Genomic DNA, 288,358 nt, shown 5'->3' on the forward strand with positions numbered 1-288,358 from the left:
GCAGTTTGTAAAAGCCCCTCTCCGCTTGATTAAACTAATTGACGAATCTAAAAATTATTACTTCGGTATAGTTCCTAAAATTTGCCCTTTTCCCCTTTCACCTTTTTATTATATTTATTTACGAAGACTGTAGACGAAGAGTCTGCACTTGTCTTTCACGTTAAATAATATGGTAGATTAAAATTATTCATTGCAATTCATCATTTCAAGTTGATAGAGGCGCATTGAAAAGACTAAATAAGATCTTAAAATTGGTGGTGTAAAAAAAAAAAAGTCTTCCTTTCCGTGCGCCTTTGCCTAAACTCAGTTCGATTGACTACTGTTGTTATTCAGTAAAAATCAGTTTGAATGTTGTGTAGCCGGACATACTCATATTTTAAGGTATATTCTGAATTACTCCAGTAATTCAACTGTTTTGTTGAGATTAATCAAAATTAGCTTCTCTCTTTACTCTACCAATTCAGTAATCTACCAGTTCCCCTAATGGCTAATACCCAAATGGCTAATACTAATATTACATGCTCTGTGATAGCTTTACTCATGTGCAATAAAAATACTATTCAATTTCCATTAGAAACTCTTCATTGATGTCTTCTCTCCCACAGGTTGCCCTGTTTACTTTAATAAATCGGTCTTTTAACTTTTCTCTGAAGTTCTTTTATTTCTTATAAATTTTGGTTTTTTTCTCGTAATTATAGCATAATAATGATCGTAAGAAAATTTCGTTCTTAACATTGGTGCAAAATTCATTGCAAATGAATTAGAACCGTGAAGACTGTCTTGCCTGAAAATTCCAACGTAAGAAATTTGTTTTATACATGAAAATTAAAAATTTTGTAATTAAAATTGTATATGAGCATTTATTTTAGATAGTTAAATAAAATTTATGTAGAATTAGTTAAATTTTTTTTTCTTTGGTAAATAAATTACATTGCGAGACTGTCTGAAAGGAGATTTTTGAATATGGAAATCAGCTTAGCCATTCGTTAAGGCTTTTCAGAAGTCTATTCAACTCTTCCATGCTTTGATCTGGCAGACTGCAGAACAACTGGGAATTGATTGCATTGGCGGGTTATGGACGCGGAACATATACATTGATTTGGGAATTCTATGTTTTTACCAAAACTTATAAAATGACTAAAGACAAGATTTTATTAAATTGTGCAGGTAGTGATACGAAGAAGGAGCTATCGTGTGGGACGATAGTCGTGAATTGGATGGTATGATAAACTTCCATGTATTGAATATGTGCAGAAAGTGTTATTAAAATTTGCTTTTCTGTGTAGTGGGTATATTTGAGTATAATGCATATGCGTTCAGTGTAGAGACACTGTACAGTTCTTAATGTTTTTAACCTAAATTCATAACAGAAATTTCGCAGAAGTATTATGTAGCTAGAAACAAACCAGATAGAGGAAAAATATGCTGCGGAGGATTATCTTTTACAATTAAAAGGAATTACTTTTTTTCATAGTGTGCAAAAACGAAAACATACGCTTACGTCATCATTGCGAAAATATGTACTTAATATGTGAGATAAAAGGGGCAATCCCATTATTAGGGTGAAATATATAACATATGACTCGGCCGCTCAGCTTGTATGGTGGTTAGTGACGCGGGTTCGATTCCCTGAGAAAGCGCGGATCTTTGTTAGCATATATAGTGTCTGAACGGCAAGGGGATATGTAAAATACACGGCGAGGTGAATGTCTGATCGAGAGGTAAGAAACCGTCGTTCCGCTCAATGGGCGTACTTCCTCAAACTGAGGCGGAAGTGCATAGTAACATAACTGTGTTCCGTCTGGATGTTCAGTGCTGCATTATTACCATGTATTTTTATTGTTTCCAAACGTATAGTGCTGATTTATAAGAAATATTTGAAGAAATGTATTTTTCTATATTTAAATAACAAAAATAGCTAAATGTAATGCATTTTATTCCGTACGTCGCGAAATAATTGAAGTGTTCCATCGAGTTGTTGAAAGACGTTAGGCATTAAGGATTGATGCAGAACGCTAGCGTATTTTACGCATCCGCGACCCACTTGTCAAAAGTATTCAACTCCAAAAGATTTTTCTGTTAACATATAATGTAAACTTGTCATGTACGTATATATGGACGGACAAAATTAAATATGAATAACTGAGCAAATCTTTTTGTATAAAAATATATCATTTACATTACTGGGTCTTTTCTTATACATTCCATTGCAGTCAGTTGCGCAGTAGTAAAATATTACTTTTCTTAAACCGATTAAAAAAAAAAAAAAAAAAAAAAAAAAAACCTCCTCTTACTTTCGATTAAAAAAATATTTTGATTCTAAGAAAAAAAGTGATAAAATGATACATCTTTACTACTTGATGTGCGACGTCACATCACGTCACTCCTTTCTTATTAAAGAGGTTGTTGAATCGATAGCTTAATAAATTTTAACAATAATTAATAAATCATATAACTTTAAGTGGAGAGAAGTTATTTTCGCTTCTGTTTACATTGTATATTTAACATGGAAATAAAGTCTTCAAGCAGCTATGATACTTTTACTAGAAGAGTATAAGATAATGATAAAATTAAATAATAATGATAAGAAGAAAATATATTTCGAGAACTGGACGATTTTAAGTAGTAAATTCTCAATTTTTCACCGATTGTGAATAATTTATAGTAGTATAATGTTAGTCGATTAAAATCATTGAATTAATTTTTTGACAAAAAATATGTTAAACTTATTTATTTGTGTTATATGTTAAACTTATCGAAACCTGATATTTTTCCGTAAAAATTTTTCCCTGTCTGCTAAAATTACAACTTGTTCACTACGGCAATGCGAGCACTGCGGAGCAAATTGGAGGTGTCAAACTAGGGGTTTATAATGATTTTGGTAGATATGATAGAGTAGTATCAGCAAGTAGTAGCAACTAAATAAGATCTTAAAATTGGTACGAGTACTGCAAGCTATTAACATTAAGTGTTGGATAGATCTTGTGATTTCAGCCAAAGTCAGGATCTTATGGTAGAGTTGATCTTTTCCTCCACATGCAACTTAAAGAAACATCAAATCATATATAACCTCCATAACCAAGCTTCTTCTTAAAAAAAAAAAAAAAAAAAAAGTCTGTCCACAGACATATAAAGTAGTACTTCGGTAATACGTAATTAATCCATTCCACACCTTTGGGCATATACCAAATGAATATTTCCAGTAAGAAATAAAATTAAAATAACCAATCCTTTCTTATAAAAAATCCTGTTGTTATTATTATAACAACAGGATTTTTATTATTACAACACTGTTTAATACTGCAATACAAATGCTGTGGGCTACATATACACTGTGCATAAATGACTCATGAATATTGTACATAAACTTTTTTTGCTCTCCAGATCAAAATCAAATTTTCAGCGTGTTGTAACTTCTCTAATTTTTGTTTGATAATTGATTTCACTCACTCCCTTTGCAACGTTAGCCGATTTTAAATAACACCTTTGTTTTTCATAATCATAGACATTATTGTGTTTGGCATATCGGCATGCAACAGCCAAGTACCGTTACATATAAACTGTCTTCATGCATTGCAGCAATCTCTTTTTTTCACTTCCATCGTAATCCTAACTTCATTTCTGGACTCTTCTTATTATCTTTCTACTTTCTTAACATTCATTTTTTAATGAATGTACAAAACATTTACCCCCCCCCCTTAAAGGAAAAAAAGAATCATTTGAAAATTCGGAGTTATAGCGCAGGTTGTTTCCTGAGTAGTAGCAACAGGCAGGCTGACGTTCATGGGCAATATTGTCTCGAAAAAGGTGAACAAGTGTAGTGCGCGCTGTCGTGACTCATTGAACTCAAGTCGTATTGCAAATAAATATGTATACCAAAAATGTTTTTCGTTGGGCTTATTTCAAAGCGAACATATACCGACGTACCTCTGTAATTGCTATTTTACGCAGCATAGTATAAAATTATTTTATGGTTTTATAATATAAAAATAAAAAAGGCTTAATATAAATGCTTATTTAAAAATTAACGTGATTTTTGACATTGGGAGAAACTTAATATTTTTTGCTAAATCTAGTTTAGAATTGTTACATGCCACTCTTAAGACATCATCAAAGTTGAATTGATAACTATATAGTCTATGTATATAACAGTTCTTTGCATATATCATTTTAGAATAGAATGATTCACAAAGATATACTAATAAGAAAAATGTGAGCAGTCTTTGTGTGCACTTTTGTATAGTCTTGTATTTTTTTAGTCACTAACTTTCGAAATTCAGTGTACTCTTTTTCTTTCTTTTCTTAAAAAATAACTTATACATTCATATCAATTTTTGAGCTCGACGAATTCGTGGAATAGTGTTGAATAATTTTATCCTAATAGTAATAATAGTTTTGTAAATAACTGTTGTTTTTATGTAGCAGACTCTTTTTACTAGCGACATAAGTTTCGAAATCTAAACTGAAATTCCTTCGTTATTAAGTAAGAAAACTAAGTAATAAGGTATTTCTTCCGCCTTCCTAGCATGCCTTCGTGGTGTAGTGGTCTGCACACTCAGCGTGTATTTGAGAGGTCTGTGGTTCGAGTCCCTGCAAAGGCACTGCTCATTTTTTCCACCACGAAGCACGTAATATTGATAAATAGTGCTGAAAACTAGTAGTTCTGATGTAAGTTCGATTTCCAGCAAAAGGAGCAAGCTTAATAGATTTTTACGGGTTATTTCATGTATTACGTAAATTATAAATTCGTAAAATTTTTCTTGTCAAGCATTTACATTAGCTTTTTTCTCATCAGCTTTAATTAATAGAATGAGAAATGAGCTGTTTTCCTTAAAACAAATTGTATTACTTAAGCTGTTTATTCACATCCTGAGTTATGTGCGATAAAACGTCGATTGAGAAAATGCAATAAGAAAGATTTTGGGGAAAGGTTTCGGTGCGGTTTTCTTGATGTAATGTATACGTAATGGAACTGTATAAAATATTTGCGCTTTTAAATGTGGCTGCGTGGTTCTGTCAGTATAACAAAGATAAAGGTTAGAAAATAATAATTTCGTTCCAGATTCAATTTCTATTGGACTTCGCCAGTAGCCGAGCCGTTAAGAGCGCTGAATACTGGTAGTTGGATTTCAGCCCACTCTAACGGGCTAGCTACATGGTTAGTTTTTGCTGTTACCGTATGTTATTTGAATACGAGTCAGATTATTTTAGGTATGCAGAACAATTTTTATTGAGGTCTTCCAGAAAAGGCATACATTTTCTGTATATATGTAAGCATATACAGACAAACCTTATATACTGTGTCTTAATTCAAATGACCCTTACTCCGAACGTGAAGCGAATTTAAAGCTTCATGAATATTTATATCTTGCGAAGTCTATATCCGCAGTAATAATTTTTTGGCCTTTGATTAATCGGCCTGCGACAACTTCGTCTTATCTTTCAAGGTAACATCAAACGTGTTAACACTTTCTCTAGAAATCTCATTTTCCTCTGTCCTCTGTCCTTTATCATGCGACGCTTGTCCTCCAACAAACTAAAGCAGTCAGGTCAGTTGCGGCGCATCAAAACGTGGGGAGAAGAAATAGACGGAGGTTACCTTAAAGCGCTATTTCATGTTCTTTAAATGCACCGCATTTTGTATTCATTTATATGCGTATATCCTAACCGCTGAATTTTTTCAGCGACTTTACAGCGATCGCGGAATTAATTCGGAAGGTCGTCATTCCGATGATCATCCATCACGTCTAACAAGCCCAGAGCATAAGGCCGGAAACTAGGAAATCGATCGCATGGGGTTAGCCTTTGATCAACTGGTAATAAACTTTTGCTGTAATTTGGTCTTGTCGGTATAAACTAGTTCTTCAAATTTTTCAAGCAAAATTTCGCAATGTGTTTTGATGCACTTTCGTAGGGAATGTTTTTAAGACGTCAGAGCTATGGATTTAAGTACGAAGTTATTACTTAGTTTGACTGTAATTCTGCAGAATTTGAAACAGCATTGAACGATTCTATCCATTGGACGCTAGAGACTGCATTAAAATTCGTTACAATTTGCCCCACTTTGTTCATTATTAACAGGTACAGGTTGATATGTATTCCCGAAAGTGCATTATGAATCGACAGGTCTTGCTGTTAAGTTCCGCGCCAGTTTTGTTGAAGAACATCCCCGTCCACGCGGCTTTCCTAACCCTCTTTCCTTACCATCAACCACTCGAGAGGACTTTCGGCTCGCCATTATTTTGAGTGCCCCCTTGTAGCATAGAAACTATACACTAGCAAACATCCGTGCTTTCTTCTCGATTCAAAACTGGGTCCATAGGTACGGCAGTCAGCGTCACTACCCACTATACCAGCTGGGCAGGTTTAGTTGGTAATTAATTTTGCACGAATTTGGTATTTCTCTAGAACCTTCTTTTTATTTAAGTTTTTTTATGTCATAAATGTCTGAGATGTTTATGTCATAAATGATGATGATTTAGGTTAATCTGTTAATAAACGTACAAGGTGATTATAATTAAAGTTCCACTTTCAAGAGGCTGTTAAAAAGAACCCTGGTCAGAATGACCTAAAATTTGACCTTAATATACATTAGCTATAAAATTGCACGTATTTTACATAAATTTAACTTTCGGGTCATTTATTCTTCTATCAATAAAATTCCGAGTTCCATACTCAAAGACTCCATTCCGCATATGAATTCCTGGGTTATTTACAGATTCCTTGCCAGTGTGGTTTTTTTTTTTTACATTAGTCAAACTAAGAGAGCCTTAAAATTTCGTGTTGAAGAACATGAGTTAGAAAAAAAGGAAACACAGAAGTCCTCTGTTGCCCAGCATGGTTCGTCCGAAAATCACACTTTCAATTTCTCTGCAGCCAAAATTATTCAAAAAACATCTGCCATTGGTGAATTAGATTTTCTGTAGGAGTTTCACATTCAAAAGAATCTTTCTGTTAACAACACTACAATTTAACTAGTTAACAACCTAATTCCAATCCATCTTTGCCTTCAGTCTTTAAGGAGATTATGTTTCAGTTGTCGTTTCATCAATAGATGGCGCCAGTAGCTTAACTCCTGTCCGGCCATTCTTATCTTATCTAATCACTATATCTTATCTCGTTCATTTGCGCTATGACAGCTAAGGATGATGGTTCGGTAAAACCATCGAAACTAGTCCCGTGAAAATTTGCAAATATAACGCTGGTTTTTTGTTGTTTGACTTCTAAATTATTACTTGTTCGGCGTGCTTTTTTAATATACGTGATGGACATCTGCTTAGGGTGGGTCATAAATGGCTACATAGAGCGTAAAATTGTAAGTGTGGTTGAATGACACGTGAAATAACACCAGAATATTATGAATTAACAGTAAAGATAATTTATTGTGTTCTGAAATCCAAAAGGTTTTGAAAAGTATTCAAGTGACAAAATGGTCATTTTGTGCTGAATACGTAAAAGTGAAAAAAATGCAATTACCGTCCGCAAGCATTTATCATAAGAAATCAGTATAGGATATGGCGAACATGGAGGGCGGTGCAAGATTTCACATGTTGTATCATGCCTTGCACAACATTATCCCGCAACTATTTGTATTATCTGATTCCTCTGTGAGTGCACGGATAAGAGTGTCCTTTTTTCTTGGAGGACATTATCGACCAACAAGTCTCCTCCTGAAAGCATCCCAAAATTTTTTAGTGGGATCCAAATCTGGAGGACGTCCTGGCCATGCAAGGCGTTGAATATTCTCGCTGTCTAGACACTCCTGGACAGCGACTGTTCGATGACGTGTTGCGTTGTGTCTTTCCTGAAAACAAATTTATCACCGAGAGCACTACGGAACATGGGAACGTGAGGCAGCAGAACATCATTAATGTATGGTTGGCCTGTCATAGTTCCAACTGGAAGCACATAGAGCGATTTACGGACGTTGATTATAATCCCATCCTGTATCATGACACTACATGTAGATATCGGTCCCTTTTCTGTAACTCTGCCGGACTATATACAGTACCACTCTCACGTCACAACAGTTGTTATCCACGAGCAGACGAGAGACAAACTACTTTCATCTGAGAATAGTATATAAGCCTAGTCGTCTTCCCTCCAGTTGTGATACTGACGACACCATTGCAAACGGGTGGAACGGTGACGTCTAGACAATGGAATGCACACAATAGGACAGCGGGCGTATAGTCTTCCTTGATGCAAACGTCTGGCTACAGTTTCTCGGGAGGTTTACTTGCCAGTAGTAGCAAGTAACTGATTTGCTACCTCAATAGTTGTTCTGCGCTGGTTCCTTTTTGTGGATAGTACTATGTAGCTATCTTCTGCAGGCATCGTACTGCGAACACTATCTTCCTCATGACGTTCGCTGCACATTCCATTTGTTTGAAATGATTTCCAAAGCCTTGAAATAATAGTGTGGCTGACCTCGAATCCCTTAGCAACATCTGTTATTTTTCGTCCTTCTTTCAATCCTGCCAGTATTACGGCCATTCGTAAAATCATCTAAATGATGTCAGAAATACACACCGAAAACTGCAAGTTCGTCAATTGATGCTTTCCTGTTAAATTTTGCTTTTGAACAAAAACGTCAATGCGCCTTAAATTCTTTAATTCGTTCTAGTTAACGAATTGAATTCTTTTTTCGTTCTAGTTTCAATGGCGGAAAGAAACAAATTGGTCAAAATGTTATCAAGAGATGCAACTGTACTTGTCATAATATACTAATTAAAAGACGTGACATTCACTACATATTAGACTTAATAAAAACACGGTGTACGTGCAGTTCCCATCATTCTGCGTCTGAGAAGCTCGTCTTGACTCTGTCATTTAAGTATAGGGTTCAGCTAGTGAAGCTTTTCTTATAACAACGGTGAGTGCTTCAACAGCCCTGAACAAATTGCGGACATAATGGGTATAAGATGCGGTTCTGGTCCAATGTATGCAATTTTGAGTATTGGCAGAACCCTGGAGATGGAAATTAACTTCGTCTGTCCGCAAAATATTTCATGGCCGTGCATTGTCCGCTTCCATACGAGCAAGAAATTGTAGTGCAAAAATTTATTTTATTGGCAGGTCGACAGGAAGAAATGCCTGAATATGAGTAATTTTGCGTGGCTAGCATTGCAGGATGTTGCATGAAATTTTACGAACCGTGCTGATAGGCATGTCTAAAGTTCGGGCAATTCCCCTTTGCATTGCACTTTCCCACACCACTGCTCGTCTGTTTTTGCAATGCTACAGACAAATCGACTGTCACTGGATAAACAGAAGTGTGACTCATCTGAGAACACGACGTTTCGCTATTCTGTCATTCACATCGCTCCAGTTCGGCACCATTCTAAACGTTTGCGTCTATGCTATGGGGTCAATGGCAGTCTTCTTAACGGACGCCGTGAGTGCAGGCCACGTTCAACCAATCGACGGGAAATGGTTCTGGTCGACACAGGAACATCCAGGGTATCTTGCACATGCTGCAGAATCGTGGTACAAGTGACTTGCGGGACCGCCACAGCTTGTCGGCGGATGCGTCGATCCACGCGTGCTGACGTCATTCTGCCTGCACCTGCACCCCTCCTTTTTCCCACATTTCCTTGTGCCAACCATGTTCGCCATAGCCAATGCACCGTGCTCGCATCCGTATGGGTATCAGCTGCGATTTGACGTAAGGACCAACCCGCCCTTCTCAGTCCGATCACCATTCCCCTCGTAAAATCGTCTTATCTGCTGGAAGTGCCTTCGTTGACGTCGGCCTGGCCATTCTCGTATGCATTATAGCCTATGAACACCCAGGTCAACCATTAACATAAGAATCTGTACAGAACCAATGTCAAACTGGAATAGCCCCTGTATGGCCATGTAAACTTTTTCATGAAGGCTAAGTAACTCCCGGTCCCCAGGGTCCCACAAGGTCCCGCCCTTGTGGGACCCCAGGGAGTTCTTGTATCTAGATAGGGGAGGGCGTGGGACATATGCCTGTTTACCTCCGTTAAACACCAGGCGTCCCCGTCCTCCGTCACCTGTCACCTATTACACGTATCTTCCCGGACAAAAACCAACTTTCTTCGATAATTCGTCTGGCAGAAATAACGACACGAATATTGCCCATTCTGCTCGTTCCGTCCCTTATATCTTACTTCACGTGCGTCGGAGAGCTGCGCATTTCACATCATTCGCATAACTCAGTGACGTGCGTCTACTCTAAAACTTGCATAAATTTCTGACTACTCCTTCTTGGTGTTGCATTTTCAATGTCGAGCAGTGTATATTGAAGAGCAAAACATTATGACCATTCCCTCATTCTTTAAAGAACTCGTCTGGATGACATGGAGGGATGTGATTAAGTGGGAATGGTATTGAACTGCTGCTGAAGAAGGTAAGGAATCATTCTTGCCCTTACTTTTGCGATTGAATTTAAATCTGCTGATCTGAGCGAATTTGATAGAAGGCAGATTGTAATGGCTTGAAGACTCGGAACGAGTATCTCCGAAAGTGCACGACTTATAGGTTGTTCACGATCTGCCTTGTTAGTATTTATGCAAAGTGGATAAATGACGGTGAAACCAGAAGTAGACGCCAAGGTGTTAGACGTCCACGCGTCATTAAAGAAAAAGGACGTCGGAGACTCTAACGCTTGCTACGCAAAATCGGCGTCAGACAGTGGCTCAGCTAACAGCCAAATACAATGCAAGTCCAGTTGCAAGTGTTTCAGAACACACAGTTCAGCGGACACTATTGGATATGGGACTGCGTAGCAGACGTCCCGCTCGTGTGCCTCTGTTGACTAAGCGTCATTGTCAACTACGCCTACAGCGGACCCTGGAACATCGAGACACGACCATGACTAGTCGGATGAATCACGATTTTTCATTCATCACGTCGATGTTCGTGTCATGATACGCCGTCTTCCAGGCTAACAGTTGCTTCCCCTGTACAGCTGGTGGCGTTATTATGCTTTGGGGGACGTTCTCTTGGGCGGCTGTGGGACCTATAGCTGTGGTAGAACAGAACATGAAAGCTGCGTACTATCTGAGCGTAACTGCAGATCAGTTACACCCTTACTTGGCGTCTGTCTTGCCATCTGGAAATAGGATCTTCCAGCAGGAGAACGCCTCATGTCACAAGTCTCGAATTGTGTTAAGAGTAGTTCGAGAAGCATAGGGATGAATTCCAATTAATGTTCTGCCCACCTAACTCACCGGATCTTAATCCGATAGATCTTATTTGGGATATCATGGAGCGGCAGCTCAGAGATAACCGTGTCGGAATATCTCGTCTTTGTGTGACCGCTGCTTAGATATTTGGCATAACTTGTCTCCAGTCATTTACCAAGAACTTATGGCATCCATGCCAAGGCAAGTTGCAGATGTTTTGCAGGCCATAGGTTGCGTAAAACGTTATTGAGTAGCCGGTCATATTGTTTTGGCTTTTCAGTATACATATATCCCATATAAATCAATATAAAGTCCACAATAAAAAGAAAAGGAGAGAATATTTTAGAAGAAATTTTCGACTGAATTTATATTTATCCAACAACAGTTCCATTCCTAGAAGTAGTTTTGCTAGTTATAAGTTAGATATCTTCTGTATCATTAAAGTGGAAACAAAATTCTTCTGCTGAATGAAGTTGCCGTGTTTGTTGAAATTTATCTATTTTATGTAAAATGATTGTTCGTGTACTCTCACATGTGCATTGCATTTCATTTCCAAGTGTACTTTGAAAGATACAAGTACAAGTGAAGGTTTGATAGTACTTTGAAATATAAAGGCACAACACAGCCTATGAATAACTAAGCTGTTAATACTGCTATCAACGTTTCGAAAAATACGGAACAACAAGAGATAATGAAAATCTGCCAGTTGCCCAAAAATCTTGAGTGAGCATCAGAAAACAGCTGTACACAGCAAACTTTGCGTTGTACTACAAATACTTATTGAAGTTGCCTTCAAAAGAAGCATCCGAAATGTCCAACATTTTTTTGCAGCATCCCTGTTTGTGAAAACATAAAAAAAAGAATGACGTGACGTGAGCGGCACACAAATGGCTGGTCGCCTCGCATACAGATCACCTTCGTGAAGCCTTATACGCACAGTTGACATTGACACGAACCTTCCGGTGGCTGCAGCAAGGGAGGATCTAAGAAGAGTCGGAGTAGCGGTTCTATTCCTGCGTGCACATAATGTCAAATATCGGTCATCGGCGCTCGTCGTTGCAGTTGGCCGTCCTTGGCTGAACATCCTAGATGCCGAATCTGTAATTTGAAATTGCCTCCAAAGTCTACGAACCACAGAAGGACTCACATTTAGCCATCTGGCCACTTCTGTTTGACTTTGTCCTGCCTCTATTCTCCCAATGGTTCTCCATCGCAGTTTTGCAGGTAAATGATGCCTGGAGGTCATTGTTACGAATTGGCTATCTCAGATTTCTGATGTCGCCTTCGTTAGTGAAATATGTGGGCTTGCTCTCAAACATGGACTTTTATGCTCCTCGCAGATGACGTATTCCGAAAGCAGCGCCACTAATTTGCATACCGCAGTTTTACTCAGCTACTCTTACTTGGCAACATATTCAAATTTTACACGGTTTGGATTATTTTTGAGGGAGTTATCGCTATTTTTGTGATTTTTCGTTAATTTATGATAACCAGTGTATGTAATCGGCTTAATTATTAGGTAGTGTAACTTAAGCATGTTTACAGTATAAGATGCCTGGTATCTTTATGGAATTAAGAATACATTTCTTTAATGTTAAGAATTTGAGGTTTATAGTCTGTTTCCAAACCGTGCTGGATAACAACGATTGCCAGTTGAAACGTTTATTATAGGTGTTTATTTTTTCTCAAATAAAACGCCTTCTAGTGATACAGCTTTTCACTTGATTGAAAAGTCACTATGCCTTCTTTCGGCTTTAGTTTTCTCCTATTAAAAACAATCGACAGTTATAATGGGGAGTTGGGGAGGAAGATTTTGAAAACTAAAAATGTTTTTGTATGTGAAATAATAATAATAATAAATTTCAGTGTACTGTATACAAAAGCTTAAAACTTTTATACCTCAGCGACGCTTATTTTTTGAGAAATAGCAACAAGAATTATTCATTTATGTTTGTGAACACAACCGCATTAATTTAAAATACGTTAATTTTTGTGAATTTAGTTTTAAAATTTATTTTTAGTCATGTATAAATGACTTTTATAAATATTTAGTTTTAAAAATATAACTGCTGCTCTTCAATATTCCTTAATTCTAGCATCCAGCTTTTGTTGACATGAATTCTGGCCATCCCTGCTATATGCATTAATGACAAAGCCCCAGGAAGCTAAGTTATGAACAATACAAGTCGCTAAATGCTTGAAATTGAAAAAAAGTATGTACCTTTGATGCGGTTGCCCATAAACCAACGTGCCATTGACTACCCTTTTTCAATGTCTTAAAATAAATAAATAAATAAATAAAATGTATGCAGTGAGAATGAGAATAAAATACTTTGCCAGCCATTCAGTATTCAAATACACTCTTGTTATTAATATTGCAATTTAAATAAATGATAAAATTTATTTTTCTGAGCTAAAATTTTTATCATTGCGACAGCTTTGGAAAAACGAAATAATAGGAAACGAGGGGGGATTCATGTAATTTGATCATGAAATTTTCCGAATACTATTAATTACATTCGACATAATTATGTAGGTTTTAAATAAAACTAGTCCCAAAATAAAATAAACTGAAAGCGGCAGTGTGATGCTGAAGGATGAAAATGATTGTTATATTCAAAAGTGCAAAAATTCTGAATTTGCCATGTAATGACTTCGTTAGCAATTATTAACATCTTAAGTGATGAATATGTATTAATTATAATTTATAGAATTATTTGTGTAAAATTTTGCAAAATGTAAATCTTGATTTTATGAACTTTTCTTTTGATCGCAGGTTAAAGTATGTTTGTTGGAAGTCCAGAAGTGAAGTAATGGATACTGTTTAAGCATGGTGAAAGTAATGAAGAATGCTAAGGCCGGGAAAGTGGACAACTAGGGAAGTAGAGAGAGAATAAAAAGAGGTGTCATCAGTCTAGAAAAATTGCTCGCCACGAGATTCCCGATTGGTGTCAGCATCCCCATAGGGGCGCACCCACTGATATCCCCTCCAACATCCTCTACCCGCACTGCTCTCCTGCCGGCGAAGCTACGACGCTGGACGTGGGCTGCTATCCGCCACCCGGCGGGGGCGGAACGGCCGCCTCTGGACCGGACCTGTTGCCGCCCAAGAGGCAGACCGTAGTTGACCGCTTGCGTCGTAGGTTAGAAGTTTATAGGCGGCATCAGGGTTCTTGTCTCCCAAGGTATGATCAAACGGCCAATGGTCTCTATGATGTTCAAAGACAAGAGACTTTGCAACTCAAGCAAAGATTCCTTGAGGCCAAAGCGAAGAAAACGCGGCGTAATGACCATCATAGTCGCAATGCAACGGCATCTGCTAATGGTAATGAGTCCCAACGCAGTACAGTGGTGGTAAGTTTGCTCACTTTTATAGCACTTGTGGAATTTCTTTTCTCCTGTGGTTTTAAATTATGCTAATTAGTGTTGCTTCAGTCACAGAGAATAACTATTATTATCATAAATTTGAAATATCCTGAAAAGAAAAAAAAAAAAAAAAACCTGTTTTAAAATTTCGTATTTTTTAAAATAAAAAGAATGGAAAAAATCCCCAACTCTCTCTTCAAGCATTTATATTTATTTACACGTATGTATGTATTTTTGAGAAGAAATTTTTGATAAAGTGGAGGAGGTGCATATTTAATGCCGATAAACTTATCTGAAGATTATATCTATGAGCAAAATATTTTAATGTGCTTGGGCAAGGAGAAAAATTGGTAATGTAACTTTTCTTGCATCATGATGTTGGGAAATGTTTTACAAATGTTATTTAAACCTGTGGTTATATATAGCAGGAAAAAAAAAAAAAAAAAAAAAAGACTGTCTTATCGTATTATCTTCTTCCGGGGGGCAGGGGGTCGAGGTTAGGAAATATAGCTCATTTGTAAACGAATTAAGAAATATAAACTTTTTTTAGAGAATACTTTTTGACGCAAGATCATTAAGAAGAAAGATGTAATTTTATTTAGTTTTTCGGCGTCTTATATTGTGTGATTATTTGTGTATGCAATATATGCGCATATATATTAGAGTAGTTCTCAGCAAATGATGCAGCTCCTTTTTCCACTCCCGTTAGTAAATGTTTCCTTTTCTTTGCATGCAAAGCATGTTAATATGCATTTTGTTAAGAATTAAGTACTACTCTTTATTTCATACTGAAACAGACGTTACAGGCATTAGTACTAGAATGCTGTTTCTTGAAATAATCTTTTATATTCATAATTTAATATAGGTAAAATATATGATCATTATGTTTCTTGGTTTAGTACTAGAATCACTCGTCATATTCCTTGAACATAAATACGTTTAAATATTACACAAAGCACTTTCATTGCGCTGAAGTATTGAAGTATTTTGATGCCTATTTTTAGTAAACACAGAATTGTTACTACAGCCTTGGAATTGATTACTTGTTTATATGGCCTTTTGTGTTCCATATTTCTTTTCTGTTTCTGTTTTAAGATCCTTTTCCTACTTCGGATTCTGCCTTTTTTTAAAAAATATTTTTGTTTTAATTTTAAATTAAAAAAAAAGCATTGTTTAGAGCAAGATTAAAAAAAAATAATTCTCTTTGTTTGCATATATGCTGCAAAAATGTTATATGAATACTTCGAGCGAATCATCCACGTGGACTTTTGCTTAGAATTGAGCAATACAGTATAATGAAGAAATATTTCACAATCTAAATGTAGTCATTCGAGTTCTTTCCTAATTAATTTAATTGATTAAATTTCTAATCACGCATCGCTGGTTTTTCTCAGTATTCCTCTTTCCTCTATGTCCGAGGTGATCAGCCGTATAATTTAATAGAAAGGTATTGCAGTGCAGTCAGAAGTGATGAGCGGCATTCGGTCTTTGTGCAATACTTTTTGACAGCATTTTCTCGAAAGTGTAAATGCATTTCATTTAATGCTTTAGTAACTTGGGAAGAAACAGGAATTAAATGGAGGTGACGGTATCTCTTACCTTGCAAACTAGTTGTTGTTTTTAAGGATGAGTAGGGATATAAATCATTAAATTAGTGCTCCGTATTTACTTGATTTTCGGAAACATAAGCATGTAGCACATAAACAGGTCTGTTGACTTGTGGGGGGGGAGATTAGTATCTGGCCCCCCAGTACCCTGGAGCATCTAACAACTGTAGCTCGATAAAACCAGTTCTTCGGGACAGTATCTCTGGGATAAGAATGGTTATACTCCAGCGCTTCTTAAACTTTTTTCATTCATAACTCCTTTTTATCATCGAGAGTTTTTCGCAATCCCAGGTATTAAATATAGAATAAAGATACAAAAATAAAAATTTTCTCATAATTTATTTCTTTACTAAACAGTATACATACGAAGAGACATAGTTTTGAGATTTGTATAAAATATACAAAAATTAATGAAGAAACATCACATTTTAATGAGACGGATGTGCTTGTTTTTTGCTGCATAGCAGAGTAATTCTTGGGTGCAGTGTTTGACACTGCTGGACGTAAAGTATCTTCAGAACTTTTGTGGAAACTCAAGTTTTATGTTTGAGTCATTGGATAGCTCTACAAATTCCTTTTGGGCTTTTATAGGGCAGGTGATTGATCTCGTTAATATCAAGTAATGTAATTTCTTTAAAAATCTCATCAATGTGATTTCTTTAAATTTCATGTATTTGAATTCAATTTTCGCTACCCCATCACTTCGCTTCACAAACTTCATCACTTCACAAACTGCGGATCGCGACCCCATTTGGAGTCGCGATCCGCAGTTTGACAAAAGCTGGTATAGTTGATGCATGCTTTAGCTTTATGTTAGAAATGAATTTTGAAATATTGTAAAAGAAAAAGTGACAAATGGAAGAAGTTGTTAATAGTTGCGGAAAAGCAAATTAAATTTAGATGGGAAAAAAAAAAAAAAAAAAAAAAGCTCATTAAAAGAAACTATTTCAAAGTATAATAGAATAATTCTTGCAACAATATTTAATTATAATTTTGAATGTTCTGAAAAATGAAACATATATAGTGATTTACAATTTTGAAATAAAAATACACTAAAATAGCCTTGTTAAATAGCATAATAATACATGACAATTTTAGATTTATGTTTATAACCCTGCATAGATTTTAACACTAACGCAAATTGAACATAATTTTCATGCTGCATTTTCTAAAACCTAACCAAATATATTGCCATCGCTGGTTGGAATTCTCTTAAAAATAATCATATCATTATAGTAACTAATTCAGAAGTCAAACAACAAAAATCAGCGTTATACCTACAAAATTTTCACAGGACTAGTTTCGATGGTTTTACCGAACCATCATCTTCAGCTGCAAAACCGCAAGGTAAAACCATCGAAACTAGTCCTGTGAAAATTTTGTAGGTATAACGCTGATTTTTGTTGTTTGACTTCTGAATTAGTATTTATTCGGCGTGTTATTGTGTCTTAATCATTATAGTAACATTTTAAAAACAATGATACCTCGATAGTGTGTATAAATATAATTTTAAAATAAATATATATGAGTATAATTTTACAGTACAGTATTTTTTACAAGAGTAAGCATAATTTTAAAAATGTAAGTATAATTTCAAAGCTAATGAGATTTAATGATGCTTCATATTTTGTCTTTACTTTTACCCCAGGTCTTCAGTTAATTCAGTAGGTTTCAATGTGTTAAAGAGTTTGCCACTAATTTTTATTCTCACCAGTGAACAAGCGCGCAGTTTCTGGTCTAATTGAATTCGATGTTTTAGTTTTTAAACCAATAGTTTATAGCATTCACCTGTACCTCTTTCTTCACATTTCAGCCCTTTAGAAACTATTGCGAAATTGTTTTAATAAAATTTAGTAGCAGTTTCTTTAAAATCTATTTTTATATAACCTCAGAATCAAGGAAACGAAACAAGATTTTTTTTATTTATTATTTAATGTGTTCTTTTCTGTCAAAAGTTATATTGGAATTAGCCAGAAGAGTTTGCCTTAAATCTTCTACAAAAAAAAAAAAAAAAAAAAAAAGCCTGCTTATAGTCGATAAAGAATGACTATAATAAAAAAAGACAAACTAATGTACCTTAACGAATCGGCGCAAATGTACCGATGCTTAAAAAATAACCATAAATGAAAACGTAAGTAAACTTCCCGCGCAAACTAAAACGTGGATACAAGAAAGCAAACATCTATGCACCTCGTTCATTGGCAAATTTTACACAAAAAAACAGATCAAAGACAATAATAAGGTACATTTCATTTTCAAACATCCTCGCTCTGTCTCCAGATGCTATTCCATTGGGCTTTGCGCTTAATACGGCAAAAATCTGTCGGCTATTCCATCGCTGTCTGTGCTCAAGTTAGTAGACTTTGGAAAGTTTGTTATGGCAAAGCAGGAGTAGTGCAGTTTAATGGGAGACAAAGTAAAGAATTACTATTGTGGGGAGTATGGTAATTTTACCAAGTTCACCCTATGCAGCTCGTTACGACAAGTGTAAATTAACTTCAGTGTGTTACTTCCAGTAATAAATTTTAATGCTAGAAAATAATGCATGCACTATTTCGAAACCTCATCGCTTCTGAGAAAAATTTAATGCTGTTAATTCAGGGTAATTATTTGTAACATGAATCTCTTTTTCCTAATCATTGGTAAATTCCAGAGCTGAAAGTTAAAAATCATAATTTATTTTTTTAAATCAATTTCTAAATTTTTGTACTAATTGGCGTCCATTCTATTTGTTCACCTGAGGCAAGTGCCTCACCCTTGTCCCGGCTCTGGCGAATCATTTGGTTTATTTCATTATGGCAAAGCACTTGAGGGTTATCTGCTAAAGGAAGGGATGCCTTCGTGGAGGACGTTCTAAGCGAAACTGGCTCGTATACACGTTACATATGGGAAGTTCCGGTTCTACCGGTTTCGAAGGCCGAGGAAGTCATGAATATTTTTAAATGTATAGTGTCTTTGCGACATGAGGTCACTCTAAATATATGGCGAGCAGAAAGTCCTCTTGAGTGGTTTGACGGTGGGGAGAGGGGACATAGGGTTCCTGAGCGCTCTCTTTCTCAAAATAGGGATGCAAGTAAAAGTCCAACCTCCTTGATGCTCTGGCAACCATTCTTCCATGAAATATGGACTCTATAACAAACAAACAACAAATCATGTACCTAAACAATGTCTTCAAATACTCATATCCCATAAGCTCATTTGTGAGTTTTAGTTCTCTGGTCTTGAGAATACGAAGCGACACATGTCATTCAAGGTAGGAGGATTAAACCAGTGTGCTATATTAGCTTGCAAAATCAAATCATTGTTCGTGTTCCATCTCTTTCAAAAAGCTTGTAATATCCTAGAACATTCTGATAATACTTTGTAATGTAATTATTTAAATTAACCAGTTATTTATAATTTCAGCTTTTAGTATATATAACTTCTCCTTTCTATTTCCTCACCAGAATGTAAATGCGTGTAGCTAGTATTAAACAAAGGTTTTTGGATTTTGAGACAGAGCGTGTTTCTGACTAACTTATGCACGCTAAATTTGATTCCTGCTACCTCTGAAAAGTTGTAATTATTCGGCTATGCTTTATGTCCTGCCGACTCTGTATTATGATACGCTGGTAAAGTTACTAAGCCAGCATAGAGTAAAACTTAACTGTGTTGTCTTCGATTACTGTTGCACGTCGTAACTTGACACTGACTGTTCTTTAGTTGCATTACCTCAAGCTGCGGCTGATTTTGTTAGCACAAGAACCTGCATTTATATTCTAAGTTCTATTTAGATAAAAAGATTTATTTAAATCTTTTCATGACTCTGTAGTTACTTTCAGATATAGTGGGAATTCGCTTTACGTCTGTTGAGATTATTGGACTAATTGACTTTAGATCAAGTAGAACCTCGTAACGTTTTTGGTTCAGATGGGATAAAAATGGAATCGATCCATTCTTGTTGTGGCATTAGCAAATGTAATCTTTCTTTATAGAAGATTATCGAACTTCTCTCTGAAAATTTAAAGAAATTTCCGCACCGCTAAATTAAGTATGCGAGTCTGTAAAAGAGATTACTGTGTACAATGTGAATTTAGTAAATGTATAATCTGCATAATCTGATCTGACAGGATTTCGATAATGATAATGAATTCGAAAAGTATTTCAACAGATTCAAGTTTTTATTTGGAACAACAGGATAGATAGGATAAACGAGTATAAAACACTGCATCTGGAGAGTATTGTTGTTATACACAAAAATTAAGATTTCATCAATCTGGAAACATCTGAATGATTGCATTTTCATCACATGATATTATTTTGTTTTAGCAACTCATTGAAGCGGGCGTGTACTAATGGGCAGAAGATAAAGAAATTTAATAGGAAAATGCATAACCGTTTCTTTATTCGGAGTCGAACGTGATATATTCTGGACTGCCGTGTCACTGTGCAATCTATTACACAAAACCACATGCAAAAAAATATCTTTTTTATTTTTTTAATTTTTAAATTTTTTTAAGGTACACTCCTTAAAAAAAAAAAAAAAAAAAAAAAAAAAAAAAATCCATAGACAGTTGGGGAGATGCTGGACAGTCCCTTTTTCGAGCAGACCTAGTTTTGTCACGAATTATTGTCCACCACCAAGTGTCAGATATCCGCAGTCAAACAACTCTAGTTTGGACACGAATTACTCTCCATCATCAGCTATTAGTGGTTGAGAAGAAGAGGGAGATGTGAGTATATAATGGGAGATGAAATCGACCATATTCTTGCGGCATTTTCAGATTGCCAAACCGATGTGTTATCCATTAATTACACCACGATGTATGGGATGAATGGCTGAATACTATGCAAGTTTACGCTTGCTCAAGATAGATTTTTGACGCATCTGTATCACAAGAAAAGTAAAAGGAGTTAATGTGTGTTTCTACAATACGAGACGTATGTACGGAACTGGACGTCGAACGAGAAAGAAGCTTCTGTTGACGTCAGAAATGACCACTAATAGGCATTCCAATTTGTCTTGGAAGTACTGAGAGCGTGAGAATTTCTGAGGCGAATGTATTAAATTCTTTCAGCTTGTTCGAGGGCATATACTAGATGGTTTCATAGAAAAGAATTTACTTGGAGAGACGAGACTATTCGCCTTAATTATAAGACTGTTTCACCCCCACGGAATTGATCTTCAAGAAATTTTAAATGAAATGAAACTTCCTAATAGATAATTTGGAATTTTTATTTCAACTTATTCAGTAGCAGTATATGGATGCAGGAACAATATCATTCGTCATTTTTGGGAAAGTGCAGCTGTTTTTCACTTGGCATCTCACCAGTAGCCAAGTGATTAAAAATGCAAGGATTTCGACCCGGGTTCGATTCCGGACTTTCTGGGTTTTTGCCTTTTGTAACGTGAATACGCTTCGAAAGTTACCCTTAGAAATTCCTCCACGAAAGCACCCCTTACCCTAGGTAAATAGGCCTCACGTGCTTTGCCATTATCAAATAACTAACCTAAACTAACATTTTTCAAGAGGGCAGAATGATAAGTAGCAATACAGAATTTAGTCTACTTTTAATTTGTCAAAAAATAATTAAAATTGTATTATAAATAGTTTGTAACTCTGTGAAATGGCTCTTCTTAAAAATGGCTCTTTGAAGGTATTATTACTATGGCCTCTGAATAGTTTACATCATAATTAAGTTGTTCATATAAAATTACCTTTGCAATACGAAATGAGAGACTGAGTCTGTTTCAGAATTAAAGAAATGGTATGCTATATTCTGGAAAAGGAGATGCGGAAAATATTTTCAAAACCTCATTGCTACAATAGAGAACAACAATTAGAGCCCGCAATGTGTCAACTAACTATTAACATATGTTTCGTTTTATTTGAACAACTGATACTCAACGTCATTTCATGTCTTGCGTAAAAGGGGGGTGTTTTTTCAAACAGGCTCTCGATTTTTCTTTTTTTAAATATTCAACCGCTTTATACAGTTTCCCTCTGCTTTAAATTCGTTATATTTACTGATACTGTATCTTTTATTGCACATAAATACATTTTTTACACTGCTTTTTTTTACATTACATCTTTCTATTCAATGTCATTATACTATTTAGTGTGCTGTTTGAGATCAAAATGTCAAAGGGGGCAATATAAGATTTTTTTTCTTCCCCTTTGTTTTAAAAAAAATATTATGCTAAATTTATTTTCCTTTTGTTCATTAATTTTTGCGATGGGCAAGCCTAAAGCCTTTGTTGTAGCTGCAGAGAAGTTAAACAAAATTTATATCCGAGGTGCATAAGAGACCTCTAAGTCTGACGACAGCTGAAGTAGTGCCTGTAGTTATAGCTACGTAGGTACTTTTTTCAGTCTTCTCAAGTGTTCATCACGAATCTTGACATAATTTGCTCCACAGAAGATTTCGTAAAGCTTAATTGCAGTATTTCCTGGCTGGTCGATCAAAAATTTTCGCAGTCCAAACTAGTTTTTAGCAATTCTAGCTGCCACCATTTTTGATGTACCCTTTTTTAGTTTTTGATCTTTGCTAGACCATTCTATTAATTTTGCTAAAACTTTTGAATGTACGAAGTACGTTTCTATTTCTGATTTTACAGTGATAAATTCCGAACATCATATACGTGGGCGATGGTTCTCATTGATCCAGTAAAACTGCTCATAAAAATAGAGATGTTGCAATTTCATGAATCAAATTTTTTTAAATATTTATTTATTTATTTTTAATTTTTGGGTATCGGCTGATATTTTCTCATGTCAGAACGTTGGCTTGAGGAAATGTAGTCTCGATGTAACACATACCAAGAATACCAATTCCCAGAACTCCCGAAAGAGCGCCCCTCAGTGATCCCGCTCCCTGACGAATGCAAGGAGGTCCCACCATAGCGTGGCTTCGATAATCCCTTTCGAAGCCCACGACCAGTTTTAGAATCTCATATGTTTAATTTGGTTATTATATTTTCCATTTCTTTGAGTGCATTTGAATATTACATCTTATCTTCAATCTTTGTATTACATTTTGACGTTCTTGTATATGCAATATACGAAAAGACATACAAGAGTAACATTTAGGCAATTTTACTGTAAATTATCTTAACTGATGCCCCCATGTCATTTCTAATATTTTTTGGTCAACCAGTAGCAGAAATTTTTATGCGGGCCCTTTCTAGCCTGCTGTAGAAAGAAACGTAGACGTTTTCAGAGAGTGAAGTGTTCTGTTGTTAACAGGCAGTGAAAATAGCTTATGAAGTAAATTAATTGTCTTTGTCTATTTGTAACATAAATTTATGATCCACAGTATGCGCAGATGCTGTTTTCTTACTTACTCTGTTTTGATCGGTTTGAGGTAAAGTGTTTTTCCATATCAATGCGGCATTTCTTTCCAAACATGTAGGTGTTGGGAGTTAACGAAACACAGCCATGAACACGGAGCTTTGTTATGAAGTTTCAATTCTTCTTAAAAGGTAGATCTGGAGGACTTTCAATTTGAGATTTTCTCCGAAATATTCTTGAACTTCTCTCCGCCAAGTATAAGCATGTTGGAGAAAAGGAAAGACTTAGATTTTTTTTTTTTAAATTATTTTTTTTTTCGTAAATGTGTTTTAAACCGGCACCATATTTTGCATGAAGAACGTTTAGCCCTTCAACAGTTTTATTAAGTCCGCTGATGCCTCTGAGCTCCCTATGACCTTCGGAACGAGAACTCATGTTTTTCACAGCCTTCATTTTGGTTCTGAATAACATTATTGCTTAAAATTATACGTTCAAACTCCTTTCATTGCTTTTTATTGCTGTAACAGTATCCAGTATGAGCAGCATAAAATTTTCATTAATCTGAATTTTGATAGTAGTCAATATTACATTGATATGAATGGTGGAAATGTGCAATCAGATTGAATGAATCAGTAAGTCTGTGTTTATTATCTTTAGCAGAAGAGCAAGCTATAAATTTAATCAAAGGTATTAAAACTGATATCTGTGCAACTTATATAATACCAAAAGCATGTGACTGTCATGGCAATTGATACGTAGTTTTCTTTACGTATGGTGTAAATATGAGCTTGTTTCACATAAAAACACTCACGGAGACAGCTTTTTAAAGAGATACCTTAGTATTATTATACTTAGCGGTAATTACTAACTTAGCCCTCTAGTTTAGTATAATAATTACCGTTATTTCACAATAGCGATCAGTTTTTAATGAGAAGGAATTGCAAACTTTTGCTCATTTCGTAAGGGATTTGGTTGGATTTAAAATTTTAAGTTCAATAACTGAATGAGACAGAGGGAAAAATATCACAATCCAGTAAAAATCATGTTAGATATTTGTAAGTCTTTCAACTTTACAGTCAAATATGGATAAGAGTTTATTCTTTTATTGTTTATGAAATGATATAATGAAAACAAATTACGTATTTTCTTCCACTCAAAAAGCTTTTTAAAATATTAGAAATTTTCTTTCAGTAGAGTATCTTCTGTGCAAGTGTTATTAATATTTTCCTTCAGATGATTTGCGAAGTGCAAATAGTGCACTAAATTTATGTGTCAGCTAAGAAGTGAAACATCTGAGAAATAAAAAGAGATCAAATTACTATATGAAGAGCATTTTACAGTATTATATGAAGATTACAAATTCTGGAAAAGAAAAACAGCTGTGTAGTAATGAAATAATAATAAATTAATGTGCGTAATTACTATTAAAATTAATTTATAGTTAGATTAATTAATTGTTGTAAAGAAACTTACATGATTATATAACCAAAAAAAAAAAATTTTTTTTCGCGACCACCACCCAAGAATTTTCTTCTGGTCCGTACATTAGGAACCACTGCTGTGGAATACTTTGCTGTAGTTACCAATACCCCGAGTGCTGAATACTGGTAGTTTATCCAAGGCGAGCTGCCTGGTTGGCTTTTCGGGTTTTCCCCATACGTAACGCGAATGCGAGCCATTTTCCCTTAGAAAGTTCCTCCACCAACGCCTCTTCCCTCTAAGCAAATAGCCATAATGTGCTACGGCATTTTCAAATAACCTTTTTATCTTTGCCATAGCAAATAACTTAGCGTAAATTGAACCATTCATATTAGTGTTGCCTTTATTAATTTTAGCTACATTCTCTGCGTATATAACATTTGATTGATATTTCAACTATGTCATAAAATCGAGACAAATAAGTGAAATTTTTCAAGTTTCTTAGATTATGTGATTTCTTCTCCTCCCCCTCTTCTTTCTTTAAAGTTTTTAACCGTTAAAATTTTTTCATAGTGCGATATCATTATGCGCATTTTTTGTAATAGCATCATTTGCTTAATTCCACAAAGATGTTCTTTTCTGACTCATCAAAATTTTCCTTGTCTAAAAATTACAGTCTGCATTATTGCTTGGCCCAATTTTTTCCCCATAAATATTAAATCTGTTCCTAGGCCGAAAACTTCTAAAAGTTTCATTTAGTTTATTATTTGAATTTTCATAAAATTTTTCTTCAAAAGAACAAGATCGTGAACTTGCAGATTTTCGTTTTTGATTATAGGATCTGATTTAATGATGTTCTTGTCAGTGTTCTTACGTAGATGAAATTTGGGGATACAAGTTGATATTCTTTATTTGTTTCTACCGAGAAAGATGTTTTAGCCGTGTTTTGTAAATTTGATTAAGATGAATGATGATGAGAGTAAAATCTTTTATGCGATTTCTTTTGTCTGCGTCAAATTCTGATCTTTTATTAGTAAGAATGATGCATTGAAACACAGTATCTTAAATTTCAGTTACGAATGGGAACAAATATTGATTATTTTAACCTGAAATCTGCGAAGATTTTCTGCTTTCCTGCATCATGTCGAAATTAGTTATTTCCCCATGATTTCCCTTTGCATAAAATGAATTAATTTTAATGCCTCCGAAATCATGTCACATACAAACACATCTCTTAGTTGAAATTTATTTCGATTTAAATACTGCAAGTTCTCTTTGAATTTTTCTTAGAACGGAGGGAAGCCTAGATATTTATTCTACGAGCACATTTTAAAACTTGAATGCAACTGCATAAGCTCACATTACTACTAGTTTCTAGGATCTTTCTGGCGTTGTTTCTATAACTGTATTCATAAGAAAAACTTATGGTCGTCCAGCGGATACGACCGCTTGCATGGATATTTCCGTGTTTTTCCCTCATGTGTAACGTGACTATGAGCCAGTTCCTATGGAAAATTCTCCGCGAAAGCGTCCCTCCTTTCAGGCAGGTAGCTATTGTATTGTATGCTTCAAAGCATGCAATGTTCGACTTAACAAGCAAACAAAGTACTGTGTCATAGATTGCTGTTATTCGGTTGAGAATTTTTGAAATAAATTCTGAGAAATATTCCGTATTGAAAGTGTAATTGGTGGTATGGAGGGAAAAGAATCGATTCCACAGAATGAGAGGGGCTTCAAGGAGTCATCTAGTTCTTGCAACCAGAAGACAAAAAATGAGATTTCCCATTTGTCCTTTCCCTTTTCATCTTATGGTCAAAATTGTGCCGATTCATTTGCTGCTATCTCTCATTCCCCACATAAGTAACCCTTACTGACGGAATCTTTTTCGATCCAACTGATCCTCCATCTCCGTCATCAGTAACGCTTATGGACAGAAGGCTGAAATTTTCCGATTCATCCTCCATTTCAAAAAGCTATTGATTAGAGAGTCATAGGCTGGGACATGTAACATTACGTGAAAATTGCCCATTGGCTTGATTACCTTAACAGTCTATAACTAAGCAATACGCCAATCGATGTGAAGTAATTTTAGAACGATGCGCAAGTGTGAAATGCAGTTCTATTTCAATCATATGTGATTATTCTAAATTTACCTAGTGATATTTGTATGCATGTGTAAAGCGTAATCATGAATTTAACGAAACCTGATTTTATTAAAACCAAAAGTAATCTTTCTGTGCTGATTTAAAATGTAGATCGTAAACACTAAAAAGAATTTTTAAAAATGAGAATAAACGCTGGATCTGCCAAAGAACGTATTACAGTGAGACTTTACTGACAGATTTAAATGTGACAGAAAATTACCTCTGCACGCCTGACCGAGGTAAGACAGAGATAATATATATATATATATATGGAGTCATTCTTTTAAGATAATTCTACTAAAATTAATCTTAGGATATAATATAATCAATATTTCTTTAGTAAATAAATTATTATGAACTTATTTTGCAGCAATTGCGCAATTAGTAGAACAACTCGATTTCGCACTAAGTGAATTTAAGATTATATATATATATACAGATGGAGGACAAAATAATACGAATACCTGTGAAATAATGGAAAATCTTTATTAATAGGCGGTTGGACCACCCTTTGACTGAATTACAAATTGAATGCGGTGTGGGATAGATGCATAAAGGCCATGGACAAAATTTAAAGGAATATTAAGCCATTCCTCCTGCAGAGCGGTCTCTAATTCCGAAAATCCGGATGGAGGTGGAAATCGGGAACGAAGTTCGGACTCCAAATATGCGCATAAATGTTCAATAATATTCAAGTCCAAAGATTGAGGGGGCCAAGCGAGATGTTCAATTGCATCGTCATGCTCTTCGAATCATTCTTGAATACACCTAGCAGTGTGAATAGGGGCTTTGTCGTCTTGAAAAAGCGGTCGCTTCCCAGGGAATACAGTCTGGACAAAAAGGATGGCCATGATCCCCTAGAATGCTTAGATAGTGACTGGATGTGATCCTCCCATGCAGAATAACAAGTGGCCCAAGAACGCACCAACATATCGGATCCCATACCCCGTGTTTCACTGTCGGCAAGAGGCAGTTAGGATGAAACGCTTCTTTGGGCATTCTCCAGACATAAACGCGTCCGGTCGTCTGAAATAGGGCGAATGACGATTCATCTGACCATATTACTTGTTGACCATATTACTGATCATATTACTTCTCTGGGGGCCAGCCTTTGTGATCTGTGTACCATTGGCGTCGCTGGTGGAAAGCATTAGTTGCTGTCACCAAGGATTTACAAATTGCCACTGTGCGATAAATGTTCGCAGCATGAAGTTCCCGTTTGACAGTTTTTGTTAAAACGGGGTCCTGGAGATGACTGTTCATTTCGGATGTTATCTCGGATAACGATTGCTTGTGCTTTCGGGCTACTATGCGCTTCAAAACCCGTCTATCTCTATCAGCCAGCTTTGACTTTCGGCCACTGTTGTGCTTTGAAGACGTCGTCTTACCCTCTTTCGTGTACTCTATCATAACGGCTGATACCGTACTCCTTGCACACCCCACAAGGTTTGCTATTTCCGTAACCGATGCTCCACGAAACTCTGACAGGTCTGACATTTCAACTTCTCACAGACAGTTCGATCGAAACATACAACGCAGGTAACTGCTGTTGAGAGACTGATACTTTCCTCTTTACGCTCACTAGGTGGCAGACTTCTGTTGCAGGTGGGGCGGCTGTACTGCAGGTGTGAAATACGTTATACCTTTTCACAGGTGTTCGCATTATTTTGTCCTCCATCTGTATATATACATTATAAAGTGCTAAAAAAGGGGGGGCGAAGGTTCGTGAGGAACTTGCTCTAATTCAGCAAATTTTTAACGATACTTATCGAGATTTGAGATTAGATTTCGGTACGGAAACTGTAACTTTGAGTTTAAATCTGCATTCTTGTCTTTTGAAAACTTAAGTATGTGCAGTAAGAAATACCTATCGTATGAATTTTTAATTCTGTAAAACATATTATTGTTTATGATAGAATATGGTGATAAATGTTCATCATGTTAATCACTGTTTTTAATGATTATAAATGATAACTTCACATATTATATAGACTTGTCGTAAAATTGTGTAATAATATGATCATATAATGTGGGTCGTGAAATTCAAAGTTCTGCGCATTCAGATTCTGAGTGCATTTAATTTTGCTTATATTCATCATTCATAAATAGTATTGTTTTATATAAAATTAGAGACAATATTTTTAATATTTTGGGTTTTAATTTTTTATTAATTTATTATGTGTATGTGGTATATCAGTTATATATAATGAAAAATATGAAGAAAACGATTAAACTCACATGACAGCTGATTATGGAAATCTATCGCTAAATATCTATTAGAATTAAATAGAAAAGTAGAGTAAAGTATTCCAATAAATCTATTAGAATAAACAGCCATTTTAGAATTGCTATTAGATAAAAATAATTCCATTGTATTTTGGAAAATAATTGTGGTGAAGATCGGCAGCACTTTTAAAAGAGATCGGTATTTTTAAGGACATTAACCTTGGTACTCAACATCACCTTTTTAAGACCACCACATCCACAGAGCTCTTGAAATCCCCATGGTAGTCAGTGGTCGCATTTTAAGGAGGACACATCGCACTTTTAATAAAATTTGTACGTTAGTCTTAATTATGCGTTTATTACATTTTATTTACCTTTTCAGAACAGTTCCGTTGCTTTAAAAAGTACATGAAGCTGAAAAAATAGGCACTATATAACAAAAAAACTCGCGGTTAGATTCATATATATATATATATATTGAACATGTCTACAGTTCATTATTCTGCTTAGAATAAATTCTCTAAATAAAATATTGAACAAATATTATTAATCGTAAGCTGAACCAGGTCAAAACAGTAAGGGCCATCTTGTATAAATGTTTTAATTGACGAAAACAGGTGTTCGATTCCGGGAGCGGATGAAATGGGAAAGATGACAATCATTTGGGGAAGGCAGCGGAGGAATCTGAGTTATTTTGAGCTGAGGATGAATCGAGAAAGGACGAAACGGCTTTGAACTGACAAAGACAATATGTACTGCAGATTTCAAATGAAAAAAAAACAACAAGTCAGCTGTATAAAGATATAAGTTATTTCTCCCGCCTTTCTAGCGTGCCTTCGGGGTGTTGTGATCCTGCACTCTGGGCCGGTATTCCAGAGGTCCGCGGTTCGATTCCCGACGAAGGCGATTGCTCATTTTTCATCTTGCCTGCTTCCAAAAAATACCTAATGTCTCAACACAGAAATACTGAATCGACGTGTGTGTAGTATTTCTTCGTAAAATTTAATGTCTCAACACAGAAATACTGAATCGACGTGTGTGTAGTATTTCTTCGTAAAATTTAATGTCTCAACACAGAAATACTGAATCGACGTGTGTGTAGTATTTCTTCGTAAAATTTAATGTCTCAACACAGAAATACTGAATCGACGTGTGTGTAGTATTTCTTCGTAAAATTTAATTTCTCTTTTCTTTATTATATTTTATATGCTATTTAGTTTCATAGTCAGTAGTTAGAAGCATTTTATCTTCAATGCAAATAGCGAACTCTTCGTTGTTTCTAATACGTAAGACTACTTAAATGCTGTGATTTACTTCAAGTTCCCGTAAAACACTTTTAACAATTTACTTTAAGTTACAAAGTTAAAACATTTTTAACAATTTACATTCAAGTTACTTTAAAACATTTTTCGGAATTAAACTTCCTACCTATGGGTTCAATCTTTTTAGATACTTCTACTAAAATTAATATTAGGAGATAATATAATAAATATTTCTTTAGTAAATAAATTATTATTATCTTACATTGCAGCTATTGCGCAAGTATTAGAATAACTTGTTTTCGAACTAAGTGAATTTAAGATCAAATAACATTATATATATATATATGTATGTATATAAAGAGTTTTTTCTCGTGCTAAACTCTTTGAACCTTGCCGTTCTTGGTCAGTGAACCTGATCCTCAGTCATCAAGCTTGTCCATCTGCTTATCCCCAATTCTTTGAAAAAATGCTGAGCCGCCGTGTGAAAAGCTACTGCCAGAATTTTAATAGTCATTTTTGTTATCTTGAGTTCTGTGTGTTTTGGGATGTTGATTACTTTGTGCAATATATATTTAGCGAATTTATTTTTTCGAATGCAATCAATGTCTAGGAATTCTTTCATGTACAATGACGGTCTATTCGATATGCAATTCTTTCTCACTTTTTTCCCTTCGCTCCACTTCTTTTAATCAATCTGCGGAACGTCTTTGATCAATCTATGGGATACATAATCTCTTTTCGAATGCGTCATACTAGTTGTAACTATTCTTAATATAAAGTAGGTTTCTCGTAGGTTAATGAACTCAGTCCCTCTGTTAAAGAAGGGAATGAATCCTCATTGGAATTATATTTTGAGAATACAGAAGACTAAGGTTTTCAATAACGCTAATGATGCACGTTATTCAGTGCCTTATTCTTCGGCAGCGTAATTGCTCTATATTTCCCTTTTACAGTAAATCATGATCCTCTTAAATGCTCCGTATTTGACAAGGATTCGCTGAACGAGGATACTCTATAGCCTTCTTCTGGTAGACTTCTTTTTTCCATCTGCTTGAGACGGCATCGTCACTATTTTGCACCTGCAAGTAGATAAACGATTTTTAATTCTGACTTCTAAAAATGTTCAGTTAATAGCTGAATGTTAAATATAATAATTAATATGTGGTGAGTTAAATGAAAGACGCAACAATGTCAAATCTTCCGCAAAAGGCAAGCGTGGATACGAGCCAATTTCCTTTGAAAAGTCCTCCACGAAGGCATTTCTCCCCATAGCCCTTGAGTTGTCTTGCCTTAATCAATTAAACTAACCCAATAGGAAAGTATGAAAAGGTTATTTCACACCAGAGAATGAAGCTGTGTGTGTTTAGCTAGGTACCTAATATTGATTCCAAATTTAACGAAATCTTTGATAACTGTTGTCAGATACATTGGCACTTTAAATTTCTGTAAGACTACTCATTAAACTATGTATGAAAACTGCTATGTAAACTTCCTGTGAAATAAAGAGTTTCAGTTTTGAATCAGAAATTCAACTTGCGAATTCTGGATTTTTATATTAAACTTTTCTGCATATTTTTAATTAATTATTTTTTTTATGTGTGTCTGCATTAAGCCATGTGTCTAGACTAGAAAGTTGGCTTGATTTCCGAAGTGTGCACTTTTAGCACATATCGAGCATTAATCTTGGAAACATGTAGTTAGAGGAGCAATAAAAAATAATAACTTCAGTATTATATAATATTTAACTGCTTAAAACCATTTTGGTAAATTATATTAAATTTGAGTAAACATCGTCGAAAACACTTATTCTTGAAAAATAATAGCGCTAATTATGAAATGAATAAATATTGTTTCATCGAATTACATACCAAGTTTAATTTTATCAGCTGTCAAAGTTTGGATTGACTCGCATCGCTGGGTATCTATCTATAAATGGTTAATGTTTGAGCTTATAGAAGCAAAGTATATGCTGTTTGCATAAGGGAGGGTTGCCTTCTTGGAGGACGTTCTAAAAAAAACTGCTTGGCACTTTACTTGAGGAAAACGACGAAAACTTCATGCAGCAAGTTCGTTCGCTGGGATTTTTCTCGGGTTGAACTACCGGTGTTTATTGGTTATAACTATTCGCTAAGCTGTTTGTAAACTTTGTCCTGTCATATCTAAAGTAACTGGAGTGTTTCTGTTCACAAGTTTCGGTGCACTAAACTTGTGGAGCACTGGAAGGAAAAAAACTACGTCGTTTAGCATGATGGTATCCTATTACATCCCTTGTTCAAAATTGTGCCATTTTATCCTTATCAGTAATCTTCTAATAGCGGAGTATTTCCTGTCTCGTACTCTTCTCAAAAGTCAATCATTGAGACAGCGAACATTATGCGATAGTTACCCATTAGTGTGCTGCGCTAACAATCTCTCTCAATATGCTAATCATTCCGAAGTAATTTTAGAACCATGCACATGCGTGAAATGCAAACCTGTTTTAGATCGCACATTATTATTCTGAATCTGCCTCCTCATTAGTGAATGTGAGTTCATCGAAAACAAATATTATCATCGAGTACTAATTATTGAAAGTAGATAATATAAATTAAAGAAAAATTTTTAAAAAGGCAGCAAGCACTGGCAGAAGCTTAAAAGCAGAAGCTTTGAAGCTTATTTTTCAGATATACTCACTTGCAATGGAAAATTATTGACACATTTTTATGATGATGTGTTATTCGAAGAAATCCATGCATGTATTTTTTATGTAGCTAACCAGGAAACAGAAAAATGCTGCGAACCCTCCCTGAGACAGTCACTAACAGTTCCAAATGATGTTCATCTTGTGTAGATTCGTCTTTAAATAGGTGATGGTCAATGCCGATATTTATTTTTGTTTTCGGAAATAGCGGTCGTTTTCAGAGGTGATCGTCTTAGAGAGATGTTCCCACGCCAGAAGATTTATCTCATATTTTATCTCACAAAATTGGGGGAGGGTGCGCTTAACGCCAGTTCAGCAAATTTATATGGAATGTCTTATCACCAGCATAGGATTTCTGATTAGAATTCGTTGCAAAACTCCTGCGATTTGAGTCTGTAAAATCTTCGATGTAGGCACACCGGCACAACATTCTAGTAACGTAAATTTCAGCTTTTGTTTTAATGAAAATACGCTTAGAGCAGTAAATGGTAATGTTAAGTAGAAGTGTTTGAAATTTTGATTTTTTAAAATTTATTTAGTTTTCATACCGCAGTTTTTTTAGTGTATTCGAAATGAAATGCATCTTAAATTGGAAAACTGTTCTCTGTTTTGTTATTATATTGTAGTTAATTTTCTACTGTAGGTAATAAAGCGGTTTTTCATAATTAAAAAAAAAGATCGCATCACAGACATGTATGGCGTGGAGAAATTTGTAAATGACATTAAATTTATATTTCAGAGGAAGGGGAGAGAAAGAGGAAGGGGAAGGGGAGGAGAATTCAACATCAAATATACCAAGGATTAACCTGGGGGGTGTATAAAGCATTTAGATAACAAAAAGGAATTCTTGGATGTAATCAAAGTGAATTACTTTTTGTAATTCACTTTAAGTTTTTGTTAATTTCTTTTTGCACTTTAAATTACAACCTCATAAATAAAATAGCATTATAAATACTAAAAATTATAATTAATGCTTTAAATCTTTTGTTGTATTGGGTATACATTGGTTTTATACTGTGAAATATATGCATATGTATATAGAAACTGTATATGTATATATTTCTATAAATGTCTAGGAAAAACTAATATGATGTCATAGCTGATTTTTTCTAAAAAAAAGTTTGACTTATATTGTAATAAAAATGTTTCTTGAATAGTTGTGTAATCATTTAATCCTTAGTATAATCATGTATCTAATCGATATTATATTAAATTAATTCCTTCATCTGTTAGAATTCATCTTCATCTGTTAAGTTATAACTTTTAACGGTGTATGTATTTTAATCTTAATCATATATTTGTTGTATTTTTTCTTTTAAAGTGTTGAACTTTGTAGGGTTTATATTTATTTTAACTAACATTTGTTTTAAGTTTAAGCTATCTTTCCTGTCAAGCCTTTACTTTCCCCTAGAATTGCCAATGCCAGAGTATGTAAATTGTAGTAGAGCGCGCAGTATATTCAAATTTTAGCAGAAGTAAGTTGAGTTTAAATAGAAGGGAAACGAGTTTGTAAGTGTGCTTCTTGAATCGCGAACGTGAAGGTTGCTAGGTAGAAATTTAAGAACCGCGCGTTTCGGCCTGTGTGCCTATCTCGGCAGTTTGCTGAATCTTTCAACTGCTTAATTAGTAAGTTCGCTGAATCTCAGCTGTATCTTAGAACGCGGTTAGGTTAGTTAAGATTTCAGAACCTCGTGGATAGTGATCTAGCTGTTTATTCATCCAGTCATTATTTTTCAGTTTTACATTCTGTTTCTGTTAAACCGCCGGGTCGGCGTAGTTTGTGAGCGTAAGTGGACGCAGCTGTTATTTTTAAAGTGGAATAAAAAGGGCTTTAAACCCTTCTTACGTGTTTGTGTAAATCTACATTTCGTAGCAGTCACTACCACAGTTGCTGACAAGTTAGGGCCACACGTTACCACAACTTATATATCCAATGCTATGAAATTAGAGATATTTGTAAAGTATGATTAAGAGTCAAATACATTTTGCACAATCCTGTAATTCTTTTTCTGTGTAGAATAAATTGTTAAAGGAAAGTTTGAAATCAAGAGCTAAGGCAGTTAAAAGCAATGACGCCTACCTCGGCTAAACCATTTTATTTGATAAAAGCCAATATTTTCTGTCTCAAAAAAGGTTTTACCGGCTGTAGATGAAACATGTGACAGAAAAAAATTTGTGAGGAAAAGGCAGGATTATTTGCTGAGAATTTTTTTGAATGAGAATATATGTATTTAAGTAGAGTATTTATATATGTATTTAATTATATTAAGCTTTTAGCATTTCAATTTATCCGTGTGCAGGCATCCTTTCTTCTTCCTAGCCTTCGTGTTAATGGAATGAGTGTGTAGTAGGCGTCGATTTTAACACAAACGCTTAAACTTATTGCAAGAGTATAAAGCGTCATCCGCTTCTTCTAAAGATAGAACAGGAAATCTCACTGCTTGACTTTAATTAGATCCTATTTATGATATTTTTTTTAGTTGGTTTTTGCTTGTTTCTCCTACGTTCAGTCAAAATTAGTTTTTCCCTTTTCAGAGATAAAAAATATATATATATAAATATATAGGAATTCAATCGTGCAAGAGCGAATTTCAGATAATCTCACTTCATTTCAATGCAGTTTCTGTGATAAAACCTATAGGAAATAATGATTTTGTTTCTAAAAGAATGAAATTCTCTGATAAATAATGTATTATATTATTATACAGTAAAAGCTGAACTTTATTGACTCTTTATTTAGGTTTAACGTTTCCTAACGGCTCTCCTTAATCTTTTCACGCTTACGTAACTCTTGAAGTAGTAGTCATGTTTCAGGGAACTCTTGTATAAAATTATGTTTGATCAGCCTTTTCATCACTATGTAGAATACTTGGCTTTCCAGCAAACCCGGTAGAAAAATGCTGGTCTTATAAGATAGTATTTAGCGATTTTAACACTATAAATTATCATACCGAGTGCAGCTTAAAGTAGATTATAAGTTTTCCTTCCTAAGTTGAGCATGCATTTCTCAGCTTATAAGGTATTTCTCCCGCCTTCTTAGCGTGGCTTCGTGATGTAGTGGTCTACATGCTGGGCGCGTATTCCAAAGTTCTGTGGTTCGATTTCCGGCGAAGGCGTTGCTCATTTTTCAAGTCTCCTGCTTCCAAAAAAAAAAAAAAAATACCTAATGTCTCTACAAGCTGTGTTTTACGTTTATTTTAGAAGCTAGCTCATTTTCAGGTCATTTCTGGATATAGATGTGTTTGTAGGGATACATTGTTACCGAATGAACCGAAATTTGTTGATGTAAAACAGAACTCACTGTTTTAGTGTGATTTTGAGTATTTAGAAAGGTTTTATGGCGTACTTTATGACATGGTTGATCCATTTTTCAACGTTTTATCCGATTTTTAACAGAAACTGTATGCTAAGAAGGCAGCTTTTCTTTAAGCATATTATTTTCGCATTTAGCTGAAAAGAAATAAATTTTATCTAGTGAAGTTTGAATTTTTAGCGGGTGACCTTCTGTTTGTTTAATCAATCAAAGATTAATAGCAGATTGTTGATGCGGGTGATCTGTGTTATCTTTTGTTATTTGTATATTTTTTTAATACTTAGATTTGCTGTAGAATTGCATTTCTTTTACAGCACTAGTTTCTGTATGCCACTGATGTATACAGATTCTGTGCGCACATTTTTAGACGATTTTGCTTTGCTGTAAAAAATCTTCTGCTTGGACTTTTTTATTTAACTGCAACCGTATTTCTGAACGTATAAATTATTGTCTGCTACTTGACAGTTTTGTTTTAATGAAAAAGGCTTCTTTTAAAGAAGCAATAGTTGGAAGATTATGTTTGTGTTCTTTCCGAAGAAAATTATTCGTTTCTAGTTATTAAAAAACGTTGCGAAAGTCATGGTTTTTCGATATCTAAAGTTACGATAGGTAATGTTGTCAACAACAAAGGAAAAAAAGGTAAACAATTTAGCTTCAGGTGAAAACATTGTTCCAAATACGTATCCAAGGAAAAAACGGAATGTTTTGAATGTTGCAAAATTAAGATCTTTGATGTTAAAAGAAAATCCCCTACGTCAAAGGACAGTTGCCAAAATCATTAAAATGCTCAGTGTCAGTTATAAGCAAAGTGATTAATTCTGATTTGAATCTTAAAAAGACGAAAAAATACAATAATGTGCATCGTCTTTCTCCAGTACGTATCGCCGAACGCGAGCGCGCAGCAGAATTCTTTATGAGAAATATTTATCCAGACAAAAATGCAAAAATGTTGTTACACTAAATTAATCTTGGATATACTGAAATGACTGTAATAAAAAGAAATCCATTTATTATTATTATCAAATAGGAGAAAAAATCTTAAAACGTGGTTCAGGAAATCCAAAGAAAGTTTTTCTAAAAGATCTATGACTGTTGCTGGTTTTTTATATAACGCAAATTAAAAATAAAGAGAGTGGAGAAAAATGCTAAGATCAACTCCATGTTATCAAAAATATATTTTATACTCAGTTTTCAAATAGGAAATGCTTTCTGTTTACACACAGTGTCATCAATCAGTAGAACTGCATGAAGATAAAGCAAGCAGCGACACGTTAAAAATCTACTGTTAATTTCCTGAAAAAATGGAACAAGAAACGGTAACAAGAAACGGGTATATACCCTTCACTCCTATCCCTACTAAATTCTCCGGATCTATCACCAATATATTTTTGCGCTTTTGGACTTTTAAAAAGCGGGTTGTCCAAGCGTCGATCTACAACCTCCTTAAACTTTGAAAAGCTGTTCGATAGTTAATTGGATAAAATACTTCTTCCGATACTACAAAAGACTTTATTGTCTTGGAAATTACGGTATAAAGATAACAAAGAATAAGAGTTATCAAATAGAACGTTTAAAACTTAATTTTAGGTAAACTGTTTCAGTAGTTACAATGAAAATCGTCTAAAGAGTGTGCGAGCAGGGTCTGTAATTGTGTATTGAAACGTTCTAAACTCTTTATATTTAAATAAAAAATGAATGACTTATTTCAACCTAAATTAACGATTTTCGATCTCTTCTTATTACACAATATTGAAAGAACTTTAAAAAATTTTGCAGTTCTAATGATAATCAAGTATTTAAATTTATTTCTGAAAGTTCCCCGCTTCATAAAAGCGTTCTGTTACACTTTGACTGTTCTCAGGAAAAGTCAGTTATCGAATAAAATAATTTACTGCGCGATGAAAAATTTATGCTGTTACATTATAATTTATGTATTTGAAGTAAGTATAATAGGTGTAAATATTTTTTTAGCGTGACCATCAGTAAAAAGGATAAAAAATATGAAAAGTGCTTGCAACAATATAATTATTGGGGAATTAGGAAATTAACACGTGAGTTTATTTCGGGCAGACATATAGCCACGCCTTCATAATGGTTAACTGATGAAGCTGAGCAACTCGAGGGCTATCTGCCCTTCGCGGAGAACTTTTTAAGGAAAACTGGCTCGTATCGACGTTACTATTAGGTAAAATCACAAAAACTCCTATCAGCTAGTAAAGGTTACCTAGAGTATGCTAACGCAAAAGCCTTCATAACGGCGTCAGAGTTTTTTTTTTTTTTTTTTTTTTTCGCTTGGGTACTCTTATGTAATAAAATCAAATCATAATCTATTTTTTGAAATACCCTCATATGCGGTCAGGTCGTAAATTTAGAACCCCTTTTTTTCACGGGGGAGGGGGCTGAAAAGTAGGTGATAATCTTGCTCCTGCTCTTGACAAAATGTGGGGGTCGTTTAAACATCTAACTTCTCGACATTCAGTTTTATACAGAGGAAAATACAAATTGAATTCTTCGAATGAATGCAATTTTGTACAATGAAAATGTATTACTTAACGATAAACTGTAAGATAAATAACATCTTTTTTTAAAGCCATAGGTGTAGAAAGACAGATATTTGTTACACGAATGAATTTGTAGTAAATATTGAGTTTTTCATTTCGAATGCTATGTTCCATGTATGCGAAGTAGCTGAATATGTGAGATAATAGTCATAACCGAATGGCTTTCAACCTTTTCACGGCTAAGGACTGTTTCTCAATTACATTGTGCTCGTTGCTTTTTAGTTAATTTTCTAATGACATATAAACAATAACTTTTTATTTGAGACTTATGAATAAAATAACGCAAACTAGACTGCAGAAAATTCTTAAGAATGAAGTTAAATAATACTGAAAAATACATTATTGATGCACTTTTGTGTTTTATATGTAGTAGTATTAACTACTACTATAATCCTTAAATGGAATCCTTACATTATATATATCTATGTATAGGTATATATAAATGGAACCAAATATAGAACAAGGTATAAAATATCTTTATTATACAATGTTCATTACCATACGTATATTTACGTAATATCAATATAAATAGTTAGTTAGGTTTCGTACATATGTAATTTATTTTTATATTTGTATTTTTTGTATTAGATTCAGTATTGTATACGTATTTGAAGTTTAATTTGTTCTCTTTTTGGGTTACGACTTTAAGTGAGAAAGAATTGTTAGGGCCTTCATAGGGATTACATTATATACAACCAGTTAGGATCCGACTTTTCCTTTCTTTTAATCATTATATATATTGAAATACTACTTGATAAGTATACATAAAATATAGCAGTTTTTTAAGCTACTTATTTATATATCTATTGTTTGGTCTGGTTTGTTTGATTATAGCAAAGCATTCGACGGTTATTTGCCTAAGGCTAAGGGTGCCTCGTGGAGAACTTTCTAAGCAAAACTGACTCTTATGCACGTTACACGTGGGGAAAACCTCGAAAACGCCAATACAGCCATCCCCGTCGATCCGGATTCGAACACCGGATCGACCTGCCAGAGTTCAACGACTTTACAGCTCAGCCGCTAGTGAGCCATACACACACATCCACACATATACATTAAATAGTATTTACATGTCGTTTATAAAGTATAATTGAGTGCAATTTAATCATAAAGAGTTAGAAAATATTCTACGGAATTACTTCACTTCGTAGACTTTTTGTTAAGCTTCACCATATTTCTTAAAGAGAATCTCAATGCTAGTTCCATTTCCAAGCTGTTTATGTACCTTATTTTTCATGCTTTGAATTGTATTTAGAAAATTATTTCACTTGGTTATAGCTAAAAATGCAGTTTTTTTATTGAAGAATTTAAGGGTAAGAAGAGAATTATGCCCTTTTCTAATTATTCTTGAGCCCACCAGCGGCCGAGCGGTAAAGTCGCTGAACACTGGTAGTTCGGTCCGAGGTTCGAATCCCGCGAACGGGCTGGCTGCATGGGTGTTTTCGTGGTTTTCCCCATGTGTAACGTGTATACGAGCCAGTTTCCCTTAGAAAGTCCTCCACGAAGGCATCCCTCCCCTTAGGCAGATAGCCCTAGTGTGCTTTGCCATAATTAACACACACACACACTAATTATTCTTGAAGCATTTAATTCAATGCCACACACACACTAATTATTCTTGAAACATTTAATTTTTTTTAAAAAAAAAGCGCACATTAATACGGATCACTGAACTAAAGTGCTCGATACAAGACAGATTAATTAGCTACTAAATTTAATTTTCGTTGAGTAAAAATGAATTCATCTGCATTCTATAAGAAAGTAAATATTCAAAAAATGTTTTTTTTTCCCTATTCTCGCAGTCATAATATTTTTCTTAAATATTCAGCTAATTCATATTCAGATATTCCAATCCATTACAATAAGTAATAAATCGATACAGTAAATAAATTGCCCTATTGCATACATTAGAAATACTTATTCTCGTAATAACAGATACGTATGTGTATTCTCTTCGTAATTTTCAGTATATATATTTATATTTATAATTAAGAAATCTTTTGAAAGCAGCGTCGAACAGCTGTCAAAATTATATTTGAAAATTATTATTTAGAAATGCGCTTATAATGGTTTTTATATTTACGAAAGATTCTTCCCGTTTACTGAGGCTCACTGTATTCAAGTCGATAGGACCAATTGAATGGAAAGATCGATTTGTTAATTCATTTCCAAGTTTCAAATCGGATGAATGGACTCGCGAATAAAATAGTACATTAAAATACGGTCACTGAACTACAGTGAGCAATGGAAATTTTAACAAAGGTTTCGTACTTTATCTTATGAAAACAAAATATCAGAATCTAATTAAATGTTTCACTTATTAGAAAAATAGAAAATATAAATATTTGTGAATAAAAAGAAATTATCTTTAAAAAAATTAAATTTAAATGAAAAAATAAAAGAATTACAAAATATTGCAGAAATTACATAAAATAGCGAATAAACTTATTCGGCACAAGCTCGCTAAATGTAAAACAGATTGTACAGTCAGAAAGCTCGCCTTGTCACAGAAATATACTGTTCATCGGGTATAAAGGTTATTCAGACTAACGTGCGAAGTTCAGTGAGTAACTTGTATTTTCCTTTGAATGTATAAACTAGCCAAAAAAATTGAGCAAATAGATGCAAATTTAACAGATGGGAGCACTTGAAAATTAGATGCAAATTTAACAGATGGATTGAAGGAACCCTACTGCAACGTACCACTTTGTGTAAGCATTTTCGTGGATTTCCTTAAGGTATGTAAATATGAGCCCATTTTCCTTAGAAAATTCTTCATGAAATCATGCCTAGCCAACCCTCATATGTTTTGCCATATTCAACACAAAATCATTCTTAAGATGATTAATTAATTAATTTTATGTTAGATGATACGAAGCTTTTCAAAAACTAGGATGCTTTCTGTAAAAAATTAGTATTAATAAGCGCTGTTCAACTGGAATTGGGTTGGATTATTTGTTTATAGCAGTGCTTTTCAGCCGACTTACATGTACCTGTATGCATTGCTCAGAGGGGGTGGAAGGAAATTCCTGAACGAAAACAATGTAATAATGAAATGTTAATAAACAAATAAATATAACTTTTCGTATCTTATGTAATTTGTCTCCATTCTGATACCATGTGCATCATTTATTTCTGATATACTGATACTGAATGAGACCTAAAAACATTTTTTTTTTTTAAATATATCTCCCCTTATGATCCCTGACACAGCCTTTTACTTTCCCCTTCCGTAATTAACGTCAGTCTCCTGCTCTTGACCGCATTTGCCAAGCCACCCTATTTTTTAACTTCCACCCCGTTCATTGAAAAATGCTGCTGGGGTAGGATTATATAATATTCTTTCATCACTAGTTTATTAAACAAGGGATGGAATACAATCACAAAAACCTTTGTTAAACTTAAACTTGTAGAACCAGGCTCGCATTTGTTTACCTCCCCCCAAAGAACAATTAGCTTGGATAATTATCCTGCTCCTTTTATTTCGATTGCAATGACCTGGTGTAATTTTACACATTATGTTTTTAGAAATTGGATTCTTGCATTGTGGTAATTATGTTATTATCACATGTGCTTTGCTATTTTAAAATCGTATATTTATCAGAATGAGAAATTGCTTTGCAGGCTTATTTAGTTTCAAAAAGTTTAATTTTTTTAATTTACAGTCATAGAAAGAAAATGAAAATTGTGATTTCTTTATGAATTTTTGGGTAAGAGTAATGTCAGGACTATAACCAAATTCTTGTTACTGTTTATATTTATCACTATTACAACAATAACAACGCAGTTTTCGAAATCATATGGCCTTGTGGGCAAATAATGGCTCGAAAACAGTATCTTTAACATAGTCTCAATGAAAAGTATCTCGCAGCGGAAGATGTATTACTATGTAATTACTATAGAAGCTGAATTGTAGAATATGAATTGCTACTACTTATCCAATATCGGAAAAGCACTTCATTTAAAAAAATGTGATATTCTGTATGAATTCTTTGGTAACAGTCTAAAACTTGACGATTCTCATTTTCATTTGATATATATGAAGCTGTCAGGCACGGAATTAACAATCAAATCAGTCATTTTGAAATAATCCTAGTATATATTTATATGTATATAATTTTTCAGAGCTGGTACTTAGAAGATACGTTCTGCATCCCATTAAATTTCTTTTTGCTTTTGGAGATTTCTGTCTTTCAAGATGATTAAGTGTTAATTATTCGTAGTTAAAATTGAACCAAAATACCAACAAAAAGATATCTCCTGCAACCCTTGGAATTTAAAAATATGAATGTGATATTGACTAGAGCAGGGTTTCTTAAATTTTTTGGTGTGGGGAGCCCATAATATTTAAGAAAATTTTGTGGGACCAATAAAATAAACGTTTCTGTTATAAAAAAATGCGTGAAAACGTTTTCGTTTTTTTCTTTATCTGTATTGTCTTATCTTTATCTATTTTCAAATACAGCATGTAAAAATGTTTGGTAATTGTAAAATTATTATAATAAGTTAAAGAAATATCAAATTAACGAAATTCTATGAAAATTTAAAAATCTGTTTAATTTTTTTTTTTTTAATAATCCGTTTGAAAAGAATTAATCCCCCCTTCGGTTGTGAAAATACTTTGTCTTATACTTACTTGCAGTGAAAGGTTTGCTTCTCAATAAATGATTTTCAACTGCGTCCTGTGAAACTGGTTCGTATTTACGGTATATATACGAAAAACCACGTGGAAACCTTACAACCTGCCGTAGAGATATGATGCAGGTCTACTACTATTTAGTGGTTTTATACACCCTACCACTTGTGAACGGAATTAAAGTATTTAATATGCTTTATAATCTATTAAATACGTTCCAAACTAAAGATTTTACTTTTATTGTAAAGCTTCATACTAATATTAATAGTTCAACTAATAAAGGTATACTTCATACTTTGAAATACAATCAGGACAATAGTTTTTATTACTTAGTTTACAAGTTTGCCCTTACCTTTTCTGAGCTAAGAATAACAAATAACACTGAACTTGCGCTTCCTTTATAAAGGTCCAATGACTGCATATTTGCAGTTTCTCATTTTTAGACAAAAGCTTGAAATTAATTTTGTAACGAAGTAAACTGTAAATTCTAATGAAAACTGTATGTTAATAAACAATAAAGCCGATCATAAATGTATGATTTTTTTTTTCATCGATAAATTCCTTTACAAATTACACCTTTTGCAAATAAATTTGTCTTTTTTATTAGTTTGTTGATATTTATAAGTTTGTTATTTTTTATCCATAATCTGACACACATATACGTGTGTCTTTGCATAGTAATGAAAATTATTTCCTAGGGAATGTGAAATGAAATTTAGATGGTAAAGTGTAGTATTGTAGAAATTAAAAATTGGAATTTGTAATTATTGAAACTGGAACTAGTAATTAAAATGCTTAATTAAAGAATTGATTCAAGAGAATTATTGTTGATTTCATAAAAAGATCCAGACTTATCAAAGTGTATCAGCGATTATATATTCTCAATTCATTTTTAATTATTGTTGTTATTCCCAGTACTTCTAAAATCAGTACGATTACTTGTGTATCAAATCCGTGTGTTTTATTATATGCGTAACCTTTTTGTGTATTTAATTACAAGAGTAATGCAAAGCGCAGTATTGTTAATAACAGGACTAGGTAGTTCATTATGAAAACTATTTCTGTTTTAAAGAATTTAAAACAGAAATTTTAAAGAATTATTTATAAGAATGTATTTAAACACATTTTCGTATTTGGAGAATGATTTTCTTTTTGAGGTTGTGCAGAAAATAACGTTTTGCTTTCCTATAACAAATCAAACTCTTTGTTGCAGAACTATAAAATTACATTCCTGCAACCGTAGAGCAGCCAGCTGCTTAGTTTTTTTCACCAAATAGTGGAATTCTATTAGAATAGGGCTAGATTAACATTGCAACTATGAGATTGTATCCAAAGGGAAGGGGGCCGTTATAGACCGGTTTCTTCTCTTGGAGGTTCTTCTGCTTTGACCTCTAGTTAGTAAAGGTCAAATGAATTGGCGAGCTAACAGTTCTTCAGCTGCTGCACAATATTGTTTGGCAAATTTTGTAAAATTGTTACATACAGAGTTATTTCAGAGATTATTAGAAATTGTAGTTCTTTAATTTGAAATGTTTTTCTTCCAGTAATTAGGTTAAACGATTTGTGAGTTGAAAGTATTGCACTGTAATCTTGTACTGAAGCCCTTGCATGTAAATTGTGCAAATTTATAGTAAATTAAAAACAAAGCAATCGTAGAAAAAAATGTTTGATAAAAAAATAACCACCTATTAAATGCTTGTCGTCATGCTTTATACAACTAGTCTTTTTTGATCATGGAGGTAGGAAGTAAAATGGAGTCGCCCTAAACAAGTTTCTCCGTACCCTGCTCTGAAGCATCGGCGATCCCTACGTGGTGACCAAAACATTGGGTCATTTACCATTGAGTTCTATGGGATTTGACGCGTTCGGGTGTAAATATTTTGTAATTACGTCGCAAATATACATATAAATGTATATATTTTCTTTTTCTACAACACTTCACTGTTCATTTTCAACAGAATTAAATGCTATACTTTTCACAGGACAGTTTTCTCAGAATGGTTTAATTTGAATGAAATATTTTCACAAGTTTTCGTTAATTACATTAGAAAAAAAAATTAAGGTAATTCGATTTTATTCGGTTAAGGTACAAAAATTAAGATAAATGTTTATTGTATTATTAATATTTAAATTATGCATTATTTCTTTTCTATTTATAGAGCTTCTTCCTAAAATTCTTTCTTAAATATGACATGATTTTTTGGCTTCTTTTAAATCGAAAAATCTAAGTCAATTTATAATTAATGCTCTATTCGGTTCATTTTAAACAAGAGAATTATTAGGAATTAACGAAATACTTTAAATAAGTATTTCGCTAATTCCTAATAATTAAATAGGTATTAAATAGTATTTGACTTTCTCTGAACATTTCTGAAAGGAAATAAAATAAGTTTTTTTTTTTTTTTTTTTTTTTTTTTTTAAGTATTATTTAAAACTGTAAAGGGAATAATTATTTTAATTATACTTATCAGATTTTTTTTTTACCCTTCATTTCAACAATACATATTCCAAAACTCTTTATTACGTTCTTAAGTGCGCATCTCATAGCATTTGCTTTACAATACCTTTTAACAGATTGCTTTCCGATATGAACAATTCTTGCTTAAATAGTTTTATAACGTATTTGTCAACAGGATTTCAATTTATGTTTACAATTCAATATTAAGGTTATTATATATTTAGATAACATTTATAATCATTATAAATTAGATACATTTAATCATTAGATTTCTTCACAGTACTTTCACAGTTGTTTATAAGTGAATAAATTCTTCATTTCAAATACATTTATAAATAATTTAATGAATATTTAAATATTTTGTCAAAGGCAGATACATGCTTTTTGCAAGCACATGCATAAATACCCATACATATTTCCTATTTATCATTTCCGGCATGTGCAAATCTTTAATTTCTGTGCATTCACTATACTTTTCGTGTAAAGTAGTTTACACTAATTTAGCATACACCCGAAAGTTTTACATAAAAAATATATATGAATATAATTTGAATGAAAATTATAAGTATTATTTTTAATACCCACTCAAAGGTAAGTTTTTCTTCAAAATTCCTCCACGATGGCATCTCTCTCTTTAGGCAGATAGCCCTTGCATGCGTTACTCTATTTAATAAAAACTTAATCTGACCTATGTGCCTAATTACAAATATGTTAACATACGTAATTTTATATTTACATTTAGCCATCAAGTTTCAAACTTTTCAAATCTTCTGGAAAATAAATTTTGGCAGATCTCTTTTAGCAATTTTCTTAAAATCTATATTTTTGTAGTGCAACAGCTTAGAATTTTATAAAACAAATTCATAATCAAAATCGCTGTTGTTAGTTATCGAAAAATAACCAAGATGTGATTTTTGCGTAAATGTTAGTAAACTATACAAATTGCTATTATCCATTACACTATGAATGTTTCTTTCATGCGAGAGTGTCCCTTTTTCGATTTCTATGGAACTGTCGTGTGTCGAAATACTATCAGAATCTTGTCAAGCGAGCTTCTGAATGTAAACAAAGAACACCCCGTCTGGTGACCCAAGCTTCAAAGCAGTGCTTCACTTCTAGCGCGGAATGGCCCCTCCTCCCTTTCCTACCTTCATGTTTTTGATGGGGGGGGGTAAAATATTCTAACCACCAGAATAAAATTCTAGGTACAAAGATTTCTGCGCATTTTATGTTAACCACTCGTAAAATATAATCGCTTATTTAATATGAAGAGATTTATGTCTTGTAGTTGGCGGCCATGATAAAAGAAACTATCTTCTTCAGAGCTCTTATTCTTGATATTCTGTGTTTTACTAGCTGTTGACCTATTTAAACCTCGTAGGATTTCAGGTTAACGCAGTTATGCTCATTCGTTTATTTCAGTCAACCGATCTCATCGATAAATATTCCCCTCCCTCTCCAGACTTTTGTAATTACAATCACTACCACTAGAATTACATTTACGATAATAGTACTAGAAAGATAAAAGAGTAAGCTTCGTATGGTCTAAAATTATTTCTGTATGTTAATATATATTCTATAAATAACTGAACTTGGTACTTTAGAGGCTCTGCCAGTTAACATACTGTAGTCTACGTTGTTAGAACAATGGAATTCCCTCCTTCCGGAGTCTAAATATTCGGAACTGTAATGATCCAAATCGTTTATTCTCCATAAGTCAAAAAAATTAAATTTGTTATTAATTTATTCAAATAGTTTTAATTTGTTCGATGATTTAAATGACTTGTAATAAAAATCGTAAAGTTATCCCAAATTGCTAAATGCTACAAATTAATATGCATCGTGAAATTTATATTCTTTTGCTTCAATTAAAAAATATACAAATAAAAAATGAAAGAAAAAAAGGTCTTAGTTTAATTTTAGTTGAATGCAAATAAATAATGCACTTTGTTTCACATAAATAAATATTATTTCTGTATTTAATTTTAGTGCAGTAAAAAATAAGAGAATGTATTTAATTTTAGTGCAGTAAAAAATAAGAGAATGTATTTAATTTTAGTGCAGTAAAAAATAAGAGAATGCATTTAATTTTAGGCCTACGCTAATAAAAATTAAACTTATTGTTTTATTTTAAACAGAAATGGTTGTGTATTTAAGTAAATAAAATAATAATTTCAGTGTTTAATTTTGTTAGGAGGGGAAAGAGATGGAGTTTGCATTTTTGTTTCATGTAAAAAATGGGGAAAAATAATAAATTGTGCATTTTTCTTGAAATAAAGTAATAACGAACGGAAAATTACGATCCACTTACATGCTTTGCAGAAAATACGTATTTAACTTACAGAAAGAGCCGCCCGGCCGGAATAGTGGTTAGTGACCCTGACTGCAGTAGTGATGGAACAGAGTTCGATTCCCGGACAAGGCGTAATTGTAACTGTCCGTCCCTTAGGGAGCAACAGTGGCCATCTATTGGGTGCTTCCATGATGAAATGGCCACCACTTCGGGCCCTTGTAGCGGCGCAAGGCTAATGGCTATTAAATAAAGCCTGCGGCTATTAAATAAATTTTTTTTAAAAACTTACAGAAAGAAAAGAAACCTGTATACGGATTTTCTAAATATCCGGCTATTCTGTGGTTCCAGTTCGTATTTCTTATGTAATACTCTTCTTGAAGAGAGGGAAAGTTAACGAACTTTCGTATATTATAATCATGCTGCATTTCTTACCTACCACTTGCTTGCATATACTGTGAAAAGTAGAACTGATCACTTTGTCTGCAATTTTATCAAAAAAATAAGGCATTTAATGATTCTTGAAAATTACAATAAAAATATTTAATAAATACAACTATATTTCTTTTATCTTTATTTATGAAATTTGATGCACAAACCTGCCTTTCCTATTAATTTAGTTTTTCTTTTTTCGCGCATCTTTGGCCACCAGCATCTTTGGTAACCAAACTTTTCGATTTCCTGCTCCTTTTCATTTTTTATAGCTGATGAATTTATGTTCCTCGTATGAAATGCCCTTTCATTTCCCAAGTCTTGGAAGCTGTTTTATGTCACTAAACATTTTCTCTTTCATAAGTTTTTATGAAGTAGCTTTCTTTTCTCTATCTGAACTCGTACGTACCGCGACAGAAAAATATTGCAAAAAGAATGTCCTTTAAGACTTGATAAAAATATTACAATTTTAGATTGAAAACTAGATATTATGAGACGGTGGTGAATTAGAAATTTTGACGTCTGAGTTTAAGCATTACATTTTGTTAAGTGAAAAAAGTTGAAGTGAGAAACTAACGAAGGAGGTTAAACGGAATGGTTAAAGGCAAGGTACATGAGGGTTACCTGCCTGGGGAGTTGCTGGTGTATAGGCAGGGGCGTAGCTAGAGGGGGGCAAGGGGGGCATTTGTCCCCGGGCGCAGAATCCAAGGGGCGCCAAGCTGATGTTACGACATTTTAGAATTAAATGTTTTCCACCCTTGGCAACCAGTAGGGAGATCTTCAGTTGTCCCTGGGCGCTGAAAACCTTAGCTATGACTCTGTGTATAGGGCTTTCTAAGAGAAATTAGTCCTTATTCTGTTTAAATACGTGGAAAACTGCCAAAATACCTATGTAACCAGCCCATCTGCTGGGATATGAATGAGTGTTAGACTACTAGATTCCAGAATCTTAGCTACTCGGCCACAGTGGGCTGGATTGTGAAAGAAATTCGTGAAATAAACTAAAAGCAGTAACATTGTAGGAAGAAAGGGAATTATAGATTAAGTCGGCAATCATAAAATTACTAATTTTTTTATAATGATGACAAAAAGTGTCCAGATACCAAATGTATACCATTTTGGTATAAAAAAATTGGTACTACATATCAAATAGTATATACCAGTATGGTATGCCCATTTGGTATTTAGCCATTTGGTTGATTTGGTATACCAATTTACCAATTTGGTATATACCAAATGTGTACCATTTTGTTAGGGATTAGGATAACTCTGGGGAGGGGGTAAGTTAACTAATGTTATAGGTGGTTGAAATGTGATATGATTTGGTCATGTTTTGGTTGAAGTATAAACAAAAGTAATATGTATAATTTTTTTCCACCCTTAAACATACGTTACAATCTTTATTGGCTGGTTATCTAAGAATGTATTTAAACACGTTTTATTGGTAAAATGTCTTAAAAACTTCAACATCTCCCCCCACACACACACACATATGCACAATAGTTATGAAAGTGATTGTACAAAGTTGTCGCTTTAACCCTTCTTGGCTAGACTGTAGGTTCAGCTGCGTTATTAAAAATTTCGGCTGTGTACTTTTGAATTGTGTGTACTTAACATTCTAAGTGCATATTGCCAAATTTGTAAATTAATAAATGCTTTTATATTCGTGTTTCTGCTGAAATTCCCATTGCTTAATTTTTCTGCAGTGTTAAGCTTAAATGCAATGATGTGCCCTTACAAAATTTACCTCTTAATATATTGCTGGTATTGTAAGATCTTTTTTCTTTATTTAAAACTCTCCGATTTTACGATGGATGTTCCTTCATATAGATCTTAAAGTTTGGTGTATCTAAAAAATAGGAAATGAGCAAATTTTCAATTTCGGTAAAGATAAAATTGTAAATGAGCAAGCTGATACAAAAACCGCATCATTTGTTAAACCATGATTTCTTTTACATAAATGAGCGAATTTTCGTTAGATAAAAGTGTGGTGTTTGATAAACAAATTTTTATTCCGCTTTTTAGTGACATGGATAAAATAAACATGGGCAACCAATCATTTCCGATCGTGATATTTAATCGTGGAAATAGAAAATGCGCTGAAAAATTTTATTTGTTAAAGACATTTTTCGACTTTTGACTATGAAAGTAATCTGATACTTAACCATATAAATTTACATTTGTTTGTTTCGAGACAATGTTTGCCTTAAAAACTGGGTAATTCTTTTTCTGGAAAGCTTAAGTTTCTTTATTGAAAAAATGAAAATATTTTTATGTTTTCTGTCTGCTAGATAGTGTTATTATTTTAGTTATTTTGAAAAATTTTCTTTGCGCTAAGAATTTGGTATGCTTACTTGATTTTAGTTTTTTTTTTTTTTTTTTTTTTTTTTTTTTTTTTTTTTTTGTGTGTGTGTGAGAATAGATTTAAGAGGAAGGAACGTAATATAGCTAGAGTAAGAAAACTGGACAATATTATCATATCTATCAAGTCCGGGATTTAAAATATCCCATTGGGTGATTGTGTTTTATTTGTTATTACTTTTTTAAATCACAGCTCTAGTAGCTCCATTTCTACTGCAGACGTTTTAAAACTACTAAAACACACGCAGCGCTTCAGGTATGACCAGAACAAAAGGGATGTCATAATCATGTTTGCTGATCGTAATCATAAATGAGAAAAATTAATTGAATTTTTTTAAGGAAATCTTCAGAAAGTTAGACAAGCGAGTCAAAATTGTTATCCACTTAAGATATAGCTCAAGGAAAAGGTATATATATATATATATATATATTGATTAAACAGTAGGAGGAAAGGGGAAAAGGTTTTGATAGTGTATGAGTTACTGGATTTATATATTATCTCAGGTAGGAATGTCAAGTCAGCATTTAAAGCTTCATGCCGATTTTGGAACGAAATAGAACATTTGAAACCTGAAGTTGTGAAATAAAATCAAAATACCCAGATAATTAATTAAGTTGTAAATTGTTTACTGTAATTTCATACCAATTACGTGATTCATATGATCGAAATAGTGCGTTGTTTTTCATTCCTTTGTATTACTTTCCGTTGTGTATATTCACGTAGCATTTCAGGTGTTGGCTTTTTTCCCCCGCCTTGAAACAAATTCTACTTGTTTTTCGCAAATCGATTTTTTTCCTTCTTTTTCTTTTCTAATTTACTTTTCTTTGAGCATCCTCTTTCTCTATTAGCCGTAAACCTGTTTGTAAGGCAAAAGCTTTTGAAGCTTCAGCTCATAATAGAACTAGTCTTAGGCCTTCGGCGAAAAGAAAAATACCAAGTTAAAATCATTACAGATGGCTGTTGCCTGTGGTCGTATAACACTTTCTACTCTTTTATGCTTTCACATGTTAGGATGTATGCGTGTAAAGCCGAACGAGGGGGAGAAAAGTTGAGTCTGAATGCATTGTTTCTGAGAAATAGTGAACTTTTCCCGCTTCTGCTTTTTGCTGCAATTTTTGGGTTAAACGATTCCAAATTTTCTTATTCGTACGTTTTCACGACAGGTGTCACTGCGAGCTAGTAAGGTGTATACTTTGTTGTAAAGTAAGGGTGTGTGCTGCGATTTAATAATGTAAGACTTTTGGTTTAAAATGCCCCCCCTCCCCTAATGCTTCGTATCTACTTATAGCGATGACTTTTAGACCACACGCAGGTACTAACGACGGCGCGCCATTAAAAAAATTTTTAACAGCTTTGCGTCGTAGGCGAAAACGTCTCTGTGTCCGAAAGATCTTCTACAAAGTTATTTTCTAGTTTACTGGTTACATGGCCGTATTTAGAGGGGGGGGGGGACTGAAAGGGCTACAAGTTTCAGTTTATAATTCGGGTACACTAACCAGAAACATTGGTTTGAGATAGAAGTCATAGCCTCAACCCCCCTTCGAAATTAAATCCTAACTGCATTACTTACTGGTCGCTCTTGGAGAGACAATCTAAATGTTGCTGTCTCAAATATTTCTGAATTGCAAGCCTAGACTAATTACTTAGGATTGGGGTCGTAGAATATTAAAATTTTCATGAGATATGCCGTAAAAGAACACATTTAAAAATATATAAATCTCCGAAATGGGAATAATTAATCTCTTTGTTATGTTTTCTGAAGTATTTTTGCAGTCTGCTGTTATGCAGATTGCATGAAATGGGACATCTTTTATTCCAAAATATAGAAACATGTTTAAAGTAAACAAAACGGAGGGAATCTTAAGCGTCGAAATATTTGAATGCATATTACGTCATGCATTATTAACTTGATATTAAAACTACGTGAACTAAGTGGAGGAAAAAATTCGATTTATCCAAAAGCCGACTGCATTTAATTTTCTTATTTTACTTTCTATATTTAAAAAAAACCAAATGCAGTTTTCGATATTTTATTGCACACACACCTGTCAGCCTGTTCGCTCGCTGTGACACCTGTTGGGAAAAGTTGTGTTAAACTGAACATATTTTAATTAATTAAATATTCACATTTCAATGCAGGACGAGTAGGTCATCAAGTTACAATTTTCCAGGGAACAGTGTAATGTCCGAATATCCTTTCCTATCTTTTATAGTTTATTAATGCGTGGAAATTTAACACATTCCATAAATATAGAATCTGTTCTCAGAGTTTTCAAATTATAATGACCTGATATTTTCTCTAGTTTGATATCAATTCTACCCAAAGACATAGGGATAAAATATATATCAAAAACTTACTTGTAGAATATTAGTTCCAACAAGAGAAACCCGAACAAGTCAACTGAATTAATGCCTCCAAGCACTGAAGGAGGCGTAGTTGGCGGGCACGAAGACGTCAATAAAAGTATCAGGTAGTGGCTATTGCGTATTTTAGTAGATTAAGTTGTCTTATATTGATTATCAGTGATTACTTCTTAATCAAGATTCATCTTACTTCGCTTGGGTAATGAATCGCAGATTTTCTTAATCTGATTTGTTGAAATTCTAAGCTTCAAAAACCTATGTAGACTGTGTATACTATGTGTTTAATTTCTGTAATTCAATCAAAGCAAGTTTTATTTTTTAATTATCAATGAGTATTTAAATCATTTAATGTATTACTCTTGACAATACAACAGACAGTTAAACGATTCCTCAAGGCCATTGTTTTTCGAACTTTTTTGGTGTTAACGTCTTGTTGTTTTAATTGCTATTTTTTTAACGTTGCATCTTTCGCATCTGCGTCTATATAAAATTTAATTAATATTATGTAATTATATATGCAACTATGTAATTATTGTTAAGTTAACGCTGTTTTTTGCAAAAAATAACCAAAAAAGACCAAAATAAATTATAAAAAAAGAACATATCTTTATGAATATATTGTTTAGGGAGAAGCGCAGAGCATGATGATGTTTTATATGTTGTGTATGTTGAAGTTGTTCAATGAAGTATTAATTTTATAAAATTGTTACCAATATTGGTACCTCTTTCTTTTTAACGTTTCCCTAGGATAACTGCGAGATGATATCGCCCATTCTGAGAAATGCTATACAAGACTCGAAGAAAATGAGGCAAAATCGCCGGTGTGTATGGAGGAAGGAGGAATGGTTTTAAAATTAAGTAAGATCATCAGCATCTGATGAGTACATTTATTTAATGGAAAAAAAAAATACCTCTTTAAAACCCATTTGAATCCGGCATAAATCTGAAAAATGCCCCCCCCATTCTGTATATTTTACGAATAGCGTATGTTTTTTCCGCAGCGGAGAAAACTGAATTTCTTGGAAATTCAAAAATATCAGGGCCCACCAGCGGCCGAGCGGTAAAGTCGCTGAACACTGGTAGTTCGGTCCGAGGTTCGAATCCCGCGAACGGGCTGGCTGCATGGGTGTTTTCGTGGTTTTCCCCATGTGTAACGTATATACGAGCCAGTTTCCCTTAGAAAGTCCTCCACGAAAGGCATCCCTCCCCTTAGGCAGATAGCCCTAGTGTGCTTTGCCATAATTAAATACACCAACACCAAAAATATCAAGTTCGTTTCTTCTGTAGTTTGATGTAAGAACGTCTTATGCAGAAGTATGACTGTGTTTTGCTCTGTTTAATATGTTTGTTCCCCAAGAATGACAGTTAATTATAATAACAATAAAAATACGGAACCAATTAAACTGAAAAGGCCTTGTTTAAACAAATAATTTGCACATAAACTCTGCCGTAGGCATATTGTTTACACTCCATTTTTTTTTAATACCCTAACGAGCATTTTTTGTGTCGAATGAATGCCCCCAACCCCGCTTTCCTATATTGAATGCATCTAACCTTATCATAGTGAATTTGACCTTCCTTGACTTCATAGATAGATGAGAAACTGAAGAGGGGTTGTCGTGCTAGATGCCTGATTGAGGGAAAAGGGGAGGAAAAAAAGTGCATGCATAAATTTCGTTTGCACGGTGAATTACGTTATAATACTACGAGTAAATTACATAATGCGTGTGGGGGGTATCAGTTCGTAGTAAACCAAAGTGATCCTCAACAAAATTTTCAGCATTACATGGCTTAAAACACTTCTATCCGAAAGGGAATGGGAATTTCTATTAAACAAAATTTCGAGATGTAAAATTGTATGATCTCCACCCATTCCAGTAGTTTGAGGATATCTTGAGTAACTCTGAACCTCTGAGGTTGGTTTTTCTGGAGCAGTGGACTACATCATATATGAATAACATTTCTTCATTATTATTTTTTCTCCCTTGGGGGGGGGCTATGTAAAAGTCTGAGTTTCTTATAGTTTCACTTAAGGTGCCACGTGCTCCAGATTACTATAGCTTGAAAGACTACCTTTTTTGATTCATTTCTTAAACTTGAGTTTACGATCGACTTTTAATCCTACAGACTTTTTCAAACACTGTGTATGTGCGTTTTAACTTAAACATTTCATAAAAGTTGCATATATATTTTTTCACAATCAATCTATTCGCAGAATGGAATAGTATTCTTTAAGTTTCAATAACTCATGAACAGCGTGAAGTTAAAGACGCTAAAAAATGAGTGCCGAAAATAACTATTATGCAATTCTCATTTTAATGATGTAATACAGACTTACATAGGATATAAATTTGCAAAGCACTGGGAAGTTCACCTTAAAATAATTTGTGCAGAATGGAGTGACCATATAGTTTACTCCTCGGTTAGATTAAAATAAGCTACTTTTTCTTGAGAAAGTCCTTAAAGAATTCAGCACTCTCTTAAGCACAGTCTTCGAGTACTTTGCATTAAAAAATAAACTTACTTAAACTGAGTTTATTTCTAAATTCTCTATATTGATATGTCTAGTTTCTGAATGCTGTGTATTCCTGTCTTAGTTAATATTCGTAACTGTTTCCGGTTTTTCAAAAATAGCTTTTTTAATATAAATTGTTTTTATATTTTCGCCATGAAACATAATCCTGTAATTTGGAGACAATGTGATTTGATAAATGGTTGCTAGAGTGAAGCATATCTAAAAATTATTTTTATTTAATTCTAAAAGGTTTATTGTATTTTTCTTTTATTACTGAATTGCTTTTTGAATGAGGAGGTGTTTCACATTTTTCTTTTGACTTACGCTGAATTGTAGCTTATCATTATGTACTAGTATTAATTATTAGCTATCGGTTTTCTTTTGCTGTCTGTATATGAATTAGAATCTGTTATTAGTGTTTATTGCCATTTCAAAATTGTTATCAGGTTACTGTAGTTTACAGAGTTTTCTTTATCTGGACGAATTAATTTAATTAGTAAATGGTATTGTTCTGTAAATGTATTTAATTTCACAAAATATATGTACTGCATTTTCGGGGCTATAACACTTTATGCAAATTCCAAGTTGTATGTTGACACCAATTTCTGCATAGCTATTGCAGGGTTGAGCTTCATTTAGACTAACTAATACATTTGTACATTTTTAGTGTAATAAAATATTCATACGATCTTAAACTACAACTATCTGAACCTTTATTTATTTATTATTTTTTATTTGTTTATTTCATTTAAACTTTTCGCTGGTAAGCGTAAGTCGTAATTCAGCGTAAGTCGAAAGGAAAATGTGAAACACCTCCTCATTCAAAAAGCAATTCAGTAATAAAAGAAAAATACAATAAACCTTTTAGAATTAAATAAAAATAATTTTTAGAAGATTAAATTTTTAAATATGCTTCACTCTAGCAACTCTTTATCAAATCACTTTGTCTCCAAATTACAGGATTATGTTTCATGGCGAAACTATAAAAGCAATTTATATTAAAAAACTATTTTTAAAAAACCGGAAACAGTTACGAATATTAACTGAAAATAGATTATTCATATAGCATTTGGATGTAAAAGGCATAATTAATAAAATTGCACAAATTTTGTGATAGGATACCTTATGCGCCTATTTGGGTATCAGCAGTATAATAAATGAACCTGCAAGTTTAAAGATCTGTGTTTAAAATAGAACGACAGTTTTGAACGATAAATCTCGTTAGCGTAGAAGGCAGCTTTCTCCTATATCAGTTTACGCACACATTTTCGTTTATTGCTATAAATAGGAATAATATATAATAGAATTGGGAATATAATGAATGCGATATATATTTCTAATTTGTCACTTTATGTGCACTTGTAAGGTAGTTTATCATTGTGTGCCTTAACATCAACTTGTTCCTCTGCAGAAACCGGATCAAGGAAATGCCAGGTGGTTTAAAATGAGGGAAACCTTTTGTTAGTGGGTTTAGGATCTTCACTTTCCTTCTGTGTAGTATGGATTTAATGCATATATATCCTGCTATCAGCCTAAATGAAGGACCGTCCATCCGTTTATTGTACCATTTATATGAACATCCTATTTTCTGTGCTGAAACGGATGTTACAAAAACATGCTTCAACTTCGTAACGATTATTAGCTTTGTTAGAAGTATGAGTTTGACGACGGATTTTGGTACTCCAAACGAAAAATGATCATAGCACTGTTTTGTTATAGTAGTTTAGGAAGTTTATTGTCAGATTTTACTTGGGTCTCTTTGCCTGAAAATTAGGATCCCGAGTTCTCGCATATATCTTCTGATGTTTTATTCTCGGGAATTAAACACTTCCCGAAGATTTCTCAGTAATAACGAATCAGTCTAAATTTTAATATAATGGTATGGAATAATGTCTGAGAAAATCAGATTAGATCAAGTTAAATATTTGTGCTTTTCCATAGATACATAATTCGGTTCAATTCATTAATATATTATAGGATTGTGTGAAGGTATAGTATTATAAGCCGTGGTGGGTTTAACCCTTTTCTGCACGCTACCTTTTAAAGTCGGAGTTTTGATTTAAAAAAAAAAAAAAAAAAAAAGTAAGGCCTAGAGGAGTACACAAGTAAAATTTTGTGAAGATAGGACTTATCTTTTCATTCTGTGGGTAATTGAATAGAGCTTCGAAAAGAGTCCTGAAACGAGCATTGTTGTCAATGAACTGACCGATGAGATGCGGAGAAACAAAGAATACAGACTCTTAGTTGTCCTAGATTATCGGTGAACCCGGTCTGGGCACACCTAGGGTTTGCCGTTTGATTTTCGGCAAGATTTCAAGGTAAAATTTTTAAACTAATATAGAATAAGGAGATTAGCATACAGCCAAAAAAATAATATAGAACTTTCTTTTCAAACAATTCCTTTTATACCCTAAAAAAAAATCTGGAAGATTTCTTTGAAAAATGAGGGTCTTAAAAAACTAAACATGGCTAAAATATATGGACTGATTTGTGTTGAGCTGCCATCTACTATAAATAAAGAAGGTTCAGAGTAACCTATAGTAACCTATAAATCCTTTTACATTCAATTTTTCTGTGCGTACAAAAAGAAATTTTTTAGGTGCCGCAAAGGGTTAAATACCGGCAATGTATATAGTACCCTGATATTTTAGACAGTGCCAGTTGTCGGTAAGATACCCATTGTTTAGGTATCATAAACGTATAAATGAATTTAGTGACTGTTGGGAAACGAAAGAAATGTATCCTTTGGTGGCTGGTCCTTTTAAATAAAAGTTTCTTTGTACAGTGAGAATTTCTGAAGTTCGGATTTTAGTCAAAGCCTTATTTCATACCTGCAGTGGTCTTATATTTCATAAATACAAGCTATTTTCTCTTAGGAATTCCTGTTTTGTCGTAAAAAGCCTGATGTTCTTAGCTGTAGTAAGTTATATAGCCTGATTTAATGAAAAGCGTATATTTAAAATTTCTCTGTTTGTTGGAATTTCTAGCTCTTTTGCATATTATTCAGTAGACCTGCTTTTTAAAATATCAATTAATAATGCACTGTATAAGAGTAATAAGTTTACAACATTCGATGATATTCTTACTTTTGCATTCAAGTTACTCGTTAAGTTACAAGTACATTGATTGGTATTACGAGTATACATTGATGACTCTATGACATATGTGTTCATAAAAATTAGCTACGCAACAACCTTGTGTTGGGCGTAGATTTCGTCAAGATTTTATTTCTTGGCCTTTATAGATTATCGTGTTAGTGTTGTTTGAGATATATCGGTCAAAGTATAAGAGCATTATAATTTGGTATCAAGGAACACGAAAATTAACAAGTCTTCGAAGCTAATCATAGGTGGAAATTTAATCCTAATTTTGACTTTGTAAAAATTATACAAAAAGCTTCTTCAATCGGTAAATTGGATTTTCTTGAAGCTTTTCACAGTCACAAAGATTTATCTTGTTTAGTTAATGACTTTAAGTCCGATCCAGTCCTTCCTAACGCTGTTCAAATTATGTTAACTTAATTTTTCAATTTCGTTACTAGGTTTGGCGACAGATGGCACTACCATCTCGTTCGCTTTACTGCCGTAGGGTATAAATATGATCATTGCTCCCTAATTGGTTCACCTTGTGATATCAAATTTGTGTACGAAGTATGTTACTTTGTAAGAGATTGGTTAAATGCTTCTACCATGAAAAACCGGACAGATTTTGCAACTCCTAAAAAAAATTGCCATATCGTTAAAAGATTAATATTTCTAATGTTGCAATCGAAAATTTACCAAAAAATGTTACTGCCAAATTTACTAGCATAATTAGTGCCTATCTGAATATTTCTTACTTCCTTTAAACCTGGTAAAGACACAACCAGCCCAGATGCTTAAAGGCCAATGAGGCTATTATCAGGCTTAGAAAAAGTTTTGAAAGAATTTTCCTGTGTAGAATGAAACCATATCTTGAACTTCTACCACCTGAACAGTTCGGCAGTCCTGGGCTTCTGATAAAAATCTTTCTACTAGTGAGATTTGTTGAGTTTGCTGCAGCGGCTCTTTCATAATCGTCAAAATGTTGCCTTACTCATGGGGCGAAAAGCATTCGACCGTGTTTGGCATGAGAGATTAATTTACAAAGTAATATACTTGAATTTCCATAGAAAAAATATACTTCCAATTATGTCCTGCCTTACAAATAGGAAATTTACAGTTACTGTTGGTAAAGCACTATCAGATCTATGAGAAATTAGAGCTGGAGTTCCACAGGGCTGTAATTTAGGTCCTGATCTCTATCTGTCCTAAGTGATGGAGTAAATTGTACAAATTATTTTATGGGCTGTTGTGCTGATGATACCACGTTGGCAGTCAAATCAGCAAACACAAACGATGCGATCTAAAAGCTGCAAGAGTTAATGCCAGTAACAGAAGGCTGGCGCACAAAATTGAGAATATCTCTCAATGTCCATAAATCCCAGTTGTTGATTATTCACAAAAAGCACATGAACATTTTACGTAAGAAAAGCCTAATTCTTTTTGAAGAAATTATTCCAAAAGTTTGAAAAGCCAGATAACTTGGTATCACTTTCAATGGCAAACTTAATTGAAAGGATCATATCGAATATAAATCAATAACAATTGAAATATAATAATAATTGAAAGGGTCATATCGAATAAAGCAGCAAGCTGCCATTTTCCAATTATTTTCAGTTTTACACTTAAGAAAGAATCATTTCATTTGTATTTCTGTTTGTGCGTGCATTACCTGTGTTTCACCGGCTTGGACTACTCTTACCAAAAATGGCCTGCTCAAACTCCAAGTGCAAAGTAAATAAATATCTGCGCATCATTACTAACGCATACTTCTACGTGCGCAACCAAAGATTGCATGAGGAATTCAATATTGAAACTATGAATAAGTTTCTTAACAAAATCAATAGAAATTTCTACAATATAGCTACTACTTGTAATCATCTTACGAATTTTACCTTGTTTTAATGCGAAATTCTACAAAATCCTCTTGAACAAAGAATTACGCCCTTATACTTATCTTCTAAGAGATTTAAATTTTTCAATGTAAATTCTACACATGCGCTCCTGTATTTGTATCTATTGTATATAATTTTTTTCTTTTATCTGTGTTTTAAATTTTTTGTTTCTATTTTATGTATCCATTTTTATCTCTACTGACTTTAATCTCATATTCCAATCCATTAGGACTCTGGTTTGATCTCTCTAACTTAGGAGGAAATGTTCTCCTGTTTTCCACATTTGATAAATCTTCTCTCATGGGAATCTCACTTGATGTGTTTTATCATAAGTGCACATTTCATTAAGCCGGACACATAACGAAATTTGCAATTAATTGCGGCATAATGCTTCCGATATTGATACCGCTGTTCAGTCTTGCAGATTTTTCTGTTCCTGATGTAGAGGAACTTGTACCTGTTTGCCCTCGAAATCGAATTTTAAAAGATCTTGACTAAATCTACTCCAAACACATGGCTGTTGCTTTGCTAATTTTATGTTTCACTTTGGCGTATTTCTCTTCTGTTTTAATATGTATACGCACTGACTTTATATGCATACTGATGATACACGACTTAATGCATACTAACTTTGGAATATGTATACAGGCTTTATAAATACGTCAAAGACTACATTACCTAAAACAGCAGGCCAAACAGTGGCCAAGCGGCAAAGCCGCGGTACACCGGTAGGCTCTCTGCATGGGTGTTTTCGAGGTTTTTCCCATGTGTAACGTGTATAATATACGAATCAGTTTCCCTTAGAATAAGAAAAGAAAAATTCGTTCGCCATTAGACAATCCTCCGCGAACACATCCCTCAAGCAAATAGCCCGCGTGTGCTTTGACGTAATTAAATAAACCAAACCTGAAATAGTAGCATACGTAATATAGCAGTGCATAAACAGTACAGCATTTTACTTGCACCGGGTTTAATGAAATGTCTTCGAATAAAAGAGCATTAATACCAATTTCAACATTTGCGTGTAAAATACTAATTGTCTGCTTACCGATAACCTACTGAAAGGAGCAAGAACTGAATATCCAATAGAGCAACATTCTCTTTTGGGCAAATGTTAAAGGTCTAAACATCCTGTGTCAACTGCACTTGTTGTGGTAACACTGCAAAGAGCACTGATATCAAATGTGATCGAAAAATGGAGAAAATAAATAATAAAAGCACCATATAAATCGAATTTGCACCATGTACCTAAACATTGCGCTGTACCTAAACAAGGCGAAAACATCGCAAGCATGAGTCTTTCTTTATCCATGCCGTGCTTATAAGAATCTACCGCATACGGAGATGTGTATAAAGAAAAATTTAGATACCTTAATTTGCTTTGGCAAACATGGATTAAACAGCGTATTGAATATAATTCATCTTTTGTCTTTTAGCTTTTATTGATTGAATACAATATTCATTACCTTTTATCAGCAGCTGCTTTAAGCGCGTTGCAGGTATTGAAGTGCTGTTAATTAAATGTTCTCTAAATTCATAAGATTTTCAGTTTTCTCAGATATTTGGTATTTAAGTAGATTATTCGCTGTTAGGTTAGCTTATACTCCCCCATAGGTCACTAACATTTATGGCTTTTCTCCCTATTCTCGCGGTGGATAACCAGCCACCTAAGTGTATGACGCAGACTGCACCCCGGAGCAAAAACCACCTGCCACTGAAACAAAAGGCTAAGAACCGTAAGCTTGCCTGTTGCTCCTCCAGTGTGGGGTCTTTCAAGGTCAGTTACTTTGTACGCCACGGGAAGAACATGGGTGAAATACTTGAATTGGATCTCTCCTTCGCCGTTAGCAGATTCTGCGAAATACTTGTTTATATTTTTGTGTTTATTATTCTAGTGTTATAAATATTACATATGAAATTGTGTCGCCTATACCTTGTAGCATATTTTAGGTCATTTACTAAAATATTGAATAGCACCATATTACTTTTGGCGTTTTCTGTCTTGTTTGTTTGTGTGTGTTTAATGGTTGTAGTGGTTTTTGCTGTTCGGAATTCTGTAAAATTCGGAGACCAACATGTCAATATTAAATATTCTTAAAATATCTCTGACAGTATTTAAGTAGTCTTAAAAAATACTATATAATAAAATTTCTACTACTTATAAATGAATATCTGAATTATTTTATATCGCCTGCATTAAAACCGAACTTTTGAGGAAAAATGAAGTATTCTCAGTTGTATCCAACATGCTAGACAACATCATAGGTTTATTTGAAGTTTTATGGTGATATACCGCTTTATCCTCTGCTCATGATCGGTTTGATTTATCCTCTGTCATTCCTCTCTACTCCCATGAAAATTCTGTTGCTGATAAGTATTCCCCCCTTCCATCTTCTCAAAAAATCATTTGTTGAAACGGCGAAAATTACGTGATAATCTCTGCAATGTCTATTTACACTACTATCAAGTCAATACATCACTCTATGAAATAAATTTGGAACAATGCAAAAGTGTAAAACGTAAGCACATGTCATTGTTCTAAATGTGCATCTTGATATTATTTGTTTAAGCTGTGAGCATGAGTGTGTCAAAACCTGAATTTATCGATGGCAACATGAAACATAATCAACTTTTGCTACTATTGGAATGTTGGTCATATGCATTAAAGATAAATTTGAAAATTGACAATAAACACTGTATTTGCTGAAAAGCTTTCTGTAGTGGATCATAAAAAATAATAATATTTGAAAAAATTTTAATGAAACATGAATATTAATCTTAATTAAACATTTGTTATATTTGTGGGTTTTTTTTTTTTTCCCTAAGAATTGGAACCGTAGTTCCATTGCTGTGAAAGTATGTGAAATTACAAATAAGCATCACGTAACAAAAAATAATTAAAATTCGTATGTGTTTGGGGTATCAGCTTAGATTGTTAAAAGTGAATGATTAAGAAATAATGAAGTCAAGAGAAATCAATAAAACATACCTTGGCAAATCGTTTTATTTGATGAAAGCCAGTGTGTTCGTTGTCTCAAAAAGTGTTTTCCGATCAGAGGAGCAGGGTAAACGACGGAAGATGCAACAAGAGGAAACCGTTCTAAGCTCTTTTTCGTTAAAGTCAAAATGAACTTTCCGAACGTTTAACTTGTTGCTTATTGCAAGTTTATTACATTAGTTATTAAAAAGCTACTCATTTGATGTAAGAGAATTAATTTATATCCGAAACATAACCGGAAATTTTGTAACATGTGTATTCCACAATAAATAAAATGGATCGAAACATAACCGGAAATTTTGTAACATGTGTATTCCACAATAAATAAAATGGATCGCCTGATAATTTTTTAATACATATTCTTAAATTGTTTGCTGAGGTTTAAATGTTTAGATTATTTAGATTAAATTTATATGCAAACTTTCTTAGTAGTAAACTTACTGAAACCCTGATACCGGTCAATATTTTGTACTCTCATTTCTGCCGTCGAACCGAACTTTTCGCTCCATGCTGGAGCCGCTCCAGCATGTTTTTTTTTTTCCCAACAGTGCCTCATTTCTTTTGTGTTATGGCATATGAGAGTTGTGTTGTTGCCATTATTAGCATGGCTGTCGAATAAACACGTAGAGATAGGCGCTTGAGAACTTAAATGTTTGGGGTCTCCATATTTTGTGTCACTTTCAAATGGAAACGCGTAATGATTTTCAACAGAGGCAGAACGCTATGCTTTAGAACAAATTATTCTGCAGAAACAATTCAAAAATATAAATGCAATAGACAACTAGTACCATATTGCGAAAAATAGAAGGGAAACATAAGGAAGATTTTTACAGCATGTATAAAAGTGAGTATTGGACTCATTAATTAAAGTTTATAAATATTTCACATTCTCAACGGATTCCATTTTCAAGTTATTTTAATTTCTGTTAGTGAAATTTACAGTTAAGGGTCCTTGGAAAAATAGCAAATCTTGGGGAATTTATTGCAGGCATTGTCACCAAGGTTGATTACAATACTTCATGTTGAGGAAACTTCGAGAAAAAGGAGAAATTAATAAATTTGGACCCCTAAAAAATGTTACCTTCTCAATCATATTTTTGAGTTTTTCGTCCCGTAAAATTACTTCATTCTTGTAATTAGATCTTAATGCGTGTCACATTCATCCAAGATAACCCTCATGTTTATTGCCATGTTCAATTAAACAAAAAATATTCATTCAAATCTGTCAGTATTAGTTAATTATTCCAGTTCTTATTATCGAAAAGTAAAGATATGTATTATATCACGAATGCTTCATCATTTTCGTAATGCGTAGCTCTGCATATTATATTTTATATTTAAGGAAATAATCTTAGCATGCTTGCTCATAATCACCACCCAGCAGCGGTTGAGTGGTTAAAATAGCTGAATGCTGGTAGTTCAACCGGAGTTGGAGTTTCAAAGAACGGACTGGCTGCGTGGCGGTTTCTTAGTTTTCACAATATGCAACTTGAATACGAACTATTTCCCTCAGTAAGGTCTCAACAAAGGCGTCTCTCCTTGTTGGCAGACAGCCTAATGTTCTTTACCGTGTTCGAATAATCTAACCTACCCAATCCTAATAATTTGTTTTTGACAGGTAGTTGTGTGGCTGTGTTATGTTTTGACAGGCAATTGTGTGTGACTGAGGAAATACGTTTATCATTTCCAATAGAAATCAACAAACAAACAAAAAAAAAAAAAACAAAAAAAACAAAAAAAAAAAAAAAAGAGTTCGAATTTTATGAGTTATTAAAAGAAAATGTTACTGTCCAGTTATTCAGTATCAATGATTACAATATTACATTAAGCTATGATGAAATGCATTATCTTAAATTTTAAGGAAGGAAGCACATTAAAGCGATTTATATGAAACAGAAGAATTTGGCTTTAGATTACAATTTCTTTTCTTAACTTTTCTAATTAATATCTGTCATTAAGTTAATTCTTTCTCTAAGTAATCCGTTGATTTGTCGCTTGCAATAGCATAAAAGCATGTAACGTACATGAAAAAAAAAAAAAAAAAAATTATCGTAGTTGAATTTATGCTTATCTGGGTATACCAGAACAGATGAGAATCTTGTGTGGGTGAACTGTAATTTTTTACTGCATGCGTTTATGGGAAATTCTTGGAAAGCATTTTGCATAATTTTTGAATGTGTGTTTGAAAAAATCTTGCAGTGGCATACAGTTGGGAAAATTAGTTTGTGCAATGGTAATGTTTTTAGTTTTTCGTATATGTTTACATCCCAAAGAGAAACAGTGTTGTTATCGAGTATACGCATAAGTATTCACTTTTATATTAAATTAAAGTTAGGCATTCATGTCGCTGAGTACTTTACTTAGGCATGTCAAAGTCAAATTATAAAATTTTTGGAATTAATCTTTGAGACAGCCTTCGTCTCTGTGTGTGCACTGCCGTATTTATGGATATAAATTATTGCAAAGGAAATAAATACTTATAAATGCCTTCTCTTAAATGCGTAACTGCTCTCAGAATGCTCATCGTCTGCATTTTAAAAAATAATTCGCTGTCAGAGTAACGTTGCGCTCTACGAAACGCCGCACCAATGGCCGAGACTGCTTAATACCGGGGTTCGTCCGCGGTTCGAACCCGAGATGGCTGCATGGTTGGTTTGCCTGGTTTTCCCTATGTGTAGCGCGAATACGATGCAGTTTCCCATAGAAAGCCATCCCACGTAAGCATTCCTTTCCTTAAACAGATAGCCCTCGGATGCTTTGTCATATTCAGTTGACCAACCAACCAACCAACTTCTAAGAAACAGTTTCTGGTGAAATTTTTATTTTAATCGCAAATACACGTTCTTTATTGAATCGATAACTAAAAATATCAAATTTAATAATGAAAACGATAATTGCTGGATATAGAATACTCCTTGAGCATGTCAATGTTTTATTCTGAAGATTAAAATCTTATGTGCGGTTAGATTTGTCAAATTATTGTTAACTTAATCTCATACGTAAATTTATTAAATGGTAGTTGTCAAATAGCACAGCGAGCCAAATATAGAGTCGCTTATAGAGGTCAGGAAATTGTGCGGTACTAGAAATAGTCTCTAATTTCATAAACTCACGTTTATTATTAAAAAAAACTATTCGGTATTTTTTAATGTTGGGAAAGGAGTTTTTAAGCATTACGTGAAACTCTAAATGTTGTCCACATTACAAGTTGAATTCCTTAAAAGTAGTGCGCATTTGATTTAAATTAGTCACACGAATAAATCAGTTCTAACTCTAAAAGGAGAGCTTGAGCAAAAACTGAAATGCGAGTCCAGATCTTAAGTGTAACTAACCTTAAACGTTAATAATTTAGTTCATTAGGAATGTATATTCCATTTCATTTACAGCTTTATATAAATGAAGGAAATGACAAGAGTAATTGTTCATTGTTTAACAAACAGCTTTTAATACAGTGCTCTGAAATTGGCTTGAAATTATTAACTTTATTATTTAATGTTATAAATCTTAAGATTCCCCTCCGCCACATGCCTAGAAATGCACTTTCATACTGCAAAACGATGTCATGTCTCCATGGTTACCACTACTATTGTTCTTGTTAGAACCAAATAAAATAAGGCGAGCAATTATTATGTAGACCATTATAGTCGAATGAATTTTTTCCTTCCATGGTGTTTGTTTTGTTTCGGCATTCATTAATTGGGAAGTCGCATAATACGAACGGTTCGCGCTCCACTTAATTCGACTGGATTTTGAAACTGTAAATGTACGTGACTTACTGACTATGCAGATTGCTCTGCATTTGCTTTCCTTATTTAGCTTTAATATTTAAAACAAAACGCTTGGCTATTAGTGTGTGAAACTAATTCACGTTGAAGCATGTTAAATGCTGAGAGATCTGGAGGTGGTAAGCCTACCGTTTTTTTCTTCCTTTCCTCTATGAGTCTCTCTAATTTGCTGAAAATTTTCAATTAAATTTGACTTAACTGCATTATTCAGTGGAACAGGAAAGGAATTAATACCGAAGTTCACTAATTAAAATTTTTTGTTCACCTTTTGTGAATTCACTTCAAGAAGCAATTCCATCTTAAATAAACTATACATCATACTACACAACTAATATTGTGAATGAACTGTACATAAGTACTTAATACATTTTAAGGTTATTATTATTTTATCTCTGTTGAACACTCAAAATTCTTACTGGGCAATATTTTATATTCTACTTTTCGTTACTTTGAAAGTATAGCTCATTTCCACGTATTATTTCTATCAATATTCCAACTGAAACAATGAAACGTAGTCAGTCTGTTTTCAGATACAAAAGTTCATAGCTTTCGAAAGTGTATTTTGAAGCTTATTAGTACGTGGAACTCGGTTTCTTTCTGTCGAAATGCGGAATTATCTCCTGTCGTGAACGTTTCTTGAAAAATTGCTTTTTTCTTCTTCTCGAAGCGTTGGTAGCAATGTAATTAATTTGAAGTCATTTTATTTTCGTCATTTCCAGCTTCACTTAATCATTCCTGCTGTTGTTTTATTAGTTTGAAATGCAGTGCTATGTTAGATTCCTCAATGAAATTAGGTAGTGAAAAATTACGTCTGAAGCCAGATTATTTTTGACAGTATAATCTCCTTTGATCAAGCGTTTCCTTTCTTTGTTCTTTTGATCTGCTTTATGCGTGGTTAGCGAAATGCATATTCCCTTCTCATCAAAAATTGTCGTACATTTCTTTATTTCTAGCTTCATGAATATGTAGAATGTTTGTTCGCTGACAGACCGATAAAATAGGGGGACCGGAAAGTGATGTCGCTCTTTTACATTAAATTCAAACGAATAAATTTGTAACAAGTTTTTATTTTTTATCAATAATATAATCACCCTCGTTATCAGCAACCTTTTGCCATATAGTATGCAGATTTCAATCCCAAACCAATAAAAATCAATTGGTTTTTGAGTAAAATATCTCGAGATGGCATTTTGGACATCATCCGAATTTTCAAATTTTTTGCCACTAAGGAAATGTTGTAGGGATCCGAATAAATGGAAATCCTATGCTGCGATATCGGCCGAGTATGGTGGGTGAGTATGGCAGTACCTACCATCCCAATTCATTAATTTTTTTTAGTGTTCGTCTTGCACAGTGCGGTCTTGCATTGTCGTGTTGCAGAATGACTCCTTTTCTGTTGACAATTGATATTTTTCGATTAAACATTGGGTCACTCCATCCAGTTGTTCACAATAAAGGTCTGTATTAACAGTTTGTCCAGGTTTCAGCAATTCAAAATGAACAATTCCGCGGATACTCCATCAAACACCCATAAGCGCCTTTTCGGGATGTAAACCCTTTTTAACCCCTATTAAAATTTTCTTTTGAATTTTGGATTATCATATAGGACTTTTTTTTTTTTTTTTTTTTGTCTCCACTAATCAAACGATGAAAAAAACGGTTCTGTATGGTGCCGTTGAAGCAATACGTTACATGTGATGGATAGGTTGGCTTTGTTCTTTCCGGACAGATTATGGGGGGACTCAAAACACCTGCTTTGCTTATTTTTCCATTCTGCTTTAAATGTTCGTGGATGGTCGACCAAGGTTGGTTAAGAGTGTTTGACATAGATTTACTTCCACTTTTGCCTTTAGCATGTTGTTGTCGACATGCGCAGAAACGACATTACTTTCCGGTCCCCCTATTATAAGTTGCTTAAAAATACTTGAATGTTAAAAGCGTATAATTGTCCATCTCCGTTGCAATGTATTAACAAATTAATTTCAGTAATGTAGGAACGTTATGATGGTAAAGTTTAGGTACCAGAAAGAAAAAACAATTCATGTGATATTTAATACATTAAAGGCGGGAGTCGTAGTACTACGATTTATCTCGACTGTAGCTTGCGCGACTGTAGCCGCAATCCATGCGCCACTTTACATTTGTATTTAGTATGTTTTGTGGTTTGAAGCTGTTCACTTGTTCAAATTCTACGTACAGTAAATTTTGAAATCCTTCAATATGGTTTCACGTGAAAATTAAGATATGAAAGATATGAAAATAAAGACGTGAAAATAAAGATGCTTTGATGGACATTGAAGAGCCACAACCTGGTACATCGAACTCGGCACCACGGACTTCACGATATAGAATTGATCTGCCTAGACGTCTTTCGCTAGACATCAAAAAGCGCAAACTAATTCGGATAGAAAATAAAGGCAAAAAGCTATATGCCCAACGAAACTACGTAGTTTGTGCGGCATATAAAAAAAGAAAGTTGACTTGCTTCAAATGCGAGTTTTGCAATGCACCTCTTCACCGTGGCGAGTGTTATCAACATTATCACACTCATAAAAAATACTAGATTCTCTTCTCATAAATATGTACTTTAAAACATTTTTTGTAATTAGTGTTTAGTTCTTTTTTAATAGTTCTTGTAGTTTTAAAAGTTTAAATAAACTTTCTTAAGTCGAAATTTTTTTATTATTACACAAAATATCGCCCGCTCTAGGACGAAAAACGAGGCGAAGCGGTCGCGCGTTACCTAGCATACCTTCATCAAGATCTCCCACCTTTAATGTGTTAAGAAGCAATAATTGTGTTCAACTAACTTAAGAAGACATGGGTAATGCATTTTATCGCCATATAGAACGCAAGAGCTTTTGTGAAAACATGTATATGAAACAATGCATTTTTAAATAGCAATACTGACTATACATCCTTTATAGTCAGACTATACATCCTGTATAGAGCTTATGAGTTTCAGCTTTGTTCCGTAGAAGCAAATGGTCTTGCATGCTATCTATATGACATAATGAATAATAACGAAATTATATCGGGAAATATCTTCATCGTTTTTAAGTTTTCACCATTGTAAATGGAAACTCAAAATTTTCTCTTCCCTGTTATTATAATTATGGTAATGAGGTGAAGCACCGTTGCTGGCACGACAAGTATCTAAGCGGAAGTCAATCTCATTCCATATTGCTTTAGGTATGTTCAGTATAGTTGTAGTCAGAGCATCCTTCTTTTGTTCTCGAAGTCGTTGATCTTGGTCTGATCAACATAGGTTTTTCAATAAGCCCGCAAGCTTCCATTAGGTTTAAATTATGAAAATCGTTTGTAATTTGGTTCATTGTTTCCTCAACTTGCCCATAGCAAATCTGAAAAGATTCTGCAGAAAACTTAACTCTTTCCAGAAAACTTATCACATAATAAAACTTAAAGTAGCCTTATGTTTGTTGTCCCAAAAAAAGGATGCTTTTTTTTTTTTAGGGTGTTGAAAGGATTTCCTTAAAGATATTGCGGAAGTGAGAAATTTTTTGACTTTTTAGTGGTCTGTATTTCGAAAGCTATTTGACCTTTGGAACATCGTAAATGAGTCTTTTCAAAATTTTTGTGCGTATTTTGCGTTGGTTTTGCTGCATATGTTTATCATCAAGACGACTTAGCAAGTGTTGCCATAACGCGAAACACAAGCTTTGTAATTCATCTTTAATTCACTGTTTACGTGCCATGGCAAACAAACATTTTTCCAGTTGTTGCCACTTGATCTCTGATTTATCTTTCTAATTACATCTTAACAAACTGAGCAGTTTAAGAGAACAAACGCATTTTTGAATTATTTAAATATCTTTAGTTTATTTAAATTTTATTTTAAAATTCAGTTAATAATCATGTCACATTTAACTGCCATAATTTAATTAATGAAATTTCTTTCTAATGCCATATATTAAATACCTCAACATAAAATCGTTAAGCCTTTTACGATTGCCTTGAAAAGAAGGGAAAAAAAAAAAAAAAAAAAAAATCAAAGTCCAGAGAGGCTTCGAGTTCAGTTTTCTGATAGTAAATTATACTATATATTAAAAACCTTTTGTTTATAAAGAAAGAAAATTTATTTAAAAGATTTTCATATGTAAATTGCCTCCGTAAAGTATGCCGAAAGAAATTATGTAACTTTCTATTTTGACCTTTTCACAGTTTGAATTCTTATCATTTAGCCTATATAGTTATTTATGTTACAGCTGCGTGTCCTATAAGATTCTTCGAATGTATGTATGACTAGCTTCTGTTGCAATAAAAACAGAATATTATTTCATTAGGATTAATATTAGTTTTGTGTTTCGGGAGTTATGTGTTTCTCAGCAGGATGGGTCTGCCGTCTTTTGAGCTCTTGAAACCATTAGAATAGTTTGCGGATTTATTAATTACCTGAGAATTTTCCTCCTTCCTTGTTCAGTATTTCATTGGGCGCATCTAACTATTACGGTGCAGTGACTTTCAAGGCAAAGTACAAGGAAGTATATTTTGATCGAATTTTTACTGTTTTTCTTTTACTTTTTTGTTTCACTGGACATTCATGTTTTCACTGGCATTAATTTATGTTTTTGTAGGAAAGGTTAATACATTTTAGAACGAGCATCGCTTCGTAAATACCGAATAAATTACTATGTTAAACCGATGAGCAGGAATACTTAGAATTTTGCAAGCTCAGCTGAGTATAACATTTTTGTTAAGCGGAATTTACTGTTTCAGACTGTTTGGTATCACAGTTTGTGGATTAAGTATTTCAGGTGTGTGTTGGCATGACAAAATCAAACTCCTCTTTAGCAAATTCTTGTGTACAATAGAATAATTTCATTTGAGCTAGTTTTAACTGACAGCTCATATCAGTTTAGACTCTTACAAAGCTCATTGAAAATTTCGGAATAATATGAAGCATCTAATATTAATATGCTTTGGTTTGAGGTGTATAACGTTCCCTTTTGTGTTGTGGCTCCAGGTAAGGATGAAACGATGCGAGATGAACGTTTTGATATTTTTTTATTGGGTACAAGTAACCCACTGAAGGGAATTCGAAGTTGCATAGCAATCACGGTAGAATTTTTTTCGAGGTAACAGTTAGTGGAATACGAGAACCATAATTCTCTGAAATGTTGGGGCAATTAAATTATCTTTCAGAATTACCGAAGTCATCTGGACGGTTTGCTCTCTTTCGCTAAACTCAGGATCGAACCTCAAACAAGGTATGAGCGTTTTTCATTGCAATATCTGTGCAGAATGGCGACGTTTAAAATCTATTTATATGAAAGCTTCCTTGGAAGGTTTTTAATATGGAAAGAGGAATACGAAACCTTCTCGGATTCCTATCCCTATAATGCTGTTTGTCAGAATTGGGATGGAGTTTAAACAGATAGCCCTCGTTTGATTATTCTAAATTAAACTACTTTGTGTTATCGAAGTTGTAGCTCCGAATCGTGTTTCAAATTTAAGCTTTACAAATTCTAATATAGTGCACTGAATGTAGTCAATAATGTAATACAAATTATTATCGAATTTTCTCAGGTCTGCATTTGTAAACAGAATTGTAATTTGATGAATTAGTTTTTCCCCAAAATTTTATCAATGCGACTTAGTAGCGGATTGGATAGCTGGCAGTTATCCTAAATTCGTTTGCCGAAACTGGATCGGGCTAGTTTAGTTACATTTGTATATTTCCTTAGAATTCTCCTTATGTAAAGTACATGTAAGCTAACTTCTTTTAATATGATCTTCTGTAAAATTTAATAACAATAGAATCCTCTGTTGTAATAAATTATTTGCCTGTCCACCTGTTTCTTTTACCTGAAAATGAAAAAAGAGCTGAAATTGCTGTCCTTTATCTGAACCTTAAACAGTTTCATGCAGTACTTATATTAATGTATTGGTAAGTACACTTATGGACAAAAAAATTAGCGCACCAAGATATAATTGTGGGATCGTAACGAAACTTGCAATGAAGGTACATGTCGGGGAGATATGCAAATGATTAGAAATGCAGCGCGATTGCGCATTACGTATAGCCGGTAGAGGGCGTTGAACATCGTATTCTGTGAAGTATAAAACAGGTAAGCAAAGCTTGTTTGAGTGTGTATTTTTCTCAGTCATTCATATCTCTCTCATGGATTGTCATCGTACGCAGTAGCTGACCCAGTACCGTAGGCGGTCAGCGCAGTATTTTTGATTTTTTACGAACGTTTTACTAACGCTCTGTTTTAGGTACCCTCGGGTACAGAAAAGTGTCCTTCTTTAGGACACCGGATGATTATACGTATGAAGAAGATGATCGGGCCTCGGACCAGAATTCAGATTGTTCATTTCGTGCTTCGGCAGCCAAACCAAAGAAAAAATTAAACAAAGAAGACTTCGTCATAAATCCCAAGAAGAAAGTCAAGCAGATGCCTCCTCTTACTCCAACGAATACTGGAAAAGCAAGTGAGGAAAACAAACTGAGAGACATTGCCGCAGAAATCATGGAAAAATTCATCAAATCCTCGCAGTTTAAAAACATGACACAGAAGGAAATGGAACAAATGAAAGAAGTAACAGAAAAAATCGATGCAGCAATTACGGCCAAAGAAGCAGACGAAAAATTACCCACGCAAAAAGAAACATGGATTTCACCGAAGAAAACCGTAAAATCACCGACACCCTAAGAACCTATGGAAATACCCCAAAAGAATCGTTTCGAAACTCTGAACACTACAGAAGCCGATGATGAAAAGGAAATTAATCCAGACGAGATGCCTTCCCCTATTGTATTCAAGCAAGAAAATGTAGAATGGCTAGAACTCGAACAAGAAATCAGAAAAGTGTGTACAGACGAAATTGAAGCACAAGTTAAAATGAAATTGATATTCGTTAACGTAAAATCAATAGAGGACTACAAGTCTGTTCTGGAACTCATTAACGCGAAAAGTATACCCCATCATACTTACCTCATGAGTCATGAAAAACCGATAAAAATAATCCTGAAGAATCTTCCTTACAAAACTCCAGAAGAAGCAATCTATAATGATCTAGCGAGACGGAAGCTCCCCATACTAAAAGTAAAGCAGTTTTGCAGAAGTGCAAAAAATAATTCAGAAAAACTCCCAATCTGGCTCCTTAAGTTGAAGAAAAACAAAAATGGATATGCCATTCACAATCTGAACAACATGTTCAGTGTCAACATAATCATCGAAAATTACAAGCCCAGAAAACGACCGATCCAGTGCTTCAGGTGCCAGGAGTGGGGGCACTCCCAACACCTGTGCACAAATCAAGAAAGATGTTGCAAATGTGGTTTACCTCATCGTAGTAATCAGTGCCAGATGTGTGCGTGTGATTATGGCAAAGCCTCGAGGGCTATCTGCCTAAGGGGAGGGATGCCTTCGTGGAGGACTTTCTAAGGGAAACTGGCTCGTATACACGTCACACATGGGGAAAACCACGAAAACGCCCATGCAGCCAGCCCGTTCGCGGGATTCGAACCTCGGACCGAACTACCAGTGTTCAGCGACTTTACCGCTCGGCCGCTGGTGGGCGCTCAGTGCCAGATGAATAAAGAAGAAAAACCTACATGTTACTTCTGTAAAGAAAATCATGTAACTAGTTACAGAGGTTGTTCCTACTGTAAAAAGAAATTTGATCAGAAACCTGCCCAGAAAAAGACTACTGAATACAAGAAAACGCCGGATGACTTCCCGCAACTCGCAACTAAAGAAATCCCTGATGAAAAGAAAGCCCATAAGCCACTTTATAGTGAGAAAGTCAAGAAAAAATTCCCAGAAATCCCCAAAGAAATTGATGAAACCATGTCTTGGCTGCAGGATTCCAAAATAAGGAACTTCCTCAGCAATATCGTTGAACATCTAGACAGAATCCGGAAAGCAAAAAACCCCTTCAGAAATCGCAGGATTTCGAGCAGCAACTTATCTCACGAAATTTGCTGAAGAAAATTAATCCATTCCTACGATGAACTTCAAAAATATTCATCTCTTTCGAAGCTGAAAGTCACTGAAACTCAAGCAGCATCAAGGGACAACTTCCAAGAGGGTGACCACCCATGTGACCAGCCTGAACAAATCAGCGAAACTTGCTCTCCTCTACCAACGCAGCCTCCTGATTCGCCAGCTCTTGATCTTAGCTTTCCACCTCCGGACTTCGAACATCTCCTTGCCTTCAATCACCGCCACCAGATGGCGACACATCAGCTAAGTATTGCTTTTCATCTCTTTTACAGCTTCTCTTTGATGATTTCCTGCCTGCAGGACCCACTTGATTTCCCCTCAACGCCAGGATCCTTCGGGACTTCTATCATGCTACTGGGAAGTACTGCCTCAGTGCAGTAGAAACCCAGTATAATCCACATAAGTATCTAAGTAAGTTTGAGTGTGCTGAATCATTTACAAAGGAAGAGCCGAGATAGACATGCCATTACACCGTGTTCGAAGACAATATGAGCAGTTGTCGCAGTTTGAGTGGGGTAAACTCGTCGGGATGATGGAAGCTGGGTGGTCAGCTAGGCGTCAATTAGGCCGCTCTGATTGTGTTGTGAGGAGGTGTTGGAATCAGTGGACCCGAGAGATGTCATGTACACGAAGACCAGGCTCAGGACGCCCTCGACAGACCAGTCGTCGAGAAGACCGCCACATCATAAGAAATGCACGCGTACAGTCAACTGCTTCATCGGCCGCCATCCAGGCACAGGCAGGCACTTCACTAGGTGCCCCTGTGTCTTCTCGAACCATACGAAGGCGCCTAGCTGAAGGACAGTTGGTATCGCGGCGCCCATTACGTGTGCCGCCCTTGATGCGTACCCATCGACGCCTCCGTTTGGAGCGGTGTCGAGCACGAGGAAACTGGACTGCAGCGGAATGGAAGCAGGTCGTCTTTAGGGACGAATCCAGATTCAATCTCGGCAGTGATGACAATCGTGTTCGTGTGTGGAGAGCCCGTGGTGAACGCCTCAATCCTGCCTTTGCTGTACAGCGACACATCGCTCCCACAGCTGGTGTGATGGCATGGGGTGCCATTGCCTACAATACACTGTCACCCCTAGTATTGTTCCGTGGCACCATGACAGCCCAGCGGTATGTTCATGAAATCCTAACACCACATGTGTTGCCACTCATGCAACGGCTCCCAAGTGTGTACTCGGTGTATTTAATTATGGCACACTAGGGCTATCTGTCTAAGGGAAGGGATGCCTTCGTGGAAGACTTTCTAAGGGTAACTGGCTCGTATACACGTTACACATGGGGAAAACCACGAAAACACCCATGCAGCCAGCCCGTTCGCAGGATTCGAACCTCGGACCGAACTACCAGTGTTCAGCGACTTTACCGCTCGGCCGCTGGTGGGCAACGGCTCCCAGGAGCCATTTTTTAATAAGACAATGCTCGTTCTCATACGGTAAGAGTGTCACAAGACTGTCACCGCACTGTTACTACCCTTCCTTGACCTGCCTGATCCCCAGATTTGTCTCCAATCGAGCATATCTGGGATCATTTGGGACGACGAGTTGGGCATCCCACGAGTTTGAACGAACTAGAGGCAAAGTTGCAGCAAATATGGAACGAAATGTCTCAAGACATCATGCAGAACTTGTATGACTCAATGCCCGATCGTATCGCATCGTATCGCATCGTGCATTCGCGCTAGAGGGGGGTCCAACGAAGTATTAACTCCTCCGTTCTTTTGCCTTTTTCTCTGAAATAAATTATCCTTTTTCTTTGATTTTCTTATCATTTACTTATATCAAAGTAGTCATTACGTATGTAAAATTTCGTTTATTTTGACTACTCCTTCTTGGTGCGCTAATTTTTTTGTCCATGAGTGTATTTTTAATCAGCACGCTTCTATACAAATCATGATGGTCTGGAAGAATTCTATTTTTCTGAAAGCGAGCGAGACATAATTATGTGCTTGAAAATGTGCTACTTTGATATAGATCTGTTTCAACCAGGCACTGAACACGGGAGACCTTTTGGATCGAAATCCCTCGCAGCCTCTTAGAACTTGAATAATTATTTGGGCTAATTAAATTTTTGGTGTGAAATAATTTCGTTTTGTGAAAGTTATTTTCGTATTCTGTGAAATAACTTCTTGAAAATTAAATTACCACTAGAAGGGAATAAAGTATTACCTTAGAGTAAACTATTTTATATTAAATGAATTTAGCAAAAGAGTGCGACTTCACTTTTTAAGATAAGTATTTCATAGTATCAGTCAATGAAAGTAGTTGAGTGCATCAATAGGATTTCACGCAACGATCGCACAGTTTTCCTTTCCAAAAACGCATGTGATACGTAATGCTTGTCCCCCCCCCAAAAAAAAATACTAGATTTACTCACTTTATTCTGAATGAGAAGTCATAAATTATCGGGAAAAAAATTTAATTACCAACTTAGCAATATGAAAGTTATTCTCTGTCTTCCGTATTCGAGGTTTCCACTCCTATGATTTTACTTACTTATGTTCATGAATTTCTCACCATTCCCCACAAAACTCTTCTTTCAATATATTCGCTGCCCGCGTGTTGCAGAAATCTGTTGAATCTGCTTGTTTTTATTATTTTTTGACTAAACTAGTGCACCTTTAAGAGAGGTTCGCGAGCAAATCATGGACACTGTGTTGTTCCTGTCTGATGAGATCTATATGTAGAAGAAAGAGAGAGAAGCCCGCCCGCCTGTAAATGTTATCAGTTACTTTTTTACGCCCATTTGATATACTTTTTCATCACCAGTTTCACTGTGAGAGATGAGGAACTAAAATTACTCTTTCGTCATATAAATCAGTTCTAAACATAAACATCCTTTCAAGATCACTGTAAACTGTTTAAATAAGGCAGTTGAGTGGACTGCTTTTCTCTATGTAACACATGCGCTATGCAATTGGCATTGTGAAATTTCTTTTTTTTTTTTTTTTTTTTTCCTCTCTCTCTCTTTTTTTTTTTTTTTTTTTTTTTTTTTTTTTACGTTGCTGATTTCCTAAGTTTATATTATCACTTTTTGAGCTGAGACTAGTTAGAGAGGGTGGGAGAGCAGTTTCCAGATTTTTCCCAGTTATAAAGGAAAGTTAATATGTATTAACTGACAGACATCGACCTTTCGCGGCAGACATCAGATTCTTTTACTGATAGATAGCTAACGCATTTTTTAGTAATGAAGTTGACCTAAATTTTAAAAAGATGGATTTTGGGAATTAAGTTTTTAGGTATATTAATATCGTTCTTGTGAAACTTTAAAAAAAATTTCACTGCTTAGTTTTTAAAATTATTAAAACTAGTTGCTGTTTAATGAACACAGAATTTTCAACTATGTGTTTCGAGCTTACTTGACGTAAGACTCATCCACACAATGGTAAGTTCAAATAATACTTTGTAATGATTTATGGTTTAAAAACTACATATTTAATATTCAGTTTAATCAGATGAGATAATTCAAAAGATTTCCTTGAGGATTTACTTGTGCCGTTACTCTATTAGTTCAGTTGTCATTTAGTTTCATTGCTGATGTTATCCATCAATATTAAATTATAACTTTTGAAGTAACTGACATAATTGTATAATTTTTTTATTAAAAATAAGAAAAGGGCAAATACCACAGGGCAGTTAACAGAGCAAGATATTTTCTGTGAGGAGCTGATTACAAAATCAGCACTTGCTAGATTGTCCGTAAACGTGCTGCTCTTTAGAAAATGTGATTACTATTTTTTATGTGAATGTGAATAAACTGTAAACCGCATTTGTAATGTTAATGCCGGTGGAAACAGTGTGCATTTTTTTAAAGCATTTTGCAGAATTTGTAGGGAATTTAGAGATTAAGAGTTCGTTGTAGCATTTTACTGTCTATGTAAAGCTTGCGCAATTTGCCATCAATTATTACGGGAGACTCATCAAAAGATTTTATTTTTTTCCTCGCTATCCTTTACGTCGAGATTTAGCGACATTACAATAAAATAAACAGTCAGTCTCACATGCAAGGCTGTCTCATGTCTGGTTCGGCACCCTTTGATTTATTTTGTTCCTCTTAAGTCTGTCCACCTTATCCCCTTAATAAGGTCTTTCTTCTAACTAGCTGCGCGGAAAGATAGTATTTGTGCAAGACTACAGCATATTATTTAGAAAACTTTCAAAACTGTTTTATATCAGAACATCCTATGTCTTTTTTCAGGTAGGATTTATGAAAAATATATTTTAATACTTTTAAACAACGTGATTTCCACGGATGTATACTAACACTGAGTCGTTAGAAAGTGGAAAAATACTCACGTTATATTTACTTGTAGCTTTTGTCCTTTGTATTTTTTGTGTAGAATGCAGTAATACTTCGTGGCTTCCAAGCTAAATGGTGCCGCCGATATTCCAGATTATTAGCAATCGGACTGTGTATACAGTCAAATGCATAGAGCAGCGGTTCTCAACCTTTCGACTAACGCGTACCATCTAAATAAAAACTGAGAAACTTAAGTACCACCGCTACATTTTACAATGAATTATTTTTCAATTTCTCAATAGAAATATTAATATATATATATATATATATATATATATATATATATATATATTGGCTATTTGTATTAAATATGCATAAATACAAAATATATTAGATTAAAAAATGGTTTACCATTTTTATTGTCAAAATTTAAGTTATACTACTTTAATTCTAAAATTTAATGCGAAATTTGGGCCTGTTTAAGAGAGAAATTTCTTTGTGTCTGGTCTTATTTCACTTAGTTTTAACCGCAAATTAGGATCCACTTTTAATTTTGTTCTGCATTTAATTTTTAAATATAACATGAAAGAAAATCTTTATTCACACAAATAGGTTGTGCAAAAAGGGAATAAAAATTTAATAGCTTTACTTGAAATGCATATAAAGTTATTTTTCGGTTCAGACAAAAGTTGAAAAGTGTATTATTTTTTAAATCTTCAGTTTGAGCTCGAGCGCAAGAAATGTCTATCAATTTTTCTTTTTCTTCACGAGATTTTTGAATTTAATAGTTAAAAATGCTTTTCGTTTGCGTACCACCGGGTGAGAACCCCAAGCATAGAGAAAATGGTGACTGGATTAAAAAAAAAACTTTTAAATTTTTTTGTATATTGTTGCATGCTTAAAATAGACCATAAACCGAGATGAATGGATTTACATATTTTCTTACGCGCTAGTTAAACAAAACAGTCTTTATAAATTGCATTTTTTTTATTGTGTAAGTTAAAATTTGCAACAACGGTGCATGAACTTTTTCCTTTAGTTTCTTTCTTGTATTTGTACTAATGATCTACGTTCTTTAAGCTGGATGAACTGAGATGCTTTGGATCGGTTTTCATAATTCTTTAAAATCAATAAAAATTATTTAACTCTTTTCAAGACATTTCAACTAAGCTGATATATATGCCTTCCTTGACGAACTAGTTGTTCATGTTCTTGTAATATAAATTTCATTATTCTATTCTTCTCCGTTTAATATCATATAGTAGATGCTATTTACGAAATCTTAATTTGTAAAAATATGGTTGTTCTCTGGTGTTTACTATGGTTCTTTACTTTAGTAAAATAAACTTAAAAGGGGGGGGGGAATTATAGCTATAGGAAAATTATTGCCCATATTATAGCTTGTTTTTACTTTCATGCCATGTTTGAGCTGTATTTTCAACTACATTTTTACTTTTAGTGCGCTTCCAAAATCTAGTTAATTTTGGAGCCTTTTGTCTTCTTTTAACTTTTAGGGTTTAGAAGCAGTAAAGAAATAATACCGCAATCAGGCCTTGATTCGTTTGCTGTATTTCAGTGCCTCTTGTAGTGTGTTGTAGTGTGTAAGGGTTATTTTTACATGTTATTTTAAATGCAAAAGAGTAATCGTTTGAGTTAGCGCATTTTCTGAGATCAGTAAAATTTTGAAATCTAAACCACACATCCTGTATCACCGTTTTGACTCGGAGCAAAATAGCTGGTGCTTCAGTTTTTAAAGAAAAATTTTCAAGATAATTACTTTCTGTTTGTGTTTTTGTGATGTGTATTTTATTTGTGCTTCACAGTGATGGAAAAATTATTATTTAATTCCTGAGACTATTTTAAACCTGCCTCTTGATCGCTTTTACACACTCGCCAATAGTTCGTTAACGAAATGAATATCTTTAACCTTTACCAAAATTATTACGTATGATTGAGGATCGTAACTGTACATTTGGTGGCCTCTGGACCAATAGATGATAATGGGCCACACTATTTATCGTTTCTCCCAACCTTAACCACTTCCCCATAGTTATGGCTGATCAATTTTTAATAATTAAAGTAGTTTCAAACATTTTAATTGAAAGAACAAATTTTCGAGAAAAGTCTTGTTGATAAGTGCTGTTATTTAACCATAATTATACATAATATGTTATTTTTTATTCCTGTTTAATAAATTTTTAATTTTTTTGTTCCTGTTTAATGGTTTTAAGTCAAAAAGAGTGTAATATCCAAAGCTTTTTGACGTCAATCAGAAAGTAATGTGAAACATAATGAGTATAATTAAGGTAACATGTTTATTAGCTAATTAAGGTTAATTTTTTGGCTCGATTATTCTCAATGGAGAACAAATCTCAATCGGCGAGCCTTGCCATGTCTCATCTTGCCTGGCAATGATCGTTCAGTATTGTCTATAGTCACCGGAACCGTTAAGTACATGATGCATGCTGTGCATACGTAAGGAAAACTCGATGAAAGTAAACTATGATTTAGCATTAAGAATTCTGCTAATTCTCTGACAATATTAATTTTTCAACCTTTTCTTTAAATGATGCCGTAACTAAAGATAACTAGGATGGAAATATTGATGAGACATACTGTGGAAATTTTCATTCAAAATCATTTGCTTTGTCGTGAATCTCTTCTTCTTCCTCTTTTTTTTTTAATTTTTTTTTTTTTTTTTATTTGCTTCCATAAGAAGTTCTGCTTGAATTAGTTAGTTTGGTAAGTTTCAAGAATGCTCATCATACCTTGGAAACGATTTCGAAGAAGAGTGTATAAAGTATCTGTCACTGTGTAAAACGCAATTTTCGTAAAATAAGGTTCTGGATCTTTTAATCGCTCATCTTCTCATAATTCATCATTATATTTTTTTCACTTTCCTGACCCTACTCTGGCAAAACGTTTTTATTCCCCAAGGCTAAAAGATCTCTGAAGGGATAGATTCCAGATCTCCAAATTTTCTTCGCGTTTTGGTAATTTTAAGCAAATCATTTTCTTGTAATCCAAATTCGCATAATAAATGTACGGTTTTAGATTGCGGAAACTTTGAAATCGTGTTTAGGAACCCTATAATTTTATATTGTATAATTAAGAGTAGAATTAAAAAGTCAAATGTCTCCAGTTTTTCTTTAGTTGTTTCCTTTCTTTGCTTTTTTACGTTAGTCAGAATTATGCAGTTGAGGCAGTTCATCACATCACCAAACCTATCTTTAAAGCATACACTGCACCATATGTGCAGTGTATGCTTTAAGTTACCGAGTAGAGTTTATAACTTTAAATACCATTTTCGTATTACACGATCCACTCTTCTACATAACTTTCAGTTCTTCTCAGCGAAAAGTGCTATGATCAAAATAGAAATATGCATTTTGTACTGTTTAAAAAAACTGACAGATTCCTTCAATATTATCTTTTAAAACTAAATTTAGATTATGGGCTGTATACAAAGTAAGCACTTTAGACTTTTCCTATTATATTATACGTTGGACACACCATTGTATGTCCTTCATATTGCTGCTACACCATCATATCCTTGCCCACGACATTTAGTTCTAGCCGAGTCTTGTGCAGCGATTTCATGATTTCTTAAGTCTTTTGATGGCTGAACTTTTATTTTCCTATAACAGATAACAACTCCACAAATTTTTAATTCGACAGGTTCTCCTGGTCCGTCGATCTCTATTTTCACATATCAAAACGTCACACAGTTGGTCAACTGTAGAGACATCTTGGGTTCAATCAAAATTAATGACGAAAATGAGGTATTCGGAAGTTTTATTAACTTCAGATGATAAGAAATTGATAAACTGATTTTGGATTTTGAACTTAAGTATTTTACTGCACCTTGTGGACGTTGGAGCAATTCTTGCAGCACTGGATCATCTTTGGACAATAACTCAATGACTAATAAGAAATTTCCTTGCTATGTTCAAGTCTCTCACTAGTCCCACGAAAAGCGAGATTGCATGTTGCAAACGTTAGAGTTACATTCAGGTTTCTCTCAGTAACTTTTCGCCAAAATTTTATTTTTGTCCTCCATTCTTCTATCAATTGTTTCATCTATAGCCTCTTGTCTGCGCCATTGCTCATAAATAACAATGGCACGAGTGTAGATTCTAGATCCTTCGTGACTTGATATACGTTCTGAAATATGCTTCCAGTCCTAACTCCAGTGGCCGAAAACATAAGTTCCTTCCTCCACCAGTATGGTCTGTTCAAGGTATTAAGATCTGCTGGAGAGGAATGTCTTTTTGTAACAGATCTTCTAGGCCTGTCTAAAATATTCCATCTTAAATTCATATCCGAAGACTGAGTTGTTTGTCCGTCAAAAGTCATATATTATGTACTTCGGTGCAGAATAATGATTTGCCTTCACTTATTAATGACTTTTTTCGCTTACTCTAAATGCCTTGGTTTAAGAAGGGGTGTTTTCCAGTTAAATGCGGAACCAAGTATATATTATGCAAGAAAAGTCTGAGTAATTCATTAGCGAAACCATAATTGTTTGTTTACGAATAAAGCATGCAAAAGCCTACATGCGTAAAAAAAGGGATACCTTCATTTTCAAGAAATCAGTTAATTATGGTCGATATGGGCGCGCATTATAAAAGAAAGTTTAGAAGAGAAAGTCAGATTCACATTGCATCTTTAAAAGGCATTATGTATTGCTGTACGTTCTGTAAGTTTCATGCACCGTAAGACCATCCTTTGCCGAACACATACTATATGATAATATTGTGAAGATCTTTATAATCAGATAAACTTAGCCTCAGCTCGCCACTGTAGAGAACACAGCCCCATTATTGTTGACTCAGCTCTGCTGGTCTTCGCAGCAGTTGATTGGATCGTTGAATCACAAATCATTTGCTTTTTAGCATGAAGGTCCTTCCTCATTACGCTTTATATATACAATTTACTGCTCTGCGGAAGTTCCAGTGACGGTTTTTAGCTCAAAATTGAGCTGCAGTCTGTGTCAGCAAGCAGAATGAAATCTTAGAAAACAGCTTTCTTTTCCCACCTTGCGTCGGATTCCTAGCAAAGAATCTAAGCTTAAGTTGTCCCCAGAAGGCAGAGTTTGCCTTAAAGCATTCTTCTGCTTTATCGTATCAATAATTATCTGCCTTGCTTATAAAGCAACGGACAGCTGTCTACCTCAAAGATTCTTCCGATGCTTCGACGGCGTAAAAAAGTCTTTTACTTGATAAATTCTGAAGTCAGTCTCTGACTAGCAGAAGCTGGTGGACAAACTTGCTTTATGAAAAGCGCTGACCACGCCGTCATACCGCTGGTCATACCGTTATTTATATTTCAAAAAAAGATTAACTCTATTGAATAATAACTATGTTTGCCTCTTGCTCATACTATGAAGAAATCTATCGGATTGACTGTTTACATTTCTGAATAATTTTCCTCCCCTTTCTTTTATGTAAGTGAAGATAATTTTGGACATCAGAATTCGAAGTCCTGCAGAAGTAACGCTCTTTTTTTTTTTTCATGATTTTGTATTACATGGAAAGAACTGTAGCTATTTTACAGAAAACCAGAAGCATATAATTAAAAATTAATAGTATTGTATTTTAATTGAAATGCACGGAATGCTACCTATTTTGTGCTCTCTTTATTTATTTATTTATTTTATTTTTATTTTTATTTTTTATTTTAAGGATGGGCGTTATTTCATCAGACCGGATATGCAATTTAAATTCCTAATTTAGAGGGTATGGTTTGTTGAATAGGGCTGCCGTGCAAGTGAAAAAAGGGAGTTTGGGGACTTCTTTAGAACGATACTCCGTATCTAACAGGATAGTGGTTTCTGATTTGTTAAATATTGTCATTACATAATTGTTCTGGGCATGCTTTCTGTTTCCTTTCATTGGAATCTCCGTATCACTCTTATCCCATCCGTAATGCACTTACAGTTAGAAACGATTTTTAAAATTTCATACATGAAAACAATATGAAATATTTTTTAATTAAAAATCAAAGAAAGAGCTCCGAAATCGCAAATTAAAAGCTATTATTTTTATATCAAGTTACTTGTTCATGCATTTTACGAATACCTGTCAATGTGCCTATTTAGTGTCGAAAATGTGTATGTTCTTAAATCTCCGATTTAGTTGAAAAAAGTCTGTATAATGACCTTACAAAGAAGCATTTTACTAGAGGATCAGATATACGCACATGTTCAGAAGGTATAATTATTTCCAGCAACTGAATATAGATTGCGCCGCTTCAGGAACCTTACGATTATCCTAATATCCTAAACACAGAAATGTGAAATGCTTAAGATTCCGTGCAAAGAGTATCGCCATACTGATCACGAAGTTATCTTGCTTCTTTTCTTATCTGTAGAAGAGCGCTTTTAAGAAGCTACTTTCTTCACCACTTTTTGAGAAGTATGATCTATGGACAATAGTTGTCAATTATCATATTCTCCTTTACTTAAGAGATTTTTTTTCGGCTACTGTAGCCTAATTGTCAGATAATAAAATAAGCTCTTTATGGGAAAATATCCAAACATGGCGGTTAAGCTGTAAAAGCTTGTGCATTTTGGAATTGCAAGTTTTTACCAAATCTTAAGTGAAATCTTTTAAAAGTATATCAAATCTTCGTCATGCGTTTATCACCTAGTATTATGAAGTATATCGTTGTTTTGATAAAATCGTCGTCAGAAAGGGTGATGGCAGAATGATGAATGTGAATTTTACTCATGACAAGTATCACTTGAAAACTCGGATTTATGATCACGGGTTGATGTTGGTCTAAACGAGTTCTTTCTCGCTGAATGAATCGTTTGCTACAGCGTTGAAGGAAAGTTTTTCCTATAAAATCTGAGTTAATTATGGAAAATTTTTAATTAATTTTTATCCAGATTTTGATTTAATTGTGTGCACCATCAGTCAAAATTTTCTAGTTTCAAATTATTCTAGAAATCCCTAAATTATGTCAGTCTTATTTTTTTCTAAATATTGCATATGCATTCAGTATTGAGCACTGTTTTCAGCTGCAATAAGAATCTGCCAAAGCATTGTGTTTCATTATTAAAAGTCTGAAACTGGGTGGGATCTTTGTTCAACATTTTAGCAGAGCTGAAATTAAAGGGAGGCACTTGCCCTCAGGTAAACAACTATCTGAGGTTAATATAGCAACTATCTTCCCATTTACTGTACATTCAGCTCACGTAGGTATGGTATTAAACACGTTATAAGTCCGCAGGATTCTTTTGTTTGCTTTATCTGATGAACAATAACTCGATATTTAATGGCATTCTTGCTTAGAAGTTTTTAAGGCAATTTTTTCTTTCCTTACCTCGTGCCTCTGTAAATTGGGAGGTCCGGAGTTTGAATTCCGACGAGGCATTGCTGATTTTTCATGCTTCCAGCTCCGAAATAAATCTAATTGACTAAGTTAACGAATTTAGTACATTAGCTTATTATGAAGTATATAGTATAGTATAAACCCATGCAAAATATGCACAAGACTTTCAGAACACAAGTAATATTAGGAGTTACTCAAAAATCAGTAAAATAGAATCTCAAAAGTCAGTAAGTAAGGAGTCGGTCAGTAGAGGAGTTACTCAAAAGTCAGTAAATAGTCAGAAAGGAATAACGATTTTTATCTGGAGTCCATTTATTTTTATGAGAAAGTGTAGGGGAAATTATTGAGAATCGTAGCGAAATGACATGATTCTAAGCGTCCGGAATATTATACACATTTCAAGATGATTTTTTTTCAACGCATTAAAAATCATCGGGCTGCACTTCCTGAGATAAACGAACAATAGACAAGAAAAGCTGTACGTTTTTTTGATAATTATGATGGAACATCAGCTTACCTTCTCCTGTATGTCAGGTTTTAAACAGTTCCAACGATACCAAATCCCGTTGCCGTAAGCATCTCGATTATTTGGAATCTCGCTGCTATTCCGTCGCCAGCTTCTTTGTTTTAAAATGTCAGGGTCACTAGTGTTCAGTTGCTGATTTTCTAAGGAGGCAAAAACTCTCTTATTACTTGAACATTGAACAGCTTTCGCAAATTCTTAATCGAATATCATGTTTTCTGCAGGTGACTGTCCAATTTTGCCACCTTTTGTATACTTGGAAGAACAAAGAAGGCTTCTATTTTTTTCCCCCCATTGTTTTCATTTACATTTAGTGCGAGCGCCTTTTCCATATTTAGAACAAGATTTTTTTTTTTTTTTTTTTTTTTTTTTTTTTTTTTTTTTTTGGCTCGAAAATGGGAAAATATGTTGTAACAATTTTAGGTAAATATTTGAATAACAATACGAGTGAGCAAAGATAAAGTGGAGCTTATGCAAGTAAATAAGAACATTTGACAGCTATTCTACTTACTCGAGATGAGGCAGTTTTAGTGTTCTCTTAAAACGTTTAATTATTATAAAAGTGGTGTAAAAACAATTTTAAATTGCACTGTTACATTTTATGTTTATTTAATTCTCTCGTAAACCGAAAAGATGTCAAGTGAAGCAATTTTTGTTAATTTATAAAGTTTATTTATTTTCTCTTTGTCGTTCTTCTAAGAACAAAAATATCATTGGAATCTTCATTAACTGAAAAGGCACTAAGTAATCTATCAAAATAGTGAAGGTGAAATGCGCTGGTATGCATACGAAGAAGTCTTGAGTTCGATTGACAACCGAACCTTGTGACTGAATTAGAAGAGATACATGTGATGACAAAGTTTGATTTCGAACTAATTCTGTTCAACTTCAGTTACACGTGAGGAGGCTATTTGGCGTAAAGTCATTTTATGAAGTTTGGATTGGTTTTAATTTAGATCAGTGATCTTCAAACTGTGTGCCGAAGAGCACTGGGGCTCCACACAACTCATCTAGGTATTCTGAAAATTAGAAAAAGAAAGAAAAGAAAAAAGAAATACCACTTGTCTGTAAAGCTAAACTCTAAAATAATTAAGCAATATCCTCGCTATTGTTATAGTATCTACAGTGAGACCGCTGGCTGAATACGACATAAATAAAGAACTTACACAATAAAAAAGAATCATTCAACAGGTTTGTTTGCGAAAGAGTCCACGCATTTCTGTTGCCCTCTAACTGCAAAGTACAATATAAAAATAGATAACTTTTGAAGCCTGATTGATATGATATGAGCTCTGGACATTTTTGAAAGCTTGACCTGTACTCTAATGTAGCAAATTCGAGGTTATCAGATCGGCGAAAAATTACGGAAATTTTAGTGTGCCGTAATATTTCCTAGAATTTTGGTTGCATAGTTTAAGCAATATCTTAATATCCAGTAAAGTCCTTTATCTCTGGAATCGCTTACTCTACAGTCTTGATTGTGCCTAAGAAAGGAGCTTATCAGAATTGAACTAAACTTCAACACGTGCATTTTTCTTTTGGTGGGATTAATTGTAATTCAGTCATTTTAACAGTATATGTGCTTATATGTAACCGGAGATTAATTGGCTGAGCATTCAGAGATCCTCGTTTTGTAGTTTGATTTTTTTGTTTTGGTGCATTTAGGAATACGTTTAAAGAATATAAATTATTATGGTACTTTTCCATTTTGCCGGCGCAAGCGATAAAGTCGCCAAAAATGATACAACCGATACCAAACGAAATATCCTCGCTGGTAATCTTTTACGCCTCATTTTCAAAACAATTCGCAGCCATTTCTTATCGATTGATTGTTTCTTTCAATACTGGTATACAATTACATAGAATTTTGACTCAGATAGTTCAAATGTATACCATAAGGCCATTCGCGGCAATTAAGTCAATTAGGATGTAATCACACCACTCACCCGAAGGCGAAAATATAGAAAAGGCAAAGGTCAAGGGTTAAATTCATCAATTCTAATGAGAATGCACTAGCGAAGTAAAGCACTGCGGTTTTACATAATTTCGGAGTAAGCTATTCGTACGAATTGAAATAATTCTTGCATTTAAACTTGTATTCCAAATTAAGATATAACTTGAAATTAATGTAGATAATTACTGAGAGAATTAGATTTTTGTCGTACCGTGAAAGCGTAGCAAATTCTTAAATTAATGTCTTTTTACAAAATTTTAAGCCATATTAAAATGTTCATACCTTCAAAATAAAAACTTCTTAGAACTAACATTTGTTAACACTTTTTATGTGTGTGTGTGTTGTCGCTAATTAAAGTCTGCTTGGCGAGATTTGCGCCGGCGAAACGGAAAAATACCATTATTATCTCGAATTATATATATATGAGAATATCTCATTGATTTTTTGCTTTAATATTAAATTACTATTACTCGAAGCATAACTTTTATACAACGAATTTTGGCTGGGTTTAACAATTATAAAAGGTGAAAAATGCAAGATAAGCAGTCGACGGCAGTAAGTGGCAGTGAAAAACAGTCATCAATAACTAACGATGGAAGGGAATTTTCGTAAGACTTCTCATTATCTGAAAATTTATTTACCCTCAGAATAATGTATGCGGAAAATTATTTAGCATCAAGCTTTACTTGAATTGGAAATGAAGTTGAGCCAGTTGGGTTGTATGCTGAATGTGAAAAGTGTTTTAATAATCGCCGCTGAAACCTGCGAAATTAAAAAGGAAATGTTGAGCCTAGTCATCCATTTTATGTATTAACAATATTGAATGCTTTCAACACTTGCATTGCGCCAGCATACTATATTGAGGTAAGCTATTAGTATATACATGCTGCTGTAGGAGGTGAAGAATGCACAATTAACAAAATGTTAATAAAATTATCCTTTAGAAATATGATGTCTTGCAAATTTGGGGGAAATATATTAAAGACTTTCACGCTTCTTTTAATATCTCTGTTAGATGTTTTTTAATGAACGTAAACGTGATTATGCTCCAAAATTACAGTTTGTGAGGAATTTATCAAACACCTTTGCCATTTTGAATGGAATTAATACATTCTTCCAAAGCTAATATGGCGCATTTTTTTAATTAATGAAAAAAATGATTGCATGGCATTTAAAATTAAATATTTTCACTCACAGAAACTGGACTATGTTTTGAAAAATTGGATAATTTTCTAATAGAAAATAGATTAAATTGATAATGTAGAAAATGGATATTAGATCACGTTTTTTAGTTGAGAGAAACTGCGGAAATATTTCTTAGAGGGAAGTGAAAGAATGGTGGGTTTATGAATCCATTTCAAAATGACAGTAAGCTTGCCAGTGAAAGAGAGAGACTCAACAGCCTTAATATTTGAAATTAAATACCAGTTAAAAGTACTCTTTGAGTTTAGAGAAAACAGATCAAACTGATTCGTGCAGAGCATCCCGAAGTTTTTTACAAAAAGCCATAAGTATTTTAAAAGCTTCCGCCATAACTTATTTGAGGGAAAATCTTTCAACCTTTTCACAACAGGAACAAAATTTCCTATGTATGAAACTTGTGTTCAAATTATTCAACAAAACATATAATGAAATAATGATCTTATTTTCATTTTCCTCGTGAAATAAGCAGTAATGTATTTCAAATGCCTATATATAATGAGTTCTGTGAGTTTATTCCGATTTTAAATTCGAAAAACTAGGGCAAAACTGTAAGTGTTACGTGTTACCAGCGTATATGCTAATATAATGAAAAAAGAAACTGTTTCCAACTACAGGTTTGAAAAACGGCTTTTGCCGATGTTAACCCAAACTTAGAAGGATTACCATATGTACTCGCACTATTTCTTCTTGACGTATATTCCCCCCCCCTCTAGCATTTTAGATTTAGAAATTTCTGATTTTTGGTATCACCTTGCGAGGCAGTGCAAATAAATAGCAAAATCTGTTGCTTAAGTAAAAAAAGAACATTTTTGAAAGTAATAATTTTTACTGTCTTTGAATTGCGCTATGTATTTATATCAGTTTATCTATATAAATGCACCTAAGTTCTTTTAACCCCTTCCTTCAGAAATGATATACACCGTGTAATTGTCTCCTCTCGACTTTTATAAAATTAGTAAAATTGAGGGCTGTAATTAGGGTGTGTTAAGGTTAAAAATTCTATTTATGCATTTCTAAAAAAAATGAACTAACCCAGAATCTTAGATTAACTAAATTAAGACACCGAAGAACAAATATTAAAGATATAGTAACAAAAATCAACCTAAGTTACATAAATTTGCAGGCCTAGTTTAAAAAAATAAGTAGAACCTTCTTGTTCAGCTGCAGGAATAAAATAAGAGAAGGTTCTAATTAACCTTCGAAACTTGTCCTGTAAATTTACGTAACTTGCACTGATTCTTGTTGCTGTAGTATCTTTGTCATTTAAGCGAGAACCTTGTTTTGTTAAAGGTCATATCAGTATCATTCTTACCCTGTCATCTTTGTGTATAATATTTGCATGTTATAGAATTTAATTTCCTACACAAAGAGGTGAAGAAGGTCTTGCGTGAGCTCTTCCCACGCTTATGGTCACGGTACTTTTTAATAAAACGCGCTAAATATAAAAAAAAAAAAGCGGTAGTAGTGTGTGATGTCGTGACTTCCTGATGTTTGGTATTTAACAAACATTTTAAATGTAAGGTAATATTTTTATCCCTCATAAACGTCGATTTGTCGCTGCCGGTGATTATGTCCTTGAATCTAATCTAGTGCAATCATGCTTTGCAGTTCGTAGCTTTCTTCAAGCGATATATATACTCACGGGAATACGTTATTCGTAAATGTTAATTCTGTTTCTTTTAATTCAGGCTTTTGAAATTAACAAGCAATTTGGCAGCGATAAAATTTCCTGTAATTGACTGATGTAACGTGTCACCATGTGATGTTCTCCGATTCCCCACCGGCACTGTCTTCACTTAGCCTCGATCTGATGGAATTATTAGAATGCTATTTGTAATGAAGAGTAAATTAGGGCTTTGGTAATTAAATTGGAGGATTGCCGTGCTCTTCGTATTTCGAATAAAATTGTTTACTGCGAATATAATGAAAAATCGGTAGTATATTATAGGAAATTTCTGTTATCATATCATTTTAAGTTATTTCAGACCAAATTCTTGAAGCAGGTGTAGCGGAGAATAATTGCATGGATTTTCGTTATATATACGCGAAAGGAATAATGCTGTTGTGTGTCGTGAATTAAATTTCCAGTGGATCCGCGTAGCATTTTCCTGGCAAAATATCCCTTCAGGTTGCTTTCTTTAGTAATAGTTTGAGTTGTAATACTGATTGATATAATCCATGTATATTTTTTCTTATGGGTTTCTATGTATTAATTTTTCCCTGTGATTTCTTTTATTCATGTATTTTCAAATGTGAAATAGTGATGGTACGATATTGGAAATTAATTCCAATTACTTTCGAAAAGTTAGTATGTATCACAAGTATTTCTCGCGTGCTATACGTGAGCGCATAAATAGGTAAGAGTCATATTATTTGATAAGCGTTCTAATCATTTATTTATTTATTATTCGTTGTGGATTTCTAGATTATAGTTACTGTTAATTTTATGTCGGATGAACGCAGTGACACGCTATTCTAATTTATATAGGATTTTTTATATTTTTTATTTAACCATAAATTGCAGCTTCACAGTTTCGTGTAAAAAGAATTTCTCGGTTTTGTAACAGGGACTTCTTTATAATTTCTGTTTTCTTATGCTAAAACATGGCTATGAGACAGCAAATTAATTTGAATTAAAAAATCTTCAAAAATGTGAAATGCGTGAAAACATTTGAAGTTTGGAATAATGGAGTCTAGGACACAGCGGGAATATCCAGAAAAACATCACTTGAGTTCAGACTATTTGGAAAGGAAACAAATATGTTTTTTCATTAAACAATCTTTATCAATTTGACGAACTCTTTAAAATGCTCCCAACAAACTTGGACACTAAAAATTGCATCAATCAAATAATGAATGAATCATAGTTTATGAACGTTATTTGGTGGTCGTACTAGAATCTTGCCTATATATGGATGTGATCCATGCCTGTAGTTCTGTGATTCGCTTATTGAGCTGCTTTAATGAATTTTTTTTGTCACATATCTTCAGGTATACAATTATGTAAGAATGCGAAGACTAAAGAAAGAGTTAAAACTCTCGCTAAGTGAAACCAAAATTACATTCAGTATTAAATTTCTGAAGCTCGCTGAAACAGAGATAATGTACTTTTTGCGATTAACAGCTAAGGTTATTCGCTTTGGGCGCATATTTCCTGTGAAGAATTGCAAATTTCCCTTGAAATTTCTGAGCAATTTAGTAAAATTATTCGTTGAAAGATCTGATACTGATACAATTAAAATTACTTGTGTACTTAATTTATATTAACTTATTAGAAATTTACTTTGCTTAATGAGGGGATGGCATTTGGAAATCGGGCTATATAGACAGAGTGGTGAAAACACAAATTATATCTTCTTGAACTTACTGAATTCAAGCTGAAGTTTTAAAGGGCGGTAATATTGTTTTATAATGTATATTTATTCTTCAGTTTGCTGTTAACTTTATGATACGAAAAATGAAATAGTGGCAGTAGTTGTTTTTTTTTTTTTTTTTTTTTTTTTTTTTTTGTCTTGTGGGCACAAGATAATATCTAAATAAATTAAAGAGATTAATTTAATTAATTAAAGCAGTTATATTATAAATTAATTAAGATTAAATCAATTTAATTTTTAATAGAATTACTTTTATTTAAAAACTAAAGTTGGTTTTTCATTTTAGTTAATAAATTGCGGTATCATAAAGAAAAATCAATAAAAAGCTTTTCTTATACAGGAATAAAAAGGCTGTAAAATTACAGTCTAAGTGGCATGGAAAAGAAAATAAATACGTGTCTCAAATTATGGACAGTGTGGATACTTATTTATCAATGTAAATACCCCCCCCCAATAGACAAAACGTTTTTACTACGCTTGTGCTTCCCTCCCCACGGCTTTAAAATAAGGATACCAAAACGTGCCACGTAGTGTTTTGCAGCAGCGGCGTTTTTAAGCATTTGGTTTTGGAAGGGTGGACTGAAAAATTCTAGACTGCAAAAGCTGTACAACTTTATGTTAAAAGGAAAGAAAAATGAAAACACTTAAAATCTTTTGTGTTTTTTCATGTAAGATTACGTGTTCTGATTTTATCCTGACTGTTTAGTTTCTTTGTAGTTACGTCTCTTTTTCCTTCTTATGTTTTTTCTTATAATACGTAGAATTATGTATATTCTAGACAAACAACATATATGTGCTTCAGGTTTTTGATTATTGGCATGACATTCGAGTACAAGCCCAGTTTTGTCCTTGCGAAGCAATCAGATTTCGCAAACAGACTTTTTTTCCTTTTTGCAGTGGGCGAAGGCGACACTTTTCGTTAACATTGTTGTAATCATTTCATTGTAGGAACTTACAGAAAATCTTAACTGCGAAGTGTTTTGGCATAATGCTACCTGTGTTTTTCTCTGTTCTCTGGATTGTTTAGAAGGCTGCCATTTCTTTGATTCTTGTATTCAGTTCTTGTATTCTCTTTAATGCTGAAGAGCGAGTAAGAATTACAGCACATCTTTATAATAAATTCATTTCAGATTGTTTAAAAAAATAATTAAACAATATTTACATTAGTGACAAATTTGGAGCGTGTTTTTAATGCGTTCTGGTACATAGGTGACTAAGAGATAAGCAAATTTATAGACAAGATATTTTTCAAATTATGATTATTTTTTACATTTCTGTAATCAAAAGAGCTGGAATAGCTTCATGTCTTTTTATCGTTGCCTCTGCTCATCACTCAAATTAATCTAGCATCCGAAGAAATTAAAGTATCGCAGTAAAATATATTGCAGTCTAAAAAACAAGTCTTGAAATTTTCCTGATTTATAAAATTCTCCTGAAGTATACATGACTGTAATATATGAGAATGTAAAAGGAAGAATTTCAGTAATAAATTAATTACAGCTGCTTAGAAATAGTACAAAAGTAAAAACATCTTGTTTTTCGTTAATAATATTTATTATCTATTATTAATATTTCATTATTTAAGTGATCTTTTACATGGCTGTATTTTCCGTTAACAAAAAATGTTTATGACATCGATTCTACTGGCTGATCCTAGAGTTAACCTCAATTCCCCTAAATTCTCTTCCTATCCCCACTTTGTTTTTTTCAAATCCGCTGTTTAAATATTTGAGTAGATTTCATTTATGTTTAAGTAAGAATCGAAATCTAACTTGTTTAATTTTCTTACTGTGATTTCGTTGAAAATCCTAGTCTCATTTTACTTTTGACTGTTCTCTGTCTTCAATTAAATATCGCCCAAGATAATTTGGACTTTTAAGACCTTTTGTTTCTTGTTTTGCAGCTTATAACCATTGTAAGAAAGATGTACCAAGCTGTTAAGTATTCTCGCCGGTATCAAGATTTTATGGAAAAAGCGAATTAAATGTAACATTGAAATTGATCATGATAATGGTGGAAATAATTTAATTGATGATGGTTTTAACAACAGTTTTCTTGATAGATGATTATTAATGTTTCAACCGAAGAAACAGCATCCCTGCTGTTTAAATTTGTAGTTTAACGTCTTGTATATAAAATGCTTATTCTTGCTGTTTCTTGTTATTTTTGCCTTAACTTAAACATCAAAAGCTAGCGGATTTAGCAAATAGCCCTTCCTCTCAACGGCGCTTATTTCATCATTCTGAAATCTTTTCTAAAACCTCTTGTCTTAGGACTGAACACAATCATGGGTAATTTGGAGAAAAGAGACGATTCCAGACTAATGGTAGTTCCTTTTATCTTGCTTTCTCAGTTTTAACGTCTATTGTTCCCCCTTCCAACGATGTCAAACTCAACTAAGATGTTTTATGAGGCGTTTACCTTGCACAGGGCATTAGTCTGTGACTTTTAGGAAATGAGAGAGGCTTTGTTTTCAGCTTTTCAGTTTTATATTTGATGTTTGCGGAATGGTATTTTACACTGAAAGAGCAGCCCTATGGAATACTGGACCGCAGAAAGTTATTTAATTTTTAAATACTAATTCCACATTAATTGTCTGTGAAAATGATATTCCTTACATAACTGACTCGAAGCATGTGTTTTGCAACACTTTCCTAAATATGAATTAAATCGAAAAACAGATAAAATTCTCTTGATCTTCCGGTTGGTAATTGGTCTGTTCGAGGAGGGACAGCTTTACTCTTTTCATTCAAGCTTCGTTTCATACTTTGTGTTAATCAGTGGGAAGTAGTGATGTTCTTGCTCGATAAGGTTAATAAAATTGTAGATATTCTTAACTTCCGCGTCTAAGGTTCAAGACATTTTTGTAGAGCCGCGAAACGAGTAGTATAATCCAGATAATTAAAATTCTTCCCGGAAGTGAAGCTGTATTGTATTGTCTGTATAAATTTTCCCTTCCCGCACTTACATAAAGTGATCGAATAAGCGAACGAGTCATGTGAATACAAATTTGTACTGAGATACAGATTCGCACATTTGGATGCTTTATGAAATGTACATTTATTTGAGACTGAATATGATTTTTTTTAGTATACTAGATTATTTTCTTATTTCGTTAATCAGTCTGGGGTTCTGGTTGCTTTCTGTCCATTTGGTGTTAATGTATTTGTATGAGATAACTGGTAGTAAACTCCCAACTTTATTCTGTTTTTTATTCTAAATGCGTCTGTAATTCGTAATAAAAATTTTTATTGGAAAACTTCGCTAGAGAAGATCCTTTCCTTAAGACTTGTCTTACATTGACGCGAGGGGATTTCAATCTCTAAATCTTGTTTGCCGATCGTCTAGCACTGTTTTACAGTTTAGCACGGAATTTTTACTTACTCTCATATAATTTAAATTTTGCTGAATGCAGCGGTTTCTAAAGGACGTTCGATGAAGTAATTGATTCGATAGTTATTCGGGTGTAGCCCGCTCTTTGATTCATATTTTAGTGCCATTGTATGTGTATGTTCTCGGAAATTATAGTCTTGCAAAACAGATTACTTGAGTGATACAGGAATAAATTTGTCTGTTGTTGTTTTACTTTTAAGTACTTTTATTTCTGTTTTTACATTATGTTATAAAGTACTTTCTCCCTCCTTTCATTATGCCTTCATGATGTAATTGGAAGCATGTTGGACGCGTATTCGAGAGGTCTAGAGTTCGAGTTCCGACAAGGACATTGCATATTTTTCATGTCTCCTCCTTCAAAATAGCCTAATATCTCTACAGTGTAATAACTCGGGTCTAATTAGCTACTTTTTTGCACCTTTTTAAAAAATTTAATTAGTAGTGACTAATCAATTTAAATCAGTGTAATGTATTTTGTCATATTTTTTGTATTCTTTTAAGAAAAAGGTTTGAGAGAATACTTATAAGTTACTATACCTAAAAAGTGAAATAGAGAATTATATCTTCAGTTAAATGAAATAGTTGTTTGAAGGCGAAGAGGTAGGAAAACTAAACCAAATGGAAAAGCCGATTCTCCTATATATATATATATATATATATATATATATTCATACACACACAGAGTATCCCACCTTCTTTGATGATTGATGTTTTTCGATACGTCTCCCTTCGGGATTGATAGATTGATACGAAAAACCACATCAGTCATTTAGGCGTTCATTCCGCAGAATTTTTTCAAGCTGAACCATCCAAGCTTCAGACATCTGGCGAATTCTGGACTCATTTTTCGCTCTTCTTTGTTAATCTGTATTTCCGTCTTCCTCTCCCTTCTTTTTATCTCTGTCTTTCCCAATCAAATTTTATAATTGCTTTTAATTGCAAAAGTATACTTCACTTTTCACACAAAGGTAAATATTGTTACCTTCTCCTCAATGGATAATGTATAAGTAGCTTTTATTTTTAACATCACTTGCTCATGAATTCTCAGTTCCTGCGTCATTAATTCTAACGATTACTCTCATTCCGCCAATCGTTATTGTTAATGGATAGAAATTAATTGCCATTAAAAAATGCGTATTCATTAACCTTGTACGAATCCTTTTTATGAATGTAATCCAAAAAATTATTTGCATTTCGTTTTTGGTTCAACTTTTTTTAATATTTGCTATCATTTTTTCTTAATTATAGGTATTTTTGTTTAAATTAAGTTTCATGTCATTAAACGAAGCTCTGGTTTTGATAATGTATAACCTTAGAAAATGTTTATTACTCGTATTATTTAAAGGCTGGATTTCAGTTTGTAACAGTATCCCGAATTTCGCCAACATTTTTCTTTGCGTTGTTTATCCTGAATATGCATGTAAAAACAAAATATTTTTTCACTGTTATGGTATTATCAAGTTAAGTTCAAGAAAATGCTAAGCTCTCTCAGGTGATGAAAATTTCTTACAAAATTGTCAATTTTAAGAAACTTTGAATTAGCCTCATGTTAACTTAAACAACTGAAAAATGTGTTTTTATTTTTCATTTCCAATCCTGAACCTCCTTAGTTCTCGTGTTTTAGCTGTAGCAAATCAGTGCTTTAATTAAATAATTCCGAATGTAAAAAGTATTCAGATTTCCGGGAATTTGATGAACTTAAATTCTGTTTAGTTTTTTATTACCCAGAAAATGATTTCTAATTAACTAAAATTTTAATTGCAAAGCTGAAAGGTATGAGTCGAACGTGAAAAGGTCCTCTCTACGTTGGTTGTAACATTAATTTTTTTGGTAGGAATTCATAGCTTTATGTTGGTAATTATTTGAGTCGTAATAAACGTAGGGGGTGGGCGGAAGAAATGTTTTTCCTTTTTGTTATATTTTTAACTTTTGCTCTGCATAATCTATTAATCTTGATTTTCCATTTCTTTCAAATCGTGCAACGTTATTCCTTCCTTGTACGAAGTAAAGGAAGTATCGTAATCACGAAAAATTCCGGGTATCATTTATTTCAACGAAAATATCCATTTTGACCGTTATCGAATGCAATTTAACGATGTTTTGCCGTGACATCTCTACGTAAGGCAGAATAAAGGACTTTATTTTTCCCCCAAACAGAATTATAAAAGGGATTTAAAAAGGATTCAAAAGGTATTTTTTTCCGTCGCGTCTGTACGTATGTATGTATATAAATGTATATATCTCGCATAACTCAAAAACGAGTAGCCTCAGAACGTTGAAATTTTCTATATATAGGACTTCTATAATATGTAGTTGTGCACCTCCCTTTATGGCTGCTTTTGGCAAAACCACAAAAGTATATGGATATACATACCCACTTTGTTACTTGGCTCAGTGAGCTTCCTTCTTCTTCTTCTTCTTTTTTTTTTTTTTTTTTTTTTTTTTTTTTTTTTTTTATATATATATGCTAGTAAATTGTGAATTTTTTGCTTTAGAAATGATTGAATTATGTTATTCTTATCTTCCGGTTAAGGTTTTTATGCCTTTAGTTAAACTGCATGCAATTGCTGTAGAATTATCAACAATTTAAAAGTTGTTTAAGTACGGCTAAGCCTAATTTTTGTTTGCCATAGCAGCCATATTTGTTTACATTTGAAACTTAGCAGAATAGTGAATTCAGTTTCTGCACCTTCAATGTATTTCTACCGAGTGGTAACCGAGAAACCTAAACTTTCATTTTTGTACACCGAAAAATCTGCCTTGTTGCCTGCTGGACGAATTGCTTGTTTTTGCTTAGAAACTCTAATTTTAATTGTAATTTTTTTTATTGTTTTAACTGTATTTAGTGTTTTATTTATTTATTTATTTTTTCTATATTTTTCAATTTTTAATGAAGATATTTTGAGGTTCTATGTATTTTTGCCTTGCCGTGAAATGAGAACTGAATTAATTGAATGAGATATATATCTCTAATGAAATTCGAGGAAATAAAGTGTTTTGTATTAGCAGTAAATGTTGTCGCCAGTCTGTCTTGGATAGAGGAGAATGTTTACCAGTAGTGTATGCGCATTAGGTAAGCGACGCTGAATCGTCTGTTATAAACTGTTTCTTTTTTATGCTTAATTTCTTTTATATATCGTTTTAGATTTATTATAGTATTTGAATAGAACATGTGGCAACGATTATATAATTCTTCAGATGCTATAATTTTTGTGCATTCTAAGTTAAAATGAATGAGTGTAACGCTGTTAAGTGAACCTACCGCCAGAATGTGATGTACACACAAGATTTCTATCTTAAAAATTTAGCAGTAATATTTGTCTTACTGTCAGTTCTATGAAGTCGTTAGAGTTGCATGTGAGGGAAATTTTTGCCGCTGTCTTTCAAACGTGTATGAGCAAAGGGAAATTTTTTGCATTGCAGTAAAAACACAAATTAATTCGCAATAAACGTTCATTCTGCCCAAGAGCTTATTTGAGTTATAGGGTATTTCTTCCGCCTTCTTGGCACTTGGCATGCCTTCGAAGTGTAGTGGGCAGCAAGCTGGACGCGTATTTCAGAGGTGGTCCGTGGTTCGATTTTCGGCGAAGACGTTGCTCAATTTTCATCTTTCATGCTTCCAAAAAATACCTAATGTCTCTACAAGGCTTTTAAGTTCCCCCTTCTTCTATAAATTATATTTTGCTGTGAAATCTGTACTTTCAGTTTCCAAAAATTTTGCCATATATTATGCTGCATATAACTGAACTTTGATATTCCGTTTGTTTTATTTCATTTCATCTGAATTTTCAGCGCCGTTTCCTGTCGTGAACAGTCAGTAAGGGCGCACTATATTTTCCATTCAAGATGTAAATATACAGGAATAACTGCACTATTGTGCAGATTTGAATAGCTTAGGAAATTGTTTTCAACCCGAAATGGCCAATTAAAATTTTTCTGAATATGTGTTTTCCAGATTGAAACTGCTGAAGATACCAGCAATGCATTTGCCTTCATTAGTACATAGGATACAGAAAAACAGACAACGCGAGCAAATGATGAGGTATTAACTTAGAGAATATATACATTCTAAGGAAGTTTTTAAATTAATATGCATATAGATATTTTGAAATATATCTCAGAAATAGCATTTACACGAATGTAAGAGGAAAAGAATGGCTGATAGATTGGAAGTTGGTTAGTTACTGTTGGTCATTCCTTAAGACTTAATTACTTCACAAAATGTCTTCTCAAGGTTACACAGGTAATTTATTAGAGAAAGTCAAGGTCTTTCAAGGGCAATTGCAGTAAAAAAGACGGGTATCTCTCTCCATTGACGACACGAAGTCGTAACGTAACTTCAGATTACATCTGACCTTGCAATAATCACTAGCACAAGAATAAACAGAGTTATTGCTTTCTGAAATCTGCAGGAAAATGGCCTATACGCAAAGGCGAACGATTTGTAGTATGTATGTGTCTCTCTTTTTTCCCTTTCCAGGTTAGACTGCTAAAGGTGTTGTTTCTAGTTTTGACGGTGAAGTTCAAATCATTGAGCCAGATTTCGCTTTAGCGATGAACAAAGGGTCAGTTTAAATATTGACGTTCAACGTAATTTGATAGAAAATATATGAGACATTACATAGAATGCAACATTACATAGAATGTGTGTGAAAGACTACATTCATGGCAATGGTTTGCTTGTCTGAAGAAGAATCATGGTAAATAATCGCGTCACTCTGCATGTTTAAGGGATTCTGTAAGCGATAAGGGTGCGTAAAGAGGTTCTACATACCCGAGGTAAAGCTCTTTAGTGGATCTGTAGTACCTGAATTTTTCAAACTCATTATCTTTCTTGAGCTTATCAACCCTCCGTGGAGGAAAAGTAACTTGAAAATAGTTTTCTGTGAATTAATCACTATGCACTCCATAACTCAGTCTTGTTGAAACGTAATATGTCTTAAAGCACTTGTCGTAGCACACAGTTTTCCTCCGAGGAACTCAAATTAGTCCTCTTAGGAGAATGTGTATAAATCCTTTTAGATTTATTTCAACTTCGCCCGAAAACCTTCCTTTCCGCATGCCTTCGTGGTGTAATTGGAAGCATACTCGATTCGTTTTCGAGAACTCCTAGGTTGTAGTCCCGGCGAAGGCATTGTACATTTTTCACATCTCATGTGTCAAAAAACCGTATGACTCTACAACCTCTTCCATGCATGTTCGTGAGTGCGTAATGATCGCGATGCTAACTATTCCTAGTATAATGGGTTATTTCTCCATGCCTTCATCTCATTGGAAGAAACCTCCACATCAACCTCATAAGATTTTAAAAAGACAACCCTTTTTACCATATGATTTGAAGTTATTTTCCTTTTATCCTGCTCTACTTGTTGCTAGAGCATATCTCAGTCATTTCTCCATGCCTTCATCAGCATTTTAGGTTCATTTCATCAATTCACTTGATACAGTGGGTTTCTGCATCTTGAATTTTATTCACCATTTGTCTGGCGCATAATAACCCTCGAGGTTTTGTGCCATTAAAAAATCAACCAGCCAACCTAGTATAATGAAAATACATAATTTATGCTTTCTGAAATCTTATGTGTACTTCCTGTACAAATTTTTAGCATGCGCCTCTTGTAGCATGTAAATAGCGTTGTATTCAAGTTTGTGTGAAAATTCAGAGCATTCCTTTTTATGCATCGCGAACGAGATGAGTTTTCTAATTTGTCATTTAAGTGTATATGCATATAGCGGAGAGATGCTGGGAAAAATTATTTATCACTGTCATTCATCATTGCCCGGAACGACAAAAAAATACAGCTGTTATTAATCAACTGAACAGAAGATGAGTACAGAAGTCGGGAGCAAAAATTAATTTTTAATTGTGTATTAACGGAGCTATGATGTATAAACTGATAAGACTTAACCCTTTGTTGCATCATGTCCACTCTTGTAGACAAAAGTTTAAATTTGTTTATTCTTCTGTAAATGCCTTAACAGATTCCATTCCTGTGTTTATTCATTCTATATTATTAGAACTTTCAACTGTCGATCATAGATGGCTATATAGCATCACTAAGTAAAGCATTGCTATTTGGAAAATGGCTGCTTCTTCTGTTTCCAAGTTAGTGCAGTTTCTCATAGTAAACATTATATAATATTGCTTACATTTTCTTATACTGCCATTTTTTATTCATAATTAGTAATTTTAGACATTTTATTTAAAATGTCAGTTTGAGAAAAATTGTGGAGTGGGTAGATAAAGATCTACCGAAAAGAGTGAATTGAAATCCAAATGTACTGCTTATCAAGCCAAAACACCACTGGAAATGTTTGTTTGGCAAGGAATTTCTAGAACATTTGAATCCAGTAGGTACATGTTACAAACTCTTAGCAATCTTAGCAATTTTGGGGGATTTGTATGTACATGTCTGTTGTAGATTTACCATTTAGAAGATGGTAATGATCACTGCAAACAAGGCAGGAAATGATTTCAAATGCAATGACCGTAAATCGTTGGGAAGAGATTTATATGCATGTACGTATATGCATGCTGCCCACTGTAGTGAACAAACTGTAGCAATTATTTAATACGAAATTTGAATAAAATTAATTTTTTTATTATTACTAAGGTTATTTTAAGTAGAAAAAATACAAACATTTTCGTTTAACTTCTCTAGATTATTCGTATGCAACAAAGGGTTAAAATCAACCTAATAAACGGCCCACCAGCGGCCGAGCGGTAAAATCGTTGAACATTGGTAGTTCGGTCCGAGTTTCGAATCCCGCGAACGGGCTGGCTGCATGGGCGTTTTCGTGGTTTTCCCCATGTGCAACGTGGGTAAAACCACGAAACGAGCCAGTTTTCCTTAGCAAGTCCTCCACGAAGGCATCCCTCCACTTAGACAGATAGCCCTAGTGTACTTTGCCATATTCTTAATAAACCAAGCCAACATAATTAAAATGTAAGTGAAAAATTTCGATTAGTAGATGCGCATTTCCTGTTTAATTCAGTCTTTTTTTTATCCCCTGCCACCCCTTTTCTTTTTGCTTGCAAAATCTCACTGTACTAATGGGTCATTCGATCTTCGCCCAGTCCTTCCTGGGTTCAGATATTCATGTAATCTAATAAACTGCGAACAGTATTTTAAATACGAGTAATTCGGCCTTGTGAACTTCTCAAAAATAAATCGATAATACTTTTTCCCATATTCTTTTACGTTTTATTAAAAACTGTAATACTTGCTGTAAAGCCGCATTCTAACCGATATCTTTTGGAAGGGTGGGATATTTTTTTCTATACTGAAGAGGAATGTTTAACAGCTTTGTTTGACGTAATATATTTCAGTAAACTTTAGCTTGTCGAGTACAGGCTATTTGATCATGAAAAACAGCACTCACGTTCATTATTATCCGCCATGCTCTGGTCGCTGAACCACTAATGAGTTGGATTGGGAGATATAAAATAAATGACACAAACACACAGGAAACACGCCTGTAGACCGTCATTGTTATTGCCTTTCACTGCGCTTGCAGATGTGATGTGGTTTCTGATTTAATATGGCACCGATTACTTAGACGAACAAGGGCTTAATATCCGAAGATGTGTAAGAATTAGTGAACGCATTTATGTGACTGAGAGAGATTGAAGGTGTATTTTGTGAACCAATTCCTTCTTCTCGTAACAAATACTGTCTAAATATGATTTATGACTATGGACGTCAGTCAAGTTTAATAAATTGACTTATTGAGTTTCAAATGCTAGCAAAAGAAATCGTTACAATTGCAGTCATCTGCCCTATTGTTATTTGAATGCGGGTATCTGAAAGGGAAAGACTAATGCCTAGTTCCAATATAACGCCATGTTAAAATTGCAGGACTCGGGAAATTCTCCAAAATGGAATTTTCTGACTTTTAGCTAGCTGTTTGCTGTTATTGTATGTAAAATGTAGCTTTCCGTTAATGCTTTAAATATTTGTTGCTAGAGCTTATTATTAAAAATTTATGTCTGTTTGTTGGCAAAGAAAAAGTAAATTCTTTTTAACTTTAAAACCCTTCTTGTGTTGAAGTACATGTTTCATTTATATTTAAGCAACAGTGTTTTAGTGTGCTAACTGCTGCATCGGCACGCACTGAACCTTGTTTTCATTGTGGCCAAATGATACGCATTTTCAATCCAAATGATACACATTTTCAATTCAAATGATATTTTTTGTCTTGAACAAATAACATGCAAGAAAACTTTTTGGGTTTACCTGAATGATTAGCATGGGCTGACTGATTCCTGTGCCGTTGCGTTCGGGTTCGAGTCCTGGTTAAGACTTGGGCGTTTGTGAGTCTCTTTGCGAAATATTATTCTATATGCGAAGCTTGGAGGTCGAAAATTGAAAATTAATGGCGAGGGCCGCAATCGAAGCTTCATGAGTTAGCTTAGTCAAATAAAGTTTTAAAGTCACTTACTTTATTTGTTGTTTTAAATGTGGCTCTTTATCGGACGAAACAGTTAAAAAAGAGTGAAATGGCACACGATTGGAGAGAGGTAAAGGTTTTAGCGCAATTTTATAAAATAAATTAATTACGTTTGGGTATTCTTTCGAAACCCATTACGCTCTGACATTCTTGCGTCTGAATTAAAAGTTCGAGAAAAGAAATCAACATTTTTTCACCTCTCTCTTTTTCTCTGCCTAGTTAAATTCGACAAAAGAATGATTAAGTTTCATATTTAAATACAATAATGTTCATGCGCAAATGACTTTTTGAAGCGAAATAGCATATATTTTTTAAATTCCATGAAAACCGTTTCTTTTTCCAAGTCAGGTGCCCTGTCACACGTTTGTAAGCTTTTTACTTCAATAACGGAAGGCATGTAAAATAGATAACTTTTTACCCTTTAAAGCTAATGAATATTATTTGTCCAGTTTAAGGCTATTACTGTATTTTATGGATTCTGATTTAACATTTTTCCCTTATTATTTTCAGTATTAAGTAAACGTAAATGCTTATTATATTGTGCATGTTACAGTTTCAGCGCTTACTCATAAATAGATTTCCAGCTCAAAAAACGAGAAAAAAAGAGATACAATTAACATTTTTATCAGTGTTATAGTAGTATTCTGTATCGGCTCACCAGTGGTCAAGTGACTAAAACTGCTGAATACTGCTTAGCTCTACGAGGTTTCTATCCTAGCAGACTGACATCACATATTTAAGTCGCCAGCTGTAAAAGACTCGATTGTTCAATTATAGAATTACCAGTGTCACAACTTAGAAGAATATAGGAAGAATATGGATAATTATGTATATCATGCAAGTATTTGTTATGATTCTAATAACTGAGACTTCAGTGGTTGAATAATCTAGCGGATACGCTGAGGCTGCTTGCAGTGTAAAACCATAAAAAATATTACGACGCAGACTATTTGTTCTATGATTGTGTATTTTTTTTTTATTATCGCAATTTTATATTCGTACAGTAGTATCGAGCATGAAAAATACTCCTCTGCAAAAAAAGTAAGTTTTAAAATTTTTTCCATGTTCACTGCAAATATTAAATTTTAGTTTTCAGTTGGTTTAGGTCTCAGCTCTGTAATTTTACCTAATATTCTGTGGTGTGGTTGGTGCTGTAGGTGATGTGTGGCTGATGGTAAATGTGTGGCTGATGGTAAATGTGTGGCTGATGGTGATGTGTGGCTGATGGTTATCACTTAGTGCGGACTTTTCCAGCGATATACATAGTACATTGTTTTTTCGAATTTTAAAAGTGAATATACAGTCATTTTTTTGATTTTATGTGTTACTATCTGTTAGTGTGAATCCGGAACTGCGAAACAAATAAAATAGCATTTGACCTTTCTGAAGCGAATTTTGAGTTACGCTTAACAATCATAACTTGACCTAGAACTCGGTATCTTTGAGAACGCCGTCAGGTTTTGTTTAATTTTATATGTAAATAATTCGAAAATAGTAAAAGATAGTTCATGTCATGTATTATGTAAAAAATTATGAAGGGGTCAAGTATTTTGCCTGTCTGGGCAAAAGACTCGTTTTATGCAGAATAGTGACAAAAACTCAATTGCATTTACGCAGTACAGTGATTAGATTAAAAAAGCAACTTGTTAAATTAAACGTATAGCACCTTGTTAAATTAAGTGTTCGTAGGGGGCAAATTAACTTTTTCTTTTTTAAATAGGTCATAGCTCGTTATTTTCTTGTATCGAAGTAAAGTTATTTGCTGTAGAATAGAACTAACGAAGGATTCATGTATTAGGGCATTAAAAAATATTTTTCCGCCTATGCGCTAGAAGCGTATGCGCATTCCTTAACAATGCTGCAACGAATCTGCGAAATGAACTCGCAGTGATAGAATGCTAGTGTTTCCAGATCAAATCAAACTCGACATTCTTAGGTCGGAATATTAAAGAAGAATATAGGAAGAATATGGATAATTATGCATATCATGCAAGTATTTGTTATGATTCTAATAACTGAGGCTTCAGTGGTTTAATAATCTATATAAATCTATAAAATATGCTATGCTCTAATCTATAAAATATCCTTAAATTAATAAAAAATAAAACCTAATTTCCAGCGTTCATTTATTGAGATAATCTAATAAACATACATAACGGCAATAGAATATACTTAAATTTAATGCAAAATAAAACCTAATTTCCAACATTCATTTATTGAGATAATCTAATAAACATGCATAACGGCATTATTTAAAAAAAACTCCAATTACACAGTGTTTGGAAGAATAGATACACTATATATTCCACAGACCACTATAGACCACAGAGGCTCTATTTCAGGAACAGTAGATTCACAATTAGCATTGTAGCATTTCTTGTAGAGCAGATATTCACACGCAAAATAAGCACAAATTCAGCATTCTCACGATAATTTCACTCGCTGAAGGCAGTTGAAGTAGATACAGAGCAATGAGAAGATTCACAATGCGTTCTTTGATTGACATTGCATTACATTTACTTTTAATATAAGCAATATTATTCATATCAGTCATTGTTTGATTCAACAGGAAGTAAGTCTTTTCAAACGCCTTACATATGGCATCTTTACCAAATTACTTGAAAGAACTGCTAGAATCTGAATTAATTGCCCAGTTGTTCGAATTTGGCAGCTAGCCAAAGAGCGCAAAATCTCAAGATGTTCGTTTATATTAAACATCCAGTAAATAATGTACACGTCTGCTTCTCCTTCCGCCATATATATTGGACACCCGTGAATTCGTCCTTACTTCAAAAATAAGAAATAAAGTAATATTTCAGTAGTGAAATAATTGCTAACATGTGATTTGCATTGATTTCGGAAATATTTTTAAAGTATATACTAAATAGCTTACTTAATAATAGATTAGTTTCATTTTTAAATATTTTGCTGTAATATGTATAAAAAATATTTTAAGTAGTAATTATTTTAACAAAATTTTAAACAATTATTTAACACGTATTTTAGTACTAATTAAATTTAATAAATCAAAAGTATTTATATTAAATTTACATTTCATTAGATGAATCTATCTTAGATTAATATATTTAGATGAAATAAAGTAATGAAACATTGCAAAGTAAATCAATCTTATGCGGACTTCAAATTCTTGAAAGGGCAGATTTAGTCTCTTTTCATTTTCTAAAAATAATGTTGATGAACTAAAAAAAAAAAATTCTATAACAACCACGTTTAAAAGCGGTCATATCATGACGTTTCAGCAACGTCGGCAAATTGCCAAGATGCAACGGCAAATATTTTGCATCTTCGCAATGTTGTAAAGACGTCGTAAAAGTTACCAGGACCACTTGCAACCTCTCGGACCAGTTTGCAACGTCATGCGCTACTTGGGGCATCTTACCTTGAGAAGCGGATGAAGTACATGCGTCCAACGAATGTACTGTAAAAGAAAGGTATGTTGTGTTTGAAAATGGGTATCATTCGAAAAGATTAGAAAGAGTTTAAAAAAATACACCTGTAAAATTTACGAGGAGTAAACTCGGATTATGTTTACTGAAAATAAATCGGAATGGAATTTATAACTATCTGAATGCTGTTGTGAAACAATTTCAAGCGTGTTTAAATAGAATTATTGAAAACAGATAAATGTATTGTATTTTTTTACGTTTTTCCTACAATAGGCCCCCTACATTAAAAACATTACCTTAAATTATAGCTTTCCGAATTAAGGAACCATGATCACCAAAACAAAGTAACATCTATAAGATATCTGCTGTACGTAAGCTTTGTAGCTTTTAAGACTTCGAATAAAGGTGAACATTTGCAATGCAGCTGAATGTTTCCTCTAATTTCATCTATCGGTATTGAATGCATTCCATGCATTTTTATTTCTCTTTCCTGAGAGAAGCAGCGTAAATTTGGGAAGCCCATTTCTATGTGCGAATGTGTCGTCAATCACATTGGAACAGCCATCCATAAGAAATCCGTGATCGTGGCTTCCCAGCTATTTCGCAGTTTCTTCTGCATCGCGGTCATGAAATAATGCAGAAGGCGCTCACAATTACTTGTCACCTCCTCGCTTGTGTTATCCATCAGCAAAACGAATGGCTGCCTGATTAATTTGTATGAGGTTGGGAATCTCCTCTTTCCCGTACGGTGAGAGAAGAGAAAGTTTTTTCGGCCGCTAGAGAATTCTTATGAGATTGCTGTTCATTGTTGAATTTAGTTGATTGGCCATGGGTGATGAATTCGTTCAGACTGAACTAATAGGATTGTTTATTCTAGACTTGTAAAGAAAAACTCAAAACCGTGCATTCGTGTACGCCTGTGCTTTGTTTTCAAGTCGATAGACAGTTAAACTGCGAAACAGTAATAGTTCGACTCTCATTTGGTTACCAGCCGCTTAAGAGATTGGCTGTAGGAACTTTCATCTTTTTCCGCTGTGTAATATATAAATATGGGTTAGTTTCCGTTAGAAATTCTCCTACGAATGGATGAATTACGTTAGAATACGCCTTACGTAACCGTAATCTTCATTTGCGCAGTAGTTTACTCGGTATCAGAGGAGTCGCCTTTAGTGCATGCCTATAAATTTGAAATGAAAAAAAAAAAAAAAAAAGAATTATTAATTCTTAACTCAATAGAATAATAAAATCCTTATTAATTATTTTAAATATACAGCTTTGCATTGAATCATCGATTTTATTTAGAATCAGAAATTTAAAACAAAATGAACTGCGCGCTGTCGTGTCTTCTCTAATTATGCCTTTGTATGCTGTGCGAATAGCAGCATCATTAATTGAACAGTGTATTTTACAAGGACAAAAGGAAAAACCTTTTTTCCCTTTTTTTCCTTCCACAACATGAAAGCGTATTCGAATTTTCCCTAAATGCATGCGGTACTTTTATCACATTCAGACCGAGGAAATCAGTGTTTGTTGTTTAGCGCCAAATTTGGTGAAAATATTACTTTTTATTGTTACGCAAAGGCTAGTATTCCGTTTCGAAGTTTAACACTGTACACTGAGTTTAACGGTACTCCCGTCTTTTAGTATTATTTTTAATCCAAAGGGACTTTGTCCCTGAAGGACTATTGTTTTCGTTTTGCGATTTTGCGTTGAATCAGTATAAACGGCGAATCGCACAAACTGTTGCGACCAAATGTTAAGAGTCCTCAATTATATTTGAAGAAATTAAATAATGAAAAATCTGCATAAATGTATGTATTTTTCTCGCATTGTGATAAAACAGCGGTACATAAAGCCATCGAATTTTGAATGACGTAATCCTCCTACGAATATGGGCATCTGGAAGACCAAATTTGAAATTTGGAATTTGTTTTATTATCGATTTCATATTTTGTAAAACTTTAACGAATTTTTGAGTAACAAACGCAACGATTTAAAAGCGAGTAATGGCAACAGTCTACCGGGGAGGGAAAACCTTTTCATATTTTGTAAAACTTTAACGAATTTTTGAGTAACAAACGCAACGATTTAAAAGCGAGTAATGGCAACAGTCTACCGAGGAGGGAAAACCTTTTTATGTCCAGCGCGCGGAACTATGTATCGGAAATTCTAGAGATGTGCTCATTTTAAAATTATTTGCAACATTGCTATTGAACTGAATTTTATGTTTTAAGTGCAAAGAACATGACATTTAATAAATAACACAAAACGTTTTAAAAAACGCTGCTTTGGACATAATTTAAAATCTGAAACCTTTCAGATTTTTTTTTAATAGTTTTTATTTCTTGGCTTCTTTAAAGTTCCGTATGATAATCCAGCGGTCTCGAACTGGGCGGTCGCATGCAGGCCACTAAACAATTTTATCTTCCCGCAAATGCATTTCCTCTAAATTAATTAGCATTACTGTGACAAGAATTTGAAGCCAAAATTTTTACTGGTTTGGAGTCAAATTATGCGTTATTTTCATTACCAATAACGAACGCTACTCTCCGCAAAATCTAGAAATGGAGTTAATTAACTAACACTTTGATATAAATCTTATACAAGATTTGAAGATCCAGGTTACTTTTATTAGTACTCGTCGAAAGTTAAGTATTCTCAATTACGAATTTTTGCAATAAAAATAGTTTATGCAATTTTAAGCATTTTTGCAATAATCATCTTTTTTTGGGGGGGAATACATTTACATTTGAACATCCCCCTTCCCCCGTAGTTGAAAATTAATAAATCTGCGAAAGCAACCAGACTGCCGATGAGTATTTGCAATTTGTGATGAAGATACTCTCTTGTAATTTTCCTTCAAAATTACAAACTTTATGAAAATCGAAACGCCATGATGTGTTGTAGCTGAAAGGTATAATAAGAAACAAAGTTTATAATTATTTCTATACAAATACTATTTTTTCTGTATACGTCATAGAAAAATTTAATAAATAAAAGAATGGGAATAGATTCCATTGTTTATTCTCACGTTTTGTCCCTCTTGGGAAGTTTTTGTATTTTTATTTATTTATTTATTTTTTAGTTTGAATTAATTGTTAGTTAGTAGTTACTTAGTAGTGACTTCACTATATTACAATTATTTGAATAAATGTCAATCTGAAAATGTTAATATTTTGCTGTCAATGAGTTTGAATTACAAACTGTGACCAACAGAAATTTCTTGTAGGGACCAACTTTTATATTTCAAGCAGAAAATAAGTATAAATTAGAAATTTTTTGCATTATCATCATGTGTATGTTTTGACAATTAAATATGTAGTAATTTTTAAAAAAAATTTAGCTAACAGAAAACAACTTTTTCCCTTTGTTCTTTTTATTTATTTATTTGTTTGTTTTACTGTGGCACGTCTACTACTTTCAGATTGTGCCTTTGGCCTTCGTGTAATTTGATTTTTTTTTTTTAAATCTAAAAAATGAACAGACTGAAAATAAAACAGACGACTATTTAAAAAGGGTTAATTCTGCCGATAGTTATGAAGTCTCGCTTATTGCCGCGTAAGGCGGGCAGCACATAAGGACAGCTGAAAGTCGCTAACCGATAGGCAGAGTTTTGTTTTTGATCGTCTTCTAAAAAATGAAAATGGCTTAAAGATGATAAAATGAAGAGAATGTGAATGTCAAGGTCAAAGTACGAGGCATACTTGTACTGTCCATAATAATAAACGTGTATGTAAGTCTATACCATATGTCAGTGAAATTTTTAAGACTGAGTAGCTGATTTTGCTATTATCAGCATTAACTGTAGCATTGTTCCAATTCTATCAATAATTAATATAAAATTAATTAATGTAAGTCGTTTGTAGATTACACTTGGAAATATATTATGATGCGATCTGGATAAATGAAGTAAATGTAAACTCTCTGCACACCTTACCTGAAAAATTTCCATTTCAGACCTTAAATCTGGGGAATTTAAAATTTATATAATATGCATTTAATTATTTTTCATAATATGCAATGCTTTACAGCATATTAGTTAATACACAAGTGCAGATTTCAAATACGTGTAATCCTAATTTTCATCTGTTAATATGCTTTTCGAAATATTTCGTTATCAGGACCATGCCCTTTCTAGAATTCAGGATACGCCCGTGCTCGGTGTGCTGTCCATCTGCCTCAGAACTTTCATTTTTGTTTTTAAATGAGATAATTTAACTTTTTAATACTATGAAAGTGTGCTTAACTTAGGTTAATTTTACGATTCACTTGAAAAAATGCAGTTTTTAATCGCAAGTTTGTTCGCAGTCACCACATATGAGTCCTTCTGTTTTAAAAATTGCCGACTTGGTTTTCTTCGTTGTGAAATTTGGAAGAGATCTACTACCGGGTTAAAATTTAATATTCATTCCAGCAACGTTTGGCCAGTTAACTAAATTTTTACAGTATTTTTAAAGATGCCTGCGTTTAATCTATCTCTAAGAGCTGGAAAATTTCCCATTAGGTATAAAAGGCATCTGGGGAAACAAAATTTCTGTTCATTGCTTTTAAACTCGCATATATATATATTCATTTTTATTTCTATTTCAGACATATTTTATCTAAATTTTTTAGGTGTAATTTCTATGTGTTATGCTGGACTTTGAAGACATCATTTACTTGAAAATCATACCAAAATCCCTATTCAGAGTTATGCTTTAAATCGCAGTACTTTTGTAATTTTCTGCTTCAGAATGAAAAGAATTTCATAGTAAGGCAAATTAGTCGAGTGGCTGTAAGTGAGTCATATGAGATGCTGTATAGTGGCATTGCAAGATTTTTCATGCTTAGTTAAGTGTTAATATAAAGTGCTTAGAAAGTCTTCCAAAAGCAGCATTTCATAAGCATTGTAATCGACCTAATTAAATTTTCCTTCAGTCCAACTGGTTTCTGTATCGCCAACAAAATGATTATGATTTTAAAATTAAATCCGTGCTGTGAACGAAATGTATTGTCTTTGCTGAAAATGAATTTCTTCTATTCTTTCATTCACTAGGAAATAACTGGCTATCTCGCTGTTTATGCTTATTTAATATGCTATTGATTATTTTACTGCTGACGATGATACAGATAAATCTTTTACTATGTTAAAAACGCATAAGTATGCCTATCTCCTGATAAATATCATATCGCCTTCCGTCTGTGTTTTCTGACTGCGCTCCTGGTTTGTAGCTAATGCTGAAATTGTCACCGTGAGGAAGCATGAAAGTAGATAAAGGCAACGCTTCAGCGCCCAAGACTTAAATTCTAGAGTTGTTTCTTCGTTAGTTGAAAAGCGGTAAAGCGACTGGCGTAGTTAGGTTGCTGTACCAGCTTTCATAGATACGGCCGGAAGTGATGTCATTGCGTGACAAATTATTAACTTGCTTCATTTTTATCGGTGTCTGTTGTTCTCTGGCTTTGCTCGATTTAGTCATATACTTTCCTTGCAACTATTTGTTTTTTGGCTTTGGTTTAATCTATACAGTTCTAGCTTTCCAAGAGGCGAGATATCTTATCCCGGGGGGGGGGGGGAGAACAAATCACGCCGTACAACCAAATTTTTTTTTGCTCATTTTCCCAGTATCAAAATTCAAACTTTTGCCTATAGATAAGCAATTTGATTATTTCCCCTTCGCGTATTATATGATCGTTCATTCATTGCTTTAAAAAATTGGTAGAGCAAGTGAAAATTTTATTTTGAAAAAGATGTGATTTTAATCGTAAGCTAACATTTCAACTACTTTCTGAAAGAAAGCGACATAAAAGAACACTGTAAGAACTCTAATTTTTTGTGATACAATTTTTTTTTCCTTTAAATTTTTAACTATTTAATTTGTTATTTAAGCTTCAAACATTCACCACAGTGTAAAAGTGTATTCAAAATATAGTCCAATTATCTTCTTGCGTACAGGGTTTAGAATATTATTTTTCTGTAAATAGTCTTATTTTGAAGTTGTGTGCTTTTGAACAAGGTTGCGGTCATGAAGAAGAGACTTTTTAACATGTTATATGACAAAAAAACTTAGATGTCTTAGTAGAGTCATGTGCTTTGATACAATGTATAAGTTCCAGCCTCACGTGAATAAGAAAAGTATAATTCTATGTAGCAATAAGAATTTAACACTGAAAAAAGAAATTTTCACATGGAATATAATGACGACTGAAATAAGAGTTTCTCTCTTCTTAAAACTTCATTCAACGGGGGAAAATTCAAGCATTTTCCCCTGCATTTTATTTAGTATGTTTTTTATTTGTATATTTCTTCCATACTTGTTATTTAATGCTTGACAAGGCATACTAGCACGTGAGTAGTTTCTTGGTGTAATTAGAAAGTGAAGAAATGTAAAATATTTGAAATGAGAAAAAAGAAAGGGGAAGATTCATTGTAGAGCTGTTAGGGATTGCGTAAAGCAAAGGAAAAATAAATATTTACAAGCAATATGTTAGTAGTGATACTAATAAAGGAACTGAGCAAAAATAGTAAACGATTTCATGCGATGCCAATAAAAGAAATTAGATGCCCTAAGCAAGTAAAATTCAGTAATTAAAAATTAAAAACTGAAATCAAATAAATAGCAAACTGGATGGGACACATTACAAAGCAAATAAAATCTACAAGTCATTTAGCAAGAAAAAAAGACTGTAAATTTTCGTTCTCAAAACGTCAAACGTAAAGCTGAATAAGAGGATGCGTAAAAAGCCGAAAAAATTGTGTAGCATTATTTCTCTTCGTGTTCTCAACTTTTCCTGATTAATATAGCAAAGTCCTCTAACCCCAAGTGTGATACAGGTATAAGTGGGAGGGACACGAGAATTTCAACATAGGTTCTGCAAAAATAGGCCCATCCCATTAACTATGCATCTCCACCCCAGTTTTGATGGAGAACATGCGGGGGATGGTCCAAGGGTCTCCCACCCCTCTTCGCTTACTACCAACCACTCAAGAGTACTTTTGGCTCGCCGTGTATTTTGAGCTCCCCTTTGCCGCGCAGTATATTCTTACAAACACATATGCCTTCTCAGGGATTCGAGCCCGGACCTATCGGTACTGTAGTCAGCATCACTAACCACTGTACCGTCTGGGCGGTTGTGCGATAATACTCGTGAACAATGTTGCAAATGCGAAAGTTCGAAAGCACTGGTGCACTGTAAGATGTAGGCTTTATAGTCACTGAACGAAACGTTACTTTAAACTCCGCCTTATTCATGTACAAATTATATAGCCGAATGCCAGTAGATATTCCTTACCTTAGATATGATGAACGGTGCTATAAAAGCGGAAATATGAAAGCACACTAGAAATGTGTAGCCTTTACTATGACTGAACGAAAAATTTTGGGGGGCGGAAAATACAAGTCTAACTTCGCTTCGGAGTAGGCTCTGGCAGCCATTCTACCATGAAATATAAGCACGACAACAACAACGAAAAATTTCAGCGTGTTGAGCCCAAAAGAGTCTTTTCAAAACAACATGATAGCTGCATTCCGAGAGTTCGGTCTTTCAGTCAGAAAAATTTCTGCGGAATTTCTGCGTTCGAGTCAACTTTTGACAGATGCTATCGTGAAGTAAAAACTATTTAGGAAGCAAAGAATTCAGTAATTGCCGTATAAGCCCGAATAAGTCACCAGTGAGGGCTAGCAAATTATGAAGCATTTTGGCAAATGAAAATCCTGAGACAGCCAAACAAAATCTTTATACCAGTTTCCGTTGCACAGCAAGAACTGGTTGCCTAGCAGTTTAGTTCAGCTTATGCCATTTCTACTTCGGAAAGTCTTTATGTGAACACAACTTTAGGGCGCGTTCTCGTGAAGGCTTTACGAGCCAGCTGAAAGACCGTCTCGAAGGCATATTTTGAGCTAGGCAGATAGCCTTCACGTTCTTTTGTTACAGCAAAACGCAGTACTGCCAAATTAGCGTATATTAAGATTTCGTCATTATCTGATTTTGTGGAACTAACCATAATTGAACGATCTATTAATATGCGTAAATTTAAAATTGATTTGTTGACGATCATTTAATTAGTAGCATTTTAACTAATCGTTTAAAATCTGTGTCTAGTATGTTAGTAATATATAAAGTATGGTTCTATATTCCTCTCCTCCTGCGATAATTCCAGCATTTTAGTATTTTGTAGGATTTTTTTATTATTTTAAAGCCCCCCCCACCAGTGGGCGAGCGTTTAAAGACTGCTGAATACTGGTACCTCGTCCCGAGTTCAAACCAGGTGAGCGGCCTGGCTGCGTGGTGTGTTTTCGTGGTTTTCCTGGTTTTCCTTATGTGTAATGTGAATACGAGCCAGTTTCTCTTAGGAAATCCTCCACGAAGGTATCCTTTCTCATAGGCAAATATCCCTCGTGTGCATCGCCATATTCAAAGTAACCTAACTTATTATTATAACTATTAATAACTTCAGGGCTTTGAAAAACGGAGTAGGTGAAACTGCCAGAAAGGTAATTCGCCTTGAAGTTGAGTCGTATGAAAGTTATTTCGAATTATTCTGTGACATGCAGTTCAGGCATGCAAATCTGGGCAATCAAGTTATTACAAATTATTTTGATAACATGCGGATTTATTTGAACTGTTGTGTTAGTGATTATATGAAGTCCGCCTCCTTCAGTTTTATTTCTTATTATTTTGCACCATGCTGATAAACTAAAGAATTGATGTAAAGAAATTATTCTGTGTCTAGAAAGTCTCACCCGAGCGGTAAAATCGTTAAAAACTGGTAATTCGACTCGGGCTCTAATTCCGGTGAACAGGCTAGCTGCATGGGAGTCTCCAAAGTTTCCACGTGTAACGTGGATACGAACCAGTTTTACTCAGAAAATCCTTTACCAGAGCATCCCTCACATTAGGAAGATAGTCCCCATGTGCGTAACAGTAATTTAAATAATTCATTCCAAGTTTAGAAATAGTAGACATGAAGCTAGCTGATAGTGTGAAAGCATCTACACTGGTGTGCAAAAATTAAGGACGAGATGGTTTTTTTCAAGATAATTTTGTACAAAAGCTTTCCAAATCAACACATTTAATACCGTAAGATCCCCAATACGTAAGGACATGAGTAATGTAAGCAACACTTATTAAAAGAGAAATCAGAGGGATAAAAAGAAGCTTTATTGAAAAAGTAGCATGGAGCGCAATGCGACTGAAGGCCGAAACATCCCTGTGATGGGTGTCCAGCAAGAAACATCCGGTCTTTAATAGGGGATATGATCTCCCCTGACTGCTAGGCAGGTTTCACAGCGTCTGCCCATGCTGAGAATGAGGGTGTCAATGAGTTGTTGAGGCATTGCTGCCCATTCGTCTTGCAGCGCCAATCGAAGCTCCGGAATCGTTATTGGTGGTAAGGTACGAGCTGCCAAGCGTCTGCCTAAAAAATCCCATACATGTTCGATGGGATTGAGGTCCGGAGATCGTGCCGGCCAATCCATACGTTCAATATCCTCACTCTCTAAGAGCTGTTCGGCAGCTACTGTGCGATGACATGGTGCATTGTCGTCCATGAAAAGGAACTGCGGACCCATAGCGCCTCTAAAAAGACGCACATATGGAAGAAGAATCTCGTTACAATAACGGGTCCCGTTGACTGAACCTGCGTCGAAGATGTGAAGACACCCTCATTCTCAGCATGTACGACTACCAAGCATGATGCCTCCCCAAACGAGAACACCGCCACCTCCATACCTGTCCCTTTCAATGATGTTCGAGGGATGATTGCGGCTTCCCCGCTCTCTCCAGATGAGTATGCGATGCGAATCGCTACTCAGACTGAATCTGCTCTCATCTGTAAAGAGTACTCGTCCCCATTCATTATCTCTCCAATTCCGGTGTTCCCGGCACCACAGAGAACGCCTTCTCCGATGGGCAGGCGTTAGAGGTACACACCGTACAGGGCGTCGTGCAAACAGACCACCACCGTGCAGTCTTCTGGCCACGGTAAAACGCGATATCGGTCGTCCAGTCGCCTGTGTCGTGTGTCTAGCGATTTCTCCCGCTGTCTGCCGCCTGTTTCTTCTGGCCTGTAAGGCAATATACCGGTCATCTGCGGGTGTGGTTCCTCGTGGACGACCACTACTAAACCACCGGATAGCTGTTCCTGTAGTTTGAAATTGTCTCCAAAGTTGTGAAACGATGCTGTGAGCAATTCCGAACTCTGCAGCCACGCTTGTCACACTTCGGCCTTCCTCCAACTTCCCAATGATTCGACCTCGGGTAAAAGCATCCAGATGTCGTCTAACAGATTGATTATTCGCCATTTCTCGCTGAGGCAGCAACTCGGTGTGATTTTAACTGCTATACGGCGTGCAATCTCTTTGCCAGAAATACTGATCTTACACCGACAACATGCTTTATACTACTCAGACACTCCCCCATTACGTCTACCTGCATATCTGCGCATGTGCTACCGTACATCACCTTACTTAATCTCCTGATTGGTCTTTCTGTCCGCTCTGCCTCTTCGTTCAGCTGATATGCTAAATTTTCGACTTCGTCCTTAATTTTTGCACACCAGTGTAGTTCGCTGAGGTATTGTAAGGATAATCGTATGATTTAATGATGAACATAAATTTAAGAACTACCAGAATAGTGTGCAACTAAGAACACGATTAGATGTTTATTGTTTCTGAAGAATTGAGATTTGAGAAAGCCAAATTCAGGCGTCTTAGTGTATCATAAATTTCTTAGTAAAATAATAATAAATCAGTTAAAATCAAATTATTCTTCTTTTCTTAAAAATCAATATATATAATTAGTTATGACGTGATATAATTAAAAGAATTCAAAATAGTAAAAAGAATATTATTTAAATTTAATCTATTAGAATTGTTAACTCGAATCATAAAGTGGAATTTTAAGGTTTAATTAAACACGAGTGGACAGAATTTCAAGTTTTTTATATTTAAAAAAGCAGATTACTGGAGTATTTTCTGTTTGAAATGCGGAGCTTCACTTCCTCTTTATACCTAGGAGAATGTGTTACATTTTCAAACTAAATTCTCATTTATTTAAAATTATGTGTATCTAGGCATTAAATTATATACGTTGTACGTTTCTGAAGCATGAATATCGCAGGCGTGAGGGGAGAATGAAGTACTGATTTCCGTAATTCTCGTGTTATCCTCGAATTTCTAGTCTCACCGCCCGTTTCGTCAGTGTTCTGCTCTTTATAATTTTTAGAGCAATGTGATTCCTTTGCTTTCCATTGATGGTCATTTCAAGTTGTCGGTCTTGTTCAAATGTTCCGTGCGATCAAGGGATGTTACTTTAATTAAAGAGAAAATTTTCCGACCATTGGGCAAGATATTTTAAAAGAATTCTTCCTTTTTTTTTTTTTTTTTATCCTGCTGATATATGCACTTGCTTAGCCATAGAACTGTTCTGTTTCTATTACTAGTACTATCTATTACTGTACTTAGAATGAAGTACTGAATATATATAATTAGTTATGACGTGATATAATTAAAATAATATATATAATTAGCATAAAACGCAATCTCTCAATCACACCACAACGCCTTAAAATTTTTTCTCAAATTTCGACTGAAACTGTTGTTCAGTTACACAAAAGAAGCCTTCATATTTAGGGCTCCGGTGCGCTCCGGCCAGAATTATGATTTATTCCCAAAACTAAGAAGTACCGGAGCCGGCGCAGTTTAAGCTCTGTGAAAGAGGATGATTTTCGATACCTACCGATTCGGTCATACCACCCGCAAGATTTCTGGCCAGTTTTAGATTCTAAGTGTAACAGTAAATTATGTACTGGTGAAGTGGGAGCGTGAGGAAGTTGTAAATCATCAAATCAAAAAAATTGCTTGTTCGGTGACGGTCGACGCTCTACGTGTTGTGAAGACAAACTGCCAAGTTTTGTTCGAAACCGTGGCCACCAATTTTCAATCGGGGTCTGAAAGAAAACTCAGTACGTGTACCATTCGTCGAGATGTGTTTATACTTGAATTCCATGAGCGAGCTCCAGCATGAACTTATGGTCATTGAACTAACAGCTCGCAGCATATGGAGTGGTGCAAGATGCTTTGCACATGGCCTCTGGAACATTGAAAGATCATCGAATAGAAGGACGAACCTCATTACATATTTTGGCATTTCAAACGACATATATGGATCTAAATCTAGAGAATAGCAACTGTGCATTGCTTACTTTATAAGATATTTCTCCCGCCTTCTTAGCAGGCCTTCGTTTTGTAGTGGTCAGCACGCTCAACGCGTATTCGAGAAGTCCGTGGTTCTTTCGATTCCCGGCGAGCGCATTGCTCATTTTTCTTCTTTCCTGCTTCAAAAAAAAAAAAAAAAAAAAAAAAAACCCCTAATGTCTCTACAGTGGCGCCCGAATTAAAAAAAAAGGTCGTGGATGATGATTGTCCACCACCAGGATTCGGCGATTGGGTCCCCTAAACCCCAGTCGCCCTTTAAAAAGGGTAGTATATAAGGTATTTCTCCCGCCTTCTTAGCAGGCCTTCGTGGTGTGGTGGTTAGCATGCTCGACGCGTATTCGAGAGGTCTGTGGTTCGAGTCCCGGAGAGGGCATTGCTTATTTTTCATCTTTCCTGCCCCCCTTTCAAACAAAACCTAATGTCTCTACAACCTGAATACAATTTTAACCGGGAAATTTTGCAAAGAAGAGTATTGACCTGTTTTTCGTAGTGTGATGTTGATCTACTACATTTTGTGTTTCTGAACCCTGGACGTAAAAGCATACGAAGCGGTATTGGACAGTTTGAAAGAGTGGAAAAATACATTTCGTTTACCAGCCCAAAGCCTTCCTTTCAACCCGGTAAAACATGTCTGGAATGCGTTAGGGCACCGGCTTAGAACTAGATCAAAACCATAAACAGAACTGTTTATCCTGATGCAGAAGAATGTAGAGACATCTGCCGAAACAAAGTGGAAATTCGTCTTTGAAAGGCAGAGACCGTTGTAGCGCTGAACGGCGCAGTTATGTCATACTGACACTATAGCAGCTCAAAAATTTTCTTCCGGTATACTTTCATTAAGGGCATCCTAGTATATGTGTCTGCGTATGTAAGTCCAATTCCATTATTGTGTACATTAATTTCTTGCCTAATTAAATTATGTGGAACCTACTTTGTCCCCTTTTAAATGTAGTTTTTGCTGTTTCAAAAGTAAATCAGTCTTTGTGATTTATCGCTTTTACTTAAAAATATATCACAAATCGTTGCTTAATTTTGTATAACATGACTTAACTGAATTAATTTTTTTTTTTAATTTTAAACTTAAAATCCGTCATTTCAGGTGCTGAAAAAAAGCCGCTTAAACTTCAGAAATGACTAGGCAAAACTAAAATATCAGAAAATAGATGAGATAATGAAAACGTCAGTTTTAGAGCATATGATTCCATAGACTGGTGTCTTTTCTACATCTTGATTTAAATCACTTTTAAGTACGGCATTATGAAATTGCGACGTAATATGTATCGTTCTTTATATTATTATTCCTTTCTCCGTCATAAAGAACATCATCATCACCAGTATTGCTTCTGTTTATTGGAATGTGTATAAACATAAAGCAGAAGGAATTCAGATTAACAAATATCCTTTTAAAATCATATTTGTTTTGTGTTTGTATGTATCGATTGTTTTGTTAGCCGGCTTTACGGCAGGGAGCCTTACGAATTATATGTAAAATTTTTCGGGAAGCTGATAAAGATTAGCTGACATTCTTTTAATATCTTCAGATCGGTTAATCTTTATCATGTTAGCCGAGAGTTTTTGCTTATTGCCATGTACTCGTTTATATTCATGCATTCCATTCATTTTTTTATTCAAAATTTAAGGCATGAAAATTGTTATAAACGTTTCGATTAGTTATGTGGAACAGGCTCAGTGTATGTGCACATCTTAGATAATAAAAGAAGTAAGATGGAATCTTAAAATGAATATTTAGCTGCAGAAATAGGAATAATTAATGCGTGTGTGCGTTTTTAAAGTAAACTATAAAACACAGGTTTCTGAAAAGTACGCTTGTTGAAAGAAAAACTTTATTATATACCATATTTAATTGGCTTCCTTAATCACCCTTCTATTTTTCTTTCAACAATTTTACTGTTAGGAAATTGATAGGAGAAAATAATGTAATGCAAACTATTTCTATGAGAGAGAAATAAAGACATATGGCGATTAAAATGCATGTAAGAATTAGATTTCTTCAGTACTATACTTTTTTTATATTTATTTTTACTTGCACATTGCTTCCATTCCTTTGATCTATATGTAAAAGCAATGTTTCTTTCTTGTTTAGCTTCGTAGATCTAAAGCAATAAATTTAAAAAACAAAAAAGAAGGGGGTGATAAAATTACTAGAATATATCTTCGGTGTATATTACGAATTGTAACTAATCCTTAATGATGAATTTCAGAGAAAGAAAGTGATTGACATTAGACCCTTGGAACTACTTTCCTGTTTGTGGAAATGGAGAAATTTACTTCAATCTTTATTAACGTCCTCTGCATATTCCATTAGGATACTGATAATGTGTAACGATGGATGACACTAGTAACAATTGAACCTCGAGATTTTACTTCGTGTATATTCCATTCATAATTGTATCTCCTTTGGTATAAACGGACTTTAATAATATTTTAAAGAATATGTGAATATTCTTGAAATAAATATCCCAAAAATATCAATCTGAGAAATTTCAAGAAGAGTCTTTCTTATAGAGAAATCCACTTCTTGATTTAGGTAGTGAGTTGAAAATTACTATTACTAGTAAATCAAAATCTTCAAAATCATATGCTAGAAAAAGTAAATAACTAATAAATGCAGTATTTTTCTGATATCCTGCAGCTTCATTTTGACGGCGGAATAGCCAGTCATATAACTAATTACTTGTAAATCTTTATAAGTCTATACCCGCATCTAAAATGAATATCTATTTGTCTCATAACTAGTACTAGTATTAATAATCGGCATAATTTGTTCTGTGTTTGATTTAAATTCAGTTTTAAAAAATTAATCTCAAATCATTTGAAAGGAAAGGTAGGTCTTTTTCTGCCGAAACAACGTTCTACACTAAATTTATCTAATTAAAATCTTAACTAAACTGTTAAGCTTCTTCATAAATTCAAAATTGCTTTGTTGTAGTAATGCCATGATATTACAAGGGCTGCAACAACCTTTCCTAAGTAGACTGCGTTTGAACTACATAGCTGCGCAAATTTTTAGTGGGCTTTCCCTTGAAAAGAATGACTATGTGTTCGGTTTTCTTAGAAAGATTTTCTTATGTTCATCCTTTCCAAGGCTCCTTCTTTCGAGTTTGACCTAACATTCAGTACTGCGTATCGGCCAATAGAAATCTGAGCGAAATTCATTTATACAACATTGTGCAATTTCATCTCATAGTAAGATGTCTATAATTAGAAATGTATCCTAAAAAATGTAGGAGAATATTTCAGCGAGTGCTCATTGATTTCATTTTAATATGTACTTTCTGTCGAAATGGAATGAAAGCTTTTCTTGCATAAATAATACCAATAATCTATGAAAATGTGCTAATAAGAAATTTCTATGCTTCGCTTATGAAAATAATCTTGCTTTGGATTTGTCTCCCGAGAATAAATAATCAGGCTTTATCATTTTTTGTCACCGTTTGCAAATCACCGTTTGCAAATCATGACGGACAAAAGCCTTTTATTATGAAATGTTTTGTATTTTTCGCTTTTTAATTAGATTTTTATATTCATTTAAGCTTTAAATTTTCCCCTTCGATGCTTATGCATAAAGGCATCACAGACTTTTATTCCTACGCACATTTTCTCGCGGCGTTGAATTCGCAAAAGCAGAACTAATTTCTCTGAGTTGTTTGTCATATGCGCATTGGAGGTTAATTAGATTTTTTCCTTTTTAACCCAAATGAAGCTCTTCCAATTTCCGACATTTTGGTCGGAAATTTAATTGCCCTTTCCTCCTCAGTCCTGTTCTTCTACTCATAAACTTCATATGTTTGTGAAGTTGTAGGAGAAATAGCTTGTAAAAAAGCTGTGAAGTTTGTTCATATATGTTGATAGTTTTTTTCCTTTCTACTGAATTGAATTTTTTTCCTTTCTCTCCTTCTGCAAATCTTAATTTACCCGTCGACGCATGCTGATGTAGTGCACTGAATGAAGTTTGCAGAGTCCAGCTGTCCAGTTTTTAAGGTATAGAACAACCAATTTTTTTTAAACATTCCGTTTTATCACACTTTGGAGTTCATAATAATAGTTTACGCAGTAAATACATTTAGCGCGCTTAACCAGTTAACTCTGGCGCTCTCGTTTAAGAGTGCGCACCGTTTTGTGTAGCCAGAATCGAGCCATGACGATTATATTCGTCAATCACAGAGTTAAGTTGCGCTGGTAAAATATTTGATAAAAAAGATGGGTTTATTTTATAAAATTGAAAATTTTATTACTAATATTTACTTATTTGGTTAACATAAGCGTATATTACCTACATATTAAAACTAAAAACGCAATAAATTAAATATTACACATATAAAAGTAAGAATTTAAATTCCTGCTGTGGAGTGATATTCAACGAAACAGGGTACTATACACAATGGGACTTTGCAAATCGAACACCAGTAACGCGACTCCTTCATGATCTTACGTTTGTAGCAATGCGAACACCTTCGCGTAGGGTTTTTTTTTTTTTTTTTTTTTTTTTTTTTTTTTTCCCGATGTTTCGGGTATATAATCCGGAACAAGGTTCTCGCCTAATTGGCTTATATTAGGTCTAAATGGCGAAGTTTGTGTCGATTTATTTCTTTCAATTGGATACGTCGCAGAAGTATCTTCAATAAATTTGAGCAAAAAGTTGATACGCGATAATGTTCCATTATTTTTTATATAATATGAATGCATTCAGACGCATAATGTCTAAGAAATGGAGAAATATCTTTCTGTATTACTTTTTGAGTCGTTTTCTTGCTGTGGAGTACGCTATGATAATTCCATCGCTCATATCCACTCCAGCCATTTTTTTATTATAATCAATCACTAGCTCCGGTTTCTTTGTTATTATTTTTCTTTTCTCTGTTTCTATTACGTTGTCATTTGGTACAGTACTTACTAAATAAACCTCCCTCTTATCTTTCCATTTCATTATACACATGGCGAGTATACTCGTCAATACACAAAATCGTGCCGCTTCTCCATGACGAGTATACTCGTCAATCACAGTTAACTTGTTAATTTTCAGTATACGTACTATTTCAAATCGAACCTGCGATACCCAGTTTAATTATAGTTGATGCATGTAGATTAAAGATCCAAAAATTGCTTTATCTATTCTCCTTTCTTCGTCCCACATCTGTAATAATTACTATAATGTTAGAAAATTTGCAGTCGTTATTTTTTGTGTTGAACATTTTCAAATATTTCTATAACATGTAATGGCTACTGTTATATTTATATACAGGGTGTTTGCAAAGGATATCTGCAGCATAGCTGCCAACCATGAAATATGAAAAATCGGAGGTTTTCGAGCTGTATGGCGACGTCATTTCAAAAGAACTCCAAATTGCCGTTAATTCTATAACTGATGATTCAGCTTACTGAACTATTTTTGATATGATTCTGTAAAATACTGTATTAGTATTTAATTAGATAATCTAAATTTCATTTTCTTTGGCTAATATCATTTCATAAATTTTTGCTCTGTTATACCTAAAAAATCCTGAATAGGGAAAGAAAGCTTCTATTTATCAAAGTTATTTTAAATACAATGAAAATAAAATTGATAATTCATGTACCTACTATTATGGATATATTATATGGGTAAACTTAGTAATGTACCATATACTGGTGTAATAAAATTAAATATAAATATTAAATGATTAAGCTATAAGTTTGTATTAGTTTGTTAAACATGAACTTAAGTTCTACATCCCTTTGACAATTAGCGAGCTATCACTATGTCTGACAAAGACTTGCGAAGGTTTAACAATCTTTTTATTGAACTGAACTTTTAACAAAAGAAGCATAACTCGCCCTACGGATAACCACTATTTGTGGCGATGTAAAATAAGAAATAACAGACACTTAAATTTAAACGTTGATAAAGTACTACACAGTCAAAATAAATAAGCTATAAGCTGGCTTAACTAAATTTACCGGCGCGTAGGTATAAAATATCGGCTTTGAGAGAATCCAAAGCCGAGAGAGGTGGCAGAATCTAACAACGCTATGCGAGTGCTGGAAACTCTTTCTCTCTGTGGCTAAGCTGCTAAAGTTCGTAAATACACTTAAAGCTAATTTGCATTCTGGTGAAGAATACGGAAAAAACAAGTTAAAGATCAAAATCATAATAATTGGTTAGTTAACATAAGAACCTTACAAAACATTGATTGAGTCTTCATAACAAGTTCTACAAATTTTTACAGTAGGTTAAGAGACATTTCAGGTCAAATTAAATTTAATAAGAAAAATTATTATTCTCAAAATCACTTGGAGGGATGGAGAAAGAGAATTTCCGCAGTTTAAGTTCGATTAATTCAATAAATTTCACTTATTGCTCGGAAACATGTTCTTTAATAAATGGTTAAAAGGCTAAAAATTAAAAAACCGGGAGAGCCAGTAGCTTTGCCACAAGCTTAATTTTCCTCAAATATTCATGCTAGACGTGTACTTCCAACCACAAAATTTCTCAAGATAAAGTCGAATGTATCGTAAAAATAATTTTAACTGAGGGATAAGTTTTTCCCTGAAAATCAAACTTTTTACATACGGCCCTATATTTATTTTGCTCTATGTTTAGTGCAGAAACTGAACACCTTTTTGTTTAAAGTTCACTAAAATATTCCATAACGAATTTAATGACTTTTTAAATTTTCGCAGCCTGTTATCATTAGAAAACCAAGATTTTTTGAAGGACAGAACTACAAAACAAGTCTATCTCCTCATGAAAAGTAATGGTTCCGTATTGGGTGAATAATACTTATCGTTAAATTTGAACAATGTGTTGTGAAAATATTGACTCCGCACATCTCTCCGAATTTTGCACATAAAGGCAGGAACGTTTGTATTTAATTCATGAAAGCACAATAAATATTTCACTTATTTGAATTTTTGCTTCCTGGGGTTTCTATAAAAAGGATTTTGTTTTTAGAAAACTCTTTGTTTGGAATATGATCAGCACTTAAAGGAATAAAGCTTATAAATGCCTTTACTGAACACTCTATGTATATAAATAGATGGGCATATAAATAAGCTGTGTAATTATAAATTGCTTCAAAGAATAAAGAAGCCACAAGTGTTTACAGACAGTTATTGCTTTCGAAAAGAATTAGGATTGAGGCCGGAAGGTGAGTTTTCAAAGTGTTTCGAGTGACATAATCCCAGTTTATAATCCTTGTTTATTGAACTGCACTTCGTCCAGCTTCATATACTTTTACGATATTCTAATTTTCTCACTACACTCACTTTGCACTGCAGGAGCAAAGCTAAGTAACCTGTAATGCTGTTTAACTCTTAATTTCTGCGTGATTTTCTGCATATCTTGACAAGTACCACTGGCATAAGCCAATTATTTTCACTGAGGGCATGTATTGTTTTTGGAATGCAAAATTTTCAATGATAGCGGTTCAAAATACGAGGAACCCAGAATTTTGAAATTCATGTTTTAAATAACCCGTTGGCCTTACAGAATGGAAGACATTCTGTCAATATGATTCATTAACTTTTCTCGCCTAGTAAGGCTTGTTTATGTCTGCGGTCGTCCAGAATATTTCTGAGCACATTCTGAACTGTTCAAACTTATCTCTGATTCTAGTGGTTAAGTTGCGTATATGGATTTGCACTTTCGCAGCATTTTTTGAACTTCCAGCAGCCCTACAGGTAAAATCTTTGTTTCAAGCTTAGTTTAATTCAACCCATTATAATTTGGTTAAACATAAAAGGGAAGAAAATTAAGTGAATTATTAGTTTTTAAATTGTGCACACATTTTTGGAGACACCCTCTATATACACATACATTTACTACATTTGGCTTTTAATATCATATTTATTCGAAAATAACACCCTTTTTGTGCTTAAAATTTGGCAGATTCTTATGATCGGATATTTAAATAAATGAATACAGAATGAGAGAAAAGTGTTTAGTTGCCATACTATATAGAATAATTATATTTTTTAAATACTAATAAACCTCACAGATAATTATCATATATATAAACCGCACAGCTGCCGCGATTTATAATAGCCACCTGTAGTTTAGTTATTTCAGTTTAAATCTACAGCCACTGTACTGGTTACGGGTATGCCTGAAAACGAACAGATAATAATCATTTTCCTAATTTTTCTTTCAGTGCCATAATAAAATGTTGTATTTAATTAGGTAATTTTCCCATTCATTTTAATCAGAGCTATGTTGTCATCAATTATTCACCTACATTTTTATTTCTTAAAATTTATCTTAAAATATGAGGGGATCGTCGAGTAAATACGCTATATACAGCTTTACGCAAAAATTATACAAACATTAGATTACATTAGATTTTGAGCATTTAAACCCATTTCGAACTTAACAATTAATAACATCATTTTAAAAACAGTATCATAAGGAAATAAAAAATTTAACACAATTAAAATATGACAGTTTTTCACATTGTACATGAAACGATAGAAAGGAATTGCGAAACTATTTTAAACTACAATTGTTTAAAATAGTTTCGCAAGTCAAAAGGGACGAAAAGTTGTAAAAGAAAAGAAAAGAAAAAAAGAAACTTATTAAAGCTCTTACATGTCGTCTGTGTACTTAATATTCATTTTTTGGTGTATGAATAATAAATGCTGAATTGGGAAGCCTTTGCTCTTTAATTAGTAAGGCTTAATTGTTCTTGTGCATTACGCTAACCACAAAGCTCTCTAGTCACTGCAGAATAAAGTTATGCGTGTGGCTCCTTGAATCCGAATTCTGTTTCAGTTTCAACCAAACGCTTTCGTAAGATCCTCCGATTGTACTGGATACGCTAATCTAAACAAACTATCTGCCATACTCATTTCCAGTGGCAAGCATGTTGTCGTCCTGAAAGCTTCTCCTTCACCAGACCTTAGCTTTTCAGCCATTAGTCTCTGTCAGGCAGATCAGTCTTGAACAAGCAAAAATTAACATCTGCAGCATCATTAAGATCAGGACAGATGTAGAGGCGGTTGCCATTCATGTCAGGGCCACATAACGATGAAGATTTTACAAATAGTCATGCTGAGTTTTGAGATGAAATTTTGCTGCACACGCAACGCTAGAAAGATTGTGGAGAAATTTCAGTAGGAATCAAACTCTAAGAGTTTTCAGTAAGAAACTTCAGGACTTCTTCCCAGTCAATTCTTCAACATAGTTTCCCCAAAAGTCTGATGCTGAGTGTAGTAAGTCTCTTAAAAGATGAAAAATCCTCAAGGCAACGCGGTTGATGTACGTCAGAACCAATTTGCAAGTGGGCATCTTTCCTCCGTTAAAGCAAAGACATCATAATCTCTGTATACGCAGAAAGTTTCTTGCTTATGGGAAGAATCAAGTCCAGATTATAGTTGATGATATTAATATGTCTCCGATAGCTAGTTAGTCTAAAGAGATGATTTCTAATGTTAAGGGCAAGTCGTCAAAGTTGACTGCTACATCCGGAAAGATGAAAAGTACTATTTGCTAACTAATCAGTAGGAAAGGAAGTAATTGGATACCTTGAGCAGCCTTTAGGTTATGTGGGCTTCCACTACACGAGCTGAGGTGCCACTTCTCATCGTAAAGGCAGTAGCAGGATTTTCGCTTTGAATAGTGCAAAACACTTTAAATCATTCATTTTGCGGGTATCGCTCAAATATGATTCCTTTGTTGAACGTTAAAGAAATTTTATCACTCCAAATGGTCTGGTATCACTGATCCACAGTGTATCCGTTATGAACGCATGCGTATTATAGATATTTATCCCCCCCTTTTTTCGCATCTTTTTGTTCTTATAGGTCATTTGCTTTCAGTCTGCTATCTACAGTCCGTTTAGAAATAGCCACTGAATTGTTCTTTTGTAGCTGCAGCTTTCTCACAATTACTAAGATGATCTTCCAAGATGTTGGTTTTTCTTGGTTTTTCATTTTTGTGCCTATCTTTCTAACTACTGGTTACCTTGTAACAACTTAAGCACCTGCTAAGCATCGAATATGATGACAGCTACATCTCGTGTCAATTTGTCAGCGGAGCTCTTTCTCATTTTGTAACATAATAATATTAGTACGTGTGAATTGCTTGAACGCACGCAATTTAAGCTAACAAATTTATTTAAGCTAACAAAAGCGCCCTTGGGAAATATAACAACACATTCTGTGTACACGACTTTCAACTACGAAATGACCATCGTACGTGACATGCAGTCGTTAAAATATCGGAAGAAAATCAGACGTCGGAGACTACTGTAGTGGATTGAGCTCATAAATATAACTTTTTGTTAACTGCTGGTGTATTTTCCTTTTTTTCCCCCCTCCACTATCCATTATAAGTTGTTTCCACTCCCTCCGTCATAACTTTAAAAAGGTTCTGAATTTGTAGAAAGCTTTGAATATTTATGAAACTGTCTTCAAAATTGTTAGCAATTGCTTTACTTCAAATATTCGGAATACATGCTTTAAAAGGGGCGTTAGGATTTTGGATCCAAGTGGTCAATTTTTTTTAATCTCTTTGTAGGGGTTTTTAATAGTCCGTAAAATTCAGAATTTATTTGACGTTAATTTCAAGTGAAAAGATTTAATACATTTTGAGTTAAATACGAGCTTCTTTTTTTCAGATTCTTCACTCTGCTTCATTATTCTTTCCCCCTCTACCCTCTTTTTTTAATAAAACTATACTTCAGTGTAAAGGAATTTATAACTGCAGTACATATTTCTCAGACATAGTAAATGTCTTTATTAAATCCTCCATTGTAGTAATGGAAATGTCTCACTGTATATTTTTGTTGCGCTTGTTAGTGTAAATACATTTCTTTAACATTGTAGTTACCTTTGGTAATACTTGTTTATACTAAATACTTAAAAATGTATCTCATATATTTATGAGTACAAAGGTTGTGTAGATCACATTATTATGAGAGAGCTATTTTAATTTTACTTATTATTGTATACAATAATAAACAAGAAGCTCCCTAGTTTGCAACTCTGTTTAATAATCCCCTCGTAATTTTACTGTAGATGTTTCTTAGTTGGAGTGCAATCTTTGAAGCCTCTTGTGTGCTGTCATTTATGATTGAAAAGCTAATTTATTAAAATATTATAGATTTATAAAAAAAAATTTTATTTTAGAAACAAAATATAAGATTAGGAGCGTACCTTGTATAATAATTAATCATACATTTTTATCCATGATACAATTTTATTTGTTGCATCAAATACTTTTTTTTAATAATGTATCCGAAAACTGAAAATAAAGTTTTCTCATATGTTGTTAACGATTCTGACTATGAATTAAAAGTAAAATTAATTCATGGGATGCCCCGTAACTTATCTGGATTTTAAAATACCTAAAAGCCAAATTTCTGCCAGATTTAAATAAAACATCATCGACGAAATCCCATTATCAGACGCAGTTTAATTTGTTGACGGTCCTTTGCGGCCTAAAACGAATTCTCTCCCTTTTACATTTTTATTTATTTATTTATTTTTTCTCAGGCGGTTTTTTACCGAGGTCCTCCTTAGTTAGTTGGTTGCGTCATTAAATTAACAGGCAGCCTATAGCTTGAGAAGCGACTTTTAGAAGTGGATCTTCCCATACATATTAATAGGTAGCTAATGTTTCTCCCAACCTTAGCAAAGCTACTAGCTAAGATGACTACTGAATGTTCAGTATGTAATTGAAAATATGTGTAATAAAATTATTTAGTGTGTATAATATAATTGTTGCAGTACTGAAAGCATTCCGTTATCTCATTTAGCTTGATGAAAAATGTCATTCCTGTGGTTTTTATTATGTTGTAATATCAGGAATAAATAGTTTCATAAGTATCACGTTTACCCGATTTTCTCTGTTTTGAACACGAAAGCAAAAAGAGGAGGGGGAAGGAAAAAAACTAAACAAAACAATAAAAACAGGTTCTTTTAAGTATGGTGTCCTTGCGTGTTGCCCTGCATCCGGTTGTCATATAAGTCGTTCTACCGATTATTGTGAGAAGTTTCGCTTCGGATTTGAGTAATCGGGCTTTCAGATTACGAGTTTGTTGAATGCTTCAGATATAACTTATTTGAAGCATTTAAATTTATGAAAACTGTAAATTGTAGGTACTCGAGGCACTGTACGCTGGGGGATTCTGTATTACCACACATCCGTAAATTTCAATATAAATAAGCTTTGGCAACAAAAGTGGAACGACGAGAAATAATTCCCCCCTCATTGGATGGGGTTTGATGTAACGTTAGTGTAAAGGATATTATAATGAAATTAAAATATTAAAATGAATGCATATATTTTTGCAATTATTCTTAATATCATTTTAATTTCAGAGCAATATTATCTTTTCGAAAGCTTACTGCATTTAGATTCTTCTGCTGCCGAGTTTTCAATCCAGTATTTTTTCCTCACAATCTTAAATTATTTGGGTTACCACATCATATGTTATATTTCATTACTATTATTTACGCTGTTCTAAAAAAAAATCCTCTGTATTCTTTTTATTCACATTTCAGTCATTCGTACCTTTTTCCATTTTATTCTTTCAAACAGTATTAATCAGTAGCTTTCAGTTACAGTTTATGCATAATTTTAGAAATTAAGTCCTGTTTAGTGTCATTAGCTCTTTATTTATGCGTGTATGTATATATATATATATATATATACGGATAGTTTCATGTTTTCATCATTTTTTGCCTTGATTTCGTAGATGAAAATAAATCTGTATAATATTCAGTAAAGGCTTAAAGAAAATAAAAACACTTTCATTAATAAGGGTTTAGCAAAAAGGATTATATTTTATATTACGAGATAAATACAAAAACGAGACTCTGAAAAACTGCAAGGCTTTAACCTTGACTTCCACAATCAGCCTCCCGAATGCTATAAGAACACTCCGAGATACACCCCTGTGTTCTTCCGAAATGCCGAAATGTGTAGCCGAAAACCATTACGTAAGTCACAAAAGCTGCCCCGCGATGAAATCTTTACAGATCTTGTTCCGAGTATTTTCATAGTAGCTTTTATGCGGGGACAGCCTATCTTCTGGTCCATTTGGGATTTGTACTTTTTTAAGAAGTGCTTTGTAAGATGTTTTGCTTTTTACCCCCACTTCAGCCCCGACACGGAGCACAGCTCTAGTGTGGCCGGCATTCTCTACCCGTATGGGGGAAAATAGTTTTCTTGCGGGGCAGCAAATAGGGGGCGAGTTAGAAAGGCATGGAATTCCAAGGCCTGACTAGGTTGAACGTGAATGCGTATGATTTTTTCAAAGAAAACAATCTGAAATTGTGAAAACATTCTAAGTATTTATGCCATTGACGAGGTATGAAAATATGACGGTGGTGCCATCTGACAATTTGAACTGTTTTTCTCATATTCTTAAAACTCTTGAAGTTTTACTTAGAAAATTACATTATTAAAAATTTGCTTGTGTTAGGAGTTCGCGATTACTAACACTGAACACAGACTACTAAATTAATATTCAGTGATATTTATCTTAAGTCCTTGAAATTTCATTAAAAAATCGCATATAGGGAAAAGTTACTGTCCTAATAATTTCCGAATAATAATGCATTCAAGTCATTTTAAAAAAGTTTCATTGTTGTCTGAGATGTTTATTAATGACTTCCACCATTTCTTATGTACCTTAGCATACTAACGGCATACCTGTTTTTCTAAAAATTAATTTATTTTCGATAGTATGAGCAAATTTTCATTTTTAGTAATAATAGTTCTAAGATTAAGCCTTGAAAATTTGTTGCGTTCCTTTCTATATAAGATTGTGTTGTGAATATAACTTTCTTCTGTGTTAAAGAAATTTGCTGAAAGGAGAAGGCTGACAGCAAGTGAATTGTGGGTAAAAATCTCTTTAAGATTCACTAGAATGTGTTTTTTGATATCTATACAATCATTTGTTGCTAAGTAACTCCTATAAAACTAGTTCATTAATATCACAGTATATTAATATTGTTCTAATTTCCTATACTGTTATTCATAAGTTAGCTTTGAATGCAAATTAAAAGATGAAAGATGTTTTATAATTTAGTGTTTACTTGGTATGTATGTTTTTTCTCTCCCCTTACTGCCCGCGGAGTGTCCTTTCCCCGGTTCTCCTATTGTCCTCCTAATCTCAGCCCAGTTTTAAAGATGGGGAGAATGCATATATCATCTAATTTTCATTCAGTTATCATTAAAAACAATTAGTGAACAGTATAGTGGTTAGGGAAGACTACCGCGGTACAGAAGGGCCCGGGTTCGAATCCCGGAGAAGGCATGGATGTTTGTAAATGAATAATGTCTTTGCGGCATGGGGGCACTCTAAATGTATGGCCAGCCGAAAATCCACTCATGTGGATTGGTGGTAGGGGAGAGGACTTAGAGACCCCTGGACCCCCCCCCCCCGGGGAATGCTCTTCCTCAAAATTGAGGGGAAAGTAGAAGTCCAACCTCCTTGAGGCTCTTGCAACCATTCTTTCATGAAATTACATGGACAAGATAACAACAACAGTGAACTTATGAAAGTTTTCTCTGTCTCTCTCTCTCTTTACAGTGTTTTTGAAAGATTGTGCTATGAAGATCATTATTCTGTACCATGGTACGTAATATATGACGTTAGAGACACCTTTTATGAATTAAAATCATTTACCTAAACAAAAAAAGGGGGGCACAAGTATTGTAGATGAGAAAGTATTATAACCGAGCGTAATTTTATTTCGAAGTTTTAACCATTTTCTTTTGCAGAACTATCTGTAATCACTTCACAAAATGGTAGAGCCAGAACTAATGATCACACTGAAGGCAATCCATGTTAAATAAAAAAAAGCTGCCGGTCCCTATTTAAACGTATATTTATTGATTCAAGTTCTGACGCAAGAGCTAGCAGAAAATTAATCAGTCAGGCTGATACTGAGTTGTGGCAATAAACCACAGACATATCATTTAAAATAAAGAGAATTAAATGAAACATTTAAGAAGAAATATTTTTAAGCAACAAAATTGTAGTAGAAAATTTTTCAAGTTTTTTAGCATCGAAATATTTCATTTAGAAGCCTAAGTGTTGAAATTTTATTTATTTACTTTTTGGAGTTGTTAAACATATTTTTGTATATGCATTATTGAGACTACTTGATTTTGTGCAACATATTATAACCGAAAAATGCTTTTATAGCATAAATGTTTTAAAACTTTGAACATGACGATTTAAATCTTAATTTTTAAACGTTAATTCATTTACAGAGTTCGCGCAGTTTTAGATCATAAGCAATAATAAAAAGACTGTTTAACTCCTTATGATAATAGTTGAATAAGTTTAATGACATCATTAATTTCACAAATTGAACTTCCACATACATAATATAATGCTTACTTTCATGCAACAATAAGACATTATTTTTCACTCACCTCATCTCTATTTTTAATGTCAAACGTGGTTAGTGCAGCGTAAGATATCGGGAATGAGTGTTTTGAATACTTTTTGAGGAGAAAAAAAGTGAACCATTTGATTAATAAAATGTAAAAATGTTTGGGTTTCTCAGTTTAGTCGTATTTGGGGAGGGGATCTTTTTACTAAACGAATATTGTCATCTTGTTTAAAATTCTTGATAATGAATTAGGACGCTAAGAATTCCTTTTCATCTGCCAGAGTTTAGAGCAATAATATATTAAAAGTACTTGCTTTAGAAAAATTTACATATAATTCATGCAAAGTGACTTCTTAACGAAAAGACTCGCTTCTCGGAATTTTCTATATATACAACATGAAGACGATTCAACTTCCGGTAAAAAAAAAAAAAAAAAAAAAAAAAAATTGTAAAGATAATCCTCATGCTAGTCCGATAGTTTTCGTGTCTCAGCAATTTATCAAAACCCAATCTTCTTCAAAGGTAGACAGCCTAATAAAAAATGTGATACTTTAATTAAAATTCAGTTTTAAATTAAATGCCAAATCAAATCCACCATTGAGGTATTATTAATTTATCACTGAAATATGTATTGTAATTTTTGCCTGTTCAATCTATGTTAAGTAATATCTATCGCCAAAATTTCGATTGTGTGCTACCAGTTGATCACAGGAGGGTTTTGGTAGCTCACGTAAAAAAGATTTTTCATTCTGAGCTAATATTAAAAATCAATGCTATAACTACGTGATTATACTACAATAAATTTAAATCCTTATTCGCGAGTCACAAGATGAATAACGTTGCAGTAATAAATTGCTTAAAACTGGAGCTATTCTGCTACATCCTGAGTTATCGAGAACTGACCTGGAAAACTATTCATCTAGCTTCATCATACAAAATTCAGTAGTTCGAATCCCGAGAACGGCCTGGCTGCATGGCTGTTTCCATGGTTTTACCCATGTGTAACGCATGTGCGAACTTATTTCCCATAGAAAGTTCTCCGCAAAGGCATCCCTCCCCCTAGGCAGATAGCCCTTGAGTGCTTTGCCATAATCAAATACACTACCCCAAATTCATCAGAATCGTAAACCAAATCATCAGAATTAAAAAAAAAAAAGCAGCCGAATCAAAAGTAGCTTATTTCTGAAAAACCGCTCAAACTGCAGAAATTTAAATTTTTACCTCAATAGAAAGTTATGTCTTTGACGTATTTTAAAGCTTTCGTCATTATAATCGAATGTGTAAATTTTTAACGAATAGTTAAACAAGCATCGTATAATCCTAAGTTATTTCGTGAAGTCGCCAAATTAAATAGGCGGATAGTTTTCAAATAAAAATTTAAGGATGTAGCGCATGTTTATTGAATTTAATCGTAGCCATATGAATACGTAATATTACGATATAAAATACTGTTATTTGAGCGGTATTGTTATATAGAATATTTTATGCAAACAAGTTGTAGGAAAAATTTAAGCCGAGAACAAGAAAACGCTAAACAATCTTGGTTTGGGGCCGAACGAGGGAGAAGTGAGTGTTATCGGGAGAGTAGCCCCTCCACTGGGGGTAGGGTGTAGAAGTTATTTGTGCGAAAGAGTATCAGATGAGCAGAGAGAACCATCAAAGAAAGGGAGGTCGATTTGTTAACCATCAATGAGAGCAGGAACTTTCGAGCTAAACGGTCATTGAGCGAAAAAGCATATACGCGGTTTACTTTGCCTTTTACTTCCCGTGAATTATCGCAATTAAATTAATTTTAAGTACAGGAACTGGGATGAACATTTTAAAATATCATTTTTACATAAAGCATTTGAGTAGCCTTTTATATAAACGTATTTATTATAGCTTATAATAGCTATTACTTCAATTAAATACGTCGGCAGTTTGGGACGTGTGACACATCCTGACGATCAGATTTGCGCATATCAGAGATTTCTATGAATTCCACATTCTGGTAGTCCTGCGTCAAGTCCAATCAAAGTTCATCAAGATTATCGAACTGATCTGTAAGCCATGTCAAGGAAATTCAACAACCTGTTGGCTAGTTCAAAAAAAAAAAAAAAAAAAAAAAAAATCTCTGATTCACCACACACGCACACTTATATATATATTATTATTATGTACTGCTATCTTTATGAGTTGAAGAACAACCGCTTCATGGACTTGTATGTAGTTGTGTAACTCTACTAGTGTAGAATTTTCATACCAAATTAAAAAATCAGTTAACGTATACCTAAACAATTGGAAGTTACGCATACTCACTCATTATTATAGATTTTTAATGAAAGATTTTTGAGTTAGATTATATAATCACATTTCTAAAGTACTGTATGTAATGAAATATATATTTCAGGTTGTTTTCATTTGAGACTACAGCTTTGTAAATCAACAAGGATTTGTTTCATACAATTGAAGTGTCTTCATGTGTTTTTTGTAGTTTTTTAATTTTATTCCTTTTCTTTTCATTATTCAAGAGAGAAATCTTGCATTGATGATTCTTGTATTCGAAATAATTTTCATCATTGTATGTATTAATGATGAAAATTATTTCGAAGTAAATTTGAAATATAATTAAAATCAAGAACTTCAATTTTTTATCATAAGTTCCTATTAAAAATGTTCAATATTTTAACGTGTTTGTGTGTATACATATATATATATAGAGAGAGAGAGAGAGAGAGAGAGAGGTGCTTATAATTAAAGTTCCACTTTGGTCGTAAAAGGAAAACTACTGGCCAAATGTTATCAAACTTGGTAATCATGTAAAAAAGGTCATGGAAATTTATATTCTGTTATATGAGTTATATAAAGTTAAAACATTCACCACCAGGGGGAAATGGCGCTGTATGCAATATTGTTAAACGAAATAAGACATGAAGACATCGGTTTAAAACGTGTTTAATCGTTTCTGAAACGTGTTACAATGCATGTTCAATGTAGTGTTCACCATTTTCCGAAAGCAAGTTAAATCATATTACTTTATTCTCAACAGCAGCTCTTAGCATATCAGGAGGAATGTTACGGACATGTGTATCGGTTTTCATTTCACCAACTTCATTAGATTATCTCCATAGTGCTTTTGATTTAACCCCATAGCCAAAAGTTTCAGGAGCTGAGGTTTGGTTGCCAGGTTGACCAAGAAGTAGGGAGGTGTCGGTCTATAATCCGTTTATTCGTGAAATGTTGCCTAAATAACTGTGTGACACATGCACGAATGTGAGGTGGGGTTCCGTCCTGCATAAAAATCGTGATGTCTAAAATGCCACGTTGCTGCAGTTCAGGTATCACGAAACGTCTTAACATTGATGCTAAGCGAGCTGCAGTCACAGTGCATGTAACAGCTCCAGCTGTCGACCGCTCTTCAAAGAAAAATGGTTCAATTACGAAACTAGCTGTCGTACCACACCAAACGGTGATGTAGGAGAATGCAATGGAACTGGGTAGATAACAATGAGCGATTTGTAAGAAAACTATTCCCGGAATGCGAATACTTTTGCAAATGATTTGCCATCTCACATTTTCTAATCTCTAATTTGTGGTTTTCACGGACGGATTTCTCCGTTACGCGGATGGCGCACTCGACTTTTATCGCCTTTAACTCCTTTAAATGGTAGTTTTGTTTAGGTCAATGTTTCTTAAGGGTATACAACGTGTTAAACCCGTGTAACAAAAGGATAAGTTAGATTCCGATCCTTATTTCGTTTAACAATATTGCATACGGCGCCATTTATCTCTGGCAGTAAGTTTTGAACTTTTTTTTTTTTTTTTTTCTTTTCCTTAAAATAAATTCCCATGACCTCCTTTATACGATTACGAAGTTTGATAACATTTGGTCCAGTAGTTTTCCTTTTATGACCATTTCAAAGTGGAACTATAATTATAACCACCCTGTATATTATAAAAATGCTATGTGAGATAATGGTGACATAAACCATTGTTTTAATAAAGAAGTAAACGATATATCTAAATCATGACAGCTGCTTAGGCTTATATATTAAAAGGCCTCTTAATCACTCCATACTTTTCAGAACTCATAAAGACAAGGAAAATGGGCATTGGGATCTTAAACTTTATTCAGTCGCGACCTCTTTTTATCATTGAGATTTTTTCGCGATCCCCAGGACCCCATAATATTTACAAAAATTTTGTGAGACCCCATAAGTATTGCGCAAATCCGACACACGCGTGAGTGAAACTGTCAATTTTTTTCACTTGTACTGTAATATACTATTGTAGATGTGAAAATTTTAAATAAGTAAATGACGAAATGACAGCGTCACGTGCAAAGCAAGGAAAATGAATGGTTTATATTATAAAAAGAATGTGTAGAAACGTTTTCGTTTTTTTCCTTTGCCTGTATTGTCTTATCTTTACCTATTTTCAGATACACTGCGTAAAAATATTTGGAAATTATAAAATTATTATAATAAGGTAAAGAAATATCAAAACTGCTAACATTTTCGGCGACCCCTTGCTGCAGGTCCCTTTAAGAAACCCTGTTTTAGAGCAACGGTTCTCAACCTTTTGACTAACGCGTGCCATCTAAACAAAAATTGAAAAACTTTAGAATAACCACTACATTTTACAATGATTATTTTTCTATTTCTCAATAGAAATATTTAAAAAAAGTATATTTTGCCGTTTACGCAACCTATTAACCATTTGTATTAAATGTGCACACGTAAAAAATATTAGATTAAAAATTGGTTACCCTTTTAGTTATCAAAATTTAAGTTAATACTTTATTCTAAAATTTAGTGCAAAATTTGGGCTGTTTAAGAGAGAAATTTCTTTTTGTGTCTGGTCTTATTTCACTTAACTTTAACGTTAAATTAGGATCCACTTTTAATTTTGTTCTATATTTCTTTTTCAAATAAAACGTGGAAGAAAATCCTTGTTTACACAAATGGTTCTGCAAAAAAGGGCATTAAAAATTTAATAGCTGTATTTAAAACGCCTTTAATTTTTTTTTTTTTTTTTTTTTTTTTTTTTTGTGGGGGGGGGGGTCAGCCAAAGGTTGACAAGTGTGTTATTTTTGAAATCTTCAGTTAAGAGTTCGATCAATCTTTCTATAAATTTTTCTTTTTCTTCACGAGATATTTGAATTTAAAAGTTAAATATACTTTATTTCTACAGCAGCGAGTGAGAACCGCTGCTGTAGAGGAATTCTGTGCATAGGGACACATGTTGGCTTAGACCATTTGTAAAGGGCTAATGAAAGTTGATAAAATATTTCCTTTGCATTTCATGATATTACTTTTTAATTCTTTCAGCGGCGTAACGTGAAAATACTTTGATATTGACGTTTATTTATTTATTTAAAATATTTTTGTCTCTTAGAATGATACCTAGTATTTAAAAAATATATATAATTTTTAATAAATTGAAGGAAAGCATATATATTTAAAACAGTGAGTGAGGTCTAGTAATAACTGAGTTTAACTAAATGTGGAAAAAGCTTATCAGAGCATAAAATGAAATTTTGATTCCTAGACGCGTCTGGATTAGATTCGTGTGTTTAATCAAAGCTTTTTATCGATGACCATGAACCAAAACATTTTGCAGTCCTATATTCCATCTTCTTCTAAGTACCTACTAAACCACCTAACTGAACTTAACCTACCGACTGGCGAAATGCAATGACTATGTGCGGTTGAAAGTCATAAGCTCTACTGCCTGTCACTCCTTGAAGCGGATCGACCGTGAATTGTACTTCCGGTGTCTTAGGGAAAATGACAGTGATATTTTCGAATTCCACTCTTCCGGGGTGTGGAGGGAGGGGGCCTTAAGCGCCCGGGCATCCCCCCCCCACATTATCGAAGTCTGTTAAAAAAATATAAAAGTTTGGAAAAATTCTGGCGCATAGAAATTACGTACATACCTACATACATCTATGGTCTTAAAAATTTTTTTGCGCAAAGTGCTGCAAAAATATTAAATAATTGGAAGAAATATTGTAGCGAGCTTGCTAAAAAGTTACCAGGAGCTGTAGCTCCACGAAATAGTTCAACGCAGTATTACTAAAATATTAACATAGAAGAAATTTTTTTAATAAAATTATTAACATGGAAAAAAGAAAAAACTGCTTACACGCGAAATAAAACTGTTTAAAATCAGTGTTGGAAAACATGTGAATGCACGAAAAAACTAATCTGATCGTTGTGACATGTGAAATCCGCTTTGTAATTTTTGTAATTTTGCAATTTATGTTTTAATTATAATTTTTACAATTTATGTTTTAATTATTTTTTAATTTTATTTTGTTTTAACTTGTTCCGTCGATCTATTTTTATTTGTATTAACTTTTCACATGTCACAACGATCAGATTAGTTATTTCGTGCATACTCATGTTTTCCAACATTGATTTTAAACAGTTTTATTTCGCGTGTAAGCAGTTTTTTTCTTTTTTCCATGTTAATATTTTAGTAATACTGCGTTGAACTATTTCGTGGAGCTACAGCTCTTGGTAACTTTTTAGCAAGCTCGCTACAATATTTCTTCCTATTATTTCATCTATATACATATATATATCTTACATACGTATATACATCTGTATATATATATATATATATATATATATATATATATATATATATATCTTATATATCTATACATCGATATACAGGATGTTTCAGCAAATCAGTTACAAACTTTGAGGAGAGCTAGAGTACACCTAGACGATGGAAAAACATAGCAGTGCTTGGTCGGAAATGCTTTCTTGACGCGGTAGTAACGACACAAAACACAATAAAATAAGGACACGAACAGGTTGAGAACATATGTTTGTTATGCTTAGTGCAGCGGAAATTAAGAAAAAGAGCAAAAGCAGACGATTGCTATCAAAGAGGGTGTTCGAAATTACGTTCGAAACGTATCCTCAACATAGGATTGGCAAAGGTGGTCCAGTGCATTTGCCAGCGAGATCGCCAGACCACACTTGCATTGACTATTCCTTTGAGGGAGCGTCAAGACATTGGTGTACGAAACCCCTGATAGAAGTGCTGAGGAACTTGTTGAACGCATCGTAGCAGCTGCTGGGGAATTCCAGGACATTTTCCAGAAAATCACAACTTCCATGTTTCCTGCCAAGCCGTAAAAAGTACTGCCAAGTCTTTCTCGAGCTGCTGTGTGATCATTATATTTTCACTTAAATTCCTGAGTTGTAGTGATAATTGTGTATGAGCTCACGGATGGATAAAAGCTCCTTCTGTGGCTTCATGTCTTTAGCTGTATTATTAATTGTGTCTTTTTTTCTTTGTTACATGAATTCATTAATCTTTAACATTCGATGTAGAAAATTTCGCTAGTTTCCGAACGCTCTAATGGCAGCTGATGCAAATTTTAGCTGCAGTCATGATATTATAGCGGTTATTTAGCAGGCATAGCGTGAGTGAAACTACAAGATGGTATCAGCTCAATATCATTGGCCCTTCATCTTTTTGACACCATCTACCAATATTTATGCGGCAGTAGTTTTATATGCTTAGAAACCAAATATCGTATTTACCCGATTGCAAGCAGTATTTTTTACCATTACCGTGACTTTTTTTTAAATTTCTTCCATGGTTAAAAAAGGGGGAGGTATCCCCTTTTATTAGAAACGATAATTAGAAACGGTATGATTAATTAATTTATTTATTTGAAGTTGGCTTATAATCCATTGGACCAAAGATCGAATACATATGGTGTATATAATCCATTCGACCAAAAATCGAATACATATGGTGTATAAGGTATATTAGTTAAATAGCTGTGTAATAAAAAGCGCAGAACATACCCTTAAAAGCAAATACAATTTATGGAATATTATAGATATAAAATAAAGATAAGGGTTTTAAAAGCTAAACACTTCATAATAATTACAAAATAAAAAAAAAACTTGAAAAGTGTAAAAATCTTAAATCTTAAAAAATATTAAAGAAAGCATTTTTCCAGTGAATACCAAGCAAAGTGAACTTCAATCAAAATGGGGAAACGAAAGAATTGAGATGCACCAGGATGTAGATCTTTTTCGACAGGACAGCATTATCCGTTTTGTTTCGATTGTTTTTCTGAAGCCGCAGTGAGCGAATTCAAATTTAAATGATATTAACCAATTAAAAGTCAAACTATCAAGGTAAGTTAATTAAAATGAAATTTATCCAAAACCAGCTTTACTCCCAAAACGCACAACTCGCTGAATAGCAGTTTCAAAGGTAAACGTGAAAATAAAATTTGGTTCCAAACAATGCATAACAAAAAGAAAGAAAAAATATAAAAAAAAAGAAGCGCAATGACTTTTTTTAATGGAACTAGTACAAAATAATGATCAGAATAAGTTATACCAGTGCGTAAACAAAAGAAGCTGTCTTTCCCAAAAAAAGAAAAAGGAAATGTAAACAAAATTAAATAAAATGTATAGAAAGAGATAAAAAATTAAATTAATGGCAGCTAGTTAAATAACCAATACCGGGGTCATCCATTTTTAGGGCTTTCATCTAGAATTAGGATTTTACTCAACGTGTGAGGAGTACTGAAGTCTGGCTTCGGTGGACTCCGATTGAAGTGAAACCCTGATTCAGCAGTAATTCGGAATAAGTGCAAAATTTTATAATTACATTTCTTCATGAAAGACTTCTAAATTTTTTCTTAATTAGAGATCTTTAAAAATTCAAGTAAATTCCTTCCTTAAAGGTCATTGTGGGCGAATAAAGAGTAATATTTATTTTTAATTCAATGTATATAAACGTACGCTAGCTTACATGTATTTAGTATTTGCCAACAGAAATTTGTAAAGCTAGGTATTTAATTTTCATTTCAGCACGTTTCTGATTAAATTTAATTTCTTCATAGGTAATTGTCAAATGCAACCAATTTTAGTTCTTATTTTAGTTTATGCTTAGAAACCAATTTTAGTTATTTTTTGCCAATTTTAGTCTCTTCCAGAAGTTTTGATGTTTCAAAATGCTTTTTCTGTTACTATTTTCCTTTAAAAAATATTATTGAAACATGTGTTTAAGAATACAGTAATTAAAAGAGATCCGAGAAAACATTCCATATTTTTTTGTTTCGCCTTTTTTCCAGCATAACATGCTCTTAATTCAGTGCTTTCTTGAATCAAGTTATTAGTTAAGATTCTTAATGAGAAATTTTTATATGAAAATATCAAAATTATTTATATATGCTATGTACTAGTGTCGTTTTACTCATTGAATTGTCATTAAATCGCCGAAAAGTGTAAAATGTTTATTAGTTATTAGTTAAGATTCTTAATGAGAAATTTTTGTATGAAAATATCAAAATTATTTGTATATGCTATGTACTAGTGCCTTATTTTACTCATTTAGTTTAAAATGTTTTTGTATGAAATGCATGTGATTAAAACTTGAATTTTGTTAACATATTTTTTTTTTCTTCTTTCAGAACCAGTCAAAACTAAAACGTCAAGCAAGTTCTCCGCTGCTGGATTGTGCCATTGACAATATAGCAGATTCTCATGCTAATAAAATACCGCGTTCTGGGCAATCGAGCGACAAAAGCTTCAGCAGTTCTACGCAGTCGCAGACTCAACAACAACAGAATCCTCAGGAACCTGGGATATCAAGTTTCTCTGTTCAAATTGTACAGCAGTTCACCAGTTCTAACACATCTCAAGCTCCTCATTCTCAAACTATACAGACGAATGTTACTGTACAAACGTTGGCGGGAGGGTCAATTAAAACATCAAACTCTCCTAGTACGGTGTCTACGACATCTAGCCCAGGATGTGTTACTTCTGGAAATGCTTCCGGCGATGCCTGTAGTCAAATGCCAAATAATGTTGCGCCATCATCAACTTCTATTTCGGTTGGAACAAATATCGAATGTAAACAGGAACCTGATACAAATTTCAACCAATGCAGTATAAATGGATCTCATCCATTACCAGAGCTCAGCAGTGACCTTAACAGTGCCAACAATAATCTAAATACTGCTACAACTTCATCTTCAGCTGCTACTACGGGAGACAGGTTCTCGGACTCTTTAGCTAACCTTGGTTTTCCTGAAGATTCTAATGATGATGTAATCCATCCTGATATTCTTAAAGATATCATAGACGATGTCTTTACTAATCCATCCGATTTAATGAATGGTTTTAATTTCGTAGATAGTATTGGCATTAAAGAAAACAGCAATCTCGGTGACGATAAAGATTCACTGAGGCCCATGATGAGCTTAAGCAAGTCTATTCAAAATAGTCCTCCAAATCATTATCAGAATTCAGCCAATAGTCCTGGTTTGTTTTCTATGAACCAGTCGCAACAATCTGTGTTTGATTTTCAAACGGGAACCGTAAATTCAAGTTCCTCACCACAGTCTTTGCCAAATAACTCAAGTAATGTTCCACAGGGTTTTCCATCTGGTCGTATGGGATCCTATACGGCATCTTCGCCTAACTTGCCAAGCATGACAAACAATGGTCTTGGTCTGGACTTCAAGTTAACTGAACCGAGTCCTGCTGCTCAAACTTTAAAACAAATGGCAGAGCAGCATCAAAATATGCAGCAAAAGCAGCAGCAACTTGGACTTGGTATTAGTTCAAGTCACCCACGTTCGCCTTTTGGTTCTGATAGTTTTCCTGATCCATTATCTAATATTAGATCGAATTTTTTGAATGGATCTCCAAATTCTATGAACTCCCTCCAAAAGAGCCCAACTGGTCTTTTCCAGCCCATGAGTTTCTCTCAACAGCAGGGATATCCACCAACTAGTGGTACAGTTGTAAAACCGGAAATAGGTACGCAGAACACAGCTATGTATTCATCCAATTTAAATCAGCATTTATCTGATATAGAGCTTCACAAGCGAAGGCAACAAGTGCTTGGACAATTGCAGCAGAATCAAATGGCGAATATTTCACGACCACCCTTTTCACACAGCCCTGAGCAGAAACGACAGTACCCAGGGTTACGCTCCCTGCCGCTTTATAATGATCCATCTCCAGGCCATCCCCCAAATGATGGAAGCGCTAGCAATAGTCCTGTACCTAATCATCCTCAACAGTTCATGAGGGGGGTTTCAACTCCTGGTGTAACACAGTCTTCTCAAGGTTTTGGATCTAGCCCATCACCGTCTTCTGGAGCACTGTACTTAAGTCAAAGTCAACAAATTCAGCTCTCCTCAAATAGCCAACAACTACAAGTAAGTACTTTTCATTGCATTCTTGAATTTGTGTGGAATTCTCAGTTTGATATACCGCGTGTTCGGAAAAGTGGCTATAGATTTTATTTTCTTCACTATTTAGTTACGTTCTTCCAATAAATAAAAACAGCTAAAATTGAGAAAAATTTTTAGATATATGTAAAATTAGCTCTTGAAATGATGGTTTCGGTTTGAAATTTCAGATGATTCTCAGATGTCTTTGTAATTTAGGGAATCGAACTTCCGCTTTAAAGAAATGTGATTGAAACATCATCAGTCTTACTATTTGATATTACTTTTGCACTTGTCGGTTACGCAGCAGTCGATGATATTGAATTCTTTCTAGAGGTCGTGCAAAGTTTTATAATTTTCGATTTCTGAGGGTATAGTGTTCTTTATAATCTTCAAATAGGGTCACTAGAGGATTGCCCGTCTCGAGAACTGGTCCAAACAGCGTTTGATCATTTCCTAGAACTTCGTCCACGGAATAACGCTCCAAATTCTAAAATAAAAATTTTAAATTGCCTCTACGTTTTCGAATTACGAAGCTGACAGTGGAGTGTTTGAGAAATATTTGCTGAATCTTTGATTTGAAGTAAAATATTTGTTCAAAATGACTGTTTCTTAAAAGTACGTTCCATCGCGTTACTATTAACGTAAAATTCATGCTTCTTAGTGGCGTAAAGAAGAAAATTCCAGACCATAAGCAGTTTTTTTAGTTTTAAAGTTTTAATCTTGACGAAATGAGAGTTAGCGTATATTTTTACAAAGTGTTTCGTAAATATGAATCACTTTTCCCATATTTGGTCCTCTACGAAGAGTTTCTTCCTGCTCTTGCATTTTGTTCTGAGATTTTTTTTGTCAGATTTTAAAATTATATAGGTTTTTTTTTTTTTTTTTTTTTTTTTAAAGAAAATGTTTTCATACTTTATAAAACTACAGTTAAAATAGGTAGATTTTTTTCCTTTTCTTCCGAGATTTGAATATTTTGCTTCATTGTCAAACTATGCCTTATTTATAATTTTTGTCCTTAAAATACTCTCTCTGTTATTTATTTGTGGATTTTATGCTGCATTAGGAGCTTCCACTTTTTTTCTGCTGTTCTGTTTGCCTGTTTATTTTTAATATATGTGGCTACGTTTTGCAGATTTCATTACGAACTTAATACTTGGATTTGATTTTTCAATTTAGGCAGGACTACATGCTTCATCTCAATTTTTACCAACGGAATCCGAGAATCTCGTATCTCTGTTCGAGCTCTCAGATCCACACATTTTTTTTAAGTGCCTTCGTTCCGCAAAGATACTACAATCATATTTAAAGTCCATACTTTGGACGCGATTCGAGCATGACCCCAGTTTTGTGTGCGATAAACTTCTCCTAACCAACTTTCTGTTCAAGGTGATACGGGTTTAATATGAAATGACGCCTTTCTTCGGAAAATTTGGTAAGATGCTGCATTCCTTCGTACGATAATTATATTAATCCAAAGGGGCAATTTGCCGTGAAGGACTATTAATTTCGTTTTGGCATTTTGCGTTAAAACTTTAAAAGGATATATCACTTTTCAAATCGTTGTCACCATATATTATCGCTTTGTCTTATATATAAAGAAATTAAATAATGAAGAATTTGCATAAATGTATGCATGTTTCTCGCATTGTTATAAAATAACGGTACCTAGAGCCATCAAAATTTGAATAACTTAATCTTCCAATTTAATGTGGAAGCCTTAATTTGAATTTTTAATTTGTTTTATTATCGATTTCAGATTTTTGTAACACTTCAACGAATTTTTGATTAAAAAACTAAACAATTTCAAAACGAGCAATAGCAACACTGTGTTAAAAAAAAAAAAAAAAAAAAAAAAAAAAAAAGACTGTATCGGAAATTCTAAAGATATGCTCATTTTAAAATTAATTTGTGATATTGCTGTTGAACTGAATTTTATATTTGAGTACGTAGAACATGATATTTAATAAATAAATTTAACACACGAAACGTTAAAAAAAACCCTTGGGCGTAATTTAAAATCTGAAACCTTTCAGATTTTTTTTTTTTTTTTTTTTTTTTTTTTAAATTTTATTTTAGACTTGTATCTGTTCTCCTTTGCGTAATTATTGAAATCTTTACGAAGAATGCTGTTTTAGATATTAATGCATTTGCATTTATTTATAGCATATTATGATTTCTTATCAAACTGCTTTGAAGGATCGCCTAAATTAAATATTTTAAGTAATGTCTCGAACATGTTTTAGGCTGCGAAGCAAAGTAATTAGTACGGATTTAAACAAATATTTTCCATGATATTTTCACAATTGGGATGAAATGCACCATACAGTAGATCAGGATCAGAATCAGGTCGAGCTCAGATCGACAGACTTATTTCTTATATTCATTTTGTGCTTTTCATTTCGAAAGGCAATAAGGTATCGCTTAAATCCATTAATGTTGCACAAAAAAGGAACAGTTTTTCTTGGTAGCTGTTAATGCGCTGGTATTTTTTTTCCAAGCACAAAAAAAATATATAGGGATTTTTTAAGATATAGAACTTTATTATTTTATCTTTTTCTATATTGCTAGAAAAACTAAAGTAATAATTGAAAGCTGGAAAACCTCTTCAGCTACAGTTTTATTCGGCTTTTTCTTCCAGTGCTTTTATTCGAATGACATTCTTTTAAATTCATTCCAGCATTTTTTAACCCTCTGACTACTTAATTTGTAGACAGAAATCGCTTCCAAAATTGCGTGGGTTTTTTTTTTTTTTTTTTTTTTTTTTTTTTTAAATATTTTAAATCTGTATATATAGGAGAACTGAAAATGCACTTTTTCGTTCCAGAAAATATTTTTTATATAGATTTTCATCATGAGAAACTAAGTTGCCAGAAAAACAAATTTCAGATGTTATCACAAAAAAAAAATCTTTTTTTAAATAAATTTTAGTCGAATTACAGTTAATTTCTATTCATTGCATAATATAAAAAAAGTAAAATGTATCGAAGGAGGTGTGTTGTTTTCATTCATTTTTGATTGTATTTCGAATTTAATCAATCTATTACTAATTAACGATCAGCGACTTAAAAGCAATATGTTGCCTCTGCATGAAAACATGATCTTTAATTTATCTTTCGCAGCCTACACTCAAGAGTACCACTCAGTAAAATGTAGGATCATAAATATACCTTTCAGACCTAATCAGTTTGTTATTAAGAAAACTGAAAAGCAATAAATGCACTTCTCGGTATTTTAAATCTCTTACTTTTTTGTTATAGTCTCTAATTTACATAGATTAAAATACGTTCATTTTATAGCCAACTAATAATTTTTATGAGCATTAACTTCTTTATAATTAATAAAACATGTTTCTAATGCCACATATTATGTAACTTGTGCAGAAGATTTGAATAAACGTCTTTTCGAGGTGTACAGATTGCTTGCCCACCCCGTTTCTGTGTAAAATCTTAGCAAAATCCGCAAATGCTTATATTTCCTTTCAATGCCATGTTCTATATTTAACTTCCTTTGTAATCCTGTAAGATGATTATGACTTGTTAAGGGTCGAATAACTGCATTTTGCTGCAAACAAGGGCATCAGAATCTACTAATATTGCTGAATTCTGCAGCTTGGAACTATCTATGATGTCATAAAGGAATTAGCTTATTATCTCGTGATTATTCCTATTGTGATGTATAATTTCAGCGCGTCCTGCATTTCACGGTTGAAGGTTTAAAAAGAATAAGGACTTCTGATTATATTCTGCAGACAAATATTGGCCGTAGATATCGATTTTCTTCACGCTTTTTTATTATTATTATTAATTATATGCCTGTCAAATTATTCAGTTGGATAAATCCAAGGAATGTGTTTCGGAATTCGAAAAATGTAAATAACTTGATAGAAACACTTAGTCAACAATGCTGATTTAAAATAATACCGTGAATTCCGGCCTATATGACATTTTAAAAATTCTAACTTAAATATATGCATCTTGAGAGTGACCGACGGTTTGTTTTAAAAAATGTATTTTCTGATTGAATAATTTTTATATTGTTTTATACTTTCAAAGTTTATTTTTAATTTGGGGGCGTTTGTGTAAACTAAGGAAGCTGTAAAATCAATTAAATGTTATAATAAAATTTGAAGTTGTAATAAAAGCAAGGGGAGGTTGGAGTTTCTAAGGGAAACTGGCTCGTATTCATTTTACCTATGTCAAAATCCTCGAAAACCAACCATGCAGCCAACCCGTTCGCTTAGACTAGTATTCAGGGGCATAGCTACTAGTATTCAGGGGCCACAACCGTTTAGCCACTGGTGATTCGGTTTGCTTTATTTTCGTTATGGCAAAACACTTGTAGGCTACTTGCCTAAGGAAAGAGAGGACTAAACTGCTTCGTGCACACGTTACACATATGAAAACCACGAAAACGCCCATGCAGCCAGCCCGTTCACCGCGATTGAAGTGTTCAGTGACTTGACGACTCGACCGCTGGTGGACATACGTATATAGCCTGTGGCCTCGTATATAGCCTGTGGTGGAAGCGAAGGCATTTAGGAATCGGGATGCTGAGCTTTAAATATCTCATGCAAGTGAGGGTATGAAGAGATGATGAAAAATAAAATAACTATCAAATAAAATTTGCATTCACTGCATTAAAAAGTATGAATATTAGTAATATTTTTAAAAGGGAAATGTTCACATAGCATATGGAAGACTATGACCTTGATATTAGATTAAAAATATCGAAGTTTTACACAAACAGGCACACACTTTAGAAATGTGTTTATCAAAAATTATAATGGGTTTAATTCTAGTATACGGTGCACATGAGAATTGGGGAAATTCGGTTTTTACGACATTAAGAAGCGCGATAGGAAGAGAGCAGCCACGCCGCCTCTTATCAGGAATGGAGGTAGAAGCAAAAGTGTGCGCGGTTATCCAGGCAGCCTATTAAGAGAAGGTTTCGGTTTAAGTTGCTTATTAAGAGAAAATTTCAGTTCTCGAAATTTTGAGTTCAAGTTCCGAATTAGCCAAGTCATCATCGTTACGCAGTGCAGAAAAAGGCATTTCTCCTTTTAGAATAGAGATGGGGAATTAAGAGGCTGTTGCTAGTTTAAATTATAATTTTGATATACATATTTCTTATCTTACACATATAAATATTATTAAACTTGAAAGAATGATTGTAAATAAGGCTTTCAAAACAATAATGCTGCTAAGATTAACATACAATAATTAATTAATTAAGCTAAATTATAACTAAACAGGCAAAGAATGAATTTGAAAGTTGAAGCTTACTTAAATTATTAAAAATACTAATAAAAAACAATAGATATAAATTTGGTGTGTGTTAGGAAATTACCTTTTGGCTAAGTTGGAAAAGTAGAATTAAGTAAATATAAAATTTCATTAAATTCAGCTTATAAATCCAATTTTGAAAAACCTGTTTTATCACTGTCATACTAAAACCTTTTCAAGAAATGTTAGAATCTAATACCGATAATACTATTTTATCTGGCATTACCAGACATGTTTCTATTCATTTCAAGCTAACTGAGGTATTGAAATTAATTATTTTAAATTATTTAAAGATGCCACCTCTACATGCCTAATCTGCCAAAATAAAAGTAAAATAAACGTAATTATTCAAATATAAATTCAGTAAATCAATAATTCCATTAAGAATTTTAAAAAATGGCTAAATGGTCAAAAATAAACTTTAAATGTGAAATCTGTCAACAATGGCAAAAAAAAAAAAAAAAATAGTAATTTATAAAATCTGGAATAGATTAAATAAAACTGTCGTCAAAGTTTATTAACCTTATCCGCATCAAGTCACAAAACGATGTAAAGAAATAAGCCAGGAAAATTAACTGCTTCCAAGTCTATCCCATGATGCATACTTACAAACTTTTATTTCTAAATGCATTTTTATATTTCTTTATTCAGAAAATAGAATGCAGTTATAGGATTTGAAGGTAATTATATCTTTGAGATTTTATAACTATGATTTTTCTTACTTACATGCACAATTTCTCCGAAACCATTGCGCCAGATTTCCCCCCCCCAAATAAATAAATGAATAAAATAAACCTTAGCCTCTTGCTTAAAATTTTAGAAAATATCTCTAATTATGTTTAAAAATAATCGATTTTGGAGTTACGAAAATAAAAAATAAAAATACTATTAATAATTTTTAACGTTGGTTATTTTAATTGAACTCTCTTGCTCTATTTCGGGAGATAAAGAAAATAAAATAAAAACCTCAGCTAAAAATAGTGCTTTGTTTATATATAATGTTTCTCGTAGTACATATTGCTATATTATATAATTGATAAATAAAGTATTTTATTTAAAACATTAAAAAGTATTTGAAATATAAAATAAAAGTAGCAAAAAAGATTTACAAAATTTCAGCCTCGTATACCATATAAATATGCTGAGCTTTAAAATGTAATTTGTTTTGAGGATATTTTGACATTATAGAGGTACCTGACTTCTTAATGTATTTATCATTCTCTACATGCTAACACATACATAATGTGAACATTTTATTAAAATCTATATTTGTGCAGACCAGTAGCTTAAAATTTTGTTCGAAATTAATAATTCAAGTCGTTATTCCAAGCTACCCAAAGATAATAAAGAAAATATTTTGTGCGCAAGTGTCCCTGCTTTTCGATTTGTGGGCAAGGGTCGTGCGCAAGTGCTACTAAAACATTCGTTTTGCTTTGGTATCGAGGTTTATCATTCAAGAAAAATCAGTTAGAAAAGTGTGGTTATTGGTTTTAAAATTTTTGTATTAAATCTTGAAAAGCCTATAAAATTTAACAGCTGGTAAATGTACTGTGACAATATATATATTGGAAAAAATTTAAACCTTGCTTGCGTAACAAATATAAAGCAGTTCATTAAAGTAAGAAAAATGTATATTTGAAGCACGCTGTCAGGAAATTATTTCTCAGAGTTAACAAATGGAAAAATTTTACCTGTCGATTTATTCCTGAAGAACGTTTATACTTTTAGTAGAGGCCTAACGCCACCAGCAAGCATTCAGAAATTTAATCTCACACGGACGAGCTTGTTATACGAGTAGAAGTTCAAGTTATCCAATGTATGCGCTTCTGGTAGGATTGCATTGCAGTTTGGAGATTTCTTCAAATTGAAATTTCCAAATTCCCGTTATAATAAGCTGCAGATTCATCTGAATAATAGTGAATTACTACATACTGATAGAGATTGTTATCCTTTCTTAGCGTAAATCTTCTGTCGGAAGTCTGCGTTGCTTATTCTTCTGACATCCAGTGTTCACAGCCATTGTAAAATGCAATTTATTACATTACATAAACCTTCTGTTTGCTGCTTTGCAAATTAAAGTTAACGCTTAAGTATAATTAATACTGTTGTAAATTATTTTAGTATAATTTTGCTGTGTTGTAGTGCGGATCTGCAGAAGTTTTTGAATTTAATTTCTTTGTACGAAATGAAAGAAGTATTGTAATCACGAAACATTTCACGTATCATATTTGAATGGAAATATCCATTTTGATCGTTCCCAAATCCATTCAAACGGGTTTTTTTTCTTTTTGTGTGACATCGTACGGATAGAATAAAGGACTCTTTTTTTCGAAAACGGATTATAAAATAGATTTAAAGTACAATCAAAGGGGATTTTTTTCCTTGATGTCTGTAGGTACGTATGTATGCATGTATCTCGCATAACTCAAAATCGATTAGCCGGAGAACGTTGAAATTTTACATATGGGACTGCTATAACATCTAGCTATGCACCTATCTTTTTTATTGCAATCGGAAGTACCAAACGTGTGTGTATATAATACAGTGGCAAACCTCAAGAAATGGAAGAAGGAGCAAAACATTCCTAAACCAAAAATGATATTTACATCTTTCACTGCGTCGTCATCAGGGAGTTCATAAACAGGTTATTTTATTTATGATCTATTTCGTTTTATTTTATTTATTTGCTTCTTTCGTTTTACCAACCTCCTGATGACGATGCTACGAAAGATGTAATTAATAATTTTTCATTTTTGTTTTTGGTATGTTTTGCCTCTATATTTCTTGAGGTTTGTTACTGTGCTTCTGTTTTTTGGTTTCTGCATGCGATGGATTTTAAACGTATTTATTCTCTATTTTTTTATTTTCTTTTGCACGTATATGTATTATGTGCAAAATATTTGGACATTCTTGATCTGTTTCGGGAGATAAAGAAAATAAAAACCTAGTGCTTTGTTCATACATAATGTTTCTCGTAGTACATATTGCTATATTATATAATTGGTAAATAAAGTATTTTATTTAAAATATTTAAAATATTTGGAATATAAAATGAAAGTAACAATTTTTTTTAATTAACCGGGATATTTAATTTCAAAATTTGTAATTTTAGTCATTTTCAACTTACTTTGAGGAATCGGTTAATTAAGTTGAAATAATTCGTGGAAGTAACTTTAAATGCAAATTTAAAGTTTAAAGCGCAGCAAAAAATATCTGTAATTTAATAGGCCGTCCAATAAAGTCTTTTTGGCTATGTTCATGAGATGGTAGCAGGGAATATTAGATTTGTCAGGGTTCTGTCTAGTGAAAGATGTTGATATAGAACCTGCACATCACTTCTGACTGATATGACTTCTGAAAAAGTGAGTCCCAAGAGGAGTATATTAGGCGTTGTGTTTTATATGGGTATGATCTGATATGGCAATAATACTTCATCTGAACGCACATGTCAATGTATAGCACATACCGTAATGGTTAAGACCTCAGTATTTGAAGGCCACTCACAGCGAAACCAAAACTGTTGCCGAACTGGCGGAGTTTCATAAGACGTTGTCAGAGATTAACTCACAACCGTGGGATTGGCGGTAAATTTGGACTCGTAGGTAATCACAATAATTATCGAAAAGAGGCGGGTTGAGCAGAGTGCATTCTTTTGTTTTAGATCTTGCTCAACGGAGTGTATTTGATTTTTTTTCCATCAAATGATAACTGGCGACGAAAAACGGATTCTTCCCAACAATCAAGATGTAGAACTATTTGAATTGGAAGATGTAAAAAGGGCCTATGCGAGAAAGGTCAGATTTTCAGGAGCAACAAAGAAACTACGCCATTCCTCACAAGAATGTCGGAAGACATTTAAAAAACACTGAGTTACATTGATTCTAATTACATCGATCTCGTAAATTTTTTGTAGACTTCTGCGAGGACATTCTTCTGAGGAGTTCATTTATTTTTGTTGTTGTAAAAATTTAATTTTGTCACACAGGACCTTTTTACATCTGATTCATTTGTTAGCCAGGCATATCTGTCGCATCCACCGCAAAACAAGGCAAAGGGGAGGAATACTATAGGAGGGTAATAGAAAAATTATACAAAAAATGGCAGCTTTTTTTTTTAAAGAGTAATAGAAAAAGTACTGTATATAGAAGGCTAATGAATGTGTTTTATAACATAATGGAAATCTTTCATTGCAAACCGTGAGAACGTTTTGCGCTAACCTAGGGCTGGATTAAGACTTTTAGAGACCTTTAGCACTTAAGAGATTTTGTTGCTGCCACATAAGTTTATGCCACCTTCATTACTTCTTTCTCTCCTTAGCTGCACCATGCATTACGTGGTAAAGCCGGCAATGGGAAGTTTTTTTTTTTTTTTTTTTTTTTTTTTTTTTTTTTTTTTTTTTTTTTGGTGCCCCTTTCCTTGATGCCCTAAGCACGTGTTTATATTGCTTAATGGTTAATCTAGCCCTGCACTTAACGAATATTATGCAAATCTGTTTCTCTGCCCAAATTTGCCAGATTAGATATAACGCTGTTGTACTTGCCACACACTTTCGAAACTTCTAGCCATTTCTAAAGTTAGCTAAGTTAGGCATTTCATCAGTGACTTGCATTCTTTAACTAAATTTTCCAACAATTTCTGATGGCAGTAAGTGTTCATAGTTGGTCTAGGGTAGCACCTTGACAATGTAGGTGCAGATGATTATGATAAAAATTTGTTTTTTACCCCGACTTAATGGGAACAAGCCATTCTTGAAAAGCGGTTTAGTCGTGAATTTTCCACAAAATCATAAATTTGCTAATGAAACTGAAACATTATTCGTATCCCGTCATTGCCCCTCTCAGTATATTTTTCGGTTGATGGAACTGATAGGCAGGAACTTTTCAGAAACGTTTGGAAATCTATTTTATCTTCAATGCCGTTTCTGAGCTTTCTGCTTATTTTAGAGTTATCACCTCGTCATATGTTACAGCTGGTTATCGAATATTACCACTGGAATTTTTCGTACACCTGCGAATTTGTATGGAAACGTGGGCTCATTTATAATTACAGAGTATTTAGGGCCATTCAGAATAGGTGCCACAGAGTTATCAACTCCCCCCATATGTTGTTGTTGTATAGCGCTCACTACATCGGTCTTGTAATTCGGAAGTCCCAAGAAGTCTTGTAAGTCGAATCCTGGCAAAGGCGTTATCGGTTTTCTCAGTATCTTGCATCTGAACTCGGCTCTACATCTGGTGCCCAAAATTATAAGAGGAATCATAATTCGTTGCCAAACTTTGATTTTTTTTAATGATCGTCCGACACTCCCACCCCAGTAACCATTACGTATGTAAATTCAAAACATTCGTATTGTAACTGTTAGCACTCGATCTCATGTTCGAAAGTTCGACTTCAGACAAGAGTACAGTTAACTTTTCAAGATATATTGTTCCCAAACTCTTTGTTTTCCAGAAGTTTATTTGCAACCAGAAGCTGACATTCACATAAATCATATTTTTTCACAACTTTTTTCATTCATAATATGTGCCTAGTATTGAAACGCGGTTGGGAGTTAAGAAGGGAAAATAACTCTAGTACTGATTTTACTGACGATACCGTGTATTCTTACGTTTATTTTTTTTATTTTACAATAATATGGGAAAGACACTTTCTTTTACATGATGAAAAAGTCCACTACGTAATCGATTTCAATAATCTATTGAATGAGCAGATTTCTGTCGTTACATTTGTTGTTCATCTTGCTGCGATTCATTTTCAATAAACCTATTAAAAGGAAAGTTTTCCTTCATTGAAGCAGTCCAATTAGTGGCCGAGTTGTTAAGACCGTTGAATACTGGTAGTTTGATCTGAATTCGAAACCGAAGTATGGTTAGTTTTTCGTGATTTTTCCTCATGCGCAACCTGAATATGAGCGAGTTTCTCTTAAAAAGCCCTCTACTAAAGCATCCCTTCCCTTAGGCAGTTAGCTGTCGTGGACTTTGCCATATTCAAATAGCCTAACCTAACCTTGATTGAAACAAATATACTTTAGATAAAGCATTTATATTTCTCTATCATTAAGGTTCAACGATTTCTTAATATTCCTGTCGAATTAACGACCTCCAACTAAATTAACCACATAGCTAAATTTTGCAGTAAAATAAAGTTACGTATTGTGTCCAAATGAGCATTTAAATATGTGTTATGATAAAATTCTTCTATGCTAACGTTTGTTATTCAGTGCTGTTATAAAATACTTTTTTCAGCCAATTTATCCACACCTACTCATTCTCTTTTTATAGATCGTAAAAGGTATGATGGCTACTTTTTATTTATTTGTTTTTTGATACATTGGTTTCTGTGATGAAAAGGTTGAGGTTGTACACTGTTGTTTATTTAAAATATTATTTCGTATACTTTTTAAACAGTCCTCAAGATGAATCTGTTTCTTTTCTTTATTCATCCCTTGTTCTGTATCATAATTTTGGCTCAAATGTCTGAATAAAACGAGTACTGTTGAAAGTCAGGTTTTAAAGTAACAAGAAAATTTGTTCTTGACAATTTCAGCATCAAGTTATAACTATAAAAGTTACCCTTACTGTTTTTTTTTTCCTTCTCCTTTCGCAGTTTTATTATCTGTACTTCTTCTCCTCTATTACATTCGGTATTTAGATAGCCTGAATTATGAGCGAGAAACAAAAGGTTTGCGCGTCCCATAAATCCTCTTTACTCTACGAGGCCACTACTCTCTTAAAATGGAGGATCCTTTTTTTTTTTTTTTTTTTTTTTTAGTTTTATTTCCACCTCTCGTGTCTATGTTCGCATTTCAGATTGTATTTATATTGCTGGCATGAAGTTGACGCTTCACGATTTTTAGAGAAGCGGTGGGCCGTAACAAGTGCAAGCCTAGTCATAAATTTCAATCTTCTAGGCTTTGGATATGTGGGCTTTATTCAGTTATGTCTTAACTGTCATTATTTTGACTTTCATGCTGACCGCAAAATTTCAGGCCCTGGACGGATTTCTTGTTAATCTCTATAGACCTTTTAGTTTTCATTCATGTTCATTATCGTAACAATAATCCTTCGAAACACTCCAGAATGTTTTACTCTTCGCTTTAGTATGAATTTCAGAAAGATCATATGTACATGCAGCATTGAATGGAATGTTACTATATTACATTGGTTTTATAAAACTAGTTGAATATACTTCTCTAAGCTTACTTTAATCTTTCGAGAGAAATGGCAGTATCTGAATCTGTCATTGGTCTATTGAACAGCTCTTGTTATTTTTCTGCTTGCATATCTGGATGTACTGGGGTCATAAATTTTTGTTGCGCCATAATGTTCAACGTGTCTAATATCTGACTGCTCGTTCGTGCACTATTTAGTTTCACAGATTCATTAAACACGGTCACAGTTTTTGGATTATTCTGCGTTTTACTGATTGAGTTGGTACGTTTATCTACAGATCAGTCTTCCCTCTCACAACTGAGAGTATTCCTTGTGTGCACAGCTGTGCGTTTAGAATTATCAAGTTTTCTCAAATTCACGTCTTTTTAAGGAATTGTACTTCAACTTGTTTTGAACTCTGGATGAAGTAAACTGAGAAATTTTTTTCCTACACTGGGTTGCTGGTGGAAACTAAATTGCGTATCCTTTGCTGAGAAACAACAAGATTTTGTGGCAGAACTAATCATGGACGTTGTTACTAGAAATTAACGAAGTCCACATCAGAGGAACTACGGTGTTTTAGCTGAAAGGTGAAATATTACAGATTTTGCAACAGGGCCGTAAACACTTAAAGGGACAAAAAATAAAATATCATAAGAAAATGCGACCTTCCATGTGAACAGCAACATATTGCAAAGTCTTACTTAGTAGCGTGAACTATTTGAACTCCATTACACGCTTTGCATTGGTTTGGCTTGCGCTTTGCAAGATTATTCAGAAACGATGTCGGGATGTTCTACCTTCTTCAAAGTGGTTCGTCTGTGTGTGTGTGGAAGTGGTGGTCTGCGCTGTGCTGTTCCTCTCCCGAGGGCTTCTGTGGCATTTCCATGAGGAAACTGAAGTTTGAGAAATATGTAACCTGTGTCATGTTGGTATAATTTTCATTTTCCGGTGTGTCAGTCACAACACCTATCATGTGTGGATGAACATTGTTACCCACTTAAAGAATGCCCATTGCTTCTGTCGTGATGGTTCCTGTAAAGTTGCGCAACGGCTTTCTAGAGTCATCTGTGCTTTTGTCCACACCGTTACAATTCAGTCACACCTATCAATTACCTATCAACTTCCTGGATTTTTGAAAGGGGTGTGGGGATTCTCCTTTTTCGCCACATTATTTGAATAACAGATATTGCTGTTAATTATGCACGGAATTTTTCACAGACATCACCTTTGATTTACTCCCGGTGATTCAGTAGTGATGCTCTTTACACTACTACAATCTGGCTTGAAGATGCTCATTGAAAATTCCGTATGACTGAGTGATTTCCGTGCATATATCCTAGCGTAATTCAGTCGATGGGAGGGTGTTCGGGCAGGTACGTGGGTGCCTGTAGCACTCGCAACAGTTTGCGAAAGTTTACTGTATCTGCTTCTTTTCACTAAAGCGGAAATACCCCGATCATCTCTTCTAGTTATGCTTTTACTGCAATTACTACTAGGCATGCGTAGAGCTGTTTCCCTGGATTTCACATTATTTTTAATTCGTGAATGGTAATCATTGACGCATTCATTTTTATAGCATATTCATTTGCCCCGCCTGGAGGTGTTCCAACTGCTAATCCTTGGTTATACCCGCTTAAATGATGCCGTGGAGGCATTCTGCACGTGGATTTCGCCGTAAATAGCACTATTATTTAGGAAAATATGCTGTATAATTTATATTAAAGGAGATTTTCACTATTCCGGCTTTTCTGAAGCTTATTTCGGATTGACAGCAGTTCATAACTTATAGCCTTGTAAAGAAATGAAAAAATTTGCTTAACAGCACTTTTTTTATTGACTGTGCCTGCACGCCTACGGGCAAAAACTAGCTGTTTCTTAGCAGTGTGGTTTCTGCTTATGGTGAGGAATGTGTCATATATACAGAATGGTCGAAAAAGGTGACTACCGGCTTCTCGCTTTAAATATGTAACCTAAATATCTATTTCCAAATACAGAGTTTCTGAAAATAATGTAAAGAATTTTATAAAAACATTTTCAAAACAAACTGTGTGGGGGAAGTTTTCCCAAATGTAAAATATAACTTTTAATGCAAAAAGTGTTCTACCTAAGACTGAATTGACTAATTTCAATTGCTCTGCTTTTCCTATGAACCTGTCAAGTATAAATAATGTTACGAGTTTTATTTGTAAAGGTATGAAACGTTAAGAATGTTTGTTGGACACCCTATGAAAAATTAAATTTTATATTTAGAGTATCCTTCTACCCAGTATTGAAACTAGTTTGTAAGAAAATAAAGCATGTAGCTCTTTCTTTTTTAACACCTTATATATACGATGATAATTTTCAAATGTAACTTCGCGCCTTATTATTCATTTGCACTGTTAGGATATTTTTTGAGAATTACTATGTCTAATAATGTTGTCAAGTCAGTTTTGCGCAGTTCATATTTAAGCGTTGAAAAAATCAAGAGAAATTTTACAATTATATTAAAAATAAGATTATAGAACAGAATCTCGGTGGTCATTTTGACTTTTGCTTAAGTATAACATTTTAAAATCTCATACGCAATGACTTAAAAGTCTAGGAGGTGAGCATGGGTTAAAGTATATCTCATGATATAGTAAAATTGTTGAATAGAACAGATTTCTTTTTCGATGAAACGAAAAAAAAAAATGTGAGTGTAATGATTTCAAAATAAATGGCACTATTATTTAGGAACAATTAGTTGATTTAGGAACAATTAGTTGCTTTCCTGAATTTAACTAACGCATTCCTTTTTTTGGGGGGGGTGTCTCTGTATGTCAGTGTATTTTTTATATCTCTGTAATTCTGTATTTGTTGTTATAAAACAGTGTACTTACCTCCCCCCTTTTGATATCAGATATATAGCTATTTCTTACTTTATAATAAGTAATATATAAAGCATTTCTAATTTACATTTTAGGTAAAGGTTGCATACTTAAGGCATATGCAGATTTCGAAGATTGTTTCTGCTTTCAGAATAATGTTGGAACGAAGAGTATAATATGTCTTTCGTAGAACACCGTATTCGGAATTTATATCGCATTTTATTCCCAGATAGACTGATAAATAGAGCATCTTTCAAATGATTTTTCAGGTTTTTCAGATCAGGTTGTCAATCAGTTGTTTCATAAAAGCTTCGACAGATTTGAAAATATATTTTTATATTTTGTACAGATGTATGACAGATGATACATATCCTCTGCTGAAAGGAGCACAAATTTTTAAGTTTATCTACTAACAATAAGCTTCTTTATTTAATTAACTCGCTGATGCCAAGTCATTTTGCATTTGTAAATTATATCGCTTGAAGTAGTGAGAGAAGCATGATAAATATCTGGAAGCACAGTCATTTTGAGCATCTGTACATTTGCATTGCGTAATAATATTCCGAATTAAGTCTCTTTGGAGCCGAGCTCTTAGTTCAGTTGGAAATTTCATGCTCTGCTGGAGCTCAGTGTACCGGAATCTCTCCCTTGCGTGCAAATACCATATCCATTGTTGACGCCGCTCTTCATCAAACGGTTCATTACCTTTTTATTCTTATTACTTTTGAGGTTCTCATCATGTCTCCGGCATAAATCGCAGTCTTCTCTAAAATATGCCAGTGAAGTTAAGAATTAGTTTTTTGAAAAATGCTGTTAATAGGAGAAAATTAAAAGCTTGGGGTATATGGAATTTCCTTTATTCATGTGAAATTTCCAGGGGTATTTGTATTACCTGTTTATCCCTGCACAATGCTTAATGGAATGCAGTTGACGTTTCACTGAAAATTTTTAATTATTTAAGTGTGGTGCATATGGTAGGACGCTGCTATTTAGTAAAATGCATCGAACAAATTTATTGATGCCTAGACATAAAAATGCTGGCATCAAAAAGGCATAAAAAGAAATAATGATGTCTCAAAAACCCGAGCTTGAATTTTAGTAAATATCCTTAGTGCTTCTAGAAGAAAATTTAGTTTTTTATTCCTGTTGTTTTAGTTCGTTTGTTTAAATATTTTTCTCCTCCTGATGAAATATTTAGGCATTGTTAGGGAGTTCTAACAGAATTTCACAACTTTGAAGAAATGAAAGTCAAGAAATATTAAAATTCATCAACGGTGAAGTTTAAGCAGTAAAAACGGCAAAATCATCATTTTATGAATCATCATTTATTTTTTTCCTAAAATTCGAATTTTATTCATGAAAGAGTTTTTATAGTTCTGTTGAATTGAAAACTGAAAATGCATAGCTTTTACACTGTCGGTTCTCAGACTAAGTAAAACTATAATTCTTTTTAAATTATGCTACACATTTTTGTATCTTACGAACATTTGGGGTTCAGTTTCTGTAAACAAGCAATTTAAATAATAATGCATGCAAACTTTATAATAAATACGTGGAGTTAAGTCTAACGATTTTTAAAGACCACATGATACTTTCCACTAGCAGTCGTAGTCCTTTGGTAATTCTCTTTGCTTCCGAGTTCCTTGTGTATTTCCTAAATCTAAGATTTAAACGGTATGTGGTTTATATTAATTCTACAACTTTAATTGTGTTTTTATAATGGTTTCTTTCTTTGTATCAAGGTAGGTAAGCAGTTCGGAATTGATTGATAAAATATTGAGCGGGTTTTAAGTATTATATTCCTTGGTTTTATTTTCTTACTTGTATCATTTCTTTTCCAAGGGATTTGATTATTTAATCCTTAAACTGGTGATCTCTAGTTCACTAAAACTGCAAAGAAAGGTTTTTTGCGACTTTTATCACAAGTAAAGTTTCAGTCACCGTTTCTCAGTTTTACTGCAGGTAATTTAATTTTTTCAATAAAGTAATCGTCTTTTCTGTTTGAATTTAAAAGAATAATTTGTAATATGTAGTCTTTTCCAAGGTAAGTCGGTTATCAATCTCACATTATTCCTTTTCAATTTCGGCTAATATCCTGAGATTCCTCTTTCAGCATTTCGGATTAAAAATGTGACGAAATGCTGAAAGAGCAAAAGAAAAACTTATCTAATATATGTTTAATAATATTGTATAAATGAGTTGTATAATAAGTAACTTGTTTAGTTTCAAATACGTTTGTATAATGCGCGCATGCTTCATTGAAACGGGTGAAGAAGCCTTAAATATTGCCATGAATCTCAAGTAACTGAGATTACAAATTTAATCTCTCTAGATAGGATAATCATTAGACTGTTATTTAGACTAAAGAGTTGTACTTCTAGATTCATAGTTTTATTATTATTGACGATGATATTGTAAATATCTAAATTCAAATTCACGCGAGGAAGTCATGGAATTTGATTCAGGTGATTCTAATGAAAACCTTAAAAGGGCAGTAGAATTCAGAAACGTTGCTTAATTAATTTGTAAGTTTCCAGGAGTTTATTTGAATATGGTGAAGATATTAAATCAACTTAAATTCATCGTAAGATAAAATCGCGGTGTAGTGGTTCATCTATGTCCCTGAAGCAAGTTATACGAGTGTGAAGGAAGTTTAAAAGCGGCGTCACTTCTGTGGAGAAGCTTATCACATCAGCCGGAAAAACCATTCTCTCTCTCTCTCTGGGACGCAAATGGGATAATTTTGGAACATTGCTTGAAAAAGGAACCAACAGTGACTTACATTTCTTATGCAAGATTTGCTCCAAAATCACCTTTGTCTTGAAATTAAAAGTAAATGATTTCTATATTTAGTTATATCGTTAACTGCATGACAATGCTCGACAGCATACTGCTCGTTTAATTATTGCAATAATCTAGGATATGAGTATCTCAATCTCTCACGTATTAACCTTACTAACCAGACATCCCCCCTAGTGAATTTCATGTGTTCTGATAGTTGAAACAGGTGATAGGAGGCTGCGTTTTCGAAGCGATGAAAATCGCGGTGCGCGAATATCTGTAGTCGTAATGAAAAGAATTCTTCTCAGGAGTTATCCGTGCACTTCCGAAGCTTTGTAATACGTGCAATGCATATCATAGAGAATGCGCCAAAGAATGATGTATGTATAATTTTTTGCATTTCTCATTTACTTTGTAATTAATAATTACGTTTCTATTTGAATCACCTTAATAGCATATATACTATAAAAATCAGAAATTTTTCTGTTAACTGAAAGTAGATTTTTTTTAACTTACATTGTTATTGATGTGAGTTGATCAAAGCACAGTAGGAACAATTTGCTGTCCAAGTAATACAGCGTTAATGGACTTTCACGAGCAAAATTTTCGTTTTGATTTGAGCATGGGTTTTTTACTGTAGCAGAGTTTGTTTGTTATAGCTGCCTTAATGTTGTAGAGTTCCTCACTTAGTATTAAAAAGTTACTGTTGGAAGTGAAGAATCTTAAGAACTGATAAGCAAATAATCGCTTGAGTTCATGTGACAGGAAACAACAAGATAGAAGAGTAATCTAATTGTTTATTATTCCAACTAAAGTTTAACAAAACTCCGTCTTGGAGTGTACAATAAAGCCGACACTTGGGCTTTGAACTTAACACTTTACCGACCGCTAGCGGTTCAATAGCATACGCACGTCCGACCGGCCGCTCCGCCGCAGATTCTTCATGTTCTAAATAACTGTCAGGACAATATGATAAATCATCTAAATAAAACTGTCCAGTACCATTTTTTTCGCTCATTATGAACGATAATTTTCTTTAAAAACTGTGTGAAAATGTGTGAGTTTACGAAGCAACGCACTTAACGCAAGTGAGCAATGTACCTCAGTACTAATAATAAAATGCAGATGATATAGCAAATGCCAGTTGTTTATCGCCATGGCTACCGATTGATAGGCTATTTTTAGGTAGTCCCGAGAAAAAAGCGATTAATAGGCTATCGGTCGATAGGCGTTAGCGAAAAAAAGCCGATTAATAGGCGATCGGTCGGTAGACGTTGGTGATGAAAAGTCGATTTATAGGCTATCGGTCGGTAGGCGTTGGTGATAAAAAGCCGATTAATAGGCTACCGGTCGGTAGTGTGTTAAGAGACTAAGAATAATACTAAACTAATCTAAACTAAAGAGGTATGGCCGAAGTTATCAAAATTCTAACAGAGTTGGCCCCTTAACGTTAATAGACTGCGAAGCTTTCAAGGTCCTACTGTGATAATAGCTTAAGACTGTGATAATAGCTTAAGAGAGAGCAGCCTAAAGAGGCGGACGCGTGTAGCCAGAATACCCCTGGTATCTCTCTCACTAAGACCGAAGAACTTTGCGATTAAATACCGCTCTTCCTCATTACGTATTCAGACGTGATTCCAAAACTACGTTCTGGCCAGAAGTGGTAAGCTGAAGTTAAGAATTGAATGAAAAAGAACTTGAAATTTAACTGTTAATAAAATTAACGTAATTCTTACAAGGTGAAATATTTAAAACTAATCTCCTGTTGATTCGTTTCACTTCGAACCCTGGCGGTGGTATCAGTTGTCTACATAGTGTTTTAGAGATTTTCTGCATGTGCATGTAAGGCCAGAAAAGAAAGGGTCGTGAAAATACACATGATGACCTTCTGTCTCACTCATATTTTCCCTTTATTTATGATGTTCCTCATAGGAAATTTAGGTAAGTAATCCGTAAATGCTTTTCGTAAGAAAATAACGGGAGCCAACATATGACTTTAGTCTACTCTTTTAAAAAGGCCAAGATAATGATCATGGAGTGAAGAATAAAAAGATTAATTAAATTAAGATTAATTAAAAATTAAAGATTTGCACATGCCTAAAATGAGAAATAATAAATATATATGAGTAGTTATGCAAATTCTTGCAAAAATCAGCATGCATTTGCCTTCAGCAAAATATGTAAATATTTATTAAATTATTTATAAGTGTATTTGGAAATGAAGGATTTAGTCATTTATAAACTCCTGTGAATGTTACTATGAAAACAAATCTAGTAATTAAATATATCTAAAGTTATAATGATTATAAATATTATCTAAATATATAATGACCTTAACATTTAATTGTAAACATGGACTGAAATTCTGTTGGAAAATATATTTATAAAACTCTTTAAGCAAGAGTTGTTCTCACTGGAAAACGATCTATTAAAAGGTGTTTTAAAGCACAGTCTATGAGATGCGTAGTGAAGAAATTTTTAATAGTTAAAGTAGAATTTTTAGACTGAGTATTCTTGAAATCAAAGGTAAAAAAAAAATTTGATATGTATTAAAAGAATTATTTCCTTACATTTTGTAATAATTCAGTAACAAGTTTTAAATAATATTAATAGTATAGATTAGCAAATGCCTCATCCCCTTCAGAAACTTTCTTCGAAAGATAAGTTCATTGAAATCAGTAATCGGCAGCAATAGTTAACATATTCCATTGTTAAAAGGTGCGTTAATTTGAAATGAACCGAACAGAGCATTAATTATAGAGGGACTATGATTTTTTATTTGAAAGATGCCTCAGAAGCTGAAAATCTTCTCATATTTGAGAAAGTATTTCAGAAAAAAGCTCTGTAAATAGGAAAGAAATAATGCGTAATTTTAATATTAATAGTAGGATAAATTTTTATTTAATTTTTGTAATCATTAATAAAATAAAATCAAATTACCTTAAAATTTCTTTCTAATGTAATTAGCGAAAACTTGTGAACACCTTTCATTCAAATGAAAACTGTTCTGGGAAAACAATAGCATTTAATTCCTTTCAGAATGAAATGTTGTTAGAAAATATATACATTTACGACGTAATTACGAAATGTTTACCTCCGATTTTGTCAAAACCTATTGATCTTTAAATGGCAAGTCACTGAATGTTTTGGTCTCCAAGAGGTGTGCTTTACTGCTTCAAGGAAGCGTATGGAAAAAACCAGTTTGGACTTCTTCTCTTACTTGATGATAATAATATCCCTGTTGCAGGATTTTTTTTTTTTTTTTTTTTTTTTTTTTTTTTTTAAAGTCCAAAGGCCAATTTGCCCAGTAGGACTAGTAATTTCGTTTTGGCATTTTGTGTTGATTCACTGCAAATGTCGGTTCACTTCCCAAATTGTTGCCACCAAATATTAGAGCCCTGTATTATATTTAAAGAAATTAAATAATGAAGAATCTGCATAAATGTATGCATGTTTCTCGCACTGTGAAAAAACAACGGTACCTAGAGCCATCATATTTTGAATAATGTACGTTTCCACCCGAATATGACCTTCTGGAAGCCCAAATTTGGAATTTATTTAATTATCTGTTTCATGTTTTGTAAAAAACGAAGTTTTGTTTAACAAACTCAACGATTTAAACCGAACAATGGCAACTCTCTACCGGGGGGGGTTGATTATCTCCAGCGCGCGAGACTACGTATCGGAAATTCTAAAGATAAACTCATTTTAAAATTATTTTGCGATACTGCTGTTGAACTGAATTTTCAGATTTTTCTTTTTTTTTTTTTTTTCTTTTTTTTCTTTTTTTTTTTTTTTACGGGGGGGGGGAGGCGAGCATTCTACCTTGTGTGTAACATAAATGCGAGGTAGCTTTCTGCGAAGTCATCTTTCATGACGCAAGATTTCCGTCCATGCTTTATGGTCATAAATTAGTTCGTTAGTTTTCTTAATGTCACATCCTTCATGTTCTTTACCGTATCTGATGCTCTATTTAACTGCTGCTAATGGAAAAAAAATATTATGATAGGTAATTGTTTTTAATTGATTCTCCAGTTCTCTAATTGGAGCTGCTGTTTGTATGTAGATTTTATTAGGTTATCATTGACTTATTAGGTTTATTAGGTTATCATTAATGTTTAAAAACTATATATATTCACGTAATTATAATATTTTCACTTACGTTCTTAATTGAAAGTTATTTTATTACTTTTAGAAAAGTTATGAAGCCCTGTTATATCATTTAGGTGAGACATGGCAAGCTGTTTATCAGTATGCTATGCTTTTGATCACATGTTGATCCTCCTGCCTTTGGAGTTCTGTCTCTCAGTAGCTGGTTGAAATCTTGGTTTTAAATATGATATGTATAGTAGTTTTGGTTTCATTTAAGTAGTTTGATGTAATTTAATTAGGCCTCATATAACTATGATCCGAGGACATGGTGCATCAGATAACCATAAGAATCGATGCATAAAATCAATAATAAACCCTGTTTTTATCTTTTTCATATCGAATTCGCAACATTGCTCGAATTGCTTGCGCATTGATGTGCACTGCGAAAAACGTGCAAATGAAGGAGGTACTAAGCTGACTGCATTAAAATGTTTTAGTATTATTTGAAAATACCCTTAATAAGATTTTTCATTTTAGAGTAATAGATCTTGTAAATGTTGTTTTCAGTGTGTCAACAGTAAGTTAAATGCAGGTTTAGGCTCCATCTCCACGTTATGACTTTCTAGGAGATTGTGGTCATCCAATCCAAAGAAGCTAATCTTGGCTTCTCGCCGTCACCGAGCGATCATCTTGTAATGAACTTTTGGTGAGGCGAATAATTCTCAAGGAAGATCTCCTCCCGCCCATTCCTTTGTTTGAGACGCGTTACGTATGTAGGTCAGGGTAAGCTCAAGCGGGCCTGGCCGAGAACTCACCGATCGTTTGACGTGAAATCTTTTCCTTGCGACGTACTCCATTGTAATGGAGTTTGTTGATACAGTAAATAAAACATGTATGTATTATTTAATGTGCTAACTCTTGGCGTTATCGATTTGAGTACAGTGACCAGAACAGTCATCTTCATAAACGTGTTGTTGTTTATATATCAACGACGAATTCAAAATCTGCGAAGAGTTCGTAAAGAAATTATGTAATTATTCATGCTCTGCATTAACTAAGACTGGGTAGTTTTCAATTAATTAGGCGAGTAACTTAACTCTTGACTAGATGTAGATCAGTCTTGGCTGACTACCCGATATTTCGATGATATTTATTTGTAGTGAAGAAATTAGATGCGGCTAAAGAAATTCTGCGTAATTCTGTAGCTTGTGTCTGTCATTTTTAATATCTTGATTCTTTTCAAATACGGTAATAATTAATAATGATCTGCACTGAGAAAAAAAACAGAATCCCATTTCTTAAGGCAGCAATATGATTTTCATCTTAAATCTGATCATTGTTGCAAAAATAATGTCTAAAACAATATTTGTATTAGTGTTTCTATTACGTTTGCTGAAATTCTTGAGCTCTAAAATTTTCTTTCAACTTTAGTGGATGTTATTTTATTAATTAATTCACCTATTTAATGTTTGTATATGTGTATGAACACTGTAAAGTTTTGAGGTAATCAGAATTTCAATTTAATTTCTGCTCATTTTACTTTCTAGAAAGCTAAATAATGTTTCAGAAAAATCAGCTATCTTCAGGAAATAGCGTATATGTTATGTATCAAATTCCGCGACTGAAAGAATTCTTTTGGTAGAAAACCGATTGTGGTGAATTATAAGAAAGCGGTGAATCTTACATATTCCATGTAAATTGTAGCTTACTGCTAATAATTGTAGTAAAACTGTCATGCTAAGAGTCAATACAATGAAATCCTTTTAATCTGCCATGTATTTTGTACTTGGATTACTTAATGTTTAATATATTTTGGAGCACTTATCTATAATGGGCATACATATCAGTAGTTACACTAGTCATCTAACTACTCGTCTCTCGTGGAAAGTCGTATGCTGGTTAACTCAGGCACTAAAAGGCGGCATATGTAGAACTTTATATCCTTCAGAGACTTAACTAAAGTTTTGAGCATATTTGTAAGTCTAATTGCAGGGTATTATTTTAAGAAAATTTTAAACAGAAAATGAAAAAGACGATAGCATGTAATGGATTTTCAAATTTTCTGATCTCTTCTCTTTAAATGCATAATGCCTTATATTCTGGTATTTATTTTACCTTGTATTTCAAGCAGAATTTTACGCAAAGTTTTGAAAAACTTCAAAATTATAAAAAAAAAAAAAAAAAAAAAAAAAAAAAAAAAAAAAGCTTTTTATTTTTTTGCCATATACAAACGCACAGATGGTTACCTTTAAATTAATTTTGTATAAAAATATTAACGATATAAAAACTGAAAAAGATGAAATTTAATTTAAACCAAATATTTAGTTAGATTTTATGATTTAAAGCAAAAGGAGGAGAATTTTGTATTTGAGAGAACTGAAAGAAAACTGTCACTGTAGTACTCCAGAAAACCAAGAATAGGAAAAGACTGTAGTTTCTCCTTTCTTAGTTTACGCTAATTATTAAGCTTCTTTGTAAGATGAAACGGTGGTTTCTGACGCCTGCGAAATGAGCAGGTTACATCGCTTACAGTGTAGTAACCGAGTGCTTGCAATTTACTAACTGGCCAAATCAGCTCAAAGCTTTGATTTTCTACTACTTTTAACTGATTCAGAATGGAGGCGAAAGGTATTAGTTTACTTATAATTCGTTTTAATGAATTATAATAAAGGCATAATTATTGAAATGGGAGTACTTGTCTAAATTATGCTGCATTTCACATTGTTCTCTAAATTTAATTATTAATTTAACATGCTGTTCATATTGATAAATATTGTTTCTAAAATTCTAACAAATTTTCGTACGAAGACTTTTCATGAAAGTCGTATATTTAAATTACCGTTCTTTCTTATTAAGCAAGAAAGCAGCTAAAGTGAATTCATCGTAATTTATGCCACATGTAGGCTTAGTGAATTCTTTCAGTTGTAAGAGCCTTCACTGGCCAGGGGCTTAAAGTCGCGACAACCGAGTTCTCGGCTACTGAACAAGCATTTTGCATAAGATCTTTTTTGTGTTCTTCATGAGTAACATAAATACAAGTCAAAATCCCTTAGGAAGCCATGCGCATAGGGATTTCTCTTTGCTGTGCTTTATAATATTCAAATAACTCAATCCCCCCCCGTTTTTTTCTCCCTGTAGCCATTTGTTGTTAAATTATGTTGGTGCTACTGTAAAATATTTTTAATAAATTTGTTAAGTAAAAATAGACGAAAGTTCTGAAGTGCCAGACAAGAAAAGGTTAATAATTTTTAAGATATATATATATATATATATATAAGCAGTCTTATTTCGTATATATATATATATATATATATATATATGGAATAAGATTGCTTATTGCTGTTCATCACTTCTGGTCCTTATCTGTAATTTTTCTTTTATCTCAGATAAAAAAATATACAAAATGCAGGTAAGTTATTGCATTTCCGTTTTCTTATTGTTTCAAGTTCACAGTTTTCTTCAGTTGCGGTATAATCTAAGTTCGTTCAAATTATAACTTTTCTCATTCTCCGTAAGACTCATTAATCTTGATTCGATGAAAACCTATTTAATGGGAGTTTTAAAATGCACTCTGAGTTGTGCATCTTCTTATGTTGTGCGACGTGATGACAAAGTGGAGCATTATCTTCAAAGATGTATTCCCTTGCATTTCTCGTAATGCTAATAAAAATAGAGTTAATGTGATCGCCGTTAAAAAAATTAAATGTGGAGCTGAAGGCACCTTAGCTATAGAGACATTAGCATAGTTGTCATATGAGATCTTCAGTAACATTAAATCCTCGCTAACATTGCTGTGTGTTTTTATTTAATGTAGCATTTGCACTCACAAACTTTATCTACTGAATTAGCATCTTTTATATGTAAAACACTGAATTGTATCTAAACACCTACAACAACCGCAGTTGTCATTATTGTTAATTTAGTAAAACCGCGTAGGAAAGGAGTAGGGTATTTCATTTTTTCCTTATCTCCTTAAAAGTTTTAGCCGTTTTACCACCCATTCTTTTCCTGTATGTGATATAAAAGGTGGAAATTATATAGTTATAATGAACTGTGGAAAAGGAAAGAAATCTAAAGAAGTGGTTTCAGTAACTGTTGGTTTTAATATTTATTTATTCTTGCGGATAAACATTTTTTTATGCATCTAATGAATTGGCTGTAAATGCTCCCAATTCTTGAATGAGTTTTGCATTTTTGGTGACGTTGCAGTTAGAAAAACAGCGACCTCAATCTGGCTAAGCACTGAGCGAAAGCGACGTGTCGAACATTGTAGAGACATTAGGATGTTTTTGGAAGCAAGAAGAATTGAAAAATTAGCAACACCTTGCCGGGAAACGAACCACGGATCTCTGAAATATGCGCCCAGCGTGCAGATCACCACACCACGAAGGCATGCCAAGAATGCGGGAGAAATACCGCATAACATTAAAGCTTGGTTCAGAATGATTTTGTTTTAGTTATGTCTCTGTTGCCCAGTATAAAGTTTCGGATCCCAAGTTTTAATTGCGATTGGCTGAAGCATTATGTAAGCATTTGCGTTATGAGCAATGTGCAAGAATAATATGACATGAATCAATTTTGAAATGACGCAGTTCAGAACCATTTATTATAATCAGTTACTATTTGTAGAATGAAAAGGGGAAATAACCAAATTAAAACGGAAAGCTGTAATTGCAAATTAAATTTAGACTTTTCATTTGGAAATTTTTATCTGCATATATATATGTTATTTAAAAACTTCAAAATCGATTATATTATATTTACTTTTCTCATTAAAAAATATCATTAACAAATCGCTTGAATTTAAAACACAGAAAATCTTAGTAAAAGTGTTAGTCTTTATTATATCTCGGTCTGCAATCAAAAGAATTTTGATGAAAGCTCATATACACCTACAAAAATTAACGTCATTTGCAATTTTCGTTAGGAGTTTGTTAGTAAAAAAAAAAAAAGAAAAGAAAAGAAGGGTGTTGTGTGTAAATTCTTGTGTGTTGCTACGAGAGTGAAATACCTTGAAGAATTGGAGATAAATGAGAAATATGTTTTCCAGGGTTTGATGACCTTTACCCTGTTGTTCCGAGTGCATTACTTCTCTTATTCCTTGTTGTCATGCTTCTTCACTACATCGCAGTTGAGCAAACTCCTTTTTTTTTTTTTTTTTTTCCCCCTCTCCTCTTTCTTCTGTCGTCCAGTTTTCTTTTTAATACCAGTAGGGTAGGAGTTGAATGCGGTAATTTTTCATCCATTGGGTTGCGTCTTTTTATTTTGGTTAATGCCATTTAAGGTACTTGTATCTATGGCGATAAAAATCTCTGACTGATGAATAGTCACGAGTGTCTCTTCGTTTAAAAAAAATATGTACTTCTGGGATTAGATGCAAGATGAATGTAATTCTAAAGTTAGAATGTAAACTTATTTTTTATATAATCTATGATTGCAAAATTTTACTGTACTGCTTCATTAATATGTTTTATTTCATATATTTTAAAAAATAGTAAGAGAAAAAAAGGGGGAAAAGCTGTTGGGAAATCTCTTGATTTGGTTATGCTATTCCTCCAGTTTTGACACAGGAAAATTTCCTGTAATTGTAATGATGCAGATATACAGAGAAAGCTGTTACTTTTTTATTATCATGTTCATTCGTCGGGTTATCGAGTTAGGCTTAATGAGCGAATGTGTTGTGAAATCACGGCTATAAAGTTTTCGATCATATCAATTATGCGTGTTGTTTCGATCGTGTACAACACTTTGATTTAGTTACGCAAATTCATTATAATTGAATCGAGGGCTTACTAGTTTTACAGTACCTGAAGATTACTCTAAACTAGTAAGCCCTTGATTCTGTAACGAATCGAATGCAAGAAACTCACAACGCTATGAATTGCATGGGAATGAAAAATGGGATAATTAAAAAGTACAGAAATCCAACTTTAAAGTTATATATACATTTTGAGACTTGGCGATAAGATTAAATTAAGTAATAAATAATATTAAAGAAAGACTAAACGAAGGTGGATTAATTATTTTATTGTTTTATTTTACAATATAACTCACTTTCCGCAACAATGAGCGTAAAGTTAACAGAATAAATCAACTCTAAAATTAATCAAGAAATTCACTCTAAAGAAATTAATCAAGAAATTCACTCTACATGATGTTTCGAATAAAAATGCTGTTACACATTAATGAACATTTATCAGCTGAGTACGACGACGCCACACATACTTTTCTCTCTTCGCCATTTTTATGATTTTTATAAATATTATATTCCAGTATATGCTCGTGGGAGCCTCGTGACTCATATGGAAGAGCGATTACACAGACGTCTCCAAATGAAGATGTTACTAAGTTCATTTTGCACTGAAGTGTCAAAAATAATTGTGTAATGCTAAGTAGGTCTTTCAAGCGAACGTGAAACTGCTAAAATACAACGAAGCGTGGACTCTACGATTATGCGGAAGTATTCTGTAACCAAAGAATACATCTTCCTTCACAAGGTTCATAATTTTGTTGGATTAAGAGGAACTGGATTACTGTGTTCCACAGTGTGTTGTGTTCCATCCCAGATGCTGTCGATGGCATTGAGATTTGGTGATTTAAGTGGCTGTGACAAAATTCTAAATTCAGATGAGTACCTTTCTAGTCTTAATTCGGCATCTCTAAAGTTTTGTGGCTACCCGTTGTCCTGTTAGAAACCAAACTGATTAGAATGGTGTGTAAGACAAGTGAATAAACCTCATACATAGTCACCACAGGCTGTACAATCTTTTGCTGATATTGTAGGATGCATGGATTCATGATGTTTTCTCCACATGGAGATCCTTTCCTCTGCCCGAAATAGTTAAAAACACGACTGGTCATACCAAGTTACTTGCTTCTGGCCATAAAGTATCCAGTACCTGAAGTGCGAGCCCAAGTGTGTTGTGTAGGTCTGTGTCATGTATTCATGAGGAATTGTTGAGTTTTGGCTCCTGAAGGCCATACCGTAGAAGAAAGGTTCCACAGTGTCGGTACGCTTGTCATATGAAATGGTTTTTTGCAAACTGGTGTTGGTCGTGTTCATCTAGAGTCTTTTTAAGGCCACGATCTTGCCGTAAGTTCAAAGTTGTCCTTAATTCTAGTAGTGAGCCTGCATTCTTGAAATAATCGTTGCGAAAATCCAAACTTCGCATTGTCTCCGAAAAGCTGTGAACACTCCGACTTTCGATCGAATTAAAATCCTAAAACTCGCTATTCACAATTCTGAAGTAACTCTAGAAGTTTCTACACTTCACTCGTTGTTGGACACAACCAATGACGTGCGTAAGGACACAAACGTTATTTTGTTTAGCAGACTGTAACATTTCTCAACTCTTCAATTTCTTCAAAACTGATAGTTCTACCTTTTGAATAAAATGTACTTTCGTGATTTAATACTGGGTGAGTTAAAAAAAAAAAAGAACGTAAAATTATGAGAACTGCTGTAAATTTTATTTCCTGTGACCTTTATTTCAAAAAGCTTTTCTTGTTCTTGCAAGTAACTGAGATGTATATTTTCATAAATTGTAAGGTAGGTATTTTCTCAAATTGTAAAACTGCATACCTCCTTGGTGTAACGAGAATCGCGTCCGGGTAGCATCGGGAGGTTCGGAGTTCAAATCTCGGCATTGCACATTTTTCATCTTTACTGCTTCGGAACATTTAATGACTTTACAAAATAACTCACTGATTAAAACATTTTACAATAAGCTTGTTAACTTAGTTAAACGGAAAAAAGAAGAATCATCATTTGCAACAATACCCGCATCATTATAAATAACACAGTGTGAATGGAGTTGGGTTATATCATGTACTGTGCGCAGCTGGGTAGTCTAATAGACTTTTGACCATGTCACTGATTCATCCTGTGGCTAGGTTGTTTAAAAAAAGGGGGGAACTAGAGAATAGGATTTGCATTTAATTCGCCATTTGCTTCTGAAGATTAAAAAACGATTCTTTAATTTATGCATTATTTTACCTCAGATGACAGTGAAACAGCAAAAATAAGCTGAATATTGTGAAATTCTGATAACTCTAAGATATGTCATTTTTTACAGTTAACAATAAAAACTTGTCCATTAAAAATAAACGTTGTTACCAATCGACGATGCATTAGTCATTTTATCAGTGCTTCTCAACTAGATGTGATATATAATACAGGTATCTAATACCCCATTATCATGGGGTTATGTTATAGAAGCTATAAGCTTGTATAAACTTACTCTTTCTCTCTCTCTTTCCCTCTTTTTTAAAGTTTAATATAATTTTTTAATATTCTGATATTTTTTGTTTATATCATTTTACGTTCAGAAAAGAAATCAAAAGAACAAATGGTGGAACATTCAAAATTAAAATTGTTTTTCAGTTCACTTTTACATTTTTTTCAACAATAAAAATTTGGTGTTTTGAGTTGGATAAAGGTTTAGTAGATATTACTTTTACCTAAGAAAAGTGTAAAATTCTTTGTGCGAATTTTTTAATATTTTTTAGTTTATATACAATTTTAATGGTAAATTCTTCATCGAGATAATAGTTTAATAGTAAATTGTCTGTTGTAATCTGCAGTATACAAATTTTAGCGTCTCCTAGGAATTCAAGAAGTCTTGAAGGTTTGCTTTGTTCTCTTCATATCGCCGCAATAAAACGATTTCATTTTTAATTTCTGGAAATGCATGTATGTAATTTACAAGACGCAATTCTCGTTTCGTTCCTAAATGGAAAAGTTGCTTCATGGACATTTTCCGTTGCATTTGTTCGAAAAAAAAGTTTTCTCAAAAATCAGTGACGCATGACAGAAAATGTACATAGCTAATGATGCGAATCATGAGGAGTGGACCTAAAGATTTTAAGCCCCTCGTCGCTGCTCAGAGATATTCATTTAGTAGGAATAATTTGAAATCATTTATTTAAGTCTAGTGAAGTGTACAATTACACTGAAAGAACAAAGTTTATACAACGAAGAATTAGTTACTGATCTTTTTTTGGTATATAACAATACATTGGCTACTGTACACCTACATACTATAAAAATGATTATTCTTTCTCCCAAAATGTATTCACAGAATAAAAAAATTTTCTGTTATTTAACATATATATATATAGTTTAAATATCACATTATTCTTTCTGTTTGAATTGCACGTCTGAGAGGAAGTCTTTCGCCATGTGCTTTATAGATATTAGACCCTGACAACTGCTTAATAAGAGCTAAAGCCGGTGTTTCTAATTTCATCACTTTTGTCTGGTTCACTTTGCAAAAGATGTTTAGCACTGCTTATTTCTAGCCGACTATTCTGTTGAATATAATTATATTATGTGCAACATTATATCGCAATGACAGCATGTAGCTCGTATGAATATATTAACTGGAAATCCAGTCTAATTAATTAATCGGATTTTAATTAGTCCTTTCTGCTAAAAATAGTAAAGCAGCAAGCCAAATCAGTCTTCGGCTTTCTTAGAAAAGATGAGTAGTTTTTTTTTTTTTTTTTTTTTTTCGTAATAAAACCCGTCGATGTCTCTTGGACTCTTTTAATTAGAATGATTTATAAGAGTTTTCCCTGTTATTACTTTAAAGAATCGTTTGAGGTATACTAATCTGAAATTAAGGAAGGAGGAAATGCATGCAAAAATATTCAAAGTTAGAAAACGTTTACCTTTTCCGGAAACGTTGTTAGTCATTTCGGCAGTCTTATGAAGTTGAAATGCCAAGTGTAAATAAAATTAATAGTTTCGTGTCTATTAGTTATTACATTTTTTAAGTTGTAAAACTGCACAAAAAGTAGATCTTGTTTCCGCGATCTTAAACTCAAGTGTCATCCTAATTATATGGATAGCTCGGATTTTAAGGCCCCACATTATTGTGCCTTTAGGAGCTTCGTTAAAACTAGTTTAAATAAGAATGGATTACAAATGAGGTAACTGTGAAAACAGTGACTGTTATTTATTGAAAATCATTCTGCTTCAAGTTAACAGTTCCAAAATGCGCAAGCCTGTCTTTGGCATAAATTAAAAAATGATACCAGAAGTTAAAATTCTACGCTATTTACAATCATTTCCAAGATTTATTAACTGTTGGATCTGAGTTAAGTTCTGACCTGTTTCTTCTTGGATATTGCCACAATACTCGCTCAGACCAAAAATGCATGGCGAGCAACATAATTTAAAAATGAGATGTTGCACGTTACTATTGGGGCTTGCTCCGTGTCCTGCCGGGTGTGTTGACTGAATAAACCACCCTGTTGTGCTATGAGTGGTTAGGGTTAGTACAAATTGCTTTCCGAATCCACACATACGTGCCCGACCATGTGTTGTAGTTTTGAATTAGAACATGGTAAATAATCGAAACTCTCAACCGCGCTAGTCGTCTCATCTTGTATTTTGCATAAGAAGAAGAAATCGTTTTTAGTTTGCGTTATCATTTTAAGTTGTAAAACCACCAGATGTGCCTTATTAATATCTGCTTGATTTATAATTCAGAACTTTGTTTGTGTTGACAGTTAAACAGTTGCTCAAAGCAATAACTCGCCAAACCAAGTAGGTAATTTTGTGGTTAGAAATTAACTAACTAACCTTAAAAATCAGTCAGAAGCCACCCATAGGATGGATAGAATACTCCTGCTGGGCCCGGGGTCCCACATCCCCGAGACACCAACAAATTTAAGGTACCCTCTGATGATCACTCAACGATCATCGAGCCCACCGCTAAACACGAACCAGTCAAGACCACCGTCCTGGCTGGGCCGAGACCACGGTGGGGTGGGCGATGACAACTTAGGGTCGATGACCGGCCGTTAATTTGGGCTACCTGCCAGCACTACACGGGATGCCCCTCTCCTTAGGCTTTACATGGAATTCCAAGGACAGCAGTGACCAGACTCTCAATGGTCCAGTTTGCTATTTGGCTACCAATACCCTGGTGGAAAGGACTTACACCTCCCGGCCCATGAAGAGCAAGTATAGACTTACCCCATGGACCATCGGGAACCGCCAAGTTCATAAATTTTATACCCCCGTGGCCGAGACTGCCTAGGTACAGATCCTAGCCAGTACTGCGCAGAGTACTCTACGTCGACCCCCGGGGGGAATGGTTAGATGTTAGACTGGAAAGACAGTTTCCATTTAATTTTGCTCTCTTTTAGCACAGAAATTTACTATTAATTAGATTGGATTGGATTATTTAATTATGGCAAAGCACACGAGGGCTATCTGCCTAAGAGGAGGGATGCCTTCGTGGAGGACTTTCTAAGGGAAACTGGCTCGTATACACGTTACACATGGGGAAAACCACGAAAACGCCCATGCAGCCAGCCCGTTCGCGGGACTCGATGGAGTCGCTATTATCATTCAAACACTCTTCACATTTTCTTGTCCCCTTGCTAATACCCCTTAAACTATTATCACATTAGAAAGGAAAAACTGTATTATTGAGCTGAACAACAAATTAAACCATCAGATGTTATTTTCAATGTACGTCATCAAATGTCAGTTTTTTTTTTTTTTTTTTTTTTTTTTTTTAGGGTTCTGTAGTAGTAAAAAGTAAGTTCCGTAGAACAAAATTTTTCTAACTCCGATTCTGGAGTACTGTACTTTCAGAAGACAAATTAGCTCATTATTAATTGCATCAATAATTGCTCAAATCATGCGCAGCGATTTGAAAGTTGGTTCTGCCTAAAATCCAAATGATAATTATTTGAGCACATTTACAAATGTGCTGATACGAGTTTCTGCGGATTTTTGTAAGCCAAAATACGTAACGCAGCCAGTGATTGATTCTGATGTTTGGGAAGAATGGAAAACTAAACCATGAATCCCATTGCGCAATTTCGTACCCTAACGGTTGATACCAAAGTAGTGACGTTTCGTAAGTTGGGGGAAGAAAATCAGAAGGTGGGTCACAACAGCGTCCCCCCAATTCTTTTTCATAGACATCCTTGGAATGTCTGTGCGGTGGGTATGGTGCGGTAGTATGTATGTATGTTTTCCCGGCCCCGTACATATTCTGTTTTCATTATACTCGTTATTCAGTTTAAGCTTCTTTCTCCCCCCCTGTAAGTCTACCTCTAACTTGAAAATGAATCAAGGCTATCTGAAATGTTTACGTAAACACCCGTTATTTTATTTGTCTCGTAATTGATATAGAGGGTAATGCGTATTTCGTATAATATAAAACATTTCACGAGGATATTTAGCGCCTTTATTTGTATGTTTTCCTTATATGGTTTGATTTAGTTTAGCATTCTTCTGTGATTTTTCTTGTGCTTGAAGATTACAGACAGGTCCTACTCAAGCATTTTCGGCCCTCTATTCGTTCGAAAAATCGGCGCTCCAGGTGGCTGCCTATGCTTGTAGCAGGCCCTAAGTACAGGCATTTAAGCATATTTTAAATATCTATGAGATGAGATTTCTCGAAGATTTACTAAAATCATTTAGTAATTTGCATCCATCCTCTAAGAACATCATAAATTAAGAATGTAATTAGCAAACTCTTTCAGTTATACATTTTGTTACTTGTATTGCTATCTAAAACACGGTTGTTACTGAATTTCCAGTTAGTGGCAGAATTTCTGTTAAAAGCGATTAACTGTGATTCTACTTAATATAGAGTCTTATCAAGATGTACTGCATTCATCGGTAGCAGGCTTATATCCTGGCAAAGCATCAGTTTTCGTAATAGGTTGAAGGAAGAGCAACCTTAAGTGTGGATCCTCGGCTAAATGGAGTTCATGGAGTTCAGGAATTAAATCTTGTTCTTTAATCGCACAATTTCAAAACTGGCTGATTATGAATTCGGAAGTAGTTGAGCTGGAAAAAACAACATTTCATTTACTTAAGATATTGATATAAATTACTTAAGATATTACTTGATATTACTTAAGATATTGATATATAGAGTCTTATCAAGATGTACTGCATTCATCAGTAGCAGGCTTATATCCTGGCAAAGCATCAGTTTTCGTAATAGGTTGAAGGAAGAGCAACCTTAAGTGTGGATCCTCGGCTAAATGGAGTTCAGGAATTAAATCTTGTTCTTTAATCGCACAATTTCAAAACTGGCTGATTATGAATTCGGAAGTAGTTGAGCTGGAAAAAATAACATTTCATTTACTTAAGATATTGATATAAAAAGAAATTCATTAATATGATTTAAAATTATATTACTCAGATAAAAATATTCAATTATATTGAAATTAGTTCAAATATTTTTATTTTTAATTGTGTGTCTAAAGTAACCAATTATATTCATTATGTTGCATTATACGGTTTTCTTAGTGACGCCATAGAAAGTTATTGTCTTTCTTTAGAAACTGAATAAGTCAGTAGAGTACGTTCTGATATCAAAATAAGGCTGTGATATCATTTTAAGAACGTCATTTGTGATTTCTGATTTATTAAGTAATCTGTGACTGAGTAAAAGATTTGATCATTCGGAATTTAAACAAGAGGTAGCTAAATGGAGCCACTTTAACTTGAAGAACCAGGAAAATGAGTAAACAAAAAGTAACACATTTAGAAGAAAAGTGATAATGAATAATTTTCATTTCCACTATTTTACGGGTATACTGAAAACAATTTTAACTCCTTGGGTATGCTGAAAATATTTTGTGTTAGTTGTATATTTTTATTACAAAGATATGCTTATATAGCAAGTATAATGGACGATTAGGAGTCGTGAATTTTTTGTATTTTCCTTATAACTTTTATTTTTATTGCATTCTGTGTTCCATATGGTGATACAATACATCATTCTAATCATGTGTCAAAAGTCTTTCGAGCATATTTAACTGTTAACATCAGTCTAAGATTGCAATAACTGAAATTTCATTCTCTAATAAAACTTTAATTATATGCTGAAATTTAGATAATTTAGAAAATGCTAAGGTATAAAAAATATTGGATGTCAATAAACTTATAAGAAAGAATAAAATCCTCAAAATTATTTAAAAAAATTATAATGTTGGACAATTGCAGATCTGAATTTAAACAGGACAATAATGGAACCTATGGATGACGTCAGTATTTTAATTAATAAGAATTCCTGTTTCTGGGGAAAAGGCTAAATATAAGCTAGTTCTCTTTAGCATGTCTTCCAGGATAGGCTCCCTCTTTTTAGGCAGATAACTGTTGCATGCCGTACCTTAATCATTTTACCAACCAGCCAAATTATAAATTTTTTGAAGATCTACATTACTTGTTGGTACTTGAAAACTTTAATTATTGCTTATTATAGTTAACCAAATGCTGCTACTGAAGCTTTACTTCTACTTCAGAATTTCTGTTAGAAACAGTTTATTAACTTAATAAAATGTTATACGATGTCCGCTTCAATTTAACCACTAAAATGTCCGCTTCAATTTAACCACTAAAAATTCTTTAAAATCTGGCTTTTTGTATCTCTTCATTGACTTTTTTGTTTCCCTTTATAACTCACGAGCTTTCTTTATTTGTCCATTAGTGCAGAAAATGCCTTAGAAGCAAATACATAAAATTCTTTCCAAGAAGAGTACTTTAGAAATTGGAGGAAATTTCGAGTTTGGGGAAGATATCAAAAATATGTCATCTGACATCAGAAAAAAAAAAAAAAGTTACTAAACTTCATAAAACTTTAAAGTATTTTAGCTTTGATTAATGCAATTATAAAATCATTCTAGGCTGAGTGTGCATTGCCTTAATACTATGTTTGAAATATTTGACATTAACAGTTTTCATTGCTTTTCATTTATGGGTTATATTTTTAAAATCAATTTCAAATCATGTAACAGCTATATTTTTTAGAGGAAAAAAGTTTCTAAGGGAAGCTAGCTGCCTTGTGCTCGCATTAAACATGAGGATATTCAAAAGAAACCTCATGACCGGTATTCAAATTCATGTTGAATTACGAGTGGTTTCAGCAGTCATTCTTTTAATGTGAGATTAAAATTTAAGTTGGTGCTGGTATATAAATATTAGATTAAAGAAAATCAGTTATGTGTAGAAACAAGGTTTCTGAATGATGAAACACCTTTTGAAAGATATTGCTAGAGAAGGTCAGGAAGCAGTTGTGGAAAAGTCTTAATATCTCCCTTAATATTTAATGCAAAGTATTCAGTATATTGTTATATTAAGCATTTGGATTTATTGTAAATATTGTGAGAAAAGACATTTGAATTCTATGTTATACTCCAATAATTTCACTTTCATAAAAGATTGTTTTAGGGTCTTTATTTGAGTACATATTCTTGATTTAGTTCAATGTTTTGATTTAACTACAGTAGAAAATATATGTGTAAAATTTCTTTGCATTAGGGTAATTAATTGAATATTTCTTAATTTTTAGGTTTCCCAGTCCCAACAGCAGTTAATTATGAGTCAAGATATGAAGCCATCAATTGCTCAGCAGCAACAACAGCAGCATGTTCAAGGTAGAGGATTCTATGGTGGCCAATCTGCAGTACATATGTCACAATCACAATCGGTTAATTTCCAGTTTTCAGGTTCTTCAAGAAGTGCCAGTCCTACTACCAACCAGCGACCATCTCCAAGTCAGATGAATTCCAGTGCCTCTGGGAGGCATGTACAGCAACAGTATATGAGCAGACCTCCTCCGGATTACCAAGCTTCAATTGAACCTAGTGGTTGTAACAGTGGTCCAATTAACAATATGCAGTCTGGTCTCCTTTCACAGAATCATCAGATGCAAGTGAATATGCCAGACAATATTAACATTATCAATGATCAGAGTAATAGAACTATTGATCATAGAAATAACACACCAGTATCTGTATCTCAGTCTTATGCTGGAATCATACCTATTTCACAATCTGTTCCAATACCATCTTCCCAGTCTTATTCTGGCTCTGTTCCAAATTCAAATGTTTACTCAGGTTTGACTCACATTTCAAATTCCCCTTCAATTTCGGTGTCAAAATCTTACCCTGGTCTTATTTCCATTTCAGATGCTACTTCTGTTTCTGCATCTGATAAATCTTTCCCAGGTACTGTACCAATTTCAGATGCAACATCTGTTTCTATATCTAGACCTTACACTGGTATTGTACCTGTTTCAAATACAGTGCTTCTTTCTTCATCCAAACCTTATCAAGGTATGGTGCCTATTTCAAATTCAACTACGATTTCTGTATCAAAGCCATATCCTGGTATTGCGTCCCTTTCAAATTCATCTGGCACTAAAATTTACTCTTCTATGAATCCTGTTTCAAATGCAAATCCTGTTTCTGTATCAAAGTCATATCCAGGTTCTGGACCTATTTCTTCTGCATCTGCATCACAGTCATATACAGGTGTGCCTACATCATCATTATCAGAACAAGTTCCAACACATTCTTTAATGATGCCAACCACAACTACAATAGCACCCACATATTCAGTAAGCAAAGGTCGTGGCGGATCAAAACAAGGGAATTCTCGAACATTTAATAAGCAGTGTGGTCCATTAAGGCAACATAAAGCACCAAATGTGAATGTTGGACCAGAAGGCCTTAATATATCCCAAAGAACAATGGATTGGCGGCATACATATATCCAGCATCAGAACCAGCAACAAATTGTCACGCATGTTAATCCTCAGCTACGCATGTCATTCCCAAGAGGCATTGCACAGAACTATGGACAGAATTTGGGTATTGCCAATGGAAATAACTTCCAAGTCCACCACTTAAATCCAAATTCACCTGCTAATAACAACAGTAGGGTTGTAACCAGTTCTCCTATAGCAGATCATTCATTGCCTATCCAGCAAAGTGGTATTCATGATATAAATTCTTCAGTAACAAGTCATGTTATGTTGCAACAGCAACAACAACAAGTTATAATAAACAGTGATAATAACACTCTGCTTAGTTCATCCAATACGTTACTCAATTCATCTCATATTCAGATGGGTAGTTCTGCTAATTCTGGAGGTGATTCTACGAGCCAGTCACAGCAGCAAGTATTTTCCACTTCATCTCCATCTTCAAACAATTCATCACAAGGTATTGTGCCTGATGGTGGACAGTTTAATTTAGATTTCTTGGATAATCTTGATTGCTCAACATCTGATCTACTGAATTTTGATGTTATGCAAGGTGGAAGCACTACTTTTCCATTGTTAGAAGATATGAGTATGCTAGATAAATGAAAGTTAGTGACTTGAGGAGTGAAAGCATTTATGAAATGGCTCCCATCTTATCACAATTGTCTATGCTTTTGCTCAAATGCTTGTGTGTGGATTGTGAGTTTTTCGGTGAAGGAAATGTCAGTTATTTCATCATTAATTCCTGCTGAATTGTGTAACTGTTCTGTTTTTGAAGACATAAATTGTCATTAACTATCTGTATATTTAAGTTTGTTAAATACTTGTAGAAGTTTTTTATGAAGTTTTATGAAACAAAATTAAATGAATACTTGGATTTCTGCAGTCGGTAATTTTGCCAAAATTTTTAATTTGCTAAAAATGTGCATATGCTAATTTTATGTTTCATTTGAAAACTACCATAAATTTTTAAAGTGTTTTAGAGATTATAAGCATTTACAAATATTTGTTTCATCAGCCACGATTTGCTTTCAGTTAGATTAGTGAATCAGCTGATGCAATATTTGTATTATTATTCTAGTTATTTTATTACAGTTAGTGTTCAAGATTATCAGACCACACAAAATTTACTTTTCGAGACTATGTTAAAGGATCATTTTCATATTATAAGCTAAATTTTTTAATGTTGCTTTTCCTTTAAGAAATAATTATATATAATCAAGTTAATATTTAAATCAAATTGAGAACTAAACCAACCAATTTTCTTAGAGCATTTAAGAAGAAATAACAAAACACTCATAACTCAAATTTTATCTTTATGTGCATTATGCATAAAATTTTATAACAGTGAAATTGTGCTGTAAGAATATATTTCTTGCAGTGCCTTATTTTTAAGAATAACTGATAAGAAGATGCTGTAAGAAAGCGTAGACTGCTATGAACTGTAGAGTTTGCTTTTTAAAAGCTTGTTATTTATTCATTGTATTCATTTACATTGTTACTAGAACTACTCTGAATGTTTTGAAACATTTAAATGGCATGTATCTGTATGTGTATGCATGGTTGTCTGATGTAATTTAAAATGTTCAATTTTCCATGTAAAAATGAAACTTTATACCTAATGGGAAAAGGTTTGAAATAATACATGGACATCCTGAATTTAATGCATTTAGTGTCTTTATTTCAGGTACAAAAAAAAGAATACATTGTTGCCCTATATATTTAATTAATTCCTCTTGCAGTCTTGACATTGAATCTGTTATCCAATTATTTTTGGTGGTAGCTTCATGCTGATATAGTGGTTCAAATTTATCAGTATGAAAAGATTATATCAAATTTAATGCCAAACAGTTCTTACCTCAGTGTGAAGTAATTTATGCAGAAAATTCATTGTGTTAAGAAGGTGCTGTTGATTTTTGATGCCAAAAGTTAAATGTGGCAAACAGTTACGGATTTTTTTATAAATATGTTTTATAAAAACTACAAGTTTATATTACTGTTTCAAGAGTGTTAAGAGATGTTTTTAAGCGAAACTTCTTTTTGAAAGAAAGAAGGTAAATTAAGAGCAGACTTGTGAAGGTTTGTAGTCTAATTATATTACTTTTGTTGAGGAAGTAAATTGATTGTTAAAAAGCGTACTTAAATCATGTTGAAAATATATATATATCGCTTTTTTACTTGTAACTATTTAGTGACCATGTGGCTATGCTGTGTGTTGTACAGAAATTATTGCATATGCATATAGTTATGATTACTCATGAAACATTCCTGTAATTCATTTTTCAATGTTTTTAATTCAATTATTTAAGATTATTATTGTTGCATACTTTAAGAACTGTACAATGTTATGCTTTTTATTCTTTTCAATTATGTGTATAATCTTTCATGATGCATTTTGTTTAGTGTTCAGTTTCTTGTAATTTGTTTTTGAGAGCACAATAAACAAATCTCATTGTCCTTCATGTTTTCATCATTTAAGCATTAGAAAATAGACCCAGTGGAACACAGTAGTTTATTACATGAATGGATTTTTTATCCTTTTGGTTGCTAAATTTAATGTTATATTTGTAAAATAGGTGTTTGGTGTATTTATATTTGTAAAATAGGTGTTTGGTGTATTTACAAGAGAGATTAGGCGGAGTAATTTAAATTACAAAGCTAACTCAGATTAATTAATATTGCATACAATGGGAATATTACTTAAGCCTGCTTTCAATAATAAATATTTTTATAATAATAAATATTATGTCTGATTAAAGTTCAAAACCCTAGCCCATTCAAAACTCATATGAATGTTAAAATCGTACTGAAGATTATCCTCAACTACAGTTTAAGATTTGGCTTACCTTAATTTTCCTTTGCACTGTGTAACCCTATGTTACTGAAAAGAAAATTCACAGTTATACTGGACATGTATACTGGATATGTATATACTGGACATTATTTAGAATACAGAGATAAAACTCAGCTAAAGATTTATGTCTATTACTTGGAAGACTACAGCTAATTTTAACATTAACAAAGAAACAAAACAAAACAAAAAAAAAAATGCAAATTCGCCACTATTTGCAGGGTTTCTGATTAGGACAGGACAATGCATTTTACAGGCATACAGATAAAATTACTCCTACCAACTTCTGAACTCAATTCACTGTTCTTTGCCGAGCATTAGCTTTTAAGAAATAAGTAAATTACTCTTTAATTCTCATAGACACAGCTTAACCAAAGATTTCAAGGGTTCATAGAATGGCTGAAAAAAACAGACCTCTAATATTGCCAGTTCCTGATCTTTAAATATTATTTACATTCGCTATTTAAACTTCATTATTTCCAAGACGACCATTTTGAAGAAGGTCAATGGAAAAATAGAAAGAAGAGGAAATTAGCATAAAATAATTGGTTAATGAAATAAGCTTTAGATGGCAATGTGTCAGAATTCTATAAACTCACAGTATCTAAATGAGCATTACCACTTTACTCTTGTAGTTTGTGTCAGTGTCCAGATGGGCTGCTTACATGAAGTTTCACCTTGCATTGTAATTTATATTCCTTCATGGGCTGTGAGGAGATCCAGGGGTTACTTCTCCGAGGCAGCACTGAGAAGGAAGTGAGCAGTAAAAATACACTTAAAATATTTGTTTGCTTTCTAAATAGATATTTAAGCATTCATACTAAATTATGTCAATTCATCCTTTATACAAGTTGGTCCAAGTAGCATGTAATTTCATTTTCCTGCTCTGGGGTGACGAAACTTACAGACTCTCAATTTAATAGTCTAAAAGTGTGAGGACAAATCCATAATTTCCATCCAGTGCGCTCAAATTCCATATTGTTGCGTTGTACGGGTTCGTGGATTTGGAATAATTGATGATAACACTTGATGAAGAATCAAAACACAATTTACTCACCAGTATTACATAGGACAGTTCCAAAGACACGATTACAGTCGTCGAGAAACTGCAATAAACACGCTAAAACAATCAATAATACAGCCTTTAGGCTATAAAGGTGAAAACAGCTTCACAGCAAAGCACTAAGGTACAGCTCCCAACTCGGTTGGGTAGCTTTCAAGCTAATCTCTGAACTCGTAACACTACTATTAAACTCAACATAGGTACACACAATGTACAGTCAGAGTTTATATAGCCTTAACCTACCTTCGAGAAAATAGCGAAGAATGCTCTGTAGAATGTTCTCTCTCCGTCTGTGGCATATCGCCAATTTTGTCGTCAATGTGCAATTTCGCGCCAAATCTGGCATCCTGCATTTCCCTGTCATTTTTTGGTAACCCTAACCCTGCTTTGCGGGGAAGCTATATTACCGCAGATGGGTATTTCGCAACAATATTCTTTCAATATGACAATGTAAGTGTTTTGCTGAAAATCTGGATGTTTAATCATTTTCTTTACTGGACACCTTTAACTGTTTCCATTCTGTTTTGGTATTGCTTGATGTGTTTTAACTGATAGATTAATGCAATGCAAAACAATTAAAAACCTAAACGTTTTAAACCCTACAGATTACATTTAAAGAACTTCTGTTATGTTATTTTTGAAAAGGAGAGCCAAAAAAAAAAAAAAAAAACTCCGAAAGAGAGACAATGAGCCAAAAAAAGGGGGGACAACTGTGTGTTGCATCAATATGAGAAAGTTTCGATCGCAAAATTCTCCAAAAACACATCATTCCTAAGCATTGTATTAGGCATTGAGTACTTTTTTCCTATTATAAATTTTCTTTTACAGAATGTGTCATGACTATGGAGGTAAAAATAATTGAACGGCTATCAGCAACCCTCAATGTGGGACCAACTGAAGCTGTTTCGCTGATAAGCTTTCCTGCCTCGCTCGTTTTTAACAAAAGGCCTAATCAAATTGTTAATTACATGTATATGCGTTTCTCAGTTTTTAAACATGTTAATAAAAACGCCGCTTTGCAGTTAAACAAAACTTTTTTTTTTTTTTTTTTTTTTTTTTTTTTTTCAGAATGCTTTTTTAAAACTTAGCACAAGTAAATTTTAGAAGCATTAACGGTTTGCAATTAGCATGAAATAAAATATTAATAAATGCCTTTAAATAGCAATGACAAACATTGTGATGTAATTTCAAAGCAATTAGTTCTGTGCTGCTTAAATGTGGTTGAATAATCTAAGTGACAATAAAATCGAAATTGTATGTGTTAGTAACATTAGTAACTAATATTTTAACAATAAAAAGTAGTGATGGTAAACGTAATATAATTTTTTTTCGGAAATTCTCCGACTGGTAAATAACGAGAAACAAAAAATTGAAGAAAATAATAGATCGATTTCTGGATAAAATAATATAACTTCTAAAACTGTTTTCTCTACTTAATGGAAAAACGTAATATATATTACTCAAATATCTTATTCCCCCTGAATTTAAACACTTATGTCATAACACCGTATTCATGTTACGTATCATCAAAATTTTAAGCATTATGAAATGTCTTAAATAAAAAGTACAAGATAGATTTTTAAATGAATAAGCCGAATTTGTAAAGTTAGTCCTAGAATTTTAAGGGGATTATAGATTGCTATGGTGGTCATGTAATGTAAATGCCTTCCTTCATTATTTTCTTTATGTAATATATATAAAAATGATATTACTACTTTGACTAAACATTACTTTTAATACTTTTTAATATACATTACTTTAAATTACTTTTTAATAAACATTACTTTAAAACAAACATTACTTTTTAATACTATTTAGTAGCTTTTTTAGAGAGAGAAATATAAAAATGAAATTAAAAAAGCCCTTACATGTAATCTTGAAAATTACTTAAATTATTAAAAAGTATATTTTCAAAATTCATTCTAGCTTAAGAAATTATAGCAAAAGAATTAAAAGGTGCTAATTTTTTCTACCTCACCGGCTTGACAGGAAAGTGGTCAGTGACTCTGACTAACGTACCGAAGTGTCTGGGTTCGAATCCCGGAGAGAACAGGGATGTAATTTGTCCGTCCCTTCATAAGAGGCAACAGTGAGTCACTTCTTAGGTGCATCCATAATAAAGTGACCACCGCTTCAGGCCTTAGTAGTGGCCAGATCCCGCCATTGAAAAAAAAATTGTGTCTATATACGCCTGTGAAAGCTTAAACCTTTATTTTTTTTCTCAACGGTTCTTTCAGAATATCTAATAACAGGATAACAAATCACTTTATTGCTTTAAATGTAATATATATATATGTTATCGTGAAAGACCGAAATTGGAAAATGTCGACTTTCACCGGAGAATGTCAACATTCACCAAATACGTCGGTGAAAGATCGAATATTTCTTTACATTGTTGTACATTCGGACCCTCACCGGTGTATTTCGACAATCACAGATATGCTTTGGTGTAGGTCGAAAAGAGAAGAGTATATGTACACGCTGCTATTCCAAAAGGAAGTGTTCCACACATAAATGCAGTTGTAAAAGCGAGGGCCTCTTGTGCAATTCAAAGTGTCATAATAGTTTAAGTTGTTGCAATAAATAAGATTTGAATCACATCATTTGGTAAGTTTATAACTTCTATTATTTTCCTTTCTCATTTTGAATGTACTGTGTGTTTTAAGTTCTTATATTCTTAAGTTCTTATTCTGAGTTTCAAGTGCGTGTTTTCACGAATGAATTACGGAGAAGGAAATATAATATTCTTATATGTTCAACATTCACCATTAGTACATGGTGAATGTCGACATTCACCGGTGTAAGTCAGAAATAAGAGTATTTGGAAAATATTTCGGGCATACACCAAGCGACTATGTGAATGTTGACATTCACCGGTGAAAGTCGACATTCTCCAAATTTCGGTGTTTCACCGTAACATATATATTATCCTATTATTATGTTTCTTTATATATATATATATATATATATATATATAATACTGTCGAGAATATCATTGACGCGCATAGCACATTGCAGAGAGGGCCGATAAAAAGAAAGTGACGTGTTAGTTGACTCGTTTCCGCCCTCAGATTTCGGGCTGGATGTTCGTTTAATATGTCCTACCTCCTTGCTCATGACTATATAGAATTCAAAAATAAAAGATATCTACCAATAAGACTCTTCTCCAAGAAAAGTACTTGTTTATTTGGTAGTATTAACAGAAATGGTCATCCTATCCATTAGCAACGTAATGTTTGTGATTCAGTTGTTCCAAAATTCACTGTATCCCTTTAATTACTTTTCGTTACCCTTCCATAACATTGTCTTCAAATACAATAGTATTTTTGACATAATTCTATGCTTTTATTGTCAGTTTTAACTTTCTGCTTGTTCATAAATCAATTCCTACAACTGTGTGTTTTCTTTTTCCTAATACCTAAATGCATCTTAATTGTGCATTTTTTCCATTTTTCGCTATGAGCAAACATACTCTGTATTGAATATTATTATTTAGTTCTAAAAATATTGATTACAAAACATCATAGCATATTTTCAGTCAAATTTAGTAAAATCTCGGCCCTGTGCTCTATCCGATAACCATAAGTCATTTACTTTTCTTCAGGTATGGCAATAACATACGTAAACAATAGTTAAACGTTTTCTTATTTTTCCGAATGTAATTTTTACATAGAAGATGAAGCTCACATATGTGTGTGAAGCACAATCATTGCAGAAATATCGCTTGTCTTTCATAACGTAGATTTTTCTATTCCGTTCTAAAAAAGTCACAATCTGACAACTGAGTTTTTTGCAATGAATGGTGATCTAGCAGGCTAGTAAACATGAGCTTTGTGAGCGGATACGTTGTCATGCAAAAGGGCAATACCTATCTTCTCAGCATGCCATAGCGTTTTTGTCTTTATGACCTTTTGAAACTGTGTCAGCAAGTTGGCGTACTGAACACCAGTTTTTTAGTGTTAGCTGGTAAACGATTAATGAACAATAGATACTCTTTATGGGAAAAATAGAAGCCAAAGTCTTCTTAGCAAGCTTCTGTGTTCTGAATATGGGGGGTCAAGAGGTTCCGATGGGCTTGTGCATCATCCTATATTATTTCGTGTCTGCGTCACAGTGGTGAAATTTGTGCCCTATCTGCTGCCATTAGGCATTATTAAAAATTACGTTCATCGATGTTTATCATTAGACATAAGCTTTCCAGAGTAGCCAGCTCGATCTTCATTCCTGATGTTGTCGTTTGCCGTACCTATCTAACACTTATCGCTGCTTTGCACAGCTTTTCAAGAAAGCTTTGTACCACTACCCCAATGCTGATGCCACTTTTTGTTGCAATCTGAGAAACTGTCACACGTCGATAATCTTCGACTTTCGTATACATTTATTCTGTAGTCTTAACTAGGAACATTTTCAGATAGCACTTTTCCCTCACAAATGACAGCACACCGTTTGATGGTGACATAAGAAGGTGCAGTATCACTATGTACAACAACCATACCTTCATGAATATTTAACAGAATTTGTGCATTCTTTCTTCAAAACTCGATCACTCAACGGTATTTGGTATTTTCGATGTTCAGACACATTTTCGACTGACAACATTTGAAAATTTCAAAAGAATCAGCTAATAATTTCCAGCAGTCCTTGTATTAATTTTAATAATCCAGAAGGATGATGCAATCATTCCACCTAAATATCATCATCCCACAAATTTTATGACATGGTTAGAATATGAACTAATACCTTCTTAAGTACATCGCTTATTTTTAATATTAAAAGTGCCAGCCTGAGACACTTTTTACATTCTAGTATTTGGTATATATTTTTATCCTGATATATAGGACATATACAAAAGAATAAGGTGGTCTCAAAAGTCAAAAATTGTGTTTCTACTAGAAAGGTAAAATTCATCAACAGCTGAGGCAGTTATACAGGCTTATAAGTTAATTAGAATCATTTAATGTGTTCACACTGCACCTTAGATGTGCCCACACTGTGCATATTAATTTGCTTACACTGCACATTCTGCACATTAAAGATGTCGGGATGGCAGAGATGTTACACAACACGTGATCGGAAATTTAACACTTTATTATATAGAAACACAACTTTTACGTACAAAATATTTACATGTTGATAGAATATGATTTAAGAAAATATCCATGGATTATCCGGTTCAACTCAGATGTTCCTAACACCCTACAAACTGAATCAGCCATCCTAGCTAAAAGCAAAATTCCAACTAAGGCGTAAACGCCCTACCAGAAGTTCTGCGGACAACTCTCGTCTGCCGCACACTCTGCCTGTCTCACTTACTGGATTCTCGCTGTGATGGGAGGCAGCTGATCGGCTGACCGCAGAGAGATACATGACAAAAGGATTGCAATCCTTTAATTCCACACAGTAATCCACTATAATGACGTGCATTGCATTCATTATTCGGTGCTAAAGTTTCTTTAAGGATGTGAGCACTAGTGGTACTTGTACTTAAATGCTGTTTTTCGCAAGCTCCAAAACAAAGAAATCGTAAACTGTAGAATCAAGCAAATGAGATAGCTAATGGTTTTTAAAATAAAAAGTGTTGAAGCTAATAAATTAATCAACACTGAAAGTCCATGCTACAGCCCCTTCATCTCTGTACTAATGAATTGTTCAAAGATGCTATGTGAGGTCAGTGTGCTTAATACAGGGCAAGTGAACATTTGTACACGCGTTCATAAAAGGTAAAACGGGCAGAAATTCAAATAATATATGAATAAATTAAGAAAACCTGTAGGCAGAGGTTTCACCCAACTTGATTGTAAAATGTTCTAAGAAATGCTGTGTTTCAAATGCTTAGGAGGGAACAGAAGATAATTTACTTTGAAATAAATCAGAAAAGATTTTTGCCGAGGATAAACCGAGTGAGAATTCTAAAAAGTAGTAGCTCATAATCGTACTTTGTTTAATGATAACAAAACATGTGTCAATTATTTATTTTAATATTTGTTTAATAAGTAATGAATGCATATGATAAAAATATTTTTCTCCACTCTTGCAGTGCGTGGATTTTCCCCAATGAAAGATTAAAAACTTCGAGGGCGATAGTTACTCGAGAAACGAGAAGCGTAATTTAATATATACATTTATATTTGCTTTGTTAGTGTATAAATTAAAATGTTTAGATCTATTATCTATAATTTGTTTATCTATTTAGAAATCTAATTATATATTCAGAAAGAAATTAGTAATCGATTCTTGAAATATCTATTTAGTATAAATATTTACATAGAACACGTACGTGTAAGAAATGCATTCCTTAGCAAGTTTACTTTCAGGGTTACGACGTCGTTACAGACATTATCTGCCGGTACTTCTCTGGAACGGAGAAAAAAATCTTGAGCATACTTCATCAGATGTACAGCTTATTTAATCTTGAATTTACAGATTCCCTGACTGTTAATATTTGGAAGACTTTACCTTTTAAGTATAAACTTTTCTTAGATGTAACGAAAAAAAAGAATTCTCTTCAGTATTTAGACTTAATGATAACAAAGTGCGTTTTTACTGAATTTATCGTTAAAAGAGTAGCGGAAAATGGTGTCTGCCGAAAACATCGCGGACGAAAACGTCGCGTAGAAAACAATGCAAATCGAAAACGTCCTGCAACAAAACATCGCAGGAGAAAATAAAGCAAAAAGAAAATATCACAGTTCTAAAACGTCGTGTTCCAAAATACCGTCGTCGAAAATAAAGCGGTTCAAAAACTTCACAGTTTAAATACATCGTCGTCGAAAATATCGTGGTAAAAATAGAGTACCTACAAATCATCGCATGACGGTAAAATCGCACACATGAGTTTTTCAGGCTTTAATAATTGTAAAAGGATACTCGCATAATGATATGTGAGCGCATGGAAAGAAGGATAATTTTTACTTTTATATTTTTTATTAACTAATAAATATTTTTTGAAAATGTAAAATGGAAACTTAAGCATAGAAAATTAATGGAACTTATAGCACTTTGTTAGTAAACTATGTCAGTTTAAAATTAAGGTCATTAATAAAATTTTTATGAAGTTTTACTGGCAATTTTTCGTCAAAAGTAAAATCTAAAAAAGAATAGAAAAAGAAAGATAAGTAACTGCATGACTTTAACTATAAAATAATTGCTAAGATAGTTATGAGATTATTTTCTTTACTTTTGTTAATCTGATACTCTTCTTCCAGAGAAAATTATTTCTTGTCTTGTTTAAGTTTCTTGCTCTGTTTTTTAAAAATTTATTAGGTAATAAAAATATGAAAGTGAAAATTATCCTCCCTTCCATCTTGCGCTCACAAATCATTATACGAATTATTATCGTCATGCGATGATTTGTAGGTACTTTATTTTTTACCACGATAATTTAGACGACGATGTTTTTAACTGATAAGTGTTTGAACGGCTTTATTTTCGATGACGATATTTTGTAACACGACGTTTTTAGAACTGCGATGTTTTTTCTTTGTTTTATTTTCTCCCACTATGTTTTGTACCACGACGTTTTCGCCTTGCGTTGTTTTCTCCGCGACGTTTTCTTCCGCGGTGTTTTTGCCGCGATTTTTTCGGCTGTAACCCAGAAAGTACGTCATAACTGGTACGTGGGTCGGTTTTCCGGGCACTAATTTATACTTCGAAAATGCACATGACAGCGGATGAAAGTTAATGCACATGACAGCGGATGAAAGTTTCGCAGAAATATTTGAATCGGAGTATATAATTAAAAGCGAGAGAAATGTCTTTTATTTATTACTTTAATTTTTGCAAAAAGTCGATATTATAATTGCAAATAATAATGAAATCTCTTTCCAGAAATATGTTATTAATAGCCTTCCCGTAACGTAAGTAATTAACGCATTCCCCTGTGTGCAAGTTCGTGGTATAACTGATTACATTTCCAACTGAACTGGAAGTTCTATAACTCGAATCCAGGCAAAGAGCACAGTCGGTTTTTCTCTTTTCTTGCTCCAAATTCCTAATAATCTGAACAATTTAAAAATAATAAAGCATCATTAAGAAATACATGCTGTTATTAAATGGCTTCATTTGATGAGTAATTAATTGTTACAATTTGAAAGATAAAATCAAAAGATTTTATCTCGTGTGCATTGGTAAAAGTGGTGCAATGGTATATTACTCGAACAGAATCCCCCATCAACACACACAAAGTGAAAGCAGCATCCCATTTTTCAAGTGTTAATAACTTATCAGGCTACCTTATAGTATGGGAAAATACTAATCCTGTTTTAATAAAAGATTTTCATGTTTCGAGAAGTATTATATAATTGTTATTAAACTACAAGAGGTGTGTGCTACGGTACAGGAAGAATTTTAAATAAAAGTGCCGTATTTCTGCATAAATTTAAAAAAGTTAATTCTGTGATAGTTGAAGAAGAGCGAAAAAAAATTGTTTGCAGGCTGGAGTAAATTGGGATCGCCATTTAATTATTTGGTTAGTTTTAACAAGATAAAGAAGAAAGAAAACACTCATCCATCAACTTGTCTCTCATTCTTATTCTGGTCCACAAATCTTATCTCAAAAGCAGTTGTAATATATGGAACTCCACCGATTCATTCACTGTAAACAATTTTTTTTAATTGCACACGTGGTAGGGAATTTTTGGTACATTTGTGTAATTATATTACAGAAGTGTGTTTTATTTAAAAGATTATGCGCATCTTTTATTTTACTTTTTACAGTTCTAGCAGATGATGTCTAATCTTCGGTTAGAATTTACTGCGAAATAAAAATAGCCGAATAATTTTCATTCAAACTATTAATTCTAAGCTTGGCCTGCCTTAGTTCTGGACTTGATTTCGTAATTCTCCGTAAGCCGTAAAATTGCAAAAACTTCAAAATTGATATAAAATTGTTTGGATAAAATTACACCTGAAATTTCAGTAACAAAATCCATCTTTATGGGAAATGGAATGGTTATGAAAAGCTCAAGCTAAAGTAAGTTTATCACTTTTTAATTTAAATGTAGCTATCATCTGCAGCTCCTAGCAAACGAAGTTGCAATTTCTATTTCATTGTTAAAACATAAAATTTTAATCGGTGGAATTCTTGCTTTAATCTAAGTGCAGAAAAAATTTCTTTAAACTCGATCTATCTTTAAGCACCTAACAGGAAGTAGCAAAGTGTATGAATAGATCAAAAGTTTACTTCTTGTCTTAATTCTTTCTCCTTTAAAAGCCAAATTCTATTGTGTTGACTTTATAATTCACTCATAAAACTCCAGCTAATAGAATCTGTTGATGTATTATTCAGAGTTGATTAAAATATTTAAGAAAACGAGCTTATATAAACATAGCTTTTATACAAATTTAAAATTTTATATTTTTGTAATCGCTTGGTACGTGATAATTAACCACTATTTAGCGCTTTTTGAAATTTGTAACAATGCGGAAGATTAATAGTTATGAATTAGATAAAACAATCAGTGTGGAACTCTCCTTTTGATGGTAAATATCTAAGCTTTTCCTCTATCATTTCCATTAATATGAAATGTAAAATTTATGCACATAAAAAATTTATTTATGAGATTTATCGATTTGGTTAAATATCGCTAAACTGATAGATGACGAACAAGGCCAATATATTCATTAAAATATTGCTTAAAGATACTTATTTTAATATTATAACATTTATGACATTGCTAATAAAAATATTTATATGCTGTAATATATTTTACTACCCATTGTTCTCAGAACAAAAAGTTCTTTATGTACAGTCATCGTTGATTATATAGTTTTCATGTGAATATATATTATTTTCGAAATATTATTGGTAATAAAATATACGCTTCCTCCTATGTAAAAGTAATTTATCTAATAAGTGTATGCAGATGAAGGCATCAAGGAAGGTAGTAGGTAACTGTAGGTAAATACATTGTTGAAATGGCTAGGGAAATAAAAGGAATGGGCTTTAAAGTACACTATTACTAATTTAAAGGAAAATTTTTTTGATTAAATGATGTTAAAATTCGTAATTATAAATAAATGTAAACGCACATAACTTCTGGTCAAACTGAGATATAGAAGACCTGGTATGCACAGTGTTATTTTCCATCACTGCATAAAATACCTCGTATTTATGAACGTGTTGTTGAATTCGCAGGATTTGCTATTATTATACAGGGTGGTTATAATAAAAGTTCCACTTTGAAATGGTCATAAAAGGAAAACTACTGGATCAAATGTTATCAAACTTGGTAATATTATAAAGGATGTCATGGGAATTTATTTTCCTTGAAAAAAAAAAGTTAAAAAACTGACCACTAAGTGGCACAGTATGCAATATTATTAAACGAAATAAGACGTGAAAACGTCGGTTTAAAATGCGTTTAATCGTTTCTGAAACGTGTTTCAAAGCCTGTTTAATATGGCGTCCACCATTTTCCGAAAGCAAGTTAAATCGTATTACTGCATTGTGAGCAGCAGCTCTTAGCGTACCAGGAGGAATGTTACGGACATTTCGTTAAATCGTATCTTTCAATCACGCCAAATTGTTTAGATTATTTGCGTAAATCATTTGCTTCTTTCTCCCGTAAGCTAATTACAAGCCATTGCTGTTTTACCTCACCCCACAAACAGCTTCGTTTTAGAAATGATTAAAATCGTTTTAAACCGAATCTTCATGTCCTAGGGCCGAATTCAGGCTTAAAACATCAAAAATTAGAAATCTGTAAGAAAATGATTTCCGGAATGCACACACTTATGCGAGTGATTTGCGATCTCGAATTTTCTAATCGCTAATTTGTGGTTTTCACGGACGAAGTTCTTCGTTACACGGATGGCGCACTTGACTTTTATCGCCTTTAAATGGTAATTGTGTTTAGGTCAATATTTCTTAAGGGTATACAACGTGTTAAACCCGTGTAACAAAAGGTTAAGTTAGATTCTGACCCTTATTCCGTTTAACAATATTGCGTACAGCACCATTTCCAGCCTGGTGGTCAGTTTTTGAACTTTTTCTTTGTCGCGGCAAATAAATTCCCATGACCTTCTTTACACAATTACCAAGTTTGATAACACTTGGTCCAGTAGTTTTCCTTTCATGACCATCTGAAAGTGAAACTTTAATTATAACCACCCTATATTTAAATCACTTTAAAATTTTTGATTTATAAATATGCTTTTCATTTTTATATTAGAAGTAGTCTTTTTATTAAGTTTATCGTAAAATGACATGAATTTTTACGATAGACGTTTCAATGTCAGGAGAAGGTTCTTTACCGCGATATTTAATAAAGCAGACCATACGCTAGCCAATTTGAGTCAAATATTGGTCTCTTAAACTTCTGATGGTCACCAATGAGCTCAGCTCGCATTCCAGTTACACACTGCAATGGGCACAAACGAACATAACTCACATTACAAATTTACCACTGACAGATATCGCTCATATTTGGAAAGAACTGCTTAATCTCGCAGCCGCGGTAGGGTTATTTCGAATGTCTTTAAGGAAAATAAAATAATTAATTTAGTTATTTTATTGAAAAATTTCATTATGAAATAATTCTTGTTAACATTGTGAAATGATATATTTTCGTGCTTATTAATTTATCCTTAGAAGCATTCATAAGAAATTTTTATTATTTTATGATGACCTCTAAATAATAACCATATTAATAATTCATGAAACTGTCTTAATTTGATGTTGATATTTATACCGAGGCTAAAATGATATAGTACTCTCATATCTGTGAAAGCTATTTTAATTTAAATCATTTTTAAGAAAATAATATGACTTGACTTCAAAACATTGAAGCACCATCAATGTATTGAATTAATGTTTTATGACACCTATTTTCGATTTCATTATATATCAAATCAATTTTTATCAATAAGGAAATAACTTAGTAGTAAATCATCTGTTTCCAAGTTAAAAATCCTGTACTGCACTTATATACTATATATCTTTTGTATTTTTATATAGTATAATCTAAACATATGTACTATATCTTTTCCCTCCTGATCGTATCATTCTTGAAAAGAGAATTATTATGAAGCTAACATTAAATGCAACTTCATGCATACGGAGAAAAATTTTAGATTATACATTTCAATTTCTGCCATTATTTTCATAAAATTAAGGGAAGCACTGTAATTTTAAATATATGGAACAATTATTTAACAATAAAGTATAGCATTTCGAAAAACATTATATTGTACCTAAGTAAAATATTTATACTAACATCCGAATTTTTAGCATGTAAAATTCGAAATTAGTTTTATCTTCGACACTTTATTATTACAGTATTGCTTGAGCTATCATTTCTCTGCTCCAAAGCTCAATCAAACATTTATTGCAAAGATGCGTGAAATTTATTCAGCTCCTTTTCATCTGTGAAATGTCATGCATATATTCTTTACGCTAATGTTTTCAAATGCTGTTTGCAGTAGTTCTTTTTCTCCTTAAAGTAGAATTTGATCTCATTATCAGACTCTTGAGTTTCTGTCAGATATTTCGTCATTATTTACTTAACTTTACTTATTGTTCTGCTTAATCATAGAATCAGAGAAGCTTATCATTTAATAAAGTTCAAAGTAGTTTTAACTGCTTTGAACTTTATCAAACACTATAAAATCCAACTCCCATTAGTATCATTTTAGCCAAGTTTAATTTGTAAATCAAACGATCGTTGTTGCAAATGTACAGTTTCATATTTTAGAAATAAATATTGGAGGAATATATAAATTAAGGGAAGATATTGATAAATTTTATGATGTGTTAATAACCTTTATTAATAATAATATGTATAACAACTATGATAACCCTTACCAAAACTTCGTAAATGATAGTCAGAGGATTCTTAAAAACTTTGAAATGGCGTAAACCGAACAAGGGAAATATCCCGTTGTTCTAATATTTTTTTAGTTAAATTTTCAGCATTTTATCAAAGAGATAATTTTGTTAAAAGTAGTTTAGAAACCTAAACTGATAAAATGGTGCGTTTTAATTAAAATATAATCGAACACTATTAAACCCATGCCTTAAATTCAATGGAAGCATGGCTCCGATATTTCTCAGTTTCTAAATGAAATTATAACTCCAGCTGAAACCTGAAACAAGGTGAGCTGCGGTATTTTAGTTTACTGTTCAACAATTTACCATTTTAGCTTAATTATTTATTTTTATTTCTTTGCACTTTATTTAATTTTAATTAATTGTTTTATTTTAATTTATTTTGGTTGTTCACCTTTCCCGATGGCCTTCAGTAGTTCTAATTTTAGAAATTAAGTTCTGGAAAGCCGAACCTGATAGCAGCGGAAACAATTTCGAATACTTAAAAATTCGACTTATAGGTTAAAGTAGCATTAATTTTGAACAAGGAGTTCGACTGATCTTAAATTTTGACTTGCCAAAGCAAGCGTAATCGAGATTCTCTTGTATTCCTTTACTTTAACGCATATTTTTCTACATTAAATTAGCCCGCCCCCCAAAATCTTTCGATTGACATAGATTTAATATAACATTCGACGGTGATTGACATAAGTTCCTATTCTTCAGGTAGCAAAACTTACGTCTCTCTAAGAAGTGGCAGACTTTTGTACAAAGCGAATGACAGTAGAAGGTAATGTTTTACCACATTTTTATAGTATTTTATATGGCATATTATTCTTCCATAGCTATATATTTCTTTAACTTACATTCAAAGTTATAAAATCGAGTTTGTTGATTTCTGTGTTAGGAAATCGAATTTTTAATACCGGGTATTATGAAATTGAATTCTGAAATATATATATTAGTGTTTCATTAAGTACGTATGCTTGATGAATTTATTGCATTTGGTACATATATACTGTGATGCTTGCTATAGACAACGTACGTAACGTTATTTAATAACTAGCATTTGCATTGCCCGAATAAAAGTATATTTCCTGAAGCGACGAAGTGCACAGAGAAATAAAAATGCGATTGCATATCGGTTGCCTCAGGATGAAAGCGATTTGATGTAAGAGTATTGTTTCTCTCAGAATATTCTAAGTAATCACCGTGCTCTCCGTGATCGCCCTCATTCTTTTTCTAGGTTAAAAGGCAACAGAGTTCCAAACTGCATCAAAACCTGAAGTATTATGAGTACAGCATTCAGATTCAGGTAATAAATATAGCTTCCGAGAGAATAAGGATGAAGCTATATAAGTAATATTAGTCTACTAGAACTTCCATAACCTAAAAATGACAGAGTTCGTTTAAAAACAAATATTTTTATTTCATCTTAGATTCAGTGTGCATTATATCAGGGACCGAACTATAAAACTTAACTCTTCTATATGACTATTCTCTGCTGCAGCAGAGACAGCATTTAGTAACTTCATAAATGATGTATAGCCGATCAATGGCCAAATGACTAAGGAAACACTAGAAGTTCACCTCAGATTTGGTTACTGGTGGCTAAACGGAACGTAATACGTAACGTAAATAGGGGCCATTCCCCTAACAAAGTCATCCAGGAAGACATCACCTCGCTATAAGCAGTGAGCCCTAGTGTGTTTTGTCGTAATTCAGTCCAATTTACGAGCATTTTAATCTCTAACATGGTACAGTAATTTTTTTTGAGTCTGGATTATGGGGACGTACGTTAGAGGAATATATTCGTGGATAGCCTTTTAAGGGAAATTCGATTGTATCCACGTTACACATGGAAAAATCCACGGAAACTTCTATGCAATGAATCCGTCCGTGGTATTTGAACCCGGCGTCGAACTGCCAGTCTTCAGCGGTTTTATCGCTCGGCCAGTGGAATAACAATAGTTATGGGCAATTACATTATGCTTGTTCAGCAGCAAATAACCTATAAACGGCCTTAGAAGTATTCGGATAAGAAATTTTTTATTATTTTATGATGACCTCTAAATAATAACCATATTACTTTTCTAAAATCAGTTTCCAGTTGCTGTACTTCTTTCTTTCATATTGTGTGTCTTCTTAATTGAAGTATTTGAATTTGATGAGTAAATATTATGCACATTTTTTCCCTCCAAGAGTGCAAGTAAATGTTTCATGAAAAGTATTCAAATAGTTCTAGTAATACAAATAAACATTTCATATATATTTTCAAGTTTCATAGATATATTTCTTATAATAATCGAAGGAAATGTTTCAAAAAGTCTTTAAATGTTTCTCATTTTGAACTAATGGGCAAATTTCTTTCCTAGAATTTATATGTAACCTCGATGGTTGTGTATTTATTAATACTTTCATTTAATTTTATTTCATGCAGAGTGAATACGCAAAATATTACTTTCTTTATAGATGTACAAAATTCTATTCATTATGCAATTTTCATTATAAAAAGTAAACAATTGTCTTATTAAGTTTCAAATTCGATGTTATCATATAATCTCTAACATTCATTCGAAGGAAAAAATATTTGGGTTTAACCTCTACTGTTAAATCAATCTTATTTATCATATTTAAAATTTATGCATATTTTAAAATTTTATTAGACATATTTTAAAATAAAATAAATGAATGTAATTTGTTTTGCTTTAAGAAACTTAAAACAGGGTGAAAAATACTTCTTTGCGAATTTCTTCAATGAATTCTCTTTGTTTGAAAACGGATCTTTTACTTAGAATTAAAACTGACTCAACCTTTTGACCACATTGCGGCAAATATAGATTGAAATTAACTGCATGTCTTGAATTTGATTAGTTTAAACCAGTAATAAATCTTTTACCTGAGAAAATATTCTTTGGCGACTTTTTAATAACGAACTAGTTTAACTGGATGCTTATGTAACCTGACGGAAGAAAAGATTCTTTTTTAAATTTCGCTTTAATAAATTAACGCCTTAGGCTTGTTGAGATCAAGGTTAACTACATTTCCTAACTAAGCATAATTAATTGATTCTCTCCTTCTGCGTTTCATTCACTCTTCTTACACATAGCACTTCATCTTCTTAAAGTGCGTTAGAAAGCTTCGATTTATGCTTAAAAGTAAAGTATATTTCGCGGAAATATTTGGCCTGACTAGAATTGCCGGTTTGGCTTTAAATTATAACTCGAGTAAAGACGAAACACTTTCGTATTTACGTATTTTTATCAATTATTGTTCATTGAACGGGAGTTGGTTTGTTCCCCTTGAAAAGTCAACTAATTTCCGATCAATGACAATGATTACATGTTTTAATTTTTCCTTTTACAATTGAAATATTATTCTTCGTGATGATTTAACTCCAGTCCCCGTTAAAACATTATTAACATTTTGCTTTCAAATTACTTCAAAACATCTTTCAAAATATAACTTACCAGTATGGATGCACACTTTTAAAATAATTCTACTTTAATTAAACTTAGGAGATAATATAATCAATTAATCAATACTGTTTAGGAAATAAATTATTATTAACTAACTTTGCAGCAATTGCGCAAGTAATAATAACTAGTATTCGCACTAAATGGATTTAAGATCATACAACATTTGATATGCTAAATAGCAGCTATTAGCGCTATTTATCTCTTACCTAATGTACCCGCTTTATATATTATCTCCATCCTTTTTAAGTTTTAAAGTTCTTATACAAAAACTTTACTGTATTGAAGGTTAGGAGCCTCCTTACTTTTATATCTTGCTAGTTTAACTCATATTGAAATCATTAAATGTCATTCCACTAGATGACAAACTTGAAAATTTAACGCCATGCCTGCTACAGGTAAACCCAAAAAACAATTTCTATGAAAAACATTTAACTTTCTATGAAAAACATTTAACATGATTACATGCGGTACTTCACATATTAAATATATAAGACAGACTAAAAACAATCTTAACTTTCGAACCAATAACCATAGAGCTCAAATCAAAAAATTCAACGCACAAAAAAATAGCATTAAAATAAATACACCATCACAACTTAATACAGCAGAATTAGAACACTTTAAACACCATGACTTAAACTCTATTCAACTTCAGATACTAGATATAATACCCAATCACAAAACACGAATCTTTCAGGAATCTCTCTATATACTAAAACAACGTTCACTTTATCCATATGGACTTAACACTTATATACATAGTCATAGAGATACTTCTAAGAAGTCTACTTTCAGCCAATTTAAACTCTACAGCATTAAAACGCAGAGAGGAAAAAGAGGAAGCAAAATAAAAAATAATGCGAGATTTTTATCCACTTTGGATACACTTGCATTGAAAAAACAATTGAAATGTTTTTTTTTGACTCAGACTGCTTTCCCAAGAAACTTCTCAACTGGTTACACTCCTGTACTAATAAATTCCTTATCAAACTAAATAAATTCATTCAAGAAAGCTACGACGACATACAAATCATTAAAGACATGATTCTTGATTTTATTCTTTTCAGACTCTCTAATAGTCTCACTCAACGCAAAATTTATTTTAAAGTCAATTTTCTGCATCCGCAGTTTGACAATATTCATTTCTCAAGAATCATCAGAGATTGTAAAGATTACTTCCCCGCAGTTGACACAATACCAATGATTGCATTTAAATATCAAAGGACCTTAAGCAACTTGCTTACTAACCACCATGAAATAGATGAAACTGCAGAATGACATTGTAAGACACCAATTTACAGCAATTACGTAGATTCTGATCACCAGCACATAATTACTGGCAACCTGAATATCATACAAAACCATCAACTAAAAACACTAATGAGTTATGGTACAAAATTTAGACCAGTCAGAAACATGACTACTAATTACTGTTACAAGACTTTCGAAAACAACATCAACGAATTTATAGTTAAAGCAAGCTATCAACTGAATTTACCCATAGATACCTTCTTAAAATGGAAAGCTAAAATTCTTCAACGCATATCCACAGAAATCAGTCACCTCAAATTTAAAAGTACACTGAATTGGTCGCAACTTACATCAGATATTAGTAAATTAAGACAGCTTTTTACTATTACAAAAATAGATAAAGCAACTAATAACTTTAGCATTATATGAAAACAATTCTACACTGAGATTATTCATAAAGAACTTCTCAACGCAACTACTTATCAATTAGCCAACCTTACAGAAACATCTATAATAAACAGGATTAAAACTTTTCATAAGAAACTCAATATTACTTTCAATGCAAACTACAACAGATTTACTAATCTTTATGCGATTCCCAAATTCCATAAAACACCGTTAAAATTTAGATTTATAGCTAATGGAACTAATAATTACAAGAAAAATATAGACTATTATTTTTCAATTCAACTTAATAAAATCTGTAAATTTATTTTCAATGATTGTAACACTAATCATAACTATTGCTGGATCATTCATAATAACACTCCTGTCATTAATACCATTCATACCATTAACATCCAAAACATTAACTGCTATGATTTTGAAAACTTATATACCTCACTTCCTCTAGAAGAAATCTATACCAGTCTACTTGATCTACCAATACTTTTCCCTAATATACTCAATATCATGAATCTTGACAAATGGAAAACCTACCTAAAATGCACACTTTTTCATAACTACATCAAGTTTCAAAATCAACTTTTTAAACAAGTCAGAGGATTGCCAATGGGCTTACATTCCAGCACCTCGATCTGTAATATCTTTTTATTTGTCAAAGAATTTAACTTCCAAAAAAATCTACAACCACAAGAGTTAAATTACTACAAACACACATACAGATATATTGATGACCTTATTACAATTAATAATTTTGGTAAAATTGAAAACTCCGACAATTATCCGAATTGTCTTAAACTTAATAAAACTAATAATTCACAAAATAGCATAGACTTTCTAGATCTTCAAATCATTAACTACAAAAAAATTTTACTATTTGACAAAACAAGAAACTTTAATTTCAATACTAACAAATTAATAAATTGGAACTCCAACATATCCAAAAAAGTAATTAACAATACTATAATTAATCAAATACAACGAATTAAAACTATATGCACAGATACAATAGATTTACAACGCGAAATTTTGATCCTTATCAAAATTCTCAAAAATAATCTAATTCCCTTTCAATTTATCAACCATTGCCTTAAAAGAGCAGGCGTTAAATACTCACTCTAAATCATTTAACTGATAGGGATATGATAATTTATTCCTAAACCTGAGAAGGCGGTATAAGTTGGATGACTGTCAGTTGAAAGATTTGTATATAGTGTAATTACTCAATTGTATATATTGTAAAAAGCTAATTGTCTTCAGACATATACTATTACTATACTGTTACTAAAAAAATGGGCCTATTTCCTGCCTTTAGACTGTCCATTAGCTCTTGGACTGCGAAAATGCCTTTTTCCTTTCTTAAATTCTTAATCATTGCGACACGACAATTAGCCAGAAATTAATTAATTTCCATTCACTAGTATTTTCAAAAAATCTTAACAGACGGTCTCTCTCAGATAAGAACTCCACAAAATACATCCCTCAAGAATTCCAAGTCCCACCCACTACCATAAATTACTTCACCCAAATCTTACCGACTGATATTATTCAAAGCCCCTACTGCCGCTAAGAATTTTCGGACACCCTTCACTTCTGAGTCAGACACGAAGAGAACACTTTGCCAACTCCCCCACTAGAAAGAATGTAAGTTACTTAATACCTTTCTGGCCTTTATATCTTCATGTACATTCACTGATCTTATTTATATTACTATTATTTTTATATTATTTTTATATTTTCTTTGATTTGTTTTTACAAAGTTTGCATTATTTATCTTTTTTATAATCTTCTATGTTTATTTCAACTTTACTTTGAATTCGATTTCATAATGAGAATTTCCAATGTTTAATTTCTACAAATAATATAGTACTCAAATGCGTAACGATGAAAGTGTCGGGGACAGTTACTCGTGTTTTACAGGATTTTTCTACAGTAATTGATTTTTACTCCAAATTGAATTGACTAAAATGCTTCATGAGAATAAGTTCTTTGAGTATCAGCATTAGTTCATAATTCCTACTATTCGCGGAAATATTTGGCCTGACTAGAATTGCCGGTTTGGCTTTAAATTATAACTCGAGTAAAGACGAAACACTTTCGTATTTACGTATTTTTATCAATTATTGTTCATTGAACGGGAGTTGGTTTGTTCCCCTTGAAAAGTCAACTAATTTCCGATCAGTGACAATGATTACATGTTTTAATTTTTCCTTTTACAATTGAAATATTATTCTTCGTGATGATTTAACTCCAGTCCCCGTTAAAACATTATTAACATTTTGCTTTCAAATTACTTCAAAACATCTTTCAAAATATAACTTACCAGTATGGATGCACACTTTTAAAATAATTCTACTTTAATTAAACTTAGGAGATAATATAATCAATTAATCAATACTTTATACATATATATATATATATATATATATATATATATATATATAAACTCTTTGTTGAAACAGTAGAAATTAAATAAATAGATGAAAAAAGGGAATTCCATTCAGTAATATAACTTATACCAAAAATATAACTTAATATACCAGAAATATAACCAGAATCTAGTATATATTTATACCAGAAATTATTATGAGATCATTTGTTATGAGGAAGCATGTTTTTATTTGAAAATATTACTATTAATCAGTCTATTTTCATACTTTTCCATTAATCAGTCTATGTTAATCAGTTTTGTATTATGAAGTTGATGAATGAAACGGTGCGACGCCGTTTGATTAAATTTTGTGTATAGGTATAAATAAGAATTAAATTGAAAACATTTCAATTAATACTTCCTACATATATATAAAATGTTATGTATATAATTATGTTATAAGGTATTTTATTTTATTCTAATTAACGCATTAGTATGATTTAAGCCTTTACTATAATTTCACCTTCCCGTAGTCCTCACCGGAATGCAAATTAGGTTTCTGTGTATTTCAGCAGACTGTATTACCTACATTTGAATATAACTTTTTCTTACGTTAATTTAAATTCTCTCGAGTAGCGGAGGTTCATCTGTCGCACAAGCTGCGCCTTTCTGCTCGTTTAAAACTTAAATTTAAAAAAAAAGGATATTTTAATCTTCTTTAGGTTTTGTGATTTGTTTCAGACTCAGCGATGTCTTGCTTCAAGTCTAGAAACCCCTGACGGACATTAATAAAAGCTTCTAAATACAGTAGAACCAACCCTACAAGTTACTGTAAATGCAAGTACACTGGTGTAATAAATTAAGAGAATTTTCATATTTGATCTACGATCTCCAGAACTACTGGACAGATTTTAATAAAATTTGGTGTGAACATAGGTTGATATAATACAAATAAAATAAACATTCAACAGTTATAATTGACACACATGTTCGTGTGTAATACTTATGGGAGTCTGAAGGTCTGAAACAGCAGTTGCAGAAGACACAAATGAAATGGGTTAATAGGGAGTATGGTCCCTTCTTACAGCCACACAGGCCTCGCAGCGTGATGTCATACTGGAAATAAGGCAGTTTATCAGTGCCTGTGGCAATTGATCCCACTCATTCAGCAACGCTGTTTTCAGTTCCTGGATGGTTCTCGAAGGGGGGATGCGAGTTTCAATTTGCCCTTCCCAGAGCGTCTCAAACACTCTAAAGGGATGAAGTCTGGAGACCTGGCTGGCCAATCCATTCTGTGAATATCCTCACTCTCGAGAAATTCGTTGACCAGAAGAGCTCTATGTGACCTCGCTTTATCGTCCTGTAAGATGAACTAGGGGCCCACTGCACCCCGGAAAAGGCTAACATAGGGCTCCAAGACCTCATCCCTATACCTCACACCAGTCACAGAGCCTCTGTCAAAGATATGGAGAGGTATGCGGCCATCCGACATGATGCCTGCCCAGACCATTACACCGCCACCGCCATAATTGTTGATTTCGCGGACATTGGAGGGTAGGTAGCGGGTCCCTGACTCTGTATTTAGTAAGACGAAAAATTGGGAATAAGCGAAACATTTTAAACAAAAAGTTGCAGACGTTTGATTGTAGAAACTGAGAGTAGAGGAAACTCTATTCTATCGAATCACATAAACAGTAATGTTAGTGGTCAGTTGCACGAAAATTAGCCCCGAAATAACCGCCAGCAACATAACAGCGACACCTGTATGTTAAATGTCGTTGTCTGAAGGTATTTTAGCGCATTATTCAGATGATGGTTTCCGTCTGTTTTATGTTATTGTATGCCTGTTTCGTCTATGCATCACTAATATTCAATTGACATTGTTCTTTGGATACTAGGCTAGATCGTGAAGTTGCCTATTAGGTGATAAAGTAGTAATAATTTTACGTTATGGTTGGTTGGTTGGCTTATGTGATTATGGCAAAGGCTGGAGGGCTATCTGCTTAAGGGTTTGGTTGCCTTTGTGGAGGGCGTTCTAAGGGAAACTGGCTCGTATACACGTTACACATAGGGAAAACATGAAAACGCCCATGCAGCCAGCCACTTCACGGAATTTGAACCTCGGACCGAACTCCTATAGTTCAGCGACTTTACCGCTCGGCTACCTAGTGGGCGTACTTTTACTTTATGTACCGTTACTATAAAATTTCTGTCTCATGCGTGCTTACAGCAATATATTTGATGTTTTTCTTCTCTGTACCTTGCAGAGACATCAGGTTTTTTTGGAAGCAGGAAAGATGAAAAATGAGCAATGCCCTCGCCGGGACTCGAATTACGGACCTCTCAAATACGCGTCTAGTGTGCTGATCACTACATCACGAAGGCATACTAAGAAGGTGCCTCTTTAAAGAGCGACTGGGGATTAGGAGAACCAATCGCCAAATCCTGGCTGTGGAGAATCATCAACCACCCTTTTAGATCGGGCGCCACTGTAGACCTGTCGAATACGCGTCGAGCGTGCTGACCATTACACCACAAAGGCATGCTAAGAAAGTGGGAGAAGTACCTTATAACTTAAATGAAAAATGTTGATCATGATACTAGGGGATCCAAATTTTCCCACTCCATTTGCGATTATGCAGCCTCACTAAAGCTATCAAGTTTTATTTAATCAATTAATTTCAGAAACTTCGGGGCTGAAATTTATGATTCTTAGGAAGCTGTAAACGCCTGCCTATATTGTGTAATCTGATGGAGACTTTTTTCTTGTTTATGTCACCGCTGTAGCCCATCTTGCGAATGATATTAGGATGATATTTCTATATAAAGGAGCTTACCTGTTCCTGTGCATGTTTCTTCAGCAAGATTTTCCCGCATTTACTTTTTGATTCAACTTGAATTCTTTCATTAATTTCTATTTCGCAACTTCAATGAGATTTATGTTTCTCCTAATCCACTTTTCATTTTATTTTAACCCATTCCTTCTTTAACTTATATATTCAGGATAAAAGTAGGGATTTTCAGCTTAAAGGAAAAGATTTTTCTTTGATAGCCTTAAAACCTGCAGTAGAATTTAAAAATTTTAAGAACTTGTTTTCTACCTAAATAAGTAGTAAGATAAGCTACGGCACAGCAATAAATTGTCTAAATAAATTTATAATTAAAAATTGTAACGAATTGTTCGCCGAATCAAAAATGTTTTATGAAGAGTTGCAGACGGGCTAAATTCACACCACTGCTTAAAATGAAATTTCTTACATCAATATTTCTTTCTGAGATCTCATTTTAACTTCCTTTATTGTCCATTTTATGTATTCCAAGGGGTATACTTCTACAGATATTATAGTCTTTCTCAAAACTTAAGAATACTATAAAGATCTAATTTTTTATAATGTGTGTGTTTTTGGAAGGGGGAACCTTAGTAGTAATAATTTTTCCACTCTGGGATTCTCACTATTTTGTCATTAAAATTTGCCTAAACAATTCTTAGACGATCTTAGTAATTACATGATTATTATTTAAATTTATTAACGTACATATAAATAATTAAAGCTCTGGGCATTTATGTATTATCATCAAAATTCTCTGTCTATCATGTGTCTGTTTTCTATTATATTTTGCGTCTGTTGTTCGCAATTTACAAAACTACTTTCGAAATTTTGTGCACAAAGTAGTCTATCTTCAGTTTTGACTATCATTGTGAATCTTCTTAATTTTACTAAAAATGTCATCTATTTAAATTTTATGCACATATACTAAGGTTATACTAGAATATCTTATATATATTTTATATATTATATAGTATTTATGATACCTACACATCATATTGTAGAGTCATTAGGGTTTTTTTTTTTTTTTTTGGAAGCCGGAGAGATGAAAAATTAACAACCGCCTTCGCCGTTAATCGAACCACGGACCTCTGGAATACCGGCCCAGCGTGCTACCGTTACACCACAAAGCCACGCTAGGGAAGTGGGAGAAATACCTTATAATATTATAATAGATGTGTTACCTATACATATACTGCAATATCTTTGATATATTTTATATAAATAAGTAAATTAATTTAAAGCTAACTGATTTATTTTCTCAGCTATATATTCCCTAATATTTCATTATTGGACTCTGAAAACTTTACGAAAGATTCAAACTTCTGAATTCTGACTTGAGAAATCCGACAGGACGTCACGAGAATTTCTATAACTCCGAACTAACACATCACGATGTATGTTTCTAATAGCATTTCTAATAGCAATGACGACTATTGTACTCATTCAAAATATTAAACCAAACATGAAGTCAAAAGAATGACAGATAGCCTTCACAAGTCATTTCATGGTAAAATAGCTCAAATGACATGCGCTGAACCATTTTTAGCGAACTTCTAATACTATTCTTCAGTGGCTAAACAAAAGAAGAGGCTGAACTTCAAAACTTCAAATATTATTTCTGTATTCCGATTCGTATGTTCTATAGGAATACGTATTCCATTGCTAAATTGTCTTTGGCGATTATTAGCTCTCAGACAGCGCCATTATGTCGCCAAGCAACTACGAGAGTAAAAAGAAAAATGTTCCTCCTTTGGTGGAATAAAGGCGTTCACTGGATTCTTTAGAGTATGTTAAAAAAAGTACGCTCTGTTCTCAAATGAGTCGTCAAAGCTCCATAATCCGATATGGGGAAGGAGATAAAAACAATCAGAAGGATATCTTAAAGAACGAAAAAGTAGTTGAACATGCGGGTGCGACTGCTGGAACGGATGTAGGTGGAGGGAAAAAAGGGGAGAAAAGAATTGTAACTTGAGCTTCAAAAGCATGGGGCCATTTCATAATTGAACGGATGCGTGTGTGTGAATGGGAAAAGTAAAATACCCTCCCCCATTACTTCTTCCTTTTGGGACATAGAACTTATTTTGTTCTTCACTTGTTGCTACTCTTCGTATTCAGGATTCAAATTATTTACAGTTATGCTTATTAAAATTACTGCAGTTGAAAGTAATCGGTCCTTTTTCTTGTGTTTTATCAGATGAGCTGACAGATCTGCCGCTGTTTCTACGCTGAGCAGTTTCGGAGGTAAGGATGGATTAAAGCAGTTATATTGCTCCCCCCCTTAAAAATCACTTCTGGTTTACAGTTTAAGATAATTCGTTGATAATACTGGTGGACAAAATTAAGAGATGGAACACCTTTTCCCATATATCTCGAGAAATACTGGATAGAAATAAATGAAATTGGGTATGGCTATAGTTTCTTGTGTGATAATAACGTGTATAAAAGAACGATGAAAATGCCATTCATTAGCATGAGTTATGGCCAAGAGTCCAATGTAGTCCAAACTTGAGGTCGAAATATGGCAATGAAAATGTGGCTAGTATGCTGTGTGGTCGCTTCTGACAGACAGGCAACATGCACAATGAGTAGCGATGCTGTTAACTAGAAAGTTCAAGAGTGCCTGTGGAAGCCTCACCCTGTCTTCCACCAGATCAGTTTTTAACTCCTGATTGGTTCTGAATGACTCCTGATTGCATATTGCAATATTCCTCCTAAGAGCATCCCGAGCATGTTCAGTAGGAGTAAGGTCAGGAGATTTGGCTGACCAATCCACTCGGTGAGTATCCTCGCTTTCCAGATAGTCATCAACCAGGTGGGGCCTATGTAGTCGTGCATTGTCGTCCATAAAAATGAACTCAGGGCCAACAGCAGCCCTGAAAAGTCACACACAGGGTTCTAAGATCTCCTGCCTGTACTTCTGGGCATTCACGGAAAGAGTGTGAAACACATGGAGCGGTGTGCGGGCATCTTTCATGATCTCTGCTCAGACCATCACTCTTCTACCCCCCCATATTAGTCCGTTTCCATTATGTTACTGGAATGGTATCTGGTCCCACGTTCCATATCAATAATCCTCGAGAATAAGGTTGTAAACTGGATCTGGACTCATCCATGAACAGAACGTTAGCCCAATGAAAATGTGCAGTTTTGGTGTTGTATGCATCATTGTAAATGCTCCCTTTTATGGTAGGGATTGAATGGGATGAAAAAAGGGGGCTTTCTGGCGTACAGTCCTGCCTCAGAAGCCTTTTGGCAACTGTCTTCCTTGAAACTGATATTCCTGTGGCAGTAGCGAAGTCACGAGACAGTTGTGTGGCTGCGGACGTCATCTGGTGCTTGGCTGAAAGTACCAAATACATGAGTCAGTGCTCATTGTGGCTCTCGGGCAACCTTGTCCTGGTTTTCTGGACACTGTCCCGCTGTTTTGAAACTGATTCCACAAATCAAAGATGGCACTTGGTGTTACATCTAGTTTTCATGCAACCTGAGCTTGGAACTGCCTTGCCTTAAACTTACCCACGATTCTCCCTCCCTTACCTTCGTCTAAGCGATGATGTGTATTCATTTCACCAAAAAAGCAGCAGAAAACAAGATTATTCAAGAAAGACGATAAAAATCACTCAGACGGGAAAAGGTGGTACTTATACAGCCCAGACGTTATAAGTGGTTAGGGGAGCCTAACTGCGATACCGAAGGGCTCGGGTTCGAGTCCCGAAGGAGGCATGGATGCAAAATTGTCTATCCTTTCATAGTAGGTAACAGTGGCCACCTATTAGTTGCCTCCACAATAAAATTGCCACCACTTCTGGCCTTAGGAGTGGCCAATGATGTTATAAGCAAGTGCCCGCCATTGGAAAAAAAAAAAAAAAGAAAGGCGATAACAAACACTCTTGTATTGCAGAGTGGAATAAACTGAGAAGCTGGACGTGTACTTCTATACCACCTTCTGGTGTAGCGATGCCCACAAGAATACATAAACTCATCTCAGTGACACCAGCACCACAGTGACATTTTATGACAACCAACTGTCCGGATTTTGTGTGGTATTTTAAGAGAAATGTGGGAAAATGTTTTCCATCTCTTAATTTTGTCCACCAGTGTACTTAAGTATCGAACGAAAATGCATCGGAGTCTGACTGAATGTCATCGATTGTGACAAAGCACATAATCTACCTATTGGAAGGGCTGTCTTCGTGGAGACATTTCTCAGCGAACATGGCGAAAACCATAAAAACGCTCATGTAGCCAGCTCGTTTCTCCAACAGTTCCGATGAGATCCCGCTAACATGCAGAAATTGTGAACGCATGCAGAGTAATTGAAGTTCAGAAGAGAAGCAGAAGTATGCCTTCAAGAATTAGGCTTTAGATTTTACAAGAATTTGATCTTTTATGGCGTGGTTGAGTTCTTACTGCAAACATCTCAATGAATTTGGTAAAGAAATTTTTGCAGTTTTCCGAACATTTGTAACGAATCATCTAAGGAGACAGTTTCATTATTTCTACATGTTCCAATACCTGACGAATTTAAAAATGGCTACAATATGATCCCTATTTTTTTTTACTCAAATATTTTCTTTTTATAAAATTTATTGCTCCTAACTATTTTGCCTTAAAGTCATAAATAAAATGAAAACACGGTAAAGCTTTTTTTTTTTTTTTTTTTTTTTTTTTTTAATCATACTGGTTCGTTAACCCTTTTCGGCACGCTACCTTTTAAAGTCGGAGTTTTGATTTAAAAAAAAAAAAAAAAAAAAAAAAAAGGTAGGCAGTCTAATTAGGCCTAGAGGCGTACACAAGTAAAATTTTGTGAAGATAGCACTTATCGTTTTAATTCTGTGGGTGTGCCCAAAGTGGCACACTGATTGAATAGAGCTTCGAAAAGAGTGCTGAAACGAGCATTGTTGTCAATGAACTGACCGATGAGATGCGGAGAAACAAAGGATACAGACTCTCAGTTGTCCTAGATTATCGGTGAGCCTGGTCTGGGCACACCTAGGGTTCGCCGTTTTATTTTAGGCAAGATTTCAAGATAAAAATTTAAAACTAATATAGAATAATGAGATTAGCATACAGCCAAAAAAATAACATAGAAATTTCTTTTCAAACAATTCCTTTTATACCCTAAAAAAAATCTAGAAGATTTTTTTGAAAAATGAGGGTCTTAAAAAACTACACATGGCTAAAATATATGGACTGGTTTGTGTTGAGCTGCCATCTATTATAAATAAAGAAGGTTCAAAGTAACCTATAAATCCTTTTTCATTAAATTTTTCTGTGCGTACAGAAGGAAATTTTTAAGTGTGTCCAGACCGGACACACTGTGCCGCTAAGGGTTAACCAGTTAGCTTACTACAGCCTGTGCCTGAAGAAATGCGGAAGAAAGAAACGTGGTTCAGATTTTAATGTTAAAGAAATCGCATAGATAGTACAAGCTTTAGCAATGGAACCATTGACTAATTTAGTGAGCTTTTTATAGGTATGAAAGGCTTCAAGTAAATCTAATCTAAAAATTTGAGAGAAGGAAGGTAATTATTTTATCCGAAGAAAGGTGGGAAAGAAATTAAAGACACTTTATACCTGCCTTTCTTGCTTATTGTTTCCAACAGGTAATTGGGCTCTATGTTAATTTTTATATGCAAGAAAATACATCTAAGTGAAGTGCTCATATTGCTCCAATAATTTATACGCCCCATTTGAAAGAGCAGCCATCGCATTCAAGATTAGAGTCTCACTAACGGCGTAGTGAGTATGAGCGCTGAACATTAGCAATGCGATCCGGTTCCAGTCCTGGAGAACACTGACTGCATGGGTGTTTTCTTGATTTTTCGCATGTGTAACGTGAATACAAATCAGTTTTTTCTTAGAAAAGGCTTCCTGCCTATTACGAGATCGTCTAAACATACAGCGAATTTTTAAAAGTTTCGATTAATCCATTCATCTTCAAACGAAATCATCCCATTTGTAAACTATATATTTACAGATAATATTGAGAATCATATGTTAAAGAACGATGTAACTGAAAATACATTTTACGATTTGATAAAAATATTAATTTGACAAAATACAGTTTGATAAATAGCATCATAAAGGTAAACTTCTGATTTCGATTAATCGATGATTTATCAAATCAATGAAACAAAATACTGTTTATATTCACAGTAAATAAACGGACGGACAGATGATAATGACAGAAATATATTGAAATAGTACATGAAAAGTTGGCTGAAAAGAATATGTAAGCGTCTATCATATCTGATATATTTTTATAAGAGCACGCTTTCTTTTTCATTACTTTGCTCTGAATTGTTTTATTAAAACTGTCAAATTTGACATAATTTATTCATAAGCATTCTGAGCTTCTCGTATTTTACGAGCACATTTCGCAATTACAGCATTTCCATAATTTTTAGTCCATTAATTGAACACTTATTGGTAAACATTTGTCAGGGGTGAACGAACCCACAGTTTAATCGTTTCATCTCCTAAAACGTAGTCCAGAGTTCACACTGGGGGGGGGGGGCGACCGATATTACAACCGCGAAGAAGAGGAAAGGGAAATAACAAAACTGCAGTCAAGTCTTACACACAGGTCAAACTGATACGCTTGGTTCCGAACAAGCAGTCAGTCTCTTCTAAGCACTCCAATCGCCAGGACGGCACTCTCATAAAATTGCATGTTTTATTAAAGAAAACAACTACATATTATATTTAGTTGATGCTCTAAATTCCAAACCTTATGCCTAACAGCGGCCGAGCGGTAAGTCGCTGAACATTAGTAGTTTGGTTCAAAGTTCGAATCCCCCGAATGGGCTGGCTGTATGGGCGTTTTCGTGGTTTTCCCTGGATGTAACGGTGCGTATGAGCGGTATTTTCCCTAGAAAGTCCTCCACGAAAGAATCCCTTCTCTTAGGCAAGCAGCTCTCGAGTGATTTGCCATAATTAAATAAACCAAATGAAACCAACCGCCAAAGTTTTAATGACCCGTTGGGCGTATCCTAGGCCTCTTACTCTTCTTTCCCTACTCACCAAACAACTCGAGAAGACTTTCATCTTGCTAATATTTTAAGTGTCCCCCATACTGCACAGACGCTACACACTAACAAACATCCCTGCCTTCTTCAGGATTCGAACCTTATGGCAGCCAGCATCGATAACCACTTCACCTACACCGACTAAAGCCGGAAAATCCGATCTTGCTTTTCCTCATTTCACGTAATAATTGGGAATCTCTGAAATTTACTTACTGAAATGTATTATAAATTGTTCTGTATTTTGCTCCTTTGAGTAATACAATTTCTTGCTTCAAATCTATTTTTTTGGGGAGGATTTGTTTTCAATACCATTGTACTTCATATTGTAGATTTGCTTTTGAAATTTAGTTACAGTATTTCAGTACTTTTAGCACTCTGAAAGTAACCTAGAACTTGATACCTAGGTGGCTATACTGGGTTTCTACTGCGCTAGGCAGTACTTCTCAAGAACCTAAGGTAATCTCATTGTGGGCCTTGCGATGGAAATTTCCTCTTTGGTCTCGAAACGACTGAACATGAAAGTGAAAGAGGGAAGGGGTAGGAATGATACAAATTTGGTCTCAAGTGATAGAAAATAGGTCCCTTGAAGACGGAAGATAACCCAGACTAAACAGTCCTACCTTCTTTATACTCCTAAAGAAATTTCCTACTTCTTTTACAAAAACTTGTCAGATAACAACCTTTTCAGTTCCATATCTGAGCGTTTCTTTTCTGGTGTTTCTTAATTTCCTTCTAATCTAATAATGTTTTATTTGCTATTTCTCTATTCCTCCCTCCCAAATATCTGCAGTCTTTTATTTTCGTGAGTAACTTGGCTTATAAGAAAAGCAAATGTTTAGCTTTTGAAGTGCAGACAAAAATTCTCAAAGGAATTTCTGCGATAATGGTGCTTTAACGGAACATTGATATTGGTAACTGTTTCGAAGAAGGCTGTCATGAAAATGAAATAACCGAGACGTCACCAAATTTTTACACTGCATTAAAATCGTTAGTATAACATAGCGGGTATGAAATCCCGGAAAGTGTTTCGTAAAAACATTCCTAGTATAGAACTCTTTGCCTTCGAAACGTGTAAGACACATCACAATTAGCGATAACGTCATGCTACAAATGTCAAACTTGATTACTTTGGGCATTAACTGAAATGCATGACGCAAAAAAATTAATATTAAACGTGTATAAAGTCTCATTATGCAACAATACTAATGAAAATGGTGGGTAAGAATAAATGTAGTCTCCTTAGTGACTTGTTTCGGTTTTGGAATAAATTTCTAACATTTCATTTTGCATTCTAAACGCATTTCCTTGAAACATATTTTCCATTCGTTATTTTCCCTCAGTTACCGTTTAGTTAGAAAGAAATTCTTGAAAGTGAGTTTTCACGGTAAATGGAAATTTCTCCTTATTTAAATGTGATTCTAAATTATAGAAATATATTTTTGGATTCCATGTTTCTTTTCTAAACTCTCGAAATAGTAAAAGCCTACTGAAGATACGGCGATAAAGCATTTAAATTATAATAATAATTAAAAAACTGTAATTGAAACACAACTGTGCGAAAGGGGAGTAATTAAAGTCCGTCATGGGATGGGGGTAAGGAAGAATCACAGAGAAAAAGCAAATATAAATTTTTGTGATTCGGCTAATTGCAATACACTTTTTTGCTTAACGTTATCATCAATTATCGCTTCATCATATTTCGCTCTATAACATTAAAAATTTATTTCTTTTGACAATAAATTTTTTTTCGAACAACCAGCTTTATTATTTTTCAGATTTATTACACACAATTAAGACAAATTGCAGAAAAGAGAAAATTATTTCTTCAAATTTTATATTCAATATCAGATTATGATTAACTTTACTACTGCAAAAACTGAAACATATATTTAGGTTATTTTTTCATGCATGCGTTTATAAAAAAAAAAAATATGATTTCTGCCAGTATGTTTTCTTAGTGTCTTCTTTGCACCTTAAAACATCAGTTTTGTCCTCCAGTAGTGCTTTAATGAGTTCACAGACATTAAAAAAAAGTAACCTGCTTTCTTTGAGTATAAGAGAAGGTGGGAACACACTTGTTTCAATATACGTACAAAAGAAGCCATTAGATTTTAAACTATATTTTCACGATGTCATTCAAAATCGAGCTTCAGTGCATCGAGAGACAACTTGCTTACATATGGAAGCATATTTATGAGCTACATAGCATAGAATAAAAACAAATGAATGGCCTTCTTGTTTGATATAATTAATCGCTTTTTGTTTGAGTGACGGCATCTGTGTTACTCTACCTAAGGTACAATTTTCGACCTCTTCACAGCTTCATTCTGAAAAGTCCGCTTCGAGGCCTGTCAGAGTATCAGGGGCAGTTAAAGTTATTTCAGCAGTTCTTTCTGATTTCTGTTCGTGGTAATTGATGTACACGAACAAGCACAATGACCTTTGTTTACTTCTAGAGATCCTCACAATGACCCGTAAATATTCTTCGCATTTAATGAGATGAACTGCATATTCCTCCGAAACATTTTAACTGCTTTTCTTACGAATAACCTTCTTTCTTTATGATTTCTTTTTGACATTTTTAAGTCATACGCAGTAAACTTTGAATGCTTTAATTATTTGCTCAGTAAAGTCGTCCAAATAATAAATACATTAGTTTTGGCAAATTCCCCCACATAAAGACTTAAATACAGCTTCATCTCCCTCAAGCAAGATGAAAATTGGCCTTTTTTTTTTTTTTTTTTTTTTTTTGGTTCACGCCTAATTCATCTTATTTAACGTTAAATTAATTTTATCTAGTTTGTTCAGAATATTCTCCTTATTAATATTAATAAGTTAATTTATTATTATGCTAAATGTGCTCTTTTCTTGTAACCTGTATTACTTATTTCAAAAATGTATTTGATATTTTTTTCTTGAAACCTGGTATTTCTTTTTTAATTTGTATTTTTTCTAACCATTTTCCGTCTTTTCTTTTATCGCCAGTTGCTTACTTTCTCTAGCTAATACTATTGATATGCTTTTAATTTATGTATGAAGGAATACGTTGAAGTTTCTCTAGGTATGTTACGACGCAAACAATAAGATGACTGTTGAATAGAAAAGGAAGATCTCTGAAAGAAATTTTCTAGATTAAATAATTTTCATATACGGTATTTCGTGTATTATCTTCAATAATTTGTATTAGATATATATTTTTCTAAATCTAAATTCTGTCACACTGCTCCAAAATCGCCATCGCTTTGCAATCCAGGGTAAACGACTGACTTCTGATTTGAGGTGTATTGTTACTACATGACTCTGCTGGACCGCTTACGAGAGCAAAATTTAGGGTATGAAACACGTATGTCACACACATCCGCCTCATTTACTAGACATAGTCCTCCAGAGAATTTCACGTGTTCTGACAGATGAAAGAAGCGATGCGAGGCAAGTAATTTCGGAAACGATGAAAACCGCGGTGCACAAGTCGTAATTAAAAGTAACCATAATTATAGTCGTAACCAAAAGAATTTTTCTCGCGAGGCATCCTAGCTGTTCCAAAGCACTGGAATAAGTGCATTGCTCGTCATAGGGACTACGTGGGAAAATGATGTAGATACAATTTTTCTGTATTTTCTCGTTGGTCTCATAATAAATAATTAAGTTTTTCATTTGAAATCTGCTAGCAAAATCATTAATTTTCTGTGGTTAACCAAACTGATTAAATATCATGCAGTAATAATTAACTTCAGATTTGCATTTTCTGCAAATCTTGATCTATTCATCAGAATTTAGGGGAAACGCATGTCGTGGTAGCATTCAAATAATGTACTGAGTAATTTTTATGTATTTCAGTGTACGTGTTCTCAAAGGGGCAAGGTATATGATAAATTTAGCACGATTCAGAAGTCTCCGGATTCGTATTTTGAATGTAAATTCCCCTCTCCTTTCGGAAAATTTGTGAAGAGTGTCTCCGGGTAATTTTTCTTCAAAATTGGGAAGGAGCTTCCCTTTTATCGCAGGTAAAATTCGGCCATCTCCTGTTGTGCATCCAGAGAAACGTTCTCAAAGATGAGACGGTTAAATTACCAATAGATTCGACCATTCCTGACAAATGCATACGGAGCAAAGTGTCTGGCTGTTGAAGGGGAAAACATTATTTATTATGACAACGAAAAACCTTCGTGAGTATTGTTGGTTGGGGGCAAGTGTATTTAATCTTCGGTGAAATATGCTTATGCCCATTATGAAAGCGGAATATCTAGTACTGGTAGCGTTATCTGGGAAGAAAGAACAGCCAATGCGGCATGTGTCTCAAGTAAGAACAGAGATATGCTGGGTTAGAAATCATAAGGTCAACGTGTACAGTAACATTATTAACAGCCGCACGTGATATCTCAGCTTATCACTTTGAATAAAAGGCAAAAATGTGTATCATCGTGTAGATTCGTGTGCTGAAGAACATGATGATGATTTCCAGCATCAGAACTACAGTATACAAGAGTGGGATGCTCCCAGACATAGGCCTTTTTCAAGCCCTTGCACAGTCAAATGTGCCACCTCCTCCAGAGGCGGTCGAAGGTGGAATAACCCCTCAGGTCAACACAGGGAGACAAAAGGGAACTCAGTCAAAGTTTTTAGCACACAAGTCAATGGTGATCAGGCTCCAGCTGAGAAAGTAGCAAAGAAAACAAAGTCAGGTCAAAGACTGCCCGCCAGTATTGACCAAGGGAACCAAACCCCCAAGGACAACCTTCAGTATCAAACCAGCCCCCCACAACTAAGGAGCAGATAAGACAGGATCAGTACAGTCCCTAGCGAGCCTCAAACTATCACCGAAGAATCGATGGCTCCAGTCACTGTGAAGACTGATTATGTACCCCAGGAGCCGAGTCTGTCTAAGGACAAGTCGTAGCCAGAACACCGGGGATTGTCGTAGCCAGAACACCTAATAGATCCCCCGGAGGAAGATGTATAACTACAGCAATAATGTAGGCAAATCAGCTGCATGCATGCGTCAAAATTCTCAAACACATCTATCTATCCAAGCTATGGAAATGCTACACAGTAGACGCCGCTAAATGTGATCGCTGTTAATGTTATTATTCGGATATTGTTATCGAATTCCCGAAGTCCCGCCAATTCGTATACGAAAACATGGAAAATACTTCGCTTATTGTGATGAAGAATTCCGTTAATGTGATCATAATATTAGATATTTGAATGACTTTATCGATTTTAAGATCGATCAGACATAGGTCCTTCTTCTTCAGAAACCGAAAAAAATTCTGCAGATTTTCACCACCCTTTACCTTACCTCTAAATGAAAAAACATCTACTCATGTTGCTTTTTTTTTTTTTTTTTTCTTAATTTCTTATTTTACGTAAGAGTGTTCTCTTTCAATGAGGGATTATCAGCATCTATTACGATTAGAGCTATAAGATCGGAGAAATAATTTCCAGAAATGTTATGAACAACTCATAAAGAAACTTTTGCGTTAAAGATAAACGGAAGGATATTTCTTCCTCTTTACCGCGTACTTTCATGGTATAACTAGAAAGCATGCACGGCTAACATTGAAAGGTCCAGAGTTGGAGTCCCGGTGAGGGCACTACACGTTTTCATGTCTCTTGCACTGATAAACTCTCATAACTCTACAAATTTTCTTAATTATAGTGCTCTGAAAGAAATTATTTGTGTGTGACTTGCCAGATTAATTTTAAATTAGTTAATTTCCATTGCTATTTTGAAAGGTATTTTTTCACATCTTTTAATGTGATCATTCCACGAGTATTTTTAATGATTTCAGAATACTCGTGGGCAAACGAGGTCACATTAAACGGCTCCTACTGCATAACAATTTTAAAAATAAACTATTACCTATTTAAACACATCCCTATTTGACATAATTTTCATAACGACCATTATTGTACCTAAAATGTGGCATAGACAATCAGTCAGACAGCGCTTTTGCTTGAGTTCTCAGCAACGATAATAATTGGTTATTTTAAGTCAGATTGTATAAATAAACACAGTACAAAGATTTCCAATGGAGTCAACATCGAACACCTTGGGGGTCGATGAAATTTTAAAAGGAGTCACTAATAATCAAGTGTCGATTGGGAGTCGATAGCAAAAGGTGCACTGCCAATTTGTAATCCCATTGATTACAAAAGTGCATGGGTACGCAAAGTTGTGGAATTTTTAAAATCGTCTGAGAGAAAATATCATAAAATACAGGTTGTTACCAAATCAACTTATTGATTTTTTCCTCTTCTTACCTAGTGGACGCAAGTTTTAGTCAAGCCAATAATTTACTACGGAAAACAAGAAACAGACTGAACGTTTTTGAACGAGGTGATTTAAGAATTTAGTTAAGCAATTTAATGATGAATTTTTAAAAAATTGCATCAATACATCAAACGCAGCAATCACATTAATTAAAATCGAATTTTTGTGGAATATGCGAATCTCCTTATATTCGCATAAAATTAAAAATACTAATAATATAAAGAAGAATAAAATATAAATATAAAAAACCAATTTTTCAAAATTTTTGCTCATATTCTTAGTCTACTTGTTACCTTTAAGTTATTTATGTGCATTCATTTGTATTATTATTATGTTGTATGCTGTATATTAAGATAAAGTCAAGATATTTATGAACAGAAATATGGGAAATTCCAAGGCATTATAGCTTTAAGAGGGATGCCTTCGTAAAGGATTTTTCAGGGGTAACTATGTTCTATTCATGTTAGGGGGAAAAACCGTGAACTTCTACGCAGCCAAGTCATTCCGCTAGGAATACGACTTCGAATTAAACTTTCAGCGTTCGGTGTTTTAACCATTCATCTGATGGTGGTTAACTACATACCCTTCTCCTATGATAGGAGCAAATCAGAGATCAACAGCACGTACCGTTACAATCACATGCTTTTAACTCATTAAAAAGGTTTCAAGATTTTGAACAATAAAAACACATGAACTTGTCCAATAATTAAATTAATAGTCGTGAAAGAAATTTTAAAACGCTGAAATGCGAACGTGAGAAAGGAAAAGGGACAGAATAGGACGTAATGAGACAGAAAAGATAGTTATCTCTTCTACACATCTAAGACTATAGTCTGAAAAATCAGTTACTGTAAAATACTATGTGAGATTGTGTAAATAAAAAAATCCATCCTTTACCCCCAAAATACCAATTGGTTTTCTAGTCGGGCTTCATTACAGTAGCTTTTAATTGAAGAAGACGCGTGGTTTCAAATCGTTGTCATAAAATAGCTTTAAAGCTATCTGCCATATTACCATTTGTTACTTAAATATTATCTGTTACTGAGAACCATTATCATAAGTGAAAGTAAAATATTTAATATGATTTTACTCTAAGAATTTCGCAGAAAAGTTTAAACTTTTATATTAGGAATGTTTTCAGAAATGAGGGATTAAATGGCCAGTTTGAGTTTCGCTAAAAAATTTTTTTTTATCCTAAATTTAGAATTGAGAGATTGATGGTTTCTAAAATTTTTTCAATGGAAGAGCGTACGCGTATGACTTGATTTCTGATCTGTAGTTTTCCAATTAAAACTTCTCGTCCAAACACCCTCTTACAGATAAGCTATTCAGAAAAATATTGAAACATTTGTAGCACGATCAACAAGGAGAGAAATCTCTTCAGTCTCTAAATCTATTAGAGATGTTTTTTTTGAATCCGGACTTAAGGATTTCATCACAGGGTAGTGGAGAATTTGTCGTTCATGAAAAGATGTTTGATAAATTCCTATCACTGAAGGAAAAATATTCGCTAATGTTTTGGTCAAATACTCTTAAGTCCCAAGAGCAGATTCACGAAGCTGAAGTTCACTTATGAGCAACAAAAATGATTGAGAATGAAACACATTATCGTTGTCCGTATTTTGATTTCGTCCATAATTTGAATTTTTCTAATTTTTAATTTCTTTTATTTTACTAAAAGCCATGAAGGTTTCTGTATGTTTGCCCTAGAGATTTTTATCCAGCTCATTCAGATGCACAGGCTATGTCTACAAGAAAAACAATTTACACAGCCGTTGCTTATTGTCTCTTTTAATGATAATACGTAGAATTAGGATAAAAAAACTTCAATTTTTCCGTCTTAATTCTTAAAGCGAGCAAGTTAGTTTTCTAGCAAAAGCCATCTTACAATGGTGTGATAATTAAGTTTAGGGATTCAATCTATTTCTAGGAAATTATTAGATAGACTGAAACTGTGTACTTTTGATTTTACCAAATTAAAAAACTTCATCAACAACATTTTTCATACACTTCCACACTTTTGGGTAACTACAGTCTCCATGTGTTGATTCCAGTCAAAAAACGTTTGCTCAATGAGAAGGCCTTTTTGTTTTGGGAAACAATACCAATATTATTTGTCTATCACTTGGTCAGTCAAATGTTAATATTTTTCACCACGAGCATTTATGAAGTCAGTGAATATGAGTGGAAAGAGTATCAAAATACTGTGAGCTTTTTGCAGAGTATTGCTATACAAGAAGTGAAATCACTATACATAAAAAAAGTAATTGTTGCATAACAAAAGTAATTGCAAGTATTTCATATTTGTTGAAATTTAAATCTCTACTACTTTTAAGCAATTTGTGGACTTTCATTGATGATTCGTTGCCTCGTATCATAATCAAGCATGCTGAAACATAGGGTTATTAGATATAGGATAAGATCCAGAACTTTTTAATTTGAGATCGGATTTTTGATTTTATGTTTTGGCTAAGTAAAAACAGTAAGTATGGCAGATATCAGCGAAGGATTTTATCTTTTTTCTTCCTAATACTAAGATGATTTTCAATAATGCATCAAAGGGATGATTTAATTCAGGAATAAAAAAACAGACGGTTTTAGTTGCAAAAAATTTATCTCATCTTCCTTTTCCTTCAAAAATTCCATATACTCATTCAAGATGTGAAAATTCAACTTTAAAGGCAAATATGTCAACAGAAATATGAAAAGAAGGGAAAGCGAAATGTTTATAAACCAGCCTGTAAATAATCAATTGATAAAAGAACTAATTTTGTCAGAAAAATATTTTTATGGTAAAAATGAAAGTGAGATATTTTAATTTCAAAACTAAAATAGACATGCCAAAAAAAAAAAAAAAAAGCGAGATAGCTTCCGATTTCCAGTTTCTAACTGATGAAAAATTAAAGTCATTTGGATTATCTTGATAATGAGCAGCTTAGCATGACGAAATGCTTTAGATATTCCATCATAAATATAACATTATTTACTATTATAATATATATTATTTCAGAATAATATAACATCATAAATATAACATCATAAATATTACATCATAAATATAACATTATTTCAGAAATGAGGGATTAAATGGCCAGTTTGAGTTTCGCTAAACAAAATTTTTTATCCTAAATTTAGAATTGAGAGGTTGATGGTTTCTAAAATTTTTTCAATGGAAGAGCGTACGCGTATGACTTGATTTCTGATCTGTGGTTTTCCAATTAAAACTATATATATATAGTTAATATAACATTATTTACTATTTATGAAAAAAGTAATTTTTAATGTTTCAATTAAAAATTTCAAATTATTATACTCATTAATTTTCTGAATACATGAAAATATTATTAACAATATTACAAGAGTTATGGTTTAACATTGTTGAATGTGGATGTGTACAGATATAGCTAATTTGATTGTATATAGGGGCTAGCATTTACTTCTTTGCCTCAGACGAAAAAATATCTATGCACAGCTCTGCTAGTCCACCCTTTTTCTTTTTCCGAAGCTGTTGTTTCCATGGTTACGAGTCAAATCGGGAGACGAAAAATAACATTTTAGTTCCTGTTTTTAAGTAACTGACGATAGTATACGGAACTTTATCTTATTTTTCCCATATTTTTCAATAATGTGGTTCCTATGCACAATATGAATTTTCTTTCCCAAAATCTAAATTTTATTTCACTTTCCCCAACTATCGGAAGGCAGAAATATGTACGGATAAAATGCGATAAAATGTACCAAATTTGCGGTAACTAGATTTATAATTGTTGAATTTCTTCCTAAACACGGTTGGCTAAATGTTGAATGAAATACAATATATAAAATGGAAAAGTATTCATCAGTTCCAATAATTGTGAAACTTAATAGAATTTGTATATAAAGAGTGCGGGATCAACGCCCAACTCATTATTTTGAAATACATTTTGCAATTCATCTTATAAAAATAAGAATTTTAAACAGCTGAAATTATTCTTATCGTACTTCCGCTTTTAAGAAATGCTCCATTTCATGATCTTAACAAGTTCCAGTCATAGCCAATTTGATTTTGATCAAGCATGTAGGTGGGCCATTAGATGAATTTAGTTTAAGTGAAAAATCAGTCTTATATTTGCTTTTCAATAACTAACGATAATATAATGCTGAATTTTTAATTTTAAAACTGAAGTTTATATTTTTCTCTTACACTTTAACGTTAGCGATTAATTTTAGTTTTAGCACAACGCAGCCGTCTCCAGCAATCCTTCGGTTTTTGGTAAAGATTGTAAACTTTAGCACAACGCGACCCAGGCAAACGGGCTTGCTTTGCATGGCCGTTTTTCGTCGTTTTCCCTACGTGCAAATTGAATTCGAGCCAGCTTCCACGATTTCTCCACGAAGACACTAGTCTCCTTAGGGAAATCGCTCTAGCGGGCTTTGCCGCATACAGATAACATAACAACAGAGCCCCCAAGTCCATGCTCACCTAATCTCTTATAATTCTTTGCTTCAAGTTTGAATCATGTAATATCGCTTAAAATGATACAATGTATAAAGCTCTGAGAGTAGCTAATCATGCAGTAGCGAAGATTGATTTGATTGGAAAAAAACTGCTGTCTAAATGTTGTGTATTCTACATAAGAAAGTTCTGTAAAATATAACCAGATAAATCTCACGATAAACGTTATTGGATAAGATATGTACTATATTACTAACTGCTATATTATGTTACTAAGTATTACTAACTGCTAGAAAATTGAAACTTTTAGACTTTTCGATAATAAAGGCTTTTCGATGTGATGAATCCTTGCAATCCATTTCACTTAAATAACGACTGGTCTTTATTTGATCCACAAATTTTGTTGTGAAGTTCTCCTGGTTATATTTCACAGAACTTTCTTAAATGGATACAAATTAACGCAATATTAAAAAAGCAAATTTTTCCAATCAAAATGATCCACAATATTGCAATCTCAGAACTTTATTCAGTACATTATTTTATCTGGTATTACATGATTCAAACATGAAACAAAAAAACTAAAGATGATTCTCTGAGCTTGGGCCTGGGAGCGCTTTGATCATACGAATTATACAAATGGCAAAGCACCCGAGGCCGATCAGCCTAAGGAGACGGTCAAAGGTCAAGAGACCCATTTTACCAAATCTAGACAACGACAAATTACCTTCCAGTCGCATTTGAGTTCCGGCAGCATCATTGCAGAGAAGTTTAGACTTGTCGGTGCAACAGACGTGAAAAAAATATTTGTCCCCTCACGGGGATTCGAATAGCAGATCTTTGACTTGCTAGAGGAATGTGTTAAGCATTTACAGCACGAGAATATGCACGAAAGAACCTAATAATTCCTAGGAAGCCTTCTTTCTAATTATCAGCAGCTAGCTATCTTTACAATTCCTGTTAAATTTATACACTGTCCTGAAATTTCTGCGAAATTTAATCTTTTAAAAATAAAGAAAATTTTAAAAGTTGGAAAAAAGTCGGATTTTAATGTCTATGACGGGTTGACTTTTGTTTTATTTTGTGTTTGATATTGCCGTGCAGCTCTTCCACGTATGTCTATATCTATGTAATATTTTCCGTAATATTTTGAGATCTTTACTGTATAGATAGAAATATGACTCCTTGTATTAACATGGCAAGAGCTGCTGGCATCATACATGCATAACAGAGAAGAAAAACTTGCAGACAATGGCCGTAGATAAGACATAGTTTATTGCTGAACATTCTTGAGATACATTTTCTCAATCGCAGCTCATTATGGGTGCGATATTGCACCTCACAGTTTTTTATAATTATCACATCTTTATGCAGTAGACGACACAGTGAGGCAAATAACAAGTACTAGCACAGAGAGATAAGTAAGTACGAATTTAGAAAGCAGTGAGAGATATAGCGTCGGTTCTTTCGATCTGCGATTGGATAAAAATATTTGCAATGTTACATAAGATGTTCAATAAGATGGTATAATAGATTAATGCTGAGAGGACGCACTTTAGATTCATTAGGACAGGAAGAAGACGTAGCCACATTAAAATGAGGAATAAAAAGGGCTATTGCCAAATTAAATTTAGTAGGTTTCTTTCATGCTTCATATCTTATACATACACAAGCAAACACATATTATAAATATTTATATACAACATAATCCAAAAATGTAAAGTAGGACAGAATCCTGCTCTTAGCTGCATAGAATCAATTTATAAACAATATAAGAAAAAAATATGTAACTCCTATTAAATTGAGCATATTTAGCCAAAAAATTCAAAGTTGCAATGTGAAATCAAAAGTTAAACCTGATTAACTATGTAATTTAGGCACAAACTCAAATAAATGTCAATACAGAATTAATTTAATAAAATTTTAAATTATTGATAGTTAGAATAATTAAATTAAAAAGATGCTGAAAAAGTGAAAAAAAATTGGTAAGGGTAATCTCCTGCCTGTCCAGCAAGTTAAAGTAAATACATTTTAAAATTGCATCCAATATGAGATACAAATTTTAGTTAATTTTGAATTTTAAATTTAAGAAATATGAACAACTGAAAAATTAGTTAGACTGCCGACTCATCAGAAGGAATTAGCTTATATCACGTTCCCCTCAATTGTTAAGACATCGTGTTTCGTGCTTCCCATGCATATGTATTTTTTAAAAAATTTTTACAAATTATCGCGATATTTTCATTTAGTAAATTTAACTGAATTAGAATGACGCATAGTGTAGGGTAATTTTTAACATGCATATGCATTTACTAATTTTGGAAGAATTATTAATAATAAAAACTTATAAAAAATTTTAAAAATTACATATGCATGAGAAGGACGAAGCACGACGTCTGAACAATTGAGGGGAATGTGAGATAAGCTTATTCCCCCTGATGAGTCGGCATTGTGTCATTGACGTTTCAGCTGTTCATATTTCTTAAATTTAAAATTCAAAATTGACTACACTTTTTAACTCATATTGGGTGCAATTTTAAATTGCATTTATTTTAACTCTTGCTCGGCAGACAGGAGATTCTTTTAGCGAATTTACTTCATTTCTTCAGTATCTTTTAATTTAATTACTCTAATTATAAATAATTAAAAATTTTATTAAATTTAATCCTGTATTGCCCTTCATTGGAGTTGGTCCATAAGTTGCATAGTCAATGAGACTTAACTTTTGACTTCACATTGAAATGCTTAACTTTTTGACTAAGTATGCACAATTTAAGAGGAGTTATATTTATTTTTATTTCATTACATTGTTTATATATAATGTGTGTGTTATACGTATATAAGTTATAAGTATATACGTAAGATATAAAATAATTTAAATCAAATTTATATTTTAAACTATTGGTAACCCCTTAATTTAATCGTAATAATAGCTTTTCTGGACTGCGTCATTTCTAGATCAAACCATCTTGCACTGCTTCCGTAACACTTATGACCTAGCTAACTCGGAACCTTAACTTAAAATTTTGAGAACTGAAACCTTTCTAATTTAAACCTAAACCTTCTCTTGGTGAGCTTCCATAATGGATAAGCTCTTCTCAGTAGTTTTCATGCAACGATTGGCTATTGAAGGCAATAAACAGATTACATCTTGTCATCACAGCTACTTCCTGTGTACAAAACTATATTTGTAGTCCCATAATTATATGATAATGCAATGCAATTTTTTGTCACCTTACAGACGTGAAAGCAATAGCAGATGATTTACGGGACTGTGCAGTATAGCTGTAGGAAAAGCATATTGCAGTAGCGAAGTATTCTTTTTTCAGATTGAATAATCATCAAAAATGAATAAGTCATTTTTCAGTGTCGTTTCTGGTTGATGGTCCTGATCCTACCTTATTAGCTTCTTTCCTGTTTTCATAATCTTCTTATCATATTTTGTGATGCTCTAAATTCCTGTGCGATGATTAGCTGTGCTTGGTTACTTCCAAGCCTATTTCCATATTTAATTGAATTTCAAAATCCGAATATTTCAGAAAATTATGCAATCACCTAACGTTCCACAAGATAATATTTGCATTAAGGAAAATGAAATGAAACGACATCCAGAGTTACGCTTATACTCGATTATCTACTGATGCAATAAATATTGGTAAAAATTATTATATTTCTGTAACTGTATAGCATTATATTTATTTATGAGTCTCTGATAGCTTCCTAATGCCTACATCCGGATCCATGGTTACTGGGGTATAGAATAATGTTTGGTTTTATTTTATCAGCATACTGTTAATGAATAGTTTTCGAAATATTTTCGTGTTAAGAAGCAGGAAAACTATAAAAATTTTCAAAAAAGTATTTAAATTTTCAAAAAGTATTACTAAACTTTTGGAACTCTACTAAAGAAATTAGTAACAACTTTTTCATGAAGTTATAAACTGGTTACTAAAACTTCGAATTTCATTAGCAGCAAGAACTTAGGTGTACAAAAGAAAGGACAAAAAAGCTTAGTATTATTAATAATAATAACATGTTAGTCTTAACAAATGTTTCTGATTTAACCATTTAACAAATGATCTTGAACAGTCTAATACTAAAATTACACTCTTCTGACAAACTTTTCATCCTTTTAATTAGACTACAGCCGACATTTTCTTGTGATTGCTGGCATTGTTTAACCAAGACTTTTATCATGCAAGTTAACATTTCAGCTGAAAAACGCTACTCGACTGATATAACTTTTATTCATTTCCTGTCAAAAGATCATATATTTGACTCTAAAATATAAGACAACAAAATGAGAAAAATCTTATGATCAGGTAATATTATTGCCTAAAACGTGAATTATGTCAGCATTAATAAATTTTGAGCCTCGAAAGTTTCGTTTCCCTGATATTAAATTTTAGCTGTAAATGTTAAGAATATTCTTACAGAACTTGCTTGTCTCTCTTAAGAGTATTTTTAAACTAATTTTAGTGTTGAAAACTTTCTGTTGTTTGAGATTAATAGCTTGGATTTAAGCTCTGGTACAGTATGAACATTCACTAATTATTGTTTTATACTTTTTACATCTAAGCAAATAAAAATATCATAATTTTTATGGAAATTTTATTGTATTTTGGATTACCGTTATCATGGTTTAGGCGCGTTTTTATACATCATATTTAAAACATTTTTTCATAAAATAACAGAATGTCAGCAGAACAGTCGCGTTGATGAAGGATGCAATTATATCCACAATGTATGCAATGTATGCAATTATATCCACAATGTAAGTTGATGCGTGCAGTCACTTCGTAATAATCAAATCCCAGATAAAGTAGTCGGCAGATTTGGCCAGAAATAGTGGGCTTTATTAATGATCAGTAGGAGGTTCAACAGCATACGAAAACATTTCCTCCTTTATCAAACCTCTGGTGCATATATTCTTAATTTAAAGTGCTTTAGCATGTAATTATGAACATGTTACTCAGATTAAATACTCGAGAATTATTATGCGTAACATTTATATCTGGTGGACAGCGAAGGTTTTATATGAGAACAAGAAGCAGTAATTTCAAGCGTAAATTTCGCGATATATTGTGAAGGCCTGTAGCAACCTGCAGAAGTAGCTAGGGAAAAATGAAACACAAAGTATTTGACTGTATTTTTTAATTTGATCTTAAATATGTTACGTTTTTAACGCAGTATCTTCACTTTAAATCGGAACACTGAAATTTCTAAATTTTGAGTCATTATATTCGTTTCATTACTGGTTTTTTAGCTAGACAATAAAGAATTTGATGCTATTGAAATGGTGATCAAATTATAAATTAAACTAAATAAAAATTTTAAGGGTTTTATTTAAAACTTTGGGATCAGTGGTCTATATGGACGCCCATGGGTCTACTCCAACCTACAAGGGGTCCATGTCAACGAAAGAAATGTTTGGAGTTCATGAGATGTAAATAGGGATCCGTGAGACTAAGTCCCATTTAAGCAGGTTATCACCAAAATTTAGGCGTTTCATAAATGCCATAATTGGGGGAGCACCTAAAAAAGATTTTATATATGTACTTACATAATATTTACATATAATAGATATTTCATAAACTTGTATAAGTAGATATCTATTCGCTTTGTGGTCGTAGTACTTGTAAAAACTTGCACATCTGATACCAGTAGCAACGTTTGTCCGGACCTGTATCAGAGCTATGGAAGGATAGAGGATAGTGCAGACTTGCACGAGCTTGTTTAATTCGTCAATTTATAAATCCGAGTGTTAGAGGTAGTGCATTTGTTTTCTTATTTTGAGAAGAGAAAAAGTATGCAAATGTTTTCGAAAATATAAACAGGTAATTAGATGCATACAAGTTAAAGTGAATCAAATTCATCTTCTTTGAACTTTGAGAAAATTAAGTATTTTATTTTGAAACAAAATATACTTTTTGTAGTTCCTACGATTGCGTAGAGACGCCGATCATGTTTATAATCAAGCGTAATTTCTAAAATTTAAAGAGGACGCGCCTTAAAATAACAACAAAGTTTGTTCTGTGAAATGTTTATGTTTTATGGTAAACGAAGCATGCCTTTTTATAAATCAATATAATATTTTGAATTATAACGAGTGTAATCCAATTTAAGATCGAGCAAGTAATTTTTCGTTTTTGAACGGATTAAGACATATTTTGGTGGATATAAGGTAGGATTTTTAATTTATTTTTTTCACATTTGTATGAGATAAATTTTTTAGAGTAACTGTATTTAGTGAGTACTACAACCTGGTAAAAATAATGCCCCAACTTAAAAACACCCTGTATACTTAAATCAAGATTAGAATAAGGTTTTACAGTGGGATCAGTCTTGAACTGCTATGCTTTAAATTTAAACAGCTTAATTTTTGTTCACAGGTAATTGCTACAAAACATGGCCGAATGTAAAATGAAATGTAGGGGTTGATTATTTGAAGTTCGGCTTTATTTCAGACAAAACACTTGCCTATGTGCATTCTATACAACAAAGTTTTAAGCAATAACACTATGAAACATTCCAAGCTGGAGGATCATCTGAGAAGGTGTCACCCTGATAAAATGGGTAAATATTGGAAATACTTTCAAAAACTGAAAGAAAAGATCCACGGTGGAAAGCATGTTCGCTTTGATAGCAAAAAGAGAGGTTTGCAGGCGTCTTTATAATATCTCACTATATACAGCAAAATCAGGAGAGCCGCATACTGCTTGAAGACAGTTATAAGACCTAGGTTACCATACAATATGACGAGATCTACTTGGATGCACCTTTGGGAATTCTCACACAGACGTGAAGATGAACACAGCAGAGAAAGGGTGAAAAAAGATGCTTTTATTAATCACAAACTCGTTAACAGAAAGGCCCGGACTTAATGCGTACGGCAGCATCGACTACTTGCGGTGAGAACTTAAAGGTATTTTAACAATAAATTTAAAGCTAAGAGTAGTAGTAGACTACATAATTCAAGTTTAAAACTAACAGGCTCTTTCAGAAACCTACACCAGCGATATACTAACTAGACGGCTCCAATGCGCAGCCGCTACTAAGATTAACATGTCTTCATGGAATAGAGAGTTTAGAGAGTCATAAAATTTTCTTTGGGTAACTTAACTAAATTTTCTATACTTTGGGTCATGAAATAATTCTGTGACTTGAATAAAAGACATGAATGCATCCTCTGATATTTCATTTTGCTCTCAGTTACATGAATTTATATTATTTTTGCTTCATAAAAGAATTCTGACACCTTTGAAGCTTATATTTTAGCATAATTCAGGTTTATTTCCCTTAAAATGATTATTATTTGAAATTCTGCTCCCTTCAACAATTTATCTGATTTACCGCTTAAAGTAAAAAGCTCATGAAATTAATAAACGTCCCTATTGTTTAATAAATAAGATAATGAACTTCATAAAATGGACAAATGTAAAATTCTAATTTTGGGTATCATGGTAACAAAAGTTAATATTAGTGAATGGAAAAAGAAAAACACATTAAATCTTTTTCTCTAATGCAATTTAATCATGAGCATAATCACAAGCAGTCCAGCTCGACTCGGTTTCAAAAGCACATTATTCTGATGATTTATCTATTAAGTTTATTTAAGTTTGCGGTTCTATCTTTTCCATCTTGTTCCATTCACTAACCAGCCTAAGCTTTTAAAAGTGAAGTGATTCTTTGATTTTTGAGAAAATAATGAAAGAAAAAGATTTTAAGAAATACACCTCGGAAGAAAAGTTAATTTTTTGTTTGGTTAGACTTTTTAAGATTTCATTTTGTGATATCATTTAATAGACATTGTAGATCCTTCGACGATATTCATCCATAACAACGAAAAACTTAATCATCCGCTGATGTAGTTAACGGAACTTGAAAAGAGATTTTTCGATAGCGCTAAACGTGGTTATAATACATTTTATAACAGATAGGAGAGAAAAATAAACGAAGAAATCAGCCAAAATGATTATCTTGGCATGAAAAAATGAGCGATAACGCATTCTTCTGACACCTCTGACACTTCGTGGAAATGCGAAACTTCTCACAGCTTGAAATGAAAGATCTTTAACTGATGCCAAAAGCCTTGCTTAGGTTATCGTGATAACTACAACGCTGTGCTTGTTTTCTGATCGCAATGGATATTTGTGTTTACTCTTAGCTCTTTATGAGCTATATCTGAAGAGTACAAAAATTACATTGTTTCAAACTGTAAATAAATAAAATGTTCAAACTTATCTATTCGTTTCAGATAATATACGCAAACGTTGAAATCTCGCATTAATTGAGATACGTACTGATGGGATTTTTAAGTTATGCTTTTTTCTCCCCGAGATACCGAAATGAGATTCAGGATTCGTATTTCAGAATCTTTGAAGGCTTTATATTCCACTATGAGAATAGAAATATGGTTATGACAGAGCACCTGAGAGAAATTATGTAGTAGTTCAACCATAAATATCACTGAAATTATGTCATCAAAACTAAAGTACTGAACATGATTTTCAAGTAGAAATTACCTGAAGCCGGCAACTGTCTTCAGTAGCTCATTTAACAAGGGCGACCAACAGCCTTTTCATTATTTTGTATCGCATTCCGCATGTACAAGCCTTTCTGATGTAAGGTATTAACATATTCAGGAAGCAGAGAGAAAATCCGCGGGTCGATTGTTGTTTTTCCACGCTTTCTGCCCTGAAAATGTAAGAGCCTTTACCATCTTGATTTAGGCGACGTGGTTTAGTGCATCTCCCTAGTCGTCTTTTAAGTGGGCAAAGAATGTAATGAATTATAGAATTTTCCGTGTGTATTTTTGTGATGTAAGTGACCAACTACTAATCGGAAAATTTGGACTTCGGACAAGAGCTGGATAGGATTATTTTGATAATAGCACTCAAGGGTTACCTGCCTAAGGAATGAGAGGTCATCGTGGAGCACTTTCAGAGGAAAGCAAGCTCTAATTCCTGTTACACATGGGAAAACCCATAAAACCTCCCTTGCAACCTGTCCTTTCGCCCGGATTTGAACCCAGATCGAACTACCAGTATTCAGCGGTTTTACCTCTCGGCCGCTGGTGGGATCGTGAGAAAGGAACGATTGATTTTTTATGGTTTCAACGCCCTCCCTCAACAACTAGAACTCTCTAGAATTTATTTGTAGCAACGATTTTTAGCATTTCCTTGTTTTAACGACCAGTAGCCGAATAATAAAAAACGGAAAAAAAAGCTGGTACTCCTATGTTCCGATGTTTCTGCCTGACGGTTGGACAATCTGTTACTTCAAAATAGGAAATTCAAGTTGATTTTTTGCCATCCGACTTACTTCGTAACCATGGGAACTACAGCTGTATCAAATGGTTTCAGCCACCTAATTATTCTCTTCCATTTCATTTCCATTTAGTGTGTCTCGCTTCATGAAAATGCGTGCGAATAAATTCTACTACAGTCTTAAATCAGGTGGAGAAAAGAAGTGATGTACGGTGTAGGTGAGGCACGTTATGTTCTCAAATGGGAGGAGGTGGCAACGGCCTTGAAGTGCGTATTTCTTTTTTTTTTTTTTTCTTTTTTTTTAATCTATATAGTAACGTAAAGTTTTCATGCTTTTCCTGTGTATTTCTTAAGATTCAATTTCCCTTAGGAAATTTTCTGTATAGGCATACATAATTTAAACGAATAGCCCTACCGGGATTTGTTGTTATTAATTCATAATTAAGTTCATTTTATTCAATTTATGTAGCTCCGCGATATGTAATTCTTAATTAATTTCAGCTTTTATTAATTTTCTGCATTGTTTGAAGGCTAGAAGATAGAGAAAATTGGTCAAATTACTTAATTAATGCATAGTTTTAATTCTACGATTTCATCTTCGAGAAGACTTTTAAAAGGTTTTTCAAAAAGATTGCGCGACTAAATATCAGTTCAACAACAGATCGCAAATTCATGATTCCAGTTGAAAAAATTACTCGCATAAGGTATTGGCTACGCAGTTTCTTTTTTCAAAACAGAATGCAAAATAATATAAAAAAAAAAAAAATATGTTCCTTCGACGAAGGTAGTTCTGCTTAGTATCTGGAAATTTCTTAAAAGTTCAGTTATTGTTTATATTATTAAATATTTTTTTGAAAACACTCGGTTCTTCTGCATGCACAACGGCTTTAAAAATAATTGTCAAAAATTGCATGACTTATGCTGTTTTCATCCAAAGGAAAGAAACTGCAAACTGTGGATTTCGGGGATTTTATAAAATTAAATAATGTATGAAAAATCATCTCATTCTCTCATGCGTGCTTTCGTAGTGTAAGCGGTCAGCCCGTCAGGTTAATAAGTGGAAAATCGGTGGTCTGAATCTCAGCAAGGAGATCGTTGATTCTTCATGTTCCCTAGCTCCGAAAAGAAATATAAAAATATCTCTGTTGGGGCACCCGAACCAAAATGTGATGGACGATAATTCTTCACCATCTGAATTTCCTTCTCCATTCTCCGTTACGTGGCGGAAAATGTAAGAAATTATCGCGTCCCTGCATGCTTACTCTTGTGATGCAAGTGCACGTCTATTTGCAAGTGAAAGATCCGCTGTTCGAATCCTAAAAAAGGCACAGTTTATTCTCTGGAAAAATATAATAATTTCTACAAATGTGATATTTAAAAAAAAAAAAATTGAGTAATTCGCTTTTCTGCAAATGGGAGTTTGAAAGCCATGTACCTGTTTAATATTTTTCTTATTTAAATTGTATCTATTGAAGTTATGCGTTCAAAAGATCAGATGGGTAACCCTTATTAGCGTTATTTGTAGATTAGTGTTAATTGTATACGGTCGCCCAAATTTTTAATTAGTAATACTTTGGATAATTTTTGTTGTATAAAGTATGAAGCTGCTTTTTAAAATTTGATTAATTCTGTTATGAAAAACTTTTTTTATTGCATTTTTTTTTTTTTTTTTGGTACCTGAGGCATGAATAAAAGTTCTGTTTATTTTTTCTCATAAGTGAAGCAAGCCAAAATACACCGCAGTCTGAAAGTTGTCAATCTTGTTTGATTAATTTCCTAAAATGAATTATGGGAACACTTTCTGTAAAGTAAAGAATTCATTAGATTCAAACTTTTATTGTTTTTATTTTTCTGAAAACATTCATCTGTTAAGTACATGTAATGTATTACATGTTTCTCGTTACTGTCGAATAAATACGAATCAATGTCTTAAAACGTTTTCACGAAAAGAAATTCTGTTAATGATCCTAACATTTAAAGCAGGGTTTCACACATATACTTACAGTACGTTATCCACAGGCATTTTCTGTCTTAATATCCTTTAATTTTGCGTCAATTCAGATTACCTAGGGTTGCTTGCAAAGAACTATTAAATATTCCACGATGATCCTCAATTGTACTTTCACACAATTCAAAGCACTTTGTATTTTTCGAAAATACAAAGATCTAATACAGTTAATGAATTTTTAGTGTTTTGGTACATTTTAATATAAGATCTAGTACTTTATTCCTGCCGAGTAATAACATTAAGGAATTAGACATACAAATTAATACTTCAACTTAAGTGCAGTACAAGATGGTATTTAACAAACGAAATCAGTTTTAACTCGACTGCAAAATCACTTAGTTAAGATATCTTTTCTTTCCTTAACATTCACCCTAGAAAAAGTAGTAAATCCAAATTTAGATTCTTACCTTTGGATGAGCGTCGCTTTCGTCTTCTAATTTCATCAGTTGGAAATACAATGAAAATGATCACAAAATATATTTTAATGGAATCTTAAAAGTATTAGAGTAAGTTAATTTTAAAGTATCATTTAAACGAACTGAAAAGATAAATCCAGGCAACAATATTCAGTTTCTAGATACAGAAATTGTATATATAGAGGCGAGAGTGGAAGCTCTACTCAAATAAGTTTAGATGAGGATGAAGTTCCAAAACGAGACTTTAAGACTCTAAAGAGAATTGTTGAAATACTTTTCCATCTATTATTTTGAAGTCTTAAACAAGTTTTCAAACGAATAAATTCCAAAGATCAAACCTGCCTGAAAAGGATTAGAGTCGCTGAATTCTCGAACAGATAGATCAGACTGTTTTACATCATAATGCCAGTTGCTTCGAATTTTCTAAATCTTATGGAGGAAAACAGCTATGACTATCTTAAAGAGAGAATGGCATCTATTGAGGACTCTGGAGCGATCATATTTAGAAGCACTGAATAGCGGTTAACAACTTAGGATTTTTTCAATTAAAGCTTTTGAAATGTAAAATGCCTCAGAAGAATAAATGTTATCTTATTTAATAATATTAGTTAAAGCTCTTTTGTGCATCTCTAGTCGTCAGCAGCAAATGAAAGAATATTTTTAGCAACGACAATGAATTAGAATAAAATAAGAAACCACCAACAAACTTCCTTGATAAAAAACTCCTTTTTATGAAGGGAAAATTAAAACATTCGCCAGCGAGAGACTTAAAACATTCATTAGCGACAATTATTTCTTAAGAATTATTAGCAAAATCTGCTAAAAACAATGAATGGTTACCTCCAGTGCTTTTCTTCTGTGCAAGATTATATGTAATTTTAATGTATCCAAAAAAAAAATATCTTTGCGTATATTGCATATTTAATGATTAAACGGTTTGTATGAAGTTAGAAAAATAAATATCTAAAGATCTTCATAGATGACTATAGTGAGGTAAGTCTCAACATTTTTCTTTTCACATTTGTTAATTTAACAGTTTTACATTCAGTTTGTGGCATTTATGATTTAAAGTTTAACTAACACTTAGTTTAAAGTTAATACATATCATTGTTGTTTCGCTTGCCAGGACAATCGCTCAGATCACAGGTCTATGTAAACTAGATAGCAAGTGTCTTAGTTTAAATGTAGGATGCAATTTTAACGGTGACACAATTGGAGCTTGTTCTTCTGCTACCTTGCGAAAATTGCTTGAAGAGCTGTGGAAGAACTACCTCGGAGGTTTGGCTGACTTCGGTAAATGTCAAGAATAATAATTTTCTATTCCGACCCTGGTATGCTGCACATTTGAGTTCGGATATTGATGTAATCACATCGTAACCTTAGCGAAAACGTACGCAGTTTGTTTTTGTAAAGTTCGATGATAGAATCTCGATTTTAGTTTGTGATCATTCTAGTTTTGTAGCACCCACAAGTCGTGATTAATAAAGTTTATACTAAGTTTTCAGTTTTAACTTGTGTTGAATAATTAAGCAGTACCAGAGGCGATGACTTACCAAGCATTTGATGTAAGTTCGGTATACTTCACTTTCACTTTGGTATTTATAAAAAATAGAAATAATAAATTCGCGTAAAATAACAAAGCATTAATATCGTAAAATGTGTTGAAGTGAATGAAACAAAAGCAAACAAATTTAACCCTTTTTTCCCATACCTTGCTGTTGTTTTCAGATCGCCGAACGCTTGCAAGTGAAAGCATTCCTAGGGAATGGCCAACACCCATCTGTCATTTAGCAGTCTAATAGCCTACAATGTTGCCCAGGAGTGCAACGCAGGAAGCGATCGAATTACATCCATGAGAAAAGAGAAGCGTCGTTTCATTTTGAGAGAGAACAGCTCAGAGGACTGATCCGAGGGTCTATCGCTTCTTCCCATGTCCCCAAACCTCTCAAGAGGATTTTTGGCTCAAGAGTATTTTAAGTGCCTCCATGCTGCACAGACATTATACATTTACAAATACTCAAGTCTTCTCCGGGATTCGGACCCGGGCCCAACTAAAGCAGCAGCCAGAAATGCAAGCTACTGTACGCATCAAGGTAGTATTTTCCCCATACCGAGTAGCTTTTTCTTTCATGAGTTAGTACAAAATATTTTCAATGATGGTCAATTTCAATGGTGGTTCTCTTAACATCGCACAAAGTGAAAGATATTTTTAGGAAAACAACCTTTAAATTAGGATTCTCCAACACAGAGTATTCCACAATATGCTTTCCTGTCCATACTTGTAGAAACAAAATTTCGTTATCTTTTAGATTGGTATAGGGTATTTTCCATTATTAAATGTTTTAAGATTGTAATAGTGCATACTAACAAATTTTAAAATGAGGAAATATTAATTAGTTAACATTTTTCAATTTAAGGGCCATCAGTTTATCCCTTCCAAGTATCAGTTTTCTGCCATCACATTTATCTAGGATGAGCTAATAGACAGCTGTTCAGTTCTTCATTTAACATATGCTAGCTACTAATTCAGAAGTCAAACAACAAAACTCAGAGCTATATTTTCAAAATAACGCTGATTTTTCTTGTCTTCTCTTACAGTGGTTCGAAAATCGTTCGAACCACTTATCATCATATTCTGGGTCAGCTGCCCATATTGTTGCAAAAATAACCTCAAAAATCGCAGCAGTCTTTCTTTTGGTAGAAATTTACCATCACATCGCTGCTGAGCCATCAGACCAAAGGACTTGAAACTCCCTTTCTTTTCTTCAGACATAACGGCACTACAGCGCAGTTTATCCATAAAGGCCTTTATTGCTGTTACAAAAATGAGAGATCATTAAAATTCCGTTGATGGTTGCTATCAAACTGAGGTTAATTAACTCACGTTAGATGGATACTGTCCCAGTCACGTAGGCGGACAGTGTAAGCTCTCTAAGTTTTTGTGTTTTATTACGATCTATTCTGTAGGAACCTTCAGGTTCATAAAAATGTCCTTCTTTAGAGCACCCAAAGACATGGAAGACGGAGAATTATAGGATTACCCGGCATAGGAAATTTCTGAACTTTCTACGAGATAGCAGCCATCTTTCCCGAGACTTCAAGAATTTGTGAAAAGCCCAGTGAAAGCGAAGAAGAGTAAAGGTAAAAAGAAAACGGCAAAGATCTCAACTAATGATGAAGCAGAAAGAAGTGAACTCATGACGGAAGAGGAAGTTATGCAATATCTAAAGGATATTATTTCTACAGTCGAATTAAGTCAGGGGGTGGAAAAAATAAAGCAGCAACTCAAGCCCAGATCGGACACCACTGATGAGGAACCCAGCTCAAGCAAGAAATTAAAAACTAACCATGCAGAAAACGCAAACCAGGAATGGATTTTCCACAAGAAAACTGCGAGGTCACCAGAAAATGTCGTGCCAATGGATATTTCTCATCCCAATCGCTACGCAAACTTAGAAAAGAGCAGTGTTAATAAGGAAGGAGGAGCCATCCCACAGGAGACGCTCCCACCCATTTTGTTTCTACAAAACTCTTCGGATTGGCGAAAAATCGAGGAGCCGGTTACGCCGGTAGACTTATTGAGCCAGCTTAGATTAGATTAAAATTTAAATGCGTAGTCCTTGACTACTAGCCTACGTTTTAAACTGAAACTGACTGTTCCATTTGTTGCATCACGAGTTGTGGTTGATTTATTAGCACAAGAACGTGAACTGATATTCTAATTTCTGTTTAAGGAGGAAGATTATTAAATTCTTTCCATGGATTGTAGTTACTTTAAAAGCCAGAGCGATAATTCACTTCACTGCTGATGGGTTTATAATTCCTGATCAAGTGAAACCCTATTGCTGTCATGAAATTTTTACGCATATTTGGTTGTCTAGCCACTAGATGGAGTGTAGAACCTGTAGTGAAGGAGGTGATGAGGGAGAGAGAGGTCGCCATGAGTGCCGCCAGATTGAAGTAAACTTTGCAACCCTTCCGGCGGTAAATTGTGTCAACAAGAATTGGCTGGTTTGGTAGATTACAGCAAAACACATTACGGTTTTCTGCCTAAGGAAGGTATGCCTCTCTGGACGATTTTCTGAGGGAAATCTCCTCGTACACACATTGGAAAATTACGAAAACGCTCATGCAGCCAGCCCGTTCTCTTGGAATTGAATGCAAGTCGGAAATATCAGTGTTCAGAGATTTGACCGCTCAGCCATTTTTTAGTCGACAAGAATTATAGCGCATAATAGCGACAGTTCCATGTAATTTGAGCTATACTAAAAAGATCATAGTTCATCTTACTGTGGTGTTCGTATTCATTGGCGAACCAGAAACATGCAGCGCAGCAATAAATGTAACGCCAAAGATTTATCGTTTTCATTTGGCAGTTAGACGTGTTAATTTTATTTAAGAAAGGAAGTTAAAATTTATTCGACTGTTATAATATTTCTGTCGTTTTTGAACATAAAATGATATAAAGAGGAAGGTATCACAATATATTTTTTAAAAAGTTAAGATCTTACGATAAGGCGGTGAAGTATTTCTACGATTTCTTTATGATATTTTATATTTTTATAATTCTAAAAATGCTATGATTATAAGTATTTTATGTTGATTAACCGATTATTATGATTTAAACTTTTACGGTAGCTTCTTTCCGTACTCCTCACCAAAGCGCTAATTAGTTATTAGCGTATTTAAGACTAGGTTTTTGAATGATTTAGTCTTACAGGTTTTAGAAAACTGATCTTAAATCTTATCACCAGCCCTGCCAGAGTTTATTCCGGCTTTAAGCCTTTCCGATAGTCGGCGTTCAAACGCGCTGTTAAAATATTTGAGCCAGCTTAAGTAGACCATTTTGTGTAGTCTTCTATTATGCTACTTGAATTTTAATTTTAAATTCTGTTTTTTTCACATACCCGCAAGTGGAAGGGTTTTGTTTGTAAGCACAAGTGATGACTTCTGTTAAATTTAAAACAAAGGAGGGAAATCACGAAAGCATCTACGCAACCAGACCATTAGTCAGGATTCGAACAGGAGTCGAATTACCTTGTTTAACGGTGTAACCATTCGGTCTCCAGTAAACCGATGTTATGGTAGAAATTTATATTTAATTTCAGAGCTGAGAACTTCTTTTTATCCATTCTCTGCATTAAAAAATTGCTTAATATTGTTGTATTATCCGTCACAGGTACTGGCTCATTTTGAAACCTGTATCATTATTTAATGTTAAATCGGAATAGTTTTATATTTGTATTTTGATTTAAAAGTGGCTGAAACATTTTCTTATTTAAAAGCAAAATACCGTGAACATACTTACGGCATTTTCCTTCCGCAACGATCACCTCTGGAAATAATAAATACGTCTGAGAGAAAAAAAAAAAAAACAACTTTAAGACCGATAGTAGTAACAGCCATTCTTTAAGACAACCGCTTTCTAACTCAACAGTGCATCAAACATGCATTTCAGCGAAAGTCAAGTTGTCTAATTTCGATGTCAAATTTAAGTACTTTATGTGCTTCATACGCTAAAAGAGTTATAATGTTCCCACTTCTTACAACAAAACTGTTTTTACAGAAGAAATAAGTTAATCATTAATTCAGTGTGGTTTGTTTAATTCAATACGGTAGAGACATGAGAGTTTATTCAACGTATTTATTCCATAAGCTTCTTTCAGATTTTTTAGCAGCTAATTACCGCATTTCTACAAGTATACTGTTTATATTAACAATTTTATTTCCTGTTCTTAGCAGTGACTAATGATAAAATATTGTTGAAATGGCCTCAGAAGCAATTAGTTTTTATCTTTGATGGTATTGCCATCATTCGAGGTGATTTTGAAAGTGACCGTTCAATGTCACGAGTCATTTTTTTCTTTCCTCTCCTTTTATTAAAAAAAATATTTGAAAATCTTAAATAATTAACCTTAGTGCTTGCAAATAGTAATAATAATAATAATAATAATAATAATAATAATAATGATAAAGGCTTATAAATTTAGAAACATAGCTAAAATTTAATGAAAATATTATTAGCATTCTATCTCAAAATGTTGGTAGAGTTCAACCAATCGATAATGCAACAAACGAGTGTTTGAAATTCCTAAGCAAAACCTACGCGTAAAGTTGTATTTACCTTTGCTTATATTTTGCATGAGAAATGTATTTTCTAGCTTTTAAAATTGGTTCTACTTAGATAATTTGGAAAAGTAGATATATAGTAATTTTTATTCATTTCTGCTTGAGTTTTCGCTGCTTGTCTTTGTAATTAATAAGTAATTTTATTAGTAATAAATTAATGTCAGTAAATCGACATACTTCTGCTTCAGCATTTTTTAGTAAACTCTCTTTTTAGTAAACTTTTTAGTAAAACTTAGTTTAGTGATGTAAACAACATACATCATGTTGAATTCTCTAAAAGGACCACTTGCACAGAAGAACAACATTGTTCCAACGTGGGTGGTCTTTTTTAAAAAAACGTTCACTGTATGTATAACTGTTTATTTTGGCATACTTGTTTCTGACAAGTCGCATAGAAAATCCCCGAAATCATGCAAACGCTTGCCATTTATTTCTTAAGAACATCAATTCTGTTTTAATTGATTATTATTTAACAAATTTTAATTCAATTTTATTCCCAGCAATTATTTTATTGCCATGCGTCATGGTCGTTAATTATAATCCAAAAGTAAAACAAAATAGTATTTAATTCAATCTCTGATTTGAAATTTTCATTTTAAATTTATGCTGCTGCAGTCAGTGTTAAAATGTAATTAAAGATATAAATTCATTTGAAGAAAGATAGAATGATAAAATTTGATTCTGGAAATCAAAATAAAATAATAAGAGAATTTCAGGATAAATCTGATATAATTTTTCATAGAAAGAGGTTAATTAGTGCAATGAGAACACTAAAACTAAATAATTAATAACGTCAGAGGATTAAAAAATTTTCTTTTAAGCTTCTCAGGTCTTCTCAGGCTTTCTACTAACATAAAAAAGTTATTACAAGAATATTTCTAAATGATAAGACTTTTTTTATTTTATTTTGTAATATCAAATTTTTTAAACTGCATTTAAATACATTATAATTTTACTCATTTAGAAGAATTCGAGTCACTGAAAATAAGCATCATCTAGGTTATTAGATTTTTCTAGAATGTTAGAACATTAACTAATTATTCATTCATAATTAACCATTAATTATTATTAATAATTGATTATTCACGATCGGTTCATAATTATTCATTACTAATTCATAAACAATATTCATAAATTATGAGCATTATTCGTAATGATATTCTCAGTTGAATTTAGAAACTACACACACATGTTGAACTCAAAGGAGATAAAATATTGTCAATTTCCAGGGCCAAGGTCACTTGGCTGTTGGCAATTATATGTTGAGGTTTGTGACAACTACTGACCATTCAATAAATCTGGTCTGGAAGTGACGCTTAACTGCTTTTTTCTTGCAAAGAACGGGAGTAGGGAATTACTGTGATTACCAAGTTCTCCAAATATGCTTCAAATGGGATCCATTCCGATTATGCACTAACAGATTATCAATTATACTCTTAAAAGTGAAACAGTGTTTGAAATGTTCTGTCCCGTAAGCTTTCTTTTCTATTTAGTTGTTCGCTTTCTCAACAATACTGATACTTCCTTTTGAAATTTATAAAATACAACTATTAGAAATGGTAGCCGCACCCTGTATTTGATTCCTGCTAACCAGTCTAATTTGAATGTACTATGGAATTTTTGGCTTGTTTATGTGTTTTACTTTTGGCTTTCATTCTTAAAAATTCTTTTTAAAAACGTCTCAAATTAAGGAATATAAATCTTATCTCTCTAGATTAAAACGAGCTTTCATGTATCTCAAATTGTTAAACTATTCGATTGGCCAGTTCGATGCACTGTTTTGAGCTCCTTTAGATCCTACAAAGAAACACAAGTTTGAATGAAGGTATTTTCACGTTCCGAGCAGAAAGCGTTAGGGGTCCTTTAAATGTAACAACAGCAAAGAAAATTGTGGTTTATTTCAGATAACAAATAAGCAAAGAAAATACTGCCGTAAAAATATATTCTTAAGCATATTATTTTAGCGAAATCGAACATAATTTAGTGAATCTAAAACCCACAGCTATTGCCCGTCTATCCCGCCCTTTAATCCATTGCTAAAGAAATAAATGTTTAAAGTAAAAGCAAAAAGGAAGTATTTTAGTTAAACACCCTTTTATTTTTGTTTTTTATATTAATGTTTCTTGGTATGATTAATGTTGATGATCTTCAATTTTTTCATTTATTTATTTTTAAGGAGAACAGTTTTGGATCTGTAACGCAATTATACGCACCCACATTACTTTTTAAAATGGTAAAACTGGATTCAAGGAAATTAAAAGCACATATTTCTTTTACTGTTTGTAGATTTTTTCCTTCTTCCTTGTGAAGCAAAATGCAAAGCTGAATATATCTGGAGCTATTTTTACTTCCTAAAACGTATTTGAACTTATTTACTTACCTGTATTTTTCATAGTCTCAGATAAAATTTCCTATGAATCACAGTTTTGAATGAAATCCTGAGCTCTTTTTAAAATATTTACGAGATTGCCATGATATTTAAATGAGGTTCTTTGTGAAAGGAAAATTTTAAGGGACTGAAAGGAAATAAAATAAGACGCTAAATGTGTAGAGGATACAAAACATTCTTTCTCAAACCTTTCTATGTGTTAATTTAGCCCTTTTTTTCCGGCAACTTCCACTCAATTTTTTTTTTTTTTAATAAGGCTTCATTTTGCGTCACTAGACGAAAGCCTTTCTCAATGTGTTAAATTAAATACTTTGTATGCTTTTCAGGAATTTGAACTCATTTTAAATAAGGCTTCTCTTTCCTTTGGATTGAAGACTTCATTTTCAACAACTTGACTGTTAGGCTCATCTAAAAAAAAATACAAATCACACACACACACACAAAAAAAAAAAAAAAAAAAAAAAAAAACATTCTTAAATGACTGTCGATTATTTTTTTAACAACAACGCTGTTTCTCAGTTTCCGATGCTAGATATCTTCTTTAAAATATCTAGTTTTTGTATCATTCGATTTACTGCAGAGTTTTTATGCTTCTTTGTATCAACGGTGTTTTCGCCTTATTTCATCAAGGTCTTTTTAGGACGTAAATCCATTTTAGGAAACGAAGCATTTCATCAAAGTACACTCTTTTTACTCTATAGGATTGGTTGGTTATTTGAATTTGGCAAAGCACACGAGGGCTATTTGAATCTATTAAGTCTTTATAAGGGAAGCTAGCTCGTATTTACATTGCAGTTCGAGAAAAGAAACGATGCAGCCAGATCGTTCGCCTGGTTCAGGCCAGCTCGCTCACTGGTGAAACCTTATTTGATGAGGAATCAGAAGAGTTTAGTAATACGGCGATATGTTATGAAGCTGAACCTTTGATGGTTATCAAAATGTACACCTGTTCATAATTTGAAAGTGAGAAAAATTCTAAGTTTCAGACAAAAGTTAATGTATGGAATTGTAAGTCAATTTAATTGTTCTTTGGAAATGATAAGAGTAAAGAAAACATTCCAGAGCTTAGATCGTACAAGATTCATTTTATATTCGGCGAACGCAAATTAGAGCTACAGTTCTTTAAAACTGAGGAAATACCAAACGAAAATTATTAGAAAGAGACAACATTGTTTAATGTGGGCTTTAAAATAACCAAAAATTGAGCAAAATTTCGAAATATTTTCCTTATGCTTATAATAATTAGTATACTTTAATGCAGCGGTTCTCAACCGTTTGACTAATGCGAACCAGCTAAACAAAAACTGAAAAACTTTAGTACCACCAATACATTTTACAATGATTATTTTTAAATTTCTCAATAGAAATATTAAAATATATATATAGTTTGCCATTTGCACAACCTATTGACTATTTGTATTAAATATGCACACACAAAATATTAAATTAAAAACTGGTTACCATTTTAATTATCAAAATTTAAGTTATGATACTTTAATTCTAAAATTTATTGTGAAATTTAGGCCTGTTTAAGAGAAATAAATTTCTTTATGTCTTGTCATATTTCACTTAGCTTTAACCGTAAATTAGGATCAACTTTAAATTTTGTTCTGTATTTTTTTCAAATATAACATGGAAAAAAATCCTTCTTCACACATATAAGTTGTGTAAAAAAGGAATAAAAATTTGATAGTTTTATTTGAAATGCCTTTAAATTCCTTCTTTCAACTCAGCCTAAAGTTAACAAGTGTGTTATTTTTGAAATCTTCAGTTAGAGTTCCATCACAGAAAATTTCTATCAATTGATCTTTTTCTTCACGAGATTTTTGAATTTAATAGTTAAAAATTCTTTGTTTCTTTACGTACCACCTATTTTTCTCTTGCGTTCCACCAGTTGAGAATCGCTGCTGTGATGCATCATATGTAGAAAACCATGTTCAAATGGTCTAATTCTTAAAGAAGATATAAACGCTTAAAATGTGTAAACAACACAAGCCTTTAAAGTTTGGAGAAATTGCGAACAATAAAGTGTTATGATTTATATACTTCATTCTTTATAATTTTGGGTAGAAACGTCAGTATTATGAGCTGTTAATGAATTTAAGTTTGAGTGTGTAAATGTTATAAACATAGAACAGGGGGAGCTAATTCGATTTCCCTGCTCATTGCAGAAATACTTTATTAGCATTTCTAAAGCTAACGAAAAGGGGGGAGAATTTCCTTTTTTTTGGAAGGGGAAGAAATAGCGAATATATTGTATAATACTGAAAGATAATTTCAGTGTTTCAAATGAAGACAAAACATACGGTGCACGTGAATTTTAATATTATCGATAGATGTAATCAATAAGTTTAATTGTTTCTATCTGTATCTTCGAATCATACGGCAAACTGCGATAACATATTTCTTTAGATTATATTTTATAAGATGAGTCTAATAATACTTACACGAGAAGAAACTAGAATGTAAATGTTTTAAAATTCGCACGTGAAGGTAATTTGATGTTTCTCAATATGCATTAAAAGTAAGTCTGACGAAAATCTTCAGTTGCAGTTTCCTCAAGAAAAAATTTTCATTTGTCTTGAAAATGCCAGATACGCCTAATTTTTTAATACCGATAAATGATATTAGGAAATTACTATCTTGTTATATGGTACAGTAAATTTGTGTTTGCATTTTTGGATATAACTTTAAAAGAAGTTTTAAATTGTGATAATGTTTAACGAAACGTGAAATTTTTATCAGAAACCGGATTTGAATTCATATATTTTAATTTCTAAAAGTTTAATATTTGGCATATTCAAAAACGAATAGGCAGATATTTTAGTAAAGGCTTTTTAAGTAATTAAATGCAAAACTTATATTCTAATATTGAAAATTAGAGCCCAAGGATCATCTTAAACTTTTTTTTAAATCAGTTATTTGTTTTAAAAAATGTTAATTAAAAAAACGGAAACTTTTAACATATATTTGATAAACTGATGTCATAAGTCATATATGCACAATTAATTTTGTTTCAAAAATTATTATTAAAATTCACTGCCACTTGTACAGTGGCATAAAGTGCTGATACTTACTCCCGATCCCCAAAGTAAAAGAGGTTATTGTAAAAAGAACTCGATTATAACATTAAATTGATGTTAATTTTAGTACACAGCAGTGCTTGGCAAGTGCTGCAGTTAAAAAAAATTAGCTTATTCCTCTAAGCTACTAATAGAAGATGCGCACAGTGATCTTTGAATTATGAAATTGAACATAAACAAGGAGCAAAGACCTAAGGTGCAAGATACAGGAGCAAAGATGGTAGTAAGTATCAATGTAATTTTATGAATATAATTATCGAACAGAGATCCACCCCTCCCTTTAAAAATTGTAGCTGAAGGAGGTTTACTGTGTTAAAAATGAACAGGGAAATTCAAGTGATAGTGAAATCTGACATTAAAATTATCTGGAGGTTAGATACAAATGTGACAATTATCTTCCCTTTTTTTTTAATAGCTAGGTTTTAAGGTCCATACTGTTCTATCTTTTCTTTCGCTTGCGTCATAAATATTCGTTCAGGCTAGAAGGGTATGCGAATTTAAGTCTCGCGAAGGTTAATTAAATATGGGCGATTCTACACATCAAATCAAGGTACTTTCAGAGCAGATAATTCTCATTCACACGGTTATAATAACATATTAGGAGTACCATTTTAAGTGGTAGGTTACATTAGACTACAATTTCTTCTTAATTATCTAAATTAGGCCCTTTTCCAAAATTACTGGGCATTTTTATTTTTTATTTTTTACCCAGCTTTCAGTGTCGTATCAAATATTTGGAATTCTCAGATAAAAAAATGCCTCTTTTCTATATTCCCTTCCTTTCATACTCATGCTTTTTTGCCCTGCGGACAAAAATACTTAAAAGGTGCAAACAGGACATGGATCTTTGATGATTTACCCATCTTGTTGGAAGAAGGAGTTTTCGGTGGTTTATGAGCTTCCCGCCGAGTCGTTTGAGTGGCCTTAAAAGTTACCACTTTTTCCCCTGCAGTTGCTTGCCAAGTTTAGTTTAGATGTCTTTTTGATCTTCAGATTTGATTTCGTTAATTGTTGAAAGGCAGGTAGCTTAACTGTAAATTCAATGCCGCCGTGAACAAATTTATAATTTGCACATTATATCTAAAGTTCTGTAACCAGAAATTGCGGTTGAAAATAAATTGTATGACGATTTAATCTTAAGCCTGTCTTTTTTTTTTTTCCTTTAAAGGGGGGAGGGAAGTGCGTCAAGAGTCTAAATCTTCGTCATGGCTAGGTAGCTCAATGACTACTGGATAGTAAACAGAATTTTGTTCGAAGAAAACAGAATTTGTCATTGGTCTCTGGATATTAAACAAAACTTCAGGTAAAACTATCAGCTACATAGAAATCGTATAGCTAAGTGTATCAGCTACATAAAAAAAAAAAAAAAAAAAAAAACATGTTATATTTAAATTACTGCGAACTATTTATCAAATAATTATTTCGATAACTAACATACAGAATTAGGAAAAATGCTTAAAAATCTATAAACATTCCCCTTTTGAGATGAAATTCCCAGGAGCTCTATTTAAGCTAACAGGTGCTTCTTGTGGAGTATTGAATGTGTCTCAGGAATTATTATTGTGTTGATACAAAATGCTATATGAGTAAACAAAAGTAATAGTTAATGATAATGTAACGCATGTAATGAAAGCAATTCGTGTTATGATGTAGATAATGTAATGCCTTGGGAAGGAAAAAAAAAAAAAGGAAAAAAAAAAAAAGAAAAAAAAAAAGAAAAGAAAAAGAAAAAAAGAAAAGAAAAGAAAGAAAAGAAAAGAAAAAGAAAAAAAAAATTAATATATTTGTAAGGATCTTCTTACTGAAGAAATACAAATTTTCAAACTTGTTACATCTCATGTGCCAGTAAAAATGTTTGGAATGAGATCTCTTCGAACAACAGAGCAATATTCATGTTTCTCGACCGTGCTAATCAATAGGTGGTCCAAACGAAACTGGAAAATTAAATCGTATCCGTCTACAATGATGATCTAAGTTGTGTAAATATGTGGAAAGGTGGTATAGCACAACAAAACATGTTCCATTAATTATTTTTTTCTTAAAAGTGCTCAGTTCAGTGATGACCGTACTGGAATTCATAAGCACAATATTCTTGCTTTCCAAACGTCTCTTAATCAAATTACATAGAGATGTCATTCATATTCAGCAAGAAATCGCATCCCATTGCTGTTCTGAAAGGTCAATAATCGAGTATGACATATTTTTTGTGCCCAGTGCGTCATATCAATGTCTGACCTCAATTTTAACTACACGGTTCTTAACATGTATTAATATACGGTCATTATTCTAAATCATTCAAAGTATATTCTTTCAATAATTACAACAGACCCTATATTTATGAAAATTAAAATCTCCAAAGAGTTTATAAACAGAATTTTCTTTGATCAATAAATAGTTGATTTGTATATTCTTTCTTGTTCAATGTATTTGTTTATATCAGTACTCTAAAACAGTTATTATTGCAGACATATTTCAGGAAACTTACATAGTCTATTTTACCGAGACTAATGTTAGGTATCGTCGATGCATCGCTTATCCACGTATAATCTGCTCCGCTTACGAACAGAGAAGATTGTTTTAAATATAAAAATGTCACTGGTATCGCATCATAATAAATAAAATATTGTATTTATTTATCTTTATCTTACACCACTTATTTCAAACAGAGCTCCATGTTATTTTTAGATCAAGCAAATTGCAACCTTAGTTTGCCATACATTTTGACTAAAACTTTGTCAGTTTTTGAGGGCGATCAGACGTAGGTCCCTCTTTTTCAGGAGCAAAAGATGTTTTGCTCAGCTTCATGCTATCATTGCAACGGCAGCCAAATTATTTTATAGGGCATTAGTATTAAACCAGTGTAAAATCAACATTCCAGCAAGAAAAGTATTGCCATTTTGCGCACACTAAGAATAGTTTTTGTTTCTGGTGTTGTCTTCAAAATATGCATAGAAAATTTTTGTTGGGTATTTTTGTTTCATATGTAATAAATTATCAACATTCATTGAAGAAATGAACTTGTTCTAGTGTTTCCGATATTCCTGAAAACATTGGGAGAATGCCTCCTGTGGTATCTAACATAGCTTGGTTTTCTCGCCTTTGATAGAAATAGACAATATGTTATGTAGCAATTCGTTATCACTCAGATATTTCTGCACAGTAACGGCAATACAACTCACCATGTAGAAGATACCTTTCTGAATTTGTACGATATTCATCTGGGCTTCTAATATAAGTTGTCCTCATTAACAAAACTGAATTAACTATTAAGCAAAATGAGCAAGTGCATAGGGCATCATGGAAAGGGGCATCATAAAAAGGGGGTGGTTAGGGATTCAAGAAAAGGGAGGCACCACAAGAATTTCCCATTACTGGTTTTATCATGGAATTGTCCAGTTATACTAAGACCGAGGGAAAAGGGAAAGAAAAAAGTGGGAAAAAACGGGCTCTATACTATAAAGGTGGCACCAAACTCTTTCAAAAAACTTCAGCCTTTAAAAGTCTTAAAATGGCCCTTCATACTAATTGGTCAATAAAATACTAAAAGATAACATATGATATATTTTGCACACGCTCAGTTAAGAATAATTTTCTTTAAATGCTCCTATCTCGTTGAACTTACACGTTTTCATTCGAAATTTGATTTCATTATTTATCTTTATCACATTTTCTACAAGTTTCATTGATTTGGTTGGAAACTCTGCATGTAATAATTTTATAAGAAAAAAAAAAAAAATGGAATTTTAAAAGAAACCTTTATATTTTAGTTAATATACGTCATATTTTTTAAAAAATGCAAACGAATATTGCTCATAACTTGTAAAATGTTTTGTAAAAGTTACAAATCGTTCCCTAATTTTTATTATAATTAAAAGTTTTTATTATTATATCAGTGGCATCAAAAATAGGTTTTTTTTCCTAATCACTTTTTGTTGGTCCCCTTAACGCATTGAAGTTTAATTGTAAAGTGTGAGTTAAAGCATGTTACTTACATATTCGTAGTTACCGAAAAATTCATCAAGCATTTACTTAGGAAAATTTGGAAAAATACCTAAAATCCATAGCGTCCGTTGACATTGGGATATATAAATGTATATTAGAAAGGAATACAACCCAGTACTATTGTTCGACACATTGGAACATTAAATTAGTGTCAGAGTGCAGATGTTTCAAAATTCACCGTAACATGTTCATTCTGAAGCACATTCTTAATTATTCAGACTGATCAGTTTGTACTTTGAAGTTATACTCATTGACTAGTAACAAATCAGAAATAAATATATTTCATTCCAAAGGTGTATACTCGTCAAAATTTTAATATCTTTCTTTTAAATTACAGCAAAAAATAGAAAAGTCGGTGTAAACTTGCATTCTGTCCGCAGAATACGCTACGCAACTACTAGTTACTAGTGAAACGGTTCCAATGAAATGATCTTTTGCTTGACTTTAATCTTTTAGCATAGATTATTTTTTATGTTTTAATGCAAGATCATTTTAATGTAAAAACCTAATGAAAAGGTTATTTTTGCATCATTAAAATTAAAACTAATTTGAAATTTTGGAATCAAATGATGTCTTTGCAATGTAAATGTCGTTAGTCTAATACTTATTATACTGGTTTGAAATCGGTGCAAAGGAAATAATAACTCTTGATACTTGCATAAGTGCTTTTATGTTTCTAACATTTAATGCTTTTATGCCTTTGCCTTTAGAAAAATTCTACGAAATTCTAAACCGTTTTGAAGTTGAGCGTTAATTAAATTCACTGAATGAGCAGTAAATTATAATACGAAATACAGCCCTTCTCTCTATGATGGTATAGACGTAGGCAATAGATTTTATTCGAAAAAGGTCGTAAATTTTCTTAATAAAGAAGAATCACCTATCGTATTCTTCTTGATAAATGTCGAAGGCCGATTAACGAAAAGCTCTCAGCCATTTACGGGTGAATGTGTTTAGGAGTGAACGAGGAGGAAAAATAATGGCTACGGATGAATTTTCTCTATATAAGAATATGTCAGCATGAAATATTTCTATATAAGGAAAATTCATATATTCTCTTATAAGACATATGCTCTCATAAGTTAGACAGCTGAACCTTCGCCAGCTCTAATGCTTAAGTTTCTGAAGAGAAGAATTTTTCTGATCGGGTAATATAACAGCCGAGTAAATAAAAATGCTCTCTCCATAGGGAAAGAGAAATAGGGAAAATATTTATCGCTAAGTAAGTAAGAAAATGCTTAACCTTTTCATCCATCTTTCTTTTGCATAGTATCTGGGAAGCAGTGATAGGAACTTCCTTTTCAGCATTTTATAATTTTCGTTTTTTGAGAACTTCATTAGAGGTAGAGCCCATAATCAAGATACGCTAATCAATGTCCAAGAATAAAATCCTTTTAATGTGTTGTTTATCTTTCGTCCTGAATATGCCTTTTCCTTTCGGTGAAAAAAAAAAGAACTGCGAAGAAAAGGAACGGATGAAAAAAACGTCGGAAAAATCAATTGCTAAACTGAAGAAGAATGTAGGAAGCCATAAATATAGTGCGGGTCGCTTAATTTGGCTAAAGTGCTTAAATAGAATCTCAATTTACTGTCAAATGTTTGATTTGCGAGCTTCTTCTTGCTTTATAAAAATACGTTTAAAAAGCGAGGGAAAATAAAAAAAATAAATAAAGTATCTCAAAAGGTTTCTCATTCTTTCAATTCGCAAACTCTTGGTAAACATTAGCAAATGAACATCTAAAAAAATAAATGAGTTTACGCTTCAAAAAGTGCAATGTATATTGACATAAGCTCTTAATGTATTGCTTAAAAACCTAATAGTTTGAGTTATTGAGAATGCCTTTCAATTTTTGCTGAAAATAAATTTAGGATTCGCTGATAAATTTTAAAGGGAAAAATATTTTTCTCAAAGAAGTAAATTCCCTATCAATTAATTGTTATTAATAATTGTTAATTTTATCAGAATCTGACAATTGCATTGTGTTCGGTAATCACTTCACCGTCAAACTGTTCGTAAAGGTGAACTGATTAACAAACACATTGAAATTGTTTAAAAAATATATTTCATTTCTTCTCTTATTTCGCAGTTATATAATGATTAATGAAATGTGTGAAGGTGACACTGACTAGTTATCGTCACGGACACTTAACTCAACTTCTCACGAGCAATATTTTGCAAAGAGGTAAAGCAAACGCTATGTCTCAGATTGTATACGAGCTAGTCATTTCGTGTAAGCGTGATAAATTAATTCACAGGTAGATATGCACACAGATTATCTTGCATAGACTGCTGTTGGTCACTGAAGATATGAGATGTTAGACAGACTATTTCGTAGACTATCGAAGATACCCAACAGTTTTGCATATACATAGAGTATTGAAAAAAGCCAACAATCTTTGGCAGGCAAGGCGTATTATATGTAATATATACTACTATATGATATATCTTTTCATACGCAACAGTACTACCTGGTATGTGTAAGCCACCTGCCTGTAAATGAGTTCTCAATAGTATTATGCTTAAGCCACCTGTAAATGAATTTCCAACAGTATTAAGTGTAAGCTACCTGCGTCTTCGTGAATACCTATTTGTAAATGAGCAGTTCACATTTCTATTGAAATGAAGAAAAATCTTGTCTGATATTATATATGCAAAAGGATTAATGTTATTTATTGCAAGTCATTTATTGGCAAATATTTATGAGTAACTCTTTCAGTTAAGATTTATTAAGGTGACGGTGGGATTAATTGAGTGAGCACATAGATACATGCAGAAAGAATACGAGACTAAATTTTTCTTCATTTCTGTTCAGATGAAAGGCCCTTTCCATGAACGCATACTGATTTCGTTTTCTCTTCCTTTCCTTTTGTAGGGGAAAAGTATGAATGATAGAATTCGTACGCTAGCAAGAGGCTTAGAACTGCACTGATGCTCCATTTTTCGCACATGTCTTATTAATCTTACTATCAGTTACTTAGTAGAGGGCATCCTATAAAAATATTTTGTTTTTAGTTATTTGACTTCTTATCAATCTATTCCTATTTTTAATCCAATAACAATAAGAATTTATTTTGAGTTATTCTTAATGGAGGTATTAATTTTTCATAATCATATACATTTACAGTTATATTGCATAATTTCTCAAATTTTTTAATATGATTTAGAGATATCGGAAATTCAATTCCTTGCCATTTTAGTTTATTTTCCAGTTTCACATAGTTTAATACTCTTTCTGGATGAACTTTTGCTGGATAAAGATTCAACAGAATAGACGTATAAAATATTTAGTATCATCTTTTTTTTTTTTTTTTTTTTTTTTTTTTTTTTTTTTTTTTTACATTTATAATTTCTTTTTGGCTTTTAATTATATCTGGTATTCGTCACCTTGAAAGGGGTTGCCCTCAGGGCTCTGTTTCAGGACCTACGTTTTGGAATATTATTATTAATGATCTCCTATTAAAACTGGAAAATCTTGCTTGTTGTGATACTATAGCCTTTGCGGATGATGTTTTGTTTTGCTTCCAGAGTAGGGACCTTTCTGCTACTTTTTTACAGGCACTACTTTAGACTTTAAATTTCGCCTCCAACTGGTCAAAAGGTTTAAATTAGATTTTAATCCTGGTAAAACCAGGGTTATGATTATTGAAAAGCGAAACATCTGTTATGATTCATTTCAGTTATCTCTCGATGGCACCCCTTTGACTGTGGTAAAGCAAATGAAATATCTTGGGGTTTTTCTTGACTGTAAATTTTCTTGGAAACAACACTTAACTTATGTATCAGAGAAATGTGATAAATTAAAGCGTGGATTAAGTCGTATTGCACGCAACACATACGGTATTAATTACAACGTTCATTCGCTCATTTATAAACAAGGAATTGCACCCTTTATTATGTATGGCTCTAGAGTCTGGGGTATATCGCTCAAGAAGAAGATAAATTATAGATATTTACGACGTGTTCAAAGGCGGATACTTCTGCGGGTCATATGTGGATATCGTACCGTAAGCTATGAGTCTGTTTATGCAATTTCTGGCTTTCCTCCAATTGACATTGCCATTCTTCACTCTATTGCTTATAAGGAAAATATTTCTGCTTCTACTGTCTCTCAGTATGATTGTATTTTACCTCTATCAGATCTCCCTCATCCTTCAAAAAGAAATGCTGTTAATTTTATTCAGTTTAGCAATAAAATCGTAGATGATTCGCCTGTAACTTGCTATACTGACGGCAGCAAAATTGATGGCAAGGTTGGTCTCGCATTTGTTGTCTTCAAAAATGGTCTTGAATTTGAGCACTTTCAATTTAGAATCAGAGATGAATGTACTGTTTTCATAGCTGAACTTTTGTGCTTAAACTTCGCCGTCAAATGGGTCTCTAAACAAAACAGTGCTCTTTTGGACTATCTCATTTGTACTGATTCCCTTTCATCCTTGGAGATCTTAAAAAGTATTTCTTCTTCTAATAATATCATTATCGAGATTCAAAAAGAACTGAAAAATCTAAAGGATAAAAATATTTCGGTTTCATTTTCATTTGTTCGTGGTCATACAGGTGTTGTTGGGAACGAACGAGCCGATTTCCTTGCTAAGACAGCGACTAAGCGGGAAATTGACACAACAATATTCCTAATTCCTTTTATAAGAAGGTCATGTATGAAAGCATTGTGGAGTCGTGGAATCACGAATTCATTAATTCAAATAAAGGGAATTTAACTAGGAGATTTTCCCCTTCTATTAAAATGAGATTGTCATGTCATCATTTCTTCAAAAATTACAAATTAACCCAGTTTCTTACTGGACATGGGAATTTTAAAAGTTATTTGAACAGATTTAAATTGAGTCCTGAGTCTGTCTGTGACTGTGGCCTTGGCGGCGAGGAGAATGTTGAACATGTGCTTCTTCTATGTCCTAAATATGAAAGCGAAAGAAAAGTCTTGAAACTGGGACTGAAAAATTCTAATATTAACTGGCCTCCAGAGTTTTACCAATTTATTTCCGAGAGAAGTGCTTTTAACACTTTTTGTCAATTCATTGTAAAACTTTGTAATCATCCTTAATTTTATTTCAGTTTTCTCTTCTGTTTATTTTGTATTGTGTTTCATACTTACTTCTCTAAGCCCCATGTGATACTATGTGGCATATGGGGAACTTGTTGTGTTTCTTTTAATATATATATATATATATATATATATATATATATATGTAATGTTTTCAGTTATTCCAACACATCGTGGGCGAATGGTGAGGCTATTCCATTACTCGTTCTGGCAAATGGTTAACGAAGCTGGGGTGATTGAAACCAAGGAGAAAAATGACGAATCAGGACTTTTCACTTTTAACAGCAAGCATATCTTTATTTTAATTTATAGCAGATGACTTTTTCCAGATGAAGTTAATCAAATAACTTATTCAGTAATTGAACTATTAGATAAGACTGACTTTAAACTTTAATACATCATAACGTTCTAACAAAGAAAGAGGAGCATAGCGGAAGCGTTAGCAGGACGAAGGCGAGAAGGCATCTGTCTAGGAGAACTTATGACTCAGCATTTATATGAATGGTTATGTAACAGAGTAGCTTCTAGAAAAATGTAGAAAACTTATGACGCAGCATTTATATGAGGAGGTTATGTAATAGGCGTGAATGTTCTAGCAGGTACTGGGTTAGGGGACGATCCTGAATTGCAGAAAATTAATTAAAGGTTGCTGGTTCGCAAAGAGCAAAGCCATCGTATTTTTTTTTTATATTTTACATTTTCCCAGTGCTTTAACTCTTTCTCTTTAAAAAGGCTTCTCTGTCGCTACGCCTTTTTCTTTTTGAAGGGGGGAATATGTAAGATAAAATTATATGAATCAGAATTATAATATAACTAAAAACATTAATTATTCTTCTCTATTCTAAAATCGTAATAACTTCTTTGCATTGCGTCATTTCTAGATCACTATATTATCGGCGCAGCTCTGATGACGTAATCATTGGGAACTGAAACTGTCCTTGTTGTAAACCAAAACTTTTCTCTTCGCGTGCTTCCATCTTTCATAACGACGCACTTCCGCTTTTGCTCTGTGCTCTGCTAACATGTAATTTCGCTGGCTTGCTTTCTATCTCAACAATATTAAAAATGTAAATCTTCTGTGGAAAGGCACGACTAGAGTGTTAAGTGATTGTGGCCACAAATATCAATTGGAAATAAAAATGGAATTAAAATCGCTTCTACTGCCAAGTTTTATTTACGAAGTCAACACATTAGCTTACGGCGCAATCAGATTACTTCCTCTTCAATATAGGATAACTACGCATCGACACTGCTCCAGCTTTTTTCCTTTGCTGTTATTATTACATATATATATCTGGTAAATCAATTAAAGGTGTTCCATAAAGAGGATCGTCCTTGTTAATTCTCAATTCTAAGTATTTAATTTCCTAAATTGTTAATCCTGATCACTTTGCTATAAACTCATCTGATTCATTAATCACATAAGCATGGAGTTCAATCAATGGCATAATTATAAAAAGCATCAAAATCACTTAACCTCAGCATAACTTTACTGTGTGTTACGTATAAACGAATGCTCTTTAAATACATACAAAGCAAATGTAAATTTACTCCTTTATCTTTCACAGTATATGAAATTTTTCAAACACAGTATTTCTTTGACTTGTTAAATACCCAAGAGGAATCATAATTTTTTTTATTATTAATAATTCTCAATGTTTTTAATTTTGATTTATAAGCGGTTTTAAATAGCTCAATTTCTTCATCAATACGCATGCTGTATCTATGAATCAATGGCTCTGACTTTCACATGAATTCGCTGGTGATGACTTTCATATGAATTTTTATAATATTTTTCACCGGTGATCACATTAACTTGTTGATCTCTAGGTTGCTTTCGTTTCGAAATTACTATTTTATTGAATCGAAAATATTTCATTTGACACCCTTCTTTGAATTTGACCAAATATATGATTAATCAAATCAGCTTTTTTTAGCCTTAGATAATTATGGATATCCTGTTCTCTACAATAATTATGTAGTTGCGTTACCGTTTTTGATTTTAATGATTTTTCAAAAGATTCTTTAGATAGTAATTGCTCCTAAAATTTCTTTTTTGTGAGTATATTTTTTGCCACATTTACACCCAATTTAAGCTTATTTAATTATAATGCCGCCAATTTTTCAACTGGGATAACAATATTTACCTGTCTGATAAAAAGTATCCACAGTTTCTTCTTTTTACAAGGTTTAGATTTCTTAGCCTTCATTTACATATATATTACTTTTTATACAGACGTAATAATATAAAAAAATAGAAAAATGAAAGAATAAAAATAGAAAGGATAAGGAAAGGATATTCCACCATTCTAAATATTCAATTTTTAAGTAGGGCTGAAAAGTTATTTCTTTTTCTGTTTTCAGTCTCATATACACCAACTTTTGCTAAAACGAAAGCTTCTTTTGGAAATTTCGTACACATACGGAATGAATTATTATTAATCATTATCATAAACAGATACATCACCTGAATCAAATTCTATAAATAAGTACATTTTAACATGCCCTTCTTTAAGAAATCTTAAATTGTAAGTTGAAACTTTATGATTTGAAAATTTTGTGAATTTATAAAAATGCCAATGTTCTTAATGTTTAAGAATAATAAAATCAAGAAAACTAGCTGCATAAAATAACGCAGCCTTTTCATAAACGAAATGCTTAGTTACATCTTGGTCATGTGGCAGTCGGCTGCGCGCGCCGCCCGATGACGTCATGTTGTTTTCATAATAAGCGCAGGCGCGACCAGCGAACTCACGCACATTGCCCTTATCTCGAGTACGAGAATATTCGAGTATTCATGTAGAAGTTTGACTGTTTTAATGAATAGTTGTGTTAATAAACTCGTATTTTAGCAATGTGGAGTCATGTTTTCTAAGAATATTTACCGAGCCATATTATTCACACCTATAATGGCGATAGTCTACCAAAAACGCATGAAGTTTCATATTGGTTGTAGCTTTAGGGCTTGGTTGTTTCAAGACTTCGGTTTTTTTCGTTACAGCCACTAACATGGAAGAAACATCAGCCTTAAAGATATCAATTTACAATCCTATTGATCCTGCATTGTGGTCTGCTATGCAGGATCAACTTTTCTTTACCCGCACCCAACCCGGTTACGGATCACAAGACTAATTTTAACTATTGCGTCGCTCATTTTCTGCCGGAGATTGTCTCTTTGGTTCGAGATATCGTATTTCGGGAACGCACAGGTTCTTCTTATGAAGACTCGAAAGCTGCCATTACTGATCGATGTGGGAAAAGCATTACCAAAGAAATCCGAAAATTACTCGTCGAGGAGCAACACAAATGAATGGAGACAGAAAACCATCCGAACTGCTTCGTGTCATGAAAAGACAGGTAAACGCTGTTTCTTCACATGTATGTGTCAATGTATCTAACAATTCTAAATTGGACTCCCTACTGGCTGAGGTCTCTGGCCTGATATTAAGAAATTTATTAAAACTGCAGTTCAATCTTGCCTACAATGGCAACATTCTAAAATTCATAGACATTCAAAATCACCTTTTGATACCTTTTCTTTGCCTTATGCAAGATTTTCACATATCCACATTGATTTCATAGGTCATCTTCCACCGTCTGAAGGTAACCGTTATTGCATGACAATTATTGACCGCTTTACCAGATGGCCAGAAGTTAGCTACTGCTCACATGTCAACACAGATTACTTGTAAAGTGTTAGTGCATAACTGGATAGCTAGTTTTGTCTGTCCGGTATCAATGCTGTTGTCTTGTCCATATTACATGAAACAATGGTTTCCAGAGCTTACTCCGAAGAAAGGTTGGACTTCTATTCCCCCAATTTTGAGGAAGTGCACCACGAAGGGGGTCCGGGGGTCTCTCATCCCTCTCCTCTCCAACACTATCCTCACCCACTCCGATACATTTACAAACATCCATGTCTTACCCGGGATTCGAACCCGGGCCTTTCGGTACCGTAGTAGGCTCCCCTAACCACTATCAGCTCCTAAGAATATGGCAAGAACGTTGGAATCAAGCCTCCACAGAGAGACGTGTTTACAATCTCATTCCAGAGGTCAAGACAATAATCCAAACTAATAGCAATTACATGACTTATTTCCTCACTGGTCATGGGACCTTTCCTTCATACCTCTGCCGCTTTGGCTTGAGAGAGAATGGTAACTGTGAATGTGGGGAGGAGGGTCATCCAGATCATTTTGTGTTCTCCTGCCCACACACAGCACTTAACAGCCTCAAGCAACCAGGAGCCAGATTCTGGCCAAATTGGTTCCAGAATCTACAAAGCTACAGAGTTCCCCAGCGGAAACTGAAAACAATAATTGACTACTGTGCTAGCAATTACTCTTCTGACACTGGAAGATATTAGTCATAAAAGTCTATATAAGCTAGTTCAATATGTCTGCAACAGAGTGTGTGATATGTATGTTCAATATGTAATTTTGTATTTATGCTGTGCCAGGTTCTCATACATAAAGTTCGCACTGTATCTGAATGCTGTAATGTATCTGTACATGTTTATATCTTTTATTTATGGTACCTAATTTATACTAAGGATCACGAGTACCTCAATGGCATGCTTCTTGTAAACTGTAACTATCATGATAACGTATATGTATGAGTGTATATATCAATATGAGTGAGAGTATGTATACTTTTATTTGTTTAGGAATATCTATGTATGTAAATGTGTATATATCTGTATATTTTGTATTTATATGTATATACATATATCTTGATTGTACTCTTCTTCAAGTGCCTTGTATGCACATGTATATATTTCTTTCTACATTGTTGTACTCTTCTTCAAGTGCCTTGTATGCATATGTATATCTCTTTTTTGCATTTTATAAATGTCGTCTGCTCAGCCGGGGCTGCCCAGGTAGCTAGTGGTTGACACCCGCCGAGTTGGTAACCAATTCTGCATGGATATATTTATACCCGGGTAGGAAGCCAACTCAGTGGTTTACCTCCCCTAACCACTATACCGTAGTAGGCTCCCCTAACCCCTAACCATGTATGTAAGTGTGAATATATCTGTATATGAGTTTTACCACGGGTGACATATCTTCAGCTATCATTCATCAACCATGTGCTATTATGCATCGTTAATATCGTTAAGTGTACCATACTAATGTTTATCTGCATCATTTAATTGTCTGCATCTTGTCTACACGCAAGTTTTGTTTGTGCACTATTGTCGTTTTAGCATCATGTGGTCAATAAGTACACCACAACATGTATATTTGCATGTCTTATCGTGTGCACTATTAACCGCTCAGTGTACTATTAGTATCTTCGCATCATGTATCACCATCATCACATTACATCACGTATATATGAATGGACAATTGTGTGTTACTATCAAGTCACGCGTGCCTTATCATCAACTGTATGCTACTATGAGTCTCATAATTTTTATGTGCACCATATTAATGTTTATTTTCTTCATGTGTCTGCATCATTTAATCGTCTGCATCGTTTATATGTGTACTATTTGTCATCGAGTATACGTTCTGCATATATGTGTGTACTGCATCGTACAGTGTGAACTATTAGCACCATTACGTCAAGTACTCTTGTCACTATGCTGTAACACGTATCTTTGTATGCTCACATGTGTGTACTATTACCTGTTATGTGAATTATTAACTTTATTCCATCATGTACTATTACCATTATATTGTATCCTGTATATCATTGTATCATGTACCTTAGTCATTACTTTGCATCTTGTATATCTACGCGTTTTCTTGTGCGTACTATTATTATCATGGCTTCATGAACTACTGTCATCACATTGCTTCACGTATATATGCGTGCCTTATTGAGTGTCCTCTCAGTATCACACGCACTGTTTAAATAATTACGTGCTATTATGCGTCTCATAACATCATCAAGTGTTTCGTTTTTATTTGTCCACATTATTTAATTGTCTGCATCGTGTTTATCTATGTGTGTTCGGTATTTATTTAGTTACGTGTATTTTAGTGTATCTTAGTATACCTTTTTGTGTTTTTAGTGCTTTATGTGTTTCTTTATGTTTTTCTTTATGTGTTTCTATTTATGTTTTATGTTTATGCCTTATTTTGTTCTACCTCTGTAACCATAACCTTCAGTTGTCTCACGTTCTTACAATGTACTCTACATGTAGTCTAGCCCTTGTATGGCCATGTTAACTTTTAAGATCCTAATAAACTCCCGGGGCGGCCTCATGGGGCTCCAGGGAGTTGTTGCCTCTACACAGTGGAGGACGCGGGGTATATGCCTGTTTACCTATGTTAGACACCAGGCGCCCCCGTCCTCCGTCACCTGTCACCTGTATATGAGTTTGTATTTATATGTATATACATAATTTTGATTGTACTCTTCTTCAAGTGCCTTGTATGCACATGTATATATTTTTTTGTACATTGTTGTACTCTTCTTCAAGAGCCTTGTATGCACATGTATATATTTCTTTGTACATTGTCGTACTCTTCTTCAAGTGCCCTGTATGCATATGTATATCTCGTTTTTGCATTTTATAAATGTCGTCTGCTCAGCCGAAGCTGCCTGGGGCTGCGGCCTGGTAGCTAGTGGTTGACTCCCGCCGAGTTGGTAACCAATTCTGCATGGATATATCTATACCTGGGTCGGAAGCCAACTCAGCGGTTTACCTCCCCTAACCACTATACCGTCTGGGCGACAGTCCGGTATCAATAACAACTGATAAAGGCCGAAATTTTGAATCTCACTTATTTAAAGATTTAATGAAGGTTTTGAGTACACATCGCATTAAAACTACTGCTTATCATTCACGGTCCAATGGGCTGATTTAGAGATTTCACAGGCAGCTTAAATGTGCAATAATGGCTCATAACAATCCCAAATGGACTGAAATTCTGCCTATAGTCTGTTGAGTATCAGAATTGCCCTTAAGAAAAATATGAACGCTATTTGTGCCAAACTTGTTTACGGAACCCCACATAGATTACCCTCAGATATGCTAAATGTTATTATTTTCGTACCTCTTTCTTTTCTTTATGTGCCACAGCTTCGGTCAGTCATGAAGTTAGTTAGGCCGATTCCAATCTCTAAGCATGTTCAACCATCAGTTTATGTACACCCGGCACTTCAAACCTATTCTCATGTAATAGGGGGACCGGAAAGTAATGTGTCTGCGCATGTCGACAACAACATACTAAGGGCAGAAGTGGAAGCAAATCTATGTCAAATAATCTTAATCAACCTTGGTCGACCATCCAAGAACATTTAAAGCAGAATGGAAAAATAAGCAAAGCAGGTGTTTGAGTTCCCCATAATCTGTCCGAAAAGAACAAAGCCAACCTATCCATCACATGCAACGTATTGCTTCAGCAGCACCATACAGAACCGTTTTTTGATCGTTTGATTAGTGGAAACAAAAAAAATAAGTAGTATATGATAATCAAAATCGTAAAAACAACCTTGTATTTAGCGTAGGTATAATGAAAGAATCGATTTCGAGGGCAGCTAAAGGTCCCTCCTCATCAGGAGAAAGAAATACTTAGAAAGAAGAAAATAAAGGAGTCACAGAAACACATGGTCCTTATCATCACTGCACGTGATTATAACTAGATTTTTAATCAGAGTTGCACTGGCCGCCTACTTTTACTGAGCCAGGCTATCTGATCAAGCATAAAGGACAAGAAAAAAAAAAAAAAAAAAATTTTTTTTTTGTCTTTTTTTTTTTTCCCAATTGTCCTTTTTTTTTTTTTTTTTTTTTTTTTTTTCTTTTCTTGTCCCTTTATGCTTGATCAGATAGCCTGGCTCAGTAAAAGTAGGCGGCCAGTGCAACTCTGATTAAAAATCTAGTTATAACCACGTACAGTGCTGATAAGGACCACGTGTTTCTGTGACTCCTTTATTTTCTTCTTTCTAAGTATTTCTTTCTCCTGATGAGGAAGGACCTTTAGCTGCCCTCGAAATCGATTGTTTCATTATACCTACGCTAAATACAAGGTTGTTTTTACGATTTTGATTGTCACATTAGCGTGTTTCTCTTCTAGTCTAGTATATGATAATCCAAAACTCAAAAGGTAGTTTTAAGGCAGTAGGGGTTACAAAGGGTTTACATCCCGAAAAGGCGCTTCTGGGTGTTTGATGGAGTATTCGCGGAATTGTTCATTTTGAATTGCTAAAACCTGGGGAAAACTGTTAATGTAGACCTTTATTGTGAATAATTGGATCTAGTGAACCAATCTTTAATCGAAAAATATCAATTGTCAACAGAAAAGGCGTCATTCTGTAACACGACAATGCAAGACCGCACTGTGCAAGACGAACACTGGAAAAAATTAATGAATTGGGGTGGGAGGTACTGCCATACTCACCCACCATACTCGGCCGATATCGCAGCATTGGATTTCCATTTATTCGGATCCCTACAACATTTTCTTAGTGGCAAAAAATTTGAAAATTTGGATGATGTCTGAAATGTCCTCCCGAGATATTTTACTCAAAAACCAATTGATTTTTATCGGTCAGGGATTGAAAATCTGCACATTAGATGGCGAAAGGTTGTTGATAACGAGGGTGATTATATTTTTGATTAAAAATAGTGTGTATGTGTGTGATTACGGCAAAGCCTCGAGGGCTATCTGCCTAAGAGGAGGGATGCCTTCGTGGAGGACTTTCTAAGGGAAACTGGCTCGTATACACGTTACACATGGGGAAAACCACGAAAACGCCCATGCAGCCAGCCCGTTCGCGGGATTCGAACCTCGGACCGAACTACCAGTGTTCAGCGACTTTACCGCTCGGCCGCTGGTGGGCCCATTGATTAAAAATAAAAACTTGTTAAAAATGTATTTGTTTGAATTTAATGTAAGAAAGCTACATTACTTTCCGGTCCCCCTTTTATTTATACGTATAGATTCTGTAAATCCTCCTCTAACTCCGCCTAACACTGGTCCTCACGGTATTGTTAAACGAATGGACAAAATTTTATTATTGAGGTAAATAAGAAAAACATTAGTTTCAATCGATCGCTTAAAACCAGCATATATGTTGTGGGAACGTATAGATACGCCTGTAATTCCTCAGCTTCCACATCAAAATGTCTGTGAAGACTTAAACATTGCTCCAAAAGAAGTAATTACTCGCAGTGGATGTCGTGTTCATTTTCCCAAAAAACTGATCACTGGACTATAATTGAATGCTTTTTCTCTTATGGTCTACTTCAAAAGCTATATTATATAAATACTACTAAGATTAATTTCTATTACATACGTTTGGGAAGTTGCTGAAAATTCTTATTTTATTAGCTTTTCATTATTTTTGTTTACTTACAATTACATTGTATTGTTATATATTTCAATTAGAATATAGTATTATTACTTGTATATTACTATTCATACATTTTGTATTTCTTGTTTTTTATACTTACATTTTAAAGTATAACTTTTATTCGAATGTGTTTATCTTAAATTAGAATTTTGCAATTAACCCCTTTTGTGTCGTGAACGTGTCAATGGTGGGGTGGGATATTCTGTGGCAGTCTTATGGTCGGCGGCGTGCGCCGTCAGATGACGTCGTGTTGTTTTCGTAATAAGCGCAAGCGCAACCTCATTGCTCTTATCTCGAGTACAAGAAGGTTCGAGTATTCATGTAGAAGTCTGACTGTTTTAATGAACAGTTGTGTTAATAAAGTTGTGTTTTATCAATGTGGAGTCATGTCTTCTAAGAATATTTACTGAGCCATATTCTCAGGAACTCTTCAATTGGATAGAATTTTATTTTCCATACCGTAATTTCTGCCATCTGCTAATCTTACAAGAGGAGGAACATAAAAACCTTCTTCATTATATTGTAAAACATTATCAGCCCCCTTTTCTGTGCTTATTTTTGCCTCCAAGTACCTCTTATTGACGACAATTTTTGGGACAGTGGGATCATTATGTTTCCAATTCTTATCTTTTCCATCTTTAGTGCCTTTAACTTTTAAACGATTGCCGTCTATATATTCCAAAACAAACTCTTTATTAGTGACGTCTTATTCATTTTTCGGATTTCCACAGATGGTTAATATTTTATTTTCCGTATCGTAATTTCCATCGCTATCGGTTTGAAAACTCACTTTTCTCTGTTTCTTTTGCTAAAGGATAATGCGCTGTCATTTATTAAAGAATAAGGATTTGTCATTTTTCCAAGTGGGGTATCATAGACATTTATTTAGAAACCATATTAATTTACAAACTGTTCTCTTTTGCAAAATGAAATAAAATTTAAAACAGTCATTTAAAGCATTTCTCAGTTCACAGTAAAATTAATGCCCAAACTTTTAAAATCAAAATAGTCTTCGTGAAATGACAGATTGAAACAAATTATAGGATAGAGACTTCCAAACTTTTTATAGCTTATAGCTTATAAGGCATCCTGTTTCCTTGTTCATATTATTCAGTCCTGCTTCTAAAAGAGCAGAATGCAGCTGATTATATTTCTCATCAATAATATCCATTTTATATGGTACATTTGGAATATCTATATTATTGTTCACTGTTAACCAGCAAGAAATCACATCTAAGTTGTCAAATATCATGTTGTTCATTTTTATGTTAGTTTTTATTTTAACGTATAGTGGAATCACAAACGCTTCGTTTGATGATAATTTAACATCACACATACCCCCCTCCTATTTTTCAGTGAGTTCAATCTTTCAATTGTAAATTCATTCCAGTTTATTTCAAAATATTTGTAAAAGTGACAAGTGGAACCATCAAACTCACTTCTATAACAACTCTGTAGTCGTTACTATCAGTTGTGACGTGAATTGTATAATGGCATATATATAATAATAATGACGTAAATTGTAACATATTCACGTCATTATTCCTATCAAATTCCATTTCAACCTGTAATAACCCTTCTGTGTTCCTTAAAGAAGTTAAATTAATGTTTTAAGGGGTGTATACAGATTTACAACTTGATTATCTTTCGTAAGTTCGGGTCTTTCTGCAAAACCTTGGTTGTATTTCTTCTTCAGTTTTATTTTTAGTAACAGCTGATATGTTTTTTACATCTTCATAAACTCCAGAATAACTTGAAAAATAAGTGTCAGCATGATCGGATTATCTTTATATAAAAACGCACTGGTAAGCTTAGAATTCGAATACGTAGTTACGTCTTTTGAAGCTCAGCGTTTCTAACATGAGAGCTGCATTTTAATAATTTTTCTCAAAAGTAGTTCCTTTTGTCTTAAAACACTTGTTATTAATCAAGCCCAATACATTGACAAATGTTACATGGCCATTTCTTATGAGAGGACCACCTGAATTCACAATTGTAAGTCTTTGATAAAGAAAACCATCTGGAATTAAAAACAATCATTCTAGAACCTTCAATGAAAATTCTGTTTTTTCGTTCTCGTCCTTGAGATCAACGTATTGTTGCTTTTTTTTTTTTTTTTTTTTTTTTTTTTTTTGTGCTTATAACTTTTTACGTCTCGATTATAATAAATTCGTATTATTCAGATCATAAATCTTTTCCATTTATTTAGAAATAAAATGAGTTTCATACAGGTTCATACATTTTTAAACCTTTACCTATCATAGAGAGTGTATCTCTCATTTTATCATGAATCACAGGTTTAGTCCTTTCTAATGCTTCTTTGCTAATCTCGGTTAAAATATCTTTAAAAAACCCTCTTCCTTGGTTTTTTTACTGTTTCTATAATATCTGTGACGATTTATTTATATAGAAGAAAGCTTTAACAATAAATTAAAAATTTTTCTAAATAATCCGTTTCTTCATTGTCAGATTCAAATATGTCCTCTTCTTGCTTGTTCAAGTATAATAACTTTTTTTTCCGATTTGTAATTTTCATGGCTAACTTCTTCATTTTTTGAAATGTTTCTACAATCTGACTGCCTGGTGGTAAGTATTTGTTTGTATTAGAAAGAATAACATCCAGCATATCATTATTGATTAAAACTCCTGTGGCAGTATTGCAGTGGATGTAGATATTGTGATTTCCGTTCGTTTATGTCGCCGAAGAATTCTCCTTCTTGCTCACCTTCTTCATAAATTTTGCCTTGAAATCCTAATAATTTGCGCAGTTTACTTACAGATAAATATATTTTATATCCTTTCAGTTATTTGATAGTATACTGTTGTCTAGCTTTTATGATACCAAACTTAATGGGTGGTTTTACTTTTCTTCGAAGTTTGTAAAGAATTAATCTTCCAAATAATCGGTCAACTTTGTAAATGTGTAATTTTCATCTGAAGTAAAGAAATCGAAGTTTTGAAACCCATCAGAGTAATTTAAAGGTACAATTTCCGTTATTTTTACTTGTATTGTACCAAGAAACAAACATGGTGAATCCCTTGAGTGTACTTTATAAATTTTAACTGGATGATCAAATTTAACCGTCAATTCTTCCGGTTTATCTCTTGAATTTATAATCAAATGCTTTATTTATACAGAACAAATTTTTCGTTGTAATCACTTGGGGTTTGAGAAACGAATTTAAAGCTTCTGAAGAGATCGTATTTTATTTCTTTCGGTTATGTATTTATACTGTAAAAACCGTAGTTAACAGATAAAAGGCTTTACAAAAACTGACATTATATATTATTTTTTACCTGACGTTTTGAGATGGCTTACTGTATTTTCAGGAATATTTAAATTTCATGTAGTCACCAGAAGAGTCATATTCAACAAAAATATAATTCGGATGGTTATGATAACAAACTCAACATGTTAGGCCCTGTAGATACATCTAAATTGATAACATCGTTTTCGAATATTTTTTCATTCTTTTGGGTAGTAAATCTGAAGAAAAGGCCTTTTTCATTTTTGAAATTACCTTCGATCATTTTGTTGGAAATTCCCAGTTTTGGTGCACATCCTGTCCAGGAATTTTTTTTTTAATTCGCAAGCCTTTCGGCTTAAGCATTCTCCTTGCTTTTCATTTATTGTATTTTGTAAAAGCTGATGTAAATTTATGTTTAAATATTTTTGAGACGGTTCCAGATCCAAAAGGTTTCTTAACACCCGACACCTCCCGTTGCGCCTGCCGTCCCTAAATTTGTAGCAAGGAACAGAAAGGGAATAAATTCTCTCTCTTTATTCTGATGTAGTCGATATTTGCTCAAAGTTATTATTTCTTCATTTTGAAGTTTTTTTTATTTGAGATTTTGTCGTTTAAAGTATATCAAACTTAGGTGCCTCGTCATTATGATTTTTAAAGAAACACTTTTATTAATTTATTTTAAAATACTATTCTCATCTTATTTCTTTGATGATCAGAAAGATAAACGCTCGTTTTAAAATAATTTCGCATTTATATGGAAAGAAATTTATTGTAATATTCCTCCTCAAAATCCTTATCCACTTCCCCATTTCTTAGCAAGTTGTCAAGCAACATTACCATCTGATCGTTTTTGCATTCTAAACCTTTGCAAATTTTTTGCATTAGTTCCTTTAAAAGATCTGATTCATTTCCTAAGTTAGTGCTAAGTTATTAGCCTGAGAAATTTGGTACCCGAGAAATAGGTACGGACGTTTTCTTATGTTATCAGTAAGAAGTTTATGAAGTTTTCGAATGGACTTAAGTACTTCAGTTTCCTTTTTAAACTTATCTTCATTATTTAGCCTAATTTCTTTTTCCCTCTTTCTACTTCCTTGTTTATTTTTTAGCATCGTTCATACCTAACCAAACAAAATTTGCATCATGCAAAATTTTCTTTCAATTAAAAGATAAAAATTACAAATTATGACAAAGAAGAAAAGATTGCAGATCCAAATGAAATCCCTCTCATGCCAGCCATTCTTTCAAACTTGTGATTTTAGGAGAATCTGGATCGGGAAAAACAAATGTTTTAATGAATTTACTACAGAAACTTTTAATTTACAATGGGTTTATAACACATATATGTACTAAAAATATTCATAAAGATAAATATTCAGATGTAACTGAAAAATTTAAAAGATTCGAAGGTTCTTCGTTTCCTTTACAAACTAAGCTTCATTATTTAGCCTACTTTTTGTAACTTTATGGCCTCTAAAATATTTTGCATGCTTTTCTTTCTTTTTTGACATCCTTCATTTTAAACCAAATAAAACTTTGCGTCATGCAAAATATAATCTGCATCACGTAAAATTTTCTTTCGCTATAAGTGATAAAAATTATAATAAATAATTAAATAAACAAAGAAGAAAATAAACAAAGAAGATAAATAAACAAAGAAGAAATAATGATGATGTGATAAAATAAACAAAGAAGAAAAGATTACAGATCAGAATGAAATCCCCCTCGTGCCAACCACCCTTTCAAGCTTTGATTTTTGGAGAATCTTAATCGGGGAAAACAAATGTCTTAATGAACTTACTATGGAAACTTTTAAATTACAATGCGTTTATAATACATATGTACTAAAAGTATTCATGAAGGTAAATATTCAGATGTAACTGAAAAATTTAAAAGATTCGAAGATATTCAAAGAAAAAATATCACAAATTTTACAATACATGAAAAATTACAAAAAGCAAAATTACGAAAATATAACAAAGGATAAATTAGAAGAATATGTACAATTAGAAGGTTTATATTCGAATAAAAATAATATAATTGAATACGATGATTGCCTTGCTGAACATAAGAAAATAATTATAAATTCATATTTTTGTGCTAGACACGAAAAGACGTCGATCGCTTATTAGCTTAAGCCTGTTGCAACGTTCCTAGAGAAATAAGAGTCATTTGTAGTTAGTTCTTACTTTATAACATTTATAATCGAAAGAAATGCAGCAGATCTTGAGAGAAATTGATGTGAAATTAACAAGACAAAGCTTTAGTGAAATGTGCAATCAGTGTATCAAATAATCCCGTGATTTCAACATGTTTGATATTGAAAAATCCTGAGATGAAAATTTAAAGCCCATGTAAATGGAAAAAATATTGGAATACTGGTTAGAGTTACAAAGTTTGTAATAGTATCAGTTTATGGTTCTTAATGTTCAAATTTTATTTTAGCGCAAGTTCCTAATCCGCCTTCGCGTTTTTGCCTCTTGCTACATTGATTATTATAGCAGGGCTCGTCGAAATTCTAGATAAATCGTTAAAAGTTTCAGAAAAAAAGCAGTTTAAGCATACTTATAAATTTTATAAATCTATTTTAAATTCTCTGAAAGTTAAAACCATGACAGAGGAAGAAAGTTTGGTAAAAGAGCTTCACTTATTAAATATTTACAGTTTTTCCCAAATAAAAAAAATCTGAAAAAGAGAAATTTGAATACTGTGTAAATGAAGAAAAGGTGTCATTAGTGAACTAATTAACAATTCCCATTTTGAAATGTGTTTACCTTTGGCGCTCGTTTACAGCGCCTGGGACGCAGTTTTTATGGAGTAAAACGAGTTTGAATTCTGATTTAACTTATAAAAAATGGTCTAACCTATAAATAGAGTGGATGAAACAGGATATAAACATGATATAAGTTATTTAATAAAATAGAAAACGTAAGACTAGAAATAATGTATGTGATAAAAAATATGATAGAATATTTAGACGCCATTCCGAATTCCACAGTGCATGAAGGAATAGAAAGAGGAATCGTTAGACCTATTATACAAGTAAGAAAGACATTTGGAATGGGATACTGTTTGAAATGTAAAGGAAAAACAAAAACTAAAAATTCGCTTGAAACCGTTTCTGAAAACAACAGACCCATATTGAAAGGTATTTGCAATGTTTGCAACTCTAAAAAAAGCCTTTTTTTTTAGCTGAAACGGCTTGTCAAAAGAAAAAGAAACAATCTTAAAAGATGTATATTATAATTCTGAAACAGGTTGCTGTGGTGTGGTTACTAGCACTAATGATCAATGGCAAGTCGATTAATTATTTTTAGCCCTTTAGTAAATATAAAGGAGGAACAAATTATTTTCTAACCGTAATTGATTATTTTAGCTAATGTGCAATAATAATAATACATGTTTTAGTAAATATGGACTATTCCCCAAAATAAAAATAAAAATAAAAAAATAATAACAGTAATAATAATAAACAGGATAAGAAGTCATAAACGCGTTTAAAAATATTTTTTAAAGAAATAATTCTCTTAAGGATTCAAATCGATAAAAGTACAAAGTTTATTAATCAGAATACTCAAAAATTGCTCAGAGATAATAATATTCAGGGGTTTATTACAGAAAAAGCAGAAATTAATATACTATAGTTGAGAGATTTGATAAAACTTTGAATGAAAAAATTAAGAAATATTTAGATGCAAATGGAACCAAAAGATATATAAACTTGCTTTACCTTTGGCGCTAGATAAATTAGTTAAAAATTATATAATTCATATCATCGATCTATAAAAATAGCACATGAAGAAGCATCTATTAAAGATATATAAGCCTACAGAAATTTAAAAAAAAACCTAAATTCAAAATCTGGGAGAACGTTAGAATTTCTGAATTTAAATTTGCTTTTATTGGGGGGGGTATAATTCTACATTTTGGAGGAGAAATTTTTATTATTTCCCTATTTTCCTTATTTTATTGTCTAGCTCTTTTATTATTAATTTTCGATGTTTAGTGCATTTAATCATTTTCCCAGTAGAATAATTTCAGACAGTCCTATATACATGCGTATCTTTCGTTCTAAACTGAAGATCGTCTAACTCAGAAACGATCTTATATTCGACATAAAAAGATAATCTTCTAAGACATGTTTTATATCTAATATTGCAGTTCTTGCAAAATGCAAAGAATTGGTACAAAGTAAATTTGTTTGCTATAATAATATTTTTAATGTAAATCAGATGCGGTATGGAGGTTATGCTAGATAACATAACTTGAATTAGAAAAATCTTACTGATCTTGTGATTGTACACACAAAATTCTTGTTCCCTCAACCTCATGCCACCTTTATCTTTTCGAGTCGTTTTCTACAGACTTATTTATTTTTCCCTCTTTTTTTTTTGCTTTCTCCGCCTTTTACATGTTTTGTTTTTATTATATAATTGGAAAAAGTAATTATTTGTTAGAACCACAGATCATTAAAAGTATATTCATACAAAGCATTTACTATTAAAATTAGAAAAAAAAAAAAAAAATGCAGCATATGGCGAAGGTTTACGTATAGTGGAGTACTCGAGTCCAGGATCTTACCATCTGCTAACTGGAATGCTACAACCAAAGCTAGTGATTCCCCTTTACTGAATGTGTATTTGAAATTTTGCGCCCTCTCAGGGTAAAATAGAAAGCAATTTAATCTCTTATGAAATTAGCTTCGAAAGAATTACGTTTAGAGTATATGCACTGATATATTTGCATTAAATATAGCGATACCTTTGTAGTATATATACTGATTATTTTTACCACGGTGACATAAGTGATTTTTTAGAATATATTTTCTTCTCTTCCACCCTAAAGTTTAATGGTACATAACATTTATACAATTTATCAATATGTATATAACCTTTCTACGGTGTTGTAAAAGTAGGTATACGTTTATATATCTAATTTAACTGGGATATTCAGTCAGTTAGAGCATATCATATTTCATTTTGCAGAGAAATGGACCTAAAGTTTTAGACATGTTTAACAATTGCGTCTGCAGATCCATTTCGGTTAAGGCGATTCATGAGAAATGTACTCACAAAAGTACTTTTGATTCCTATTTTTTTTAGTTGTCTCAAGGCATCTCAAATACCGTTTTGTAAAGCTACATTTTTCTAAACTTTTCTTTTTCTTTGTCTGACTTCCTTACAATTTATATTTTTGATTATTATGTAGATTACATTTACTCGTATTTTATTTTCATTTAAGTTTATCAGTATTACGTGTTCTTCAGCGATTATTTTAATTTTTTAAGTAAAGAGTAGAGAAACATTAGCAGCCAGCGATTATTTGTTGTGCCATAAGGAACTCTTCTCCACCTTCGTCAAAGCTATTACTCTGGGTTAAAACTAGAACCCAAGATACAGAAAATGCATTCCAGACAAAGATTAAGAGCACCCGTTCTAAAGCTGGAACAGCTCTGCCATTTCTCTTCATTTACCTAATTTTCAAAGCTATTTCGAGATGTGAAACATCTTGCATACGCATTTCAGGGACATTTATTTCACTGGACGATTATCTGGTCGGCTGCCAGGGTTTCGGCAACAAGCTACTAAATCTTTATCTCGCTCCTACAATCATTTACCTAGCCACTCTAGGAGGTCCAGGGACACTAGAGCTTAGTGGCTAGTTCCGAAAACTAACTCGCTAACCGAAGCATTTACGAATATATTCAACAGCTACCGGAAACGCAACTTTCCCGTTGTCGAGAATACAAGATTGAACTTTGTCTTCATTACATCTTCGCAACCGGATGCTCTGTAGCGCGTGAATTATAATCTCGTTCCCCTGCATCCGTGACGTCACGGCGGAAAATGTTCATTAGGGCGGTCATCGTCGGGTGGGCGAGTTTTGGGCTTTAGAAAATTAAATAAACGCGCTATTTTGCGGATCGAGAGATTTAATTTTGGGTGTACGAAGCTTGTGATTTCGCTCCAGGACCTTCAACGTAGTACCTCATTATATGGTGGGATAATTACTGATAAAGATGCAAATTTCGAACCGTACTCGTTATTGTCCTTTTTTTTTTTTTCAATTATGTTTCTCCTGAAGCGTCAATTACTTATAAATTAGCAGTTTTTCGGAAGAAAAAGTTTTTGGTATTTTTCTCTCCTACAATCACACTCGCATTCAGTTTTGAAACTCCAGTGAAATAATATCAATCGCTTTCTTTTTGAATTTGCTGAAAAATGTGCTTATCTTCCTCTAAACCTGTTTTATCCTCTGCCAGTTGTAAGAAATTCAGCTGGCATATGAGAACCACCGGAAACTGAAATCATTATCGCTGTTTTCCGAGCGAATGGGATGAATATATCAATAAGAAAAAAAAAGTATAAAAAATTCTTTTGGAAACGAATAATGAAAGAGAAGTAATTTGACGCACGGTGGAGATATTGAAAACAAAAAATTACGTGGGTATTATGATACGGGAATGAAATACGAGTGTCCGTTGAACATAAATTATTTAGTAGAAAATAGTAAATTTCTATTTCATGATGTGGTCATCAAATCATTGTTCCTTTTGAATGCAGTAGTGCATAAAATTAATCAAAATTCGATTGTTAAATTAAAAAAATGGCACGCCATTGTATGCTAGTTCTCCAAAATTTAATACTATTACTTTCACTGAATAACAATTATAATAAAAGTCTTATAATTTTTTTTCTGTTTTAACTTCTCTGGAATATATCAATACATTTCGTAAGAACTGAGCCTAATTCAGTTAACTATCTGTATGTCAAATAAATAACGTATTCGCCAAAATGCGAAATCTTCTAGAGGTTGTATGTTCGACTTGCGCTCATTTAAATCAGTAACTACTTCCACTGACCTTTCTAATCATTTTTTTTTTATGTTTAAAAATCGTTTTTTCACCTGTAATTCAAAGCTAAATAAAAAATATTTACATTTGTCCATATATATTTTTCCTAAAATGAAGAAGAGGATAAAGAAAGCAATACTGAGAATTATTAAATATCGTGCAATGTGTCACATGGTGAAGAATAAACTTATACTTAATACGAAAGCTGTAGCATCATTAATTTAATTTGAAGCAAGAAACATGAAAAATGTGCAGTGCCCTCGCTAGGATTTTAACTTTGAACTTACTGAAATGACTGAGGACTTGAGAACTGACTGATGAATCATAAAAAACTGATTTACATCATCAAGTCTATCAATAAAAAATGAATAATAAGTCTAATTTTAAAATATTAATTACAATTATTATTACATGCAAAATTATTAAATATGGTTTCCATACTTTTTAAGGTTCATCATACGTTCATAAATTTTCGCGATAACTTTCTTAACACAAAACTTAGACCGAGATCCTTTTCTCGAAATGCGTATCTCTCTGAAAAACACATTTACTTAACGTCTAAATACAAGAAGTAAAAAGTTATTAAAGTAGCACTTCTCCAAAATGTTTTAAACGAGTTGCTTTCTGTAAATGACAACTCGAGCTTCTCATCCCATTTTGGTCCGTAAGTTTCAGGATAGAAGTAGCATGCCGAAGAAAGAAAATATTGTTAATCCATTCTAAGTTTTCGACTAAGGAGAGTAGAACCTTTTGCGTTTTGACTGAAACTTTATCATACTTTTGTAGCTCTTTTTCAGTCATTTCCGACCTCATATACATCTTCAGATTAGCTTTACAGGGACAGGTAACGGAGGACGTGGGCACCATACCAAACAAAGAAAAAATTCAAAAAGAGAAAGAATTTTCAACTTTTTTAAGCATCTTTGGTTTTGAAATCTTCTAGTCACCAAATGTGTAGTTATATTCAGTTGGCGCATATAAAGAACTGTGATTCTTTCTTCTTTCTCATAGTTTTCCACCAATTCACTTTATTCTTTTAATTTCAACAATATGATTCTGGCCATCTTGTAAAACAGCTCATCTTCATTGGAGTTGAAAATAAATTTTCATTGGAGTTGAATTTTTTTTTTTTTTTTTTTTGAGACGGTAGACATCACCCCAATTTTGTTTCCATTTATCGACAGCAAATTTTGAAACACTCTTTGATAATCCGATAATTTTTCATAATGGAATATTTGCTTCTTGAATGAAACCAAGCAGTCGTTTAAACACAAAAAAAATTGTCTTTTCAAAGTGTTTGGCACATTTCTTGCTCTTTATCTGAAGCATTTGACCAGATGTTTGTAGACAGCGGTTTCTGTGAATGGTGGACTATTTGAGCAATTCTAGAGCAGCTTTGCTCCCGGCCTTTCGATAACGGTTTCCTAGTATTAAAATTTTTTCTATGAGCAGAAATTACGGAGTTTCGATTTCTCCGCATGTTTCCGACTGTAGATTTGGGTAAACTTGGGGTAAAATTCCCGGCGTGCGACTTGGCTACATCCATACTATATTTTTTTAATAATGCTCACCTAATCTTCAATGCGGGATGGTATTTACAACATGCCATGAGAATGAAATTTTCACACAGAAAAATCTTCACTAATACAGAGTTTAGAAACTTCGACCGAAGTATATATGAAATTTTTGCTCATCTGCAAAGGTGGGGAAGGTAGATAATTTCGTCTCCCTAACCTCTTCTATTCAGTGTTCAGTAAGAATTCATTCATTTCCCCTAATCTATGAATAACTGTAAAGCAAATATGTAACAGCTTTTATAAAGAATATTCTAATCCTTGGCCTAAGGTAGTCCTAAACAATGCAAATCTTCCTTTCCTCATTCAAATGACAGAACTTGGACAGCGTTTCAAATATTGGTACAAAACAAATGGTTAAGAATCAAAAATTCATATTCCCTAAAGGATGTATCACCTGTCCCATGCTGATGAGAATTTATTCACTTCTTCCTCTTTCCCCAAGATAGCGAAAATATCAAAATTTCTATCAAACTTTCCTTGAACTAAACTCTTGTCTTGAAGATCAATCAAAGACTTTGAATTGATCAGTGAACCCCTTCAAGTTATTTGTCTCAATTCATGCAGTATGGTTTCCTGCGGAATGCTTACTGTGTTCTTGGTTTTACAAGAACTGGATGTTACAACTGCCTCGCATTGCCTTTGCTTATAACTCGTAGGACTGGAATGAAGAAAAAACAACAGTAATTATGTTTTCCCTAGTTTATAGTCTAAAAATTTAATAATTTTGACTGTGAGTAATTTTTCAATTAAAACTTACACAAGTTTTGGGGGAAATTGCGCAAAATATAAATCAAGTACAAAAATACCAAAATGTTCCCGTCAAAAACATTCACGAAATTCGTTATCTGATTCTCATACATTTTATTGTTCGTTGTAGCTGTGTACAGGGTTATGTTCAGAGCCAGTACAATCGGTGCAGCGCAGCAGACGGCAGAATTTACGACTCGCAGAGATTGCATTGAGTGGCAAAAAGCCTAGCACTGGTTCTTGCTGCGTAAAATAACGCTAAGAGTATAGGAAAAAGGAAGGGGACCAAAACGTTCTTTCGTTATATCAGGGTTGCATTAGTTGATGAATGCATTTTAGGAGCACATAAACTTATTACTCATTGAGATACTATCTAAAACTGAATGCATTCTGAAAGTAATAAGTAAGTCGCAAGGTATTATTCCCTAGTGTAACAAGAGTTGTATGATTGATTATATTTCAAAACTGTTTGCCCCAAGATTATTGTCTAGGTTTTAAAGTAATCGTTACCCTAATAGGGATAAAGATTATCATCTACATTGAAACGGAGTAAAAAATTGTCTATGATTATAATGAAGCTAATCCAAATTAAATAAATTAAATATTTTATTCATAAGACTGCCATTTATTAAAAAAATAGATCATAGTAAAATCTTACATAGATCTTCAAAAAGGAAATTCAGGACAAATTTAGAACTTTTAAGCACTTCTACTGTGTATATTTTTATGAGTGCAAATAATCCATTTTTATAACATTATAAACATTGTTTTAAATAAAACGTACAATGTCGATTTTTTAACACTTTTATTTTTATTGATTTAAAAAAAATTATTTATTTAAAAAAGTTTTTTTATTGATTTTGTATATATAATTAGACTTTTTCTACTCGACTTTTGTATTTTAATCAAGCGGATGGGTTTGCTGCTGTTTTTTATAATTTTTGTAATTTTCGGACTCATGTAAATTTGGATAATTATGATCTTCTTATTCCAGCCTGTGGAGGTTGGATTGATGTAGACAAAAATTGATTTGTATATTATTGAAGTTTTAGATTAAATTTGTAAATTTGTATCACTGTCCTTTCAGAAACAGGCTGATACATTTACTTCTCTTTTCACCAAACCACTGATGTCGATATGCCGACAGCTGTAAGTTATTTATATTTAATTTTTTTCCTTTACTTTACATTTTTGGTTTGCTTTCTTTTTATTATTTGCACTATTTATGCATCTGTTCGCTATTGATCTCAATGCTGTTTGAATTTATTTTTCACAGTAGTTTTTGCTTTTGCAACAATTTTTATTTTTTATAATTGTTCGACCCAAGTTGAATTTGTAAGGGATTTTAATGCCTTCTTTTATTTTTTAATATATATTAGTTAATTAAAATTCAATTCAGTATGAGAGAGAGGTGTGCGCCCTGGGCGACGGGCCAATCCCACGTTGCCGAATTATATAAAAATGTAGCAATTTCGAAACAAATTATTATTAAAATTATTATTATTTAAATCAAAAACGGTTTTAAATTTTGGCACAAATCAGAAAAAATGTTTGAATTTTGCCATTAATTCAGTTATCAAGGATTTCGAAGAAAGCTCAAGGACTTTGTTTTTAGTTTAAAAATCTGAAATGAGAACTAAAGCATAAACCCTCTGCAACAGAAAATCCTACCTTAGGAAGATAAAAAATGGAAGGCTATTCCTTTCTTTTTAATTCCGCAACGCTTAGGATCATATAGAAAATATAATCACCTTCATAATTCTTAAGGGTCCCAGAACTCTATCTCGCCCTATATTGAAAATTTACCTTCATCAAATTTATAGCTTGATTACTTGCTTGTTAAAAAAAATTTAGATGTCACAGGAGAACCACATTTCACATTTTAATTAATTACTTTTTGCTACATTAAATCACCTTCGATCTCACTTATACCAATAAAGATAACAAATGTGCAAAAACTTGTTTTCATATATTTTCATTAAGCAAACAATGTAAGTTTCTATTACTTTAGTAACCTGCATTTTATTTGCAATTGAATTTTTTAAATATTTATCTTTTCCTCCTCTATCTTTTTAGATTAATTGTTTTAAATAAGTGTAATTTCTTAAAACTTTATAAAAATTTATTCAAGCATCTCTCTTTACGTTACAGAATTTTAAATATCCAACTTTAGATTCTCTTTCGTTTACATTGGTTTGTAGAGTCGTTAAATTTATTCTCACTTATACCAATAAAGATAACAAATGTGCAAAAACTTGTTTTCATATATTTTCATTAAGCAAACAATGTAAGTTTCTATTACTTTAGTAACCTGCATTTTATTTGCAATTGAATTTTTTAAATATTTATCTTTTCCTCC

General features: G+C 33.3%; 1 protein-coding gene across 1 annotated transcript; it reads left to right on the forward strand.

Annotated features, from left to right (window-relative positions):
• Window positions 1-7,514: 7,514 nt before the first annotated feature.
• Window positions 7,515-189,582, forward strand: LOC118201309 (uncharacterized). The gene is made up of 5 exons (XM_085808243.1): window positions 7,515-7,607; window positions 13,933-13,938; window positions 14,043-14,510; window positions 146,666-148,423; window positions 185,929-189,582. The coding sequence occupies exons 1-5, from the start codon at window positions 7,515-7,517 to the stop codon at window positions 187,729-187,731; spliced, it is 4,128 nt and encodes a 1,375-aa protein (XP_085664369.1). The 3' UTR covers window positions 187,732-189,582.
• Window positions 189,583-288,358: the final 98,776 nt, after the last annotated feature.

The sequence above is a fragment of the Stegodyphus dumicola genome, chromosome X1 (assembly GCF_044657685.1).
Source record: "Stegodyphus dumicola isolate Sdum_Otavi_A_Nest chromosome X1, ASM4465768v1".
NCBI classification, from domain to species: Eukaryota; Metazoa; Arthropoda; class Arachnida; order Araneae; family Eresidae; genus Stegodyphus; species Stegodyphus dumicola.

Bases quoted from the DNA above. Each gene is read 5' to 3' on its own strand.
- LOC118201309 (XM_085808243.1), top strand. From the start codon at position 7,515: ATGGCGAACATGGAGGGCGGTGCAAGATTTCACATGTTGTATCATGCC. The intron at 14,511-146,665 runs GTAAGTTTGCTC...TTCTTCTTTCAG, and splicing joins CCCAACGCAGTACAGTGGTG to AACCAGTCAAAACTAAAACG. The intron at 148,424-185,928 runs GTAAGTACTTTT...CTTAATTTTTAG, and splicing joins CAAATAGCCAACAACTACAA to GTTTCCCAGTCCCAACAGCA.